The sequence below is a fragment of the Lepus europaeus genome, chromosome 14, assembly GCF_033115175.1.
Source record: "Lepus europaeus isolate LE1 chromosome 14, mLepTim1.pri, whole genome shotgun sequence".
NCBI classification, from domain to species: Eukaryota; Metazoa; Chordata; class Mammalia; order Lagomorpha; family Leporidae; genus Lepus; species Lepus europaeus.
In genome coordinates, this window is record NC_084840.1 from 73,625,733 (window position 1) to 73,858,749 (window position 233,017).

At 40.1% G+C, this 233,017-nt stretch overlaps 1 protein-coding gene, 1 long non-coding RNA gene and 1 other non-coding gene across 7 annotated transcripts; 2 read left to right on the forward strand and 1 right to left on the reverse strand.

Annotated features, from left to right (window-relative positions):
* Nucleotides 1-4,064: 4,064 nt before the first annotated feature.
* On the reverse strand, nucleotides 4,065-220,552 carry TAF3 (TATA-box binding protein associated factor 3). Of its 2 annotated transcripts, XM_062210939.1 has the most exons (8): nucleotides 220,197-220,266; nucleotides 216,828-216,883; nucleotides 213,981-214,223; nucleotides 59,559-61,387; nucleotides 47,408-47,490; nucleotides 10,187-10,436; nucleotides 6,874-6,980; nucleotides 4,065-6,104 (listed from the first exon to the last, which is right to left on the reverse strand). In XM_062210939.1, exons 3-8 carry the CDS (start codon nucleotides 214,171-214,173, stop codon nucleotides 5,990-5,992), a joined length of 2,577 nt encoding a protein of 858 aa, XP_062066923.1. In that variant the 5' UTR covers nucleotides 214,174-214,223; nucleotides 216,828-216,883; nucleotides 220,197-220,266; the 3' UTR covers nucleotides 4,065-5,989. The 2 variants fall into 2 exon arrangements, with proteins under 2 accessions (XP_062066923.1, XP_062066924.1); XM_062210940.1 differs by lacking the exon at nucleotides 216,828-216,883 and having other exon boundaries at nucleotides 220,197-220,552.
* On the forward strand, nucleotides 168,951-169,021 carry LOC133774042 (small nucleolar RNA SNORD49). Its single transcript, XR_009868020.1, has one exon. It is a non-coding gene; the product is annotated as a small nucleolar RNA SNORD49 (small nucleolar RNA).
* A 131-nt stretch (nucleotides 220,553-220,683) lies between the features above and the next one.
* On the forward strand, nucleotides 220,684-230,241 carry LOC133773563 (uncharacterized). Of its 4 annotated transcripts, XR_009867938.1 has the most exons (4): nucleotides 223,396-224,959; nucleotides 225,120-225,393; nucleotides 225,821-225,908; nucleotides 226,264-230,241. It is a non-coding gene; the product is annotated as an uncharacterized LOC133773563 (long non-coding RNA). The 4 variants fall into 4 exon arrangements; XR_009867939.1 differs by lacking the exons at nucleotides 223,396-224,959; nucleotides 225,120-225,393 and adding an exon at nucleotides 220,684-220,712 and having other exon boundaries at nucleotides 226,264-230,240; XR_009867937.1 differs by having other exon boundaries at nucleotides 225,120-225,908.
* Nucleotides 230,242-233,017: the final 2,776 nt, after the last annotated feature.

Genomic DNA, 233,017 nt, shown 5'->3' on the forward strand with positions numbered 1-233,017 from the left:
AACCCATAACGGACAGAGTACTTAGGTTCTGGTCCCAGCTCCATTTCTGATCCAGTTTCCTGCTAATGGGCAGAAACTCTGAGAGGCAGCAGGTAATGACACAAGTACTTGTGTCCTGTCAACAACATGGGAGAACAAATGGAGTTCCTGGCTCCTAGCTTCAGCCTGACCCAGCCTTGGCGGTTGTGGGCATTTGGGGAGCGAATGGATCAGCTGGATGGAAGATCGATGGGTCTGCCTCTCACTGCTGCTCTGCCTTTGAAATAAATAAAAATAAATAAAACCATTTTGCTTTAAAAAAAATACTCTCCTTTCAAAAAGCTAGCAAAAAATGACTAATCATTACCTTGTTTTAAAAAAAGCAAATTATAATCCGATAATATTTATTGAAATATTTATTTATGTATGTATTTGAAAGTCAGAGAGCAAGAGAGAGAGATCTTCCATCTGCTGGTTCACTCTCCAAATGGCCACAAGAGCCAGGGCTGGACCAGGCTGAAGCCAGGAGGCAGGAGCTTCTTCTGGGTCTCCCACATTGGTGCAGGGGCCCAAGCACTTGGATCACCTTTCACTGCCTTTCCCAGGAGCATTAGCAGGTCATTGGATTGAAAGTGGAGGAGCCAGGTCTATAAACAGCACTCCAACATGGGATGCCAGCGTTGCAAGTGGCGGCTTAACGCACTGCCCCACAACACTGTCCCCCTCCCCACAACCCATCCTGTGCATAGTATTTTTGGATGATTTGAACTTCCTCTGGTAAGTACTTCCTCTGATAAATTCTATATGAATTAACTAGAACTATCACAAACATTTTTTAAAAATGCTGTAACTTGGTAACTCATTAAGGAAAATAATAATGAAATTCTTTAGGTTTGTATTATTTTGGCTTAAGACAGCACCATTCTAAATGTTTCGTTAATCAAAAAACAAAGTCAGGGGCCAGTGCTGTGGTGTAGCAGGTGAAGAAGGTGCTGCCTGCAGTGCTGGCATCCCATATGGGTGCCGGTTCGAGTCCTGGATGCTGTACTTTTTTTTTTTTTTTAAAGATTTTTTTATTTTTTGAAAGTCAGTGTTACAGAGAGAGAGAGAGGAGAGAGAGAGAGAGAGAGAGAGAGAGAGAGAGGTCTTCCATCTGCTGGTTCACTCCCCAATTGGACGTAACAGCCAGAGCTGCGTCCATCTGAAGTCAGGAGCCAGGAGCTTCTGGGTCTCCCATGCGGGTGCAGGGGCCCAAGGACGTGGGCCATCTTCTACTGGTTTCCCAGGCCATAGCAGAGAGCTGGATCAGAAGTGGAGCAGCCAGGACTTGAGCTGGCACCCATATGGGATGCCGGCACTGCAGGCAGTGGCTTTACCTGCTACGCCAGCCCCTACTATACTTCTATCCATCTCTGCCTTTCTGTTAACTTTGCCTTTAAAATAAAGCAAAAAACCCCAAAACCAAAGCCAAACCAAAAATTTCCCATAAAACTTCCAAGTTCAAAACACTGAGCAAGGACTTAGTATGAAATTGTCAGATAGGGTTAAGTATCTAAAATATGCTTCAGTTCTGAAAACCCAACATGTTTAAACCTTGTGGAGTGTCTCTACACCTACTCTTCATTTCATATAATATCTCTACTCCGCTAATTTCTAGGGCAGTGGAGGCAAACATCTGTGAAACTTTTGTTGTTGTAAAAAAACCTTTTTTGGTGTAAATATAAATATGCCCAAATACACAACTCTAGTTACATTAAAAACCATTTGTAGTCTGAGGGGACAAGAGATTATGTATGGCAAAAATGGGGGAGGGGTGGTGGTGGGAGTTGTGGTGTACCAGGTAAAGAGGCAACCTGCAGTGCTGGCATCCCATATGGGTGCTGGTTTGAGTCCAGGCTGCTCTACTTGCAATCCAGCTCTCTGCTATGGCCTGGGAAAGCAGCAGAGAATCCAAGTGCCTGGGCCCCTGCACCCACATGGGTGACCTGGATGAAGATCCTGGCAGTAGTCATCTGGGGGCATGAACCAGCAGATGGAAGCTCTCTCCATCTTTTCCTGTAACTCTGCCTTTCAACATAAATCTTTTTAAAAAAAAAAAGAGGGAGAAGAACAATTTGCGTACATTTGATGCAATACATTTTGACACACAGCTCACTGCTGGGACAACTGCAAAACCACGGAGAGAAGGGACTAGCGTGTCTCAGCAACTACTGGAAATGAACTTGGTTCTGAAACCTTTGGCTCTTGCGTGAACTGTGCCCAGCGAATATGGAAGGAATGATTGACAATTAACACTATCCTTCTACAAGCTAAATGAAAAACTGAGTTGTTCGGGATTAAAATAAAAAGCAAATAGATACTAATTTTATAACTCCTATGGAGACTAAATATTACATTTAAATGAAGAATCAACTGTTGGGCCGTTCCTCAATATATCTAATTCCGAAAACCTCCTTTGGCCTGGATTAATAGTCACTTTATACTTTTTTAGGCTGCAACTAATGGAAGATTCTCTAAGAAATCGTTTCCTAGCAGAACGACTTGATACCATTGTGGAAACAGACGTTATTCAGGACATTATCTGTTTCATTCTTCAGTCAAGGTAACTCATCCACTTTTAGGCTGGGACTTCTAAAGCAAACTGCTATGATCTAAAGAGATTGGCCATAAAACTATTTGTATTGAAAACTTAGCCAGCATGCCTTTAGTGAGCTTCATTCATTAGCATTCTTCGAGGCAAGGTTTCCATATCTCCGTGTTCATTTTATACTTTAATTTGGTTAGTAGGTCTTTGTTTAATCATCCTATTGAAAGGCGAACAAAGGCGGTGTAGGTGATACAGTGGAGTCATGCACTATATTTTATCTCTGAAAAAAGCCCGACAAAGTCAGAAGGCTCCGATACCCTCTGATTTTCTTCAGGACATTTGGAACCCACAAATCACTCAGGGGATAAAGATCCGCACCGGACTCACCGGCAGACACCTCCACACGAGGAAACACCTTGTCAGCCACAGAAATTACGCTTTGCCAGCTTCACCTGGCTCTGCGGGCAGAGCAGCGCCCACGCAAGCTTCTCAGTTCCCTGCGAGGAGTGAGGGGTCTGTTTTGCAACGGCCCTCTCTTGGAATAAAATCACGAGCCAGAGCATGGCTCTCCCCTGAGTACTTGTCTTTATGAAGTGTTGATGCTATTCAAATGATAGTGCTCGGATGGATGAAAACAGGTCACCATGGATTTTACTCCCAAGTGGACAGCATCTAACCCCCCAAATACCTTTCACTTGATCTTAGCCAAAAGGACGAGAAGCGATTATATACCTTTCATTCTTTTGTATTTCCTCAGCTCCAGTAGTTCCTCCAATTCCTGCTGCTTCTGATATCCTTCGCCCTCCAAAGTCAAAGCCATTTTTTTCTTACTTTGGGGCCCTGAAGGTTTTCTACGGGATTGTATTGTCTCTCCCATTTCTCCTTCTTTCCCTCTCAACCCATATACACAGGCTTTGTCCTCTGTTGTTTCTCCTTGTAGTGTCAGTGGCATTTGTTGTTTTTTCCCCTCTCCCTATGGAGAATGACTGCGGCCCAACTTTCTAACTTTTCTTTGTAACACAGATGTTTTATGTTCTAATCCACATCCAGGAGAGACAGAGACCACCAGTTCATTTCACACAGGCCACCGAACAGTCCTAAGATGGTGACAACTTTTGGTCTGTGGTGACCTGGACTGGCTTCGACTCACTGACCTCAAGGTGAAAGGCTCTGTATTCCATTACTAATCCCTTGAGCTATCCAGCCCCCTGAAAATGATTCTTTGGTTTTATTATTGCAAAGACCATTTATAAAATCATGAACTGGATTTAGGAAAGCAACCATGAAATAGCAAGGGACAACAAACTGATTGAAATTCCTTAAATGTAGTGTGGGCTGAAGTCTCGGATACCGTAGGACTGGGGAGAAAGCGATACATAGGCACCTCCGTCCTTATTTCAACAGCATGACCTGCTGCTCACTTAAACGTGGCAACTCTAGATCCACTGACCATGCCTCAGGAAACTAAATCCTAAATAAAGAAAATGGAAAAGCAAACTATGAAACAGCCAATAATCTTTATTTTGTACTTCCCCCACCCCTCATCCCTCTCCAAAAAGCACTAATGGGTATATTTGTGCATGTGAAAATATTGTATAAAGTATTTAGAATGATCTCCAATTAATAAAACAAAAACATATATTTCAACACAGATGTTTTGTTGTTGTTGTTCTTGTTTTTTTTTTTTTCCTTGCAGGGATAGAAAAACTTTGGCCTGTAGAGTAAGGAGGGCAATGATATCCTGTACTCTTAAAAGAGATACTCCATTTCCACTGATTAGCAAATTTAACATTTCTGGCAGAAAGTTGCATTTCTCTAACCACATAATATGTTTTAAAATATGACTAATTCATACACTAGTATCAATTTGTTTGGCAATAAAAAAATCACATTTTCTAATGATATACCTGTATTAGGTTCAAAGCCCATATCCTAGCATTCAAGAAACCCATCACAAGGGCCCATGTTGGGGTTATTTCAAAATCAAGTAAAACTCTATATTTATTCCAAAGCTGCTAAAATAGGCTAATAAAGTTAAATTTGATGTTTTTACATTAAAAATAAAATATTTGGTTTACTTTTCAGACATCTATAACATATAATAAATAGTGGGCAGTATAGTAATATAATAAAGTTTTGTGATACCCTGAAATTTGATGTTTTCTTTAAAAAATTCATAATATACTTCATTTCAGCCGTAAAGCACAATATCAATGAACAGATTTGTAGAAATAAAACAATATAAACACAAAATGCTACAGTATATGTTTTGTCTTTTTTTTTTTTTAACTTTCATGGAACCTACATGTCCTTTTCATAAAAGTCAGTCAAAAAATTTTACAGAAACAAAGTAGATAACAAACAAAACAATTTCAAATCATAAACTACAGATTTAAATTGCCTTGTTTTCCTTCCAACTGCTCGGGTCCTTTTCCCCCCACCATGCTTTTGGGCACTGCACAGGCTCAGCTCAAGGTCAATGACTTTGAAGGAGGGCTCTTTCTCCCTACCTCCTTTGCTTGTGGACAGTAGTAATTACAGACATGGCCGAAATCACTGTGGATTTCAGAGAAAGCCAGAATTAAACACGATAAAAATTTTTAAAAATAACTACTTCATAAATATTTATTATTTACATTAGGGGGAAACCTTTTAGTATGAAGAGTTTTTATACAAGTTGATGAAATATACAAGCAGTGAGTGAGAAGAGACGCCAGCAGTTTAAAGAAGGGCAAAATTAGAATGCAACAAAGATATAAAATACGTTAGAGTAAACAAAAATAATTTGCACAAAAGCAAACAGGACATGATAGAAACCTTTTTCTTAAAAAATATAAGGTATTTCACAAAAGCCTGAACATTTTACATGTTAGTACTAAAAACGGGGGATTGGGGTGGGGGAAGCTTCATATATTCTCATCACAAAAATATTTACCAGCACTCCAATTGGAGTTTTCTTTTATGTTATTATGATTATCTTACTCTAGAGGGAAAGGAGTTGAAAACTGTATACAGACTAATGATATCATCCTTAAATTACAGTCAAGGCAGTTTGCACATATCTTCTCATCTAATACCTTAATGAAAAGGCCCTGGAGAGAATAAAGGAAATCAAAAGGGAAGATGTACGGTCTTTTTTTTATTAATAATACTTGTCACTGGTAATAGAAAAATGGAGGTGGGCAGCCCTTGGGCCACGCCTCGGAGTTTCTCTTCAATCACACCGTCGCGGAGCCACAGGCTAGTGTGTTTCAGAAGGGAAAAATCCAGAGGGGATGGTGTGTTCTTGTCCTCGGCCTTCCCAGGTTCATGGTCCACTGGAATTTGGGGGTGGATGTGATGGCACAGTTGCACCAGCTGCCCTCCGCAGGCGCTGGGGCGAAAGCCCGAGCTGACACTCTCAGTCCAGGCCACGTCGAGACGTCAGTGCGCACGGTGCTTCCTCTTCTTGTGCTTCTTATCTTTCTTCTTGTTGGCACATTTGGGACAAAACCACTGCATTTCCTCTGGCGGTGCAGCCATTACTCCAACACAGGGCCTACGTGTTCAAAATAAACTCAGATAAACATGTTTTAGACATACACGTATTCTTTTGCCCTCTGTTTTAAAAAAATTTTTAAAGTGTATGATATATTTATCAGAAATCAAATTCAAACAGGTCTAATTTATGTAGCACTACTGTGGGTCATTTGGATTATTATATTATATAGAATGCCTCTTATAGGCACTCCTGGAGAGATTAATTAGTTCATTCATCCTTGCAGCCAGGAGTTGAAAATTCTTCTGAGTAATGGTTTTGTTTTTAAGACACCATATATCATAACTGAACAGCATTCTATCTTTTTATATATGACATTTCAAAGATAAAACCAGATTATTTGCATACATTTTGATGGTGTGGCCTTTAGTTTTTGAGAACTGTTGAAGAAGTTTAAAAACCAGACCAGCTGTCTTTATTTCTGCAGTTTGTTTACAGCAAATGCTTAAAGGTCAAGTACTGCAATTTCTATAAAACATGGCTGGGAAGGCAGAAAAGGGGGGCTCCTGTACCTCCTCTTATTTACTCATCTTTATAAGAAGAATGACAAAAACTATGAGAAACATTTAGGATTTGGGCTGAAGATCAGTGCAAACACTCTTCGTTTTTGCAATTCATTACATTTTACAGGTCCGACATTTGACTCCCTAAACTGTTCTCAGGACAGTAGCACTCATCCTCTCTGCCAAACACCTCCTGTGAGGAGGATCTGAGCCGTCCTGATGGAGCAGCGGCCGCGTGGTGGTGCGGGGCGCTCTGGGGCACTCACCAGTGGTACCAGCCATCGCAGTCGTCACAGCCAATCATGGGGCTTCCGTCGTCAGGTTTGTTACACCCAGGACAGATCCAGATCTTATTGCCCCACTCGTCTCGGATCTGGTGTTTTTTTAAAGGAAGAGCAAAAGCAGAGATGGAATAGGAGAAAAGAACGAAAACCAGGCCAGATAAGAATCATTACTTTATACTGTAAACCTAATAAACAGGCAAATTAAACTTAAAAAACAAGCAAAAAAACCCCAGCAGATCAACACTTTGTTTAAGCCATCTTACTGTTCTAGAATGAGAAAAAGAAAATAGTACTAAGTGCTCAATTACAAGACATATGATCAATTACAATGAATATCTGAAACTTCCTTTTGTTAAGTCATAAAAAACAAGGCATTTAATAATCATCTTCGAGCACAGTATGACCTATAACCTGTTTTGTTTCATATACAAAAATCCTACAACCACAGATTCTTAAATTATTAGGGTCTTTATGGCAGTAACACTGATTTTTTTTTTGAAAGTTATAGAACTCAACTATATGTAGTTTCCTCAGTCACGTTCACAGGCATGGGATTAATATATACAGCCAAATGTGCACCCATCACCTTATTACTTATTAGCCAAGCCCTTCTCCTGAACTAGCTGATAAGATCAAGGATATAAAAGAGTTGTTACTAAGTAACTTTCCATTCCCTTTATGACATTTTTAGTAAAGTACAATCAACTAAAGCACAGATAAAATAAGAGACTCAGGAGACCAAGGAGCTCAACTTTTAAACATTATTTTGCTACAAATATTATATGCTCTGGAGTTTGTTTATTTAACTTAGCTGTTCTAAATAGGCAGGGCCCCCTAAACATACTAGTTCTCAAATTTCACATTAACAGAACCAATTTGAAAGAAATTCATTCTATGTTGAGCATTGGAAAAAAAAAACAATACATAAAAGCTAGTTTTCAAAAAAATATTTGCGATCAGACGGTGCATCATTTCAGTTTATTTTGCAAGGTGTAGGCTCTCCTTAGACTTTCAAATATAACGCTGAGAAGCTGTGTAAAAAGGAAATGGCTTTCTGCGTGTGTGAGGGGTATGCTGGAGGTGTACCTGTTTCATTCCATTGATGAGCTTACTGTAAAGCCTATCATTTCCGAAAAAAATATCTCTATGGGCACACTATGTTGATAGGAAAACTTTCCAGAGAAACACAGGGGGCAGCTACATCTCTGACTCTGCCTTCTCTAATTTCAGGAGAAAATGGAACAGGGGCAGGAAATCAACAGTCACCACAGACCAGCTGTCTTGTGGCCAAGACTGGTCCAGCATCCCTGCCCCGAAGCTACCACGCATGGCCAGTCCTGTTGCTGGTTGACCTTTCTCAAAATTAAAAGGCTATGACTCTGTGTGCTACGTAAGACATTTGCCATGGCATCCATAGGAATGCCTAATATTGTACAGTTTTACCAAGTTCTCTCAAGCATCCTACTTTATTTAATCATAGCAAAACAAATTTTGGACAACATAAGAATAGGGAAACTGGAACTAAAGAATTTAAATGACATTTCTACTATCGCACTATTAGGTATTGAGAACACCAGCTTTTTTTTTTTTTTTTCCCTTTCTCTATAGCTTGTACATTTTGTCTATTTCACATACTTTTTTTTTTTTCAGCAGTCAAAACAAAATCACTCTTTACAGAACTTATATCTACTAAGAAGACTACCTGAAATACATAGGAGGAACACTTTTAGAACAAACATCAAAATCCATCAAATTTTGAAAATTAATTTAGTAAAACACAAGTAAAACATAAGAAACTCCTACATAAACTAAATAATTTGAATTAATATCTGGAAAAAAATCAAAGCAAACAATGAACAAACAAGTACTGTAAGCAAACTTGCAGTTCCAGTCTTACAGAACCTTGCAAATTTTAAAAAAAGAAACTCTTCAATTTTCCAGATTCATCCAAAGTGGGGATGTGTTTAGATTTCTTTTCTGAATTCAGTATTACACTGGTGACATGGTCAGACTGGGATGTACCTCACACTTCAGGAGTTAGAAGGCTTTTCACCCACTCTGTCTTTTTCAATTGGACCCATCTCTAAGGGAGTTAGCTCAAAATTTCACTGGAGAACCAGAATTTTTAAAGCTATAACGTAACAGCAGAGACCACTGACAATGCCTAACATGGAATTCCTAATTCTGTATGAAGAAATGGAGGTTGAGGAGATTAAGTATAAAATCCTTTCTGATCAACCTGCCATGGGGTCAGGGTGCTTCAAGTACCTACAGCAACTGGTCCTTGAATGGACCAATTTAATGACCACAGTTTGTTATATAGCTTCTTCTACTTGTGTCTTATTGCCAACTGAGTATTTTTCTGTTATTTTTTATGTCTTTTTATACTCTATGAATACATTGAAAATTTTTTATACTTCTTTGTACCACGATAGTACCTTAAATTTTTAATGATCTGTTGAAATTGGTTTTCAAAATTCTTTTAGAGAAAGGCAATAACACTGTACAGTTCACACAACAAAGACTATGGGTCTTACGCTGCCAGTTCCCAGTTACTTATCTATTCACAAAGGTTGGTGCGGCTGTCTGACTAGCACGCCGCCATCTGACCAGTGCACCACCGTCTGGCAGTCAAGCTTCGACATGCCTGAATTAGCGTGTGTGTGTTATCCTACAGCGCCCTAAGAATATATCTACATAAATGCTTCATGACTCAATTGAATTCAGGGTCTGAGGAAGACCCAACACTATTAAGAATAGGGAAAGCGCCTAAGAGCAGTCCCAAGTCAACGTGGACTTACTCAACACGGTTGGGTTTCATGGATACTCAGAGGAAGCTCTGGTTCTAAAAGTTCATTTCCATGTAATATGCAAGCCCTGGTATATATTCTGGATCTTAGCCAACAAAACATTATAATTAGTGCTGTTACTCAGAATCACCAGCTGGCTCCTAAGATCTGCATACATTACATAAATCATACTCGTATGTCAATAATTTGATCAAGAAATTCACAGTGAAATTTAAAGATCACTATTCATTTTTAGACTTATACACTGAAATTGTTACATATAAATAACTCATATTACAAAACAAGAATGGATAAAGAAAAACAATGCTTTGTCATTTACAGAGACTGAACAAAATATTTTTCAGCCAACAGCTTGAAAATGCAATCATTTCAGAAGCATTGCTTTTGAAATTCAATAATGATACATATGACACTTCGTCTTTAAAACATTTTATGATAAAAATAAAAGTAGGCTCTCCTAAACTCTGAAAACAAAGCATACACACCACGTAAGTGCTGACCGTCTCTGTCACCACGCTGCGCACGGGAGCTTTGGAGCTTCCTGCTCCGGACATGGCGGGGGCTGGAGAAGGCATCAGAGCTGGGCATGCAGTGGCCTGGGTGAGGAGTGGTAATGGCACGGGGGTGGGGTTCACGTGCACAGGTACAGGGGCGGGGGCTGGTGGTGGGGTTTTAGGTCTGTTCAGAGAAGGGCTCGGCTTAGCCTCGGGGGTTGGAACAACTTTGCTGATGACACTGTTAACAAAACAGAGAAACAGAAAAGTCAAAATGGGGTAATCAGATCAAACCACAGACTTGAAGACAATCTCACCAAATAACTTTCTTCTAGTAGCAAAACACTTCTTTAGGAGCCCAGAGATAGCTAGCAAACTCACCAGTTGAAGGTTCTTTATCAACTAACTTCTCAATTTAGAGTTTTTAATTTTCCAAAATTGCCCCCAGTGTCTACATACTTAAGACTTTTTAGCAATGGGTACACCAGGCTTGTTCTTTGAAATGTAACTGTGTTTGCTGGCTGCTTCCTGCGCGGATAGCATGTGCTCTCTGCTGCCTTTCAGCTCCGGAATGCGGCTTCTGTGGCTGACGGAACGTGAACGACGTGTGCCACTTCTCAGAAGCAGCTTGGGGAAACATCCTGAAAGCAAGCTTTCCCCGCCCTCTGCTCCATGTCCTTTAATGACCCACATCGAAATGACTGCTCTTTCCACTCAAATTCCAGTTTGAAAAAGATGTGTGTGCGGGAGGGAGAAATAAACATTGGTTGTGGGAGGTGGCAAGCTTTCTGAGTTGTTCATTACCACAATGTAAGCCAGTCTACACTGCTGGACGCTGTGGCTGAAAACAGAGGTTAACAATTCTCTCTTAATACCAATGAATGAATACCCTCAATGTCATCGAAGACAAACGTGTAAAGCCTTTTTCAGTTCTGGGTTTGTCTGATGGCCGGTATTAAAGATGTTACGATCCTCAGAAGGGCTGCGGAGACTCGGTGAGTGGCAGGAGGGAGGGATGGTTTCCTCTGAGTACAACAGCCGCGGTAGCTCCTTTCCAGTCATGCTACCAACTAATAACTAGAGCTACATGATGGTGATCCTCTTCATTAACAATATCTTCTTCATGTAACTCCTATGAAGGGGAAGGAGTACTGGACTCAGACTTAGGCTACGTGAGTTGAATTCAAATCCTGCAACTGCCACAGATTTGCTCATTGTGACAGATTCTGCGTAAGTCATTAGAAAACTTACTACAGTCACGTGCTGTGACATTTCAACTGTCAACTGCATAGATGATGGTGGCCCCAGAGAATGCCACCTAGTGATGTTGTAGCTGCCTCAGTTGACAGCAAAACCACTCAACAGCATGTTTCCTTGAATGTATCCCCATGGTTAAGAGGTGAGACATTATACTCGGCACTTGACATGGATCATCTTATCCAGTCCTCTCAAGAACTTCAAAGATGTTATGATTACCTAATTTTATAGATGAGGAAACTGAAGATCAGAGAAATAGAGGAATTTGAGGAAATGGGTGACAGTTTTTGAACTAAGGTCTAATTCCAGTGTTCTTTCTTTAAAAAAAGCTTCCTTATTAAAAAACTAAGAATCACTGGGGCCGGTGCTATGGTGTAGCAGATTAAGCCTCTCTGCCTGTGGTGCCAGCAATCCCATATGGGCTGCTCTACTTCCGATCCAGCTTTCTGTTAATGGCCTGGGAAAGCAGTGAAGGATGGCCCACGCACTTGGGCCCCTGCACCCATGTGGGAGACCCAGAAGCTCCTGGCTCCTGGCTTTGGATAGGCCAGCTCCGGCTGTTGCAGCCATCTGGGGAGTGAACCAGGGGGTGAAGACCTCTCTGTAACTCTGCCTCTCAAATAATCTTAAAAAAACGATGTATCATTTCAAGCATAGAGAAAACAATATAACACACACTGAGGTATAGAGATAAACAATGATAGTCTTTTGTCATGCTGCTTAAGATGACTCTCTCTCTCACACCCCTGCTCCAGAAGCAACCACTGGCTTAAAATTAGCAGGTATGTCTTTGTAGTTTTGTTTTTTGCAGATGTCCATAAACATTAAATACTTTGTTATTATTTGATATGCTTTAGCTTCTATATAAATATCACACTTTTTTATTTATCCTTTGCAACTAGCTTTTCCCACTCAGTTTTATGTCTCGATTCACCCATGATGACACATACAGATCTATATTATTTATTTTAATTGCTATATAGTATTCCAGGGTAAGAGTAAGTATACCCTTTTTTGTCCACGCTACTGAAGGTAGGACACAATCACTTGTAAATGTTGCACATTAATATGTAAAACATATTCAAGAATTTCCCTAAGCTCCATTCCTAGAAATAAAGTTGCAGGGCCATAGAATATGACCATCCTCATCTTCACTAAATGACTGAAACAGCCTCTTGCTTTCTACTATTCCACATTTATCTTCCTCGGCCTTGTTCCCTGACCAGCAAGGTGGACACACACACAGCTGCCTCACGGGGTTCAGTGAGAACTTCCATATGGAGAACCACTTGAAACCATGAGCAGACATCAGGTGTTTGCTCTGGCATTGCGTCCATGCCTGTTGCCTGTTGCCCTGGCACCACTGCTGCCAGCCTGCATAGTTCCACAATCTCAAAATTCTAGTTTAGATATTCCACCTCACTAAAAATCATTGATTCTTGGCTATTCTGATCGGAATTTATAAAACATTTAATTATGTTCAAAAAGTTCATCATTTGTGAAAAATAACTACTGCTTCTCTCTGTTGCTTTCCTTCAAGTGAGATTAACTTCCTCACTTGAATGCAGCCAAAAACCAAAAGAACTTAACACCAGTGTGTCTGTGCCCGAGACAGTTGATGCATGCTCAACAGAATGAACAGTGAATATATGTTGAGCTGCTACTAGGTGCCTGGCTCTCCTGAGCACTTGGAAGCCTACTGGAGGTCACGCGCTATGATAAATGTTTACTTGCCCTATCTCATTTGATTCTCATAACAACCAAATAAGGCAAGCTGTTACTGTTCTCCTTTTGGAGATGAAGAAAAAGCAAGGCACAGAGATATTAAGTACCTTGTATAAATTCACGTGATGACTATGTGACAGAACCAGGATTTTACCCAGGCAGTCTGATGTTAGAGCCTTGATCTTAATAAAACTATACCACACTGTCTCTCAATGCTTACTAAATGAGGTTAGCTTTACCTATAAGGCATATAAGGTCAGAGTTCAACGTTATTACTATGGCATTTGTATCCAGAGTAAGCATTCTCTATTTTTATGGTTAGACTAGAATTTCAAAATGACTATTTTTGGAGGCAGTTTTCCATAATGGTTTAACACATGAGTGCTGACACCAAAACTAAAGGGAAAGCAGGAATTCAGAGAGCTAAATAGAACACAGATGTTTCTGCCCCGAGGAAATTTACACATTGGGCAAATGTGAACTTCGGTTTTGATGAAAAGGACAGATATCAATGCCTCGGACCTGTCCAAAGTGGAAAGTCTACCAGGACTCCCTCTCCACATTAAGGACTCCAAAAGAGCTACCGTGAAGAGCTGAGAGTGAAGCAGAATCTCAGGAATTTTCTGCTCTGGTGTCCTAGGATACTCTATTTATAAAGGAATCTAGACTTGCAATGCATCCAGACTCTCAAGCACAAACCATCTTGAGAGTAAGTAACTTAAAATCTAGGCTTTATGTTGTTAATATTGAGATTATTTAAGAAAACAAAGGTAATCCAACATATATTTATAAAGAGAAAGAGTGGCATCAAGGTGAACCAGAAAAAAAAAAAAATGACAGATACAGATAGTATAGAGAGACCAGAAAAGACATAGATACTAGAATTATAAACTATAAAACAACTCTTGAGTACCTTGTTTTTTAAAAAGGCAAAGCTTAAAAATATCTGTAGGTAATAGGAAGTTACAAAGAGTGACTTGGCAGATTTGAAAAGAACCCAATAGACCTGGAAATAAAAAGAAAAGTAGTAATGGATATAAAACAACAGATGGATTGAACAGCAGACTAGAAAGAACTGAAGGATGTGTGGCACAGCGGCTAAAGAAGTTGTTTGGGACACCTACATCCCATCAGAGTGCTTAGTACAAATCTTGGCTGCACTGCTTCTGATCTAACTTCCTGATAATGTTCCTAGGAGGCAGCAGGCGATGGCTCAAGTACTTGAGCCCCTGCCACTCACAGAGAATACTAGATAGAGTTCCTGGCTCTTGGTTTTGGCCTAGCCCAGACTCAGCTGTTGTGAATATTTGCAGAGTAAACCAGCAAATGGAAGATCTTTCTCTTTCTCTCTCTGGCTCTGCTTTCAAATAAGTCAATATATTTTTTTAAGAGAAACAAGTTAACATAGAAACTGAATAGTAGGATTTAAGATGTTTTGTAGGGTATAGTCTAGATAGGCAAAGAAAATACATTAAAGTGGTCTATTAGCACATTAAATCATAATCCTATAGAAAAAAGCAAAGCAGAAACAAATGTTAATACAGTTGACGAAAGATACCAATCCACAAACTTAAGCCCAACAAACCCAGGAAAGGTTAAAAAAAAAAAAAAAGAAACCTATATCCAGGCACATCACAGTGAAACTATAAAATATCAGATGTAGAGAAAAGTTTGAAAAGCAGCTGGAGGGAAAGAGGAACAACTACTGAAAGCAAAGAGATGACTGCTGACTTCTCAACCAGCAATGATGACATCTAGAAGAGAGTGGAATAATACCGTCAATGTACTATAAAGAAACATAAACTCTGTTTTTTGGAACATCTTTCAGGAATAAGGATGAAATGGGTATTTTTAGGCAAGCAAAAGCCAAGGGTATGCCACCAGCTGACCATTAATAAATGGAATTTTCTCTCTCTCTTTTATTTTTTAAAGATTACTTATTTGAAAGTCAGAGTTATAGAAAGAGAAAGGGAGAGAGGGAGGGAGGGGAGGAGGGAGGGAGGGGAGGAGGGAGGGAGGGAGGAGAGAGAGAGAGAGAGAGAGAGAGAGATATCTTCCATCTACTGGTTCACTCTCCAAATGGCTGCAACAGCCAGGGTTGGGTCAGGCCAAAGTCAGGAGCCAGGAACTCCACCTGGGTCTGCCGTGTCTGGCAAGGACTCAAGGACTTGAGCCATCACATGCTGCTTCCTAGGGGCATTAGCAGGGAGCTGGATCCGAAGCATAGCAGCCAGGACTTGAATTATCACTCCAATCTGGGAGTGCTGGTGTTGTGGCACAGCAGTTTTAGCCACTGCCTGCAATGCAGGCATCCTATATCAGAGTGATGGTTCGAGTCCCAGTTGTTCCTTCCAATCCACCTCGCTGCTTATGAGCCTGGGAAAGCAGCAGAAGATGGCCCAGGTGCCTGGGCCCCTGCCAGGATGTTCTAGGCTCCTGGCTTTGGCTTGGCTGAGCCCTGGCTGTTGCAGCCATCTGGGGAGTGAACCAGCAGAGGGAAAATCTCTCTCACTGTTTCTCCTCTCACTCTGTCACTCTGCCTTTCAAATAAGTAAATAAATCTTAAAAAAAAAAAAAAAAGGAAAACATTGATTTGACTTACAACAATTTATATGACATAAAATATCACAAAGCTAAAAGGGAAGACAAAGAAAATTATATGCAACATACATGGGAAAGGATTCAATATTTATTACATAAAGAATTCTTCCAAATAGAATAAAACACTTAATGACTTTATTCAAACATGAGCAAGGACACATGTAAGTAATACAGAATACAAAGAAAGAAAGAAAAAAACCAGCCAATAGATAGCAAAAACTGTTCTATCTTCATGGTAATCATAGTAATAAAAGATACGAACATGACATTAAAATGCCTTTTTTGGGGAAAGATTAAAAAGATTGACAACATCTTATGTTATCAACCTTAAAAATGTACAAGCTCTTTAATAGCAACTATGTTTCTAGAAATTTATCTTGAGGAAATAGAAAACTATGCAAAGATATAGGGTAAAGAGTATTATCTATAGCACTGTTTTTGATGGCAATTCAATAAAAAACAAGAATGACTTCAATTGAAAATACACCAAAGTAGGGAACTGATGAAATAAATGATGAACAAAATACAACATTCTTCAAAGTGGTGTTACACACACCATGTATACTTATATAAATGCCTCCCACACTGGTATGTTCATAAAAAAAAAGGTGCATATTGTATGTATAGTAAGACTCAATTTTTTAAAAATTAGTCTTTTTAAAAGATTTTATTATGTTTATTTGAAAGGCAGATTTACAGAGAGAGAGGGAGAGAGAGAGAGAGAGAGAGAGATCTTCCATCTGCTGGTTCACTCCCCAAATAGCTGAATTGGCCACTGCTGGGTTAGGCTGAAGCCAGAAGCTTGGAAGTCTGTTCTTTTTTTTTTTTTAATTAATTAATTTATTTTTTTGACAGGCAGAGTGGACAGTGAGAGAGAGAGACAGAGAGAAAGGTCTTCCTTTTTGCCGTTGGTTCACCCTCCAATGGCCGCCGCGGCCACACATCGCACTGATCCGAAGGCAGGAGCCAGGTGCTTCTCCTGATCTCCCATGGGGTGCAGGGCCCAAGCACTTGGGCCATCCTCCCCTGCACTCCCGGGCCATAGCAGAGAGCTGACCTGGAAGAGGGGCAACCGGGACAGAATCCAGTGCCCCGACTGGGACTAGAACCCGGTGTGCTGGCGCCGCAAGGCGGAGGATTAGCCTGTTGAGCCGCAGCGCCAGCTCGGAAGTCTGTTCTCGTCTCCCACATGGGTGGCAGGGGCTCAAGGACTTGGACCTTCTTCCACTGCTTTCCCAGGCACATTATCAGGGAGGTGGATTGGAAGTAGGGCAGACAGTACTTTAATCAGTACCTATAGGGGATGCTGGCACTGCAGGTGGCAGCTTAACCTGCTATACTAAGCACCAGCCCTAGACTCAATTTTTTTTTTTTTTCCAAAAGAAAAAGAAAAGCAAACAAGAATATGGGGTAGGCGTTATGGTTCAGTGGCTTAAGTTGCTTGGGATGCCTGCATCCCATATGGGAATGCTGGTTTGAGTTCCAGCTAATTCTTGCTTCTGATGTAGCTTCCTGATAGGACACCTGGAAGGCAGCAGATGATGGCCCAAGTTCTTGGGTTCCCACCACCCATGTGGGCGATCTGATTAAAGTTCCTGGCTCCTGGCTTCAGCCTGGCCTGATTTTGCCTGTTGTGAAATTTGGGGAGTGAATCAGTGAATCTGTCTCTTCTTCTCTCTAACTCTGCCTTTCAGATAAATCACCCCTCCCCCCCATTTCATTTATTTATTTATTTGAGAGGTAGAGCCACAGACAGAGAGAAGGAGAGACAAAGTTCCTCCACCCACTGGTTCACTCCTCAAATGGCTGCAACTGCTGGAGATAAACTGATCTGAAACCAGGAGTGAGGAGCTTCCTCCAGGCCCCCCCAATGCAGGTGCAGGGGCCCAAGCATTTAGGCCATCTTCCACTGCTTTCCCAGGCCCTAAGCAGAGAGCTGGATCAAAGGGGAGCAGCTGGGACACAAACTGGTGCCCATAGGCAATGCTGGCACTGAAGGTAGAGGCTCAGCCTAATTTACCACAGTGCCAACCCCAACTTTGTTTTTTAAAGATTTATTTGTTTATTTATTTGAAAGGCAGAGTTGCAGAGAGAGAGAGAGAGAGAGAGAGAGAGAGAGAGGGACAGAGATCTTCCATCCACTAGTTCACTAAAATGGCTGCAACAGCCGGAGCCCAAAACTTCTTCTGGGTCTCCCACCTGGGTTCAGGGGGCCAAGCACTCAAGCACTTGGGCCATCCTCCACTGCTTTCCCAGGCATATTAGCAGGGAGCTGTATCAGAAGCTGAGCAGCGTGGGGCTCAAACCAGTGCCCATATGGGATGTCTGTGCTAGTCATAGTGCTGGCCCCCACTTGTAACTTTTAAACAATGGTTTAATTGAGTTCTCTTAGAACTTGCTCACCTTTCTGTATGTATATCAACTTCAGCAATTATTGGGGAAAAATGATGACTTGGCTAAAATCTTTTTAAGAATATTTGTTTTTATCTACTTAAAAGGCAGAGAGACAGAGAGAGAGAAAGACAAAAATACAGAGAGATCGTCCATCTGTTGGTTCACACCCCAAATGCCTGCAACATGCAGGGCTGGACCAGGCTGAAGCCAGGAGGCAGGAACTCCACTGGGCTCTCTCATGTGGGTGGCAGGGGCCCAAGCATACGAGCCATCATCTGCTACCTCCTAGAATGCATTACTGACACTGTGATATGGGATGCTGGCATCCCAAGCAGTGCCTTAATTCACTGCACCACAACACCTGCTCCACTGGCTAAAGCTTTTAAGACAAGTGTTGACAATAAATTTGTGGAATAAAAGCCGTGAGCTGAATCAAACAGCTGCATTATTTAGAGTTTCTAAACTGAGTGTACCGTCATTAGCAGACATCACTAAGAAAAAGGCTGAGGGATGGAGAAGGGAAGACAGCTTCACACAATTATGCTATCACATAATTAAAATAATAAGTCTGAACTGTTAAGGTTGGTTCACAGTGTTGGATCTTTTCTTTTTTTAAATTTTAATTTATTTTCATTTCATTTGTAAGGTAGAGGGAAAGAAGGGTAGGTAGAGAGAGATCTTCCATTTATTGGTTGACTCCCCAAATGCCTGCAACAGCTGGCGCTGAACCAGACTGAATCTGGGAGCCTGGAGCTCCATGCAGGTCTCCCATGAGGGTATTAGGGACCTAGGTACTTGAGCATCATCTGCTGTATCCCAGGATGTGCGCCAGGAGGAAGCTGGATCGCGACTAGAGCTGGGACTTGAATCCAGGCACTCTGATATGAGTGTCCCAAGCAGAGTCTTGATTCATCTACCAAATATTTGCCCTGAGTCTTTTCTTTTTAAAGAAATACCATACCTATGACTGCTTTGTATCCCAATTATGTACATACCTGTCTTTGTATCCACAATAGGCACCAAATCTCTTAAAAGTAAGATTTGTACCTTAATCAACTTTGAATCATTTGCAGTATTAAAGTCATAATATTCATCAGCTTTAATAAGCATAATGCCTATTACAGAAAAAATTCTATGATCATTTTACTTTTAAAACACTTTAAAATAGGGGAAGGCATTGGTGCAGCAGTTAAGACGTTGCATGTGGTGCTCACATCCCCTTCTGGAGTGCCGGGGTTTGTCTTGGTTCTGCTTCCTATTCTAACTTCCTGCTAGTGCACACCCTGGGAGGCAGTAGGTGATGGCTCAAGTATTTACGTTGCTGCCACCCATGTGGAGATACACACTGAGTTCCAGGCTCCTGGCTTCAGCCTGCCCCAGCCTCAGCTGTTGAGGCTATTTCGGGAGTGAATAAGTGGATGGAAAATTTCTTTGTGTCTCTCTGCCTTTCACAGAAAATTAAAATAAAAAAAATTTTAAAAAATAAATATACTTAAAATGTAGGCCAATTTTCTGTGATATTCTGTATTTCCTTCTAGCCTACCTTCCTCTTCTACCATTTAATGATTCCCGAGACCCCTGAGATTTTTGTTTGCCAACCTGCACTCTAATTCTCCCTCTCCTACTTAATCGCCCTCAGACTAAGATGCATTTACTACACCCACACAAAGTACAGTTAGATCATGAAGGCTTCATCCTGCTTCCTGGAAGTGGCTTTGAGCTACACCACACACATAATGGATATTATCTGCCTTACCTGACTCTTTCCCAATCTCTTTTAATTTTTTTTCATTTTTCCTACATTTCTCCCTTACCATTTTAAGGCCTGATAACTATCTGTATGAAAACTGCTTAGAATACCAGTGTTGCCAATGGCTCTAAAAAAATTATTCAGCCATTTTATGAGTTAGTACCTGAAATCTCAGAAACTTCTGCCTGTATATATTTTCTTATTTTTTTTTTTTTTTGTTTAGAGAAGTGGCACTTTGATGGAAAAAACTTATCAAAAAAATTTCCAAAATGCCTGACACTTTCTTCCATTTAATTATCCCTTTTAATTTTTTTTTTTTTTTTTGACAGGCAGAGTGGACAGTGAGAGAGAGAGAGAGAGACAGGGAGAAAGGTCTTCTTTTACCGTTGGTTCACCCTCCAATGGCTGCTGCGGCCGGCGTGCTGCGGCCGGCGCACCACGCTGATCCGATGGCAGGAGCCAGGTGCTTCTCCTGGTCTCCCATGTGGGTTGCGGGCCCAAGCACTTGGGCCATCCTCCACTGCACTCCCTGGCCACAGCATAGAGCTGGACTGGAAGAGGGGCAAACGGGACAGAATCCAGCGCCCCGACGGGGACTAGAACCTGGTGTGCCGGTGCTGCAGGCGGAGGATTAGCCTAGTGAGCCGCGGCGCCGGCCACCCTTTTAAATTAAAAAATATATATCTTGGCCAGCGCTGCGGCTCACTAGGCTAATCCTCCGCCTTGCGGCGCCGGCACACCGGGTTCTAGTCCCGGTCAGGGCTCTGGTTCTGTCCTGGCTGCCCCTCTTCCAGACCAGCTCTCTGCTGTGGCCAGGGAGTGCAGTGGAGGATGGCCCAAGTGCTTGGGCCCTGCACCCCATGGGAGACCAGGAGAAGTACCTGGCTCCTGCCATCGGATCAGCGCGGTGCGCCGGCCGCAGCGTGCCAGCCGCGGCGGCCATTGGAGGGTGAACCAACGGCAAAAAGGAAGACCTTTCTCTCTGTCTCTCTCTCTCACTGTCCACTCTGCCTGTCAAAAAAAAAAATATATATATATATATATATCTTAACTTTATGTTTTCTAGGCAACAGATTGGTATTATACAGGCACTAAAGTAACCAGTTTTTCCTAATTCTTTTGAAGTTCAAGAGAAAATTTACTATTAGTTTGAAAGTTATTTTGATTTTAGCTTCTAAGTGACTTGTAACTGAACATATAGCTTAGCTTTAAAAGAAATCTTTAATCATTTCTTAAAATTCTCAACACTACAGGAAAATACTGAATAAGAGTATAACATATTATCATCACTTATGAGATAAATGATCACCAGTTAACCTAATTTGATATTTGTAAAAATAATTAAGGTTTCCATTGGCCTTCTTCATTGCCAGTCTGCATTGTTTCATACCTTTCGACAGTGTTTTGCTACTCTATGTTTTTCTGCCTGAAGTATCACTTTTTCCCTCCTATTTAATTGCATAGTAAGGGCTCCTCCACAGCTTTCTGTTGAATAAGCAGAGAAACCAACACCGCCCACAGCTGTGTCCCACAATGGCTCCATGCTGCTAACATTACATCTTTTGGAGGGTTTGATCACAGTGCACTAACTGCTATAAACACTGGTGTTATTCATAAAAACATGCAGAAAGAGGGATTTTCAGCAGGATTTCTTTACCTGTTTCCCCACCACAAAACAGTGAAACAAACAGAACAGGTCATGAGCTGCATGGCCTGTAATGCAAACTCACAGCTTGACAAGTCAATAAAGAGCCAGTCCTTACCTCCCAAGCCCCACAGAGCCTTCAAGGTTAGAGGCAAACACAATTTGGATATATCTGTACAGGGAGTTTAATGATCCTCATTATTCAGCTATTGTGTGCAAACACTATGAAACCAGTAATCTAAATGATCAAAGTCTGAATAACTGGCTACTAAACTTCGTGCGCAGTTCAAAAGTTCCCTCACAATGGCTTACTTATTTACCCCTAAAAGTGAACAGCCATTTTTAAATGGTAACAAAATGATGCCACAGGTAAAAACTACTGTAACTACTTCTAATAATTTTACATAAACTTCTGAAGAAGGAAGTTCTTCAATGAGAGAAAAGCCACTATGATGAAAAAGTATGTTCTATTCATTAAATTCATTTTTGTTCTTCAGAGTTAGAATTTTAGTAACTCCCAGAAATATCACTGACCTTTAAAAACAGATTCCTATGTTGTATTTAAACTAAATCTTCTTTAAAACAAATAAAAAAAATCAATGAGATTTCACACTATTACTATAAAACTCACACTTGGATCAATAGTATATACATATGTGTTTATGTGTCCTTCCTATTTTTGCTTTCTTATTTAAAGTCCCCAAAGTGCTAAGCCCAAGCGTGGCATTCACACACCCCCTTGCTGACTGAACAAGCTTACTTGGTGACTGACAGGTTGCTGTGAAATACTCCAAGCTTAGGTCCTAGAAGACAGTGTAGCTTCTACTACGCTCTCCTTGGGATCACTCATTCTGGAGGAAGCCAGCAGGAAGCTGTGCTATGTGTGTGAGCTTGAGGGGGATTCTCCAGCCTTGGTGAGGCCTTCAGATGACTGCAGACACAGCAGCATGGCATGGGACCTGAGCAAAAAGCTACCCAATCCCTAACCCAAAAGAAACTAGAAGTACCTGTTGCTTATTGTTTTAAATTGCTAAGTTTTTGGATTACTTGTTGGATGGAAAGATAAAACTAATGCACTAAGTATTCAATTTATCTAACTTAGTCATATAAATAAATATTCAGGATTTGGGAGAAATTATATTTTACAGTATCATTACTTAAGATGCTAAATTATAACATAGTCATTTTTACATTCTGTATTAGATCAAAAGGAACAAATACTCAAATAAAATATAAGAATCAGATTTATGTTGATTTTTTTTTTTTTTTTTTGACAGGCAGAGTTAGAGAGAGAGCCAGAGAGAAAGGTCTTCCTTTTCTGTTGGTTCACCCCCCAAATGGCTGCTGTGGCCGGCGCACTGTGCCGATCTGAAGCCAGAAGCTAGGTGCTTCCTCCTGGTCTTCCATGTGGGTGCAGGGCCCAAGCACTTGGGCCATCCTCCACTGCCTTCCTGGGTCACAGCAGAGAGCTGGACTGGAAGAGGAGCAACTGGGACAGAATCCGGCGCCCCAAATGGGACTAGAACCCGGGGTGCCGGCGCTGCAGGCAGAGGATTAGCCAAGTGAGTCGCGCTGCCGGCCAATGTTGATTGAATGTTAGCATTCATATAACACAAGTATACATGGATTTAATTCTTCAAGTTCATGGTTTTCCTCTGGAATATTCACATCATTTCATAAAATGTATATTTTATCTTGTCATAGCCCACATTAAAAATATTTTGTCTTTTTTTTTTTTTTTTTTTTTTAACAGGCAGAGTGGATAGTGAGAGAGAGAGACAGAGAGAAAGGTCTTCCTTTTTGCCGTTGGTTCACCCTCCAGTGGCTGCTGCGGCCGGCGCATCTTGCTGATCCGAAGCCAGGAGCCAGGTGCTTCTCCTGGTCTCCCATGCGGGTGCAGGGCCCAAGGACTTGGGCCATCCTCCACTGCCTTCCCGGGCCATAGCAGAGAGCTGGCCTGGAAGAGGGGCAACCGGGATAGAATCCAGTGCCCCGACCGGGACTAGAACCCGGTGTGCCGGCGCCGCAAGGCGGAGGATTAGCCTGTTAAGCCACGGCGCCGGCCTTTTTTTACTTTTTGACAGGCAGAGTGGACAGTGAGAGAGACAGAGAGAAAGGTCTTCCTTTTGCCGTTGGTTCACCCTCCAATGGCCGCTGTGGCTGGCGCGCTGCGGCCGGCGCACCGCGCTGTTCTGAAGGCAGGAGCCAGTTGCTTCTCCTGGTCTCCCATGGGGTGCAGGACCCAAGCACTTGGGCCATCCTCCACTGTACTCCCGGGCCACAGCAGAGAGCTGGCCTGGAAGAGGGGCAACCGGGACAGAATCCGGCGCCCCGATCGGGACTAGAACCCGGTGTGCTCGCGCCACTAGGCTGAGGATTAGCCTGTTGAGCCACGGCGCTGGCCAAAAATATTTTGTCTTTTAATAAAGGCTTGACCTATTTGAAAAATGAAACAAATTGCATGAAATAATTAGAGAAAAATATAGTCATTATAGAATCTTTATTACTAAGGGAGATGCCCAAATGATTACACAGGGTACTTTAAAAAGGTGGTGAAAAATGGAATTAAAAGATAAGTTTATTTTGGTGCACGAAAATTCTGAAATCCAAGCATAGTTGGTTAATACACATTTTCTATGAAATTTTTGAAGATCCCTCATATTTCTATTGTCAAAGTCCAAAATAGGTAAAATACACAAAAAGGGCATTAATACTCCTACAAATTACATTTTCTCAAATTTGCAGAGTTATATTAAGAGGATAATAATAAAAAATACCCACACTGGTAACCTAGAGGGTAAGGAATGAACAAGGTTACAAGAACAGGGATGACAGCAAGACTTCCGAATACAACTTGTCATGTAGTTTCAACTTCAGAGGTGGCGAAATGGCCTGCACATTTAGAAAATTCAACTTTTAAAAACTGTGTATGAAGTCCAAATGAGATGAAGTGGAATGAATGAACCTTAATGTATATGACTGGTGCCACAACTTTGCAGAAAAAATTATTTTAAGTGCCTTTAGGAGAAACAACACTTTGTTCATACATCTGTAGTGGGATTTATTTATTTACTCATTTATTTTCTTAAAGTTTATTTATTTATTAATATTTATTTAAAAGGCAGAGTGACAGAGGGAGAGAGGTCTGCCATGTACTGGTTCATTCCTCAAATATCTGCAACGGTCTGAGCTGGCCTTGGCAGACGCCAGGAGCTCTTTCTGGTTCTCTTATAGGTGGAGGGAACCTAAACACTTGAACCATCACCTGTTGACTCCCAGGGTGCACACTAGCAGAAAACTGGATTGGTAGTGGAGGTGGGATTTGATGCTAGGCAATCTGATATGAGATGCAGCAGTCTCAAAGTAGTGGCTTAATCTGCTACGTCCTAATAGTCTCCCCATAGTAAAATTTATTTTAAGAGCAAACATTGAAAAAAAATGTTTTATACAGTTCCTATAGAAAAAAGCAAGTAATTATGATAATGCTGTTAAGATTCAAGATTCTGATGTAAAAGAAAAGATGAAGAAACAAATTCAAAGAGGTAATAGTAATGTTAAATCTGTGTTGGAAATACCAGAATAAACTCATTGTACTTGGTCTCTTCTTTTCAAATATGTCAGCTGTCTAGTCTTGTATCATGTAAAGGCCTAGAAGCAATGATACTCGCATAGTAATAATGGACACCTCTAGTGCCAGATGGTGACTTTTAGAAACCATTCCCCACCAAAAGAAACCAATGTTCCTTACAGAAATGGCTATTTCCAGGTCTGTGGAAATATGCTACACGATGAATTTGGAACATGTTATACCAGAGAATAAGAAAACTATCTAACACACATGGGAGTGTGTTGATACGTAGTAGACAATATGAAGGAGTTCCCATTAGTCAGGATGGGACAATGTGAACAAGAAAAAGAACTTAGAAGAGAGTAGGAGCAGAGGGACAGGGGAGGAGGGGAAAAAAGAAGAGACACACTGGTTCAGAGAGGGGAGAGAGCCCTTTCCAAAACCCAATAATCACCTCTTATGGCAAAATGTTATTAATGTTGTCAGTTATTTGCTTGATACATCTTTGCTTTTATTTTTCTTCTTCATATTTCTCCATTTCCAAATGTTATTTACCTTTTAGTGTTCTATTCAAATTCTACTATCACCTCTATATCAACTCCATCAACTCCTTTCACTGAAAACTGGCAAGTAAAAAAAAAAAATAATAATTAAGCTTTTATCCTGCCGCTCCAGGTGAACTGTTTAGGGTAAGCAAGCACTGTGCTCTATCTGATGAAGAAAAGTGCACCTTCACTGAAGGATTTCAGCGGATACATGAGAAAGGAATGATTGAATAAAAAAACCCACTCCACCAATACACAAGGCATACTGAAGTGAATGATTCAGTATCCATGAGTATGATAACCACATATCATGTGCTTACTGATGTGACGTGACAGGAAGCACAGAGCTGAAAAGTAGCCTTGCACAAAAAAAGGGGTAGAGGCTGAACTGTACTCGAGTCTTCAGAGCCAAATGCCTGCTACAGGGATAGAACAATAAATGACACTACAAGGAAGCAAACACATGCAGAAAATGAGATATTCTCCTGGACAAATTATCTGGTTCCTCAAGAAGCCAACAGCATGGCCAAAAGGAGGGAGGTTGTAGTGCAGAGGAGAAATAACAGCTAGCTTCCATCGAAATAACAGCTGCCCACTGAAAGTGTAAAGTGTAAGTCTAGTTTGGATACTGATTCAAATAAACAACTGCTAAAAGATATTTCTGAGGCAAATAGAGAAATCTGAATACTGACTAGGTATTATACAGTAGCAAGGAAAATGTTCATATTTTTATACATGATAACAGTATTGTGATTATATTACCCTAGTTTTAGAGCTGCAAACTTAAGCAAAACAACAGTGGGATGATATTAAGCCTGGATTCACTTGGTCATGCTTTGGGGGAAAAAAAGAAAAAGAAACTGATCCAACAGGGGTAGGCAACTGGTGTGGTGGTTGGGAGGCCCGCATTCCATAGCGGGATGCCTGGGTTCAAGTCCTGAATCTACTTCCAATCCCAGCTTCCTGCTAACATGCACCTGAGGAGGCAGCACGTAGTAACTGTCCCTGCTACCTACATAGGAGATCTGACCTGAGGTCCAGACTCTTGGCTTTGGTCTGGCCAGCTCTAGCTGTTGTATGAATTTGGGGAGTGAACCAGTGACTAAAGATACCTCTCTCTGTATACCTTTCAAATAAAAATATAAATAAGTTAATAAAACCAATAACATATACTTTTTTTAAAAAAAAAGGAAAAGAAAAAATATCAAGCAAGTGTGGCAAAATTTTGGTATGTGTTAAATCTATCCAGGTGATGGGTACATGCAAGTATATAATTTTATTCTTTGTTTTATGTCTTAAAATGTTGATTCAAACATGTCAAAAAAAGTTTGTGATATATATTCAAATTAGAATGATTTAGGGCCATAAAACCTAACAAACCTAGGGTACATATGTACTGCTATGTAAATAGAACAAAATGGAAATTTCTTATGGCAAAATGTTATTAATGTTGTTAGTTATTTTCTTGATACATCTTTGTTTTTATTCTTCTTCATATTTCTCCATTTCCAAATGTTATTCACCTTTTAGTGTTCTATTCAAATTCTACTATCCCTAAGTTGTTTAACCTTTTCTAGCTGCAATGAGTAGCCTGAATTTCTAAATAATTTCAGATCTAGCTCTTCTAGCCTTTCTTTATACCTTCTGTTTGATATTTATGTTTCTGAGAACAGGTATCTGATTCAAATTTTCCACTTACCATTCTCTCTCCTTTAATACAGTTGTTTTATGTATATAATAAAAATTAGAGTTTCTTAAATGCAGATCAGCTTTTCAAAAGTATAAACTCTGGGGCTGGCACTGTGGCGTAGCAGGTAAAGCTGCTGCCTGCAGTGCCAGCATCCCATATGGTCACCAGTTCAAATCCTGGTTGCTCCACTTCCGATCCAGCAGCCTGGGATAGCAGCAGCAGATGGCCCAAGTCTTTGGGCCCTGCACCCACGTGGGAGACCAGGAAGAAGCTCCTGGCTCCTGGCTTTGGATCGGCGCAGCTCTGGCCGTTGCTGCCAACTGGGGAGTGAACCAGCAGATGGAAGACGACTCTCTCTCTCTCTCTCTCTGCCTCTCCTTCTCTCTCTGTGTAACTCTGACTCTGACTTTCAAATGAATAAATCTATAAAAAAACCCCAACTAACCAACAAAACAACAACATAAAATATAAATTCTGAGACTGCTACCTGGAGTAATTTGAGGGTTCTTTTCAAAGAGTCAGAACTTCTAAAAGAGGGGAGGGCATCTGGCCTTCTTTCAGAAGGTTAAGATGGCTAAGATGCTGCTTGGGACACCTGCATCCCATATTCGAGCACCTGGGTTTGAGCCCCGGCTCCATTCCTGATTCCAGCTTCCGGCTAACGAGGTCCTTGCCAGCCACATGGGAGATCAGGATTGAACTCCTGGCTCCTAGTTTCTGCCTGGCCCAGCCCCAGCTGTTGCAGGCATTTGGGGGGAGTGAACCAGTGAATGACAGCTCTCTGTCTGTATCTCTTTAAAATAATAACAAAAAAGAGCTTCCAGAATATTTTGTGATTTCAGAAAGACTTTTTTTTTTTTTTTTAAAGATTTTACTTATTTGTTTGAAAGGCAGAGTTCCAGAGAGGCAGAGACAGAGAGGCAGAGGCAGAGAGAGAGGTCTTTCATCCACTGGTTTATCCCCTAGATGGCTGCAACGGCTGGAGCTGCACCAATCTGAAGCCAGCAGCTTGGAGCTTTCTCCAAGTCTCCCATGCGGGTACAGGGGCCCAAGGACTTGGGCTGTCTTCTACTGCTTCCCCAGGCCATAGCAGGGAGCTGGATTGGAAGTGGAGCAGCTGGGACTCGATCCGGCACTCATGGGATGCTGGCACTGCAAATGGTGGCTTTTACCCGCTACACCACAGCACCGGCCCCAGAAAGACTGTTCTTTATTTAAAAAAAAATTTTTTTTTTAAAGATTTATTTATTTTACTTGAATGCCAGAATCACACAGAGAGAGAAGCAGCAGAGAGAGAGAGAGAGAGATTTTCCATCCGCTGGTTCACTCCCCAATTGACTGTAATGGCCGGAGCTGCGCTGATCTGAAGCCAGGAGTCAGGAGCTTCCTCAGGGTCTCCCATGCGGGTGCAGGGGCCCATGGGATTGGGCCAACTTCTACTGTTTTCCCAGGCCATATCAGAGAGCTGGACAGGAGGTAAAGCAGCTGGGACTCGAACTGGCGTCCATATGAGATGCCAGCACTGCAGGCAGCAGCTTTACCCGCTACACCACAGTGCCGGCTCCCTCAAAATTTTTCTTTTGCTTTTAGGCAGAGTTACAGACACACACACACACACACACATGTTTTCCATCTGCTGGTTTACTCACCAAATGGCTGCAATGGCCAGGGGCTGGGCCAGGAGGAAGCCAGGAGCTTCATTTGGCTCTCCCAGGAGGGTGGCGGGGGCCCAAATACACAGGCCATCTCTTGCTGCTTGTGCATGCACATTAGCAGGGAGCTGGATCGGAAGTGGAGCAGCCAGCATATGAACTGGCACCCGTGTGGGATGCACCGTTTCAAGTGGCGGCTTAACTACAATGCTGGTTCCCAGGCTATTCTTTCTTTATGGACAACAAGAGGGCGGTTTTATTAAGAAAAAGCTAAGCCAAATAAAAGCGAACATTCAATATGGATGAAACCTTACTTTCAACAATCCTAAGCCTAGACTCTAGAGGATGAACAATCACTAAGTAAAAGATGCTTTTAGGTGAAAATGTGTTCAAGATGCAAGTTAACATAAAAGATACACCTTTATTATTTTTCTTTTTTTAAAGATCAAATAACAGTACAAGTTATTTGAAAAGATTAAAAGCAATAAGATGATAGTCAGTGAACTTGAAAAATGAAAAAGATTATGATTGAGATTTGTATCTTACTAGAGTTTTATAAAATTCAGTTATTACTGAAGTCATGCTTGGAAAATCCAACATCACCACTTCAAAATATATTAAAATTTGAAAACAGCAGCTGGTTTTCATCAACAATCACCATGTTGTATATGAATTCTTATCTTCCTTTGTAAACAGCATGGAAAAATATGGTATCTACTTATTTAGAGCATGTGAGATACACATACACACACACATACACACATATATATTCACCTGTGAGCTGAAGTAGTAACTAGCTATACGTATGACGTTATTCTAAAAAGTTCATAGAAAAATGCAGTTAAAAGCTAAGTTTATTTTGGTGTAAGAATTTTTTGAAATTCATGTAGCTTATTTGTAATATGCATTTTCCATGAATTTTTCATTTAAAAAATTTCAAATTTATTTATTTTCATTTTATTTGAAAGAGAGAGACAGAGACAGGGAGCGAGAGATATACAACACAGGCAGAGAAAGATCTTCCATCTGCTGGTTCACTCCTCAAATGGCCACAAAGGCCAGGGCTGGGCCAGGACAATGACAGGTACTGGAACTCCATCAGTTGTTTTCCAAGCGAATGGCACTTGAGCTATTACTTGCTGCCTCCCAAGGCATGCAGGTATCTCAAGAGGAGACTTAACTCACTGTGCTACAACACTCATCCCTGGCTTGCCTATTTGTATGTGGTACCTATTTTCCTTTTCCTGGCTTCAGCACTCTCTCCATCATTTGAGTCTTGGGTAAGGTATGTCTTACTCCTAGTTCTAAGTAGCACATGTGAACCTGGCCAATGAGAGCATACTCCATGGCTACAGTGATTGCTCAAAGCTGGACACATGACCTCAGCTTGTTTGGACTTCTAGGTCTGTCTCTGAGTAGCAATACTAGTAGATTATGTGCTTCAGTTCACAGTTCTGCTACCACTTGGGGCAAAGCTAAGCTTGATATAACACATTCTAGCAAATTCTTGGAAAAACTATACAGTGACTAAACAATAGGAAACAAATAGAATACTGAAATTTTTCTTACAAAAATTGTACTGTGGTATTTACCAAAAATAAATCTTTAAAGCAATGTATTATTTTAGATATTCATAGGGAGTTATAATAGTTGTTTATTTAAAAGATATGTGGAAATGGTCAAAGGACCAAGGAAAAATGTTTCCTGACAACCTCGATATAACAGTAACATCATCATCAAATAGACAGGACTTAAAAACTTTTTTTTATAAACTGGATACTCACAAACATATGAATAAATGCATAATATTTACCAGTTCCTTTGCCCAGATTACTTTGACACATAAACTCCAAAGCACAAACATTCTCACAATTATTTGTAGTGTTATGCTTTATATAAATAATGCACTCAATGAAGAAAAATCTACCTGAGATGGTGACTGCCCTGAGGACTTCCATATTCAGAAGATATCTGGGAATAGCCTGAGTAAACATGTAAACAACTCCAAAGCTAAATGTTCCCCCCAAGGATGAAACGTTTCTATAAAGTAAGGGAGAAGAATGGAGCTAGTTTTTCACAGAAAACTATTAATTGTTGCCAAGAGTCTTCTGGAAATTCATAACAATTAGACTTAATTGAATCTTCTTATATTCATACATAATACATACACTTCATTTTCATTTAATGTGGTGGTGCATTAAAAAAAGGTTATTTTTTGAAAGGCAGACAGACAGAAATCTTTTTTTTTTTTTTTTTTTTGACAGGCAGAGTGGACAGTGAGAGAGAGAGACAGAGAGAAAGGTCTTCCTTTTGCCGTTGGTTCACCCTCCAATGGCCGCTGTGGCTGGCGCGCTGCGGCCGGCGCACCGTGCTGTTCCGATGGCAGGAGCCAGGTGCTTCTCCTGGTCTCCCATGGGGTGCAGGACCCAAGCACTTGGGCCATCCTCCACTGCACTCCCTGGCCACAGCAGAGAGCTGGCCTGGAAGAGGGGCAACCGGGACAGGATCGGTGCCCCGACCGGGACTAGAACCCGGTGTGCCGGCGCCTCAAGGCAGAGGATTAGCCTAGTGAGCCGCGGCGCCGGCCAGAAATCTTAACTTACCAAACAAAACTGCAACAGCTGGGGCTGGGCCAGGCAGGAACTAGGAGCCAGGAGTTCAATCCTGATCTCCCGTGTAGATGGTGGGGACCGAAGTACTTGAGTGATCACTCACTGCATTAGGATGTGCGTTAGCGGAAAGCTGCATTGGAAGTGGAGGAGCTGGGACTCAAATCAGGCACTCCGATATAGAAGGTGGGATCCCAAACAGTAACTTAACCACTAAACCACAATACCCAGCCCTGGTGGTGAGAATTTTAATTAATGTAGCCATTGGATGATAATTTGACAATAATCTCTTGAAAGAATTAAGTATTTAGGGCCGGCGCAGTGGCTTAACAGGCTAATCCTCCGCCTTGCGGCGCCAGCACACCGGGTTCTAGTCCCGTTGGGGCGCCGGATTCTATCCCGGTTGCCCCTCTTCCAGGCCAGCTCTCTGCTATGGCCCCGGAAGGCAGTGGAGGATGGCCCAAGTGCTTGGGCCCTGCACCCCATGGGAGACCAGGAGAAGCACCTGGCTCCTGGCTTCGGATCAGTGCGATGAGCCGGCCGCAGCGGCCATTGGAGGGTGAACCAACGGCAAAAAGGAAGACCTTTCTCTCTGTCTCTCTCTCTCTCACTATCCACTTTGCCTGTCAAAAAAATAAATAAATAAATAAATAAAAATAAAAGAATTAAATATTCAGGTATTCAGAGGTAACATCTTTGCCTGAGTGACAGCTGAATAAACAAAGATCTATATAGAAGGGTACTGTTTCTTTATAATAGCAAAAATGTGAAACTTAAATGTTCAAAAATTGTAAAGATAAAAAAATTATGATATGACAGTAAAATGAAATCTCATGTCATAAAGACATGGGAAATTGTCCACGATCTATTGTTAAGGGAGTAGGGAGGACAAGCTGTAGAATAGTGTATATAAGATAATCCTGATTAGGACTGGCCCTGTGGTGCAGTGGGTTAAAGCCATGGCCTGCAGCATGAGTATCCTATGTGGGTGCTGGTTTGAGTCCCAGTTGCTCCATTTCTGATCCTGTTCCCTGCTAATGTGCCTGGGAAAGCATCAGAGGATAGCCCAAGTTCTTGGGCCACTGCACCCAAGTGGGAGACCTGGAAGAAGCTCCTGGCTTCAGTCTGACACAGCCCTGGCTGTTGTGGCCATTTGGGGAGGAAACCAGTAGATGGAAGATCTCTGTCTGTCCTTCCTTCTCTCTCTAACTCTGCCTTTCAAAGAAATAAGTAAGTCTTTAAAAACAAACAAACCCTGATTATAATGTAACAAATATAAAAATATATTTTTTAAATTGCTGAAATATATACCAGTTAGCAGTGGTTATCTTTGGGAAAATGCAGGATGTGGGAAGAATTTTTGCTTTCTAAGTTAAACATTTCTAAACAGTTTACATAGAAAACACTGGCCCTTGGTATTATTTTATAATTAAAGAAACAAAGCCATATATATCTACATTTAGTAGCAGTTCCTTTATTTTTTATTTTTATTTTTTGACAGGCAGAGTGGATAGTGAGAGAGAGAAACAGAAAGAAAGGTCTTCCTTTTTGCCGTTGGTTCACCCTCCAATGGCCGCTGCGGCCGGCTCATCGCACTGATCCGAAGCCAGGAGCCAGGTGCTTCTCCTGGTCTCCCATGCGGATGCAGGGTCCAAGCACTTGGGCCATCCTCCACTGCCTTCCCGGGCCACAGCAGAGAGCTGGCCTGGAAGAGGGGCAACCGGGATAGAATCCGGCGCCCCAACGGGACTAGAACCCAGTGTGCCGGCGCCGCAAGGCGGAGGATTAGCCTGTTAAGCCACGGCGCCGGCCAGTAGCAGTTCCTTTAAAATGTCTTTTCTGCTTTTTATATCAATTTTATCTAAAGCATATATAAAATAAAGTAGTATCTTGATGTAAAATATTTACCTTTAAAAGTAAATGTTCACAGTCAACCCTAAAAGGAGGAAGATACACAGCTAACATTTACTGATGGCCTACTGGACCCTGGTCAGGGTTTTAAGTTTCCCAGATACTATTGTGCGATTCGCATTTATTAGAAATTCTAGCTATACATGACCTCCTCCAGCTAAAGGTACTTTTGGAGTGAGTTATATAACACTGTGACTGCTACTTTCCCTTTTCTGGTTCTACTGACCCCTAGGTCCACAAGGAGGAGAGATCCAGACTTTAAGGTACTGAGCAAGTTCTACGATGCTGAACGTTCAAGCAAAGAGTGCAAGAAATTTCCCTGGACAGGGCCCTTCTCTTTGCTTCTCTGTTCAGTTTCGGAAATATTTAGAGCTAAGAAGACATTCATATATTAATTTCCAGGATGTCTAGTCTGGTATTATGATATACATGAAAATCTCCTAATTCTATTAGTGTCTGCCTTCTTTGAAGCTACTCTAAAGCCTAAAATGGCTTGAAAATAGGTGCTTTGGTCTCATCATCAACATAAAAGAAACATAACAATATGAACAACCAGCATACAGTAAGTAATGATGTGGCCAATTTTAGAAATGCTATGTTTGAGGAGCTGCTGGTCCATCCAGGCAGAATTTTCTAGTAGCTAACCAGGTAGACAGTGGGGATCTTGGGGGAGAAATGTGAGCTGGAAATAAAGATTTGGGAATCAGATATTCTTGATAATGGAAACCTAAAGTGTCAATGAGAAAATTTAGAAGAACGGAGTGAGTCAAGGGCAAGTAAGGTCAAGACAAAGAAGCTCTTAAAAGAAAAACAAAAGGAATGGTAAGACAGAAAAGACTCAGGTGGGTATGGAACCAAGACTAACAAGACTAACACATTTCAAAAACAGCTCAAGCAAAACACACATCCACTACGACAGGAAGGATTAATACGGTAATGTCTGCAGCACGTTCTCTGGATTTGGGAATCAGCACACATGTAGTGTCCTAATGAGAAACCAGGAAAGTTTCCAGGGCACACATGACAATGCAGTGGGATTGGGAGGGAAAAACCAGAAGGAAATGCATCTGAAGGATGATTAAGTTCCGTGAAGCCAGAATGAAATGAGGAAGTGAGGTAGCCTTTTTCTCCTGCAGAGGATAGGTTTGGTAAAGGTGCGATTAGGAGAGGAGAATAAGGTTGAAGGAAAAATGTGAGAAAAAGGAAGAGGAAGATACAGAGGAGATAATCAAGGAAAGTTTCAGAGAGGGCCCAGAAAAACAGAAAAGAAAGAGGGCACAAGAGGAAGATTCTTTTCACAGCCAGGATGGACGGGCTAGACTCTTCTTGGAGCCCCATGGAGCAAATCCTAACAGCCAAGAAGTAATAGCTAGTCTGTTCCACATGCTGAGACTCTGGCCACCATGTTAAAAAAAAAAAAAAAAAGGTCCTGCAGTGACTAAAACACCCCTAATGTTAATTACACCATGCATCTGAAATCATTGTGTAGTATCTAAATAAACCACAGGGCATAAAACAGGAAATAATCAAATGTGAAGAATTTAAATATCCTGTGTTAGTGTTATATAATTATTAAGACCATCTAAGTGTTTTCAGCAGTAACTGCATATTTTTTTTTAATGCCAGAAGTGTGAGTAGTTTGATCTTTAGGGAAATTATAATCAGATAGTATCCAAAAGGTTACCATGATACAGCTAAATTATCTCCTGTCACAGGTTAAAGAACATTTAAATTCTCAAAGTTTACATCAGCCTTTTCTAGATAACAAATCTTAAGTACCTTCCTATATTCACTAAATTAGTGATCTTGGGCCTTGATAACACTGTAGAGAGAAACTTTCCAACCATCATTCAAATCATATCTAAAAAGGTGGTCATAAATATTTTAAAACCTAAGTGAACTAATAAGACCTAGACCCATTAAGGATAAGATCTTTTACAACAAATTAAATAAAACAATTTATTGAAGTCTGAACTCAAGATAAGCTAGATTTACTAGCTGACCTTTTATTCATTTAAACAACAAAATTAGCTCTAATTGCATTAGAATGGAATCCAGTAAATTTTCCCAAGTCTTCTAAAGTGGCATCCATGTAAGGACTGCTGTAATTGTTTACAAGTAAGATGGGAATGCTTTGATTATAATCTTTCCACTTATTTTACTGTGTAGTAAAAGCATTTACCAAAACTCTATGCCAGTTTTTCTGACAATATACTATTTTTTCTCTTAAACATACTGCATCTTTGGTGCTAATGAAAAACTATGATACATCAAGGGGAAAAATTAAATTTAGAGACTTCATGATTATAGATAACTAAAACTGAGAAAATAATATAAGGAGGTCAAGGTCTCTTTTCTGGAAAAATCAGAAATGGCCCAAAGACCTGGATAACACATTTTTAAATTACCTGCTTCCACTCAAAGGTGGTTCATAATCACAACTGAACCAACTGAATTGTTGCTTCAGTAACAAATTAACCAGGGCTGATCAAAACTATCTACGGTACAATCTTCTCAAAAATCCAAAGTAGACAGTTTTACTGTAAAGGAAGTGAATCGAAAATAGAAAATTAGGGGGCAGGCCCTTGGTAGAGTGATTAAGACACAGCTTAGGATGCCTGCATCTCCTACTGGAGTGCCTGGGGTCAAGTCCCAGGCTCGGCTTCCTGCTGATGATGGCTCAGGTACTTGAGTCGCTGCCATCCAAATGGGAGACCTGGACTGAGTTCTGGCCTTCATCTGGCCCAGGCCCAGCTGTTCCAGTCGCTGTTGTCATTTGGGGGAGTGAAGCAGTAGATGGAGGATCTCTGTCTCTATGCCTGCTTCTCAAAAAAGAAGAAAACAAAAGGCCTTCTAGGTCTGACAGAATGATTAAAAAAAAAAGAGAGAGGAGGGGGGAGATCTTCCATCTGTTGGTTCACTCTCCAAATGGCCACAATAGCCAGTGCTGGGCTGGACTGAAGCCAGGATCCAGGAACTCCATTCTGGTTTCCCATGTGGGTGGCAGGGGCCCAAGGACTTGGGCCATTTTCTGCTGCTTTCCCAGGGAGCTGGATAGGATGCAGAACAGCTGGGACTTGAACCAGTGCTCATATGGGATGCCTGAGATGCAGGCAGCAGCTTAATCTGCTGCTCCAAAACACCAGCCCCAGAATGATGTTCTTAAATGTTCGTAAGCCTCTGAAGTATCACTTTTTAAATCAACAAGCTTCTTTGCCCTGTCAGCTTGGTTTTATAAAGATATGAAATCCAACTTCCTTTCCCTAACTAAAACAAAACGTATATAAGAGATGGGAATTTGGCACAGCAGTTAAGATGCCTGCATTTGATTTCAGAGAGCTTGGACACATCCTGGACTGAGTCCTGGCCGTCTCCCTATTGTAGCTTCCTGCTAATGTGTATCCTGAGAGGCAGCCAGTGATGGCTCAGGTAGTGGGTCCTTGTGATTCATACAGGAGACCTAAATTGCTCTCTTGGCCTGGCTCAGTCCCAGTTGCTGCGTGCATTTGCGTAGTGAAACAGCAGATGGGAGAGTTCTGTTCACCTTTCTCTCTGCCTTTTAACTAAATAAGTACAAATTATTTAAAAATTAAATCATATCAGTTATTTTTGCCTGTCCTTCCCCTCTAATTCTGGAGAGAGAGCTCTCTTTTATTTCTGGAGCATACCATTTCCCCTTTTGACAGGGCTATGTGCCCTGGTGAACCCAAGTCCTTGCTGGAGATGGACAAGGACTGCTGTGGAAGAGGGGCTTCCCAGAGGCTCTGAGCATGGGAGAACCACACCAGCCTGCAGCGACTTGGCCCACTGTTGTCATCACTCGGAGGCAAGATGCAGAAAAGCAAAGTGGAACAAAATCCTAACAATGTTTTATGAGCCCTGCATTCTGCCTCATCTAAAGTCAAATACACAGAAGCCTCTCCTTATCCCTGGGAGATATGACCCAAGACCCTCAGTGGCTGCTTGGCAGCTTAGACAGCATTTTAACCTATATATACTAAATATACAAGTTAATGTTTTCTTCATCTTAATCAAGCACTTATCCTCTGGCCAGTGTGTGAGGTGTGAGAACCATTTAGCACAAATTTATTTTCTCTTCTTCAAAACTGCACGGACAGAAGATTCTTTCCTACTGAATCTTAGCAACCTCAGCAAAATAATTTTTCTTTTTCTTCAAAGATTTATTTACTTATTTGAAAGGCAGAGTTACAGAGGGGGAAAGAGTGTGAGCGTGAAAGAGAGAGAGAGAGCAAGAGATATCAATCTTCCATCTACTAGTTTAGTCCCCAAATGGCAGCAATGGCTGGGGCTGGGTCAGGCTGAAGCCGGGGGCCCTGGAACTCCATCAGAGTCTCCCATGTGAGTGGCGGGGACCCAAGCACATGGGCCATCCATTGCTTTCTGGAGTGCAATAGCAGGGAGCTGGATTAGAAGTAGAGCAGCAGGGACACAAACGAGCGCTCATATCGGGGGCCAGCACGGCAGCTGGCGTTTTAGCCCAGTGCGCCATAACAGTGACAAGCATCCCCCCCTTCTTTCGAAAAATTTATTTATTTATTGAAAGGCAGAGCTACAGAGAAAGAGAGAGAGAGAGATTTTTCTTACTAGATTGAGATCTTAAACCTTTTCCTTTAAAGAAAACAATATACACTGTTTCTTTGGAATATCCTAATTGTCAGCATCACTTCTCTAGTATTTTGGTGCCATTATTAAGTAAAAGAAGAGTCACTTGAACATGGGCATGGTGACACTGCAACAATTGATTTGATAATCAAGAGAGCTACTATGTGATGAATGAGCCAGGAGCATGTACAGTGTGGATATGCTGGTCAAGGGGATGACTTACCTCTTAGACACTGGAGTTGGGGGTATGAGATTTCATCACACTACTTGGAACAATATGCAAGTTAAAACTTCTGAACTGTTTATTCCTGGAATTTTTCACTTACTATTTACTGACTAAGGTGGATGGTGGGTGTATTCCTTGCCCTTAAAACTCAATTGGGGCCGGCGCCGTGGCTCAACAGGCTAATCCTCTGCCTGTGGCACCAGCACACCAGGTTCTAGTCCCGGTCGGGGCGCCGGATTCTGTCCCGGTTGCCCCTCTTCCAGGCCAGCTTTCTGCTATGGCCCGGGAGTGCAGTGGAGGATGGCCCAAGTGGTTGGGCCCTGCACCCCACGGGAGACCAGGATAAGCTGGCTCCTGGCTTCAGATCGGCAAGGTGCGCTGGCCGCAGCGTGCCGGCCGCGGCAGCCATTGGAGGGTGAACCAATGGTAAAGGAAGACCTTTCTCTCTGTCTCTCTCTCTCTCTCTCACTGTCCACTCTGCCTGTCAAAACAAAAACAAAAACAAAAACAAAAACAAAAAACTCAATTGGGTCTCACATTCTAATGCCTTCATACCCCATCCTGTATTATTTTCCAGGTTCCCAAGGCCCCCCCACCCAGTTCCTGGAATTCCCCCTCCCTGCTGCCCCCTACCCCCGCCCCCAGCCCAAGCCCTCCTTAAAAAGTCCGGGCCCCTGGGGGGTCAGGGCCTTCTGCCACATACTCCATCTTGTAAACGCAGGCAGTTGGTCACCCACCTCTGCGGATTTATTTTCTCTGAATAAGTTCAATCTGGCTGTAAATCCGTGCACTGCCTCTTCTCTAATCTGCGGCTCTCTTCCTAACATTTTGGTGCCCTGTGTGAGGAGGCACCAACCTGCAACTCTTTTACTAACAGTGGGTAACTGAGACAACAGAAAGCAAAAATTCCAGAAAGCAAAACTTTGGATAAAAGGTGCTATTTTTATTTATTGTTTCTCCTTTAGCATAGTTTGATTTAGGTTTTTGCTACTTGGAACAAAGACTCTTAACTAATACAACAACCAGAAGAAAGTAAGAGTATTATAGCTAGAGAAGACTAGGCTCCTTAGAAAGCTATTTTCATGAAATGTGCTTTTGTGCTTTCTCATAGATAAAGGGTTGATGTAGAAAGTAGCCAATAAAAAAGATCTTTGGATCATCTGTAAAATCTGCTATGGAGGGGCCAGCGCTGTGGCGTAGTGGGTAAAGCTGCCACTTGTAGTGTCGGCATCCCATATGGGTGCTGGTTCAAGTCCTGGCTGCTCCACTTCTGATCCACTCTCTGCTATGGCCTGGGAAAGCAGTGGAAAATGGTCCAAGTCCTTGGGCCCCATGTGGGAGTCCCAGAAGAAGCTCCTGGCCCCTGGCTTCAGATCAGTGCAGCCCTGGCTGTTGAGGTCAAATGGGGAGTAAACCAGCAGATTGAAGACGTCTCTCTTTCTCTCCTTCACTAACTCTTTCAAATAAATAAATAAATCTTTTTGAAAAAAGAATCTGCTATGGAGGACACTGTCCTTGTCATTTGGTTCCATATGGAAATCAATTTTTAAATTTTTGCCTAGAAAAACTTTGCCTCCCCTGAGAAATTGGAAGGCATCTTCGGTTCTAGAAATGTATTTCCTTTTTCACCTTTACTGTTAGGAAGCTGTGATCATATCTGTCAAGTAGGCATTTGATTCCTTTTCTCTCCTTGATCTTACTTTCTCATTTCTATTTCCTACCTTACTAAGTGTGCTTTCAGGTGTTTATTTATTCATTTTTATTTTACTTGGAAGGCAGAGAGAGGTAGAGAATGAGAGAGCAAGAGCACACATGTGAGAAAGAGTGCTGTTTCATCTACTGGTTCACTCCCCAGATGTCCACAACAGCAAGGGCCGGGCTAGGCCGAAGCCAGGAGCGGAGAACACCATCCCTAGACTCTCACGTAGATGGCAGGCCTCAGCAGTTGAGCCATCATCTGCTGCCTCCCAGGTGCTTTAGCAGAAGGTTGGATTGAGGGAAGATGCGAAAGTGCACTCAATCCTGGCTAAATATAAAATGCTTTCTTTTTCTTTAAATTAAATTTATTTACTTGAAGTCAGAGTTGGAGAGAGACAGAGAGAGAGAGAGAGAGAGAGAGAGAGAGAAAACCTTCCATCCACTGGTTCATTCCTCAAATGGTTGCAATGGCCAGGGCTGGGCCAGGCCAAAGCCAGGAGTTAGGAGCTTCTTCTAGATCTCCCACGTGGATGCAGGACCCCAAGGATTTGGGCCATTTTCCTCTGCTTTCCCAGGCACATTAGCAGGGAGCTGGATTGGAAGTGGAGCAGCTGGACTCAAACTGGTGCCCAATAGGATGCTGGCATTTCAGGCGGTGGCCTAACCACTATACCACAGCACCAGCCCCAAAATGCATATTATTGTTATGGGTTGGACTGGATTTGGGTCCTGTTTATCTCTGGTAGGAACTTTTGGTTACTACAAAATGCCTAAAATATTTTAAAAGTTTATTTTTATTGTTGCCTATGATTATAATGTATTTCTGTCAAAAAGATTTATTAGAAACATTTGGATCACACCAAAAACAACAAAGATCTACAAATATTTTATGTTTTTAAAGATCAAAACTTTGTGTTTTTTTTTTAAGATTTATTTTATTTATCTAAAAGAGCCACAGAGAGATGTAGAGACAAAGAGGTCTTCCATCCGCTGGTTCACTCCCCAATTGGCCGCAACAGCCGGAGCTGTGCCGATCTGAAGCCAGGAGCCAGGAGCTTCTTCTGGGTCTCTCACGTGGGCACAGTGGCCCAAGGACTTAGGCCATCTTCTACTGCTTTCCCAGGCCACAGCAGAGAGCTGGATCAAAAGAGGAGCAGCCGGGACTAGGACCAGTGCCCATATGGGATGCTGGCGCTTCAGGCCAGGGCTTTAACCTGCTGCGCCACAGCGCCAGCCCCAAAACTTTGTTTTTCAAGATTAACAAGCAAAGTAGCTCCCAATTTCATAATAGTACATAGAAATAATTCTGAAATTCAAGTGTAAAAAAAGCCCCCCACCAGACATAAGTTAAACTGTGAACCTCAACAAAAAACCGAATGACATGAAAAGGAGCATCAAATTTTCAGCACCTCTGCTATGAGAGGACTACTGAATGAAGAATTTCCTGAAGTGTAGGAAATCAGTCCAGCTATCACTGGAAATCAAAATGTTAGCAGACAGAAAAGTGTAATTGCCAGCAATAAAGTGCTCACTGAAAAATATCTCAACATGTAATTTGTGTATTTTGAAAACAGCATTAAGTCTGTCAAAGAGAATATTATTGTGAGCTCTCAGTCAAAAAGTTAGAATTACTGGGGCTGTACTGTGGTGCAGCAGGTTAAGCTATTGCCTGTGATGCTGGCACCCCATGTGGGAGCACTGATTCAAGTGGGTCCTGGCTGCTCTGCTTCCAATCCAGCTCCCTGCTAATGAGCCTGGGAAAGCAGCAGGAGAAGGTCCAACTGCCCACCCACATGGAAGACCCGGATGGAATTCTAGGCTCCTAGCTTCAACCTGGCTCAGTTGTGGCCATTGCCATCATCTGGGGGAGTGGACCAGAGGATGGAAGACCCCTCTCTCTTTCTAATAAATAAACAAATAAATAGACAGATACATTTTTTTTTCAAAGAGATTTATAGACATCATTGAGAACCATATTGTTGGCTGAAAAGCAGCATAAATTACTTCTGTATCATCTGATCAAGTATATTTTGAGATATTAATTAGAAACAATGACCAAGCCTTATGGGAGTCCTGCAGAGGCCCAATTCATCACCTCTCTCTCTCTCTCTCTCTTTTTTTTTTTTTTTTTGACAGGCAGAGTGGATAGTGAGAGAGAGAGAGAGAGAGAGAAAGGTCTTCCTTTGCCATTGGTTCACCCTCCAATGGCCACTGCGGCTGGCGTACCGCGCTGATCTGAAGCCAGGAGCCAGGTGCTTCTCCTGGTCTCCCATGGGGTGCAGGGCCCAAGCACTTGGGCCGTCCTCCACTGCCTTCCCGGGCCACAGCAGAGAGCTGGCCTGGAAGTGGGGCAACCGGGACAAAATCCAGCGCCCTGACCGGGACTAGAACCCAAGTGTGCCGGCGCCACAAAGCGGAGGATTAGCTTGTTGAGCCACGGCACCGGCCCCCAATTCATCACCTCTTATCTTGAGAGCTCACTGAGTAAGGGCAGGAATGTCCTGAGAGCAGAAAGAAGAGGGGGCAGTTACCAATTTTTCAGTTTAGTAGCCCCAGCTACCAGCACAAACAGCAGAGCTAAGCAAAAGAGCCCCTCCAGCCAAGCCGAAGAGTGCTGAAGTTAGAAGGACAAGGACAGAAGTTTCCTTTTCAGCACTTCTGAGAGGACAACATGGAAGAAAACATTTGAGAAACATGAGGGGAAGAATGCTTATTCCCCTACCTGGCTCCATTATTTATTCCATTGCCTTCATGAAAATTTACATTACTTTTTTTTTTTTTTTTGGTGTATTTATGTATTCATTCATTCATTCACCCATACATTCCTCATTTGGGTACAATGGCTGCCACTGGTCCAGGCTAAAGCGAGGGGTCCCAGAACACCATGTGGGTCTTCCATGTGGCAGAGGCCCAAAGACCTGGGCCATCTTCTGCTGCTTTCCCAGGAGCATTAGCAGGAGCTGGATCAGAAATGGAGCAGCTGGGACTCAAACTGATGTTTTGATATGGGATGCCAGCTTCTTAAAGAGGTGGCTTAAACTGCTATGACACAACGCTGGCCCTATGTTTTTCTTAATAATTTACCAACATTTAAAATCACCTTTTTTCATGAGGCTCCTTTTACACAACTTGGAGCCTTATAAATACAGTCACACGTTAAAACTTCACACACTCCATTAAATTAGTTTGTTGTGCTTTCTTCACAGAAATGAAAAAAAGAATGAATGCTTTAAGTTGGTCATCTTTGCCTATATATTCTCAATAGAATCAAACAACAAGATTGAGGTAACAAAACACATAGCAACTCTGCTGCCATTCACCCACCCACCACAGCAGATACGACTCACCCTCATTGGACTCTGCCACAGTGTCCAGATGGGACCTCAGAATCCTGAGCAACAGAGTTCTAAGCAGCTGCTCCTGGGCAAGCTGAAACCTACTTGCTATCTTGGCATCAAGGCAAGACTTGACTGTTAGGCCAGACTCAGATTATTTTAGCAATTAACTTGAATATGTTGTTTCTCCATTCGTACTTTATAGGAATTCAGATCATAATGTCAGGGTTAGGATTTTAAAATTATCTTTAGGGGCCGGCACTGTGGCGCAGCGGGTTAACACCCTGGCCCGAAGCGCCAGCATCCTATATGGGCACCGGTTCAAGACCCAGCTGCTCCTCTTCTGATCCAGCTCTCTGCTATGGCCTGGGAAAGCAGTGGAAGATGGTCCAAGCCTTTGGGCCCATGCACCCACATGGGAGACCCGGAAGAAGCTCCTGGCTTTGGATCGGTGCAGCTCCGACCATTGCGGCCACTTGGGGAGTGAACCATCAGATGGAAGACCTCTCTCTCTCTCTCTCTCTCTCTGTGCAACTCTTTCAAATATATAAATAAATCTTTAAAAAAATTATCTTTAATACAGAATACAGAGAATTCTGGATACCTATTGCTGGGGCAACACCTTAAATGATTTTTTAAAAACATTTATTATTTATTTGAAAGGCAGAGAGAGAGAGAAAAAGAGATCTTCCATCTGCTGATATACTCGTCAAACAGGCACAACAGGTCTGGGCCAGGCTGAAGCCAGCAGCCAGAAATTCCATTTTTTCCACCGCCTTCCCAGGTGCATTAACAGGGAGCTGGATGGGAAGTGGACCAGCTGGGACTCACATCAGCACTCTGACATGAGATGCTAGCAGTGCAAGTGGCATCTTAACCTGCTGCACCACAATGCCGACCTTATGTTAAAGGAATCTGAAGTCCTGGGAATGTTGTTTTAAATTTTAACTCTCAGGTCAAGGTATGGACTCACCATAGATCCCTTCAGAAGATAGTTTCCAAGGGTGTTAAGTTAAGGAAGAAACATGGGACAGGGTTTGGTACAGTGAGTTAAGCTGCTTCTAGGGACCCCTGCATCCCATATTGGAGTGCAAGTTAGAGTTCTGGCTGCTCTGCTTCTGATCCAGCTTCCAGTTAATGTATCTGGAGAGGCAGCAGATGATGGCTCAAGTGCTTGAGCCCCTGCCAGCCATGTGGGAGACTTGGATGAAGTTCCTGGCTCCTGGCTTTGGCCTGGCCCAGCCCTGGCTCTTGCAGGCATTTGGGGAGTGAGCCAGTGGATGGAAACATGCCTGCTCTCTCTCCTCTCTCTCCCTCTCCTTCCAAGTAGATGAAGAATAAATAAAAATCATAAAAAAAAAAATCTTTGTTTTTAAAAATGTTATCTGTCTGGCTTCATGGAAGAGTAGAGAACAGAGGAAACAATTAACCTCTCAAAGTACTTTTGTGGACCAAAGGGCAGAAGATATAGCTTCTTTAAGACTTAGAAACTAAATATTGTCTTGGAGATCTTCCAGCAAAAGGGTATAATTTGAACCCTGTAAAGCTTTTTCTTTTTCCCATAATTTCAAAAGATTCCATTCTCTGCCTGATCTTCAGCAATAAACACTCTCCCCAGCCCTGGACTATTCAAACTCTCCCTCTCTGAGTCCCATTCTGCTCATTATTTTCACTTCAAAAGAGTATCAGTTACCCAACGTGTGTACAAACTGAATAACTAAAGGAACATTATAGGAATCTCTTGGCTCTTTTCCATTATTCCTGACATGGAATAAGCCATGTATCCTTATGCTAACCAGAAAAGATACTGAAATCTGAATGCCATATAATTTTCACGTATCATATTTGTCTTTTAATTTTGTTCAATCCTTAAAACATATAAAAATTATTCTTAGCTTGTAGGCAATACAAAAGCAGGCGGTGGGCTGGATTTGGCTCATGGGCTGTTGTTTACTTATTTCCAGTTTAGACTCCCACTGTTAAAAAGGATGTTACTGACTAAATTCTATTTTACATAAAAATTCTGTAACTATGTGATTTCCTCTTTTCCTCCCTCTCTTATTTTAGCTTAAATATATATTTTACTTAATTTATCTCTTTGTGTGTTATAAGGGTTTTCTTGTATCTGCCCTGGGTCAAATGGTTAATCCTTCATATAACATGTAGGCTATTGCCTGCATACCTGGACACTTACATGTCTTATAGTAAGTATTATACTTTCAAGGGCAATTTGTCTAGAATGTCTGGTATTAAAATTTCCCTTAAAGTGGGCATTCTGTCCCAGAGTAATAGGATCTCTTTCTCATATTTTCAAATATGTTAAGTGTATGAGCGACTTGTTAAAAGAAGAAAATAGAACAAATAGCAGAATGACTGAAAGATGCTTAAGGGCAGATGAGATTTATGTAACAATCAATGTTCTTTTACAAATCTTACTTCTCTAAAGGTAATTAGAAAGCCTAACTTCTGTGTGGGAGTAAAGAGTAAGTAATGGTGAGCTACTGAGAAAACAGGAATAAATCTAAACTGGCGGGAGGGAGGAAAGTGTTAATGATGAATCTCTTCCCCTTAGAGAAAGGAATCCACATAAAAATTTCCAAGCAGACGGTTTGAAGAGCGACTTTAGGTCGTTTTCTGAGAGATGAGAATATTAGTCAAACTCTTGAAGGTAAGGTAGAGGGCATTAGGTATATCAGAGATACGGTTTGAAAAGAGATGAATCCATGGTATTTTTATTAGGTTTTTAAAGCTTGTCAGCAGGACAACCATTGTCTAGGTTTCTACTGGTATAACCAGGATTGTGAAAATTATCCATAGAATTTAGCTAAGAACAATCTGAGCCATCAGGACTTCTTTTTAGAGAATACACTCTCCTGGAAGACGGCCTCCCAACCATCTCTCATTATTAACACACATGTTGGATTTTCCTACTGTACCATATTTGGAGCAGATAGAATGACAGAGGCAGCAGCATAAAATACACACAGTCTTGAAGATGACAGAAGCCACTGAAAACATGGCAGAATTCCTGTTCTCTGTTCCACCCACTAAATAAATTAATGGGTCTTATTCTCACTTTTAAGGCTAAAAATTAAATAGCAACGGAATGTCTTATAAGCTTATTTTCCATATTTGATTGCCTTTAATGTAAACTACTTCATTTTTCAGGCTTATTTGGAAAAATAAGTTGTAAACTTTCACTTTTTAGCTTGTGAATTTAATTTAAATAACATAAAGCATGCTTTTAGAACAAGGAGAAGCATTTTCAACATAATTAAGAAAAAAAAATCAATGTTTCATTACATTACTAGCATCATTAAAGAGTACTGTGGGTTTTAATGCTTCCCCCCAAAACGGATAAAGGATAACTGTCCAACTAGCTGACTTTAAAGAAGGGTGGGAGTCTGTGAAAATGAGGACAAATAGCAGCAAACATCGGGTTTGCATTACTAGTTTCCTCTTCAAAAAAAAAAAAAAAAAAAAAAGCAAACAATGAAGACTTCAGTTGTTAACCATTAGATACTTTTACACCAAGCCTTTGGCAGTATCTTTGTTTTACAGGGACAGAAAAACAAAACAAACAAAAAAAAAAACACATGCCATCTGAGCAAGAAGAGGCTACTCATTTTCTGTTATGGCGGCAGAGAGGTGCCTGAGAAGGTATACCATTACAACTGCCCAATCCATTCAACACATAGTTTCTTATTTTTCAGATAACCAGGACCTTAAATATTATAAGAAACAATACTGTGGCGCTAGTCTTTTAAAAACAGAACAAGAACAAGAGAAAAGGGATCCTATGTGTTAAAGCAAAATACCTTGACTCAGAGGAAGAAATCAATAAAAACGTGAAGAGTTGTCAAAACAAAGCTTGACCCTATTTGTTCATACCTCAAAGGTTTTTCCAGTTCCAAATCCATTAGGAAAAGATAGAGAAGGTTAAATTGCATCTGTTTCAGTCTGATTCACAAATTTATACTTACATCTTGTCTTGGCCAGCACCAACTCGGAGAGTCAACCTGGGGATAACTGGACTTGGGGCTGGAACGACTGGTTCCACTTTTATCTGTGGAAGTTAGTACATTAGAGTTCAATAGGTTTTTTCAACAAAAGTACCTCCTACCTCTTTGACTGCCCCACCTCCAAAAACTTAACATACAAGACTAGGCCTCAAATATGGCTAAAATGCTAGATGTGAAGACAATCTGGGCTAGTCTAGGATTTTGTTTCTCAAAAACTAATGGCTACCTAGCATCATCAGAAATTTTATGAAATTTAATCATATATAGTTATTATTAGTTTGGGTTAGTCTCAGATTTTATCATATCAGAACTTTCAAACAAAAATTGTTATCTAAATCCTTTGGTGGAGCAGTTAAGTAACTGTCAGACTTAACATAAATAGACAAAGGCTGCAATGATTTTGTCCTTATATGATACAATCCATCTATTTATGGGCCTTGGCAAACATTAAACTCATCTTAAGTTTGCATTATCATATGAGAAAGCTGAAATATCGAGTCTACGTATAGCATTAAACTGTTCCATTTTTGAGTAGTAGTAAAAAGATCTAAAATGCTGTAAAAGAAAAAGATGCATATTCTTTTTAGGAAGGGTTTATGGCGAAGTCAATGACTGCTAAATAAGTTAAAAACCTCATAAATATTCGAGCTGTTAGTCAGAAAGGAAGCATACAATTTAAGTATAACATTAAAGAATCTCATCACAATTTTTTGGTTTGAAGATCTTTCAGCAACTATTCTGAATGAACAAATTAAATAAAAACATGGCAGTTCCAAATTATTATCTACATTAGAGTTTCTCATCTAGAGTTTGTTTTGGATTTTTGGTGGGAGAGTTCTTTGTTGTGCAGGACTCTTCCAAGCACTGCTAGTTGTGTCAGTATACTATATTCCAATAGTCAATTGCTTGTCACTGACAACTAGCGGCAAATCATTGATTTCTAGAACTCAAGCTCAAGAATTAAATCCTAGTGGAACAATGTGGTGGTTCTAAAAGGGAATGAATATATAATGCTCACTATATTATCCAGTTAACATGTTGCACATAAATTAAATCTACTATTTTCTTCTATGTATTTATCTCGAGTTCTTCTTCTTCTTTTTTTTTTTTTTAAATTCATCACCATACCGTTCTCTTCAACAGTGCTAGCACATAAGAGGTGTTCAATAAACATTTGTTCAATTAACACCTTATCTTGCAAGCACCCTCAACTCTCTTGCCTCTCAGTTATTCCACTATTTGTTCAGGACCAATCTAAAACTATCCTTCATAGCACTGGGTGACACCAAAGAAAAATTTCAAAACCCTTCAACTCCGTCTATGCCTTCATAAACTTTTTGTTTATTTGAATGACGCAGCTAACCCAGATAAGTAGAGAGATCATGTCTGTTTTGTTTATTGTATTTTTAGTGCTTATCATAAGGTCTAACAGGCAATAAGTGCTTCAGATCCATTTACATCCTGAATAGGAAGTACCGATTTCAAACCTTTAACTCTTTCAGGACCCTTCCCATTTTCCCCTTTCACTCATCAAACTCCACAAGAAAGGCTGTTGAGGCACTGGACGGGAGAACTCCTTCAATTCCCTACAAAATTCTCTGCATGCACCCCTCTATGAGATCTTCAACCTCTTTGTTCTGCTGATAATTTTTATTCACATTTTGTTCACATTTAAATGTGCTCAACTCTCTAAAAATTTATCTTTTCTTCAACCTCTAGCAACTTTTCTCACATTTTTCAATCGTGAATTTATTCTTTCTTTACTTCACTGTTTCTGTTTCTCCACCTCTTTACTCATCCCTTGACCGACTCCAATCTAATTTCTGCCCCACTCATGCCATTAAAACCATTCTTTGCAGACAGCATTCCCTAATGTCCAAGTGTGTTCTCTCCTTAGAAGGTCTTATCTACCCTCTCTTCACAAAGTTCTCTTATTTTTGCCTGATTCTACTTAGTCTTCTGCTCTTCTCACTCTACACCATCTGTAGAGATCTCATCCATGGCCATGGTTTCAGCTCTAAGTCGTAACTAAGCATGTTATATCTTCTACATTTCCCTTTCTAAACCAAAACTGACTGAAACTAAGATAAAAATGTAAGGTAGTTTACTGAACATTTTAAACTAAATGTTCTCTAAATATTTCATTTTACCACATATAACTCTTAATTTATTAATATCTCCTGCCAAATTCCCTCTTTAAAATAATCTCACTCACTCTTGCCTGACGTCTCCTTCATCGGTCAGTTGTTTATAGTACAGTACAGTGTTTATCCTCAAGAAGGCAAGGGTCTCAAGTGCAGGGATAGGGACAGGCATACATATAACTTTTAGCTAAGGTTTGTGCTTTCTCCAATTTTTTTTATTTTTGAACAAAACGTCCATACTGAAACAAATCTGAAAACCAATAGTCCAATCCAAATTTGGTGACATCGAAAGGCTTCCATACTTTATATGTTAGAAAGTAAATATAATTAAAATAAACAAATGTTTTTATATGCCACCTACAATTTGCCAATGTGCTTGGTTATTTTCTTGATGTTCTCATCTATACTTTTTTAACAAACATGTGGGACAGATATTACAGATTCTGTTTTACAGGTAAACAGAACATACTCACTTATGGAATAACCACTTTTCCTTTCTTCTTCATTCTCTTTTCCATTCCACTTCATATAAATAGCAAAAGTAGGATTAATGAAGTCTTTTTGATTTAGAGAATGAAAAATGACATACAGCTTCTATATTTCTTCAATTCTAAAACACGTTAGAGTCATATACCCATAAGTGATAAGGTATTAGGAGTTATACTTTTTATTTCTTCAACTCAAAACACTATTATTTAAGTATTTAAATACAACCTTTTCTTAAGCTTTATTTAAAAATAAAACTTTTGTCCTACCTTAAAAGAAATCTGCTTTACTAGTATTATGCTTTGCACTCTGTTTGGTCCATTTCTATTTGCCATACTGTACATACTACAACTTACAGTTGTATAATACTTCACAAAATGTGTCCCATATACTTTATTCAACTTGATAGTCACAACTCTGTATGGTGGGTGTGGAAGCATTATCACCCCTCAGAAAGGATAGTTTACATCAAGTGGCTTACCCAGAGTCACAAAGTCAGTAAAGGGCCTACATCCTGGTCTCCTGACACCAAATACAACTCCTGATCCACTTTACTGCTCCTTGACTCTCTGGGATACACTTTGAGCCCTTTTCTTAGTAAGGCTGATGTCCTAACTGAAGTTACTCATTTTCTTTGTCATTGTTTCTTTCTTTCTTTCTTTTTTTTTTTTGACAGGCACAGTGGACAGTGAGAGAGAGAGAGAGAGAGAGAGAGAGACAGAGAAAAAGGTCTTCCTTTGCCGTTGGTTTACCCTCCAATGCCGCTGTGACCGGCGCACCACGCTGATCTGAAGCCAGGAGCCAGGTGCTTCTCCTGGTCTCCCATGGGGTGCAGGGCCCAAGCACTTGGGCCATTCTCCACTGCACTCCCGGGCCACAGCCTCTGCCTGGCCTGGAAGATGGGCAACCGGTACAGAATCTGGCGCCCAGACCAGGATTAGCCTAGCCGCGGTGCCCAGCTATGTCATTGTTTCTTATGATGAATAACAAACACTTGTGAGATGACTAGGTTTAGTTGTAAAATTTTTTTCCCTTTATGTAAGGCTAACTAATTTACATGAAAATTTAGATTAACTTTGTTTTACCTCCATTTAACTAAACCAAACCAAATTTGGGTATTTAATGCTGTCTTAAATGTCTTGGCACAGGGCAAATGAACCAAGACAGGTCTATTTATGTTTTATTGAAAAAAAAAAAAAAGGTTAAATGATACAATATGTAAAAAACAAACAAAAATGGAGATAAATTTTATTAATTAGATTCAAAAGGTATGAATATGTCTGGAAGGCCAACAGGTATTCAGCCAACTGATTGAATTAATGATCCAGAACCTGCTACCTCAGCTCAAAGTATTATCTGTAATCAGGGTGACCATATCATCAAATTAAATATACCTTTTAGAGTGAAAGAGCTATTAATTATACCCCATAACAGGTATAAACCAGGACTGTCCCAGGAAACCACAGCACATGATAATCCTACCCAAAAATCACTTAAATACCTTAGTTTCATTCTTAAAGAAGTTAAATCAGATTCCAAATTGAAAAATTCAAGGAAGTATAGAAAGATTAATGACATTTAAAAAAAAAGACTCAGGACCGGTGGCGCTGTGGTGCAGCGGGTTAACGCCCTGGCCTGAAGCGCCAGAATCCCATATGGGCGCCGGTTCTAGTCCTGGCTGCTCCACTTCCGATCCAGCTCTCTGCTATGGCCCGGGAAAGCAGTAGAAGATGGCCCAAGTCCTTGGGCTCCTGCACTCGCTGTGGGAGACCCAGAAGAAGCTCCTGGCTCCTGATCAGTGTAGCTCTGAACACTGCAGCCAACTGGGGAGTGAACTATCAGATGGAACACCTCTTTGTCTCTCTCTCTCTCTCTCTCTCTGCCTCTCCTCTCTGGGCAACTCTTTCAAATCAAATAAAAAATAAATCTTAAAAAAAAAAAAAAAGACTTGAGAGGATTCTATTATAGAAAGTGATTTCTAAACAAAAATTTCTTTCTACATTTTTAATTTGACTTTATCTGAATGCTTACCAAAAATAAAAACAGAAAAGTAATTTCTGAAATTGTAAAATAATTTCTTATTTGTACTTCCCAGAAAATAACAAACTAAATGACAACAACCTGAATTACTTAAACAGTATGACTGATGCCATCATTTAATGGCAAGAAGCCAAAATGCAGGGACAGCATGAGCTGTTAAGGGTTAAAATAAAAGAAAAGCACTTTGGAGTAATGCTGCGAATTGGGGCGAGCAGAAGAGCATTTACAGTGGATTACTAAGCTTCCCAATTCACCAAAGAGGTAAAGTCCAGCAATATAAGACTCCTTTGTAGCTAACTAAAAATACATTGTCAGTGGATTTGTCCAGTTTTATGTATAAGCAATACTTCTTTCACCTGAACTAATACTAGTAGTCATATAAGCCCCTTATTGCCATGTGCTGCATTTTTTTTGCTAATCTTCAAGGATTTAGCTTCTTTGCCACATACCTCAGGGCACCAACTGATAAAGCTCTAACTCTCCATTTTTCCAGGACACCAGCAGTGCGGCCTTGCAAAAAATGAAAATCGCTCAAGAGATTTAAAGGGGAAATTTATTTTTAAAATCCTGACTTGAAGCAAAGAGGTGGATTTTTAAAAAGCTTATCTATAAAGAATCAGTTTAAATTTAAATTCTATCTTGGAACTCTTTCATGCATTCCAGCTTTAAAGTTTATCTTTTGACAGGGACTTTCTGCAAAGGTAATGGGCAGCTTTGTCAATATAATCTGTTCAGTCTTTTTTTTTTAATGTTAAACTCCTTTCATTAAAAAAAAAAACATATATTTTTACTAGCTAGGGTAGCAGCAAGTTCAGTAAGCACTGGTTCAGAGTCCCATCTATGCTGATATGTCAGAAAAAACTCCATAAACACTATCGACTTTGAAAAGCCAAATTTAATCACCCAGCATCTTGGGTGCTGAACTATGATTGGCAATCTTTTTGTTGTTTTAGCAATTAAGGTCTTTACATACATTATTTCCATATAGAAACACAGTCGAGTTACTTAAAATATTAAAAAGATAGTCAGAAGACGATGCATGGCTATGCTAAGTATAACAAATTGTATCCAGCATGGATGACAAATAGAATTCAGGCTTTTTGTAAATGCTCAGAGTTCATTTACATGAAGGGTTGGGAGGTGGCCTTTGGTAAACTTCTATAAATTCAAACATATTGATTTAAACATTAAGTTACAGGTTTTCTCTTGAACAATTATAACTAACAAGGGAATATTTCCCTGTCCTTTATTTATTGAAAATCCTGCATTTTGCTAGTTATGATCGGTGATGAGCACAGACTGGAAATGAGACTGTGCTCCTTTTTATAGAAGGGAAGACAGATGAGAACCTTCTGTTAAGGTACAAACCAAACAAGTAGGACAAACTACTCAAATTCAATAAAAGATTATTTGGGGGCCAATACTAAAAGATTGAGGGATAGAAGAAAGAAACACTAAAATTTTTAATTGTTTTGAATAACGAAGTCATTAAAGTTTGAGGACATTCCTGTTATTAAAACATGCAGCTACACAGGAGCTCTTTAAGGTCATTTCAAGCACTAAAATCTTATAGTCACGATGCCACCCTATTCTCAAGAATTAAGCCTTTTTTGCCCCTCTTGCTAGCATCCATCACTTGGATGCACCAAATCAGACAGAGGTAACTGGCCTGCGCAGACATTTTTTGGTGGTAAAGAACACAGGCTTTGGTCAGACAGAACCGATCAAGTCACAGTTCTCCCAACTTACTGCAGTAAGTCCCTCAATCTTTTTGTGCAGTTTTCTCAGTTGTAAAACAGGAACAACAATAACAAACCCTCAGGGCTGTTTGGAGGATTAAATAATGGAATTCTGGCCAGGTCTGCCACTCACACTTAACTCAGTAAGTGGTAGCTGTGAATGTCACTTACTATGCAGGTCAGTGGATTCAATAGCCAATGTTAGCTCAAGTAAAACAGTTCATCAATCAATAGACAATATTTTAGGGAATCCTCTATAGAATTTACAGTCTTTTTATTATAAGCAATTCTCAATTATCTACTGGTTGATTATCAACATTACTGGTTACCTAGAAGAAAACTCTAAACTGCCAGGCATACACTTAATTAATGACACAAACTCGTCTTCATTCAGTATTTCCTATGAGATAGCAGAAGAGAAGGGCTTTCATGTCAACATATTTTAAGGAAGTATGTTAACTATTGTTTTTAGGCACAGATAAGCTATCCTTTGTAATGATGCTGTATCTTCCTGGTACTGACTGGGAAGTAGAGATAAAGGTAAAGAAGCAGAGGGTTCCAGAAGTTAAGAGAAATTCATGGGTAACTAGGAAGTGGTAGAATTGGAATTTCCATTCAGGTCAGTTATACGGCCAAAGCCCATGTTCTCTGTGGGCCAGCACTGGGGCCCCTTTATCTGCATATAGTGATGTCATTTCCTGGATAAAACTCACTGCTTTTCCAGATCATATATTTGAAGAAGAGTAAAAAACATTTAAGTCTGATATATGGATTTTGGCTTACCTTCTTTTTAAGATTAAAAGTACAACTCTCCAATTCCTCTAACATAAATAACAAGATGTTTGCTTATTTTTTCACAAAGGTCCTTCCTCCAGAAAACACTTAAAATATCAAGAGTAAATTTTCATTGAAGTGATCCTGTACTTTATCTAACTCCCAAAGATCCATGTTTTGAAATAAATTAAGTCATGTAATACACAGATTGCCATGCCAAGAAAGAAAAATATCAAAATGCTCTGAAGTGTGCTATTAGGTTTATACTGCTAAAGGCTTGTGGCTATGTTTCTCACTTGTCAATAGTGTTGCTGAAACATGCTTTTCACAAAAAGTTTGGTTCTGTTTTAGTTATCATCAATTCAAACTAATTAGAGAGGCAGAGAGACAACAGAGTGAGCTCCCATCTGCTGGTTCACTCCTCAGGTGCCTGTCATAGCTGATCCCCTGGCTGGGCCTGTAGGGAACAAGGAATGCAATCCAGATCTCCCACATAGGTGGCAGGGACCTCACAACTGGAGTCATCATCACTACCTCCAAGGTCTGCTTTAGCAGGAAGCGGAAGTGAGAAACAGGAGCCAGGTATTAAACTCAGGTACTCTGATATAGGATGCAGGTATCTTAATTGGTGTCCTAATTACTAGGCTTACCATCTATCCCTGGTTATATTTTAAACAAGTGACAAATCAGACTCCTAACCTTGACTAATGCATACTACTGCCCACAAAGGGGACCTAAAAGCTTGCATACATAATTTCTCCGACCCTATTTTTAACTTAATGTAAGAAAGTATAGTGGTTAGAAACATAAATTATAGCATGTGAAATATTCACATGCTATAGGCTGAAATTCTGGCTTAGTAAGTGTGTGATCACTTACTAAGTGTGTGATTTAAGGTTTATTAATCTCTTTAAGCCTCAGTTTCTCATCTTAAAAGGATATTCATGGTCGTATCTACCTTAGAGGGTTATGGTAAGTACTTAAACTTACAAAAAGTGCATGGTGTCTAGCACATAATAATTATTCAGTGTTAACTATTACTATTTTGCTTGTTTCAGTGTTATAATTAACTCTAAAGATAAAATAGTTAAGAATCAGGTAAGTATGCTAACGTGCAAAAACTTATCCCAGATCTGACTCCAGGTCTGCTAGATTCCAAAACCCAAAGCTCCTTCTACAAACCAAGCAAATTCCCATTTAATTAACAGTATCTTTATTGGTACTTGGCATTGATAAATGTGGATAAGGCTGGTATAACCTTTATGAGGATAAATAAATATGGAGACAATTTTAAAAAATTAAAATAAATGCTCTTACTTTCTGATCTGAGTCAATGTTCTTAAGGGTAGCTGCGGGGGCTAGAGCCGTGGCACAAGAGGTTAATCCTCCGCCTGCAGTGCCAGCATCCCATATGGGCACTGGTTCTAGTCCCGGCTGCTCCTCTTCCAATCCAGCTCTCGGCTGTGGCCTGGGATAGCAGTAGAAGATGGCCCAAGTCCTTGGGCTCCTGCACCCACATGGGAGACCCAGAAGCACCTGGCTCCTGGCTTTGGCCATTTGGGGAGTGAACCAATGGAAGGAAGACCTTTCTCTCTGTCTCTCCCTGTCTGTAACTCTACCTCTCAAATAAATAAATAAAATCTTTAAAAAAAAAAAAAAAAAAAAAGAGTAGCTGCGGTGAGTTAGTTGGTCAGGACGACAAAAAAGGAGAAAGAGATTGTAACCTTCACTCTTTTGACCTGAAACATTTATTGGGATAATTTAGATGTGCCCCATTTTTAGCGACCCTGTTGCCTTACTTCTGTGGATATGTAAACAAATTTTTAGACCGTATGTAACATGATTCCAGGTATAGTTTCATTTGCTTATATGGCTTGATAACTGGGGGGATTAAGTGAGATAGAATAAAGAGAAGTCTTAATGCTTTCATTAATTTCCCATTTCTAGTTTTGTCAATGGCATTTCCATGGGTTGCACTACTTTTACCCTTTCCTATCTGTATAAAGGACTAAAATTTAAGAGAATGCCAAGGAGGTAGAAGTACATTTTTTTAAACTGTAAAAGTAGCCTACTCACTCATACTAATATAGGTTAGCCAGTATGATCCAAGGAAGTGGAAAACTCTAGGTTTCCACATTTTAAAGATTGATTCAAAATGCTAACACTCACCACCTTCATCTCCATTCACATGTGTAATCCTCAAGTAAGCAACTTGCTCAATTTCATGAAAGTCAGGATTTTAATTTAGGCCTAACTCTACAGACAACACCAACTATTATTTTTAAAGATCTTATAGTTGACTCTGATAAACTTTCACCTCTTGTCATTAATATGACCCATACCCCCTGAAAACTGATGTAAGGATTTTTATCCTTTCATAAGGTGAAATCTGTGGGTGAGTAACAGAGCCTTTGCTTCCTACCATGGTAGTCTGAGACTTGACTTTTCCAAATCAGGTAGGCAGGTAGCTGCTGAGAAAGGCCATGAACTGCTGGGCTCCACTTAAATCCATAATGGCTGTTGAAAGAACTCCATTGACTTTCCAAAGTTCAGGTGGTAATGAAAGCAAGAGTACCCGGTTTAATTTACTGAGTGCTTAGCTGCCAGGTTACTAGGTACCTGATGGGTAAATAACTAATTGCTATCAAGCAGTACCTCAAGCAATAGATACTTCAAAGTGTGAAGTATATTTGTAGTGCAAGTGATGTGGCTTTTGTTAGCTATGTGATCTTGATCTTGGACAAGTTACTCTCTCAGGCGGTTTCTCATCCATAAATGCTGATAATAATACCTGTTGGACACAGGTCACAGGTGTTTTAGGGTGAGAAAATAAAATGGGTGAAAGTGCTTTAAAGCCTGGTAAGTACTATATATATATAGCATCATCATCTAAGGAAAACATGTTGAACATGGAAATAAGAGTTGGATTTTTGTGTCTTGTTAACTTTCCAAGATTTAGTTACTGGCATCAGAATTTCCATTCACCTTCTTTAGATTTAGGGGACAAAGTAAGAATAGGCAGAAGAGTGCGAGTCACCATCGCTGCTAACAACTAAACTAATGTTCTAGGTAAGTTAAAAATGCCTGTTATTGATAATATTACATCTGCTGGAAGTGAAATCTATCATATTTTATTACATGCAAAAAAAAAAAAATCAATGGGTATTACCTGGTAGCCAAGCTCAAACAAAGCCAACAGCTTCTAGAGGGCAGGGAGAAGATCTCTGAGCATGGCAACAGGAATACTTACACACATTTTTGTGGGAAACTTTAGAAGAAATTTAACAGGTCAACCACTATAACCCCAATAGCTGTGGACAGAACAGCAAAGTCAAGAGAGCAAAGACAAAAGGACTGAGGTCCTGGGTCCTACAAAACAGCAGGATCTACATCAATTTCTCTAGCGGGTCTCTAGGAAAGTCTGATTTACTGACATGGCAATGTGGTAAAACATTTTTACCATGTAAAATTACTTTCTGCCTACCAGCTAAGCTGCTGTATCAGCCTCGCAGCGGGTGGAGAACGTATAAGGCCCGCATAATTATTTGGTCTAGCCCTTTCAAGAAAACCACAGGTGGGCTTTGAAATCCAAATCCAATCAATCCGGCCAGCTCCGCAGCTCAATAGGTTAATCCTACGCGCCTTGCGCTGCTGGCACACCGGGTTCTAGTCCCGGTCGGTCAGGGCACCGGATTCTGTCCCGGTTGCCCCTCTTCCAGGCCAGCTCTCTGCTATGGCCCGGGAGTGCAGTGGAGGATGGCCTAAGTGCTTGGGCCCTGCACCCGTATGGGAGACCAGGAGAAGCACCTGGCTCCTGGCTTCGGATCAGTGCAGTGCGCCGGCTGCAGCGCCCATTGGAGGGTGAACCAACGGTAAAGAAAGACCTTTCTGTCTCTCTCTCACTGTGTCCACTCTGCCTGCCCCCCCCCCCAAAAAAAAAAGAAAAGAAAGAAATTCAATCAATCTATAATTTTTAGGTTGATGATTTTGTATGGCCCGTGAATGTTATAAATGGCCCTTGGCAGAAAGAACTCCCCACCCCTGCTGGATACTCAGCCTTTGATACTCAGAAATCTGTCCTAATCTTAGAAAGCAGAAGGAACAAGAGATGCTATGGGAAGTGCTGCAGACAGCCACAACTCCACACGCATGCCAGAATGGCTCACCAAAAAGAAAATCCCATCAATGGGCCTTCCATGGGCCTTGTGATCATCCTCAAGTAGTGCCATGGTTTTGTACACCCTTAGAAAAATGGATGCTTTCTTATAAAATATGTTCACATATAACAATTAACAGAAATATTATTCAGTTAGGATTATAGATTTTCAAAAAATTACAGAGATTAGTATGGCTAACAGTTTACAGTCTGTGAATAGAGTCCTCTTAGGCTATGAATTTTTAACATCTTCTAGTGTATAGGGGGCTTGATTAGAAATTTATGGGGTTTATGGGGGCCAGTGCTGCGGCGTAGCAGGTGAAGCTGCCGCCTGCAGGGCCAGCATCCCATATGGGCGCCAGTTCGAGTCCCGGCTGCTTCACTTCTGATCCAGTTCTCTGCTATGGCCTGGGAAAGCAAGAGAGGACAGCCCAAGTTCTCGGGCCCCTGCAGCCATATAGGAGACCCAGAAGCTCTTGGCTCTTGGCTTCGGATTGGCCCAACTCTGGCTGTTGCAGCCATTTGGGGAGTGAACCAGAGGATGGAAGGCCTCTCTCTCTGTGCCTCTGCCTCTCTATAATTCGGCCTTTCAAATAAATAAATTAATTAAAAAAATAAATTTATGGGATTTAGAATTAAAATTTGTAACCTTATTACAAACACATTTCCAGTTAAGCTATGAGTAATTTACATGCAAAACACAGACATAGTTGCTGGCTCCTTTCACCTGTATTTCTCATTAGACCCAATACTGAAAACGATGGGCTGCTTACTTTTTCGTGTTTGTGTTTCTCCTTCTCTTTTTCTCTCTTCTCTCTCTCTTTTTTCTCTTTCTCTCTTTCCTTCTCTTTCTTCTCCTTTTCCTTCTCTTTCTCTCTCTTTTTCTTCTTCTCCTTTTTGTCTTTTTTCCTCTCTTTCTCCTTAGGTTTCTCTTTTTCCTCGAACAGTTTTTCTGGAAGCATTGGTGACAAAGAAGGTAGCATGGATGGGACCCTCACGGCTGCAGCAGGGCTGAATAAGGGCAAGGCCATTTCTTTGGGGGGCAACACCAGTGGGGTCGGTGGGGCTTTCATCTTATCGTCTCTGCCTTTATCTTTACCTTTTTCTTTTTCTCTCTTATCTTTATCTTTTTTGCCTTTTTCTCTGTCTTTCTTCTTATCTTTATGTTTCTCTTTCTCCTTCCTCACAATTCCATCTTTCAATCTCACTTTTGAATCAACTTCTTCAAATTCTTTTATTTTAAACTTATAGGGATCTGAGTCTTCATCTTTAAGAAATTCCTTCCACGGATACTTTGCTTCTTTGCTGGCTTCCTTTTCCTTCTCTTTCTCCTTCACTTTCTCCTTCTCTTTATTTTTTTCCTTGCTTTTGTCTTTCTCCCTCTCCTTATCTCTCTGCTTTTCTTTCTTTTTCATTTTAGTCTTTAGTTCCTTTTTCAACTTCTTCTTTACCTCCACTGAGGAAGGCAGTTTGGGTTTCTCCTCATATACCTTGTGGAGAGGTTCGGGAGTGGGAGGAGAAACTGAAGGGGAAGAGGTGTAAGTAAAGTTGGGAGGCATATTTGCCGGTGTTCCCATCTTTGCTTTACGCACAACCTCATCAATCGAGGCGTCCATTGTCCATGAGTTATCAGAACTTGAGGTTCCACCAGAAAGAGGCAGAGGAGTGGATCCTGACTTCGTGAAATTGTTTGAGGAAGTAGAAGCTTTTGGAGTGGCACACTCCGAACCTGAAATTCTCTTAGGGCTGGTAAAAATATCTCCTTCGGATTCTGATCCAGAAGAAAATTCAAAAGGATCTGGCTCTCGTTCAGCACAGGCTCGTGCAATCACAGCATCAATAGAGTCATCAATTGTTTTATCTGTGACAACAGCCTTTTTCGGCTGAATCTCACTGTTCAGTTTCCCAGCATCGGGGGGTGTTTGTGCTTGTTTCACCTGAATGGTCTCTTTATTGATTTTTTCACTTATTGTAGCTGAAGGAGTCCTATTTGGTGTTTCAGGTCTGACAGGTGGTTGGGGAATATGAGTCATAACCTTGGGGCTCTTGGGGCTCTTGGGGCTCTTAGAACGTCCAGGTGATTTCTTTTCTTTGGATATAGTTTTTGGTGACCGAATAGGACTTCCAACCATTGCTGGGGACTGGGTGGTTTTAGGTGACTTAGTCTTCTGCCCTGGAGAACTTGTTTTAGTCTTAGTTTTAGGAGTAAAAGACTTTGCTTCTAATGGTTTTGCAGTTGGCATTTGTGATTTTGCAACTGGAGCCAACATTGGTGGCTCTGGTGAAGGAGGTGCTAAGTCTGTATTGTCCTGTACATGAACTGGAGAAAGCATTGGTGGAATCTTTTGAGGATTTATTGAGCTGAGTGGTTCTCGAGCTTCCAATAATACTATATCTAAGTTGTCTCCTTTCGTGCTTAACAGTCGCGGTCGCTTCATGGCCGGCATTTCTTCAGCTTCAGGACTATCCAATGGTCTTTTACCCAAGAAATTCTCATCATTAATAATTTCCTCCTCCTCCAGTTCATCATCTTCTTCCAGGGGAACTTGCATGGCTTCTGCTGATGTGCCTCCATCAGTGGGTACCTGCTCTTCTTCTTCCTCTGGCAAAGGATGAAAAAAGAAGTGTTACTGCAATGAAATACAGTCTAACAAATAAAAACAATGTTTCAAACAGGCTTCCTTGGAAAGACAGAAACTTACTGACAGTATTCAAAGACTAAATCTTATTCAAAGACTAAGATTTCAAGGATTTTCCAAAGCTGTGTGTCATCATTCTTTTAAGAGTGCCATGTGACAGCAGATTATAAACTAGTTATTTCCCTTTTAAGTAGCGTGGCTCTAACTTCAGGACCTGGAGTTCACTAAGTACTTCCAGTTTGTCTTCCCTTGCTTCCTTAATTAATTCTTTTCCTAACTTGAGTGAATACTCTCCTTCTCTTTCCATCCCCCTTTCATGTGTAGACACATGTGTGCCCCTCTCTCAAAGTCAAATGACAGAAAGGCATACTTTTAAAGGGCTGCTATAACCAGTTTTGATTTTCTGGACACAGTTCACATGCCACCTTGTATCTTCTGTTTTATTTGCTTGGTATCAGACAACATGGTCTAATGGAACACATTTGGCTTGCCCAATGGTGTTTCAGATAGAGTGCTGGCACAACGGAGCAAAAGATATTAGGCACTCTCTTAACCTCTTTGAGCCTGTTTCTTGACCTTGCAAAAGGGGCTAATGTTACTTGCTTGCCGGCTTGACTGAGATGTTGTAAAATCAGATTATTTGTTATTATTAACAAAGCATATAATGCACAGTGTTAAGGGGTGAAAGAGCTAATGGAATAAATCAAAAATAAATCATGACCTAAAACAGCTCACAGATCAGCAGGGGAAATAATATATGTGTACAGCACATAGCAAGTGATTAGTGCCATAAATAAAGCACCACAGCAATTCAGAGGAGAGGCAGATTACTGCAATGCCACGCACGTGCTGAAGACTTTGGTAATTACGTAGAATCTAGGGTGTTATGGAGCATTTGGGGCTGTTGGAGGCTGGGAGTTGGAAATCCAAGATGAAGGGTCAGATGACAAAGAGAAGGAGGTGAAACACAGGAAGTATATAAGCACCAAGGATCATTTAATTTGTCTGGAAAGCAGCATATAAAATGGGTATGAAAAGGGGAGGAGTAAAACATTTAGTAACATTGGATTCAGACTCTAGAACTTTGGAATTCTGCAAGAATGAACAAAGATCTTTTTTCTACTGGTAGTTTGGACATAGTGACAGTTTTTACAAAACAGAGAAAAACATCAAGCATGTGTATTAGGAAAATTATACTGGCAGGAACACACAGGATGGCTAGGGATTCTAAGTGGGGGGAGTTAGGGGTTTTTGAAATGATGTAGGTAAGAGGCAATAAGGGTCAGGACTAGAATAATGCTAATAAATAGGAAGCAATGAAGGCCAATGATATAGTAAAGATAGAATAGAATATGATAAATGAACAGGTGTAAGAGTTGAGGAAGAGCTCAAACACAATTTCCAGGTGCTGAGCCCTGCTGAGTAATAAATGCAGTCAATAATAGAAATAGGAAATAGTGGAGTCAGAGCTGTGGCACAGCAGGTAATGTGGGCGCCTGTTTGAGCCTTGGCTGCTCCACTTCAGACCCAGCTCTTTGCTATGGCCTAGGAAAGCAGTGGAAGATGGTCCAGGTCCCTGGGTCCCTATACTCGAGTGGGAGACCCAGAAGAAGTGCCTGGCTCCTGATTGGCCCAGCTCCAGCTGTTGCAGCCATTTGAAGAATGAACCAGCAGATAGAAGGCCTCTCTCTCTCTCTCTCTCTCTCTGCTTCTGCCTCTTTGTAACTCTGCATTTCAAATAAATAAATAAATAACTCTTTTTTTTAACAAAAAAACAGGAAACAGAGAAGGATGATGATTACTAGCTTAATCTCTAGATACAGAGTTTGATGAATATTTTACTCAGTGATGTCCAGAGAGAGTGTGTGTGTGAGAGAGAGAGAGAGAGGGAGAGAGAAAGACCTTCCATCCACTGGTTCACTCCCCAAATGGCTGTAACGGCCAAGGCTGGGCCAGGCCAAAACCAGCAGCCAGGAACTTCTTCCAGGTCTTCCATGGGGGTGCAGGGGCCCAACACTTGGGTCATCTTCCACTGCCCTCCAAGGCACACCAGCAGGGAGCTGGATCAGAAGTAGAGCAGCCAGGACCTAAACCGGTGGCTGCCCACATGGGATGCTGGCGTGGCCGGAGGTGGCTCTACCTGCTACACCACAATACTGGTCCCCAGCCTTAAACTTTTAATAGGAACAGAAAAACATATAAAGATATTTAAAACAGATTTTTAAACTAGAAACTATCTGCCATCTACCAGGAGTAAAGGATATGTAAGATGTAAGACACAGTAGCATGAAAATCTATAACTATAACCTAACTTCAGAAACACAGCCTTGTCAATATCATCCAACTTCTGTGGCTCTTTTCCCAATTGCTTCCTTCCTTCTCCACTGCAGGTAAATACTATTAGAAAAAAAAAATCAACACTCTTAATCTACCATTCCCCTGTTTTCTTCACAGTTTTACCTTGCTTGTATGTAGTTTGTTTCTGGATATAAATGATATCACACTATAATGTTCTTTGGCATTTTTCACCTGATTATGTTTGAGAGATTTACCTCGGTGGATGCAAACAGCTATAGCTCATTCATTTTCACAGTTGTAGAACTGTCCCACACTTGTTAGGCTATTCCACTGGTATGGAAATTGTCCACTTGAGTGAGGATATTTTAAAAATGTAATAAACTTAAAACAAGTAAATACACTTGGTCTGTGTTATGCCTGCTCAAACACAAACTTGGTGGTTATACATAATGAGTTTCTGGCTTTTTATTACATAAATACTTTTCATTCTAAGAGTTTGCAATAGGATAAATACCAAATGGTTTACCATTTACCCCTGCAGAGGTGAATTTCAGTTTGATAACGGTTGAATAGCAGCAAAATATTCTTTGCATGCATGTATACACTGAGCACAATTTAGTAATGATCCATAAAATATCCTACAAGAGTTTTAACATTTTCCTACACTCACCTGTGAAAGAGCCTTACAATAAAACTGCATAATTTGATCAATGGGAATTTAACATTATAAGACATAATGGAATTATAAAAAGGCATGACAAATATAACAAAAGGTTTGAGTCACAAGTCCTTTTTACTTTAACACAAATAAAGACATAATAAAACTATGTTCCAAAGTTCAAAAGGTGATGTCAAGATATAAAAAAAGCTTTAAAGATTTTTTACTTCCAGAATACTAGGAATTCATTTTCTCCTGTTTTATCATTTTGAAATTGAAAGACTGTTTTGCACACATGTGAAAAACAAATATTGAAGAAAAACTTAGTTCAGGGAAAACAAATTGTTAGCTGTGAGATTTTAAGCAAGTTTGTCAACATTTTAGTGCTTTAGTTTTTGATGCAGAAGATCTGGACATCAGCACATCATTTACCTTGAAAGCACAGCAAAAATTAATCACTAATTGGAGATAGCTATCCAAACTTGTATATCAATCAATAATATCAGTCAATAATAGCTACACACACACAACACACTGTAAAGCCAACCTTACACTCCTTTCAGAGAAGATTGAAAAGCAAACAGAAAATCAACTTCTCTTTATAATCTCTGTAAAACCATATAATCAAAGCACAAGTCCAGAGTTAGCACCTACATGTTAAATGGATATCACCTCATATATCCACCCTAATAACCCTATCCTGCAATGAAAGCAGTGGAGAGCTGTTGCGGAAACTTTTTAAAGATAACAGATTTTTTTCGTGAAGAAAGCTAAGCCTGAATAAGTATTAATGCTAATGTTGCTATAGGTGGAGTAAGGAACTACAAACTGGTGTCTTCTGCTTGTCAATGGTTATAGGATTTCTGATTTTTTTCCTTTGTGTGAAAATGTATTCAAAACTACATTTGTTATGATTACTAGTACTATTATTCATCATAGAATAGCATACATTATAATGCCTATAATTCTAGTAGAAAAAAAAATGGCACCATGAACAACAAAGACAGAAAGAATCACTTTGACACCCGTGTGGGAATCCCAATTTTCAAAAATGTTAACTGACTGGAGAAGGTTCATGTCCACTATGAACAACCCTATTTTTCATGTTTACTTAGTAAATGTGAATGTTACAGTTCCATCACAAAAAAGATTGCTACAGTAAGGTGTAAATTTTCATTCTGTCAAATGTTTGTATGCATGGCATGCGTTTTCACCAGTCAAAAGTGAAACGATGTGAAATAGTATGAATGGTTCAGCATAAATTCATCACCACAGTTAGCAACACAATTTAAAACAGATGTTTAGTTAGTTTCAGGACATCTTATCATACAAAATAGAGAGATTGAGAGGCTTCCTAAGGTAACTTCTCATTTCATTTGATAGTAAAATTATTTAACTTTTTAATTGGAGACAATTTCAAACTTCTAGAAATGTTATAAAAATACAATGAACTCATAAGTATCCTTTGTCTAGGTTCAACAATTAGTAACACTTGCTTATATAAATTATTATATACAGTTATGGAATTATTTATAAATTTGGGGAACTATTTGAGGATAACTTGTAGATACCACACTCTAAACAGTGTGTGACTCTAAACAGTGTGTAGATACCACACTTTAAACAGTGTGCAGTGTGTGACTGCAGAACAATTGTCAAATTCTCTTTTAATCTCATAAGAGAAACAAATGTATCCATATTAATATCCAACATTTTAAAACTTCACAAACATTGATGGGGCAGGACACTACAAATTTCATTCCAAGTTTCCTTCATTAATGACACAAATAATCTGCACTGCCTATATTCCCTTAAAGAATAATGAGAAAAACATGCTTCTTTACTAAACTTCTCAAAACAAGAACCAAACTATGCAATAAGGTCTGAACATACCACAAGGACTTTAGGGAGGTTAATTCTAAGCTACTATAAATATTGACTTACAACAAAATATCTTTTTAACTAGAATAGCAATTGCCTTTAAAGAAACACTATAATCTAAAAGCTCATAGACATTAGGAAAAAAGGAAATTGTTTGCACATGGCATGAAAGCTTTTTATCTCATTAACTACACAGATGCATGAAACTAAACTTCAGTGGCATGTTCTCAAACTAAGCAGAAAATAGTTCCATTTTCAAACTTAATGAAAGTGCAATAAAATGCTATCTGCATATATTTTACCAAGACATAAATGTATTTAAATCTATATTTCTTTTTTTTAAAGATTTATTTATTTATTTGAAAGGCAGAGTTGGGGCGGGGGAGTACAGAAAGATCTTCCATCCATTAGTTCACTCACCAAATGGCCGCGACGGCCAGGGCTGGGCCAGACTGAAGCCAGGAGCCAAGAGCCAGGTGCTTCATTCATCTCTCCCACATGGGTGCAGGGTCCAAGCAATTGGGCCATCTTCTGCTGCTTTCTCAGGCACATTAGCAGGAAGCTGGATCACAGTGGATCAGCTGGGCTCAAGCCCGCTCCCATTTGGGACTGCCGGCATCCCAGGCAGCAGCTTACTTGCTATGCCACAGCACTGGCCCCAAAGCTATATTTCTTAAGAGTTTTTAAAAATATAGAAGCTTGGGTGGGTGTTGTGGCACAGTAAATTCATTGCTGCTTATGATGTCCGCATCACATATTGGAGTGCCTGGGATTGAGCCTGCTTCCGAGTTAGCTTCTTGCTAACGTGCCTGGGAGGCAGCAGATCATGTATGTTAAGTTCTTGCCACCCATGTAGGAGACCTAGATGGAGTTCCTGGCTTCTGGTTTTGGCTTGGCCTAGACTGGGCTATTGCATGCATTAGGGGAGTGGACCAGTAGATGGAAAATGTACCTCTCCTTCCCTCACTCTTTGTCACTCTGCTTCTCAAATAAGTAAGATAAGTAAATAAAGCATATATAAATGTGTGTATACACATATATATCTATTTACCCAAATTAATTTCTTTAATGATAACACAGACTTTACTATTTTTCTACTAACCTATGCATCTCATTGGGTAAATGTTCTAAGAACCTCCCACAATTGTTCTAATAATAGCTTCTCCTTGATTAACAAGTATGAAAGGGTTATTTCAAATGTGTCCCTCCCCTCGAAAAAGACCTTTCTATTTGTATGTATATTAGGGTTATGTATTTATTTTAACCAGTTGTTTAAAGTGACACCATGCTATTTATTATTGCATTCTATTCACCTACTGACTGCCACTCTGGAAAGCACTGTTAGATCCCAGGAATATAAAGTCAAGTAAGACATGGTTTCCTGTCCTCAACAATCAACCATATTTTGTGGCTGTCAACTCAATGGTAGGGCAGGGATCTGCAAAAGGTACATAAAAAGCTATGTCAGGGGATGTAAGGACAGAAGTGGAAATGTTTTCTAGAAAGACAGCTGGACTGAAATCTGTTCCCAGAGCCACAAGTCAACTTAGCATAGCTCATGTAAAGACCTAAGTTTTCTCATCTGTAAAATATCAATTATTAGCCTCTAATCTATTTTTTTTTTTTTTTTTGACAGGCAGAGTGGATAGTGAGAGAGAGAGAGACAGAGAGAAAGGTCTTCCTTTTTGGTTCACCCTCCAATGGCCGCTGCGGCCGGCGCATCGTGCTGATCCGAAGCCAGGAGCCAGGTGCTTCTCCTGGTCTCCCATGCGGTACAGGGCCCAAGGACTTTGGGCCATCCTCCACTGCCTTCCCGGGCCATAGCAGAGAGCTGGCCTTGAAGAGGGGCAACCTGTATAGAATCCGGCGCCCCAACCGGGACTAGAACCCAGTGTGCCGGCACTGCAAGGCGGAGGATTAGCCTGTTAAGCCACGGCGCCGGCTAGCCTCTAATGTATTTTAAGAGTTGAAGATCTTTGTTATTAGGGCCCTATTTACATGTTGTTGACCATGTATGTGGGATGATCTAAATGACACATACAGAGCTACTTTTGTCCCTAAATATCTCACAGACAAAGGTGCAACAGCATTTGAAATTCTAACCAGCTGACTTATGTCTACGGATAATGGCAGTGTCTTTAAAATGTCTCTGTCAAACTAACTTTAAGACAGTGAAATAAACAAATGAACAACTCTACCCTACTTTTTGAGGTGAGAAGACCAATAAAATGGAAGAGAAGGGGAATAATTTGATAGGGATACTGAGGATTAAATGGGTTTGGAACATAGAGCATTGCCAGAAGGTCAGGGTCAGGCCTACAGGTGAAGGGACCTGGGCCACTTGGGAAATAACAGGTGGACAGACACTACATTTTATCTTTTTGTTCTAAACGAGGCTTAAAAAAATGTAACTCTATTTGTACCTCCTCATAAAATATATTTTTTTAAATTGTCCTGTCTATGATGCAACAGAAATGAGACCCTTAAAACACAAATCAGCATGTATAAGTAGGTACATATTTTTAAATCAACCTATTTACTTAAAAAAATGAAATTACTAGCAAAGACAAGACAATTAGGTAATGACAATTCATGCAGTACAACCAATCAATAACACAATAAATTAACAGAGTGCAGGTGATATGTTATAAATACTTATATATACACTGACCTGTAAAAAGCGCTATTTCACTCACATTCTGCACAATAAAAAACTAAAATGCTATATAAGCAAGCCAACCTGAAATGACACCTAGTATTATAAATGGCCTAATCTATATGTTAATAGTGTTGTATCACATAACTGCAGTGAGACTAAGATAACAATATGACTTTGGGGTTTCTATGGCTACATCCTGAGCTAACGCGCCCGAAAGGGCTGGCTGCTGACACCACACAAGCACTCTGAGTGCTTCTTTTTGGTTATTTATGATATGATTGATGATAACGACAACATCTCCTATTTTCTCTCCTCCTCAGATACAATAAATTGCTATCGTTAATCACTCTTCCTGGTTCAACTATGATTACAATAGCATAATAGTGCCTAGCTATGGTAATATTGTGGATTTTTTTTAACAAGAAATAAATACAAGTAGATCTCTTCAGACAATGTCAATATCTCTAATATTTTAATCACCTTCCTGTAAGTCTTTCAGAATAAATTCTGTTACAACAAGGTTCCCATATCTACAAAATAAGCCTGTGGTACAAATCAAATTTATAATCACGCACCACACATTCGTAAGTCACTATATTATGATTTTCTTAAACTCACTACAAAAGTAAGGATATGCACAGGACATAATTTCTTTTCTAAGATGGACAATGGTAATTATTTCTTTTTTGTTATTGATAAAACTAACTTTATTATTCTTTTCCCCTCACCTCAAGAAAATTAGGTATTCATCTATCAGAAGGCAAAACAGTACAGGAAGAATAAAAACCTTGCAATCATATAGACATTTGTCATATACAGGACACGTCCATGCCAATTATTAGCTAAGAGGTTGGCCAATTTGAGTTAATGGAAAGTATTTCCTCCTCAGCTTTTGAGTAAAAGTCAGAGAACGTAAAGAATCAAGTGATGTGCTTAATATAGGAATTAAACTATCAAAAAGAACAGCAATTCTATCCTTTCTTTGTAGCTATGTTCTTTCAAGTGGGCTGGTATAGTTTTTCTTAGCAAGAGATGGAGTCTATTTGAATGAGTGGCCATGTGACTTGCTCTGGCCAGTGAGTCACAGTTGGCAAACGTGACATAACCAGAGGCTTGAAAAGTACTTGCATACTGCAGCTTGCTTTCTTGTAACCTGGGAGACTTGCAGCTACTGCCATGTGAATGAGTCCAGGGTAGCCTGTTGGCTGCTGAATGGTCCAGAATCCTGGCCAAAGCATCAGACATATGAGGGAGCCCAGCCATGTCCAAAACAAGTACTCCACAACTGAATCAACTCAAAACACCAATTCACAGAATTGTGAGATAACAAATAGCTACTATTATAGACCACTCCATTTTGGGGAGGTTTGCTACATAGCAACATTTTAACTATATATTCACATACACATATGTATGTATGGTTGGTGCTCTTTATTTGCACTAATTAAGTTCTATAGAGATGCCTTGAACACTGAGTTACAGCTCTAATTCTGAAGCATCATTCCCAGAAGAAATACAAGGTTAGGTTCCTGTGAGCTTTAGGATACAACACATTCATCTGCTTAATACATATCCTTATTTTACGTATGTTTCTGTTTAAAGGTACCTTATTTAATATATATTGTTGATTCATTAACCCTGAACTCCTAGCTAACAGCACTATAACTCATGCCTGAAGGAAATGTACATTAGACACGTATTTTTCTGTAACACACATCATAGTCTCCTGCACTTAAGAACACGAAACACTGTTAACACAATGCTTAGGGACAATTTGAAATATAATATCAAGATCAAAAAATTAAAAAAGGCTTATAATACAGTACTACACAGACCATAGAAACATTTGTTTACAGTAGGAGTTGAAACAAGAAGGCCGAGCATCATCCTGGCTAACCTCAGCTGGGAACATGAATGTTGGTTGACTCCATTTTTTGCCAATGTGTACACTTTGAGAGGTAGAGCTACAGACAGTAGGGACAGACAGAGGGACAGACAGAGAGAAAGATCTTCCTTCTGTTGGTTCACTCCCCAAATGGCTGCTATGGCTGGCGCTGCACCGATCCAAAGCCAGGAGCCTCTTCTGGGTCTCCCAGGTAGGTGCAGGGGCCCAAGTGCTTGGGCCATCTTCCACTGCTTTCCCAAGCCATAGCAGAGCTGGATTGGAAGAGGAGCAGTGAGGACTCAAAGAGGTACCCACGTGGGATGCTGGTGGTGCAGGCGGAGGAATAACCTACTGAGCCACAGCTCCAATCCCTATATTGTCTTTTCAAGGACATGTTCTCTGGCCATTCTATCTCACTCTCTTCCAAAAAAATATATTTATATATTCAGTAGAAACTACTTCAAATTCTGATCAGCTCTCAGTCACCACATGATCACTAGAATAAAGGACCAGCACTTTACAGTGAACTGTGTTCAGTAGGTAAGGTGTACTTAATGCATTTTTGATTCAAAATATTTTCAAATTATGATAAGTTTATTAGGACATAACCCCATCATAAGGTGGGGAGCATCTGTAATTTTGCAGCAGTATTCATCATTAGAAAAATAAGAAAAAACTATTTTACTATATTGGACTCCAAGTTGTGGAAAAATGTGCAAAATGCATATCTTTGAAATTAGCATATGTTCTGCAATCAATAGTATCTTCTTATCTCTATTAAGCAGGTGACAACACTACTGGTGTAGCAGTCACTGCCTGCCCTTGGGTGGCAGTTATTCTTGGTAGAACAACTGGACTCTGCAATGCTTTGATGTTGCAGTCAACAAACCATTTAAGAAATCTGAAGAATAATTTGTTCTTTGAAGTTAAGAAAAAACATTTCTGTCTAAGAAAGAATTGTTTCATAGTCTAATTGGCAGTGGTTTCTTTTTTCTTGATGGTACATAAAAGAACGGTAGTTGAAGATGTCTTCAGATCAATGAAATGTGATAGCTGCTCTAAGTTACTACTAAATTCTTATTGTCAATGTTCCTTCCATATAACATAGAGAATTTAGTTATTAAAGCAACATTAAAATGGACATGCTAGAATCCAAGGGTCAAAAAATGGTGGATTACAAACTAAGATTCTAAAAGAATGACTAGGGCAAATGGTGACTGATTGTTGCCCCACGTTCTTTATCCTCTTTCCTTTCTTGGGCCTATGTATCACATATAGCCCAAATATCGGTTAGTAGATCTTATATACAATTCTGTTGACTGGGCTGATTTGTCACATGACTTCTGGATCTAGGGAAGGTGTTAACAAGCACACTCTATTTCAGCTCTACTTTATTTATTAGGACAGCATGTCACTGTATTGGAAGCAGCAATGGACTAGAAGACTATGGTTTACAAAACCAGTCCTTTCCCCTTTCTCTGTGCTGGTATGCATGAGATTCTTTACCTGTACACACACATGCACACACACACATGCACGCACGCACGCATGCAGACAACATATACAATAAAAAAATGTGAAATCCCTCTGAAAACTGTTGGAATAAAAGGGATGTTAGGAGTGGCGGCAGCTCAGATCATCCATGGCTTTAATTTTTCTATCCATGCACCACCCTCTGTGAGTTCTGCTGTGGAAGTTCATATGTCCATTTCCTCTGCAACTATACATATATAATCTTGGCAATTTTAACAAAAACATTTAAAAAAGAAAGTTCAACATAATGATGCAAAGACTGTGAAGAAGCAGGATTAGAAAAAAAAATTTTAGATGACTCTAGTTTTAAATGGTAAGAGAAACATGAGGTCAGTACCAAATGTTAAATTTGATAGGGGGACAATCCGTATTTAAGTTTTTGATTTTTATGTATCCATCCTTGTCTCATCTCACCATCTCCAAAAATCTCCACGCTTATGAGACAGCCTGTAAAATCTGCTGCTAGTGTCTCAAAATTCAGTGACTCAAAACAAATAAAATAACTCCCTAAGAAACTATCTGTAGGAAAGTCACAAACAAGCAGTTTACATTGATATAAAACTTATTATATGGGGCTTGTGCCATGGTGCAGATTAATCCTCCGCCTGTGGTACCAGCAGCCCATACAGGCACTGGTTCTAGTCCTGGCTGCTCCTCTTCCAATCCAGCTCCCTGCTGTGGCCTGGGATAGCAGCAGAAGATGGCCCAAGTCCTTGGGCCCCTGCACCCACATGGGAGACTGGGAAGAAGCACCTGGCTCCTGGCTTTGGATCAGCGCAGCTCCAGCCATTGCGGCCATTTGGGGAGTGAACCAATGGACGGAAGCCCCTTCTCTCTGTTTCTCCTTCTCACTGTCTGTTACTCTACCTCTCAAATTAATAAATAAAAAATCTTAAAAAAAACTTATTAGAGAAATGGCATGAAATGACAATTAATTCTTTCCTGGGATGGATGAGGAGTGGCGGAGGGAAGCCCGCACAGTGAATCAATCTGTGAGGATCAGAAAGTTACCAGATCTAGCAAATACAGATGAAAAAATTCTTTAAATTATAATGAAAACATTGCATTTAAACACTAAGACTACCTTGATCTTAATTTTTCTTTGATAAAGGTATGTCATGCCATTAGTTTCTTTTTTAAAATAAACTTGTCTCTTTTTTTAAAAGATTTATTTATTTATTTGAAAGTCAGAAATAGAGAGAGAGGGAGAGATTTATATAGAGAGATAGATCTTCTATCACCTGGTTCACTCCCCAGATAGTTCTAAAAGCCAGGGCTGGGCCAGATGGAAGTCAGGAGCCAGGAGCTTCATCTGAGTCGCCCATGTGGGTGTGGGGGCCAAGGATGTGGGCAATCTTCCACTGCTTTCCCAGGCATATCAGCAGCGATGCTGGATCTGAAGTAGAGCAGCCAGGACTAGAACTGGCACCCAAACAGGAGGCTGACAATGCCTTAACCCGCTGTACCACAGTGCTGGCCTCAGGATGTTGCAATGAAGGCTAGAACTGTGAATGTGACTCATTGTACTGTACTTGTGTGACTTTGCTTGTAGTTCTGGCTAAGAAAACTCTAAATATGAGCATTGTCTACCATTGGCCATGTGACAGATGCAGAATTGACTTTCTCTAACCCCAAATCAAGATTAATTTTCTTACTCAAAAGCCTCCAATGGTTTCCCATCATATTTAGAAAAAAACACCACTCATTACAGCAGTCTATAACATCACTTCTGTTTTTGCCGGCCCTTCCTCACTCTCTTGTTCTCAAACCACACTCTGCCTCTTTGAGGTTACTGGCAACCCGAGAGCACAGCTTCAGTCCAGTAGTGGAGACCAGAGCAGGGGAGCAGTAAGGGTATGTACCACAAAGTGAGAGCAGTCTCATTCATTCACTCAACAACCATTTGTTAAGATCTTTGTGGTAGGTAATTCAGAGGTAAGTGAACAAAAGGTAAGGTTTCTTTTCTCATGGATTTGACCAATACAGCAGACAGACAAGTACACACCAAGGATAACATACAGTGATTAGCTGCTAGGAGGACCCTGTATGTGTGTGTATGTGTTTACGTGTGTGAAGGGAGGAAGGTCCACCTCAGAGCAGTCACAGAGCAGGTAACAACATTTCAGCTGAGAACAGACTCATGAGACGAAGCCATGTGAAGATGCTTTGAACAAACATTTCAGGGAGAAGAAAAGGCAAAGGCAAAGGCTGTGCTATGGGAAGAAACCTGTTGGGGGGTGAGCGGAGGAGAAGGTGGCACTGCTGGGTGGGATATGTGGCTGGGCAGAGGGAGCTGCAGGCGTGAGGGCAGCCCTGGTCTCAGAGGCATCCTGAGTATCTAAGGAAATAGAGAGCCACTGACTAGTGTCAGCAAGGAAGGTTTGGTGGGAGAAAGATCAAGGAAGGCAAGTAGAGAAAGCAGACGGAAGGTCTAGATAAGATAAACAAAATAACTGGAAAATAACAGTTGCTTATTCTACTAACGGAAAAAAAGGTGCAATAACATGAGGCTCAAGATGACTGGTCAGATTTAAACCCATGCTCAACAGGAAACCACTTATTAAATGAAATGACACACAGATAAAAACTCACTGAGTAAGCATGATCAACATTACCCTCCAACTTTTACAAGGTGAAGCAAACCGGCTTAACCATGTAAACTTAAGATGAGTATAGTTCTCCAATGCTATAGATGTCAGAGGCCGGTGCACGTATGAATGTGCATCAAGAAAGGTTATTTATCTTTAGGACAAAGTCTTATGCTATTTTGCACCTTAAAAATGAAAACAAAGTAAAAAATTACAGCTACATATATGTTGTTTGATGCTGCATTTTCATACAGCATATACTCTTAGGTATGCAGTAATACACACACACATATATCATACACACACTTTTAACCAAACCTTTATTGTAATGTAAGGCTGTTCCAGTGTACTAAATGACCTTGACAAAATTCTAGAATAAATATCTCAAGACCTGAGGCTCTAAAGCTATTTTAGAATTAACACTGAATAATTGTCCCACAATATGAGCTTCTCGATTAATTGCTTAAGATAAGGTCTCCTTTTCGCTGTGGCCTCCAGTGGCTCCCTCCAGTTCCCATAATCACTTTTGTCTCATTCTTCTAAACCCTGGAAGGCTAGGAGAAAAATCAGAGATACACCAATTCCATTACTTGAGGATTAGCTAAGAGATAACCCTTTGTATTCCATTACTGACCATTATTTGAGTAATTATTCAATAACTAGTATGGTTTGAAAGATGCACTAATTGTTTTCTGAGGCTTATGCCTGCTTTCTATCAGAAAAAGTTGTAAATGTTAGGTCTTTTAACACTGAAAAATCTACATTTAGGTTACATGAGAAAAATAAGTAGTAACTTTTACTACATTATGTTTTTCTGTTTCTAAATAAGTAAAAGCTAAAAAAGAGTAATTAGTTTGTTGAAGGACTTACTGACTAACTAGAAAATTGGGACTCCATTTTTGACCATTTATGTCTTACAAGAGTCAAATTCTGCATAATTTAGACAGAAAATTGGCAGGGGATAGCTGTTCATCTAATTTCAACAAAATTAGTATTCAGCCACCTGAATTTTTGGCAGTTTTCCAGTATGTTTATCCAAAGCAATAAGGAGACAGAAAATAAGAGAACTGACAATCATTTCTAAACAAGTTAGTTTCTCTTTCTACCTTTATCCTTCCAACCCCCCCCAACATACGTGTGCATACAGACATACATGTGAATGAACACTTTTAAGAAATGAGTGAATAATTTTTAAAAGTTCATTTCATGAAGGGATTCATGGTTTTGTATTCTTCCTCCTGAATATCAACTGTAGATAGAACAAGAAAACCACTCCTTTTCAAAGTACAAAGAATCTTCTTCCAATAAATTGACTAGTTTGACCAAAGGGTAATGATTATTTTTTTAAAAAAATCACTTATCTAGGTAAAGCAAATCAGTTACATTATTTTTAAAAAAAATGTTTACTTTTACTTATTTGAAATGTAGAGAGAGAGAGAGAGAGAGAGAGCGAGCGAGAGAGAGCACTTCCATCTACTGATCTACTCCCTTAATGCCCATAACAGCCAAGGCTGGCTAGGCAGAAGTCAGGAGCCAGGAATTCCATCTGAGTCTCCCACAGGGGTTGCAGGAACCCAAGTACTTTACCTACCATCTGCTGCCTCCCAGATGCCTTAGCAGGAAGCTGGATTGGAAGTGGAAGCAGGACTTGATCCCAGGCACCTCCTTACAGGATGCAGGTGTCCCAAGTGGCCGCTTAACCAGCTGCACTACAAAGCCCACCATCCCTGCTAATCAATTCTTGACTATGTGTGCCAACAGATGGAAATGATAGTGATGATAATTCCAAATTCATGAGTAACTGCTTTGGAATGTATCCTAATAAAAAATACAAAATCCACGTAACTAATTTATGTTTACTGTTAGCTCTTTCTAGAGCTCAGCTGGCACAGAAGTGAAAAGTCAAGAGACACACACAAATCATAAAGACCATCTGCATGCCTCAAACTCAGAGAAAATGGAAAAGCATTTATTCTTCAAGCCCATGTTAACTTTGTGTCTCACAGTGTGCAAGTTCAGTGGCTCTCAGACACCTCTGGCAGCTAGAATGAAACTGGGAGGACAATGGCATACAGTTTGAAAGCCGTGTGGAGAAGGCCAGAAAAAGAGAGGCTTCCATTCAATAGACTATGTTGTCCATCAACTATGTGCTGTGCACTGGATGCTAAGAATTCAACTACGAAAAAGGCCTTCAACGTGTTCATCCACAAGAAGCTTATATAACTGGAAAATAAACCTATCTAAAATACTGTAGTTTGCAATAATAAGAAGTAAGCGAAGTGCTAAGGCATTTAAAAAAACGTGTTTTAAGAGCAGCACAGTCCAAGAGAAAGATAATGAGAGCCACATAATGTAATTTTAGATTGTCCAGTAGCTTCATTAAAATATTAAGAAGAAACAGGTGAAACTAATTTATCATATTTTATTAACTAGATGTATCAATTATGCAACATGTAATTAATAGAAAATAATTACTAATGAGTACTTTCTTTTTATTCTATGCTCCTGAAATTTGGGGTGCATTTTATATTTAGTACATAGCAGATTCATATGGTAAACTTTCACTGGAGATACTTGATTTGTGTGTAGATTTCATAAACTTCACAGTTGAAAAACTAGATCCAAATACCCAAATGCTTAAAGTCTTCCAATAATAATAATAATCAGTTAAGTTTACACTTAAGTTAAATAAAATAAAAATTTCAGCTCCTCAGTTACACAAGCACATTTCAAATGCTCCATAGATACTTGTTGCTAGTGACAGCCATGGTGGACGCAGTGTGTAGAATTCTATCAGGACAACTTACAGTGGAGACGAGGAGAGGATTTTGAGAGGTAACTGAGAAGCAGGACTAAAAAATATAGAATATACTGTTGCCAAAATGCAATTAAGAGAAAACCAGGGCAGCAGCATCAGAAATAGTTAAAGTCCAGGTTTATAAAGGGGAAAAAAGACCAAGAATGAATCAGTGTTTACCAACTGCCTACAGTGTACTGAGCAGTAGCAATGGCATGCTGGAGACAGAGTGATACTTAAAATTTTAGAACCATAATCTGTTTTTCCTAAATAGTAGTGTATTAAGTTTCAAACAAGAATAGATTTTAAACCCTCTACTCTTATGCCCACTCTTCAAATTAGCTGACTTTAATAGATTCTTCTGCCTGTTTGCCAGAAAGCAGTGTAAAGTAGTGGTGAAGTCTGTAGGTTTGGGAGACAGATAGCTTGATTCAAATCATGACTTCCCTACTGGCTAGCTATGTGAACCTGGGGAGGTGTCTAAGCCTCACCTGTAAAACTGGATGTTAAGAATAATATCTACCTTATAAAATTTATTTGAGGATACAGTTTGTTAATGCCACCAAAGCACCTGGTATACCTATTACATGTGAAGTAGCCAATAAATGGTAGCTGTTATAATTAATGCTAAGAGTCCAGATCTTTTATGATCTCTGGTCTGGATTTTTAAAATGCATTACTAGCCAGTCTTCTGGTTTCCAATTTCTTGCTACATCCAATTCATCACTCACTCTGCAATCAGCCTTATCTTTTGAAATAACACACATTGATCACATCTACTCTTATGCTTAAAAATTATCAATGGCTTTCACAATTCTCTGTTTTTGACCATAAAACTCTTCATCTATTTTGGTGTAAAAGAAAATTTTCAGCATTAAATGCCTTCTTATTACTGAGGACTTTTTTAAAAGAAAAAATTTAGTTGGGGCCGATGCTGTAACATAGTAGGCTAAGCTTCCACCTGTGGTACTGGTGTCCCATATAGGAGACCCAGAAAAAGCTCCTGGCTCCTGATTGGCGCAGCTCTGTCGGTTGTGGCCATTTAGGGAGTGAACCAGTGGGTGGAAGACCTCTCTCTCTGCCTCTCCTTCTCTCTATTTCTCAAATAAATAAATAAAATCTTAAAAAAAAAAAAAAAAAAAAGGAAGGGGCAGGTGCTGTGGCACAGCAGGTAAAAGCCACTGCCTGTAGTGCTGGCATCCCATATGGCTGCTGGTTCGAGTCCCAGCTGCTCCACTTCCAATCAAGTCTCTGCTGTGGCCTGGGAAAGCAGTAGAAGATGGCCCAAGTCCTTGGGCCCCTGCACCCATGTGGGAGATCAGGAAGAAGCTCCTGGCTCCTGGCTTCAGATCGGCGCAGCTCTGGCCATTGTGGTCAAATAGGGAGTGAACCAGTGGATGGAAGACCCCTGTCTCTCTTTCTCTGCTTTTCTTTCTTTCTCTGTGTAACTCTGAAGTAAATAAATTTCTTTTTTTAGAGGAAAAATTTAGTACACAACTTACTAATTCAGGAAAACTCTCCTACAATTACCTCTTCAGAAAATGACCTTCTTCAGTTTTCTTCCATAAGGCAGAAACATGAATAAGAACCCTAGAATCACACTGACCTGGATTAGAATCCTGATTCTGAAATGTTAATTCCATTGCTTTAGGTAAAACAATTCACCTCTCCGAGTTTCTGTTTTCATCTCTAACACACACTTTTCCAATTGGAAGACCCTAACACATGGAAGGCACTCAATAACTGACTTCCTTCCTTTTCTTTTCTCATCTGTGAATAAGAGATACATGTTCGTCTCTTAAAGGCAGGTAATCTGAGTTGTTCCTTCTGAAGCCTAAAATATATTCCAGAGCCTAAGACTTGACATCATTAACTTTAAAAAGTCTCACATGAATTAAAATTAATCACATCTTCCAGGATTTATGACATTTAGTTATGTTATTCTACATTAATACAACATTAAATTGTATTTCTGAGGCTTCATCAGATGACAGATTGGGGGGTAGGGGTACACTGGTCAGAAATAGGCTCTGAGCCGGCGCCGTGGCTCACTAGGCTAATCCTCCGCCTTGCGGCGCCGGCACACCGAGTTCTAGTCCCGGTCGGGGCACCGGATTCTGTCCCGGTTGCCCCTCTTCCAGGCCAGCTCTCTGCTGTGGCCAGGGAGTGCAGTGGAGGATGGCCCAAGTGCTTGGGCCCTGCACCCCATGGGAGACCAGGAGAAGCACCTGGCTCCTGCCATCGGATCAGCGCGGTGCGCCGGCCGCAGCAGCCATTGGAGGGTGAACCAACGGCAAAAGGAAGACCTTTCTCTCTGTCTCTCTCTCACTGTCCACTCTGCCTGTCAAAAAAAAAAAAAAAAAAAAAAAAAAGAAATAGGCTCTGGAGATCAGGGCTAGCAACTTGGGACTATCACACTCACTATTAAAAAATCTTTCAGGGGCTGGCAGTGTGGCATAACATGTTAAGCTGCTGCCTGCGACTCCCGAATCCCATATGGGCATTGGTTCAAGCTCTGGTTGTTCCACTTCTGACCCAGCTCCCTGTTAATGCACCTGGGAAAGCAGTGGAAGATGGCCCAAGTCTCTGGGCTCCTGCACCTACATGGGAGATGTAGCTGAAATTCCTGTCCCCTGGTTTTGGTTTAGCACAGCTCTGGCCGTTGCAGCCACTTGGAGAGTGAGTCAGTGGATGGAAGATCGATTGATTTCTCTTTCTCTCTCTAACTTTGCCTTTCAAATAAACAAATGTGTAAAAAAAATCATTCACTCTTGGATAAATGAGATATTATTCAGTAATAAAAAGAAACAAAGTTCTGACAACATGGTTGACCTTGAAAATAATATACTAAGTGACAGAAGCCAGTCACAAAAACTACATATTGCATGATTCCATTTACATGGAATGTCCAGAATAGGCAAATATAGACAGAACAAGTACAGCAGCAGTTGCCTAGGGCTAGAAGGAGCTGGAGGGAAATGGGGCGTGAATGTTGGTGGATACCAGGTTTATTTTGGGGAAGATGAAAATGTTCTGAAATTGCTTGTGGTGATGGCTGTATAACACTGAGAATGTGCTGTAAACCACTGAATTGTGTATATTTAAATGGGTGAATTTATGCTAAGTAAATTATATTTCAGTAAAGCTATTACATTTCAAAAATCATTCATTCAATCACTTTGTGAACATCTATGATGGACCTGGCACTTTTCCAGGTACTGGGAATATACTAGTGAACGAAACAGAAAGAGTGTTTTGCCTTCATTGGGTAGGGAGCAAAAAACCCAAGGATCTGTCAAATGGGCTGTGAAAAAAAGCAGCAGAATGAAGGAAGGGAAAGAAAGTGATGGGGATGTGTTACCTTAAATGGGGAAGCTGTGATATGGATGTTTTTAACCCACGCCTGGCAACAACCACATTTACATGTTGTACAATGGATTTGTGTTGTGTTCTAATAATTAGACAGAAATGTAGAAACGGAATAGATTCGGTGCTAACCAAACACTCCCATCATGTATTTATTACAAAACCCAACACAGTGAGCAAGAGTTTTATTTTAAAATATCTTTCTCAGGGCTGGCGCTGTGGCGCAGTAGGTTAATCCTCTGCCTGTGGAACTGGCATCCCATATGGGCACTGGCTCTAGTCCCAGCGGCTCCCTGCTATGGCCTGGGAAAGCAGAAGAAGATGGCCCAAGTCCTTGAGCCCCTACACCTGCACAGGAGACCCAGAAGAAGCTCCTGGTTCCTGGCTTTAGATCAGCCCAGCTCTGGCTACTGCAGCCGCTTGGGGAGCCCTCTCACTGTCTGTAACTCTACCTCTCAAATAAATAAATAAAATCTTAAAAAAAAAAAAGAAAAAATCTTTCTCTTCCTGTCATTTTATCATTAAATAACTCTAATTATAAATATTTCAAAAATCATTACCACATGAACTTTATTTTCTAATCACTGGTTTCATTAAATAGTAGAGTAACAAAATGTCAAAAAAGAAAAAAGAGAAGAAAGATGAACACACAAGAAAGACTCCAGTTATCTATCAACTTTATTACCTTTTACTCTGAATTTGTGTTATTTACTACTTTTTAAAAAAGATTTATTTATTGACTTGAAAGGCAGAGTTACAGAGAGAAGAAGGGAAAGGGAAAAGGGCAGAGAAAGAGAGAGACAGAGAGAGAGACAGAGAGACAGAGAGATGGAGAGATATCTTTCATCTGCTGGTTCACTCCCCAAATGACCACAACAGCTAGGGCTGGGTTAGGCTACCACATGGCTACCACATGGGTAGCAGTGGCCCAAGCATTTGGGCCATCTTGTGCTGCTTTCCCGGGGCGTTAGAAGGGAGCTGGGTAAGTGGAACAGCCAGGACTTGAACTGGCACTCATAGGAGATGCAGGTATTGAAAGCAGCAGCTTAACCCGCTGTGCCGCAAATCTGGCCCCCGTTTTCTACTCTTTTAAATGGCAAAACCAAAAGGCAGAGCTATTGTCTGTAAAAATGCCTCATTTCTTGCCATTCAATAAATCGTAAGTAGTCCATGAGAGCTTATTTGTTAAGCGAAACTCTCAATATGGTTAACTTAGGTACTTTATATCTTTTGAATTTTTATTTCTATATTTTTATTTGAAAGGGAGAGAGAAAAATAGACATTCCATCTGCTGGTTAGAATATCCATAATATGTTGGCTGAGGCCAGGCCAAAGCCAGGAACTGGGCGGCAGGGACCCAAGTACTTGAGCCATCACCTGCTGCCTCCCAGGGTGCACTGGAAATTAGCAGGAAGACAGAAGTGGAAGCTGAGTCAGGAGCTGAACACAGCACTTTGATATGTGACATGGAGGTCCCAAGCAGCATCTTAATGGCTGAAACAAATGGCTGCCCTTAAGTGAAGCACCTTAGAAGGGACATTAATTGGAAGCCTCTGTGACAATGTAATTTTCATATTTAATACTTTTATTGCGGTTCTCTTTCCAATTCTCTTCCAAGATTTTTCTGTCCTCCTTTTTTTTTGAGAGACATTTCAATTTTCTTCTCCTCTCCTCTCTCTCCTCTCCCCACCCCTCCCCTCCCTTCTCTTCTCCTTTCTTCTCTTTTCCCCTCCCCTTCCCTTCCCTTTCTTTCCTCTCTCCCCTCTCATCTCTCTTTTCTTTTTTGCCTGTATAAAGCCACTGTGTTCCAGAAATGCAACCTCTATTTCCTGTGGTACAAAATGGATAATCAAGAGTTCTTTCTCAGGGCCTGCATTATGGTGTAGCAGGTTAAGCCATCATCTGTGATGCTGGCATCCCACATGTGCACTGGTTCAAGACCCAGCTGCTCCACTTCCAGTTCCCTCCTAATGTATTTGGGAAAGCAGTGGAAGATGGCCCAAGTGCTTGGGCCCCTGTACCCATGTGGGAGACAGGAAGAACCTCTGGGCTTCTGGCTTCAGCCTGGCCAAGCCATGGCTTTTGCAGACATTTGGGGAGTAAACCAGTAGACGGATCTCTCTCTGTCTCTCCTCCTCTATCTGTAACTCTGCCTTTCAAATAAGTAAAAAATAAATCTTAAAAATGTTTACCTTAATTATCTTTTTGAGATAAGTAATATTTATATGTTCACTTATATGGGAAGCCCTGTTGAAAACTACAAAAAGTTAATTTATATATTGTCATTGATGACTGTTAGATTGCTTTCCATTCTTCCCTCTCACAGAGATCTCTTCCAAATAAGAACTATGAGTTACAAGAACATAACTGATATAACATTAGAAACTTAATAAAAATGTCAATCTGAAACGTATCTGAAGTGGAACCACCCAATACAACCCCACTTGTGAAGCAAGAAAACAACCTCAGAACAAATATTCCTAAAAAAAAAAAAAAATTTCTTATTCCCTGAACCTGTATTAAATTTGACACTTCTGGGGGAAATGGCAAGAAGTAACTGAAATGGACCAATTAAAAACACAAAGTGTTCCACAGTAAAATTCTCCAATTTTTAGCAAGTAGGAACACAGTGCCAAGGGTATCTTTTTTTTTTCCATTGCTTGTACCAGTTCAACATTTCCCTATTACAAAACAGCCATTACTGTAAACACTCAGCTTTCCCTCAAATCAAGTGAATATTGTATTTGGTGACTTCTTAATGGGAATGTCAGTAAGGAAAGTACTTCACAGCCCTGTGAATATCAGCATGGGAGGAAGGATACACAGGACAATGAGAATCATACAGTGAGGCAATGGTGCTAGAGAGGAGGAAGCTTTATCCTTTGTCACGTTGCTCCAAAGACCACATTCATCTTAATTATTTCATTTGACCACACACTCATTCTTAAACTCTTCCCTATATTCTCTGTCCCAACCATTCATTTGAAATGTTTTCTCCACAGTCCCTTGTAATGTCCTCAGTTCTAATTATAATTAACCTGTATCTTGTTTGATATCCATCTAGAAACATCTGCTGATCATGCTTCCGCTTTCTTGACCTTCTCTTTTTATTATATTCCTTTAAGGTTTAATTCAACAAATGTTTGTTATATGTCCTTTCAGTGTCAAGCAGTAAGAGTACCAAACAGAGAAGAAAGACGTTTCATCTGTCAGTTAGTTCCACGTAGCAGGGAAAACATGGCCAATCTGCTGGACTGATCCTCCTAAAAAAGCTGTTTTGATGGAAATCTCCCGATGACTCTCATTCTGCCAATGAATTTCACCTACACCCTTATATTTGTGGCTCTCCATAATATAATTCTAATTTGTCTTTCATTCTTTTCTTTCTCAGCCTTCCTGCCTTCAAGCAGCACTGGACTACTTACCTCAACAAGTTGTAAGCTTTCTGTTTCTGTGATTCTCGTTATACAGTTTCTTTCCTGGAATGCTTTTCTCCCCATACCTGTCTATCCAAATCTAATCTATTTTATAAGAACTGTCTCAAATAGTACCTCCCTTCATGAAAATTTGCTCCCAATCTGTTTTGCGATCTCCATTTTACAAATCCCCATGGTAGTTTCTAACTTTGAGAGTATTTTTATTTACTATGTTATATATATATTTATCTGTGTTTTCCAGGATTAGCAAGACCATCAAAAGCATTGACTGTGTCTAAATTATCTTTATTTTCTGAACCTTTTAATATAACATCTATAAATATGCATGGAATCACACTAAAAAATATAATGGGTGCTCAAATATCTATTTGACTTACTTGAATTTAGATCAAATTATGTAGTAGTTTCCTGATAACAGATGCAAGGGAAATAAATGTTTTCAAACTATGTCTAAAATGTCTGTATTCTACCCTATGACCTCATGAGTTTGGCTGAATACAGAATTTAAGGTTGAAATTATTTAATCCAAAATTCTGATGGCATGTACCAGTGTCTTAATTTTCATTGTTGTTCATTCCAGCTCCACTTGGAATTGCAATCCTTTGTGGCCTTAAAGCATACATACTTTTCTCTTAATCTCTAATATTTTCTTATTTCCTAATAAGATGCCCTGATGTACATTTTTTATTCACTCACTGTTGTATTTTTTTTTAATTTTTAAAATACCATTTGGTTTTGATATTTTTTCTTGTATTATTTTTTGATAATTCCATTTCCTCTGGTTTCATTGCTTTCTCTTCCTGGACCTCCTCTGAGTTGGTATAGGACCTTGTGAAATAATTGTGTAGTTTTTTCACTTTTATCCTATTGTTCCTCTCTTTATTTAACTGTTCAAATTTACTTGATATAAAATCTTTCTACAGAACCTTTTCTTTTGATGCTTAAATTTTAAAATTTCTGACAATTTATTCTTGCTCTTTATTTTTCTTTGACATTTTCTGATCTTATCTCTTTGAAGATGTATCTATGAACATGTATAAGGTTTTCTTCCATTTACTGATTTTTTTATTTCTGAAATTTTTACTTCTACTATTTTTAGTGATTTATTAAAAGCAGATCTTTTATTTATTCTTAAAGATTTATTTATTTGAAAAGCAGAAAGAGAGAGAGAGAGACAGACAGACAGACTGACAGATCTTCCACCCACTGGCTCACTTCCCAAATGGTGAGGGCAGGGCCAGATGGAAGACAGGAGTGTGGAACTCCATCTGGATCTCCCATGTGGGTAGCAAGGGTCCAAGCACTTGGTCATCTGCTGCTGCTTTCCCAGTGCATTAGAAGGGAGCTGGATTGGAAGGGGAGCAGCAGGGACTTAAACCAGCGCTCTGATATGGGATGCTGGCATCAGAGATGATAGTTTAGCTCATTGCACCAGAAAGATAGCCCCGGCTTCTACTTTTTATGTGGGATACTTTTCATGCCTGGTAGTTACTGGATACTTAAGTCACCAGAAGTTATGTGTATGGGACAGTTGGGGTTTCTGTGACTGGTGGTCTTCACTGAAAAATAATCTAGCTCTACAGTGTTATCAGCAGTAGGAAGGTACTGTCCCTGTCTCCTTCAGAGAAGAATTCTCCAATTTCCCTCACAACAGTTTGATGAAGAAGGAGGTGGCCAAATTTTGCTTTCAGAGCACAGACTTTTATCTCAACTCCACTTTCAGTACTGATTATCTATGCTAGGCTTTGTTCTTATTCAATTTTGCTTATATGGGGCTGGCATTGTAGTGCAGTGGGTTAAGCTGTCACTTGGGATGCTGGCATCTCATATCAGAGAGTTGGCTCAAATTCTGGATGCTCAGCTTCAGATCCAGTCCCCTGCTAACGTGCCTGGGTGACTGCGACCACCCACATGGGTGCCCTGGATGGAGCTCCTGGTTCCTGGTTTTGGCCTGGTCCAGCCTTGGCTGGTTGTGGCCATTTGGGGAGTGAACCAGCAGAGGGAAGATCTCTCTCTCTCTTTCTGTCACTCTCCCTTTCAAACAAGTGAATAAATAAATCTTAAAAAGCTTTCTGCCTACAAACACAAACACACTTATCTTCTATGTTCCTGCCTTCCAAGATTTCTGATGCCCTCGATTTCTGGACATTTCTGAAGGTCAGTCAGCTTGTTTCTCATTAGTATCTTCTCTGCAGGCCAGTAGGTTTCAGCTTCCTCTATTCTGCTAAGTCAGTTTCTACTTTGCAACTTTTTTCTGTTCTCTTATCTTTAGTAATTTCCTGTTAATAGTAGTGGGGTTTATGAAGATGCACAAATGAACTTGTGGGGTCAATTCCCTGTTTAAAGAGAAATCCCGGACTCCTTCAGGACGTAATTCCACTATTCCTTAGCTTGAGGCACTCATCAACTGGTAGCTTCTTTCAACATTTAGCATTTGGCAGGTTCATTCCTTCTCATGAGTTTAGCTATTACTTTAATGATGCTGATTTCTAGATTCTTATCTTTACTACCCCCTCCCCTTTCTTTCATCTCAGCTTCATTTTCTTTGATTTCCTATTAGGCATCTTGACTTCAATATTTCAATATCATTTCAAATGCAAAGTCATAAATTGACATCATTATCTCTCCATCCCAGGAAGCTCATACTTTTTCTTTTTTTAAATCTGACTGGACCTCACATTTTCTGTGATCCCAAGACATAAGTTTTCATTCTTTCTCATTCACCATCCATATCTAGTCACCAAAGATATGTTGTTAATTTTACTCTTAAAAAATTCCCTACAATCATCATTTTCTCCATTATTCTTATTCTTACCTTAGGGCAGGCCCTCACAGCACATTATGTCTAGACTGTAATAGTAAAGATGCTATAAAAAGTCAGTTTCCACACTGTCCTCTGTGCAACAGATCTCATATCCTGCCAATGCCTCCCTGCATCACAACATGCCTTCCCCTCATTGCCAGTCATACAAAACTCCCCAGTGCTCCCCATGGCCTAAAGTTAATGGCTTTTAAACTCCATGAATCTACAGTTAAGAGTGCCATAATTTATTTAGCCTATCTAAGAAACTTGTTAATTATTTTAAATCATAGCACTATAAATCTTATTTTGTTTAGAAAATGTTTCACTACTAGAAAGATTTATATCTAAGTATCTTGTACTGGGATTTAAAGTATTAAACAAACTGACCATCACCTACTGCAGGATCTTCCTTAACTAGGTCTCTATATAAAACTTCCTTTCCCAGAAGGTTGTAACTCTGTGGTTATATGTGGGCTCTTTTCCTTCTAAGTTATGCAACCTTGAGCACGTTACCTAATCTTGCTGTACCTCAGTTGACACATTTATAAAACAAGATTTGAAAAAAAGCAGTACCCCTCTCCTAACCAAGAGTAAATGAGTGGCCGGCGCCGTGGCTCAACAGGCTAATCCTCCGCCTTGCGGCGCCGGTACATCGGGTTCTAGTCCCGGTCAGGGCGCCGGATTCTGTCCCGGTTGCCCCTCTTCCAGGCCAGCTCTCTGCTGTGACCCGGGAGTGCAGTGGAGGATGGCCCAAGTCCTTGGGCCCTGCACTCCATGGGAGACCAGGAGTAGCACCTGGCTCCTGCCTTCGGATCAGCAAGATGCGCCGGCCGCAGCGGCCATTGGAGGGTGAACCAACGGCAAAGGAAAACCTTTCTCTGTTTCTCTCTCTCACTATCCACTCTGCCTGTCAAAAAAAAAAAAAAGAAAGAGTAAATGAGTTCACGCATGTAAAACTGGTAAGCACAGGGCTTGATCAATAACAGTAAGTGATTTTTAATTTTAGTTACTCTTATATCACTATTCACTGCCATTTTGTGCTTGCTATTCAGTCTCGTCCATTTAATCATCCTTCAAGAAGAAGCTCAACCAAAAGAATCAGAAGAAAAGCCATAGACTAGGACAGAACTGTTATTCAAAATATATGAAAAACCCTTACAAACTAACAATAGAGTGAAAACCCACTTAAAAATGGGCAAAAAAACCTGAACAGACACCACACTAAAGAAGATATACAAATAAGCATATAAAAATATGAACTACATCATATGAAATTAGGGAAATGCAAATTAATACAAGGAGATACCACTACAGACCTATTAGATTAGCCAAAAATCTAGAACCATGACAACAGCAAATGCTTGCAAAGGTGCAGAGGAATAAACTCTCATTCATTGTTGGTAGGAATGCAAAATGGAACAGCCACTTTGGAAGACATTGTGGGAACTTCTTATAAAACTTAGCGTACTTTTACTATAGGATCTAGGAATCAGATTCCTTGTTATTTACCCAAATGAGAAGAAAACTAACATACACACAAAAATCTACAGGCTGAAGGCCAGCATTGTGGAGCAGGGGGTAAGGCCACCGCTTGTGATGCCGGCATCCCATGTGGACACCAGCTCTTGTCCTGGCTGTTCCACTTCTGATGCTAGTGGCCTGGGAAAAGCATCAGAGAATGGCCCAAGTATTTAGGACCCTGCCACCCATGTGGGAGACCCTGATGAAGCTCTTGGCTCCTGGCTTTGGCCTGGCTCAGCACTGGCTGTTGTGGCCACTTGGGGAGTGAGCCAGTGGATGGAAGAGTGCGCTCGCTCGCTCTCTGTGTAAACCTTTCAAATAAATAAATAAATCTTAAAAATAAAATCTACAGGCTGATGTTTACAGCAGCTTTATTTGTAACTTCCAGAACTTAGAAGCAAGTAATGTGTTCTTCAGTGTGAGTAGATAAATAAACTGTGTTATATACAGACAGTGGAATATTATTCAGCATTAAAAAGAAATCAGCTGTCACTCCATGAAAAGGTATGGTGGAACCTTATACACGTATTGCCAAGTGAAGGAAGCTCATCTGAAAAGGCTACATTTTGTATGATTCCAACCATGTAACATTGTGGAAAAGAGCACTACTCAGAAGACAGTAAAATCAATCAATCTGGTGGTTGAGAGGAGAAAAGGATGAAGTGGGAGAGCAAAGAGGATTTTGAGGGCAGAGAAATTATGTTGCTAAATTATGATACTAATGATGGTGGACACCCATCATTATACATTTGAACAAAATGCATAGCAAGTACAACACTGAGAGTGAACCCTAATGTAAACTATGGATTTGGGTGATTATGACGTCAATGGGAGCTCATCACTTGTAATAAATGGACCACTATGGTAGAGGATGTTGATGGTATGGGGTGGAGAGTGGACTGAGAGGGCCACTGATGAGTGGGAATTCTTGTACTTTCTGCTCAATTTTTCTGTGAACCTAAAAGTGTTCTAAAAAATCAAGTCCATTGAGGAAAAAAGATGCAACTCCAGTACTAGGTCTTCTGTGAAGACTTTCCTGATCTACTAAGCCACAGAAATCTTTACTTTTCCTCAACTTTAAAAGATTTACTGGGGTTGGCACTGTGGCACAGCAGGTTAAGCTGCCATCTACAGGGCCAGCATCCCATATGGGTGCGGATTCAAGTCCCGGCTGCTCCACTTTCAAGTCAGCTTCGTGCTAATGCACCTGGAAAAGCAGCAGAAGATGGCCCAAGTGCTTGGGCCCCTGCACCTACATGGGAGATCCCAGATGAAGTGCTGACTCCTGGCTTTAGCCACTGTGTCCATTTGGGCTGTCTCTCTCTCTCTGTCTCTGGGTCTCTCTCTTTCTATACTCTTTCAAGTAAATAAATCTTAAAAAAAAAAAAAAAGAAAAGAAAAGAAGAAATAGAACAACAGATTTACTGACATTTGTTCCTTACTTATATAATGCTGTAAACTGTTGCAGAAATTCTGTCTTATGGCCCCTAGTAGAAGCTCCCAGGGATGACATTTTTTTTTTTAAAGATTTTGACAGCCCCCACAATGTCTGCTAAATTACTTAACAAAAACGAAAAGGAATAAATAAAAAAATTCAATAAATTTTTGTTCTACTTCAGGAAAAAAGTGTTACTTGTAATGTTTCATTCCCAGAATCTTTGAAGAAATGAGCACATAACTAAAATTGCTTACAGAATCAACTTTACACTTATCTTTTCTTTGGATTTGTTTATTATTCAATATATTCATGATAATCATGTCATATATTTTATTAATATTTTAAAAATTATTTATTTATTTGAAAGGCAGAGTGACACAGAGAGAGGCACAAGGAGGGAGGAGGGGAAGAGAGGGAAGAGAGAAAGGGAGAGATCTTCTAACAGCTGGTTTATTCCCAAATGCTGGCAACAACTGGAGCTGGGCCAGGCCTAAACCAGGAGCTAAGAACTTCATCCAGGTCTCCCACATGGGCAGCAGGAACCCAAGAAATTGGGCCATCATCTGATGCCTCCCAGGCACATTAGCAGAAAGCTGGCTTGGAAGTAGAGGAGCTGGGAGTTGAACCAGCACTCCTATATGGAATGTGGGCATCCCAAGTGGCAGCTTAACTTGCTGCACCACAATGTCTGCCCCTCATCTCTTTATTTTAATATACAACCACCACACTGGTCTACAACATCTTCATCTCTCATGTGGATCATTCTTGTGGGCTCTCTTTAGGTCCTGTGGTTTCCCTCCTTACACCTCTCACAGCTGGCATTCAAGATGATTTTACTCTTCCAGGGCACAGCCTCCTGGGGCTTCCTATCTCCTAACACTCTCAAGTCCTTCTCATGGTTTATAAACACCCTCACTGCCAGACATTTTTTATCTTGCTCTCCCTCTCACTTATTCAATTCTAGTCACTCTTGTCTCTTCCTTGTTCCTTGAATCAATGAAACACATGCCAGCCCAAGGCCTTGGAATTTGCTTTCCTCTGCTTGGATGTCCTTCCCCTATGTCACTGCATGGCTTCTCCCTTATTTCCTTTAAGTATCTATTTAATTCTCCCTTATCAGAAAACTTTCCGCAAATAACCTATTTAAAATAGTAACTCCAATAGCTTTTGGGCCAATTTTAACTTGATCTTTCTTCTTTGCATTGTCACTTGACAGGTATTTATTTGCTTGGTATTTATTGTCTTATTTATGCTTTTATCCCTATAACATGCTTCATGACACTAGAGATTGATTTTGTTCACTGATGTATTTCCAGGTCCTAGCACAGTGCTTCAGTGAATATTTTTGAAATAAAAGAATGAACAAGTTAGTAAACTGCCAGCTAGCATTTATTATTAATGGCAATTACTTCTCAAAAAATATTATAGTGCTTTATAATATTAAAAGAACAGAAAGAGATTAAGATCTTTATGCAAGGAGAGAGTTACTACTGCAATATTATTATTCTTTGAATTTAAGATGCCATCAATTATAAGACACATTTTATGTATCATTACAGGAAAAAGTTCTGCCAATTAAACATGACGAGCCATTCTTATCACATAGAAATCTTAGTTTGGGGGCCTGTGCTGTGGTATAGTGGGTAAACCTGCTGCTTGCAGTGCCAACATCTCATATGGATGCCGGTTAGAGTCCTAACTGCTCCACTTCCGATCCAGCTCTCTGCTATGGCCTGGGAAAGCAGTGGAAGATGGCCCAAGTTCTTGGGCTCCTGCACCCAGGTAGGAGACCTGGAAGAAGCTCCAGATCCTGGTTTCAGACCAGCACAGCTCTAGTCATTGTGGCCATGTGGGAAGTGAACCAGCGGGTGGAAGACCTCTCTCTCTGCCTTTGCCTCTCTGTAACTCTGCCTTTCAAATGAATAAATAGGGGCCAGCGCCGTGGCTCACTTGGTGAATCCTCTGCCTGCGGCACTGGCATCCCATATGGGAGCAGGGTTCTAGTCCTGGTTGCTCCTCTTCCAGTCCAGCTCTCTGCTGTGGCCTGGGAAGACAGTGCAGGATGGCCCAAGTGCTTGGGCGCCTGCACCCGTGTCGGAGACCAGGAAGAAGCACCTGGCTCCTGGCTTCGGATAGGCGTAGCTCTGGTCGTGGCGGCCATTTGGGGGGTAAACCAACGGAAGGAAGACCTTTCTCTCTGTCTCTCTCACTGTCTCACTCTATCTGTCAAATAAATAATAAAAAAAAAAGAAAAAATCTTTAAAAAAATAACAAATTTTAGTTCAGTCAAGTTGTTTTAGACTTACTTAAATTTTCTGAATATTTCACTCACCAATGTACAGAATGACTTCAAAAAAGTTTGTGGAAAATGGGATGAAAAGTTAAATTCATTTTGGCTTGAAATTTTGAAATCCATCCATGTTTTTTTCATAATAAGGGTTTTCCATGAACTCTGAAACAAGCTGGTTATGGTAGTCCTAAAACTACTTTCATTGCCAATTCTTCTGAATTATTTCTCAACCCCGAGTTATGAAAATCCATGTTTTCCCACAGAGTGTTCATCTCTAGGCCATCAAGAGTGTTGGAAAGACAGGCTTCTGTGTTCAACGAGCATCCCTGAGATCTTCTTACAAGCCGCTGACACTCATTCTGCAAGTTTTGGTGCATGTGTGTAGGCAATGACAGCTATGTCACAACAGCTGCCAGGCACTGACTGTAAGATGCATCTGGATTTTAGAAATGTTAAAGCAGGAGAAATTGTGCACCTACGAATCCACAAAACAGGCCTTTTCCCCAAATCCATTTTGTGAAAATGAATAAGCTTAGACATTTTCTGTAATTTTGTAGTCTGTGGTATATATTCTTTTTATCTATGATTTTTTTTTCTTTGTTTTCCCCCAGTTGAGGATCATAACAGAAAAGTGCATGTCCAGGGGCCTATGTAAGACAGCATTGTAAGAGAGGAGAGAAGAGAGAGGGGAGAGGAGAGAGGGGAGGGGGAGAGGAGATGGGGGGGGGAGACAGAGAGAGAGAGTGAGAAAGAAAGAGGGAGTATATGTGTGTAAATTTTGAGGAAACTTTTACTATCACTGTAAATAGCATCCTACTTTTCTTTCTACTTGGATTTGGGGAGGAGAAAAGGATGGAAGAGGGCAGATGGAGAAGGCCAGAACTGGAGCCCAGTAAAGAGACTGCCTTGAAGATGCTATCACTACTGGAAAGGTCACTTTCAGTCACAGTCTGCTTTCTAATGGTCTGAGGGAAGTGTCATCAACAGCAGCACTGGAGCTTGCAGTGTAGCACTTGGCTCTCCACTGAGTATTTCCATTCCTTAGGTGGGATTGAGAAAACATGTAATGCGAGCAAGATGTGATAAACTCTTTCCATTCTGTGTCTCTGATCTGGAATTTATTTGATGTAACTACTTTTAAAAAGCAAAATGTCATAAGGCTTGTGTTCTTAAGAGTGAATTTCTATATTTTAAGTAACTGCTTCAGTGATATGAAATTTAAAATAGAAATGAAGGTTTTTTTTTTTTTTTAAAGATTTATTTATTTGAGAGGTAGAGCTACAAACAGAGGACGAGAAACAAAGAGAGATCTTCCATCTGCTTGCTCAACCCCCAAATGGCCACAATGACTGGAGCTGGGCTGATTAGAAGCCAGGAGCCAGGAGTTTTCTTCCCGGTCTCTCACGTGGGTGCAGGAGCTCAAGCACTTGGGCCATCTTCTGCTGCTTTCTGAGGCCATTAGCAGGGAGCTGGATCAGAAGTGGAACAGCTGGGACTTGAACCAGCACCCATATGGGATGCCAGTGCTGCAGGTGGAAGCTTAACCTACTATGCCACAGCACCAGCCCACAATGAAGGCAATCTTGGTGAGAATACCTATGAGGCCAGCACTGTGGCATAGCAGGTAAAGCTGCTGCCTACAGCATCAACATCCCATATGGGTGTCACTTAAAGTCCCAGTTGCTCCACTTCCAATCCACCTCCTTGCTGCTGTGCCCGAGAAAGCAGTGGAAGATAGCCCAAGTGCTTGGGCCCCTGGACCCATGTGGAGACCCAGAGGAAGATCCTGGCTCCTGTCCAGCTCTGGCTATTGTGGCCATTTAGGCCATTTGTGGCCATTCAATCCAGCGGATGGAAGATTTCTCTCTGTCTCTGTCTGTTTCTATCTTTCAAATAAATAAGTAAAACTTAAAAAAAAAAGTAATTTTGAGAAGCATAAAATAAAAAAAGAATATAATACCTATTCCACAGTACTGGGTGTTTTTTTGTTTTTGTTTCACTTTATATTGTCCCCCGCCCTGCATACACTTTTTGGGTAAGCACAGGCAGTCAAATTCAACCTATAAGAATTTAAGCAGAATTGGGTTTCATTCTAATCTTTCTAATTTAGTACTAAGTGGAATGTAACCATATCAGTTAAACATTTGTGTTGTGGGCTAAGGATGAGACTAACACAATTGCTCTTTACATCTGAGATTACTTTAAACTAGTAGAAATGGTGATTCTGGTTGCACATTTAAAACACATAATCCTAGTCCCATAATTTTTTTGTTTTCCCACCTATGCCCTCTTTCACTCTGTCTCTTAACTTTTGAGTATTTCCTGCAAAAAACCTTTAGTCAGTATTTCTAGGGTTTGTGCTATCTGACTGAACGCTGATGAGTGGAGATGCCAGTCTCTGGTGAACTGAACACAGCTTGGCGAGTGCACAATGAACTTTTTGTGTTTTCTAAGAAGGGGGGAAAGAGAATTATCAGCCGAGGTGAAAACTGACACCAGCCTTTAGTGCATAGATGTATTTCTTATACTTTTTCTAAATAGGATCAGTTGTCACACTGGCTGATACAGGTAATCTTTCCTTTCCAAGAATGCAAAGAGATGGTGGGAAGGGAGAGGTGTTATCAAGAAAAAATGATATCAATAAAAAAAAAAAAAACAAGTAAAGACTAGGGTAACATTGCAGTTAACTGCCTGTTCATATTGTTTTACTTAAAAAGTTGACTCTACTCCCAGTATATGTCCCTAGTTAAATTTCTAAGACTCATTTTTTCCAAAACACAACTAAAACATAAATCCAGAGGATATTTTCATTTTTGCATTTCCTCATAGGGGTAGTACAATATTTTTCTCGAGTAATGATAATTTATTTGAAAAGTATACTCTGGTGCTGTATCTGTAGCATATTGTATGTCTCAAAGATCCAGTGCATTTCTATTACATTATCTATCACACTATATCAAAAACAATCCAGCTATGATTCTACCTTCTCCAGGAGGCCAAAGATAATACAAGGTAGGAACCATCATAATCATTTCTGTATAACCAGGACCTGACATAAAGTAACTGCTCATAAATGTCTATAGAACAAATGAAATAAGCACTCAATACAAGTATCTGTTATCTGATTGCCTAGAACTAATTTGCACAAATTGCAGAACATACAGTAGTATCATGATCTAAGATTTAAAAAAATGGGCATTTTCTCTAAGAAGTCCATCTTGAGATTATCAGGATATAATTATTACCTTCTCAGTTTTCAGAAACTTCTTGAAAATCTGTGTTCTATTATGTATTTAATAAGTATTTATTACAATGCTAATTTATAATATCTTAGCGTGTTAGAAGTGCAGAATAACCAAGGGCCTGTATTTGTGGTCTATAAGATTTAAACAGTAGGCTTAAATTTCCTGGGACCCAAGCCCACAGTTCATCAAATATCAATGCAACACGTATTCCAGAATGAAAAGATTAACACAACTGTGTCTTAAATGAACTTGGTGGTTCTCAAGAACAGAGTTTCTTGGGATTCAAGGCCCATGTTTACCACTGATCAGCAGCAGTACATGGAGAAGTTACTTGACCTCTCTATGCCATCATTCATCAGGGAAATGAGGATTACGATGGAACCAAATCTGAGAAACGGTGAGAAGTCAATCGAATGAGACAACACATGCATGATATCTACTAAATAGTACATACAGTTTAATTATTATGCAGGTTATTAGGTGGATTAATCGAGCATAATATCTAAGTAAAACAAAGCCAAATACCAAAACAACCAGAAAACCTGAGCAATGCTGCTATTAATATTAGGTGCTCTTACTGACATCAGACAGCAAGGAACAGACTTAATTGGTAATGTAGGTTCCAGCTGATTTCCTCTTGTTAACTTACAGAGTGTACCGCAGATGTAGTAAACACAACTCTGGGGAGAAAACTGTGGGCATACAAAGACCCTTTCTTCCTGAAGAGATATTAATATCTGGGTACTGCAAATATATAAGCCCTTATTTTCTTATGCTAATTTTGAGGAAAAAATGGATATAAGCATCAAGAATGTCTTCACTGGTGACAAAAAATTAAATTATTCAAAATTACATTATCAGGTAGATTAGGTTTCTTATGGAATACATGACCTTTTTATTTTTTGGTCATGTGATACAATGACAGGACTCAGGCACTTTTCTCTTTTCCCTAAGTGTCTCAGCATAAAATAAATTTGCTGAATTGTGGTACAGGATTAAGACCCCATTAGCTAAACAACAAAAGGAAACTTGTACAGTAGGCTACCTGATACACCACTATGGCTTCAGAAATGCATTGAACATTCAGCTTTTGTTCCTGATGACTGTATTAGATGAGAAAACAAATAATTTGTGCTCTCTAATCTATGAATAGGGCTTGAAAATATGGTCTGGTATTTAGCATTATTTGTTAATTACCTATTCATGGATGATCAAGAATCAGTTATATGTAATTCAAGTAAGGAGAGTTGGTCCTCTGTACTCAGAGTTATGCATCATGGATGGAAAATATTTGAGAAAAGCATATCTGTGTTGAACATATATAGCTCTTTTCTTATCATTATGTCATAAACAATACAATAATTATTTTCCAAGCATTTACAATGTACTAGGTAGTATAAGTAATCCAAAGCTGATTCAAATACATGGGAAGAATGTGCTAGTTCTATGCAAATATATCATTTTATATAAGGGACTTGAACATTTGTGTATTTTGGCAATGGGGGGAATGGGACTGGGGATGGGTTGAAGAAGGAGGTTCCTGAACAAATCTCATTCAGGTGGATACCAAGACATGGCTGTAGACATCTGTCTGTCTTTTCCTCGTTTTATATACACAGACTCCCTACCTAAATAGATATATATATCTAGCCTATGTAACTGCTGTCCTTTTAGGATTTCTCTGAGGTTGTTTCTTTATGGTTATACAGACATGTAATTTATTACTTAGTTCACTCTTATTGTTCCCTTTCTTTTTACAAAAATTTTAAAAATTATCATGTTTGCTTTTTGTTGTTTGAAAGGTAGGAAGGAGGGAGAGGCACAGACAGCTTTTCCAAATGCTCACTCCCTAAATGCTCCCAAAAACCAGGGCTGGGCCAGGCTGAAGCCAGGAGTTTGGAACTCAATCCAGGTCTCCCACATGGGTGGCAGGGACTCAAGCACTTGAGCCATCTCCTACTTCCTCTTGGAGTACACATTAGCAGGAAGCTGGAACTGGGAGTAGAACTAGGACTCACACCCAATTTTTTGGTAGACAGTTATCATTTAGTAGCTCAAGTGGACTCAAAGCCAGTATAGGATGCAGGTGTCCAAGAAGCATCTTAACTAATGCACCAAATGCCTACCTGTTTCCTTTTCTGTCACATCTGGCCAACTATTTGGCATCTTACTATTTTAGAATTACTGTAAAATCAGAGTAAAGCTCAACTCTCAAGTGAATGAAACGCTGTTCAATACTCTTTAAATTGGCAATATACTGATTACATAATAAAGCCTTTTTTTTCAGAAGTAGAAAACAGGTAAGTAGTGTGAGCACTGGAAAAACACACATAGGCTGGCACCGCGGCTCAATAGGCTAATCCTCCACCTTGCAGCGCTGGCACACCGGGTTCTAGTCCCGGTTGGGGCACTGGATTCTGTCCCAGTTGCCCCTCTTCCAGGCCAGCTCTCTGCTGTGGCCCGGGAAGGCAGTGGAGGATGGCCCAAATCCTTGGGCCCTGCACCCCATGGGAGACCAGGATAAGCACCTGGCTCCTGTCTTCGGATCGGCGTGGTGCGTCGGCCGTGGCGGCCATTGGAGGGTGAACCAGCGGCAAAGGAAGACCTTTCTCTCTGTCTCTCTGTCTACTCTGCCTGTCAAAAAAAAAAAAAAAAAAAAAGAAAAACATACATAGTCCTAACCCAGAAGTACTACTTTGTTGTACTTATTTTAACTCCAACAATCATATCTTAACTCCAAAGGACTAAAGTGATAATAGTTAGACAAATTTTGGAAATCAAAAACAGAAAATTTTTTTATTACTCTCAAAATTAATTCAAATGAAGATATTCTTATAACCCTACTCATAGGTAACAGGTCTTGTCTGTACAAAACACATTCTACTGCTTAGAAATTATGGACTTCTAGAGTGGAATAAAAAGAGAAAGAACAATCTGGAAGGCAAACATCTCCCTTCAATATTAACTATGCACTTCAGAACAAATACAGCTACTGCATTAAATTCAAGTTTCTGAGGATTTTGCTTAATGACAAATAAAGAGTAAATGTTCCCTTCGAAATGCCATTTCTAACGGTATGGATAACTGCAAAACATCAAAAATAAAAGTTCTTTGAGGATGAAAATTTTGCCATAAGCACACGCCTTTCGTTATCAAATGTCGTCTATTTTACAACACACACACTTCTCCTGAGGTCAGGCACCAGCACTCCTTGATATTTTGGAACAAAGTTCCCTGAAACTAAAAACAAAAGCTACTAAGTGGTAACTATCTGTCCCAAAATCCATTTGTTACTTAGAGGAAGGGAGCTAGTCTTAAGCTTAGGTAATTGTGGGCAGAAGGACAGAAGATTTGAGACAGGAATATAAAAACCACTGCAACATTCTTCTTATCTGTTCTAACTCATGGTTAACATAAGGGCAGTTCTATAAGCTTCACTAGCCCACCCAGGAATTCTAGTAACTATTATTCATAATGACATCCTTGAGTCAGTGGGTAAAATTTATTCAGAATACTCTAGTTTTCTAATAAGAAATTAATAAACTTAAATCTCAATTTGAAAAGAAATTAATAAACTTGACTCAATTTGAAAAGATTCCCATAAATACATTAAAATGCCATTTTTGACACAAAAAGTAAAATTTAATGGAAAAACATTTTTACCCTTCCCCCAACCATGTTACCTAGAGATGCCAGATAAAGGCGATTTAGCTGTATTGCAACTATTTTCATTAGCTCACTCAAAAGATTCTTGAATATTTTCTATGTGCCACTAGGCACTAAATATGGGGGGTACAGCTGTGAATAAAACAGACAAAAATGCCTATCCACATGGAATTTGTATTCTAGCGGACAAAACAATAAGAGAAGTTTCTATTTCTGCGGTCCTTTTTATAGTGGACAGTGATTGGTCAGTTTCTCTTAAAATAAAACGCAAAGCCAGTAAAACAAGTAACTCTTCATCAAAGTTTCAGAACTACAAGTAAAAGGGAATGAATAAAAACATGAAGTTCAGACTTGGAGGAGAAATATCTTGCCTGTGAGTCCAGGCAGATTACACTTTAAACATACCCCATTATTTTTGCAACTTTCTTATTACCATGAATAAAGAAAAAGAATGCCTCTTTTTAAGCAAAACACTTATAACTGATTAGTATTTCATTATTATAATTTCTATAGTTTATTTTGTAAAGTTGATTAGGTGGTACCAATTACATTACCAACTATATATATATAAATATTTATTTTATATAACAATTTAAGCAAAAGAGGGAAAGGTTAAAAATGATTTTAATAAAGTGAGTCTAAAGAGATTCTGGACATTAACTGCTTTTAAAATACAAAAGTTGCTCTAAAAATTAGTTGTTGGCCAACTTATAAAAGATTTTGAATTCATGTTATCTAAAAATCATGTAATGAGAAAGGAGATATTGGTGAAGAGAAAAAGGGCGTTGTAGGACTCAATACAGAGGGGACACAGAGAGGCAGAGTTGAGAAATCTCTCATGTTTCCATGCACAGGTCTCCGAGCTAACAATTTTTAAAAATCTAAAAACAACTAGCAAGGACTACCTGACTGACTTCCAATCACTAACATGTTGGAAAAGTTCAGAAGAACATGTGGCAATGGAAAATACAAGTGGCAAATGGCAAGGAGAATGAAGATGACCAAACATGATCATAGAAAAATAGTTGGGGTTCCTTATTTTTCCCTTTGTACTCTTAACTATTCAAAGCCACTTTAACCTCATGGATTTGAGAGGTGAGTAAGTAACACTAACTGAGAAAACTCTGAACTTTCAGACAGAATGAGTGCCTTCCACAGAGTGCACTGCATCTGTTGTCAGTTGGTAAACTACATCCTCCATCCCATTATAATGAACTTATTATCCTTTTCTATCTTTCTCTCCATCCATAAAATATCCAATGGCAGCCTATCTCCATCTTCGAATCCTCAATGTGCAGAATATCACCATTGATAATACTTACACATTGAACCAAACACAGAAACATCCTGGTTTCCCGACAACGTTAATAGTAAAATGCAACCATAAATTGATCAAATAAAATCAATCTATCCATGATTTAAAAAGCAGCAAAGCTTAAAAACTGTTGCTTACTAATTTTAAATTTGATAGTGATTTGAAATATTTTAGAATAATTCAGATTCTAAAGCAGAAGGAAATAGAATCAGTAAAGTAACTATATTAGTGGATACATTTTAAACAGATTTTTGTTTTAATTTTTAACTAAACAGTTAAATACACAAATTTAAAAAGGCTTTAGGTATACATACTGGTGAACCTCTTAAAATAACTCAGTTGTAATACACAGCAGGGACTGCAACAAACCAAAACTAATATCAAAGGGCCAGCACTGTGGTGCAACAGGTCAAGTTCTAACTGTGACATTGGCATCCCATAGGGGCGGCTGGTTTCCAGCTGTTCTACTTCTGATCCAGCTACCCTCTAAGGGCCTGGAAAGCAGTGGAAGATGACCCAAGTGCTTGGGCTCCTGTCACCCATATGGGAGACATGGGTGAAGTTCTTGGCTCCTGACTTCGGTCTGGCCCAGCACTGGCCATTGCAATCATTTGAGAGTAAACTAGCAGATGGAAGACCTCTGGGTCTCTCCTTCTTTCTCTTCCACATAAATAAATAAATCAATCTTTAAAAAAAAAAAAAACCCTAATATCATAAAGTCTTTTAAAAATAGCTTTTTAAAAAAATTGGCAAGGGGCCAGTGCTGTGGTGCAGCGGGTTAAAGCCCTGGCCCAAAGCACCAGCATCCCGCACGGGCACTGGTTCTAATCCCGGCTGCTCCTCTTCCAATCCAGCTCTCTGCTATGGCCTGGGAAAGCAATAGAAGATGGCCCAAGTCCTTAGTCCATGACGGCCATTTGGGGGGGTGAACCAATGGAAGGAAGACCTCTCTTTCTGTCTCTACCTCTCTCTAACTCTGTCTTTCAAGTAAATAAAATATATATTTTTAAAAATTGGCAAAATACAAGTACTCTGCAATTCTGTTTATAATACAATGTGATGAGAAACAATTTTTCCTAATGAGAGTGGTGAAATAGAAATTTTCAGCTCAAATAAATCACCAAAGTTCTGAATCTAAAAATTTTAACTTTTACTTAATCAGGTATGGTAATAGTTATTGAACATACACAAAATGTAAAAACACTGTAGGAACCAAAAGCATCCACTTTCTCCTTGATTTAACAAAAAAAGTTTGCTGTATTAAGAGATGATGTAGGCCGGCGCCGTAGCTTAACAGGCTAATCCTCCGCCTTGCGGCGCCAGCACACCGGGTTCTAGTCCCGGTTGGGGTGCCGGATTCTATCCCGGTTGCCCCTCTTCCAGGCCAGCTCTCTGCTGTGGCCTGGGAAAGCAGTGGAGGATGGCCCAAGTGCTTGGGCCCTGCACCCGCATGGGAGACCAGGATAAGTAACTGGCTCCTGGCTTCGGATCAGCGAGATGCGCCGGCCGCAGCGGCCATTGGAGGGTGAACCAACAGCAAAAAGGAAGACCTTTCTCTCTGTCTCTCTCTCTCTCTCACTATCCACTCTGCCTGTCAAAAAAAAAAGAGATGATGTAATAACCCATTCAAGGCATTAAGTAAAGAAGGAAACATCGGGCTGGCGCTGTGGCATAGCAGGTTAAGCCACTGCCTGCAGTGCCAGCATCCCATATGGGCACTGGTTCAAGTCCCAGCTGCTCCACTTTCAATGCAGCTCTCTGCTATGGCCTAGGAAAGCAGCAGAAGATGACCCAAGTGCGTGCACCAACATGGGAGACCCAAAAGAAGCTCCCGGCTCCTGGCTTCAAATTGGATCAGCTCTGGCCATTTTGGCCATTTGGGGAGTGAACCAGTGGATGGCAGACCTCAGTCTCTCTCTCTCTGCCTCTGTCTCTCTGTAACTACCTTTCAAATAAGTAAATAGATCTTTAATATAAAAGAGGAAACATCACAAAATTACTTGGATTAAATAATACTTATAAATTAATCCATTCTTCTCAGTCAGATCTCTAACATGTTAATAATAGTTAACTTCACGGGTTTACCAAAGTCAGACAAGAGGTGCTCCATATTTATAAAAGAAGCCAGAATCTCTAATACTCGAATGACAAAACATGTTCGTTTGTGTTTACTTGCTATTTTACAACTAAGCCAAGGTGTGAGAGCAAAATCATAGCTAAGCTGACATGTTAGGAATTTGCCTGACCTGCCCAGTGAGGGTGCCACACGTATGTGCTGGAAACGTTCAATTTTATGAGTGCAAATACATAAGGAACACAATTTTTTAAAAGATAATAAGAAACTACATTTCTAGTTAATCACACATTTACAAAGTTTAAAAAAAAAGCCTGGGGCTGGTGTTGTTGCATAGCAGGTAAAGCCACTCCCTTCAATGGGGGCACCCCATTTGGGTGCCAGTTCAAGTTCTGTCTTCTCTACTTCTGATCCAGTTCCCTGCTAATGTACCTGGGACAGCAGCAGAAGATGGCCCATGTCCTTGGGATGCTGCACCCAGTTGGGACACCTGGAGGCTTCAGTCTGGCCCAGCCCTGGAGAGTGAACCAGAGGATGGAAGATCTCTCTTTCTCTTTCTCTGCTCCTCCCTCTCTCTCAATCTCTGAAACTTTGCCTTTCAAATATATTAAAAACAAAACAATAACAACAACAACAAAACCAGCCTTATCTCAAGGTTTGCAGGATACATGTTAGGTTGCAAATATCAGTTCAGAAGACTCAATTGACAAGATTAATTCAAAAGTAGAACTTTTAGCAATGTACAATTTCTGAATAACTTATCTTTTAAATGTGATATAAACATACTTGTTTGTTATGACAGAGAGGAACTAACATGACAACTAGTGAACGAGGGATTTTCTTGTAAGTTTTAAAATTGATCCCCCTGTCACCAAAAACCTAAGCATATTCTTATTTTGGGGTGGTGAGATTACAGATGTTTTTTCTTTTCAAACTTTTAATTTTTCTATAATGCTGTACATATTAAAAACCATTTTAACAGGCTGGCGCCGTGGCGCAATAGGCTAATCCTCTGCCTTGCGGTGCCGGCACACCGGGTTCTAGTCCCAGTCGGGGCACCGGATTCTGTCCCGGTTGCCCCTCTTCCAGGCCAGCTCTCTGCTGTGGCCCGGGAAGGCAGTGGAGAATGGCCCAAGTCCTGGGGCCCTGCACCCGCATGGGAGACCAGGATAAGTAACTGGCTCCTGCCTTCGGATCAGCGCGGTGCGCAGGCCGCAGCGCGCCGGCCGCGGCGGCCATTGGAGGGTGAACCAACAGCAAAGGAAGACCTTTCTGTCTGTCTCTCTCTCACTATCCACTCTGCCTGTCAAAAATTTAAAAAAAAAAAAAAAATTAACAGATTTTTTAAAGAATATGCATTCACTTATGGGGTTACTACCAAGATAGTGAAATTTTATCAAAAGAAAAGAGTTTAGTGATAAGAAAACTTAAAGAAAAAATGGTAGACATATTCACATAAAGATGTATAAATGACCTACACACTTGATTTCTATGCTTGTTATTGTTTGATAGGCAGATCACTGTACTTAACAGGCAAGCTCACAGGGAATTTTAAATTGGTAAAGAAAAAGGAAGCACAGATACTAAGTCAAGCCAGTTTACATTACAGAATACAAAATCCATACTACTTACACATTTTTCTAAAATCAAAACAAGGTAGCAGAGAACTTTTGTTTTCTTTGATGTTTTTATGACCATATTCTCCATTAAGTTAGCACACACACACACACAAAACTTGGGGTGTGCCACCAAAAAAGCAGCTCTGGCTTTCCATTTCTCCCTCACACTCTCCCAAAAACACTGTCACCAAATATAGAACAGTAAATAATAATACATACTGTCTGAGAAAGATAAATTCAAACTACATGGCCAGTGACGAAGTGGAGTGCTTTCTTTTGAATGGCATTAGGGTGCTCAAAAAGAATTTTCTTTTTATGAAATGATAGGCTAAATATTGTTAAGTGCACAGTTCAACTGCAGAAACTCTATCAAATCTCATAAAATTCAAGTATGGAATGCCCTTTATAACTTGGAATGCTCCTTTATTTTCAAAGTGAAAATAAACCATTTCATTATTACTTTATATCAAATGTTAGCTTTATACAAATTTCTTATTCAAGATATCTAGTCTTGGTTTTTGTATAAAAAGTCAATCATGTGTGTAAAAATTCAACTCTTTCCCCATTTATTCCAATACAACGGATGAACTATAGCAATATTTGCATAGTGAATACAAAAACTAGGGAAGGGAGCCCTTATTTTGTTTGTACTTAAAGCACAGGGGCACTCTTTTTTAAAACAAATTTTGTAATATGCATCAACTATTCTATTTAATTTAGGATAAACACCAAAGCAACTTGGAGAGAAAAATAAAAGCCTCCCCCACCCTGCTTTTTTTGCTACACTTCAAACATAGGAAATACTAACTTCAAAAATAAAATAAAACCACAAAAAATGATTAGGCTCATTTTGAGATTTTTAAACATAAAGATGTGGCAAATACTTGAAGAATAAAAATTAGCATTAGTTTTCATGTTAAGTAACATTACATTACTACATCCACCCTAAAGTATGTGAGTCTATTTTTATGATATATGCACAAAACCTATAGCAAAAAGGTTAATAAACAAATATGCAAAACATATTTACACTATTACTATTATTTAAGTTGTTCCACAAAACAATTTTAAATTACACTGGACAGCCTGTTCTTATCACAACTATTTTTGTTCACACACCATGAATCAAAGATACAGAGTATCAGTCTCAACTTGAATTGTTTCACTACTAGAGATTTCTATCATTATCCTAGTAGGATTTAAATATAATTTCTCATATTTTAACAATTTTTGTTTATTCCTGTAGAAAGAAAAAACTTTAATAAAGGTAGGAGAATGAGAAGATTGTTTGGTAGGCAGTCCACACATCTTATATAGGTGATTTATACACATTGAGAGAAACTAAAGTGATTAAATGGATCAAATGTGTAAGCTGGAGATACAAGTTTTCTAATAGGCTGTTATTTATGAAAGACCAAAACGCTGCTCCAATTACGCATTTTAACTGCTTTTGTTATCTCTAAAGTGGTATGGCTGAAATAAAATGCACTCCAAGTGATTTCTAAATGTTTGAAGGAGTAGCATTATTAGTCTGTAACACCACTTGAAAATAGGATAGCTTTCATATGTTCCAGCATGCAAGACAAAACTGGCATTTAACAGTCAAAACAATAATAACTAAATAATAAACTATGATCAAGGGATTACTAGCCATCTGCTTTTAAAACCTATTATTCTATGTTTTAGAGAAGAGAAAAAGGGTTGACAAATTAAAGTATGGGATTAAAACAGTACAAATTTCACAATGGAAAAAAAAATCCCACAAGTTTAAAACTCAAATTTGATCCTCCCCTGATTCTAGAGAAAGAGCAATAAAGATACCTACTATTGTAAGACTCAAATACCAGTCTAGTCCAAAACTTTTTAAAAATTAACAAATTGTTCAATGAGAATTTAACACGCAGAAAATTCAAGTAGGAAAAAATACTCAATTATATATAGGCTTGGAAAAAAAATCTGACAAGATTCAAGGGACAAAGAGTACACATTTCGTTTCTAAATTCCTTAAAGTTTGAATACTGAGATTTGAATTTGCTGAGTTGAACAGAACACCATTTTTCAATGAGATAAAATAAAACAAACATGAACATGATATATTCCAATACAGGCCTGACAAAAGCTTGAGTGTGATTTCTCAGAGATGGAAAGTTTTATCTTATATATTTCAAACATGATTTTTGCTTAGCTGTGACACACTGCAGCTTTTGATTATATGAATATGGCAATGTCAGAAAAATCACTTAAAAATATGTAGTTTCCTATAAAAACAAACTTCAGTCTTCTTAATTTTCTTCTAAAACATTCAACTAAGAATAGTATCAACCATACAACTGAATGCTCAAGATTTTAAAATGCAAATGCTTAACAAAAACAACTTCTGTTTACTCCTGTTGAATCTTCAAATATTCTCTGTAATATTCCAAATTTCAATGGTGATCCATAATAAAAAATTTTACATTTTCACACTTATAAACAGACTCTATCAAACAAATCTGTAAGAATACAACACACATATCATGAAACAATACCCACCCAGACTGTGAGCAATATATTTTATTTAGTTTTTAAAAAATGCTGATTTCAACCCACTTAACCAATTTAACAACCATTAATAGGGCATGACCTGAAGTTTGAAAAACAGTGCCCAGTACATCTTAGAAAGCTTAAAAGGGAGTGCAGGGTGTCAAAGGAGGGAGTAGATACAGTACTTAGTTTAGCTTGAACAAAAATATTTTGGGTAAGTAAGAGATGACTAAAAAGTAACAATTTTTAAAGCTAATATGGCAATAACTTCAACCTCAGTGGGTTGACTGCTACATCATATTTTTTTTTTATCATCTACAGTAGAAAGGATTAAAAAAAACCTCCAAATAAAACTACCCTTACTTTCTACTTCAAAGCAAATTATTAATATACTAACTAGGTTCCAAGAGGCATAACAGGTATTATTAACCAAACCAAGAAAGAATTAAGAAATATATATAAGGTCTAAGACAGCTTCTGGCCAAGGAAAGAGCTCCTAAGAATTATCTAGGAATTCCAACTTCCCTCAAACTCCGAACACCACTAATATCCTCCAGATTGGCTGGCCCAACCTCTAACCATCTCAAGAAAATGTTTACATTAAAACTGGGTTCAAATGGAAGGTCAGTTAGCTTTAAGATTTGGGAAACTAGCAACAGCTTTTTAGCTACAGTATAAATCACTTAAAAAATTATTAACTTTCCACTAAATTGACAAAAAAGTCTCACTCTATTTCAACACTACCAAATGTTCTTAAAGCATTTGGTACAAAGATAAATTTGACTTAAGACACGTTTTAACTGCAAATCAAAATGCTTTCCAGGTTTAGCCTTATTATTTTAGAGAACAACAAAAATTAACTGATTTTTATCTCCATTCTAACTTTAAAAATGCCAATTTATGTCAAGTAAACAAGGTAAAGCATTTATATTATACAAACTCAGACTTGTTTTTTAGAAATTGTTTCTGTGAATAATTTAGAATAGACATGAGGAGATTATGTTGTATTGCATTATATGCTACACAAAAATCAATGTGACTTTATTTGGGATAAGATGGCTGGAAATACATTTTATCATTTATATCGCAGAACAAAATGCACAGCATGAAAAACTCAACATTATAAACAAAAATCGGAATCACACAGTTCACCCAGAGCATTCATCTAGTGGGGAAGAAAACTTGACAAATGAACCAAGCATTTATATATAAATATTTTTAATTTAAAAATTTTTTGACATTAACATCAACAAATGAATAAAGCATGACAGAATATGGCAGGGTAATAGAAGTACATAAAGTATTTTTTCTATGTACATACAAAGAAAAAGTCATTTAGCATATATCATAATCTAGTCTCCACTGCAGTTTTGTGTGTATATATATTTTGAAATATTGAACAGCTGCAAGACTAGACTTGAGATTTTAATTTTACAGGTGGCAACACTAAAGCTGTCTTATACATATGTACAATTCATCTGAGCAACATAAGGAGAGCAAACTCTCCAAGATTTTAGCAAGAGAACTACTGCACTGTTGGTAAGACTACTACTCCGCTGGCCTCAATTCTGTCCACATCACTACCAACCATAAACTGCTTAAGAGTCCAAACCCCACAAGAGGCCAATATAAAACATTGTCACTTCCTCCTAACAGAAAATCAAGACTGATAGCATATTTTATAACACCCAGCCCAGAAGAAAAGCCTCCCACAATGTCCATTCATCATCACTTGGATTTTGATTCCTATATGGTTTTCCAGTCCCTAGTCTGATTCAATCGCTCATCTTGTCCCCTTTGAAACTCTCAATCTGTCATCAGCAAAACCTCCTGTAAGCCCAGATCTTCTCTATATGATGCCTGCACCTTCCTGTTAAACCTCTGAGAATACTACTTCCAATACACTTCAACGGTGGCAAGTTTTTCCTTGACAGACCACATACCAACTTGTCTGGAGGTGAAGTAAGCCCTTCTTGCTCCTCATTTAGCTTTCCCTCCTTTCTGCAATTCCTTCAAAGTATTTGCAACTAAGTAGTAACTCCTGCTACCCTTCCTTGTGGTAGTCATCTTTGGACCTAAGGGATTATTCCTCTTCATTTTGGGGAAGATTTTAAGTACCTAACCAGGTACTAAAAACAGTACTAACAGGTACTGTTCTCTCCACCTCTACTCAAGTGATCCCAGGTAACAGAGTGTACATAGGAGTCTACATACAAGTATAAATCTTATAACTCTTGCTTCAAAGACTGAGTGCCCAAAAGCCAAATTCCCGGTTAACCCCTTCCTGGCTGGCATGCTGCCCTGCTCTCCTGTGTTCCTTCTTTCTCATCCGTAACAGGATAATCACAGAATCTGACCCAACTACACGCTCAGTATCCAACATTCCCCTCAGGCTCAGAGTTCTCCCCAGCCTCTACTGCACAGATGAAACTTTAATCACTCCCTCACACAGGCTCTCAATTCCTTTGCTCCTCCTCTTTCCCATAATCACCCTCACCTGGCCAAATCCCAATCCTAGTTAAATCCAACTCTTCATGTACTCTATGCCTGCACCCAGCCAGCTAAATTTGGAGAAACACAATCATCTTGCTGGATCTTCTTTAAACACACAAGTGAGCACTGTCTGGCAATCCTATTTTTTTCTAGATAATTCTGTTACCTTTATGAAGACTATTTCACACCTTTTCCCCTCTTCAAATCTGTTCTCCTTTCCTCACTCTTTGTTCTTAAGTGTTTCTTATTCATTTTACCAGAAGAAACAAATAGAACAACTTCTTTTTCTCAAATTGGCCAGTTTACTCAAGGTGTTTGGTCTCCCATTTCCATTTATCCCTGTCTTGACCACCAATGGCCTCCTCTCAATCAGGTCTGTCCTATTAGCATAAAGCAGGCTGTAATCTCTCTAAAACCTAAAACCCAAACCAAACCAATCTAACAACAGCTCCACCTCTAACCCAACCATGTTCCCATGTGTCTACTCTTTCTTACGTCTAACCACTTTGAAACTGCCTGTATTTAATGTTTCTACTTCCTAACCTTCTATTTCTCTCTTCAATCTTCTCCAGTCATATTTTCACCCCAAACCTCTGAAATTGCTTTTGTCAAGGTTAAAAAAGGCCTCCATTGTGCCATATCCAATGGTCTATTTCCAGTCTCCATCTTACATAACTTCTCAAAAGTATTTCCTTCCTAATTCTCTTTTTCCTTCTTGGCTTTCACATATTTTCACAAAGCATATCTAATCCAACAGCAAGTACATTTGTTGGCCTCTGCACTGCCACCTCTCTAGGGCAAACAACTATGCCATCTGCCTGGTAACAGACTCCTAACCCAACCCTTCCTTACTACTCTTCACATAGCAGTCAGAGTGAGCTTCTTAAAAGATAAAATAGGTTATATCACTCCTTTGACCAAAATTTGTTTCACATTAGAAAGACATCTTAACTTGATTCTATACTATAGCTGACAAAGCCCTCTAACATTTGAACCCTGCCTTCCTCCCTCCCTCTCATTCTACCTCTACACATTCATCTACCACCAATCTCTCCAGACTCTGTTCTGCCAGAAGGACTACTTTGTTGTTCCTGGGAAATGCAAGGCTTGTTTCTGCTCGAGAGCATTTATACTTTCTGCAGCCTCTGCTCGAAACATTTCACATTAAGATATCCATGTGGATTTTTCACTTAGGTTTGCTCAAATGCCATCCTGATCACTCTCCCAAAAGTGGTTCCTCTCCTGAATGTCCATCCTCAGTCTTTTCCCTTCTCACCTTATTATTCTCACAGCACTTATTATTGTCTAATATTTTATCAGATGGTTACTTAGTTACTTTTATATTGTCTCTCCCTAACTAAAATGTAGACACTACTAAGGGAAAGAATTTTGTCTCACTCACTGAAATATCTGCCCTGTCAATAAACCTGCTTCTAAATGTATTTGTTGAGCACAGAGGAGGTATTCAACAAATATTTGTTGGATGGATGAACTAAGTTGGGGTGAGGCTTTGAACCCAGGTCCCTATGATTTCAAATTTGTGTTCTTTCCAGTGCACAACATTACTGTATATCTCAAAAAAATGAGGGAAATGAGTATAAACTCAATTAAGATTCTTTTTGTCAGTCCATTAACTTACTTCAATATTATTTATTATGTAATAAGTTAAAGGACTATGCCTCAAGTGGTAAACAAAATAGAAAATGACACTTTTGGGTTGGTATATGGCAATAAGATAAATGACAGTCTAAACAAAACATTTTTTTTTTTTTGACAGGCAGATTTAGACAGAGAGAGAGAGACAGATTGAAAGGTCTTCCTTCTGTTGGGTCACCCCCCAAATGACTGCCATGGCTGGAGCGCTGGCCGATCCGAAGCCAGGAGCCAGGTGCTTTTCCTGGTCTCCCATGCGGGTACAGGGCCCAAGCACTTGGGCCATCCTCCACTGCACTCCCGGGCCACAGCAGAGAGCTGGACTGGAAGAGGAGCAACCGGGACAGAATCCGGCGCCCCAACCGGGACTAGAACCCAGGGTGCCTTCGCCGCAGGCAAAGGATTAGCCAAGTGAGCCGTGGCGCCGGCCACAAAACTTGTTTTTATAAAGATTTCTTCAAATATGAAGTTGCACTGGGACAATTAAACTGAGATTTGATCTAGAAATTAAATATACACTTTTTAATTCAAAAAGCTCACTTAAGGGTGGACATTTAGCCTACTGGTTAAAATGCCCACATCTTACATCAGACTGCCTGAGTTCAATACCTACCTTTGGCTCCTGATCCCAGCTGCCTGTTAATACAGACCCTGGGAAGCATTAGTGATGGCCCAAGCAGTTGGGTTCTTGCCATCCTACTGAGAGACCTTGATAGTTTTACTGACCACCCTCACCCCGCCCAATTGTGGCTCTGGCCCTTGTCTAGCCAGAGTCATTAAAGGCAATAGCACTTGGGAGCCCTCTTCTCTCTCTCTCTCCCTATGTTTCTCTGCCTTTTGAATGAATACATAAAATACATGACTAACTGAAAAAAAAAAAAAACTCATCTACTGTAAGAAGCATGCCTTTTACAAATTTAGCTATATTGAAAGTTCCATTAAATAGAAAATTATGTTAGATGTATTAGTTATTACAAAGTATAGTACAGTTGGGACATATTCAGACATACTAACAGACATATTGACATGTTTTGAATTAATTCAGTTCTTCCTTTCCTAAAATTAACTCTATGTTTATCATGTTTCATAGCTACATATGAAGAAGACGAGGTAAAGCTTAGTGGCAGGCACACCATTATGCATTTGCAGAAGTTTATAATAGTTTTTACATGTCTGCAACCTAAACACATGGTCAAAAATAGGAATATATTCACTAATCACATGCAGAAGATGAAGACATAATGTAATCATCTATCAACAAAGAAAAGATGTCTAGCTGAGTGAAAACAATGTTTGCTATTGTAGATGGTACCCTAACAAGTAACTGGGTAGCATATAAACAAAGCACTTTGGGTCACTGAAACAATTTACATTTCACTCACTTATTTTAACTCAACAGATACAAAAGACTGTTTAGACTCTTAAAATTGGGGCTTTAAAAGCTATGTAGTATTAATAAACTTATGTTGACAGAACACTTTAATAGACTAACAAGTCCTCACCCTAAACTCTAACAAGAATTTACTCTCCTGTAGTAAAAGTGAGAGCAAAGGTAAGAGCAACAGCTTTTCCATAAAGGCAGTGGGAGAAGGGAAAGCTTGTGATAGCACAGAGGTCTGGGAGGTCCAGGTTGTAAGGATACATTTATTGTACATACAGGGAAGTCCAATGGGTTAGTGACTTAATGACAAAGTTTTCCTTCTACTTCAGTACTAACAAGTATCAACTATTAAAGAAACTACTATTTAAAATGTTTCACACTTAAGAAAGAAAGGGAGAGATGGGAAGGGAAGGGGCGGAGAGAGGAAGGAAATATCATTATATTTTTAGAATTGTATCTAAAAACCATATTGAACTTGTTAAGAAAAATCAAAAATTAAATACATTAAAAATAAAACTGAACTTATTTCTTTTCAAACTAAAAACTGGTTCATACTTGAATTCTTAAATACAAAAGTGTAGGCAGTACCTACTGCACTCCTAAAAAAACACAGGTAAGCAAAGAAAGAAGCTTTAGTCATCTACAAGGGATTTCAGTTAACAATTCATAGTGAAAGTCCAAATTTAGAAAGACTAAAGTACAAACTCTATATGAAACCGAATTTCCTCTCTCTCATTTTTTGATATATATTTACTGAAAGCCTGCCAAATGCCACACAGTGACAAAGTATAAAGTGGACAACCAGAGCCGATCCCTGTCCTCTTTGAGTTTACAGCCTACAGTAACAAACAATAAATAAATCAACGGAAAACATTTGCACAGCTTAAGATAAATGCTGTGACACAAACCAACAGGGTAAAATGATCCACATGAACAGGAATGCACTCACACCTGCTTCACTCAAGGAGTCCCTATGAGGAGGTAACATAAGCTGAGACCTGAGGGATAAAGAACATTTTTCTCTTCCTCCCTCGACTGGTTCTTAGTAATATTATTATTATTATTTGAGCAACTGATGGAGGGAGTGTTGGGGGAGAAGTGCACACTCTCCTCTGCTCATTCACTCTCCAAATACTTACAGTGTCCAGGACTGTGCTAGAGCTGAGGCCAGGAGTTGGGAAGTCAATCCAAGTTACACAACTGGGTGGCAGGGTTCCAGCTACTGGAGTTATCATCTGCTGCCTCCCAGGGTCTGCGACAGCCAGAAGCTGGAAGCAGGAGCTGGATGTGGGACTTGAACCCAGGTATTCTAATTAGGACACAAGCATCTTAACCTCTAGGTCAAAAGTCTGCCCTCCTCACAACCTGGGTGTATCTTTTTTTTTTTTTTTTTTAATTTTTTGACAGGCAGAGTGGACAGTGAGAGAGAGAGACAGAGAGAAAGGTCTTCCTTTCTGCCGTTGGTTCACCCTCCAACGGCCGCCGCGGCTGGCGCACTGCGGCCGGCTCACCGCGCTGATCCGATGGCAGGAGTCAGGTGCTTATCCTGGTCTCCCATGGGGTGCAGGACCCAAGCACTTGGGCCATCCTCCACTGCCTTCCCGGGCCACAGCAGAGAGCTGGCCTGGAAGAGGGGCAACCGGGACAGAATCCGGCACCCCGACCAGGACTAGAACCCGGTGTGCTGGCGCTGCCAGGCGGAGGATTAGCTTGTTAAGCCACGGCGCCGGCCAACCTGGGTGTATCTTAACACAAATCTCAGACATATTATTGTACTAGTAAATACTTCCATATGTATCTGTAATGGAAAAGACATTTTACGAATATACATATGGGGCTGGCACCAGCTGCAATGCTAGCTTCCCATATGGGCGTCAGTTCAAGTCCCCGCTGCTCCACTTTCAATCCAGCTCTCTGCTGTGGCCTGCGAAGGCAGTAGAAGATGGCCCAAGTGCTTGGGCCCCTGCACATACGTGGGAGACCTGGAAGAAGCTCTTGGCTTCTGGCTTCGGGTCAGCTCAGCTCTAGCCATTGCGGCCATCTGAGGAGTGAACCAGAAGATGGAAGACTTCTCTCTCTCTCTCTCTGCCTCTGCCTTTCAGTAGTTCTGCCTTTCAAATAATAAATAAATAATTTTTTTAAAAAAAAAGAATATATGTATGACAATGCTGTTATCTCTCCTAGAAAAATTACTGTTTATTTATTTTTTAATGATTTATTTTGGGGGCTCACATTGTGGGTTAACCAACAGTCTGCAATGCCAGCATTCCAAATGAGCCCTGGTTCAAGTCCCAGCTGCTCCACTTCTGATCCAGCTCCCTTTTAATGTATCTGGGAAAAGAGTGGACGATGGCCCATAGGAGACCTAGATGAAGTTCCAGGTTCCTGGCTTCAGCCTGGCTCAGCCCTGGCTGTTGCAGCTATTTGGGGAGTGAACCACTGGATGGAACAACTCTCTCTATCTCTCCTTCTCTCTGTGTTACTCTGCCTTTCAAATAAACAATTTTCAAATAAATATTTTTTTTTTATTTGAAAAGCAGACTGAGAGGGAGAGATGGAGGGAGAGATCTTACATCTGATGGTTTAATCCCCGAATGGCTCTAATAGCCAGGCTGTGCCAGCCTGAAGCCAGGAGCCAGGAATTTGATCTAGGTCTCCCATATAGGTGGCAGGGCACAAGCACTTGGACTATCTTCAGCTTCTTTCTCAGATGCATTAGCAGGGAGCCAAATCCAAAGTGCAGCAACTAGCACTTGAATTGCGATGCCAGTGGAAGCTTAACCAATTATGCCACAATGCTGACCCCAGGAACAATTTTAATATACATTCCATATATAAATTTCCCTGCAAACAGTGACATTTTTTAGTTGGTTTCTTTTATTAGTATCTAAGATAGTTGGCCAGCGCTGCGGCTCAATAGGCTAATCCTCTGCCTGCGGCGCCGGCACACCTGGTTCTAGTCCCGGTCAGGGCACCGGATTCTGTCCCGGTTGCCCCTCTTCCAGGCCAGCTCTCTGCTGTGGCCCGGGAAGGCAGTGGAGGATGGCCCAAGTGCTTGGGCCCTGCACCCCATGGGAGACCAGGAGAAGCACCTGGCTCCTGGCTTCGGATCAGTGCGGTGCGCCGGCTGCAGCGGCCATTGGAGGGTGAACCAACGGCAAAAAGAAGACCTTTCTCTCTCTCTCTCTCTCTCACTGTCCACTCTGCCTGTCCAAAAAAAAAAAAAAAAAGATAGGTCCATGTGTTGTAATGTCATTATGTCACACAAGTCTCTTTGGTGCAATCATAGTTTCTCCTCCTTTTTTTCCAGCTATTTATTTGCTGAAGAAACTAGGTCAGCCACTTGGCAGAGTATCATATTATGGATTTCAATGCTTTCCTGCTCATGGTATCCTTTAGCCTCTATTCCCTGTATATTCTTAAAAGCATGTAGCTGTATCTGAAGTCTTGATTACACACAGGTTCAATTTATTTGGCAAGAACATTTTATAGGTGATTCAGAGTTCTTACTGTGTCACACTGGAAGCACTAATGTTCCATTTCTAGTGAAGACTCATCACCATGTTGACTTGAAGGAAAGACAGAAGAACACTTCAGCACAGGGGGCAATAATATATGCCTTGAAACAAGGACTATTTAAGAGTTAAAGGATACCAGTGAAACTGGAGAACTTGTGTTTATACTGATAGGTTTGCTAACCGGTGGTGAGTTTCCCATCTAAAAAGATCTTAAAAATTAATCTTTAAGATAGTGAGGCATAATAACTGGGTTGGCAACCCTTTGAGAAGTGAGATTAAGCGTCCAATATCTGTGTTTTTACTATTTATGAGATGAAGGGGTAGAGAAATGATACAGAATATTGTCAGGAGAGAGCAGGCACAAACAAAAGTTTAAGTTGCAGTTGTGTAACATTGGGCTCCTTCTCATGTTTACCCTGGACTTCAAAGCAACCCATTATTTACTCTTACTTCATTTCTGTTATGGACTGAATTGTGTTACCGTGCTACCACCCCCACCCCAAGCCCTAGCCCTCAGTGTGACTGTATATAGAGATAGGCTGGGAGCTAAGTAAGGCTAATGAGATCATAATGATGTGACCCTGACCTCATAGAACTGGTGTCCACAAGAGAGGAGGAAGAGGCACCAGGGACGCATGGATACAAAAAATGCCACAAGCGAGAAGGTGGCCATCTGCAAGACAAGGAGGAAGGCCTCAGGAGAAACCCAATCTGCTGACATCTTGGATTTCCGGCTTCCAAAATTACAAGAAACACATTTCTGCTGTGTAAGCCACCCAGTCTGTGGCATTCTGTCACAGTAGCCCAAGTAGACTAATATACTATCTAAAAACTTCATAGGTGACTATAACTGGTAGAGAAGGTTCTGGGATCTAATTCAGAAAAGCACCATTGGTGCAGTGTGTTCCACTGATAGTACTCCATTGCCACAGATGACCTGGCCTGACAAATTTAGTCCCTGCATCTGGATTTAGGGGGAAAATATTAACTGATTTATTAATATTAATTCTACTGTCTGCTCAAGTTTCTGAATGGTATTCCTGAAAATTACCAAGGATTTCTAAAGTTTTCTATCTCCAGAATTACCATCTATTTCCAAAAATGTGGTCATTAGGTCTCACTTTCCAAGAAGAAATCAAGATCTTCTAAAGATACTGAAATTATAAAATTAGTTGCATAGCTGGTCCCAGAACAAAAGTTCTTGCCACTACATCATATTTTCTAAACATCAAAACTATTACTTAAATTTTTTTCTCCTAATTATATTTGCTTTACAGTAGCTTTAACTTAAATATTTTATGGCATCTACTATTTTTTCATTTCAATTCCTCAGATACATGTTTCCTGAATGATGGAATGAGTATGTCTTTCCTATTTAATATAATTTCTCCCAGACATAATAATACATCACAAGTAGTCATTATTTCAGAATTCTGAATAGTAAAGTTATTAAGGTGAGTATGGATTTGTGATAGTCTGTATTTTTTAAGGTAAGGATCCCAAACCCAAATGCCATTAAGGACAAGAAACCAGCAAAGTACAGTAAAATCAATGTTTAACTAGTAATTAAGACATTCACAACCCACAGCTCCTGGCTATGGCTCCCAACTCCAGCTTCCTGCCAATGCAAAACCTGGGAGGCAGCAGTCATGGGTCAACCAACTGGATTCCTGTCACCCAAATGGGAGACCTGGATTACGTCCCCAGCAGGACTTTGGCCCTATCTCAGCCTCAGCCAATGCAGGCATTTAGGGAGTAAACCAGAGAATGGGAGCTACCTTTCTCTTGTCTATTGTCTCTCAAGTAAATAAACTTATAATAAAATAACATATTAAAGCAGGCTGAGTATAATTCCGGAAGGAATTCTCAGCACAGCTGCCATCTGGAAAAAGCAAGTTGCAGCTCCAGATAATTATGGCTATTATAGCAATGGAAGCTCAAGATTTCCAAACCTCCAAACTTTAAAGAAAAATCCAAAACGGGTTATTTGGTGTGTAAAATTTCTCAAATTTTAAAATGTTGGGGCCGATGCTGTGGCATAACAGGTTAAGCCTCCACCTTAACCATAACAGGTTAAGTCAGCATCCCATATGGGTACTGGTTCAAGTTCTGGCTGCTCCACTTCTGATCAAGCTCCCTGCTAATGACTGGGAAAGCAGTAAAAGATCGTATAAGTGCTTGGGCCCCTGCACCCACCTGGGAGACCTGGAAGAAGCTCCTGGCTCTTGGCTTTGGATCAGCCCAGCTCCGGCCACTGCAACCATTTGGGGAGTGAACCAGTGGATGGAAGACCTTTCTGTCTCTGTCTCTCCCTCTCTCTGTAACTCTGCCTCTCAAATAAATCTTTTTAAAAAATGTTGGCAACAAAAGCAAAATTTTTAAATACAATATGTGAGACAAACTACACATACCTGCAGGATGAATGAAAATTGTGCCCCACATCCCAACCTCATTTGCAACCTCTGGTAAATGTCCTGTTGCTGCCAGCCACTGAAATCTACAAAACAAAGCTAAGTGATATTTCTAAGTATTTTTACAGAGTAACACTACACTAGTCTGTACTATCAGACTAAGTACAACAAAACTGATTTGTTAAAATTTATCATTTACTTAGTATATATTTTTCTGAAACCAGGCAGAATACTTACAATCTTTAACAAAATTCACGGGTAAATGTTCATTTGTGCATAGACATTTCAGTAACTTAAATAGTTTCCTCTAAATCTAAATATGTATATATATATATATTAAATATTTATTTATTTAAAAGAGTTACAGGGAGAGAGGAATATACACACACGCACATGCACATGTGTGCTCACACACACACACACATACATACATACATAAAGAGAGAGAGATAGAGAAATAGAACTCCTCCATCTGGTGGTTCACTACCCAGATGGTTGCAACAGCCAGGACAGGGCCAGGTTGAAGCCATGAGCCACGAGCTCCATCCAGGTCTCTCAGGTGGGTGGCAGGGGCCCAAGTACTTGGGTCATCTTTCCTGCTTTTCCCAGGCCATCAGTGGGGAGCTGGATTGGAAGTAGAGCTGGATTGAACTGGTGCCTATATGGGATGCTGGTGTTGCTGGCGTTGCAGGTGGTGGCTTTACCCACTATACCACAATGCCAGCCTCTAAATATATTTTCTTGTAACTACTGTCTAGATAAAGTTAAATTTCATTTAATCAAAATGCTTCATGAGATTGAATGTTAAAAGTTTTCTAAATATTTAACATTTTTATTTTCTAAAGAAATGTCTTTTGGTCATATCACAAATTAACATCCATTTTTGAACTTAAAGTATCTTTTAAAAAATGTTTCTACAATAAAACCAAACTTCCAGATTTGAGTATTTTCTCTCACATTCACAAAGTCAAAATACTATACAAACCACAAAACATATTCATATGTCTTTCATATATGTAAAAAAATTTAAAAATCAAAGCGATTTAGAAGCTAAAGGTAGGGGTCACATTGTGGCACAGTGAGTTAAGCTGCAGCTTAGGAAGACTGCATCCCATATCAGTTTGCCTGTTCGAGTCCAGGCTACTTTAGTTCTGATCCAATTTCCTGCTAATGCACCCTGGGATGGCAGCAGAAGATAGTTCAAGTGCCTGGGCCCTTCCCACCCATGTGGTAGACCTGGATGGAGTTCCAGGCTCCTGGCTTCTGACTGGCCTGGCTGTTGTGGCCACTTAGGGAGTGAACCAGTGGATGAAAGATACCTTTCTATCTCTCTTTCCCTCTATTCCTTTCTGTCTCTCTGTATGTCTTCCTCTCTCTCTGTCACACTGGCTTTCAAATAAATAAATACAACTTTAAAAAAGAGATATATTGTATAATATGGTTTGTTGTCTATAATATACAGATTTCTAAATATTAGGACTTTTGAAATTGATTCTATACTTTATACATTTTGTTTTATTTTCTTAAAGGTTTATAGATTTATTTGAAAGCCAGAGTGACAGAGAGAGGGAGAGCTGCCATCTGCTGATTTATTTCCCAAATGGCTGCAACAGCCAGGCTTGGTCTAGACCAAAGCCAGGAGACTGGAACTCTATCCGGATTTCCCACATGTGTGGCAGGAGCCCAAATACTCAGGCCATCATCTGCTGCTTTCCCAGACTCATTAGCAGGGAGCTGGATCCAGAATGGAGCATCCAAGACACAAAGTGGCACTCAGGGATGACAACATTGCAGGCAGCAGCTTAACCCACTGTGCCACAATGCCGGCCTCTATATTTTATAAATTTTAAACACGTGGGCCGGCGCCGTGGCTCAACAGGCTAATCCTCCACCTTGCGGCGCTGGCACACCTGGTTCTAGTCCCGGTCGGGGCACCAGATTCTGTCCCGGTTGCCGCTCTTCCAGGCCAGCTCTCTGCTGTGGCCTGGGAGTGCAGTGGAGCACGGCCCAAGTGCTTGGGTCCTGCACCCCATAGGAGACCAGGAGAAGCACCTGGCTCCTGCCTTCGGATCAGCGTTGTGCGCCGGCCGCAGCGGCCATTGGAGGGTGAACCAATGGCAAAGGAAGACCTTTCTCTCTCTCTCTCTCTCTCACTGTCCACTCTGCCTGTCAAAAAAAAAAATTTTTTTTTTAAACACGTTTAACTCTGGGTATTAAGCTAATATTATTGTTATAGATACATTAACCTAATTACTAAGCAAAAGCTAGGAATAATTTGGTGAGTTCCAAACTGAATTTATTTATATACTGAATCCTGAACCAGGCCAATGTTTTTTGGTTTTTTTGTTTTGTTTTGTTTTTTAAGATTGATTTATTTTATTTGAAAGTCAGAGTTACAGAGAGAGAGGGAGAGACAGAGGTATTTTCTATGTGCTGGTTCACTCCCCAGAAATGGCCGCAATGGCCAGGACTGGGCCAAGCGGAAGCCAGGAGCCAGAAGCTTCATCTGGGTTTTCCACATGAGTGTAGGGTCCCAAGCACTTCAGCCATCTTCTGCTGCTTTCCTGGGTACATTATAAGGGAGCTGGACTGGAAGTAGAGCAACCGGCACCCATATGGTATGCCTGTGCTGCAGGTAGTAGCTTAATCCACTGCACCACAGTGCTGGCCCCCAAAGTTTTTTTGTTTGGTTTGGTTTGGTTTAAGTACAAATATGTTAAAACCAGAAATAATGCATACTTTAAGTTGCTGGATAAGTATAGAACTAGAGCAAATAGTATTGGAACCAAGAATTGTATTTTATTTGAGTCCCTATTCTTAGTAAAACTGTTTAACTTAAGGATTTTTTAAAAATTATTTATTTTTATCTACTTGAAAGGCAGAGGGAGAGAGAGAGAAAGAGAGGTATCTTCCATCTGCTGGCTCACTCCCTGAATGCCAGCAACAAGAGGTGGGGCAGGCCAAAACCAAGAGCCCAGAGTTCCATGCATGACTTCTATGTGAGTGACAGGGCCCTAGCATTTGAGCCATTGTCTGCTGCCTCCAAAGCAAGTAGCCAGGACTTGAATCAGCACTCAGTATGCAATGCCAGTGTCATAAGCAGTGGCTTAACCTGCTGTGTCCCAACACTAGCCCCTATACACTGTCTTAATTAGACACTTCATTAACTAGATAAAAGCAGGACATTTTCAGTGTTTACAAATAGTAAGTGCTTAATATAAGGAGGGGACTAAAGGACTGTAAGAGTTCAAGAATTATATGAATAGGATATAGTTACAGAACTCTCACATGGTTAAGTCCTAAGGCACAGAGGGTTGGCCCAATTATAGTGTCTAGGCCATGGGCCTAGTAGGGAGTCCTTAATTTACTGTGGACATGCCCTTGGAAGGCTGCTCTCCTGAGAGGGCTGGTGATTAAAGCCTGAGTTGAGCCTAGCCACTCTCCTTCTCTCTCTGCTTCCTGCCTCACTGTGTGATTGTTCCTCTACCATGTCATACCATGCCATCTCCCAACATCACCAGACTGCCAGATCAATGGGTCCTGCCCAACTTGTATTGTGAACTTCCAAAACTGTGTGCCAAAATAAACCTCCTTCCTTCATAAGTAGCCTGTACCAAGTATTTAGTGATGAAAAATTGACTATTACAATGAAATGCCATTATCTGAGAGTAAAAGGAGAAGTCTTAGTGTTCCACAGACCTGGGTTCAAATCCTGGCCTTTCCAATCCCTAGCTGACTCCTACTCAGCAATGGAAGATATCATTCCCTTTGCAGTGGTTGTTATGAGAATTAAGTGGGTCTAGGAAAGTATCTGGCATATATTAGGCTATCAATCACTGAGGATTTTAAAAAATTTTTTAAAATGGTTTATTTATTTATTAGAAAGTCTGCAAAAGGAGAGAGAGAGAGAGAGCTTTCATCCATTGGTTCATCTACTGGTTCACTACCTAAATGGCCCCAACAGCCAGGGCTGAGCCAGGCTGAAGCCAATCTTCTTTAAAGATTTTTCTTTAAATATTTGATTTACTTATTTGAGAGGCAGAGTTACAGACAATGAGAGGGAGAGGGAGAGAAAGAAAGGTCTTTCTTCCGCTGGTTCACTCCCCAAATGGCCACAACAGCCAGAGCTGTGCCATTCCAAAGCCAGGAGCTGGAAGCTTCTTCCGGGTCTCCCACACAGGTACAGGGGCCCAAGCACTTGGGCCACCTTCTACTGCTTTCCCAGGCCATAGCAGAGAGCTGGACTGGAAGAGGAGCAGCGGGACTAGAAACGAGGAGCCATGAATTTAATCTGGGTCTTCCATGTGGGCTGCAGGGCTCAAGTACCTGAGTTATCATCCACTGCTTCCTAGGCACCCTAGTGGAGAGCTGGATTGGAATAGTAGCAGGGACTCAAACTGGCACTGCAAAATAGGATGCAGCATCCCAAGCAGCAGTTTAACCCTCTGTGCCACAATGCCAGCTCTGACAGATTCTTTTTGCCCTGGATTTACTGCTATCAAGCACAAATAATATTTCTAAAATTTAATTAATCATTCTTTCTACATAATTGGCTTAACCTCTCATTGCCCCATTTTCTTTTACCTTGAATCCTTTTTTCATTAAGTTTATCTAATTATACTGGTATAGTGAAGATAAGGGAAGTTTCTGGTGAAATTAAGGCCTTTTATTTGGCAGAAATGCTCTTCCAAGGGGTAGAGAACAGTGGAAGTCAATCCGTTAAAGTGGTAAACATATTTTTACCCACGAGCAATTTCTTTCTTTCTTTCTTTTTTTTTTTTTTAAAGATGCAGTTAGTTTATTTATTTAAAAGGCAGAGGAAGGGAGGGAGGGGGGAGAGAGAGAGAGAGACAGCGAGCTCTTCCATCTTCTGATTCACTCCCCAAATGGTCACACAGCCAGGGCTGGGCCAGGCCAAAGCCTGGAGCCTGGAACTCTATCCAGGTCTGTCACATGGGTGGTAGGTCTGAAGTCCTTGGGCCATCTTCTGCTGCTCCTTCCCAGGCATATTAGCAAGGAGCTAGATCAGAAGCAGAGCAGCCAGGACTTGAACCAGCACTCATATGGGATGCTGATGTTGCAAGCTGCAGCTTAACCCGGTTTGCCAGAACGCCAGCCCATCTTTGAGTGATTTCTTAAGTTATTACTGAAATTCTGACTAGGCTATGCATAGGCTAGCAGATCTCAAACTTCAGATATGCATGTAAGAATCAATTAGAGAATTCTTTTTTTTTTTTTTTTTTTTAAGATTTACTTTATTTGAGAGGCAGAGAGAGAGAGAGAGAGAGAGAGAGAATCTTCCATCCACTGGTTCATTCCCCAAATGGCTGCAACTGCCAGGCCTGGGCCAGGCTGAAACCAGAAGCCAAGAAGCCAGGAGCTTCCACGTGGGTGGCAGGGGCCCAAGGATTTGGGTCATCTTCTAATGCCTTTCCAGGCACATAAGCAGGGAGCTGAATTGGAAGCTCAGCACCTGGGACTCCCCTGTATGGGATGCCATTGCCAGTATGGGATGCGGGCACTGCACTGTAACTTCTAGCAGGTGGTTTTCAACTGTGGTTCTTCCCAGTTCTGTACGTCAATAAGCTCTTTAAATAATTGTAATGCAAGCTAAACTTTGAAAAGTAATGCTCTAGTTTTCAATGTCCCACAACCACTCCAAACAGAGCAAATCCAAGTTAAGCTTTCTTATGTATCAGTTTTCCATGTAAACATTAGTTGAAGAAACAGTTTTGTGGCTTGAGAAATGTTTGCTGTTAGTTTCTGTCTCATTATGTGCTTTGTGGTTCTGGGGCATGGAGTAATCTGGATGCTTTACACAGAAAAAGCTTGGCTTTATTTGTCTTCAGCAGCTCTTCTCCAGATTTAGAAAGTGAAGCGGACTGACACAAGGATGAGGAAGGAAACAATGATGACATTGGGTAATGACAGATGACATTAACAAGGTGTTAGGTACTAGTCTAAGAACTTTTCTTTTATTAACCCATTCAATCTTTGTAGCCACCCTATGAAAATAGCCTTTGTTAAAACGGAAAGCTTCCAGGGCCAGTGCTGTGGCATAGCAGGTAAAGCCGCCGCCTGCAATGGCATCCCATATGGGCACTGGTTCGAGTCCCAGCTGTTCAGCTGTTCTTGGGCCCCTGCACCCACATGTGAGACCTAGAAGAAGCTCCTGGCTACTGGCTTTGGATCAGCCCAGTTCTGGCCATGCGGTCACTTGGGGAGTGAAACAGCAAATAGAAGACCTCCCTCTCGCTCTCTCTCTCTCTCTCTCTCTCAGCCTCTGCCTCTCTGTAACTGTGATTTTCAAATAAATATATAAATCTTTAAAAAAATATTGAAAGCTTTCAACATTTAAGTATCATGAAATTTCAATTAATAATTTAAATTTCCAGTTTCTATTTTTAAAACTGAAAAGCCTAGCAATTTCGGGTTTCATTTTATGGGAACATTCAGCTGAGCTATACAGGAGCCATCCACTTCAGACAGAAAAGTCACTCTTCAGTTAAAATCCCCACCTCTAGGCCCCCTGCATCACTCTCATCAATCCTGGTTCTGGAAGGCATTTGAGTTTTTGGCCCCTGCTCTGAGAAGAAATCTATGTCTATGTCTATGCAAGAGAAAATGACAAAGGGGAAGGGAAGTAAAAGTGAAATTAAACCAGGATGGAAATGGAGAATAAAGTCTTTGATGGGAGATACCCAGAGCTGGAGGCATAGGGCAAATTCTAAAGGTTGCTCTGTAAATCAGTACTATCCTCTACATGTTGCCTGAACAGACCCTCTTCTTTCAGAATAGAAATGGCTTTAATTTAGGGCCTCATCAACTGTTGCTGATTATTATAGAACTCACTTTCCTAGTTTCTGTCCCGCAGTCTTCTTCAGTGTTAGTACAATCTCATACAGCTTCAATGGCAATCTTTTTAAAATACAAATCTAATAATCTTGCCCACTTACCAAAAACCATTCAGGGTCCCACATTATTATAATAGTAGCTTTCAAACTTTCAGACACAGAACCTAATCTTTAAAAAAATGCTTACCTTGGAGAGACATTTATTAAAATGACTGCTACAAATCATCTACCTAACTTTGGGGAAGCCATTCCTGCCTGTGACTTCATTAAAACAGTGTTTCCTAAACTGCTGGCATTTGTATAATCATAATTTTCTGCAGTATCAGCAAATCTTAATTATTTGTTATCTCTGTATTCCTCTCAAATTGACTTATTTTTAACTCATATACCCATGTTACTCTTTTTCTAAGCAATAGCACCAATGAAATCACAGGATCCTTGTGCTAACTACATTTTTACAATATACATTAAAATACAAAAAAAAATATAAACGCTCCTTTGTTTTTTACTTAAATGACATCACTTGTCAGCAAGGAAATACAGAATACATTTGGGAAATACAGGATTTCAATGACCTCAGGTAGCATTACAATTTACAACCTGACACTAGTATCAATGGCAACCTCCTCAAGGGTTGCTGATTCCATATGTGCTCTGAATAGACAACATACCAAATGGAGGTGTGAATATGCTGAAACTTTTAACTCTAGCATTCAGTGTGCACTGGGTTACTAACTAGTGGTAGATCTTGGTCTGCTTTTTACAAAAGTTGCTAAGTTATTCAAGCTATTTAAGCCCACAGGAAGCTAGGCCTGAGAAACACAGTCCACCCAATGACATTCACCTAAATGTCAGGCCAAAATGCACAGGACAAAGTGCAGTCATGCAAAATCTCAGAAAACATGCTATTGGGCTACGGTTGTTACAACACTCTAACAGACCAACAAAAGAATAAAGTTCCTTTGTCATAAAGCAAATTAATAGCTACTCATCAGAAATCCTTAAGATTTCATAAATCAGCCATATTTCTATATTTTCTCTGAAAGATAGTTTCAGAGTAATAATTTTAATCATCAAATTTTCCCCATCTCCCATTGCAGTTTTTCCTTTGAATAAGATTGTAGCTGTAGTTACAACCTGTTCTTGATAGCTCTGTCACTAAGCAGTGGATGTTGCATAATCCAATCCTGCTGTATTTAAATATGGGCACTACCAAATGTCTTGTTTGTTTTACCCCTTGTTTTGGAAGATGTACCGATATTGAAACCAAGAGAAGATACTAGGAAACTATAACTTCATTAGTAAGGATTAAAGGAAAGTGAGAGAGAAAGAAGAATCACATAGATAGAACACTGCAGGTATATTCTAAAGTACTCAAGCAAAAAAGGAAAATGTGCTCTGCAGGACAAACTCCTATCCCAGAGAACCTTAAATTACCCCTGACAAAGTTCATTACAGTACACGCGATTAAATTTCCTTCCACCTAATTAGCAGTTGTGAAGGCATTTTTAACTTTCTGCCTACAATTGGTTATATTAACATATATTTTTTAAAGTACAAACTATACAAAGCAGAATCTTAATTTAAAAATTTTAAAGAAGTATTACTCCTTGATTTGTAGATTTCATTAAAAGCACTCAAAACTAGACTTACCACAGCTATGTCTAGTTATTTAAACTCTTGTTAACCAAACACAAAAAGTGAATGAATATGGATATTTTCATTGGATTTGAAAATAAATAGATTCTAAGAGAAAATAATTACCTGAATTAAAATTAGGAAAAATTCAAATATCAGCATCACTGGCTTCTCCCCAGACTAGATGCTTTTCTTGACTTTCTTATTTGTACTAAACGCAGTGCTCACCACGTGTGCTTAATAACTTAAAGTCACTTCGGCTTCTTCTACTGTCTATTACTTCATATGCAGAGTTGTCAGTTGCTCTACAGATTATCCCAAGAGTCTCGAATTCTAATGCTTGTAGGGGAGGGGAGGTTTGTTTCATAAGTAGACCCTTGGGTTGTAATCTTTCAATACAGACACACTTTGCATCTTAAGGACTATGAAATTTCTTTACATTCACAAACAAATACACTGTCATCTTTCCTGGAATACATGGCTGTTTCGATCTACTTGGCTTTTCCACTTTTAAAAGAGAAGTATATAATATAACATATAACTCTACCAAAAGGAAAAGGAAATCAGAATAGCAAGGTCAGTGTGAGGAAAAGGGTAAGTGACAGTCTGTAGCTCACTGCAAGAGCACTAGAAAGTGGAGTTTATGTGTCCAATCCAAAGGGGATATAGCCAGGTTCTATTAGCGTCAGCCAATATTGCCAGTTTAGTTCTTCATGAGAACCTAGAACAAATCCCAAGTTTTAAATGCTGGCAACTATTTAAAAAATTTCCTTTAAATACTATGAATGCCAACACTGTAAATTATACAGATCCAGCCTACTACCTGTCAGTTGCCACCTCTGCTCTGCCCTGTTCTCCTTTTTATTCCACCTCTGTCACAACTATCAGCTACACATAAGTTCATCTCCCTTTTTATTTACCCCTTCCTTTGTTCTTATACTCACTTATTTATTCACTGATTTATTCATTTAATTATTCAACAAAGATGAGATAAATACTGTGTACCAAGCAATACTAGGAAATATAGAATATATAAGGTTACCTGAAAATGATTATGGAGAATGGAATTAAAAGATACGTTTATTTAGGTCTAAAAATTTTGAAATCCATACATACGAGACTCTTCAAAAAGTTCATGAAAATGTGAATTATGAAAACTATGCAGCCGGCGCCATGGCTCACCAGGCTAATCCTACACCTGCAGCGCCGGTACTCCGGGTTCTAGTTCCAGTTGGGGGACCGGTTCTGTCCCGGTTGCTCCTCTTCCAGTCCAGCTCTCTGCTGTGGCCCAGGGAAGGCAGTGGAGGTTGGCCCAAGTGCTTGGGCCCTGCACCTGCATGGGAGACCAGGAGGAAGTACCTGGCTCCTGGCTTCGGATTGGCGCAGCGCCCTGGCCGTAGCGGCCATTTCGGGGGTGAACCAATGGAAGGAAGACTTTTGTCTCTCTCTCTATCTAACTCTGTCCAAAAAAAAAAAAAAAAAAAAAAAAAAGCTATGCATAGATTTTAAAATTTGTTTGCACCCAACTAAATGTATCCTTTAGTTCCATTTTTCATGAAATTTGTGATGTACCCTTACATTATGAACAAGACAAACAAGGCCTTTTCTCATAGCATTTACAGTGTAATGAGAAAGACAGATCTTAAATTTAAAAATTTAATTTCAGTTGTATTAAGGTTATAAAGCAAAACAAAAACATAACCTAGTCTTCCCTGGTTAGAAAAGGCTCTTTAGAGAAGTGGCATTTTCAGGTGCTCTTTAACTCTACTGTGACAACCACTTTCACATTGCTCAAACTAGTCTCTCAGATCTATCTACTAGCTCTGAAGAACATTTCTGTGCAAACGTCACTGCTCCAAACTGAACAGGTGGAGAGGGTGTTTGATGCAGATGAGACACCTATGACAATGTGTGTAACCAACCCTATCATAGTGCCTGGGTTTGAGTCCCAGATCTGCTCTGGATTCCTGCTTCCTATTAATTGTACCCCCCGGACTGTAGTATGTCATGGCTCAAGTAGTTGGGTTCCTGCCATCCATGTGGGAAAACTGGATTGAGTTCCAGGATCCTGGCTATGCCCTGGCCCAGCCTTGGCTATTAAGAACATTTAGGGCAGTGAACCAGCAGATGGGAGATCTCTCTGTGGCTCTGTTTCTCTGATTTTCAAACAAATAAAAAATATTTAAGAAATTTTAAAAATGTACAGGATTTCATTACTTACGGAATTCAGATTAAAAACTTAGCATATAATTCAAGGCCTCCCCAAACTGGGGTCATCTACTCAGCTCCTGCTTTCTTATGTGCAGCACTTGTTTCCAGGTACGTTGGACTCTGTTCTAACTCAAGCACACCATGAAAGTTCTCTGATCTATTGACTCAGACTTGATCTCTGTTTTCTGAATATTTATAATACCTTTTCAAAAAGATTCAGTTACATATTTGAAAGGCAGAGTTACACAGAGAGAGAGCCATCTTTCACCTGCTGATTCACTCCCCAGATGGCTGCAACACCAGGGTCTGTGCCAGGCCGAAGCCAGGAGTCTGGAGCTTCTTCTGGGTCTCCTACGTGGGAGCAGGGACCCAAGTACTTGGGCCAGCCTCCACTAATTTCCCAGGTGCATTAGTAGGGAGCTGGATCAGAAGGGGAGAAGCCAGATCTGGAACCACTGCCATATGGGATGCTGGTGTTGCAGGCGGTGGCTTAACCAATTTTGACAGCCCTAACATTGATAATATCTTAACATACTATATAACACTTAATATAATTTATCTTACATTATAGATAGCTGAATGATTATCTTATATCCCCTAAGCTCCTGAAGGGTAAGATCTGTGTCCTGTTTTGCAACTAAGAGTTAGTTCCCAAAATAAAAACATATTAAATCACCTGTTTTAAATACAGTTAAATATCTTTGTCCTTACTAAAAATCATATATTTTACAAAATACTATTTCCCCGTTAGAGAGCAAGAGCTTCCTGTAGAAATGGCTGCTGACAAAGCTGAGACAAAGAAAGGAAGTATACAGTGAACCTGGTGCTTCTTGTGCCAGAAAAGAAAGAAAATGCTCAAAAACTGATAGGAGTATTTGTTAACCGACTCATGAATCAGTTTGAAAAGTCTCTTGTTTGTCAAGTTTGAGGTAATTTGAGTGAAAACAAATGTGATGCGATTATCAACTGTTAAAAATTGAATAATCTTGCTTCTAATCTAATAACTTAAAAAAGGTACAAAAGTGGGAGAGGGAAGATCTTTTTGTTGTTGCTACACAGCAGAATTCTAAAGAAATAAAAGCAACAGAAAAATCAATCTTTACAACATCATTATAATAAATGATTTAAGCAATAATCATCAATGAATGCTAAATGAATGTGCGGAACAGAATAGTTGCATAATTTCAAAGTGTCAGTCTCGCTATTAATCATTAATTATAAAATTAAGTCTCCTTTACAATGAAAATAATATGGAAGACATCACTTAAATAATCATCACCAAAGAAGCCAGATAAACTGGCATTATATGCTTCCTGATATAATGAGCTGATGAAACAGCATCACTCACAAGGTATTCCTCCCAAAGTTCTCCACCTCAGCTTAATCACCATGAAACAATCACATTCATATAATCATAGAGTCCTCAAAAATATCACTGTAATAAAATTGTATAAAAAGAAGCTGAGATTGATGGAGACTAAAGAAACTTGACAACCTAAATACAATGTATGATTGGTGACTAGATCCTGAATGCAGGGGTAAAAAGACAGTTACAAATAATATCATAGGGAAAACCAAATATTAGACTATAATATTGTATCAGTGTTAAATTTTCTAAGTATGTTACTTTGTGGCTATGTAGGATAAATAGCCTTGTTTTCTGGAAATACATGATGAAGTAAACAGAGATAAGTATCATAATGTCAGCCAAAACTCTCAACTGGTTCAGAAAATAAAGTTGGGGGAGTTATGTATATGGATTCATGTGTGTGCACGCATTCACCACACGTGTCTCTACAAAGGTAGAGAAAATCAAGTGGCAACAGATAACCATCAAATTCGGCAGATACCTTCCAAAAATAGGATGTATTTATCAGTCAAAAGTAACAGAAAGAAAAGCAAAATATAATTTTCTGAAAAAAATATTTCAATGTGACAGTCATGAGCCTTAGTCAATCAAGTGGTTTTTTTTTTCCTTTTTAATATTATATTTTTGAAACATTCTACTGACTTGAAAATTTTTCTGGTTACTCCCATTAGCTTTAAAAGTTAACACTGTAAAACAATTGTGTTCAATGCACATCTCACTGGAGTCTAAAATATAACAAATCACTGAATTCAAAGACCACGGGAAACGAGTTGATGACCAAATGGAACTGACCATCTAAACAACTACACGCAATATTGTTCTCTACTCAAGCTCAATTTCAAAGGAAAGTAGTTTTCAATGGTTGGTTGGTCAAAAACAACATTAAACAGCAAGCACTAAAAAGTTAATTGAATGTTTGCCAGAAAGAGTAGGACTCCTTTTCAAACTGGATAATTAATTTCTTTGTTTTTATAAGAATTTTAAAGAGTGACCAACATGTACCCTGTGGGTAATTAACTTCATTTAAGAAAGATTCCTTACTTTAGTGGTATGGACTATGCTAATATTTGGAAACATTCTGAAAACATGCATATTTAAATTTTTTATCCTTATAATAGGTCTTTTTTAATCTAAAGGATATTCATTACAGTGCTATCAAATTTAAATGTTAAGTACAGTTTTAATGATATAATTGACAGCATATTCCTAGATCAATCCCCATAACAAATTATAATATAACCTATTATAATTTATAATGATATAAGTTATAATCAAGGCAATGGAATTGAGTAACTTATAATGTGTAAACTAAAAATTAGCTTTTGGATTACTGGTCTAGGTTTTAAAAAAAATCTGAACATCAGCAAAGTTTTCATAAGCATGTGAAAGAAATGATGAATATATGTATGTCCTGCTACTTCTCAAAGCATTAGTTAAAAAATTAGTTAAGACCACAAGATAGCCAAACAGAGATGCCAAGTGTTCACCTCCTCCTCCACAGAGAGAAACAAAACAACAAATAGCTGCAGGTGAGAACTGGAGTAACAGCACTGGAACTCAGCAAGGGAGACGCAAGAACCCTGGAGGAGAACCCTGGAGGAAGGCATGGAGACCTGGGATGGCCAGCATAGAAGAATAAAGTGTATTGGCAAATGTGACCCTGCACCAGGGCTGAAGGGAATCCTACTGAAGAGGAAAAAGACACGGGAAGAGCCCCAGCAGACCTCATCTTCCTGCACAGCAGACCATGTGGCAATCCTAGCTACAGAAGGCACTCACAGCTGTCACAGGCTTGGAGTCCCGTAAGGACAGCTACCTGCACTACACAAGTAGCTTTGCTTCAGAGAAAAAAAGACTCATTATTTGTCTCCCTGGGCGCCTCGGAGCACAGGCTGCAGCAGTGTGAGTGACACCATCTTCAGAAAGGAGCTAGTGTCAGATGCATGCTGCCCTGAGGACAGAAGTCCTTGTATGTGTCCATAGCTGGGGCACCACAGATATTCCACCTAACTAGCAAAAAGACTGAAGCCTCATGAACTCAACTACACCAAGCAGTGCAACTGTGACCTCAGTACCCTAGCTCACATGGTGCACAGCACTACAGGGGACAGTTGGTTCAGCACAGCAAGGCAGTCCTGCTCATAGGACCCTAGAAACTGGGGCCTCTGCCCCATCAGACTTTAGGCCTATGCCCTACCTCATCCCCTCCTCCTGAACACTGCGGCAGTGTTAGCACTTGTTGGGACCCATGAGCACTCTCATGACTACATTGTTACCATGGATAGCTGTGGCAGGGGTCACACAAGCAATCCCACTAATACTGTGAACTGGCATTTCTGTAAAAAAAAAAAAAAAAAAAACAACAAAAAACCCTGGATTCAACTTGCTATTGCTGGGAACCACACAATCTTGTTCGAACTGAGAATATGCCTCATGTTCCCACTGCCCTGCCATTGATTACAACAGAATAATCTATAAGGAGACCACATTATTGCATCCAATTTGAAATAAAGCCCAAAGCCTACCAAACCTACATCTAAAGATACAATTTTAGCAAAAAGCTTTTTAGCACAAAAGCCACCCTTTAGAAGCAATGGAGGGGTGAATGCTTGGCATACCAGTTAAGATGTTACTTGGGATGCCTGCTTCCCATGTCAGAGTACCTAGGTTTGAGTCCTGGCTCTACTTTTTTTTTTTTTTTTTAAGATTTATTTATTTGAAAGGCAGAATTACAGAGAGGCAGAGGCAGGAGAGAGAGAGAGAGAGAGAGAGAGAGAGAGAGAGAGAGAGAGAGATCTTCCATCTGCTGGTTCACTCCTCAAATGGCTACAACCACCGGAGCTGTGCTAATCCGAAGTCAGGAAGAGGAGCTTCTTCCAGGTCTCCTGTGTGAGTGCAGGGGCCCAAGGACTTGGGCCATCTTTCGCTGCTTTCCCAGGCCACAGCAGAGAGCTGGATCAGAAGTGGAGCATCCGCGACTTAAATCAGTGCCCATATGGGATGCTGGCAATGCAGGCAACGGCTTTCTTTACCCGCTATGCCACAGCACCAGCCCCGTGGCTCTACTTCTGATTCTAGCTTTCTTCTAATGTGCACCCTAGGAGGCAGCAGATTCACTCAAGTAGTTGGGTCCCTGCCACCCACGTGGAGGACAAAGATTGAGTTCCAGGCTCCTAGTTTCCACGTGACACAGCCCTGCTTGTTGCAGGCATCCGAGGGAGTGAACCAAGAGATAGGAGATCTCATCTCTCTCTGCCTTTCATATAAATATATAAAAATTAAAAAAGAAATAAAATCAGTAGAGACTACTGATCCCCCAGATGCACAACTATCAACACAAGGACACAAGAAGTATGAAAAGGTAAGACAAAATGATGCCCCCAGAGCAACACAGTAACTCTGTCAACAGACTCCAAAGAAAAGTATACTCATGAAGCAACTGATAAAGAATTCAAAAGAATGAATACAAGGAAATTCAATGAGATACAAAATCAGGAAAACTATATATAATATGAATGAAAAAGTCAGTGAATAATTAGATCTTTTTAAAAAAGATTTATTTATTTGAAAGAGTTATAGCAACAGAGGAAGAGATACAGCGAGAGAAAGAGGGAAGGAGGGAAGGAGGGAAGGAGGGGGGGAGGGGGGAAGAGGAGAGAGGGGGAGAGAGGGAGGGAGAAGGGAGAGGAGGAGAGAGGGAGAGAGGGAGGGAGACAGACAGAGACAGAGACAGAGAGAGAGAGAGAGATATCTTCTATATGCTGGTTCACTCCCCAGATGGCTGTAATGGCCAGGGCTAAGCCAGCCATATGGGATGCCGGTGTCATAGGAAGTAGCTATACACGCTACGTCACAATGCCAGCCACAGACTTAGAGATCTTGAAAAACAATCAAACAAAAATGTTGGAAATGAAGAGCTCAATGAAAAAATAAAAACGCAATTAAAAAAGATAATTACAGGATGGGCACCATGACAGCAGGTTAAGCTACCACGTGGGATGCCCACATCCTGTATAGAATGCCTTGTAGGTAGTAGGTAATCGCTCAAGTTCTTGGATTTTGCCACCTCTGTGGGAGATCCAGATGGATTTCCTGGTTTGGGCATAACCCCACCCTGACTGTGGCAAATCTGGGAGTGAGCCAGCAGATGAAAGACGTAGCTTTCCCTATCATTCTGCCTTTCAAACAAACAATCTTTAAGAAATACAACAGAAAGCCTCAAGAACAGACTAAATGAAACAGAAGAAAGAATATCTGAATTCAAAGACAGGTTATAGGAAACATTCTAGATTTTAAAAAGAAAAGAAAGAAAGAAATGAAGACAGCTCTGAGAACTTTGGGACAATAATTGAACAGGTCTTGAATTCTGGAGTTTCCAAAATGGAAAGCAAAAGGAAAAGGCACAGAAAACCTATCCAAATGAAGTAAAAACTTCCCCAACTGTGGGACAGTTAGGACCTCCGGGTACAGGAGGCCCACAGGATCCCTAGACATGAGTAGAAAAGATCCTCATCACAACATATAGTCAAACTGTCAAAAGCATAATACAGAGAGAGAATTCTGAAAACAAAGATGAAAGTACCAAGTTACATTTAAAGGAATCTCCATTAGGTTAACAGAAGATTACCTAGCAGAAACCTTATAGGCCAGGAGGGGATGGAATAGCATATTCCAAGTCCTTAAAAAAAAATTCCTGCCAGCCAAGAATACTACACCTAGCTAACTTATACTTCTGAATTGGAAGAGAATTAAAGACTTTCAAGGCAAGCAAAAATAGGGAATTTATTACCATCAGACAGTCTTTCTTACAAAAAGATGCTTAAGGGGGGGTCCTATATCCAGAAACAAAAGAAAGGTAACTATAATTGAAAACAAATGAAAGTATAAAATCCACTAGAAGAGCAGATACACACAAGAGAAAAGAATCAAACCTTATCAATACAGTAAACCACCAAACCACAAAGATGAACAAGAGCGGAAGAACAAAGGATATCCTAAAGATAAAGGAGAAAAAAATAAAAATAAAACATAAAAACCTTGCACTGGCAAGAGGTTAAACTGCTGCCTGCAACAGCATCCCATATCAGAGAGTCAGTTCAAGTCCCAGCTGCTCCAGTTCCAGTCCAGCTCCCTGCTAATGTGTCTGGTAAAGCAGTGGAAGATTACCCAAGTAGTGGGTCCCTGCTACACTCATGGGAGACCTGGATCGAATTCTGGGCTGCTGGCTTCAGCCTGAACCAGCTCTGGCTGTTGCAGCCATTTGGTGAGTGAATAAGCAGATGGAAGATCTTTCTTACTGTCCCTCCCTCTCTCTATCACCCTGCCTTTCAAAATAAATAAGTAAATTTAAAAAAAAAATAAAAATAAAAACCTTTACTGTAAATAGATTTAATTCCTCACCTAAAAGATACAGATTAGCCAAATAGATTAAAAAAAACAAGACCCAATGATAGGTGCTGACTATAAGAATCTCACTTTACTAGTACAGACAAACAAATTGAAAAGGAAAAGGTAGAAAAAGAGATTCTATAAAGACTGAAACCAAGAGTCAGCAGGATAGCTATCCTAACATCAGACAAAATAGACTTTAAGAAAAAATAAAGACACAAAGAAAGTCCGTATATGATGATAAAAAGATCAATTCAACAAGAAGATAGAGTAATTATAAATTTTATAAATTTACTTGTGGACATACCTAATGCCAGAGTACCTAATTTTATAAAACAAACATTAAATGTAAAGGGATAGGTACATTCTAATACAGTAATAGCAGGGGACTTCAAAACCCCACATTCATCAATGGAGAGATTATCTAGACCAAAAAAAAAAAAAAAAATCAACCAAGACACATGAGTTAAACCAAACTGTAGACCACATAGAGTTAACATTTACAGAACATTCCATCCAACAGCTGCAGAATACACATTCTTTTCAACAGCACACAGAACATTGCTTAGGATAGGTCATATATTAGGGCACAAAAGAGGTCTCAACAAATACAAAAACTGAAATCATATATCTTTTTTGACCACAATGAAAAATGGGCAATCAACAAAAGAGACTTCAGGAATTATACAAATACATGCTGCTGAATGAACTATGGGTCACTGAAGAAATAAAAAAAAAAAAAAGTTGAAACAAATAAAAATGTAAATACAACGTACCAAAACTTATAGGTCATAGCTAAAGCAGTACTAAGAGAGAAACTTAGAGCAGTAAGCACCTACATTTAAAAAAAAAAAAAAAAAGCTTTCAAATAACCAACAATGCATCTCAAGGACCTAGAAAAAAAAAACAAAACTTAAATTAGAGGGAAGAAAGGAAATAACAAAGATCACAGCATTCATAAATGAAAAATTGAAACCAAAAACTAATTCAAAAGGCCAATGAGGAAGAATTGTGTTATCTTTCTAAAATTCTTATTTGTTTATTTATGTAGAGAGAGAATTCTCATCTGCTAGCTCATTTCCCAAATGCCTGCAACAGCTGAGAGTGGGCCAGGCCAAAGCTGGGAGCCAGGAACTCAAACCAGGTCTCCCACATGCTGGTAGGAATCCATTTACTTGAACCATCAACCTCATCTCTCAGGGTCTGTTGGAGCAGGAAGCTGGAGTCAAGAGCAGAGCCAGGTATGAAAGCAGGCACTTCAATATGGTATATGAGTTAAAAGCCTACTACAAAGAATTGGTTTTTTGAAAAGAAAAAACTGACATACACTCTGTTAATATAGCTAAGTATCTCTCCCTCTCCCTCTCTCTCACTCTCTGTCTCTCTCTCTCTCTCTCTCTCTCACACACACACACACACACACACACACGGCAGGGGGAACTCAAAAAATAGAAACAAAGATGAGAGATACAAAGGATCATTAGTGACTATTATGAACAACTATATGCCAATAACTTGGAAAACCAAGAAGGAATGATCAACTTCTGGACACATATAACCTCCTAAAATTGAACACTGAAGAGACGGAAAACCTGAATAGACCAACCATGAATAATAAGATTGAATCAGTGATCAAAATTGGGGCCAGTGCTATTGCATACTGGGTTAATAAGCTGCCACTTCTAGCGCCACATTGGAAACACGGGTTCAATCCTGGCTTCTCGGCTTCCAATACAGCTCTCAGCCAATATGCCTAGGAAAGCAGAGGAAGATGGCCCAACTCCTGGCACCCCTGCCCCCCTAGATGGAGTTCCAGGCTCCTGACTTTGGTCTGGCCCAGCCCCAACCATTGTGGCTGTTTGGAGGTGAGCCAGCAGATGAAAAATCTGTCTCTCCCTCTCAGTTATCCTACCTTTCAAATAAATAAATATTTTTTAAAAATGTCTCTCAAATAGGAAAAGCCAAAGCTGATGGCTTCAATGCTTAATTTTACCAAACCTTTAAAGGAGAGCTAACATCAATTATTCTAAAACTACCCTAAAAATTTCAGAGGAAACCTTTCCAAATGTATTCTACAAGGCCAGCATTACCCCAACACCAAAACCAGACAAGGATACAACAAAAAGAAAGCTACAGACCAAAATCCCTGACCAATGTAGATGTAAAAATTATCAATGAAACACCAGCAAGCACATTACAAAGATCATACTGAGCAAATGAAATTTATCCTAGGATGGTTCGACATACACAAATCAATAAATGTAACAGATCATCTTAGCAGAAATGAAGAACAAAAATTTGACCAATCATCTCAACACAAACAGAAAAAGCCATCTCTCTCTCTCTGCCTGTGTCTCTCTCTTTCAAATAAATCTTTAACAATAACAGCAAGAAAAGAAATTGAAGATACACACGCAAAAATGTAAAGGCCTCCCATGTTCATGTATTGTAAGAAATTGTTGGGGCAAGCACAGTGGCTTAGTGGGTAAAGCTGTGCCAGCATCCTGTATGGGCACCAGTTCATGCCCCGACTACTCCACTGATCCAGCTCCCTGCTAATATGCCTGGCTGAGAAAACAGTGGAAGATGGCCCAAATTCTTGAGACTCTGCACCCATGAAGGAAATCCTAAAGAAGCTCCTAGCTCCTGGCTTCGGACCGGCCCAGCTCCATTCACTACAGCCATTTGGGGAGTGAATCAGCGGATGGAACCTTTCTCTCTGTCTTTCCCTCAATCTCTAACTCTTTCAGATAAAATACTTAATTTTAAAAAAGAAATTGTTAAAACATCTATACTACCCCAAACAATCTACAGATTCAATGCAATGCTAATCAAAATACCAATTCGCAGAATTAGCAAAAAAGAATGTTAAAATTCACATGGAAGTACAAAAGATCCCAAATAGTCAAAGCAATATTGGAACAACCTGGAGGCATCACAATATCCGATTTCAAAACATACAACAGAACTATAGTAACCAAAATAGCACAGTACTGGCATAAAAAGACATATTCACCAATGGAACAAAACAGAGAGATCCTAAAAATAAACTGATGCATCTCAGTCAACTGATTTTTGACAAATATGACAAAAACATACATTAAAGAAAGTGCAGCCCTTTAAATAAATGGTGCTGAGAAATCAGATATCCATATTCAGAAGACTGAAGCTTGACAAGCCCTCTCCTCTTACCTCTCACACTATACAAAAATTAACTCAAAATGGATTTAAAACCTGGAATTATGAAACTACTGGAAGAAAACACAGGACAAACATTTGAAGACATCAACAGAGGCAATCATTTTGGGGATAAGATCCCACAAGCACAGGAAATAAAAAAATCTGCACCACAAAGAAAACTAAATCAAGGGTTAAGAGACAATCTATAGAATGGGGGGATATATATGAAAAACTAGGCATATAACAAAGAATGTCCAGAATATATATGGAATTCAAAAAACAACAACAAAAATATAGACAATCCAAAGTAAGAAATGAGCAAAAGCTCTGAATAGACATTTTTCAAAAGAAATGTAAAAATGTAAAAAATTGTTCAATATCACTAGCCTTCAGGGAAATGCAAATCAAAATCACCATGAAATACCATCTTACACAAGTTAGAGTGGTAATTATAAAAAAAAAAAACACAAAAATAAACGCTGTCAAGGATGTAGAGAAAAAGGAATCCTTATACACTGTTGGTGGGAAGGTAAGTTAGTGCAGCTACCATGGAGAACAGAAGGACTGTTCTTCGAAAAAAGAAAAAGATTCATTATATGATATAATTATCTATCCTAGTTCTGGGTATATAGTCAAAGGAAATGAAATCGGTGACATCAAGGAGATACCTGCATGCCTATGTTTATTGTTGCACTAGTCACAAAAGCCTAAATATGGCATCAACCAAGATGTAGCTCAATAGATGAAGGGATAAATAAAATGTGATATATATATATATAAACAATGGAATATTATTCAGCCATAAAAAGAATGCAATTATGTTATCTGCGGCAAAATGAATGGAATTGGAGGTCATCATATTAAGTGAAATAAACCAGACACAGAAACAGAAATGCGAAATGCTGTCTCTCACACTTGTTCAGTGGAAGTCAATAGTGGTCAATATGAACGTAGAATAGTGAATTACTAGAGACTGAGAACGGTGGAAGGGAGAGGGCACAGAGGGAGGTAGGATCATGGGTACCAAAATACAATTAGAAGGAATAAATTCCAGTGTGCAACAGCATACTGGGTTGACTAGAGTTCACAATAAGTTTTGTAAACAAAATAGCATATTTATGAAGAACTAAAAGAGAAGAGTTCATAGGCTCCAAACATAACAAAATGAACAGAAAATTAAAATGCTAGTTATCTGATTTGATGAGTTCACATTATAGGCATGTGCTGAAATATTACACTGCACCCCATAAAAATGTACAACCATTAAGTGTTTTTCTTTTTCCTTCCTTCCTTCCTTTTTTTTTTTTTTTTTTTTTTGACAGGCAGAGTTAGACAGAGAGAGAGAGACAGAGAGAAAGGTCTTCCTTTTTCCGTTGGTTCACCCCCCAAGTGGCCGCTACAGCCAGCGCGTTGCGCCGATCCGAAGCCAGGAGCCAGGTGCTTTTCCTGGTCTCCCATGCAGGTACAGGGCCCAAGCACTTGGGCCATCCTCCACTGCACTCCTGGGCCACAGCAGAGAGCTGGACTGGAAGAGGAGCAACCGGGACAGAATCCGGTGCCCCAACCGGGACTAGAACCCGGAGTGCCAGCTCTGCAGGTGGAGGATTAGCCTAGTGAGCCACGGCGCCGGCCACAACCATTAAGTGTTAAACAAAAGTTTAAAAAAAATAATTCTAGAGATTAATATGGCAACCTACATGTGAATTATTCTGTGACAAATCTGTTATGATTAAAGAAAAGTTTTATGATTTCCTGTTAAGTTTGATAAAATTTAAATGATTTTAATCAAAATTTTAATTCCTTAATATGAAACATAAAGAACAAAAACTTCTGTAAAGGATTAATTTAAAAACAAACATTATCCTATTTCTTTCTTATATAATTTCCCTGAAAACTGGGAAAAATGCTCTTTTAATATGTCTTATCAATGAAAACCTTTATACAAATAAAATATTTATGTAGTATTGAAAAGACAGAATCTTTCCATAACTTTCTATGTTCTTCTGCAACTGTATTTCATATGCCAAGTCACAGTGGCATAAAAATTTTCAAACATGCCAGCATTGCAATGTTTCTAGCTATCTTCTTAGTTCCTTTTGAAGTCATAAAATAGTACCTAGATGATCAGCTCTCTAGTTGGTATGGCAACTGAAGAAAATGAGGGGAAAAAAACCAATGCTAATTGCTGTCCAGAAGATACTTTTCTTTAAAAATCTCCAAATACAGTAATCTAGAAAAGAAAGCACTGTTAACATTGGGATTTATGGGGTTAGTGTTGTAGTGCAACAGGTTAAACTACCGCCTATGAAGCCAGGATCACATCTGGGCACTGATTCGAGTCCCGGCTGTTCCACTTCTGATCCAGCTCCCTGCTAAGGCACCTAGGAAAGCAGTGGAAAATGGCCCAAGTGCTTGGACCCCTGAAACCCACGTGGGAGCCATGGATGGAGTAGCAGGCTTCTGGCTTCGGCCTGGCCCAATCCCAGCCAGCTGGGGAGTGAGCCAGCAGATGGAAGATCTCTCTGTCTCTCTCTCTCTCTCTCTCTCTCTCTCTCTAATTCTAACTCTAACTCTAACTCTAACTCTGTGTTTCAAATAAATAAATCTTTTCTTTAAAAGACTGGAGTTTAAAGAAAGCACTATTAAAATGGGATTTACATTTTGTTTTAATATTTTCCATGCCCATTTATATTTTCCTATATAAACAGAATTATACTAAACAGCTTATATTCTATTTTAACATTTACACAAAGCATATCTCTAAGTAATTAATTTTCAAAAACACGGTTTATTTAATGAGCACTTAATAGTGTATCATATAAATAATTCACTTATATAGTAAGATTCTTTCTGTTTAACATTTAGGTTTTTCTATTTTTTTCCTCTTGTTATTATCAACAGACCTGGAAGCTTCCCAAGGACATAGATTTTCTTTGTTTTCCAGATTTTTGGAAATACAGGGGATGCAATGATGATTCAAGAGGTTGGACTCCTGTCACCCACATGGGAGACACAGATAGATTTCTAGAGCTGAGAAAATAAAATATAGGTGAGAAAATGAAATAAGAAAACTTCCAAACAGAAAGGCATGAATTACCAGATTGAAAGAGTCCACCAACTGTCCAGTAGTAAAACGAATGAAAAACATACTCAGATGAAGGAAAATCATGGTGAAATTTTAAAACATAATTATGAAGGGAAGAATCTAAATTTGCTAGAGAGAAAAAACTGTTAGCATACTGAGATTCAGAAAAGAAAAAGATTTTTCAAGTACAGGTGTTGGCATTTGGCACAGTGGTTAACCCACTGCTTGGGACATCCATATTACATAGAGAAATGCCTGGGTTCGAATCCTTGCTCTGCTCCTGATTCCAGCTTCCTGCTAATGTGCAACCTGGGAGGCAGTAATGACGGCTCAGTGGTTGGGCTCCTGTCACCCACATAGGAGACCCAGGTTGATCTGTAGCTTGCAGGCTTCATCTTGGCCCAGCCCTGGCCCCTGGCCCCTGTAATACATAAGGACCCATCAGCAGCCACACATGTACAAACTACCTTCAACTACAATCTCTCGTTTTTGCTTCTTCCCCTAATGTATTATTCTACTTCTTACTTCCTCTACTCATTTTCTTTTTTTAAGATTTATTTGAAAGACAGAGAAACAGAGACAGAGGGTGAGTGAGAAAGAGAGAGAGATAGCTTCCATCCGCTGGTTCACTTCCCAAATGGCTGCAATGGTCATTAACTGGGCAGATCTGAAGCCAGGAACCAGGAGTTCTTCCAGGTCTCCCGTATAAGTTCAGGGGGCCAGGCATTTGGGCCATCTTCTGCTACTGTTCCAGGAGCATTAACTGTTCCAGGAGCTGCTGCTGTTCCAGGAGCTGGGTAGGAAGTGGAGCAGCTGGGACTCAAAGTGGCATTCAGGACTCTAGCTATAGTATTTATTGAATATATTATTATTTCTTATTACATGTTAACTATGAGCAGGGATAAGGAACCAGGAACACTAACATCTGTGAATGCCTACTACATGCCAGAAGAATTATGCAAATTATCTCACTTTATCTTCACGTCAACACTATCTTACAGATGAAAAAGCATAGGTTCTATAACTTTGTAGGCCACACAAACAGTGGGAAAAAAGTACAAATGGAAAGCCTCACTCCAGGTGCTGGCACTGTGGTGTAGTGGGTTAAGCCACCACTGATAACACTGGTATTGCGTATAGGTGCCAGTTGGAGAACCTGGCTGCTCTACTTCTGATCCAGCTCACTGTCAATACATCTGGGAAAGCATCAGAAAATGACCCAAGTGCTTAGGCCCCTGCCACCCAAATGAGAGACCCGGATGGAGTTCCTGAGTCCTGGCTTTAGCCTGGTCCAGTCTTGGCTGTTGTGGCCATTTGGGGGGTGAACCAGTGAATGAAAGATCTCTCTCTCTGCCTTTTCCTCTAACTCTGCTGTTCATGTAAATAAGTAAATCTTACAAAGAAAAAAAAAAATTCCTCATTCCAAAATCCATGTAATTTTAAATTAGAATCATGATGTAATTTACAAAGATTCCATGTGGAACCCCCTGATTTTACCTCTTCTCCTTCTTATTTTAAATAAAACTCTTATAGTCATGATCAAAAGTCCTATCTATAACACCCTGTCAGTTTGGATGTGTCTGGACAAGTCGACTGGTGCCAGGAAAATGAAGTCAATAAGAAAACGGAATACACTGATTTCAAGGAAAGTATTGTCTCCCTTCAAAAACGCTTAACAGCTGTAGGATGTCTAAGAAAAAAGTAAGAACTGTCTGCTGGCTTATGGAGAAAAATGATTGTTACAAAGTCTAAATTTAGTAGGAAAGTGAAGCAATTACAGCTGCATTATGTAATTTTCCAAAAAGGTTGAATAACTGAGAAAAATAACTGCCTCATGTTCTGGGCAGACGTCTAAGTGGGAAATAAAACAAGGAGCACGGGGCTCACCATAAAGAAGTCATCAAAGAAACTGACCCTAGGGGCTGGCTTTGTGGTCTAACAGGTAAAGCCGCCACCTGCAGTGCCAGCATCCCATATGGGCGTTGGTTCTAGTCCTGGCTGCTCTACTTCCAATCCAGCTCTCTGCTGTGGCCTGGGAAAGCAGTACAAGATGGCCCTAATTAAGATTTAACCATTCAAAAAAAGGGCAGAGGCTTGAAAGAATATCAAATAAAAATGAAAATGTTTCAAGGGCAATAGATCCTAATTTGAATGTACTTTGAAGACAACTTGAGAAAAGAGGGTGTTAATATAGAGCAAAAGAAGAGGTATCTTCAGTCAAAACACCATTCATATCATATTTAAATAACATCTTAGCATAGATTCTAGCCTAGTAAAAAACATCTTCCAGGGGCCAATGCTGCGTTATAGTAGGCTAAGCTTCTGCATGTGGCACCAGCATCCTATATGAGTTTACATCCCAGTTGTTCCGCTTCTGACCCAGCTCTCTGAATATGGCCTGGGAAAGCAGTGGAAGATGGCCCAAGTGCTTGGGCTCCCGCACCTCCCTGCACCCACGTGGGAGACCCAGAGGAAGTTCCTGGCTCCTGGCTTTGGATCAGCTCTGGCCATTGTGGCCATTTGGGAAAGAGGATGGAAGATCTCTCTCTCTTTCTCTCTCTCTCTCTCCTTCTGTCTGTAACTCTGCCTCTCAAACAAATAAATAAAATCTTTAAAAAAAAAAAAAGGGAAAGAAAAAGCAACATCATCTAAGAAAAAACTAAACTGGGCTAGCACTGTGGCACAGCAGGTTAAGCAGTCACCAGCAACGCTAGCATCACATGAGTGTTGGCTGGAGTCCCAGCTGCTCCATTTCAGATCCAGCTCCCTGTGAATATGCCTGGGAAAGTAGAGGAAGATGATTCCAGTGCTTGGACCCCTGCCACACACGTGGGAGACCTGCATGGAATTCCAGGCTCCTGGCTTCTGCCCTGCACAGCCCCCGCCATTCCCATTGCAGCAACTTGGGGAGAGAACTAGTGGATTCAAGATCTCTCTCTCACTCTGCTTTTCAAATAAATAAAAACATATTTTTTTAAAAGAAAAGGAAAAAACAAACCCAAGTATTTTATTTTATAGTGTCAATAAATGTACATAAAATTTTCATAGGTGATTTTGGCATTTATATAGTTAAGTGTTCAATAAAAGTTAACTAAATAAATTAAGAAAAAACAGGTTTCTAGCAAAATGAACTCCAATTTAAAACACTGACCAATAGGAAAATCACTGTTCTACTTTCAACAGTTGTCTAGTCATCATCAAGAATCAACCACATCACTTATATACCACACTACACTTGCTATGCTGAGCAGATACCACCTTTCCACTTTAGAAACCTATTTGAAACCAAACAGCATTGAGACATATTGGCAATTTTCATTTGGTAGGCTTTGATTTTTATTTTCTTTATAATACTTTTCTACCTTATGTTTTTTATATTTTCATATTTCAAACATTTTCATATTTCTAACCAATGTTTCCCTTGAGGGCTGACTCACTGTGCTGATCTGTTAGGGAGAGGAAAAGTTTTTAAAATGTGCTGTACTCTAAAGTCAAATATAAAGAATAACTGCAGCACTGGACCACTGCTTCCATTAGAACTGCTAATTGTCAACTGACACTTTACTGTAAGACAACATAAAGACAGAAAAGAAAAAGGATAATTTTTGTAATAATAAAAAATGTGCAGTTCCTTTGATGATACAGGGAAGAGGATTACTGTGTCAGTAATTTGGATTTTGCACTCACTCTGCTGATAAAGACATTAAAGACTAGGAAGAGAGACATAGACTGACTCTTTTTTTTTTTTTTTAATAAAAGAGTTCTTTTGAGAAAGATGATTAAATATGTATAGGGTAAACAGAAATGCTAAAAGAGATGTTATTTTTAAGGATTATTTATTGGGACCGGCATTGTGGCATAATGGGTTAAGCCATCACCTGCAATGCCAGCATCCTTTATGGGCACAGGTTCAAGTCCCAGCTGCCCCACTTCCAATCCAGCTCCCTGCTAATGCATCCGGGAAAGCAGCAGAAGCTGGCTCAGGTCCTTGAGCTCCTGCACCCACATGGGAGACATGGATGAACTCCTGGTCGCTGGCTTTGGCCTAGCCTAATCCCAGCTGTTGCAGCCACTTGAGGAATGAACCAGTGGATGAAGATCTCAATCTCTATCTCCCCTCTCTATCTAACACTGCCTTTCCAATAAATCTTTAAAAAAAAAAAAAAAAACTGGTCCAGGATAGCTGAAATCAGGAGCTGGGCATTCCATCTAATTCTCCAACACTGGAGGCAGGATCTAGTTACTTGAGCTATCAACTGCTGCCTCGTAGGGTACACATAAGCAGCAAGCTGGAATTGGAACCACAGCAGGGACTTTAACCCAGGCACTTTGATGTGGGTTGACAGTGTCTTACCTGCTAGGCTAAATGTCCACCCCTAAAATAGGAGCTATTTTAATTACAATGATCAATTTACATAAAAAGGATTCCAATAAGCATTGAGAATATTTGATAAAATGTTGATATGAGCAAAACAGAGTTCAGAAGCAGAGCATGGAAGAGCAAAGAAAAGAGATAACTTTGATGAACACAAATCAGTTAGACTAGGACAATATAAAAGCCAAGGGATCTGGGCCGGTGCCATGGCTCAACAGGCTAATCCTCCGCCTAGCGGCGCCGGCACACCAGGTTCTAGTCCCAGTCGGGGCGCCGGATTCTGTCCCGGTTGCCCCTCTTCCAGGCCAGCTCTCTGCTGTGGCCCGGGAGTGCAGTGGAAGATGGCCCAAGTGCTTGGGCCCTACGCCCCATGGGAGACCAGGAGAAGCACCTGGCTCCTGCCTTCGAATCAGCGCGGTGCGCCAGCCACAGCGGCCATTGGAGGGTGAACCAACGGCAAAGGAAGACCTTTCTCTCTGTCTCTCTCTCTCACTGTCCACTCTGCCTGTCAAAAATAAAAAATAAAAAATAAAAAAAAAAGCCAAGGGATCAATGATCAGTCAGAGCAGATGACTACAACAGATCTTGCTACAGGAGTGAAAAAGAAAGGAAAACCATCAATGATATAAGCCAGAGACATAACATACAAAGCACAGAGAGGAAAATACTGGAAAGAACCTAGAAGGGTTCCTGACTGGTCACAACACAGGAATATCTGCAGGAATTTTCAAAAGATATGGCTCCTTCTCTTACCTGTTTATCTGATCTTAAAAGCAACATATCATTTAAGAGGTAAACTTAAGGGGCCAGCAAAGTAGGGTAAGCTGCTGAGTGCCCACCTCCCATGTGGGTGCCCGTTCAAGTCCTTCCTGGCTACTCCACTTCCAATCCAGCTCTCTGCTAATGCACCTGGGAAAACAGCAGAAGATGGTCTAAGTGCTTGGACCCCTGCACTCAACATGGGAGACCCAGAAGAAGCTCTGGCCTCCTGGTTTCAACCTAGGACAGGTTGAAACCTTGCCTTGCCTGTTGCAGCCAGCTGGGGAGTGAACCAGCAGATGGAAGATCTCTCCCACCACCTTTCTTCTCTCTGTAACCCTGCCTTTCAAATAAATAAAACTTTAAAAAAAAAAAAAAAGAGAGAGAGAAAGAGAGAGAGAGGTAACCTGAAGCAAATTCAAAGCCACAGATTAAAAAAAAAAATACTTAGGGCTGGTGCTGTGCCATAGTCGGTAAAGCTGCCGCCTACAGTGCTGCCATCCCATATGGACACAGGTTCAAATCCTCCTGGCTGCTCCACTTCCGGTCCAGCTCTCTGCTATGGCCTGGGAAAGCAGTAGAAGATGGCCCAAGTCCTTGGGCCCCTGCACCTGTGTGGGAGACCCAGAAGAAGCTCCTGGCTCCTGGCTTCAGATCAATCCAGCTCCACCACTGCGGCCATGTGGATAGTGAACCAGCAGATGAAAGATCTCTCTCTGCCTCTGCCTCTCTGTAACTCTGCTTTCAAAAGTAAGCTACAACGGCCGGAGCTGTGCTAATCTGAAGCCAGGAGCCAGGAGCCTCCTCCAGGTCTCCCATGCGGGTGCAGGAGCCCAAGGATTTGGCCCATCTTCTACTGCTTTCCCAGGCCATAGCAGAGAGCCGGACCGGAAGTGGAGCAGCCAGATCTCGAAGCAGCGCCCACATGGAAGGCCAGCACTGCAGGCGGCAGATTCACCCACTACGCCACAGCGCCAGTCCCAGCATATCATTTTTTTAAAAGATTTATTTTATTTATTTGAAAGGCAGGGTTACAGAGAGAGAGAGAGAGAGAGAGAGAGAGAGAGAGAGATGTTCCATCTACTGGTCCACTCCCCAAATGGCTGCAATGGCTTAGACTGGGACAGACTGAAGCCAGGAGACAAGAGCTTCTTCCAGGTCACCCAAGTGGGTGTAGGAGCCTAAGTATTTGGGCCATAGTCTGCTGCCTTCCCAGGTACATTAGCAGGGAGATGGATCAGAGGTAGAGCAGCTGGGACTTGAACTGGTGCCAACAGGGAGAGCTGGTGTCACAGACAGTGGCTTTACCCACTATGCCAAATGGCAGCCCCATTAAGTACTTTCTTACAGTATAACCCTATTCTAACTTGTCACTACAAATCAAAATACTCAGATTGTATTTTGAAACCCTTTATAAAATAAATTTTAATAAAATACACTGACACAATAAAGATTTATTTCTATTTCAGATTCTTTGAGAGGTGAACAAGTAAACTGAACCATCAACCCATAGCCATTCAAGAATACTTCAAGAAGGTTGTAGAAAAATAAAACTTAAACAAAGTGTGTTTTGATGCAAAAAAAAAAAAAAAAAAAAACACAAACGCCTGAAATCCATGCATGTAGGTTTTTCATAAAACACACTTTCCATGAACTTTTTGAAGCCCCTTCATATACTGCAGAGATTTTGTAAGAAATAATGTTTTAATAACCATCCTAAATTTACATACGTGATAATCAGAGATAGATATATTCATTTTAATAACCTGGCAATATATTCCATTCTACCAGGCTAAGATTTAATATTTTAATACATTAAAAAGTTACAAAATGCTATATGTGGCTTAGGAATTTATCATTTTGTTGTAACAGAAGAGAAATAAAAAATCAAAGCAACCAATCATGTTTCCTTCAGTTTTTCAGCTTTTTGATTATATTTTCAAAATTTATGTAACAAAGTAGAACAAAGAAAATTACATTTACAGTGCTTTCTTATTTGGAAAAATATATTTATATACATTACATTAAATTGAAAGGTCCTCAGGACATCACTCATGCTAAGTACGACGTACCATCTATAGTAAATTTGCTTACAGATATTTTAAGTTTGTTCAATAATTTATTTCTTATGGTGGGGCATCTGGTATACAAGCTAAAATGCTGCTTGGAACACCCAGATTTCATATTTGGGGTGCCCAGGTTGCTTGGAATTCCACTTCCTGCTGTGTACACCTAAGAGGCAGCAGGTAATGGCTCAAGAAGTTGAGATCAATTCCCAGCTCTTGGCTTTGATCTTGTTCAGCTCTGGCTGTTGCAGGCATTTGGAGAATAAAACAGCAAATGGGAGCACTGTCTCTGTATCTCTGACTCTGTCTCACTGCCTTTTCAATTAAAAAAAACAAATAAAAATTTAAAACACAGATAAAAGTACACAGGGGCAAGGTAAGTATTCACAATATGTATCTGCATTTCATAATATATATGGGTACCTACATAATAATTTCTCAATAAATGTTTAATTATAAGTGATTAAACATCTGAGTTTTGAAATTAAATTTTTAAGAGGAAAATATATTTAATATGAAAACTGATTATAAATTAACTATCAGCAGAAGTCACTCAGCTACAACTTAAACACATATTGTAATGCCATATAACACTATTGTACTTGAGTTAACAAGCAAAGTAGATACTCCATTTATATTGGCAATGTTCCACAAACAACAAAGCTAAGTCCAGTAGATACAACATTTTCAAAATGCATGTAAACTATTTAGATGAGTTCTTTCTGCTGACACTCCCAGGGGAAAGAAGAGAAAATGATGTGTTTTACCCTAAGAGCTCAAAGCTCTCTTGGGAGGTAATTCAATTGAAATTTTACATTCAGTCTAGCCAGGCATGATAAACAGATGCTTAAATCAGCCGCCTTACACCATAATCACATATCTTAAGGAGAAAAGTTTCTAACAAAAACACTGAGAAGAAGGTGAAGAGAGGAAAGAGGAGAAATAAAACATTTTAAAAAGCTAACTAATATTTTTAGAAAAAATGCTTTCATAACTTCTCTAAGTAGCATACCATAGGGATTGACTATGCCTTTCAATACTTTCAATACAGTAATTTACCGGTTAGTTTGTACCATCACGCATGTTAGCACATAATCATTTAAAAACAACTCACTTTTTATATGAATACCTTTTAAAATTGATATAATTGGAAAAGTCTGGAAAATGTTTGCATATACAAAACTTGTATTTGCCTTTTACTAAAAGCATCTTCAAGTCTTTTTAACTAGAGTACAAATTAAAAAAAAAAAAAATCAAAAATGAAAAGTTAACTGTGACTCCCAAAATTGCTCCCTCATATCAAAATGAGTAAAACTGTAAAATCAGTTACAAAAAAATTGCAACAGTGGGGATGGCACTGTGGCATATCAGGTATAGCTACCGCCTGCAATGCCAGCATCCCATATGGGCAGTTAAGAGACCTGGCTGCTCCACTTTCAATCCAGCTCTCTACTTATGGCTTGGGAGAGCAGTGGAAGGTGGCCCAAGTCCTTGGGACCCTACACCTGCATAAGAGACCCAGAAGAATTTCCTGGCTCCTGACTTCAGATCGGCCCAGCTCCGGCTGTTGCAGCCATTTGGGGAACGAACCAAGAGATGGAAGATTCTCTCCCTCCCTCCCTCGTTCCCTCCCTCTCTTTCTCCCTCTCTCTCTCCCTCCTTCCCTCTCTGTAACTCTGCTTTTCAAAGAAATAAATTAATTATTAAAAAAATTACAACAGCAACCAATTGCTTAATCTATATCAAAACCCTGAAACCTCAATTTAGCTAACTCATGGGATTAATTGACGTTCTCTTTTTTTCTCTAAAACCCATCTGTTGACACTCAGTTGACAAATGGTGGAGGTATACTTCAACAGGTTCATATACATCAGCAACCACTAGTTGAGTTATATGCTTACCAAAAATCATTTGTGCTAGGGTGGGTGTTTGGGCTGGCAGCTAAGACACAGGCTGTATGACATCTATATCCCATGTCAGAGTGCCAGGGTTAGATACCTAGCACAGGCTCCTGAATCCAGTTTCTTATTAATGCAGAAACTGGGAGGTAGCAGTGAGGGCCCAACTAGTTGGGTTCCTGCCATGTGGGAGAACTGGGTTGAGTTCTTCGCTCCTAGCCTGTCTCAGACAGGCCATCGTAGGCATTTGGGGAGTGAACCAGCAGATGGAAATTTCCTCCTTCTCTGCGTCTCTCAAATAAATAAATACACTTAAAAATCAGGGCCAGGGCTGTAGCACAGAGGGTTAAAGTCCCAGCTTGAGATGCTGGCATCACATAGGGGCACTGGTTTGAGTCCTGGCTGCTCCACTTCCAATCCAGCTCTCTGCTATGGCCTGAGAAAGCAGTGAAAGATGACTTGGGCCCCTGCACCCACATGGGAGACCCAGAAGAAGCTCCTGGCTCCTGGCTTCAGATTGGCTCAGCTAAAGCCGTTGTGGCCATTTGGGGAGTGAACCAGCAGATGGATGACCCCCCCCCCATGCCTCTCTGTAACTCTGGCTTTCAAATAAGTTAATAAACACATCCTTAAAAAAATCAGTTGTGCTGTTCTCAAAATAGTTTTTTACAGGGTTGCATGTTATATTTATGTTACTTAATTAAAAATGAATCAAAAAATACACATATCAAAAGACTAACTTTAACAAAAACTAAATTGAATGCTTCTGACTTTATATAGACTAATCACTGGAAAAACAATGCCTTTATGATGTTGATATATTTAAAAGATAAAGTAAAAAGACTAGAAGTTAAAATTTAGAAGGACCCTGCTCTGATTAATTCCTACTTTTTAAATTTCTAATTTAATGAAACAGAAACTGGAGATCATATGATATACTAGAGTATCTGTATGGAAGAAAAGTAACACATTCCAATAAAAAACATTTAAAGAAAAGATCCTTAATTTCAATTTAAAAATAGGTGAATATACATCTTTATGTCTTAGCTTGAAGTCCTCAAGGTTTTTCATATATGAATCTTTCTTCTTTTTAAACAATTCCCTGTGTAAACTTCTTTTCTGTGATTATGATAGCATAACCAGCTTCTACTCTACTATGTTGGAACTTGGAACACAAACACAGGTTGTTTACTAACCAGTGGGTGTGATAACTCAGTATGAAAAAGTGCAGAATACAGACAGGATACTAAGAACATCCAACTAGACTGGAGTAGCAGGGAGAAGCTGAGGAAAATTTGAAATAGAATAAAGCTTAATAGAGAGAAGTTTAGCAGGCAGATTAGAAGAGGAGATCCTTCAGGCACAGAAAACTAGAAGAAACAAATGGTTGACTGGTTTAGGTTCAGAAAGGTTTTGTGGGGCAGAAGATAGTTCGTGGAAGGTCTTATCTGCTATAGTCAAAAGTTTGATTTTTATCAGGAAGGCAAAATAATTTGAAGACTTTTAAAAACAGCAGTAACCAACCAGATTTCTCTTCCAGAAGTATTGCTCTGGCAACAATCTGGAAGATAGAACAGAGGAAGGAGGAAGACTAAACTGGAAGAGTAAGTAATTGTAAAATCAGAAATTCAAATTAGAATAGGGCTATCAAATTGGAAAAGAATATAAATGTAACATTTAGGACAGAATTACAGGAATTAGGAAGAGTTTCTGGGAAGAGGGTGAGATAATAGCATTTACAAGGACCCCCAGGCACTTGACAGGAGAAATAAGACACATCATGATGCTACTTAACGAAATCCAGATATAGGGGAGAACCAGGTCAATGGAAGAAATAAGTAACTGTCTTGGAAGTAATGACTGTGCAGCAAGCGACTGAGCACTCGAGTCTGGACCTCAAGAAAGAGGTCAAGGCTTGAGGAAAAGACAGGAGTAGTATACATCAGCCATGCCCAAGAATGGTTAAAGGCATGTTTCCTGGAGTCAAACTGGGTAAATATATACCTCAATTTTCCTATTAATGTATCTTCATTAATCCTACACCTTTACTGGGTTAATTTCTCAAGGTACAGAGAGTTTTTATATACCAACAATATAAAAAAGAATATTCTAATTCAGAGTTTTATTGAGAATTTCTAATTCTAGGGTCAATTCCTTGTTAGATCAGATTAGATAATCATTTTAAAAGCACAAATTGGTTAACCACAAACATGGACCAAGTAAGCTCTGCCATTTTCTTGTTCAACTGTGCTTACATTATAATCAGCACAGTATATCCAATCAAAGTCTTTTTGGATAGCATCTTTTAAAGACACTTTTCCATTTGATGAGGATATCTACACAACCTCTAAGTGCGCGTGACTATGCATGTATGAGCTGTTACTCATTGTTACAGACTGAAAGCAAACAAGTGAATGACTATAGTCAACTCCTTAATGCTACACACTTCCTTGTCTTCTTCAGCAGACATCATGTATGTTAGTGATCTGTGCCTGTTACTAATGAATAAGGAATATCAATATTTAAATACATTAAATGTAAATAAATGCATCAAATATGAATGAAGGCTTTAAAAAATAAATTTAGATAAAAATAAACAGAAGTTAAATATTTTCTACTGTGTGCCACATAATCATCTTACATGTTCTTCTTTGTAAACTACTGTTGAAAGGTTATGGGATGAGCATTTTGTGCAACAGTTAAGCAGGTGCTTGGGATGCCCACATCCCATATCTGAGTGCCTAGGTTACAGTCTCACCTTTGCTCTCTATTTCAGTTTCTGGCTAACGTGCACCCTGGGAAGCTGATGATAAGACAGCTCCAGTCATTGGGTCTCTGCCAACAACATGGGAGACCTGGATTGGATTTCTGGCTCCTGTCTTTGGCCTGGTCCAGCTATAGGTGTTGTGCACATTTGGGGAATGAACTAGTGGATGGGAGAGCTCTCTGCTTCTCTATCTCTTTGCCTTTGAAATAAATAAAAATTAAAAAAAAAAAAAAGGAGGGAGGGAGGGAGGGAGGGAGGGAGGGAGGGAGGAAGGAAGGAAGGAAGGAAGGAAGGAAGGAAGGAAGGAAGGAAGGAAGAGATTAAAGAGTAAGGAAGGTTAAAAAAATTAGAATAAAACTAAAGAAAAGAAAAAACAAAAGCAAGAGAATGGTATTTCAGAAAGCCTGTTAGTAAAACAAAGAAGGGGTACAGATCTTGGCCAAGAGAAGAATAGCTAAAGAAAGGCCCTAAACATTGTTCTCTGAATGCAACAGATCTAAGTGTGTTTGCAGGACACAGGAGAGAGCCAACAGAAAGAGTAGGGAGTAAGAGGTGAAAGGACTGAGAGCAAGCAACGCACCCAAACCACAGATGGGCCACTGTCACGATAGCAGAGGGGACATCGACACCAAGGATTCAAGGGTCTGGAAAGCCCCATTTTTCAAAAAATGCTTCTCAGGCTATTCTAGTCCATTCAGTAGAGCTAGAACCACTGGCCTACAGTGCAGATAAAAGCTTTTGAAACTACTACGTTTCCAATGTTTCACTTTTTCAACTCTATAAATTACTTTGATGTTCCTTTTTAAGTAGTCAATTAAAATTATAGAGAATTTTAATAACCTAAAAGGTACAGTCAGGTACCTTCCTCCCTAATCCTTAACTTTTCCTTTATCACCTCCAATTTTAGCTTGGATTGAAAAGCCTTTTCTTTAAGTTTGTTCTCAGACTTCAGATGATTCAGCATCAAAACACTCCTGGGGCTCTTATCTGTTTCAGTCCCAGGCAGCCAATTCATCTTGCCTAAACAGTTTGCAGTTATCACTAGGAAAGTCTTACATTGCATTTTCATCTACTCTGTTCTCTGATCTCCTGCTTCCTTTCCCTATAAGCAGCAGAAGTGGGTAAAGAAAATGAAGAGAAACAGAGAGAAAAAGAGAAGAGCTACACAGTCTCCTCACGGTGGGGATAAAGCCATTCTTGACTCGGTGATCACAAAAAGTTTGCTCCCACACTAGCAAAAATTTTGTAAATAAAACTTCACAGTGGCTTCCAGAGCAAACCAACTTACACAAAGTTGGAAGTCCCTTTGTCACTTATTTTTCCTTGGCAATCCCTTCAACAGTAGCCGTTAATAAACTGCTTTAGAATCAGTTTCATAATCATTTTCTTAACCAACTTATATCCCTTACATAAAAGAGAACATTTGAAGCAGAGGTTAAAAACACTCTTAAGAAGGTATTTAAAACAATTCCAATACAAAGTTAGTTTGTGCTGGTTTCAATTCATTTCATGAATGTATGCTCTGCTCATATTAGACTGACAAGTACTGGAACGTGGACATCATGTTCTAAGTGCTGAATTTCAAATGAATATTCATACTAAGAAGGAGACATGGGAAGGAAATTACCATTTATTGGCTATCTACTATGTGCTCTATTGTATATATATGTTATCACATTTAATTTTTCCAATTAAATTTTATTATTAATATTACCCTTGTTTTACTTATAAGGAAGTTCACAGAGAAAAAGAACATCATATAGCCTTGAAGTAGCAAAGCCACAATTTTTAAACCATGTCTATGAATGCAACGCCCACACTTTACTTTGATTATTATACATTGTGAGTAAAGAAATAGCTTTATGTTTAGAATTTTTAAAAAGTAAAGGGGAAAATGGAAGGATTGTAATAAAGTAAAGAAGTAGGAAGAAGAAAATAAAAAGCCACAGCAGAGGGACAGAGGGATTCAGGTTATGCCACTGCTTTAGAAGGGAAGGAAACACTTTGTACAAGATTAGGAAGAATGGGCTGCCGCCGTGGCTTAACAGGCTAATCCTCCGCCTTGCGGCGCCGGCACACTGGGTTCTAGTCCCAGTTGGGGCACCGGATTCTATCCCGGTTGCCCCTCTTCCAGGCCAGCTCTCTGCTGTGGCCCGGGAGTGCAGTGGAGGATGGCCCAAGTCCTTGGGCCCTGCACCCGCATGGGAGACCAGGAGAAGCACCTGGCTCCTGGCTTCGGATCAGCGAGATGCGCCAGCTGCGGCAGCCATTGGAGGGTGAACCAACGGCAAAAAGGAAGACCTTTCTTTCTGTTTCTCTCTCTCACTATCCACTCTGCCTGTCAAAAAACAAAACAAAAAACAAACAAACAAACAAAAAACACCACAAAAACCAGATTAGGAAGAATGGGCAGGTGTTTGCAATGGAGGTTAAGAATTCTGTCTGGGATGTCCCCATCCTATAACAGAGTGCCTGGGTTCAAGTCCTGTTTCTATTATCGATTCTAGCTTCCTGGTAATGCATACCTTGGCAGGTAGCAGGGGATGGCTCAAATAGTTGGGTCCCTGTCACACATATGTGAAACCTGGATTGAGTTCCCAGCTCTCAGATTAAGCCTGGTCCACCCCTGCTGTTGTGTGCATTTGGGGAAGTGAACCAACAGATGGGTGCTCTCAATCTGTCCCCCTCTCTCCCTCTCAAATAAATACACTGATGTTTTACAAAGATCAGCGAACAGCTGGTTATAGCTAATGTGGCCAACTAATTTAAATATATTGACACAGGGAAGACTTGACCTAAATGGGTTATTTCAAGCTTACAACTCTGACAATAAGTAATCAGAAATAACAATGTGAAGGTAAGTATCTAGGAAGAGTGTTCAGCTCTAGAGCCTCCATTTCGAGAAAAGGTGGGGGTGTAGGAAGGTATCTGCTATTAGGAGAGAATATGTGCATGTTTGTCCTTGCAAAGAGGGAAGACTATTTGGATGAGAGTGAAGACAGTGTGGGAAGGAATAAGGCACAAGAAGAACTACCTGTTTTAGAAACACAGTCAAATACAGAGTAAAGGGGAAAACAAATCTCAAAGAGATGAGAAGAATAAAGCAGAAAGCAATGAGATTGGTCGTCTACAGAAATAACCTGGGAGCAGCAGGAAAGGATGGGGGAGGGGCAACAAGGTAGGTAAAACGAGGACATGACAGATGCCTCTTCAGATACATCTTTTTCGTATATTTCTGATGTTTGAGAACTCAACCAGGGTAGGAAAAAATCCTAAAAGTTAATACAAATGGAAACAAATGGATTAACCATATTTCAAATGAATACCCTAACTATATTTGAAGTGAGAGGAAATAAAGTAAGCCAAGTAAATTTCACGTGTTATTGTAAAATCTATTAAACATAAAATGTGCTATTTATTTTTTAAAGATTTATTTATTTATTTGAAATGCAGAGTTACACAGAGAGAAAAACAGAGATCAATCTTCCATCTGCTGGTTCACTCCCCAGATGTCCACAAGGGCCAGGCCAAAGCCAGGAATCAGGAGATTCATCCGGGTCTCACGTGTGGGTGGCAGGGGCCCAAACACTTGGGTCATCTTTCACTGCCTTCCCAGGTGCACTAGCAGGGAGCAGGATTGGAAGCATAGCAGGTGGAACTTGAACTGCCACCCAGATGGGATGTAGGCATTGTAGGTGGTAACTTCACCTTCTGTATCACAACGCTGGCCACAAAATTTGCTATATAAATTTTTTACAGTATGCAATTCAGTGTCATTGATTGTATTCACAATGATATATAACCATTACCATTATCTATTTTCAAAATTTTTCATCAGTCTAAACAGAAATTCTATACTGATTAAACAGTAATTCCACCTTATTTCCTTCCTTCCCATCAGTCTCTCCAAGTAAATTTTAAATTTCAACTATATACTCACAAATGAAAGATTAAAAAAAAAATCTGTGGATCACAAAAACTGACCTCAGGACTGACATTGCCGTGTAGCAGGTTAAACTGCAGACTGCAGCACCAGCAACCCATTTGGTTGCAGGTTGCAGTCTTGGCTGCTCTACTTCCTATCCAGCTCCTGCTAGTGCACCTGGGAAAGCAGCAGAGGATGGCCCAAGTGCTTGGGCTCCTGTACCCATGTGGGAGGCCACAAGAAAGCTCCTGGCTCCTGGCTTTGGCCTAGTCCAGTCCTAGCTACTGCAACCATTTGGGGAGTGGGCCTCCAGATGGAAGACCCCTCTCTCCCTCTCTCCCCCTTCTCTCCCTCTCTCTTTTTTGCTCTCCCTGTAGTTCTACCTTTCAAATAAACAGATCTTAAAAAAAAAAAAAAAAAAAAAAAAAAACAGAAAAACAAACACAAAAACCCACTAAACTTGATGCATTGATCTGGGTTAGCAATCAGAACTGGAATTATCAGCACAAACTCATACTTTCAGGAGTGAGTGTTTAGCCTAGTAATTAAGACACCCATGTCCCACACCAGAGCACTTGGGATTCAGTCCCTGGCTCAGCCTCCTGATTCCAGTTCCCTTTTGATGCAGCTGCCTTAGTCCAGCCATTGCAAGCATTTGGGAAGTAAACCAGTTCGTGACGGCTTCCATCTGTCCTGTCTCTCAAATAAATAAAAATGTCTGATTCCAGGGCCACAGTTGGGAAGTACATGGGGGAGCCTGTATCATCATTTTGGGCTAGAATGTAAGGAAGAGCTCAAAGAACAATGACGGCATTCCCAAAGGACATAGGAGAGAGCCTGAGGGGCAACCTTGGGCCAAATAAAGGACAACTTAAGCCCCCACATAAATAACAGCAGCACCAGAGTATGCACATTGCTTAAAAAGCCAAGCCTGAGGTACAGCACTGAAGATGCCATTTATCACACCAGCACCCTATATCCCATCGCAGTAGTTCAAGTCTTCATCTACTTCTGGAGTGGCACTGTGGTGCAGCAGACTAAGCTGCTGCATGGAACACTGGCGTTCTGTTTGTCATCCAGCTTTCTATTGATGCATTCTGGAGGCAGCAGACAATAGCTCAAGTGCTTCAGGCCCCTGCCACCCATGTGGGAGACCTGGATGGCATTCTGGGCTCCTGGCTGTGGCCTGACCCAGCCCTGGCAATTGAAGGCAACTGGGGAATGAAACAACAACTGGAAGACCTCCCTTTCTGTCTCTTTTCTGCTGCTAAACTTTTCAAGTAGATGAGAGTAAACTTACCAAAAAAAAAAAAAAAAGGTGTACACTGATAGACTCAATATGTGATAAGTTAGTGGGAAAGAAGGGAAAAATCTTTAAAGTAGAATGCCAACTAATACATTCAGTAGGATGGAATTAAAATTTTACCATCCACTATTAGTAATAACTGACACAATTAAAAATCATCAATGGATGCTAAAGCTAGTAGGTAAAATGTGATGAGAAATAGAAAATTTACATAGTCTCAAAGTATTCCTCCCAAAATAGTTAACAGTATAAAGAAGAAAATAATAACTTGACAGTGGAGAAACCGGCAGACACTGTTTGAAGCAAGCTAAATTACCATCAAATTGGGGCCAGCGCTGTGGTGTAGCTGGCATCCCATATGGGTGCCAGTTCAAGTCCTGGCTGTTCCACTTCCAATCCAGCTCTCTGCTATGGCCTGGGAAAACAGTAGAAGATGGCCCAAATCCTTGGTCCCCTGTACCTGTGTGGGAGACCTGGAAGAAGCTCCAGGCTCCTGGCTTTGGATGAACTCAGCTCCAGCCGTTGCTTCCATTTGGGGAGTGAACCAGCAGGTGGAAGACCTCTCTCTCTCTCTGCCTCTGCCTCTGTAACTCTGCCTTTCAAATAAATTAATTAACTAAAAAATGAAAAAGAGTAGCCATGACCTCAACTTGGGTGGGTGGCCCAAGCAATGGATTAATCTGCTTTGCCACAACATCCATCCCCCTCCTTTAGGTTTAAGTAACCAACCTATTTTTTCAATAAGGTTCATTTATTTGAAAGGCAGAGTTAGAGGAATAAACAGAGAGCGAGAGATAATCTTTGATCTACTGGTTCACTCCCCAAATGGCCTCAACAGCTGGTACTGGGCCAGGCTGAAGCTGGGAGCCTAGAAATCCATCTGGGTATTCAAGGTGGGTGGCAGGAGCCCAAGCACTTGGGCCATCCTTTGCTGTTTTCCAAGGCATATTAATAGGGAACTAGATCAGAAGTGGAGCAGCTGGGACTCAAACTGGTGCTCATATGGGATGCTGGCTTCATAACCAGTGACTAACCCTCTGGATCACAATGCCAGTCCCTATTAACACATTCTTTTTAAGGACCAAATAGCTGTACTGACCAAAATCTGCAGGTAAGTCAAATGTGCTTGGCTTACAGCTGTAAACCTATACCACTTATACCCAATCAATAACTGTACATGAATCCACTACTTCCTTATTCATTCCAAAACACACTTGTAAACTTACAGAAATAGCAAGTATAGAAACCAATCAACTTATAAAACAAAGTTATTGGTGATTTTCCTGGCTGCAGAAGCACAAAATGCAGTTTCCTGTTTTTTCAGGCTGTGTGCAGTAGATTCTGGTCCAGTTCCTGCACTCATGTGGGAGATCCAGACTGGCTTTTGGGCTCCTTTTTTCGGCATGGCCCAGCCATGGCTGTTGTGGACATTTGAGCACTGAATCAGAAGATGAAGGATCTCTCTGTTTTTTCTGTTTCTGCCTTTCAAAAAAATTATTATTTACATTTATCCATTCTACTGCTGATAGGCCTTTACAGCTGCTTTTGTATTTGCTATCTTTTAAAAAAAAACTCACTGATTTGTTTATTTTCATTCTATTTGAAAGGCAGAGAAACAGAGACGCAGATCTTCCACCCACTGGTTCACTCACAAAATGTCTCCAACAGCTGGAGTTGGGCCAGGCTGAGCCAGGAGCCAGGATATCAGCCAGGGTCTCAGACATGCTGCCTCTCAGGGTGTGCATTCTTGGGAAGCTGATTGGGAAGCAGAGGAGCGTGAACCCAGGCACTCTAATATGGGACTCAGGTATCCAAAGTGGCACCTGCTGCACCAAGTGCCTACTCCTGTATTTGTCCTCATATTACTTTCTTTCAAAAAGGTTTCCAAAAATTGTACAAGCTTTAGGCCTCAGGATCTGTTTCTAGGTATATCGATATGAGTAAGCATCTTATATTCTTCCAAACATCACTTTCAGGATAATAGCATGGGAAGGCAAGATGCAAACTATCTGCGAGCTATCATTTTCTACCTGGTATGTCTTCATAAATGTTCACTGAATAAATGCCTACTGGGAAAGTACAATAAGGGTCTACTCAAAGGACACCATGTACAGTTACAGAAACATTAGCTCCAGTGTATCTTACATTTAAACTGCCATTACTGTATAGACACTACTTCTCTCACTAGTCTCTTCTCAAAATTACACACACGTAATTGATCATGTGATTAAAAAAAAAAAAAAACAAAGGTGTAAGAACCAAGGAACCTTATTCTGTTTATCTCTATGCCACCGACTAGCTTTCAAGACCTAAGTGAAGTCACTTCATTACTATGGGCCTCTGTGGCCCAATTTTTGAAGAGGACGGTCATAATTTCAGAAATAGTCACATCATTGGAATCCCTAAACTGGAAGAGAAGAATGATAAAGGGCAAGCGTTTATATTGTTTATTAAAGGAGTACTTGCATTCTGTCATATTTTCATTATATTCTCATTCACATTACAAATATCTACAGGTGTAATCAAACAACTACTTTTTACAGAAATTTTACTCTATGAGTCTTAGAGAACTGAGTAAGAAATTCCAACTTTCTTTTTTTAGTGTTCACCAACAACTCTAGGCTAAGAAATGTGCCTACTTATTTTACTCAAACCTTCTAAAATACGGAGAAATTAATTATATTAAATACATTCAAATATAAAAGAAAGCAGCAAAAAACTCCTGGGAAGCCACACCTTTACACCCATCAGTTCTATCCCTAATGCTGATTCCTAAAGTGACAAATTCAGGTATCTTTTTTAAAACTCAAAGAATCAATATTGATCACTCTTGGATTTATGAGATTTACAGAAATTGGCAATTTTCTCCCTTTTTAAGACACTCAACTAAATTTGTGGTTACAAAAAAGAGAATAAAAAGTAAAAGTATTTTAAAAACCCAAGAAAGGACCGTAATAATAAAACAAAAAGTCAGATGTAGAATCTCCATAAAAAAAGACAAAACAAAACACAGTGGGCAGACAGGAAAGTGGGCGATTTGGGAAAAAGAAGTTTAAGAGATTTGAAAATCAGGATGACAGTTTTATTTAGATTTGCTAAAGATAAAGGAAGCAAATCAAAGTAAAAGTGATAGGTTTAGCACTGTCCTACTTCTAGTAAGGAAAAAAAAAACTGAAGGAAAAATCATGCACTTTGCAAAGTTTAAATAATCTATTTGGGTAGGAGAAAAAAATACTTTAAACAGATGAAAGAAAACTTAAGACATAGAAGATTTCAGTAGGAATAATAATTCTGGGCTATGCTCCAAAGATGCAGATAATTAAATCAAGGAAGTCTTGCAACTTTTAGGGCAATATATCTGCATTTTCAAATAAGCTGATTAAACACACAAAATGTGATGACACAACAGCCATGATCCGTACACAGCGCTCACACACGTGAATACGTAAGACTGTCTTGTCCCTCCTCTCTCTCTGCTACTCAATCATCTCAGTGGTAGTGGCAGTATTGCAGTAGCCGCTAGGGCAGTAAGTTGTTCTTCACATTTAAATCTCATAAAAACCAATAGAGAAACTTAGAGAAAACCATCTGTACTTTAAAATACCTGCATGTGGCCCATTTCATTCAAAAAACGAACTCCTAATTAAATTCAGAGAAAACCAGGTCCACAGTCTGAAATATGGGGATGAATCTATTCATGAATCTATTGTTTTCAGAAATAACTCATCTTATTTAAAAAAAAAAAACACACACACTTTACATTATTTTAGGAAATCAACCCTAAATAATTGCGTCCCCTTTCTTTTCATTAGTGCTTGTTATGTTACGACTAATCAGGAACAAAGAAAAGGAAAGAGCACTGCATAAACTAATTTACTTACACATAAAATTCTTTCTTTTGGTCATTAAGTGTCTCTTTATTATACAGAAAAGAAAAATAAGTAGTAGAAAGGAAAACAAACTTTTTTGCAAATCCACTTGTAAAAGTTTAATAGTTAATATGAGATTACTATCACTTGCTTCAAGCTTGATTATTTTTTGTCAGTAAAATTAGTCCTATGAAGACAAAAAAAAGAAGCATTGTTTTTTAATTTGCTTCTTTTATTTATTGCCTTTCTGATTAAAGCAGAATTAAAATGTTCTCCATGAAAAGAAGTGAAAATTTGCCATTTTTGCAATGTACTTTTCATTGGGAGATAAAGATTTCTGCTTTTTCTTTTCTTTTTGGAGTAATTAGACACCAGGGACTTTGGGGGGTAAATTCACCAAACTAGATATGTTTTAAAAGGACCATTGTTCTATGTTTAAAGCTCTAATTTTCTTAATAATGCATTAGGCCGGCCACACAAAGATAACTTTTGAAAAGAGACAGTCAACTTCTCTTTCACGTCACTTTGCCACAGCGGGCCAGCCCCACTCTTCATGCCTGCTCGCTCTAGAAGAACAGCGGCTGTTTTCACCGGAGCTTTGCACACTTTCTCTCAGACCTTTTGGTTTTCTCTTTCTCATGGCCCAATCCATCTAATCCGGCAGTAAAATAAATCGAACTAATGTTGGAGAAAGATTGTCAGTCTTCAGCCAGAAAGAGAAATGGCTAAGTAGGGGGAAATGTAGACCCATATTATAAAGATTAATAAACACAAGGCTCAAAGATCATCATTTAGAGGAATTTTCAAAGAAAACGGTTACAATTTCCAGAAATAGTGCCAGATGTCTATATTACCTTCAATTTAAATGGTTAAGTAAATAAACAATCTATGAAGTGTGGATAAAGAGAGAAAGCAAATCACAAGGAGGACCAACTATGACAGCAACAGAGTACACTACTGACTGTCACAGCAATAACGTCTGACATCAGCACGGACGCTGCTTTCTCTCTGCACTCCGGATCGCAGCCAAGAGCAGAGAACTTCATTACAACAAGCAGAACCTGTACTGTTTGAATACCAAGGGAAAGAGCACATCTGAGCGAACTGAGAAGTTAAAAATGAAATAGACACAGCAAAAATCCAAGATATACAGTTATGGTGTCTAGAAAGGCTTTCTTTTTAATAGTCTTGACGAAGGAATACGACTTGAGTTCACTGCATAATTTCTTTAGTTTATGTGTTCTGAACAGTTACATGGCTTTTATAGTTAATTTGTTAGAGAACCCTTTCTCATGGAGTCTGCATCTAGAAAGAAAAAAGATTCAATCTCCATTTTTTCTCATGTTGTGGTCATATTCTCCACAAAAAATTAACCCAAAAACTAAGACAAAACATACACTTTCAGAGTCCATATTTTTATATATATTCATGAAATATAAGCCATAAAAATATTAATCTGAGTACAAAAGGGAAAAAACAAGAAAACATTTAAAATCTTTCTTGTCTTGAACCCTATAGAGCTTATTTACATATTTAGGTTAGAACAGAAATCTAAAGTCACGAAATACTCACCATCATCTCCTGTTAAAAATAAGAAGTCTTTTTTTCCACCAACATTCCCCAACTGAGGAAGCTGAAATCTGATTTCTACAGGAAAGCCCGTGGGTAAGAGACACACACACATGCTCATACACACACGCTCAAACTTCAACAAATAAGTATGTTAACAAGTAAACTCAGGTTACATTTTTAATATATAAATGTCTTCTAATGTTCACTTCATTTCTTTAAAAATAATTAGCGCCTACAACTTTGTTAGTATAGGTTTAAATATAGAACAATTAATGATTGCCAAAAATGTGACTTTAATCTGTTCCTAAATTTCTTCACTCTTAAAATGTCTATAAAATTAACTGCACTCTTAAGCTCCATTCAAAGAAATAAAAACAGTAAGATGTATACTTTACTTGACAAGCTCACAGCTTTAAAAATTCATTATGAGCTTGGCAATCATATTTTCAGCGCATTTTACTATTACCTATCGATCCTAGCCGCACTTGACTTATCTACAGAGATAAAACTTATCTCGACCTTGCTGAATACAAACAGCCTAGACTAAACCCTGTGATGGCCCCTGTGGGGGGAAACAGATAATCATGACCAAGATGATACAAGGGCTGTAAGTACTCAATACAAATGCTTCAATAAAATGAAAACTTGTTTTTCTTAAAGATGGAAAAATAACAGCTATGCAACTAGAGACAAATGGCATCAAGCTATTTTCTCTAATCCACCTAACATTTTTAATCAAGAAACTAGACAGCCTCCTAATATTCTTCTGTTTTTTGCCTGGCTCTTCAAAACACCTGGCCCCATCGGTCTTAAGATGCACCTTAAGGCACAAGGAGCATGGCACAAATACATACAAGGAAGAGGGAAAACATTAGAATGTCTTCCTTTGGGTGCCATCAAAGAAACTTAGGGGAAAAAATGACAGAAAGCTTTCCTAAGGTGCATTTATATTTTCAGTTCAGACCTTATTTCAAGTGACTAAAACAGCCTAAAAACTACACGTACAATGACTAATGCACAGAAGTTGTATCTAAATGTTTTTCTTAAACTTCTGTGATAGCTTCCCTCATCGATCTTAGTCATCTTTCAAATTTTACCCCTACATTTTTATTGTCAAAGTAAACAGCTAAGTAAATGTTAAGTTAAATTATCTATTGTGCTTTCCTAAGTCTGCCATATATAAAGTAAGCCAATGCCAGCCTTTTTCCACCTTTTAAAATAAAAGCCTGTTTTGAGAAAAAAAAAAAAAAAAATTGGTCAGTGGACATAGAGTATTTCATAAAATTAAAAAACAAACTTGAGGAAAATGCTAATTCTCTAATTTCACACGGCCACCTACTAAAAATTAAAACAAACTATTAAGATTCTTTATTCTCATACTTGCCTTTTACAAATATGAAAGCATGGAAATTAATTTCAAACACACTATTTTAAAATTTTAAATTCCAAAAAATTATAAAGCAAATAATTTATAATTTGGTTTTGAATAAGATTTCTGTTTGTATTTAAACTACTTATGGAGACTCTGGGATTTGTGGATAAATTAGAACTTCATAAATTACATACTGACAACTTAAAATCCAGGCTTGGATTCTCTCTAACCTCCCTGCCCCCAAACAATTGCCAAGGTAGCCAAATGCACACTGAATGTCATTTTACATACCGTTTATGTTCTTTTAAGAGAGAAAGAGAGGGATAACTTTAATTGTGCACTAATATTCATTGTCTTAGTAGTCTGATATCTGTATCAACACTGTTTGATTTTAAAGCCAGAAAAAAAGGATTATATAGGGAATTGCCTAAGTAGATCAGTGGTAAGCAGGACACTATGCAGATACATTTTAAAAAACCCTGCAAGAATGAGTTGTCCTCTATTATTATTCAGGGCACCTGAACACAAAATATTATTACTACAGCACATTAACTCCACTATTTTTCAAGATAGAACCAAGAATGTTAAACGGTCCCTATTGAATAATTTGCTCAGAGCACCTAAATGAAACATACTGTAATTTTATATGTTTTCATCTACAGTATTGCTTAGTACTGATAAACAGCAATACAACTTTCTATAGTTTAATAGATGACAGTTTTGGCACTGGCTATAGACAAGCATAGACTTAAAGAAAAAAAATAACACTATCCACAACTCTGCCACAAAGAATAAGGCTCGATTGCTAATTATACAGGGAACTGATTTTAATTACACAGAAAACATTGCTTTTAAAAACACTTTCCAAACTGCAAAGGCAGAGCGGGGGTAGTTAGCAAAGCAATCACACCTCTCTCGTGTGACAACAGTGCCCTCTACTGGCAAGTGTAGAACTTTGCAGGTTAAAAGATGACAATTTTTCTTAGAACAAACTTTAATTATGGAAATTTTGCTAATTTTCGTTAATATAAATAATGAATTTCAAGTTGTGTCACTTTAAACATAAATCAATATTTAATTTGACTTTTGAAAAGTTCCCCGATTAAATTTACAATTTTGAAATAACTGAATTCAAGAAATGTGGTTTCTAGCTACATACCATCTGGCTAAAAGACAAACCGTGTTTATTTTAAATGATGAACAAATATTAAAAATAGGTGGGAAATTAATATTTATTAATCTAAAGTTCACATACTTAGTAAGAGAAACTAAAAGCTTATTCATTAAATGTATGAATCTTTATTTCTCAGTCTCATACAATGTCATAATGTCAAAACAGCAATAAGTATTTGTAATCAACCTAGATTCAGAGAAAACTTACTTATTCACTTACTGCTTTTAACCAACAAGTACTTTACGCCAGCAAGTATTTCTGTAACAATATCCTTGGTTTCACCAACAAAACAATGTATGCCAAGCATACAGACTGCAATAAGTGAATAACATGATTAATTGTGATTAGTGATCATTACTAATACAAGTATAGTTCCTTTGCTTGAAGTAAAAATTCTACCACTTGATAAAGTCACAGGAAATTTATGAGAAATCATACATAAGACTTCAAGGTACTTTGACTTTAAAATCTTTAAGATAGGAAACTTTTAAAAGGTGCATAAAGCTTAAGAACAGCCTCACAAGCCACTGACCTCAATGCATTACTACTTTTCATCTCCAGCAAAAACAAACTATTCCATATGTCTATAATGCAGAGAATGTTCTTTTGTCTCTCCTTACGTATAAAACAAATGATTTAAATCAGTTACCTAAAATCTAATTCGCGGAAATTAAACCTTTAAAAGCAGTACAAAAACTTCACCAACTGTACAGGAAACCGATTTGTTTTACATAAAATGAAAGACTGCACTTCCAGAAAAGCAGTGTCCCGCATACACTCTTCCAGTATCTCAAATATGGAGGACTGGGGGGGGGGGGGGTGGGGAACCAGGGAAGAACCAAGAACAAAGCAGCCCCCGCAGGAAGTCGCCAGGCCGGAGTGTGAAGTCTTGAGGGATGGGGGTGGGGGTGCCAGCGCTGTGACATCCAAGAGGAGGACTCCAGAGAAAAAAAGGAGGAAGCAAAAATCAGAGAAGCCGGTAAGGTTCCTTTGCTGGGTTAGGGCCAAGGACTTTTGAAGTGAGAAGAGCTGGTTTTGGGGGTACCAAGTTAATCACGCTCTTCTTCTGTAAAAGACCCTCACGTCTCATCACTAGTTACAGTTCCAATTTTATAACAGAAATCAAAAGAAAAACCACATTTACATTAAAAATTAGTTTTACAATGAACCAACAGAAAAATGTCTTCTATTAGGAAGCAAATCTCATATACAGATGCAAAAAATAATTAGGCAAACAGCAGAGTTACCACCGGCAGTAAAAATGGAGAGTGCAGCTGAGGCTGGGGTTTCTTCTCAAAGGATACACCCAGACTCCCTGAAAAAAGCTAGAACTGGTTTCTGATATACAGTAGTTCCATTGTACAATTACTCTGAGAATTCAAGACTCAAAGAAGAAAGAGTGACGGGTTATGAAGGTGAGAGCATCGAACTGATCATGATGTCATGGGACCAGTTTTGCTGCTTCCTTTTCCTAAGGAGTGATGCCTCGACTAGACATGCAGGGGGAAAGCCAAGTCCTTAGAGCAGGCATTTGTGATGCTGAAACCTACATTACTGTTTGTATAGCGTTCTGGACCACCCTACACTTTTCCTAATTATCTAAATTTTTCAAAAGCAGGATCCTCACTTGAAATGCCTAAATTTAAGCTTGTAAAAAATGAGACCATGGTCTGATGACACCAGTAATGGGCTGTGCCCTCAGAAGCGGTAACTGACCATGTTCATGTGTGTGTGGGGGGTGTCACAATAGAGAACCAGGTAAATGCAATAGGACACATCTAGATAATGCAATACTTAGTGGGATAAGTTGACATGGAAAGACATTCATAATAATAATAATAATAAAAGATGAGGGGAAGGGTTCCAAATCAGAATAGAAGACAGGTATATGGTATGATCCAATTTTGAAAAAAAGAAACATCTTCAATATATAGTTCATATTATATGTATCTCATTTACATATATTATATAAATTGTATATAGACACACCCTGGGGGGGAATCAGGAAGGATACACCCCATTATGGGATTACAAGTGATGTTCTTTTATCTTATCTGCATTTTAAATTTTTTCTAAGATTAATATCTGTCATAAAGTTTGTATAAACTCAAATTGTGTACCTACAAAGCTTATGGTTTTAACCACAATGTTACACTGTTTCCACCCTATGATCACTACAATTGTACTACGGTGTTGATGTTATTACATAAATATCATTTGCTTATCTTCTGTTGAACAGTGGTTTTCTATTATTATTTAAGACAGAACATTTCACTCACTAAATATATTAAAATCTAAAGTTTTTATCAAGTAGGAGGACATGAGAATATAGCGTGAAATGAAATACGGAATTATTCTATGACGTGTGGGTTTTCACTGTAAATCTGCAGTTTAAATTTTACGTTTTTCTTCTGAAAAATATGGGTAGTAATACTTGCCTTCCAGTATTATGAATAAAAGATAATGATTATATTGTATTTATAGTAATTACTATAATAAATAAATCATTGGTGCTACTGTTTATTCAGTACCTTCTAGGTGATAAAAGACATAGCACTGAGAACTACATAGATTATCATTCCCTTTTCACTTGTTAAGTGGGTATTATTTACGATCTACATTATATAAGAGGTCTTTAAAAGTTCATGGAAAATAGGTTTTATGAGAAAACTATGCATGGACTTCCAATCTTTTTACACCAAAATAAACTTGTCTTTTAACTTCATTTTCCCATTAACTTTAGGAAGTTATCCCCATACAAAAGAGGAAATGATGCTTGGAATATTAAAGTCATTCACTCAAAAAAATATGGCTGGGATGGGTGTTGTGGCACAGCAGCTTAAGCTGCCACTTGGAACATCCATATCCCATATCTGAATGCTGGTTAGTTGCTCCACTTTCAGCCCAGTTCCTTGTTAATGTGCCAGAGAGGAGGTTAATGATGGCTCAAGTACTTAAGTTCTTGCCACCCACATGAGTGACCTGGATGGAGTTCCTGGTTTCTGGCTTCAGCCTGGCCCAATCCCCAAGCTGTTGCAGCCATTTGGGGAATAAACCTGCATATGGAAGTTCTCTCTCTCTCTGCCTTTCAAATAAATAATAACTAAATAAATAAATCTTTAAAAATAACCTTAAAAAACATGGGTTCTAGAAGGTTAGTCCAGGACTGTTTGCCCACAGAGCTCATGGTTTACATGGTCTCCTCTCCTAACTAGTCACTATAATTGTACTATTGTTGTTTATGATGTTGCTATTACGTAAATATAATTTGCTGATCTTCTGCTGGATGGTGGTTTTGAATTATTCTTATTTCATACAGAACTTTTCACTCATTAAACAATATACTAAAACTCTAACTTCACTTTGACTAACAAATACACCAACCTTACTTCCTATTTAAAAGCTGTGCAAGACTATACTCTTCACCCTTAAGCTTCTAGTAACCATCCTGTCTCTTCCATATTTAAATGCCACATGGAAAGAGTGTGAACCTTCTTCAAATTCCATATATATTCCCAGGTACTGTGGATATTATAATGGAAAAGCACAATTAGTTTAATTCAGAGCCAGAGGGTGATTTTTAAATTAGAAAGTTAGGAACTACTTGCCTTTGAGCTCCAGTTTAAAGAGTGGACGTCCTGAAGCCACACCATCAGCATTAGCATTATAATTCTAGAACAAATGAGTGGCTAAGTACTAATTCCTTCCTCTAAAATACAAAATAGCTTTTTAAATGCTCACCTGAAATCACATCTGTGAAAACTACTTTCCTTAGTTTGTAATTTAAATGGTATATTGATCTAAAATTTAATTTATCTTTTAAGTTTAGGTTTACATTTCAGGTAGATTATATTTTAAAGGATGCCGTAAAAACAAATTAATATTTTTTCGGTCTTCAGCCTGATGCATTTAACACTGCAGGGTTTTCTAAAAATTCACTTCTAACTGGGCTCTCTGGGTTCTCTTTCTACTGATTCGGCAACTCTAGCTTTTTCTATAGCTCTGCTTCCTTTCTCATAACTTAGAACTCTTCAATGGCTCCTCCCTGCACTTAAAATACAACCCCCATTCCTCTCCCTGATTAGCTGATAAGAACTGACCCCGGCTTCATCTTATAGCACTCTCTCTCGGTAGATTCTAGACACACTGGCCTTAGGGTTGTTTCTTGAAAGCATCAAGTTTAACCTTACTTCAGAGCTTGGCACTTTTGCGCTTTTGCGCGGCCCACTGTTCTGTGGATCCTTGACTTTGTGCTCTCCGAGAGGGCAGCTCAGGCTGGCCCTGAAGTTCCGCGCACAGGGCCCCTCCGGCCGTCCTCTGACCTAACACGTCATACTGTTTTCTGGGTTCTCATCTGGTGACCGTACAACAAAATGCCAGGAGAGCAGAACCTCACCCGCTTTCTTTACCGTGACATCTCCAGGGCTCAGAACAGAGACGACACAGAGGTTTACAGAACACAGCTCCACTTTTCAAGTTTCCCAATCACAGAAGTAACGTGCACGCTGAAGGAACTTACAAAGTACAGGAGCGTACTTTCAAAATTATTTTGAAGATCCAAACAAAACTTGTGAATATTTTCATATGTCCATCATCAAGATAACTCTTGGATGTTCTTAACTACTAACAGGGATAGATGGACAGGCTAAGCTATTATAAAATTCAGAAGTCGAGGGCAACATGCTGTACACGGTATGCTATAACTGGTGTAAAAAATGAGAGGGCGGGATACATGATAGCATCCGCAGGAATCCAGAGTGACAAGATGCGGAGAAACAGAAAAGACACTGCCCACACGGAGCAGAGGGAGTGGAGAAAGGGAGAGCGCTGCTCAGTGAACATCCTTTGCCACTGTTTTGATGTTCAAACTAAGGGAAAGTGTTGCCCATTCAAGACGAACACTTTTACCAACTCACCTTTCCATTTCCCTTTCAATCCTGCCTGTGCAAAGCTCTCTAAAAAAATGAAACTTTCCACATGGCCTGCATCCAAAGTGCAGACACTGCTGAACTGAAGTAACACACACGGGCTGGTTCCTATCACCGGCCTCAACCAAGGCAGCCACCCAGCCCAGCAAGCACACCGCCATTTCCAGCCTGCTGGCCGTCCTGTTTTCTAACTCAGTATTTCAGACCTTCAACTTCACCCAGGGCATCAATCAGAATCACACCGCAGTCAGCCATCTCCCACACATCACCAAATCAAGGGTTCCACCTGCCTTTCTACTGAAATGCTCCAACAACAGTGCAGAAATGTCTTATCAAAGAGGGTCTCTCCACATTTATATGGTCAGTTGACTGTCAACAAAGCAGCCAGGCGAATTCAATAAGGAGTGGATGGCTTTTCAACAAATAGTACAGGAATCACTTGATATCCATATGCAAAAAAAAAAAAAAAAAGTCTCAACTTTTTCTTCTACCACACACAAAAATTAACTCGAAATGGATCCACAGATCTAAATGCAAAAACCCAAATTATAAAACTTCTAGGAGAGAATATAGGAGAAAATCTTTGAAAAACCTGGATTAGGCAAAGATTTCTCAGAATACAAAAGTACAAATCATAAAGAAAAAAAAATGTTAAATTGGAAAAAATGTACGTTCCTTGAAAGACATCATCACTAAAATTAAAAAGACAAACCACAGGCTGATAGAAAATATTTGCAAACACATATATAATAAAAAACTAATGACTAGACCAACTCTCTGCTGTGGCCCGGGAGGGCAGTGGAGGATGGCCCAAGTGCTTGAGCCCTGCACCCGCATGGGAGACCAGGAGAAACACCTGGCTCCTGGCCTCGGATCGGCACAGTGTGCCGGCCATAGCAGTCATTTGGGGAGTGAATCAATGAAAGGAAGACCTTTTTCTCTGTCTCTCTCTCACTGTCTACAACTCAGTCAAATAAAAAACAAAAACAAACAAACAAAAAAAACTAATGACTAGAATATATAAAGAATTTCACAGCTCAGTAATAAAACAAGACACATGATCCCAATACTTTACTCATGGGCATTTATCCAAAACAAATGAAAGCACAAATCTGCATAAAAACTATACATGAATGTTCTTAACAGTGCTCCTAATTCTTAAAAAACTTAAATTGTGGTGTCTCTGAAATATGGAATACAACTCAGTAACAAAAATGACTAGTGATACATACACTATGCATCTGAAAAGCAGTGTACCAGGTGGAAGAAGTCAGACTTAAAGGTTAATTACTGAATTACTGCACTCACTTGACAGCACAGATTAGGGCTGCCTGGGGTGGGGGAGGGGAGACTGATTAGAAAGGGGCATGAGCACTTCCTGGGATGACCGGAATGCTCTGTATCCTGACTCTGGCGGCGGTTGCATAACTGTGCACACAACTCAGAACTGTACATCTACAGAGAGCAAACTGTGCTGTATATAAATTATGCTGCAATGAACTCAACTTAACATGCTGGCATGTATGTTCTATGTCCCATTACTGCAGACTCCCCACCCAGGTCCTTCCATGAGCATTGAAACAGGCTCCAACTCTCACTGCCCAGTTACTAACCAGTCTCACCATTCTCCCTCACAGCTGAGTTATAGAACAAATTGCTAGATGTATTATCTCTACCGTTTCACTTAACTCATTTTAAAAAACTTATTCTTGGAGATTCTGGGGAAATAACAGTAGTATAATTTTTGGGGTCTTCCTAAATCTCCACACAGAAACAGCAGAACAATGAGATAGCAAAAATTTAAAAAAAAAAAAATGTTGATAACAGTACAGCAAAACAAGTTATAAGGTATACCCACTTCATCCAAATATAAGCAGATGCAGACAAATGACCAAAGACACATGCCTCGTCTATTACCAGCATCTGTTCTGGAAACAGCAGGGGAGAGCCGCAGAGCACGTGACTGACCCTCAGGACAGAAGAGCCCCCATAATAAGGGGCAGACATGGACAGCCAACCTCGGGGGGCTACTCTGAGAACAGTGACAGAAGTGGGAGAGGTTCTGGCCATTCCAACACCAAATGAGTCCCAATTGCTGGGACAGATCTGAAGCAACCGGTAAAGCCCAGGCTCCGAACTCTCAAAGCTGAAGGCAAAAAGGAGAAAGTAGGGCAGGAATACACGGGTGGAAAACTGCAGACATTCAGCTGCCATACTTTGTTAACAATATATGAAAACACCAGAAGAGGGAGCTCTGGAAAGTTAGACTAGCCATCTGAACTGAGCTGCTTCTCAAAAAGTTTACAAAAACTACCCTCAACAAAAAGAAGTATCAGGAAAAAGTATCACAGGCAAGACCCGTGCACAGTTACAGGAAGAAGAAAGAGAAGCAGCAGATTAACATCCCACTGAAAACAAAAGCAAAACTGAAAGACACGTGACAATGCAGAAACACCTCAACAGGGAAATCAGAGCAAGCTAAGGAACATCAAAAAAATTACATAAGGTTTATGAAAAAATAACAAAGTAGAGTAACTCAGAAATGAGGTGACAGAAGTTAATGTTAGAAACAAAGACTAAAACTAGAACATAAGAGTGAATAAAAATAACGTGCCTGAAGAGAAAAAGAAAGTATGAGGAAGAAAATTTCTGAAAATCAAAAAGGAATTTGGAAACGGAGAACACTGATGAAAAGAAACCCCACCATATGTTAACAAGTCCTGAAAAAGATAATCAAAAGCAAGCGCACGGAATAGTATGGCCGTACTTGTGGGAAATTTTCCTGAAGATTTTAGTCTCTGGGGGTACCTCGCCACGTTCATGCAGAGGGGCAGTGTTCGGGGCAGTGGTTAAGATGTCACCTAGGAGAAGGCCTGCAGCCCAAATCAGTGCCTGGCTCTGCTTTGATTCCAGCTTCCGGACAACGCGCACCTCAGGAGGCAGCAGCAGTGCCTAGGTTCCTGCCACCCCTGGGGATGGGGGGGATGAGTTGGGGCGGAGGGGCTACAGATTGATTTCCAGGATCCTAGATCCAGCCTTGCTCAGGCCTGGTCATTGGGAACATGTGGAGAGTGAACCCGTGGGTGGAAGATGTCTGTCTCTCTGCCTTTCAAATAAATTTTTTTTGAAGTATTCTTTTAAATTCATAGAAAATGGAATTAAATGATAAGCTTGTTTTGTTGCAAAAAATTCTGAAATCCACACATGAGAGATCTTTTAAACTTTGTGGAAATTGCATATTATCAAAAGATTTTGGGGGCCGGCGCTGTGGTGCAGCAGGTTAAAGCTCTGGCCTGAAGTGCCAGCATCCCATATAGGCGCTGGTTCAAGTCCCGGCTGCTCCTCTTCCTATCCAGCTCTCTGCTATGGCCTGGGATAGCATTAGAAGATGGCCCAACACTTGGGCCCCTGCACCGACGTGGGAGACCCAGAAGAAGCTCCTGGCTTCAGATCAGCGCAGCTCCGGCCATTGCAGCCATCTGGGGAGTGAACCAACTGATGGAAGACCTCTCTCTCTGTCTCTACCTCTCTCTGTAACTCTGTCTTTAAAATAAAGAAAATCTGTAAACAAATATATTTTGAAAGCTTTTTGAACCAAAATAAAGTTGTGGGGTATTTCTGTTTGTTGTTTTTTTGTTTTGTTTTTCTGAGGGCAAGAAGGAGAAAGTTGCCATTCACTGCTTCATTCCCCAGATGCCTGCAACAGCTGGGAGGCCAAAGCCAAGAGCCAGAAGCTCAATGCAGGTCCCCCGTGTGGGTGGCAGGAACTCAACTAATTGAGCCATCGCAGCGAATCCCAAAGTCTGAATTGGAAGGAAACCGGAATCAGGAACCTGAGCTGGGAACCGAACCAAGGCACACTGATGTGGATGTCCCAAATGGCATCTTAATTGCTAGGCTAAATGACTGCCCCAGTATCTTTCCATCCCACTTACCACGTACTTTCCGAAGTATCAACCTATACATTGAAAGAGGACAAGATATATCTGAGAATACCAGTATAGAACCACTGACACCAAAATATTCTGATAAAATCAGATTTTTCAGAAAAATTCTTTAAACATCTAAAGAGGAAAAAGAACAAATGACTTACATGTAAGGAAAAGAAAAGATCTAGCCAACAGACCGAACCAATAGCACTGAGCTACTTAGGATGCTGACAATGACAGAAGAGGGGTGTGTGTGTGTGTCAGGGGTGGGGGGATAGCTAGCAAGGGGAAAAGGGGCCCAGAGAGTATAAGGGAAACCTCTGTATTTTCTACTCAACTTGGCTGTAAGCCTATAAGTACTCTAAAAAGCAAGGTCTATTATTAAAAAAAAAATTATGCAATGTAAAACAGCACCGAAATTACAAAATACTTATGAGGTAGGTGTTTTCATCTAGAAGTTAAGCTGCCAGTAACAATGCCTGTGTCCCACATCAGAAGGCCTCGGTTCAATACCTGGCTCCTTGTTCCAGCTTCCTACTCATGCGCACCCAGTGAGATGGTATTGATGGCTCAAGTAATTGCACTCCTGCCACCCATATGGGAGACCCAGATTGTGTTCCTGGATCCTGGTGCCCCTACTCCCCACCACTGTAGGCCTCTGACCCCCAGTCTGCCACAAACCTAACAAATTTTATACTTCAAACATAGAGCTACCTGTACTTCAATTATACCTCAATTATTATGAAAAAAAATAAAGACAATATCCTAGAAAACAACACACATGCACTGATAAACACATACTCCAAAATCTAAATCTAAGCATTTAAGCTGCTGCCTAACATGTTAATAAAACACAGTCTGGAGATTGCATTAAGTCAAATTAACTTCCTGTTGAAACAAAATAACAGAACTCATTGCCAAAATATAAAAGAATCCATAGTCTCTACAAATTCTTATTTACAATGTCGAAAATGTAACTCAATAAATCTGAAAAAATAGCAGAGGGACAGGTGTTGTGGCACAGCAGGTTAAACCAGCTTGGATGCCTGCAGTCCATCTAAGTGAGCCCCTTGGAGTCCCAGCTACTCCACTTCCAATCCAGTTTCTTGCTAGTGCATCTGGAAAGCAACAGCAGATGATGGCCCAAGTACTTAGGTTCCCTCATCCCCATGGGAGACCCAGATGCAGTTCCTGGCTCCTGGCTTCAGCCTGGCTCAGTTCCAGCTGCCAGTTACAATGCCGGTGTCCCATACCAGAAGGGCATTTGAGGAATGAACCAGTAGATGGAAGACATCTCTCTCTGTCACTCCTCTCTCTGTCACTCTGCCTTTCAAATAAATAAATATAGTTCTTAAAAGTCCAATACACCCTGAAGAGAAAAGATGACCAACTGAGACCAATACTAAGATGATCATAGGAAGCTATTATTACTATGTTCAAGAACATAAAGGAAAATAAGTTCATTTGCAAACTCAGAGAGAAATAGAACTACACCAATAAACCAGATAATTAGAACTGAAAAAGTGCTATATCTGAAGTTTAAAATGAATTGTACATGCAGCTGAATATTTACTAAATGTTAAGACAGATTAATATAAATGATAAATATGAAGAACAAAAAGAATGAAGACCTGAAAAAAAAAATAAGCAGAGCATCAGTGACCTATGTGGACCAATACCAAAAGTCTAATGTATATCTAGCTGGCATCTCAGAAGGAGATGACAGGAGGGGCAAGAAAAAATAGCTAAAGAAATAAATAACTGAAAAATTTCCAAGTTGGCAAAAACATAAATATACACATTAAAGAAACTCAGCAATCCCTAAGCATGATAAACAAACAAAAAATACGCAAATTGCTGAACATCGAATATAAACAAAATGTCTTGAAGGCATCCAGAGAAAGAAAATCAATACAGAATTTCATATCTGTTAAAAACAAACCAAAAAATCAGTGTTTCTTTGAGAAATGGCTGGTTCTAGATCTCAGCCAGAAAATAAATGAGTCTGTAACATCTTGACATACCAGACAGCAAGCAACCTATACAGGGGTACTTCAAAAAAGTTTATGGAAAAATACATATTATGAAAAATATCATTCATGTATTACAAACATTTTTTGTACTTAGTATTTCATTTTCCATAAACTTTTTAAAGCACCCTTGTCTCACCAATCATTAGGATTCAGTCAAAAGGAATAGGAATAAATATGAAAATGTTCTTATCAATTGAGAGAGGGCAATTGGGCTCTACTAAGAATAGAACTGCAATAGATTAAAACTTACGTATGTTTAAACCAGTGTTACTGGTAACTTTGTGGATGATAATGAATTATTCTGTTAACTTGAAAACTGAGTATATAAAAGAAATTGTGCATGTGTATAGTTTTCTATACCACCTGATAAAGAGTACATGAGGTGTAGTGTCTCAAAAAAGTACTTCCAATGTGTAAATCAAAAGTATATGGGTTACTTTGGAAAAAGGGAGATGCTGCGATTGGAACAGGGCAAATTAACCTAACAGGTAATTTCAATTTCTTAGTTCTGAAGCTCTAAGATGGTTTTCAAAATAGATAGGCAAAAGTTTTAAATTTAAACGTATCAGTATAGACTTATGTGGGATATGAAAATTTGAGTGCTCAAACAGAACAAAATTTTTCTAAAAGACAAAAATACAAATCTGGCTGAGTGTAACAGCAACCTAAAGATCTATATGACTTACATACATGTGCTAGCTATAAATGATTCTAAAACAGTTCTAAAGTAGAACCTTTTGAGAAAAGTTTATTAAATATTTTTACTGAACAATAAAATATTTACACTAAAAGTTAATAATTCACTTACATTTAATGTTCACAGAATTACAGAAGCTTAGAGTTGATAGGGACCTCAGCTTAAATCTAGACCATTATTTAAATCCCTTGAGTTTATCTAGTTTTCCCTCCTCAAAAATCATTTGCTCATGTTGATAGTGTCATTATTTCTTATCAGACTAGTCCACAGCCACTGAAACTTTCTCAGTTCACAGTACTATCAGTATCTCAGCAACTTTTTTATAGTTCATCAAAGTTGCGAGTAATATTTAACAGTTCTGCTGATTAAATAGTATCTGCAAAAATTTAGTATTTATATCTAAAACTTAGTTTTATGTCTCTAAAAACTTGGTAGTGATTTAAATAAAATAACATAAATATTTTAAGGAGTTTCTTTTCCGTTTTTTTTTTAATTTTTTTTATTTTTGACAGGCAGAGTGGACAGTAGAGGGAGACAGAGAGAAAGGTCTTCCTTTTGCCGTTGGTTCACCCTCCAATGGCCCCCGCGGTAGGTGCGCTGCGGCCGGCGCACCGCGCTGTTCCGATGGCAGGAGCCAGGTGCTTCTCCTGGTCTCCCATGGGGTGCAGGGCCCAAGCACTTGGGCCATCCTCCACTGCACTCCCTGGCCACAGCAGAGAGCTGGCCTGGAAGAGGGGCAACCGGGACAGAATCCGGCGCCCCGACCGGGACTAGAACCCGGTGTGCCGGCGCCACAAGGCGGAGGATTAGCCTGTTAAGCCACGGCGCCAGACTAAAATCTTTTCCGTTCTTGAATAACTCAATTACTTAGTAATTAGATTACATGTCTGTCATCAGAAAGCCACTTTGTCTAAACCTGGGGTAGCAGTTTTAGTATCGAACAGACATTAAATACCTGAGTTTTCTCTTGAAAATTTAAAATTTTGTGGCACTTCAGTGAATTCACTGTCATCCCAGGGATTCTCAGCATAGTCTGTGAGTGGCCCACTGTGTACCTGTTATCTATTAGTTATTACCTATTATCTATTCATTATATAAACTAATATATTTTAAAGGTAATTCATTTTTCAAAAAAAGCACTACTTCATCTTGTCATAGAACATACATACCTATTAGAAAAATCATTTTTAAAAACAAAATTTTCAAAAAATAAAACGTAAGACTTAAGAATCCACTTCTTGAAATAAAATTTCAAAGTATAAATTTCAATTTATATAACTGCTATCAGCAGCCATATTTAGCGTGAGATGGATTGGGAGACACATGCCAAAGTTAATTTTCCATGAACTTTTCAAAGCATACATAATAATCACCATAAACCAGCAAATCATTTCATAAAATAGTGATTTGTTCAATAAACATTTTATGAGTTCTACTAGGCACTGTGTACTACTGTAAGTACTAGGAATAAAAAAACACTGAATAAAAAACAAAAACATCTTCTCATGGATTACATTGTAATAGAGGAAGAACACAGACTAAATGAGTAAGACAGCGCAGTGCCTATGTTAAAAAATGGAATATAACATAATTGGCAAATTGTTGCCTTCTGGTTTCCTCGCCTCACTCTCAACTGGAAAACAGCTGAAAGATCATCTATCGGGGCCAAGATGTGGGAATAGGGGTGAAGCAAGTGAGACGTAGTCAGCAAACGGTGGGCAACCCTATCTCAGATGACTTCAGAAATCAAGAATATTGTTTTCCCTGTCCAATCTGGAATAGGATGAAGACTAAGTCCATGTCAGATGATTTCAAAACTCACTGTCATCTCCTGAAACCCAGAATTCTTTTTTTTTTTTTTTTTCATTTGACAGAGTTAGTGGGAGAGAAACAGAGAGAAAGGTCTTCCTTCCGTTGGTTCACCCCTCAAATGGCCGCTTCGGCCGGAACTATGCCGATCCGAAGCCAGGAGCCAGGTGCTTCCTCCTGGTCTCCCTTGCAGGTGCAGGGGCCCAAGCACTTGGGCCATCCTCCATTGCCTTCCCGGGACACAGCTGAGAGTTGGACTGGAAAAGGAGCAACTGGGACTAGAATCTGGTGCCCATATGGAATGCCGGTGCCACAAGCAGAGGATTAACCAAGTGAGCCAGGGCGCTGGCCCCACCCAGAATTCATAAAGCAAGATTTCAAGACAGGATGTGTTTGTAAAGATTTTCAATATGGCATTCCAGAAAGGTCTTGATTAGAAGATGACATATGAATAAAGACCTGAAGAAGGTAAATAAACAAGCAGTAAAATAGTATACACACATATACACACTTACAGACACAGACACCTGCCCCTGCAAACACACACACACACACACACACACAGAGCAAAGCAAAAGGCTCTACTGTTGTAAACATCAAGTCTCAGGTCATCTAACTTAAAAAAGAAAGAAAGAAAATAATTTTAGAATCCCTATGCATCTGCATTTGTCATGATGAGTGGAATAAGAAATCCTAGAGTCTTCCCAAATAATCAATAAGGACCAGAACTATGGAATATTAATTCGGTATACCCAAGAACAAACAAGTCCTTCCAATGTTAATTGTAGCCTAGCCATCATAAATGATTGTTATCTAGGAGATAAAGCATCAAATGCCACACAGAACCAGAATCTAAATCCAAACAATACAAAATTACTGGGAATCTCTTTGTAATGTCATTCATTTCTTTGATAATTTATAAACCAGTTGTTTTAAAATAAAGCTGAGGATCTTACTATTTTACTACCAAAATCCTTTGGGAAAAGCAAGACAGGAGATATGGTAATATGATTTTATGAGCTCTAAAGTTAATATGCTGCTGAAGCCATGCAAACTTATTTGTAGTCTGTCAACCCTGCAAATCTTTAAATTTCCTCTCTTTCTACTCCTACCTCCTCTAAATAATTCAATTGACAGATAAAGTTTCTGAGAAATTTCTAAGGTTGGCAGGAAAAAAAAATTAAGAAATGGAGAAAAGAACCCTGGGGGTGAAAATAGCAAAAAATTACTTTTCCCCTAATGTATTTAGAAAGTTAATAGTAGTTTCATAACTTCTCTAATTCTCTCCTACCTTTTTCTTTCTTAATCTTAACAAAAACATCGTTTAAGATACTGAGGTAAATAATCGCATAAAAAAAAAAAAAAAAGCCAAGAGAACGTTAAGAGCTTTTCTTAGATATTTATACCCGTGTGAAAGAGAAAAGTCATTATTTCCCTCAAATCAAAATACAATTACCCTTTCATGAAATAACTCACAAATAGGATGAAGAGTTTCAGCAACATAAAATCAAAATACGTTTAAAAACTTTAGAGCAAAGCTGGGTAGAGTCTTATGACACTCCACCAAATAATACACTATCCAGTGTCCACTTAAAAGTTGCAAAGACTTTGCGGCACCAACTCTTACTCTCTGGGAGTACCCATTGCTATTCTTTGGGCAGCCTGCCAGCTACTCCTCCTATCCCAGAGAACTTTCCCCTAGACATAGCATCTGGGGGGAGAAGGATGAAGAAACAGTTCTAACTTGCTCACAGGCTAAGCTTGTTCCTATGATAGGAAAGACAAAGGTTCTGAAAGAAGTATACCCAGCCTGCTGGAGACTCTGCATTTTATTTCAGTTCATCTTTACCTGCCTCGTCCTTCACAATCACTCATTTTAAGCACCAACATGATCACCCAAATTATATTACCTTAGAAAAAAACTCCCTCCTTGCACTACTGCTTTAAAAAAATGTGAATTTGATTCCATTAAACTTAAAAGAAATTTCATAACGTTAACTAAGGAATTTACAGTCTTCAAAGTACTCTTTTGGGATGGAACTATAATATTGTTATGAGTGAACTTCAAAAAACAGAAAAATGTACATTACAAAAAAAACTATGCATGGATTTCAAACTTCTTTTTTGCACCAAAATAAACTTACCTTTACCATTTCCCATGAACTTTTTGAAGAATTCTTGTATTCTAAATATGACATATACCTCTCTTCCCTCTAGTGATCTAAAAGTTCAAGATACTTTCTTGGTTTTACGGTCTTACTATTTATGAAAAGCTGTTCCTCAAAAAACTAAGCTGAAACTAAAAAAGAAATCATTATTGTTTTATAGAACTTGCCAGTTTTTAAACCCTCAGGGAAAGTTTCATTTTAGTAGAGAGTATTTTGACTTTGTTTAAAATCATATTCAAAAAATATCTGAGTATTAACAACTTTTGCAGAGTTGTGCCTACTGTGAAAAATGAGATCCAATGGAGTACTAGAATAGGTATGATTTCTCATCTAAGCTTACAATTCAGTTATATCAAAAACAAAGGTCATAAATACTTAAAATCATCCCTTCCTAATGACATTATTCTTATAGTTATTCACATCTATTGTAACTGTATGATGAAAACATAGTGTACAATGGCAATTCTCTTCCTTACCATTCATTAGCATCTGATCAAGAGCCTGAAATTGACAATTCTGGGAGTATTTGAAACGCAAATGTCAAAAAAAAGTGGCTATTTTGTTGATTATCTAAAGTTAAAAAAGTTATGCACAAAATGTTGAAAATGTAGATTAAATTTAAAAATTTAAAAGTGAGCTATGCTTGTTGCTATTCCACAGTACAAAAAACTGAGGAACTACTCTCCCAGTATTCAAAATCTAGCATTCAACTCAGAAAAAAAGTCCATTAATACTATTAACAAACAAGTGAAATTTTGACATACATATTTGTTGTTTTAATGAACAAATATGGGTGAACCAACAGCAAAAAGGAAGACCTTTCTCTCTCTCACTATCCACTCTGCCTGTCAAAAAAAAAAAATATTGTTTACCTTATTACTTGCACACTGTATATATACATTTTTCCACTAGTAGAATTGATAATATTTTTGTAACCTCATATCCATATATTCATGCATGTTTTTTCTTCACTTTCTTGCTCTCCCTCTCTTTTCATGAGAACCACCTGTTAAACATTTACCAGAACTCCAGCAATGGGAATTCTCTTTAAGTGGGCTTTTGAGTCCTTCTGATACAACCCAAGGGGTCTTCAGTAGCTTTCCTGCTATTCACTTTGTAGATCTCCTGCCCTAGACTTGAAAACAACCATTTTTTTGAGGAGCTTTTGCTCTCTTTTCCTATTGGGTTAGTCACTAACTCTAGGCCTCTTCTCTCAAGTTTTGTTATTCAGATTTGGACCTCCTAGACTAGTCTTTTAATTAAAAAAAAAAAAAAAAAACTTTATTATTTGCTTACTTTTTTTCTGCTTTCCACAATATTTCTTCACCTTATCTTCTAGTTCTCTATTGTGTGTGTATTTTACAATTTCTACTACCACGTTTAAAAAAAAATTTTTATTAGTTTTATTTGAAAGGCACAGAGACAGAGGCAGAGGGACAGAAGCAGAGTGAGATCTTGTATCCAATGATTAAATCTCCAAATGCCACCAACAGATAAGGCTCAGCCAGGCATAAGCCAGGAGCTGGAAATGCGAACCAGGTCTTCCAAGTTCTTGAACCATCATCACTTGCTGCCTCCCAGGGTGCCCATTAGCAGGAAGCTGGAAGTGAAGTCAGGACTGACATACAGGATGTAGGTGTTCTAATGGGTGTTTTAACCACTGCCTCAAATGCCCACCCCTGCAACCATTATTTTTAATTTCCAAGAGTTCTGATCTTGAAATGCTGTTTCTGCTGCTGCTACTTTTTTTCTCCTTCTCTTTCTTTCCTCTTTAAAAGAGTATCCTGGCCGGTGCCGCAGCTCACTAGGCTGATCCTCCACCTGTGGCGCCGGCACCCCGGGTTCTAGTCCCGGTTGGGGCGCCGGATTCTGTCCCGGTTGCTCCTCTTTTGGTCCAGCTCTCTGCTGTGGCCCGGGAAGGCAGTGGAGGATGGCCCAAGCGCTTGGGCCCTGCACCCACATGGGAGACCAGGAGGAGGCACCTGGCTCCTGGCTTCGGATCAGTGCAGCGTGCAGGCCATAGCGGCCATTTGGGGGGTGAACCAACAGAAGGAAGACCTTTCTCTCTGTCTCTCTCTCTCACTGTCTAACTCTGCCTGTCAAAAAAATAAATAAATAAAAATAAAACAGCATCCTACTTTTGCTTCAGGGCTACAATATTTTCTTTGTTTTCTCTTAGATCAGCAAAGAATTTTTTCAAATTTTTTCCCTTGCATAATTCTGTTTTATCTGGGTTATTTTATTTTATTTTATTTTATCTTTTACTATTTCTTTTTACAGCTTTCTTCTTCTGTCTGATAACCCTTGGTTATTTGTTCTTTTTTTTTCTTTTCTTTCTTTTTTTTTTTTTTTTTTGACAGGCAGAGTGGACAGTGAGAGAGAGAGAGACAGAAAGGTCTTCCTTTGCCATTGGTTCACCCTCCAACGGCCACCGCGGCCAGTGTGCTGCAACCGGCGCACCGCGCTGATCTGAAGGCAGGAGCCAGGTGTTTCTCCTGGTCTCCCATGGGGTGCAGGGCCCAAGCACCTGGGCCATCCTCCTCTGCACTCCCGGACCACAGCAGAGAGCTGGCCTGGAAGAGGGGCAACCGGGACAGAATCCAGCACCCGGACTGGCATTAGAACCCGGTGTACCGGTGCCGCTAGGCGGAGGATTAGCCTGTTGAGCCACGGCGCTGGCTCTTTTTTAAGAATGGAACTAAAAAACTGGGACCTCTCAGTATGTCAGTGAGGTTTAAGGTTTGAGAAGTGGGGATTTCACTTTAAAAGGATTTGATACAACCATTTAGTTGGGAAATAGCTACTGTCGATATCTTTAGGTATTTTGTCTTGGTCTGGTCAGATTTCCTGGAGAAATCTCTAACCTCTTATCTGGAGAAATGAGGGATTGGCTGTCAGGATTCTGGCTACCAGCATTCCAAAATGGTTAGAGAGGACTGGACCTCTCAGCATGCAGTATATGTATATATACACTCCATCAACTCTCTTAAGTTATTACCTGTTCCTAAAGCTGTGTTTGTGTGTCCCAACTCTCCATCACCCGCACTCCTTCTATTTTACCCACTGAAATATCCAGTCTCGCGTGAGGGAAGTCATGCAGCTGCACCAAACCAGGGTGAAGATACATGCATCTGCCTGCCTCACATAGCTTTTCGGCCAGTTCTGCCCCTTACTCCCAGAAATGCCTGCAGTCACAATTCCGGGCCCCTGGTTCAGTCTTAGGTCTCTTCATTGCTGATTTGAGATTCAGCTGTATTGTGTCTGCCAAATTCTTTATCAACTGACCCTTGACTTTTTAGTTTCACAAAATTTGCTACCCTTGAAGTCCAGTTCATTCTCTCCATCCTTTCTGGCTTAAGAATTTAACCACAACTAAAACCCTTTTATTGTTGTTTCTCAGTGGAGTGCCAGACAGAACAAAAATGAGCTACATACATTTATTTAATTCTCCATCCTTCACTGTATGTCAAAAGTATTTCAAAGGGACCAGTGTTGTGGCACAGCAGGTTAAGCTGTCATCTGCAACACTGACATCCTATATGTGTACCGGTTCAAGTCTCGGCTGCTCCACTTCAGATCCAGCTCCCCACTAATGTGCCTGGGAAAGTAGCAGAAGATGGCCCAATTCCCTGGACTCTTGCACCCATGTAGGAGACCCTGGTGGAGTTCCAGGCTCCTGACTTCAGCCTTGCCCAGCCCCAGCCATTGCAGCCATTTGGGGAGTGACTCAGCAAATGGAAGATCTTTCTCTCTCTCTTTCCCTCTCTCTCTCTCTCTCTCTCTCTGTAACTCTGCCTTTCAAATAGAAAAATTTATTTAAAAAAAAAACGTTTTATAAACCTCACTTACTGTGCATTTTCATGTTCAAAAAACTGCAATGTTTTACAGGTTCATAGTTCAAATTCTCCTAAATGGCTTTCACAATACTATAATATGCTACCAATTAAGTTACGGATTTTTATATTTATTTTTTACCATATTCCAGGAAGCCTACTGTAAAAACACATTTGCTTTTCTCCCTACTCTTATGATTTTCTAATGGAATTCTTTCACTTAAATTTAAATTCTTTAAGATTCAATTTCAGATCAAGAATATCTCTTCCAAAACTTCCTCAGAACTTTAACTTACATAAATCTCCCCCCATTCCAAATTCCCACCATTCATGCACTGACTGTAGTAATGGAAGTATTTCATATGTAACTTCTGTGTGCATTTCTTAAAGTCCCAAAATCATATACAGCTTAAATTTGGGTAGGTCATTATTTGTAGCATAACAGTGGGCAAACAGGAATTATTTGGAGGCAAGTTTCCTTCTATTTAGCTTTTGGAGGCAATTTAGGTTACTATTAGAAATCAAGAACAAACTTAAGATATAAAATCTATGTATATTTCCCAATACCCACTGGCTGACAAGAATTTTTATGTAGTACTACCTGGTAAACCTTGAATATATTATCCCCATGTATCTGATGTTTCTTGCTTCTTATTCAATTTCCAATTCCCTTATTCAAAGGGTTGAGTCATTTTAGTAATAGAATCAGTCCCTGGATCCATTTGCGAGATGACAGTTCAAGTGGAATGAGTGCTATGCTGATAAATGTTTAACAATTGGCTTTCCAGGGATGAATGTATATATGTGTATGTTTATTACATGCTTTATTGATAAAAAGGATGTGTCATACATAATTTATAAAAAGAAGTCTTTATTATAAATACAGCCACATGATTCACACAGAATGATTTTATTACTACTTGTCAAACTTATATAATAGCCAACCTAGCATTGCAACTAATAAATGAATGCAGTCTTGACATGAATGTTGGTTTAGACTAGAGAACAGCAAATTTTCACTTAAAAGTTCAGACAGTAATATTTTAGGCTTGTGGGATATACAGTCTCTGTCACATCTACTCATTTCCACCAATACAGTGCCAAAGCATCCATAGATGATATATAAACAAACAGGAATAGCTGTGTTGCAATAAAATTTTACTTACACAATCAGACTGCCAGCTGAGCACAGAATATATTTGTGTGTGTGTGTGTATGTGTACGTTTTTCTTAGACCAAGTGTGGATTTTGTTCTTTTTATACATATTTAATTCAGGTTTACATAGCATTTAACATATATTCAGTCAGAATTTAAATTAATGGAGAAAAAATATTGGAATTTTTTGGGTAAGCTTTAAAAATGAGCCCTAATAATTTTTTTACAGAATATATATTACAAGCTTGATATTTTTAAGTACTATTAGTTTGTAACTTTAAGTAGTATAGATTTTGCTTCTGCATATACCTTCCTCAAACTGACAATATAAATGTCCTATCAATCCCAGAAAAAATTAATGCAGCACATTGTCATTCATGAGAGCAAATCAATGAAAAGAGTAGTAACTGTAAAGTTTACTTCTTAATTAAAACATAATAAAGATCTAATCTACAAGTACAACACGAAACAGAAAATAACACTGAGTTTTGTTATTGTTGGCTAAGCAATTTACCCTGGCCTGGATAAAAAGGACTTACTGGTGGAAACCAAACCCTGTAATTGGCTACTTGATGAATCCCAACCATTTCTAATGCATAATATCCCTCCCTTGGTAACGTGAATGAGCCTCCAATTTATTGCTATACTTTCTGTATATGTTAATTGGAAAAATCATAATAATGAAAAGCTATGAACTAAGCAATACTAAATGAACTTGTATTCTATGAATTATAACTGCTACATTTAAAACACAATTGCATATATGATTTTGTTAAAGTGACCCAACATACAATGCTTATTCACATGCTATAACCCCAAGTTTCCCAGAAGCCAAAGATATACAGGATGAAGCCCCAAATCTCCCTTCTGGGTCTTGAACTTATGAATAATGCCTCATAAATGGAAATATCAAGTACAGTAATAGGATGTAAGCACAAAAATAGCTCAGTTAAAAAAAAGTCTTCAGAGTCAGACTGCCTAGATTCCAACCCTGGATCAACCAGTTTCTAGCATGTGACCTGTAACGTGGTCAGCCCTGGAGCGAGCGGAAGGCCTAGAAGTGAAGACACTGCTTGGGAAGCCAGCAGTCCTTATCTGAGTACCTAGGTTTGAGTCTTAGCTCCCCTCTCCATGCCAACTTCCAGCTAATGCATACCCTCGGGGGCAGCAGGTAATGGATCAAGTAGTAGGGTCCTGCCACCCAAGTTGGAGACCTGAACTGAGTTCCCAGCTCCCAGCTTTGGCCTGGCCCAGCCCTGGCCATCATGGACATTTGGGGAGCACACTAACAGATGGGGGCTCTGCTTGTCTGTGTATCTCTACAATAAAATTTTAAAAAATAATTTAAATAATGAGTTTAGTTTTAAAAAGTTAACATCCCTATACCTCATTTTGCTAATCTACAAAAGAAAGATAAGAACAGTTATTACTTCATAGGGATATGAGGATTGAGTTAATATGTACAACGCTTAAATCATGTGTGATGGGGGCCAGCGCTGTGGTGTATCAGGTTAAGCCAGAGCCTGAGATGCTAGCATCCGGTATGGGCACTGGTTCATGACCTGTCTGCTTCACTTCCTATCCAGATCCTTGCTAATGTGCCTAGGAAAACAGGAAAATGGCCCAAGTGCTTGGGCCCCTGTTCCAAGGTGGGGGACGTGTAAGAAGCTCTGGGCTCCTGGCTTTGGCCTGCCATAGGCTAGCCCATTTGAGGGGTGACCAGTAGAAGGAAGATTTCTCTCTCCCTCTCTCTAACGCTGACTTAAAAAGATAAATAAATAAATAAAGATCACTGTGTGGTACCTAATTAAAGGGTATATATACAAGTATTGTTGTGGTTGTTAAATTTCATCAAATTCAGAATTTAGCCTCTTGTCCTTCAAGCAATGATATAAAATCATCATCTTTTATTTCCTTTTGCTATTAAAATTTAGGAAGACAAAGTTGAAAAAGGAAAGTCTCAAAAAGAACCCTGAAACATTTGTAGAAACATTTAATATTTAAACTATAAACTTAGGTTTACTAATAAGCTATACTTTCACAGTAGGTTAAAAACAACGTTGACAATTGTGCAATATTTTTAAGAAGAGTTTACTATGTGTACCATACAGATTTGTGCATGTGCAGAAATTTATGCCATTCACTTAATTTTCCCAGGTATTTTTCTTAACACCATAGATGTAGAGCTCTCTTTATTCTTTCCTTCTCAATCAAGCCAGCCTTAATAAAAATAAATGCACTAACAAGTTCATTTGAAGTTGAACTTTAAGAAATTCTTTAAATGCAGAACTCAGTCCATCCCTGTTTCATATTTAATTTGCAACAGGATATCTAGCAGCTGTCAAGGGACCTGGAAAGGTTAGTTAGCTGATGACTGGTTGCCTGCTGAGATGGGCTCCACACATAGGTAACACTCAAGAGTAGACAAAAATCTTCCCACCTACATCTCACTCTCCTTTAAAGTTAATCTGAACACACTGTACATGAAAGGAAATGAAAAATGAGTTTTGCTCCTTTACCATGGCACTGGGACTTCCTGAGTTTTTCATTCCACTGCTGATTGGTCCAGAATTACTATTTCCTTCTAACTATTCCCAATTGTGTCTGTCAGACATAATTAGGGTTATGCACTAAAGGAAGTGTTAAAATGTAATAATGCCATTGAAACTGACAAATTTTTTTTTTTACTTTAACCCTCAGTGTATCAGGAAGAATAGCCATTACCATTTAACATATGGGTTCAATGGAACCTTTATATTATTTTAAGCCATTTTAGAAATAATTTACATTATTATATATAAAAGAATAGTGAAAATGATTTTATAAGATATTTTAAGAAGGTAAACCTTTCAAAACCCTTTTGTCATGTAAATATGGCACATAACAGTGTAAAATGTGAAAAACTACCATTATTTATCCTTTCAAAATAGGATGATTTAGGTTATCACAAAATTTATTATTGCATGATAAAGTTCTTGATGAATGACTAGACAAGAAACCACATTGTTTTTTTGGCCTAAAAAACACATCAATTCTGAGTTTAAGAAAATTCATCTAGGATGTTGTCATCTGAAGACCTATGCTTTGAAATTTCATATATTATGATCAATTACATCATCAGGAACATCAAAGATCAGAAATGCTATCTCTTTGCATTTACTTAGATTTTCCAATAATTATAAAACATCTATTTTCTTTTTTTTTCTTTTTTTTTTTGGACAGGCAGAGTGGACAGTGAAAGAGAGAGACAGAGAGAAAGGTCTTCCTTTACCGTTGGTTCACTCTCCAATGGCCACCGCGCTGCAGCTGGCGCATCGCGCTGATCCGAAGCCAGGAGCCAGGTGCTTCTCCTGGTCTCCCATGCGGGTGCAGGGCCCAAGGACCTGGGCCATCCTCCACTGCACTCCCTGGCCACAGCAGAGAGCTGGCCTGAAAGAGGGGCATCCGGGACAGAATCCGGCGCCCCGACCGGGACTAGAACCTGCTGTACCGGCGCCGCAGGCAGAGGATTAGCCTATTGAGCCACGGTGCTGGCCAAAACATCTATTTTCTCCTTTCCCTTTAAACAAGTGGAAAACAAAAGAATAAAATTTTCAACTGTATTCAAATGAAAGCTAAAAGTAGACTAAAAAATGGTATTTCCAGTCCTTTTAAATATATCCTTGAAATGTAATATTCTGAGTTCAACTGTAAGAAAAATGAAGGATGACAGGTTCATCCTTATACAAGCAATTTAATAATTTTCCATTTTCTTATTATTTTACTCTTTTTAAAGTATATTTGGGGATAACTGATGAATAATAAATTCCTATGATGACAAAGTGCTAAAATGCTTCAAGATGTGGGAAAATATGATTCCTAAAATCTCATGCCTTAGGCTTATGAAAGAATCCAATGGACATGTAAGAATGGCAAGTCAGAGTGAGCATTTTTCATTTTTCAGTTTTTTTAAAAGACAAATTTTCTCTTTGCTCTTTTGACAACCTCTAAGAAACAATAAAAATCACAAAAGGCCAATCCTTTCAAATAGTCAAAATTGTTAAAAAGACAAAACTCAAAAACAAAAATCGGGGCCAATAGACCTTAATGAGTACACCAAGAGTTAAAAACACATCTTCTTCAATTAAGTTAAATGTTAGTACCAATAAACTAAAAATAAAAAATGCAAATCAATGTCTTTTAAGTTAGAAGTATTATTTTAAATGAATACAATGCATATCCTATTATCAATGGTATAATAAATTAACAATACTTTTAAAAGGGATTTTACAAAAATTTGCATATCCTATATTACCAATGGTATAATAAATTAACAAAACTTTTAAAAGGGATTTTACAAAAATTATTCTTTAAACCCCATACTTTTTTTATTTTTATTTTTTATTTTTTGACAGGCAGAGTTAGACAGTCAGAGAGAGAGAGAGAGAGAAAGGTCTTCCTTCCATTGGTTCACCCCCTAAATGGCTGCTACAGCCGGCGCGCTGCACTGATTTGAAGCCAGGAGCCAGGTGCTTCCTCCTGGTCTCCCATGCATAAAGCCCATACTTTTTAATGTTAGTAATCAAACTTTTTCAACTCAATTGTAAGAAATATTCTAAAATACTGAGAAAGTTGTATGAATAAAAAGTTTTGCAATGGTATTCATATAAGTTAAAAATTAGAAGAGGCCTAAATATTCAACACTGGGGGAATGGCCTATCATACAGCTATTTGAAAAGATGGTCATAAAGGCTATAGAGCAACATGGGATAATGTTCACTTTTACTTCAGATGAGAGATGAGAACTCTCAACTTTCACTCTAAATCTGAACAGCTAACTGTTATAAACATATACCCTCAGATATTAACTAAGCATTTCAGAAAAACATATCTAACAAACTTGCACATCTCCATTTTAATCTCTATTCTAAATATATATAAGATATTTATAAATTTTATATGTATATTTAAGATATTCATTTGTTTGAAAGTCAGAGTTACAGAGAGAAGATCTTTCATCTGCTGTTTCACTCCTCAAATGGCCCCAATGGCCACAGCTGGGCCAGGACAGACCAAAGCCACAAACTTCATTTGGGTCTCCCATGTGGGTTGCAGGGGCCTACATACTTGAATCATCTTCCTTGCTTTTCCCAGGCCATTAGTAGGGAGCTGGATCAAAAGTGGGAACAGCCGGACTCAAATTGGTGCCCATATGGATGTTGCATCACAGGTGGCAGCTTAACCCACCAGGCCACAATGCCAGCCCCCCTAAATATATTCTTGTATCCACAACTCTATCATGACTTACAGAATCATCCAAGTCAAATCATTTCATTCCACCTTACACATTTCCTGTTCACCCCTACGTTTAGTACTGTTTACCAAATAGAAATGTCAATAGCTAGCATATGTCACATTAATTAAATGACAAATACAGTATATAAAATTATATACTATAATTAAGCTATGCTAAAATGGGAACTGTGTGCACACATACACATAAACAAAGATTTGGAGAATTAAATCAAGATAACAGGACCAGCATTGTGGATTAGCAGATAAAACCATGACCTACAATGCCAATATCCCACATGGGCACAGGTTTGTGTCCAGGATGTTCCACTTCCAATCCAGCTCCCTGCTAATGTGCCCAAGAAAGCAGCAGACGATGGCCCAAAGGCTTGGGCCCCTGTACCCACATGGGAGACTTGGATAAAGCTCCTGGCTTCTGGCTTTCGCCTGGCCCAATACCAACCACTGTGGCCATCTGGGGAATAAACCAGTGGATGGAAGATCTCTCTCTCTCTCTCTCTCTCTCTGTCTCTCCGCCCCTCCTTCTCTTTCTGTAACTCTGGCATTCAAATAAATAAATAAATAAGTCTTTTTAAAAAATTAAGATAACAGTGGTTATTATACTCCCATGGGAGTTTTTATGGTTCCCACATTTCAACTAAAATTTTAAAAATAAAATTACCACCATCCCCAAAGTATTTAATCTACACAAGTGAAAAAAAAATTATACTTTGAAATTCAATTCCAGTGAAGACTGCTAGGATCCTGGCATAATCATACATTCATTATGGCACTGTAAACTGATACAATTCTTTTGGAAAGCAATGTGTGTCAAAAACCATAAAATGTGTTTATAACTTTGATCTAAAAACTTCTACCCTGGGAATTTATCATAAGGAAATAATATGAAAGAAAATATGTACAAAGATGTCTAATGTAATACTGTAATTTCTAAAATATTAAAAATGCCCAATAATAAGAGAATGGCTAAGTAAATTATGGTACATTCTCTAAAAAATGGGAAATATAAAAAGGATGCAGGATCTTGGAAAATACATAGAGTACATTAGGATGTAAAAACAATATAAATAATGTTGAGTAAAAAGAGCAAATCTAAGTTGTATTAACTAGTTCAAATAGCCAAATACTCATTTCATTATAGAAAAAGAAATGAATGTAATAAAAATAGGAAAGCTGCTATTAGTTTGGGAGAAGTGTGTTAATTTTTAAAGTATCTTCTAATGCGTCTTCGATGACAATATTTAAAAATCAAAACATCATGAAAAAAAATCAAGGAAAAGTAGATAATAATGAATAAAAATTTCATTTTTGCCAAGAAAATCTAGAGTTTCAGGAAGTATAACATAAAGCCATCCTAAATGAAATTCTGTTCTCCATACACAAATTTCCTCAAAACAAATAATTATTGTGTTCATTCATATGGAACTGTTGTAACAAAGTTCCACAGAAGGTAAATTACTTAAGAAACTGTTATTATCCTTTCTAAAACAACACACAATAGTTTAAGTTATATGTGCCTTCTCAAGATTTTGAAAACATTTTTGCATTTTGCATTTTATTTGGATATTCATTAACACTAACAGAAAAGGAAAGAGTGCCACCTACTGAACTGTAATCCCTTCCATATTTAAAAACAGGAAATCAATTTTCTTATTTATACTAAAGAATTTTAAGTCAAGAGTAAAGTGGATAATTAATAAATAGTATAACAGCAGGGTATATCTAAATAACATTTTTACTACATAATATCTGATAAAAATTAATTATAAGCTAAACCCAAGTTTGACTATATGAGAGAAATTATCAATTAATATGCACAAATTGTACACAAGGCATAAATAATAAGCATAAAATACCAACAGTTAATCAACACTGCAACACAATTTATCACAGTGCTCATAGTGAGACAGAAAGATAGATATGGTATAGGTAGAGAGAGAAAAACATTACATTTTTCTTATAGTAAAATTATATACAAATAACTACATTTAAGTATTATTTAAAATAAAAAAGTCTAAGATTAAAAGTTAGAAAAAATAGATCAGTAAAACTAAAATACATAATCAAAAAGCAATGGAAGGGGCCGGAGCTATGGCAGAGTAAGTTAATCCTCTGTCACCAGTTCCTGTCCCAGCTGCTCCTCTTCCAATCCAGCTCTCTGCTATGGCCTGGGAAAGCAGTGAAAGATGGCCCAAGTGCTTGGGCCCCTATACCCATGTGGGAGAGCTGGAGGAAGCTCCTGGCCTCTGGCTTCAGATCAGCCCAGCTCCGGCTGTTGCATTTGGGGAGTGAATCAGTAGATGGAAGACCTCTCTGTCTCTCCCTTTCACTGTAACTCCACCTCTCAAATAAATAATAAATATATATATTTGACAGAATTAGACAGTAAGAGAGAGAGAGAGACAGAGAGAAAGGTCTTCCTTTACCGTTGGTTCACCCCCCAGGTGGCCACTATGGCCGGTGCGTTGTGGCCAGCACACTGTGCCAATCTGAAGCCAGGAGCCAGGTGCTTCCTCCTCGTCTCCTATGTGGGTGCAGGGCCCAAGGACCTGGGCCATTCTCCACTGCACTCCCGGGCCACAGCAGAGAGCTGGCCTGGAAGAGGAGCAACCAGGGACAGAATCTGGCCCTGCAACCAGGGAGGATTAGCCTAGTGAGCCGTGGTGCCGGCCTAAAGATCTCTTTTTATGTCTCTCTTTTTTCAAATAAATAAATCTTATAAAAAAGAGTTTGAAAAACTACTCTGAATTAGCTTTAAATGTTAAAAGTATACTCACATATATAATTTATAAAGAAAAATATTAAATACTAAATTAAAGTACAATGAAACACATTAAGAAAAAGATGAATACTGTAAAGTTTTATTTTAAAATGTTCTAAAAAACATGAAAGAACACAAATCAAAATTACAAAACTCAGAAATGATGAGACTGAATTAAAGAAAGTAGCCATGTGAACTGCATCATATATATGGTGCAATATTGAAAACTAGTAAAATTTAGTAAACTGGTATAGCCTAAGGACAAAATTTTTTTTACCTATTTCACTAATCATGAATGACAGTATTAGTATGGATTTTGCATGTATAATCTTGGATAAAGCAAATGAGTAATTATGAAATAGTTTTTATCTTCTTTATACCTGAGAACCATTATTCTTGGTATCAAAAAAATTTACTGATATATTATAAAAGGCAAAAATTCTGTAACACTGAGTTTGAGTCAGAAATATCTATATGAATCCATATGATACTCTACTTGTCTGTCTACACACCTATGTACATGTACATATATACAATAAATACTTATCATTGCCTAGAAACAATGACCAGCCAAGTTATAAGTATTCTTAGTGGACATATTATGGAAAAACTGGATATTCATATACATCCAGAAGTAAAAAACTGGGCCCTTATCTCACACCATATACAAAAATCAACTCAAATGGATTAAAGACTTACATATAAGATCTAAAACTGTAAAACGACCAAAAGAAAATGTGAAAAAACTACAAAAGCATAGGCAACAAATGTAAAAGTAGATAAATGGGATTACATCAAAATAAAAAGCTTCTGTATAACAAGGAAACAATTACTAGAGTGAATAAACTACCTACAGATTGGGAGAAAATATTTGGAAGTCACACCTCTGATAAGTGATTAATATCCAAAATACAAAAGGAACTCAACTCTTTAGATAGAAAACCAATAATCCAATTGAAAATGGATGGCCAGCGCCGTGGATTAACAGGCTAATCCTCCACCTTGCGGCGCCGGCACACCGGGTTCTAGTCCCGGTCGGGGCGCTGGATTCTATACCGGTTGCCCCTCTTCCAGGCCAGCTCTCTGCTATGGCCTGGGAAGGCAGTGGAGGATGGCCCAAGTGCTTGGGCCCTGCACCCGCATGGGAGACCAGGAGAAGCACCTGGCTCCTGGCTTCGGATCAGCGAGATGCGCTGGCCGCAGCGGCCATTGGAGGGTGAACCAATGGCAAAAAGGAAGACCTTTCTCTCTGTTTCTCTCTCTCTCTCACTATCCACTCTGCCTGTCCAAAAAAAAAAAAAAAAAAAAAAAAAAGAAAGAAAAAAAGAAAATGGATTAGCCACATCTCAAATGAAGACATACAAATGACCCACTGATCAAGGAGAAAATGCTCAATGTCAATAATTATTAGGAAAATGCAAACTGAAACCATAATGACATACCACCTCCCACGTGTAAGAAAAGTTATTATCAAACAGATGAAAGATGGTGAGGATGAGGGAGGATGTGCAAACCCTTGTATACTGTCAGTAACAATGTAAATTAGCATGGCCATCACGGAAAACAGTATAGAGGTTCCTCAGAAGATCTAAAAATAGAACAACCGTATGATTCAGCAATCCTACTTCAGGGTATTTATGTAAAGGATTTGAAATCACTATGTCAAACAGATATCTGCACTCCCATGTTAACTCACTGCAGTCCTATTCACAAAAGCCAAGATGTGGAATCAACCTAACTGTCCATCAGTGAATGCAAGGATAAAGAAGATGTGAACTAAATATAAACCGTGGAATATTATATAGCCTTTTAAAAGAAAGAAAGTTTGTCATTTTGACAACATAGATGGAACTGGAGAACATTATGCTAAGTGAAATAAGACAGGGAAAGACAAACACCACATGTTCTCACTTATATACAGAATCTAAAACAATCAAACTCAGAGAAGCAACTAGAATAGTGATGATCTGAGGCTGGGAGGTGAAGGAAACAGGGAGGTGATGATCAAAGGGTAAAAAGCTTCAGTCAGAAAAAGGCATAACTTTTTTTTCCTCTAAGATATATTGCACAGTATGGAAAATACAATAATAATGTATTGTACCTTTCAAAAATCTCTGAAATAAATTCTCATCTTAAAAAGACAAATTATAACATTACTTTTGTATCCCATAAATAGAGGCAACTATACTTTGTCAATTTAAAATTTTAAAAACAAATCCCTGTTGTTATTTATTTACTTATGTGAAAGAAAGAGAGAAAGAACACCCCTATCTGCTAGTTCACTGCCCAAATGCTTCCAACAGCTGGAGTTGGCCAGGGCAGAAGCCAGGAGTTGAAACCACAGTCCAGGTCCACCATATGGGTGGCAGGAACCTAATTACTTGAGACATCACCACTGCCTCCCAGGGAACTGGAGCCAGTAATTGAACAAGGTACTCTGATGGGGCATTTTTTTTTTAAAGATTTTATTTATTTATTTGAGAGGTAGAGTTACTGAGAGAGAGACAGAGAGAAAGGTCTTCCATTCACTGGCTCACTCCTCAAATGGCCACAATGGCTGGAGCTGGGCCTATCCAAAGCCAGGAGCCAGGAGTTTTTTCTGGGTCTCCCATGTGGGTGCAGGGGCCCAAGCACTTGGACCTCTTCTACTGCTTTCCCAGGTCATAGCAGAGAGCTGGATTGGAAGAACAGCAGCCAGGACTAGAACCGGCACCCATATAGGATGACGGCAACACAGGCAGAGGCTTAGCCTACTATGCCACAACACTGGCCCTTTATGGGGCATCTTAACCACCAAATTAAATGGCTGCTCCTCAACTTACAACTAAAAATAACTTTTTAAAAAAATTTGATAATGCTATTTCCCAAGAAGCTAGGGCTTTATGGAATTGATTCCAACATAGGACATAAATATACAAGATGAGTTTAAAACATTTTGATACCTTGGAGAGTAAAAATGTTATCAAAGAGTACCAGAGCCAGACTGAGGAAGCTGCCATTGGCCAAAAATGGGACAATCAGAGTTGCAATAAGAGTAAGCATTGTAATGAATGAAATCTAACAAATATGCTTAATTCCATGAGTTCAAAACAAAATTTTTTAAGACACTTCCTAAGGGTGGCAAGGAACAAATTTATTATCATATTCATATTCATTATCTTTAAAACCGACTACATAAAATGAAAACAAGACAAATACCTAATAACATATGCACCAATTCAAGAAACAAGAATAAGGAAGATAATATGATACCCTCAACACTACATTGTGAAGATGATGAGACTGAAGAAATGCCAGAAATAGAATTCAAACAATTGATCTTAGGATTACTTAGTAGTAATCAGAAGCAAATGCACGAACTAATGAAATCCATACATGACATGAAAGAAAATTTCTCCCATGAAACGGAGATCTTAGAAATCAAAATGAAATTTTGGAAATGAAGAATTCAATAGAACAAATAAAAACTGCAGTGGAAAGCCTTAGCAGAAGAAAGAATATTCGACTTAGAAGACAAAGCACAGGAAATTATATATAATTTGATATATAATATATATATAATCTGATATATAATCAGACCAAACACAAGAAAAAATCAGAAAACTAAAAAACACTGTTGGGAATCTACAGGAGACTATCAAACAACCCAACCTTGAGGTTCTAGGAGTTCTTGAAGGCGTGTAAAGAGAGAAAGGATTAGAATGCCCTTTTGGTGAAATAATAACAGAAAACTTTCCTAATTTGGATTAAGAAAGGAGCATTCAAATATAGGAAGCACAAAGAATTCATAATAGACATGACCAGAAAAGATCTTCACCACAACACATTGTAATCAAACTCTCCACAGTAAAAATAAAGAAAATAATCTAAAATGTGCACGAGAGAAATGCCAGATTACTTTCAGGGGATCTCCAAATAGACAGACTTCTCATCAGAAACCCTACAGGTTGGAATAGAATGGCGAGATATATTCCAAGTCTTTTTTTTTTGGACAGGCAGAGTGGATAGTGAGAGAGAGAGAGAGAAACAGAAAGGTCTTCCTTTTTGCTGTTGATTCACCCTCCAATGGCCGCTGCGGCCAGCGCATCGCGCTGATCCGAAGGCAGGAGCCAGGTGCTTCTCCTGGTCTCCCATGCGGGTGCAGGGCCCAAGCACTTGGGCCATCCTCCACTGCCTTCCCGGGCCATAGCAGAGAGCTGGCCTGGAAGAGGGGCAACCGGGATAGAATCCGGCGCCCCGACCGGGACTAGAACCCGGTGTGCCGGCGCCACAAGGCGGAGGATTAGCCTGTTGAGCCATGGCGCCGGCCTTTTCTTTTCTTTTCTTTTTTTTTTTTTTTTTGACAGGCAGAGTGGATAGTGAGAGAGAGAGACAGAGAGAAAGATCTTCCTTTTGCCATTGGTTCACCCTCCAATGGCCAGCGCACTGCGGCCAGCGCACCCGCTGATCCGAAGCCAGGAGCCAGGTGCTTCTCCTGGTCTCCCATGGGGTGCAGGGCCCAAGCACTTGGGCCATCCTCCACTGCACTCCTGGGCCACAGCAGAGAGCTGGCCTGGAAGAGGGGCAACTGGGACAGAATCCGGCGCCCAAACCGGGACTAGAACCTGGTGTGCCGGCGCCGCAGGCAGAGGATTAGCCTAGTGAGCCATGGCGCTGGCCCAAGTCTTAAGAGTAAAGAACTGTTGGGGCTGGTGCTATGGCACAGTAGGTTAATCCTCTGCCTTCAGCGCCGGCATCCCATGTGGGTGCCGGTTCTAGTCCTGGCTGCTCCTCTTCCAATTCAGCTCTCTGCTATGGCCTGGGAAAGCAATAGAAGATGGCCCAAGTGCTTGGGCCCCTGCACCCACGTGGGAGACTGGTAAGAAGCATCTGGCTCCTGGCTTCGGACTGGCGCAGCTCCGGCCGTTGTGGACATTTAGGGGGTGAACCAACAGAAGGAAGACCTTTCTCTCTTTCTCTCCCTCTCACTGTCTGTAACTCTACCTCTCAAATAAATAAATAAATAAATAAAATCTTTAAAAAAAAAAAAATAGAGTAAAAAGCTCTCAACCCAGAACACTATACCCTGAAAAGCTCTCATTTATGAACAAAGGTTGAAATAAAGCGCTTCCATGACAAACAAAATTGAAACAATTTGTCACCACCCATCCAGTCTTGCAGAAGATGCTTAAGGATGTGCTGCACACAGAAACACAGAAACATGGTCATCACTACGAAAGAAACTAAAGAAGAAAAATCTCCCAATAAAAGTACAAAGGAAATCCAAAGTAAAGTTCCTTGATAAAAAACGACTGAAGATTGTGTATAGCTTAAAAATAATAAAATAGGGTAACTTAAAAAAAGAAAACAAGCATTCATCCTGCTTTCACTACAAGAACTATACCACTAAGTTACTTATATAGTAAATGAGAAAACTTCTTATGAAATTATTCCAACAAAGAAATGAAATAAAAACAAAGAGACAGAACATTATTACTTGGCAATATCTGAAGAATTAATGGACCTAGGCATTCACCATCAATACCAAGAAAAAAAAATTTTTTTAAGTGAAAATCAGACACTTTTAGCCTCCTGATGAAGAAACACAATATTACTTACATTTTACCAAAAGTACCAAAGCATCATATCTGAGTGGTCAAGTCTCAGATTCTCACTGCCAATTTAGAAAAAACATATTGAACTGCCCTATGAGTGCACAGCAACAAAATTCAACCGTGGAGAAACTCCCTGGAAATAAAATGATCCATATTCTTTAACAAACTAATTCTAAGACAACACAAGGAATGGGAGTTTAGGGACTGCAAATTAAAATACCAGGTGTGTGTGTGAGGAATATTCAGTTAATGTGTCTAGGGATATACATTTGGCTGACAGTAGAGAAGCAAAAGAAAGCAAAGAAAGAAATTCCCATGAAGTCAGGATAGTGGTTATTTTTGGAGGGAGGAAGATAGGGCTGTGTTTGGAGTTGAGTATGGAGAAGACTTTTGAGAAAGCTGGTAAAGTTCTGTTTGTTACACTGGGAAATGACTAAAAAGATTAAATGTCCTTTAGGTCAGCCACTTAGGTAGTAATTGGTGATTTTAAGGGGAGCTGGTGTAAGAAAAGAATGGGAGTAAAAGTTGTGATTGCCACAGATTGAGAAAGAAATAGTAGGTATTAAAGTGCATGAAGTTTCTTGTGTCTGGAGTCTAAAAGTTGCACATGGATAGATCTAGGATTCACACCTGTTTAAGTTCTTTCTGGAAAATGGGACTAGGAGAAAAGTGAGAACCTTTTACTTCAAACCTAATACCAGGGGTCTTCAATCAGTTCATTGGATGAGGGAGCACAGCAGGTTAAACCACTGTCTGTGATGTCAGCATCCTGTATCAGAGCACCTGTTTGACTCCCAGCTCTGCTTGCAATCCAGCTCCCTGCTAATTCGCCTGGAAAAGCAGCAGAATATAGCCCAAGTACTTGGGCCCCTGTCATCCACACGGGTGATGGAATTCCTGGCTCCTGGCTTTGACTTGGCCCACTCCTGACCAATGTGGTCATTTGAGGAGTGAACCAGAAGATGGAAGATTTCTCTCTCTCTCTCCCTCTCTCTCTGCGTGTGTGTGTGATTCTTTGTTTCACATGAATAAAATAAAATAAATCTCCAAAAAAAGTTTATGGGGGGTAGAAAACAGATGTTTTCACCTGGCTAGCAGATAAGTTACCAGCTGAGATGCCTGCATCTCATACACCCACCTCCAGATTCCTGCAAACCCTGGCAGAGAGCAATGATGGCTCAAGGCACTGGATTCCTGCCACCCATGTGGAAGACGTGGATTGATTTTCAAGCTCCCAGCTTCAGTCCTGGCCCAACCCCAGCAATTACGGGTATTTGGGGGAATAAATCAGCAGATGGGATCTGTCTGTCTGTGTCTCCCAAATAAATAGACAAATCTGTGTAAAGAGAATTGGTTTGGCGGCCTAAGTTTGATTCCAGCTCTGCTCCCGATTCCAATTCCTGCTAATGGAGACTCTGGGAAGAAGTAAGTGATGGCTCAAGTGCTTGAGTCTGTACATAAGTGTGGGAGATTTTGAGTTCCTAGCTCCTGACTCCAGTCCCAGCCCCAACGTGGCTGTTGCAGGCATGTGAAGAGTAAACCAGTGAATAGGAGCTCTGTCTGTGCCTTCTCAAATTATTAAAAAAAAAAAATCATGAAAAATGTGTATATGAAAAATTTTCGTGTCAAAATAATCTTTTTTTTTTTTTTTTAACTTGAAAAGCAGAAAGACACAGAGGCAGGTAGACACAACTCCCATCACTGGTTCACTCCCTAAATGTCCACAATGGCCAATAACTGAGCTGGGCTGAAACTAGTATCTGAGAACTCAAACCAGCTCTCCCATGTAGGTGGCAGGGACCCAAATACTTGAGTGCTCAAGTAACTGCTGCCTCCCAGGGTCCACATGGGCAGGAGGTTGGTCTTAGAAACCAAAGGCAGGAATCAAATGTAGGCACTCTGATATTGGACACAGGCATCTTCCCTGGTGTCTTAACTACTAGGTCAAATGCTAGCTTCTACACTTATCTTTTAATTGCATTCTTCCTTGAAGCTTTTGAAATATCCTCAAATACTTGGGCAATACATTTTGCTCAACAAGCTTAGATTACACTTTGTTAATTTGTTTCAAACCTGTAAATGGTTAAAGGGCTTCACAATAAAAATAGAAATCTCGGGGTGGGAAGGGGGGAGAAAAATCTTCATGTGGAGTTTCAAATAATTTACACAGATATTCCACCACCAAAGGCAGAGAGCTTAACTCCCCATTCCTTAAACTTGGGCTGTACATAGTGACTTTTCTTCCAAAGAGTATATTATGGGAAGAGGAGGAAAAGTAATTTTACAGTAGAGAAACCTAACAAACCTCTCGCTCGGTAACTCTACCTTTCAAATAAATCTTTATATCCATCTTTTCCCCAAAATATTTATTTATTTATGTGAAAGGCAGAGTTAAAGAGAGAGAGATCGATCTTCCATCTGCTAGTTCCCTACTCAAATGGCCACAAAGGCCAGAAGCCAGCCAGGAGCTTCTTCCAGGTCTCCCACATGGGTGACAGGGGCCCAGACATTTGGGCCATCTGCTGCTGCTTTTCCCAGGCCATTAGCAGGGAGCTGGATCCAAAATGCAGTAGCCAGGACTCAAACTGGAGCCCATATGGGATCCTGGCATCACAGGCAGTGGGTGATTTTACCCACCATCCTACAACACTAGTCCCATAGGGTTATATCCTTAATACACTATTTTACTTTTCTACCTCAAAACTCATATTCTCCAGTTTAATTACAAGAGAAACAGAAAAATTCCAATAAAGAGGCACTTTCTGATACAGCTGAACAAATTCTCAAAATTGTCCAAGTCATCAAAACCCAAAACAGCCTGAAAAACTCTCAGTCAAGAGAAGTCTAAAGAGACACAAAACCAAATGTATGAGTATCCTGGGTGGGTTCCTGTGACAGAGAAGAGACATCAAGTGGAAACCAAGGATATCTGAATAAAATACAAACATTAGTTAATAATAACATACCAATTTTGGTTAATTAATTATACCAAGTACATTATACTTGGGTAACATAATAATAAGGGAACTGGGTATAGAATGTAAAAGAACGCTTGTACCATCAGCTTTTTTTTTCTATAAATCTACAACTATTCCTTTAAAAATTCTGTGTAAAATTATTAAAATCTAAATCCTGAAAGAAGCAATATCATGGTATCTTTATCAAGTATAGGTTGAGGGTGGCAAGTTTCCTACAATAAATAAAACACAGTGATTGTTTGTATTTCTCTTTTCTTTCTCATGTGAACATTTTGAAGCAGTCAACACACCACCAGGGGACCCTCACTGACCAGTGATCTAGTGATTGCACTCTGCGAACCAAAGACTTTGGCACAGAACATTGTTTTCAGACACTGCTTAGCACAATAAAAGAAGCAGGAAAAAAAGAAAAGATATTAGTGTGACTCTGAAAATAAGTATGGCAAACTAGGAAGAGAATTTTCTTGGATAAAATACACTGGGTGCCAACCATCAAAACTGTAACAGTCTAAGCAAAAAAGGGCATGTATAAAATATTTTCAGAGTGGTCTCATTTCTAAACAGATATAATCAGATACAGTGGGCAAGAATTTTCTTGTATCATCTCATCCTCCTCTCTCATCTTTACATTGCTGATAATCAAACAGCTCTTCAGTCAAGCTGCAACCCCAGCCCAGCTGTCAGGTATAGGTTCCCTGAGAGTCTAAGCACCTGATGTTTTACTGTTTTACCTTTGTTCTTATTGTAAAGACATTTCAGAAATGTACACTACATCTGAATTCAAAAGTAACTTCTTAAAAGTGAGGAAGGACAGGGCCGGCACTGTGAGGTACTGGGTTAAGCATCCATCTGCGGCATCGGCATCCCATACAGGCACTGGTTCAAATCCCAGCTGTTCCACTTCCAATCCAGCTCCCTGCTAATAATCTTGGAAAGCAGTGGAAGATGGCCCAGGCTCCTGAACCTGTGTAGGAGACCCAAGGGAAGCTCCTGAGCCCTGGCTTCAGACTGGCCCAGTTCCAGCCATTGCGGGCATTTGGGGAGTGAACCAGTGGATGGAAGACCTCTCTTTCTGTCTGTAACTCTGCCTCTTAAGTAAATAAATAAAATCTTTAAAAAAAAAAAAAAAAAAGAAAGAAGAAATGAGGAAGGAGGGGCTGGCATTGTGGCACAGTGGATTAAGCCACTGCCTGTGACATTAGCATCCCATATGAGTGCCAGTTCAAGTCCTGGCAGCTCCATTTACAATCTAGTTCTCTGTTAATGCGCCTGGGAAAGCAGCATAAGATGGCCCATATGCTTGGGTCCCTGCAACCCACATGAGAGAACTGCATGGAGTTCTTGGCTCCTGGCTTCAGCCTGACCCAGCCCTAGCTATTGTGGCCATTAGAAAGTGAATGAACAGATGGAAGATCTCTGAGTAACTCTGCCTTCCAAATAAATAAATAAAATTTGTTTAAAAAGTAAGGAAGGAGAAATTGAAAGAGAATTAATATTCGGGGCCAGCGCTGTGGTGCAGCGGGTTAATGCCCTGGCCTGAAGCGCCAGCATCCCACATGGGCGCTGGTTCGAGACCCAGCTGCTCCACTTCCAATCCAGCTCTCTGCTATGGCCTGGGAAAACAGTAGAAGATGGCCCAAGTCCTTGGGCCCCTGCATCCACATGGGAAACCCGGAAGAAGCTCCTGGGTTCCTGGCTTCAGATCAGCACAGCTCCAGCAGTTGCGGCCAACTGGGGAGTAAACCATTGGATGGAAGACCTATCTCTCTCATTCTCTCTCTCTCTCTCCTCTCTCTGTGTAACTCTGACTTTCAAATAAAAAAACTAAATCTAAAAAAAAAAAAGAATTAATATTCATTATTAAGTGGCTACAAGTTAAGCATTTTTCTATTTCATATAACTGTCCTATAAAATCTCACTTAATCCTCCCTGCCACTGATATGGTAGGTATTATTACACCTATTTTATGGATGACAAATATGAAGTTCAGAAAGGTAAAGCTACTCGGAAAGACTACATACTCATTAATTACTTAAGTCTTATCTGAATGACTCTGAAGTCCACGTTTTCTACTGTAACCACTCCTGGCCACTCTTCTTGCATATTCTCCAAAGCATTCAAGAGTTATAAGCAGGGGCTGGTGCTGTGCTGCAGCAGGTTAAAGCCCCAGCCAGCAGCGCCAGCATCCCATATGGACGCCAGTTCAAGTCTTGGCTGCGCCACTTCTGATCCAGCTCCCTGATAATGTGCCTGGAAAAACAGAAGAGGATGGCCCAAGTCCTTGGGCCCCTGCACACACATGGAAGAAGCTACAGGCTCCTTTCTTCGGATCTGCTCCCAACCGTTGCAGCCATCTGGGGAATGAACCAGCAGATGGAAGATCTCTCTCTCTCTCTGTCTCTATCTCTCTAACTCTTTCAAATAAATAAAATCAATCTTTAAATTAAAAAAAAAGATTCTAAGTAACAAGACACATCAATGCTTTAATATAAACCAAATTGAATGATTAATAAGAACATAGTCATGTGACAATACATTGCTTAATATATTTTATGACCAATATCTGGCTCTATGGCTCTTAAAGATGTAAAAGGAAAATAAAGAAATGGTAGGCAGTCTCATTACCAAAGTTCCTCATCTCAGTTCTTACTACACTGTGTACCACTAGTCAGAATTTTAACAGCTTTCTAAAATACTGTACCTATGAAAACATATTTCAGATTAGAGTAAGTTGACTTGTGTGACTATATTAAAAAATGGAAAGCAGAGTTGAGTGCTGTGGTACAGCAAGTTAAGCTGCTACCTGCAGTGGCAGCATCCCATATGGGCAATGGTTCCAGTCCCAGATGCTCCAATTCCAATCCAGCTCCCTGATAATGTGTCAGGGAAAGCAACAAAAGATGGCCCAAGTGCCTGGGCCCCTGCCCTCACATGGGAGGCCCAGATGAAGCTCCTGACTCCTAGTTTTGGCCTGGCTCAGCTCTGGCTGTTACTGCCATTGGGGAGTAAATGAGTGGATGGATGGAAGGTCTCTCTTTCTCTCTCTCTCTATCCCTCTGCCTCTTCTTCTCTGTAACTCTACCTTTCATATAAATAAATAAATCTTTTTTTAAAAAGTGGAAAACATGTGATTGCATTTTATATTTTTTTCCCAAGAATAAAGGGAAAGGTCTTGATAAGCATCTGCTTGTACTGCCTGGCACTTAATGCATCCTTATGAGCAATATTTCTGCCCTTAGATAATACGTAAGAGTTAGCTGAAAAAGAGAAGCAGCATTCTCAAGGCTTATGTTATTTTCCTTTTAAAATGTTTACAATTTTTATTTATTTATTTATTTGAAAGACAGACTTACAGAGAGAGGTAAAACCAGAGAGAAAGGTCTTTAATCTGCTGGTTCACTCCCCAAATGACCGAAATGGCCAGAGCTGGGCCAATCTGAAGTCAGGAGCCAGGAGCTTCTTTTGGGTCTCCCACACAGGTGCAGTGGCCCAAAGACTTGGGCCATCTTTCATTGCTTTTCCAGGCCATAGCAGAGAGTTGGATGGAAGTGGAGCAGCCAGGACTCGAATCGGCATCCATATGGGATGCTGGCACCGCAGGCTGGGGCTTTACCCACTTTACCACAGGGTGGGACCCAAAAATGTTTACAATTTATATCATATAAAAGTTTAAATACAGTTTCTCTTTTTGCTTCAAATAATCGAGAAAAAGAAACCAAACATTTATTACAGCATAGTACTTTCAACCAGAATCCAGTAGCTAAGATCGCATATTAACTCCTTCACTGCCAGTCTGATATAGCAGTAGTATTTAAACATGGTAACCATAATACTTTAAGAGAATTTTACTATGTATTATTGCATGCTATAAAAATAAAACATGAGGGGCAGGCGATGTGGTATAGTGGGTTAAGCTGCAGTTTGCAATGCCAGCATCCTATATGGATATCGGTTAGAGTCCTGGTTGTCCCACTTCTGATTCAGCTCCCTGCAAGCACGCTTAGGAAAGAAGAAGATGATCCAAGACTTGGGACCCTGCACCCATGTGGGAGACCCAGAAGAAGCTCCTGGTTCCTGGCTTCAGTCAGGCCCAGTCCTGGGCATTGTAGTTCATTTGGGGATGGAAGATTTTTCTCTCTCTGTCTCTCCGTAACTCTGCCTTTCAAATAAATAAATCTTTAAAAAGATAATAATAAAACAAGAGGAATCAAAGAGTTAAGTATGGGTCTATTATCAAAGTCCAGCTTTAGTTTTGGGTAGTCAGGTTGTCACAACTTATTATATCATTTTAAAAGATTAAATATATAAATGAAAGTTATGCATAGACCAATGATGAATGTGTACATCAACCAAGGATTAAGATTAACCCAAAGTTTTCAATCTGATCCCAAAGTTTTTAAAAAGACAGAAAAAAACCCCAAGAATTATTAAACAATTTAACTATTAATCAGAAGATGTGATGAGCAAATCGCATAACAAATTTAGAGCGCTCTCTCGCATGCACTGTTTCTCTGCCCTTCCGATAAAGAAAAAAAAAAAATAAACAAAATTTAAAACAAAATAAAATTACTTTCACACTATGTGTAATTGGCACATAAAAACTTAAGTGGATTTTTGGCTGGCGCCATGGCTTAACAGGCTAATCCTCCGCCTTGCGGCACTGGCACACCAGGTTCTAGTCCCAGTTGGGGCGCCAGATTTTATCCCGGTTGCCCCTCTTCCAGGCTAGCTCTCTGCTATGGCCCGGGAAGGCAGTGGAGGATGGCCCAAGTGCTTGGGCCCTGCACCTGCATGGGAGACCAGGAGAAGCACCTGGCACCTGGCTCCTGGCTTCGGATCAGCGTGATGCGCCAGCCACAGCGGCCATTGGAGGGTGAACCAACGGCAAAGGAAGACCTCTCTCTCTGTCTCTCTCTCTCACTATCCACTCTGCCTGTCAAAACAAAAACAAAAACAACTTAAGTGGATTTTTGTTTGGATTGGGGTCCAATGCCCAAGAAACCTCATTATATATGCAAATGTTCCAATTTATGGAAAAAAAAAAAATCCTATGCACTTCTGGTCCCAAGCATTTCAGATAAAGAATGCTCAATCTGTATTAGCGTTTTTTCTTTAGTTTCTTCCCCTTTAATGCCTTAGCTTTTCACCTAGTATGTGATCATCATTCATGTTTGTCTTAGTACAATTATAAATTTTGTGTACTTATAAACAGTCCTTAAGCTAAAAATTTCAGAACTATACAAAAATAATACAAAAATTAATTCTGAAAGGATAAGACATATCATGGATGAATCAATTAGCACTACTTTCATCATTTAGGATGGTTGCCACTGTTGCGGTGCAGTGGGCTAAGCCACTACCTATGATTCTGGCATCCCATATGTGTACTGGTTCAAGTACAAGCTGCTCCATGATAAGGTGCCCTGGAAGGCAGCAGATGGCCCATGTACTTGGACCCCTGCCACACACATGAGAGACAGGGATAGAATTCTAGGATCTCTCTCTGACTCTCCCTCTTTCTGTAACTCTGTCTTTTAAATATTAAATAATAATAATAATAAAATATTTAAGATGATTAATAAACTATATTCAATGATAACATCAAAGAAGGAAATTCCAGGATCACTGACATTCATGGCCTATGTAAGAGAAAACAGAGTTCCTTTCAACCAGGTTTACTAGGCCTCTGCCAAGAAAGCCTACTTTAATGATGTCGGTATCTATAATGTATTTATTTTCTTTTTATGTGAAAGAGAGAGAGAGGGAAAGACATCTTGCATCTGCTGGTTCATTCCCAAATGCTCACAGCAACTAGAAATAGCCAGGCTGAAGCCATGGTCTCTCTCTCTTTTAAATAATTTTTTTTTTAATTTATTTATTGAGGCCAGTAGTGTGGCACAGCAGATCAAGCCGCCACCTGTGACACCAGCTTCGCATGTGGGTGGTGGTTTGAGACCCAGTTGCTTCACTTCTGATCCAGCTCCTTGCTAATTGCCTGGGAAAGCAATGGAAGATGACTGCTTTCCTAGGCAAATTAGCAGAAAGCTGGATTGGAAATGGAGCATTTGGCACTCAAACCACTGCCCACATGGGATGCAGGTGCTTCAGGTTGTGGCTTTATCCAGATGTGCCATATGAGCCATCATCCACTTCCTGCCCAGAGTGGGCATCCCAAGCAGGGTCTTTATCACTGCACCAAATACCCTGAATACCCTAGAGCACCACCCCCTGAAAATGTCAGTACTTAAATGCATCTGTTGTATTTTTAAAGTAAATAAATTTCTGCCTAGAGAAGGAGTAACCAATCTGGGTTTCTAAGATTAAAAATATTGACATTAGACAACATGAAGTTTAAAGAGAATTTGAGAATAGTAAAAGTTTCTTAAAGGCAATATAGGCTGCAAATACAAACAAATCCAGGGAGGCTGGTGAGGGGCAGAATTTCAAGCAATTGCTAAGGGAAGTTGAGGACAACCAAGGTGCATCTATAGATTTTCACGTCCCGCTGTTAATGATATAAACAGGCCTGGGAAGGAGGAAAAGCAAGGAACTGTACTCAAGGGATGACAAGTAGTGATTAATACAATTAAAGAACACTTCCTGAAGCCATGCTTTGTTTGAAGCACTGCTCTAGGTCCTGGTGATACTGACTCCTGGCTTCAACCATTATTAATCTCTAAAGACTTGGATCAGAGAAGAATCAAACTATTGAGCAGTCTATTTCCAAGGGGCTCAAACCAATAAACGATAACTTTCTAAAAGCCTATACAGCAAGTTCTTTCCATACGTATCACAGCTATTAACCAGCACGAATATAATGCTTCATTTTCAGCAAACTGAACTACAGCATTGTGCTCTATTCGGTAGAGTCCACTGTGCCTAAAACCCAGAGTGTCTGATGACGATTCACCAGTTCAAAACAAAGCTCTTCAACTGAGATCTAATATTTGCCTAGCTTTTCAGATGAGGCAACGCAAATACACAGACTGCAAAACAACTTACACCAAGTTCAAACCTAGTCCATGAAACAAATAAGCAACACTTCAAAATGCTTTTTAAAGTGAACAGGACCAGGGCCAGCACTGTGGAACAGCGGGTTAATGCCCTGGCCTGAAGCACCAGCATTCCATACGGGCACCGGTTCTAGTCCCGGCTGCTCCACTTCTGATCTGGCTCTCTGCTATGGCCTGGGAAAGAAGTGGAAGATGGCCCAAGTCCTTGGGCCCCTGCACCCGTGTGGGAGACCCAGAAGAAGCTCCTGGCTTCAGCCTGACACAGTCCTGGCCACTGCAGGGCCATTTAGGGAGTGAACCAGTGCATGAAAGACCTCTCTCTCTCAAACTCTGCCTCTCAAATAAATAAATAAATAAAATCTTTAAAAAAAAAAAAAAAAAGTGGGCCAGCGCCATGGCTCAACAGGCTAATCCTCTGCCTTGCGGCGCCGGCACACCGGGTTCTAGTCCCAGTTGGGGAGCCGGATTCTATCCTGGTTGCCCCTCTTTCAGGCCAGCTCTCTGCTATGGCCTGGGAAGGCAGTGGAGGATGGCCCAAGTGCTTGGGCCCTGCACCCGCATGGGAGACCAGGAGAAGCACCTGGCTCCTGCCTCAGATCAGCGAGATGCGCCGGCCACGGCGGCCATTGGAGGGTGAACCAACGGCAAAAAGGAAGACCTTTCTCTCTGTCTCTCTCTCTCACTATCCACTCTGCCTGTCAAAAAAAAAAAAAAAGTGAACAAGACCTTTTAAGAAATAAATTGCAAGAAATCCTTATTGCAACACTGATGGGACAGTATATTCACAAGAGCCAAAAGGAAGAAACAATCCAAATGCCCAGGGACAAATGAAGGAACAAAAAGGTAGAAAACACATATAATGTAACAGTCTGCCTGTATCAGAAACTTCTGATACATGCTACAAGATGGAAGAACCTTAATGCTAAGTGAGACAGGCCAATTACAAAAAGACAAAGACTATATGATTCTAAATTTATTAGCGATATCTAGAGTGGATCAATTCATAGACAGAAAATGAATGATCCAGAACAGGCAGAGGGAAGAGGAGAATGGGGAGCTAATTTTAATGGGGCAGAGTTTCAACACAGGAAGATGAAAAGTTCTGCAGATAGGTGGTGGTGACAGTGTCACAATGTGAGTCTACTTAATGTTATAGAACTGTACATCACAAAAATGGGTATGTCAGCTTTACGTATATATTATCAGAATTTTAAAAGTCATAAATAAAAGTTATTTCTGGCATCATCTGCATTGTGCTGAAGTATACCTATGATTTTAGAATCCTGAAAAGAACAGAAATTGCAACTTTTCCATTTGTTACAATGAAAAATATTCTGTACTTACAGACCACAAATTACTTAAGTTCATCTCTTTAGAATCTTAGTGAACTTAATGATCAACAAATAAAATCACACAGGAAGAAAAACTCCCCAATAGGATACACCGCTGTACCGAATTATTACTTTATAATCACAAGTTCTATATGACTAAACAAACATTTCTACTCATCATAAAACCAGAGATGCATCTGCATAACATCAGTGAATATCCACAGCAACTCACTCCCCAACCCCAGTAAAAATCAATGGTATTCAATTCATATTAATAATAAATAGGGAAGAAAAGAGCTACCCAATTTTTCTTTTCAAAGGTTTTTCTAGATTACTTGATATCCTATTCTTATATAATACAAGGGTACTTTAAAAAGTTCATGGAAGATGGAATTGAAAGATAAGTTTATTTTTGTACAAAAACAGTTTGAAATTCATGCATATGAAAGGTCTTCAAAAAGTTCATGAAAAATAAGTATTATTCTCTGTGTAAGGATTTCAAAGCTTTTTTGCATCAAAATAAACTTTGTCTTTTTTAAAGATTTATTTACTTATTTATTTGAAAGGCACAATGACAGACAGAGATCTTTCATCTGCTGGTTCACTCTCCAAATGCCATCAACAGCTAGGGGTGAGCCAGGCACCTGGAACTCCATCCAGGTCTCCCATGTGGGTGGTTAAGGACCAAAGCACCAGGGCCATCATCTGTTGCCTTCCAAGGTGCATCAGCAGGAAGCTGTATCAAGAATCGCAAGAGGGGTGACTTGAACTGACATTCCAAAATGGGATGCAGGCATCCCAAGTGGCAGCTTAACTTGCTGTGCCACAATGTCTGCCCAAAATTTATCTTTTAATTTCACTTTTCCATGAACTTTTTGAAGTACCCTCAAATGTCTACTGAAAAGTTTCTCTCTGTGGCCATAATCTGTTCTTCCCTACTCAAAACCTACAAGGGAGATAAATGACTCTTCAGACATAACCTTGATCACACAATAGTTCTGCCTAGTAATCCCAGGTGCAAGTCTGCTGATCTAAGGGTTAGAATAATTTCTACACAACACTCAAATATTTTTATTGCACTTTTATAACTTACACATTGGCATAGCCTGAAAAACTAAGATCAAAAATTCATTAATTGTTAGTATGGGAGGAAGAAACAAACAAAATGACAAACCTTCTTGAGAAGACACAATGGGTGGCATGTAATCAGGAATGTATTCTTTTCTTTCCTCGGCATCTTTACTTCCAGGTTGAGGAAACTGCAGTACATTGTTCTTGCTAACAGGAAATGAGGGGATTTGATGTGGGAAAGTGACAGGTTCAATGTTGTGAATATAGTCTTCTAGTTCATGTAGACTAACCCCCATAAGTTGGAAAGCTTCACCAACATCGTCCAAAATTGGGTCTGTTCGGCCATCTGAAACAAAGTCAAAAGCAAATGAAATTATTTTAAGAAAACCCCATTGAGTATTTTTTAAAATATTTAAAAAGTATTAAGTAATTAAGTAAAAAGTGTTAAGCTCAGAATCAAATATGCTGTATATTTAAGACCTAGTTACTAGAAAGAACTTATTCAATTTTAAACATCACGTTACTTAAGTATCGGAAAGCTGATTCTTGGGCCAGCGCCACGGCTCAATAGGCTAATCTTTCACCTGCGGCACCAGCACACGGGGTTCTAGTCCCGGTCGGGGTGCCAGATTCTCTCTCGGTTGCTCCTCTTCCAGTCCAGCTCGCTGCTGTGGCCCGGGAAGGCAATGGAGGATGGCCCAAGTCCTTGGGCCCTGCACTCGCATGGGAGACCAGGAGAAGCACCTGGCTCCTGGCTTCGGATCAGCGCAATGCGCCCACCCCAGCGCACAGGCCGCAGTGGCCATTGGGGGGTGAACCAATGGAAAAAGGAAGACCTTTCTCTCTGTCTCTCTCTCTCTCTCACTGTCCACTCTGCCTGTCCAAAAAAAGAAAGCTGATTCTTAAAGTCACGTTAAAATATGACTGGACAACTACCCAAAACACCACAATCACTTTAATGATCAGCTAGGATAGAACAAATACTAAAAACAGTTTACAGGGCAGGTGTTTGACATGGTGGTTATATTGCTACTTGGGACACTACGCACCCCACCTTGGAGGGCCTAATCCAAGTCCTAGATACTCAGCTTCTGATCCAGCTTCCTGCTAATGCAAACTCTGGGAAGCAGCAAATGATAGTCCAAGTACTTGTGTCCCTGTCACCCATGTGGGAGGCTGGGACTGAATTCAGTGCTCACTGCTTTTGCTTAGCTCAACTCTGGTTGTTATGGGCTTTGGGGAAGTGAACCAGTGAATGGAAGATTTCTCTCGGTCCCTCTATTTCCATTTCTGACTCTCTGTCTTTCAAACAACTTAAGTAATTTTTTTTTTTTTTTGACAGGCAAAGTGGTCAGTGAGAGAGAGAGAGACAGAGAGAAAGGTCTTCCTTTTGCTGTTGGTTCACCCTCCAATGGCCACTGCGGCCGGCGCACCACGCTGATCCCAAGGCAGGAGCCAGGTGCTTCTCCTGGTCTCCCATGGGGTGCAGAGCCCACGCACTTGGGCCATCCTCCACTGCACTCCTCGGCCATAGCAGAGAGCTTGCTTGGAAGAGGAGCAACCAGGACAGAATCCGGTGCCCCAACTGGGTCTAGAACCCGATGTGCTGGTGCCGCAAGGCGGAGGATTAGCCTATTGAGCCATGGCACTGGCCTAAAATTTTTTTTAAAAAGTAGTTTAGGAGCCAGTGCTGTGGCACGGTGGGGGTGAGCGTCTGCCTGTAGCACTGGTATCCCACATGGGCGCAGGTTCGTGTCCTGGCTGCTTCTCTTCCAATCCATCTCTCTGCTTGGGCCTGTAACACTGCCTTTCAAATAAATAAACAAATCTTAAAAAAAAAAAAAGAAAAGAAAAGAAGCAGAGGCAGAGAGAGACAGAGAGAGAGAGGTCTTCACTGCTGGTTCACTCCCCAAATGGCTTCAACAGCTGGAGATGGGCTGATCCGAAGCCAGGAGCCAGGAGCTTCTTCCAGGTCTCCCAAGCAGGTACAGGGGCCCAAGCACTTGGGCCATCTTCTACTGCTTTCCCAGGCCATGGCAGGGAGCTGGATCAGAAGTGGAACAGCCAGGACTAGAACTGACACTTTTGGGGATGCTGGTGCTGCAGGCACAGGATTATCCCACTACACCACAGCCCTGGCTCCTACATACAAATTTTCAAATGTAATTGAAAAAGACATCACATAAAATGGAAAGTGATAAAAAGATAAAATATTAGACACAGGGGCAGGTATTGTGACACAACAGGTTAAACAGCTGCTTGGGATCCCTGCATCTCATATTAGGATGCTGGTTTCGGTCCCAGTGGCTTCAATTCTTATCCAGTTTCTTGCTAATGCATCCTGGGAGGCAAGAGTTGATGGCTCAAGTGCTAGGGCCCTTGCCATCCTTGTGGAAGACTCAGAGTTTCATGTTCCTGGCTTGGGCCTGGAACAGGCCTGGCTTTTAGGGGCATTTAGGAATTTAGGAAGTGAACCAGCAGATAAAAGATTCTCTCTCTTTCTCTCTCTCCCTTTCTGTCCTTCTCCCTCTCCCTCTCCCTCTCGCTCTCTCTTTCTCAATATTACTCAGCCTTCAAGTAGATGAAATTAATTAGCAAACATTTAAAAATGTTACAAGTAATGAGATTTTCATTACAAAAAGCAAGTTTTTTCCCATGTCCCTTAACAAAACTTAACCTCTACATATTTTTAAATGTCTATGAAAATTCTGGATCCTGATTTGCAATAGCCTAAAGAATTTTTTTAACTGAACTCTTCTAGGATCACGTCAAAATTATAAAATTAAATTCTACTGTAAAATTAAAAAGAATCTAAATTCTGTAAGGACTGGATATGCATGTGCTCACATGCCCACAGAAGAGGCTGGAAGGACACACAATCAACAGTTAACAGTTCAAGAGCTTAGAAGCTGCAATACAGCTAGTAGTATGGTTGAAGCAGGAGACTTACTTCTAACTTCAAACACTTCTGCAGTCTTTGAATTTTCCTATAAGCATGGGTTACTTCTGTGATGTATGAAAAAGAAAAAAGTAAATAAAGTAATACTCATTCTTCCTCTTACTGAACAGAGATATACATTTCAACTCTTCTATTCCTCTTAACGTTATCACCCTCTCAGTCTAAAAACACTGATCATCTTGAATTCGTACACAGGCTTTGCAATCTCAACCCAAGGCCTTCTGGTACCCCCTTCCCTCTTTTCACTATGGCTTCAGGTATATTTTTCTCTCTTTATTCCTACTACCACTCACTATTCAATACAGTGTCAAGTTCTGCCCTCTTGAATCTCTCTTGAACCCCACTGCCAGCAATATTTTCTTGAAATACCACTGTCATCACACTATTTATTTTTCTACTTAGGAACATACACTGTTTCCTACCACATGTTTCCATTCTCCATCTGTTTTTTAAATCCCTCCAGAACCTGATTTCACTCTGCTGAACACCTTTCAAATAAACTAGCTACATGTGTCAAGCTGGTCGCCTTATTGGCACTTTCTTCATCCTTAATCTTATTTGGTCACCATAATTTATGCTTCCTTGAACCCAGAATATTCTCTACCTTCATACAACCACACTTTGTAGCTTAACTCAAGCATCATCTTTGCTGTAAAGCAATCTACCATGGAATCCACAGCTCATAACCATCTCTCCTTTATCTTATCCCTTCTGCATTTACTCCCTATACCATGCAATAATTATGTTACAGCACTAGTCTTAAAGAATCGTTCTGAGAGATTCAGCACTTGCTTTCAGCAATGCACACATATTTTGTACATAATACAACTCATACAGAAACATCTGCCCCTAAATGCTTAGAGGATTTTCATCTAAGGGAAATTTTAAAATTCCTTATTTGTTGAATTAATAGTAACTTCCAATTCATGCTTTATCTTGAGAAAAAAATAATTTTTAAGGAATAAAAGCCATTGGTTGTTTTTTGCTGATATTTTCATACTCTTAATTTTGTTCAGTAATTCTAAATCTGTTACACCTAGTACAGGTCTGAGTACATAAGTGGTGCTCAAAAGACAAAAATAATTTAAAGGAGCAGAATTCAAGATAGCATACTGGTAACATGAGGTTACAGAATCTGATTTTAAAGTCAGAATGGTATAGGGAAAAAAAAATCTAGAGATGTCTAATAAGTATACCAAAATTAGCTTGGGAGATCAGGAGGAGGTACCCGGCTCCTGGCTTCGGACCAGCACAGCGCCAGCCATGGCAGCCATTGGGGGAGTGAACCAACGGAAAGAAGACCTTTCTCTCTGTCTCTCTCTCACTGTCTATAACTCTCTCTCTGTCTCTCTCTCTCACTGTCTAACTCTGTCTGAAGAAAAAAAAAAAAAAAAGCAAACCACAACGGGAATAATGGCCCTGAAAACTGCATTCTCACTGAAACCAAGAAAATTAACTATAGAAATCAGGTAATTAGAAGCATGGTTCACATTAAAGCATTACAATTATCCCTTAATGACTTTGGAATACCCAGTACCATGGAATGCCAGCATATATTCTGGTTCAGTGTATAAGGCTGAAAAGGTAACTATGTATCCAAGTGCTATTTTAAGTACCTAGCCATATTCTTAGGGAACTAGTAGCAAAAACATAATCTGGACTGGGCATAAAAGTAACAGTATATGCAGGGATGATGTCTGGGGGCCAGGGATAAGAAGCAAAAGCCAGGAGTATTCTGTGGGTGGTACACTTTCAAGATCATAACAAATGCCGTTACTTTGCAGTTCCAAATTTAGAAGTATTAGTGAAATCAGGCATTCAAAAAAATACACATTTTGGGGACTCAAAAAGTGAAGACAATAAAGAGCTATTATGGTAGCAGATTATCAGCTCATTTATTGAACAACTATTTCCCGGGTGCCTATTATATTGTGGCCCCAGACAAGTTTACAGAATACAAATATAATCCATTTGTGTCCAGGAGAGGCTGAAGAGACAAAAATAGTTTACAAAACAAGGTGATAAACAGCATAACAGAAATATGCACAGAATTATGAGAGCAGATAACCTGAGTTCCCTAGAGCAATGGTAAGTGAATCTCAGGATGTAAGTAGAACTACTGGTAGAGCAGGGGCCCAAGGACACTCCAGGAAGCAGCATGTATACAGGAAAGGATGGCTTAAAATGTTCTGGAAAAGGCAGGTAGCTCAGCATGGTAGCAGATTAGTAAGGCAGGGTGGCAGCAGATAAGAAAGATGGTAGCTCTAAGAGGCAACTGTGTGCTGTTAATAGGTGTTTTTTGTTTTGTTTTGTTTTGTTTTTTGCCTGTAAACAATGAATACAACTGAAATATTTTTAAGAATGACAGGAGAACTGCATTATGGACAGATTATTTTGGCAGCACGACAGAGCTGGGAATAGAATTTGGGTCCTAGGAAGTCTAGTGTATGTGTGGGTCTGTGTTTCAGTCTATGAACCTCTTTGCAAAACTGAATATCCTACGAAATACTTCATCCAGTTCTCCAGTCTGAAAAATCAACCTGAAATCTAAATGAGTGGTAGCCCCCCCTCCCTGACACACTCACAAGATGATGCGTGCCTTCTATTTAAACATTCCAAATTATTAAACAGCACCAGCAATAGATACAACCAGACCCTCACTTAGAAATCAAAACCTCAGACCACCTGCAAGAATCTTGTCAACTGCCTCTGATCCCTCCACCACACTTGAGAAAACTACGCAAGAGGAAGTCAATGCTTAAGTGAGATGTAAGCGAAAGTTAATCGAAATTGACAGTCGGCCTCGGGGAAAATCTAAGTGGAGATGCTGTCTGTGAAACGACGATACGGGAAAAAAGAGGCAATGTCCCTAACGGAGCAGAGCTGTCAACGAGTCTGTAGTTAGGAGCTCGAGAATGGCCAGTCTTGTAAGAAACGGCCGGTAGACGGAGCGCCTGTGACAACTAGTTGTAGTAGTTTGCGGCAAGGGAGAAAAAGGACCTGGGCAGAAGAGGGTGTAGGGCATTCTGGGGATGGGTGTACCCGCAGCAAACCCGAGACAATGAGAAATGCCGAGGCACCTTTCAGAGAGGGGAGAGGTAAGAGGGTGCGGGAGCTGGGAGCGGAGACTGGGCTCCGGGCTGGTGGCGGGAAGTTAGCGGATGGGAAAGAGGCACCCAAGGGATGACTGGAGTTTCCAGCGGCAGTGGAACCCCAGGGCTGTTGGAAGCCTAGACGATAGCCGATCTCGGGGCGGGGTGCAGAACGCAAAGCCCGGGGATGCGGAGAGAGGAACGGGGAGACTGAGGTGTCACTCGTGACTTACCGGGGCAGCCCTCCCGCACCCAGCCCGGTACTCACAGAGCTCAGAGTACCGATGGCAGCCCCGGCCCAGCTGCTGCAGATAGCGCTGCAGCACGTCCGTGAGGAGGTGGCAGGCGCTGAGCTGCACCGAGTCCCAGCCCAGCGCCTGGCAGATCTGCGCCACCGAGACCCTCAACAACGACCTGGAGTAACTCTCGCACATCCCGGTGTGTGGACGCCACCGCAGCCCTTGCTGCCACTTCTCTCCAGCCCCGCCGCCTGACCTTAGCAGAGTTCTCGATTCATCCTTTAGGGCCCCCGCGGCGGGGAAAGCGTCCCCCAGACCCCGGGCAACCACCTCAAAACCCCAGCAGCAAGGAGCGCGCCAGCCTGAGAGCCGCCATTTTGGACTCGCTCCGCCTCCCGCTGGACGGCCGCCGGGGAGAGGCAGCATGAGTCAAATACCGATCGCGCCGATGAGAAAGCTCCGCCCTGTAGGGGGAGCGAAGCGAGGGTCTCGATATCGATTCTCGGGTCTGAATGTCGACCGGAAGCTGGCGATGCGAGGCGCAGGTGGGAGATGTCCTCTGGGGCGGCAGGTGGCAGGGTTCCTGGGTTGGGGGCTTTCACCTGGGGGAGAAGGAAGAGGAAGTCGTTAGCGTTTTAGGGGCAAAGGGTTAACATTAGTACAGAGAGGTATAAGTTTGGGGAAGAGGAACTTGCTGCTCAAAACGCGGATCTGATCCTGTCTTGCCTGTGCTTATTGGCATGCTAGCTGCCGTCTACGTTAAATGAAGTCCAAGCTGTTCTGCATGTCATTCAAAGCCCCTGATACTAGGGCCGCCAAATTACTGGGGGCTCCAAAGAACTCACTAGCCGGGATCAATTAATATTGTCATACAGTTTTTTCAAAAAGAGAAATCCACTCCCACAGTTCTCATTTCATACTAACTCCAGCCCTGCTTCCAATCATGCTTAAAAAAAAAAAAAAAAAAAGCCAGGTGGGCTGTTCATGGTGGGGGTGGGGAGCGGTGGGGTGGACATTGCCAGCTACGGTGACCTGTCCAGGGAATGGGATATTCAGTTGCCTAACAGAGGCCTTAAGTAAGCGACACGAGTGGAGTACCCTGAGAACCGTTGCCTGCTCCAAAGCCTTCTGCCACTTTCAGGCAAACATTGTTGAAAAACATTGTTGAATGCTTTCAAGATGCCAGAGATTAGGATGTTCTGATATATATCTTGATTTTTAAATGTTGGAAACACAATTTAAAAGTACTTGTTTGGAAGCAAAACTCATCCCGCTGTTAAGCTGCGCACAGCACATGGGTAGCCAGGTTGGAATGGCTGACCTACTCAGTTTGTTAGGCATGCACTGTGTGTTTACCACATCAGTTTATGAGGCAAGCACAATAAACTGAATTTCTGAGTAGCTCTGTAGTCCTTCTATAGGGACTATTCCAGAACCTTGAACATAGTGCTCAGTTTTTTTAAAAAAAATTTGAAAACCCAATTGATGTGAAAATATGGTGCATCAGCAAAATGAGAGTCCGCAGACAAGGAGCAAGACGCTAGGCGGAAGATGTCTGTGGTGTTTACTGACGCTTTTGTCTCCAAGACTATCAGGAACCTTGCTGATACTTAAATCAATGGGAACTTGTCAGTTTTAGCCTACCTGACCGTTTTGCTGCGCGTTCATAATATTCAGCAGTTCCTTAATTTATGAACTCTGGAACCTTGGATTTCACAAATAGTTTCCACACCCATTCTGGGTGTTCCTTTTCTAAATTCACCTGTGTATGGGGATGTGGGGATTGGGTGGGGTTGGAGGGCAGTTAACCCATTAAACTTTTATTTTGGAACATTTCAAATCTACAAAAAAGTTGAAACAGAAAAGTTTAAATACAGGTATACACTTTCATCTTCATTGACCCATTGTTAACTTTTTGCCATATTTATTATGTTTTTGACTGTATGGATACACACATACACACTTTTTTTTTTCTCAGAAGTTTGAAACTAAGTTGCAAACTTCATGACACTTAACCTGCAGTACTTGTGTGTGTGTGTGTGTGTGTTCCCATTAGGAGAACATTCCTCATAACCATATGTATGACTGTATGTTGCAGGTTTGGTAACCAGGGAAGCCAACTGTAAGATGGAGATGAGTTTGCAGAAGTTTTATCTAGAAGTTCTTCTGAGATACCTTCTGTAGAAGGGAAGGTACAGAGGCAGGACTGCAAGGTGCTGTCAGGGTAAACTTCAGCCAATCCCACAGAGAGTGCGAGGTGGGGATACCCTTCAGAGTTACCTTAACTTGGGGCTGGGAGGCTGGTCCTTTGTATTCCTCAGGTCACTGAGGCATGACGTCAGTCCTGGGGGAGGGGGCTCTGAGCAGTGCATTACAACACCCCTGCGCTCCACCCATTGTTCCCTCAGATCCATTTCTTGGTGTCAGTTCAGGAAGTAGCTCCTCCATGGTTCAGGAGGGGCCTCTTCTGTGTCGAAAGAGGAAGGTCAGGAGACTAACTACAACCCCTACTTCTGCAGCCCGGCCTCAGTTGGTACTCCTCCTCTTCCTCCTTGACTGCCCATTGGATGTTTCTCTCAACCCTCTTCTGGTCGAGTGACCTAGACCCTCCTACGCAGTGGTTCTGAGCCCCCAGTTTCCATGTCCTTTTCAGACTTTGGCCGCTGAACTAGCCTATGGACCATCAAAATCGGGCACGAGGGTACCAGGACAGAGCGCCTAGGTGCTGCACAGTCCTTGATCCCTCACTGTAATGGTAGCCTGACATTCTCCTATTAATCAGGGTTCATTGCTCCTGCCTGTGAGGGAACTCCTCACTTTGCTGCTGTCTCCTGGCCAAAATGTCCAAGGATGGCTGATATTTTAGCAGGACCCCAAGAAGTGTTCCTGATGAAAGAAGTCCCCCCTGGCCGGCACCGCGGCTCACTAGGCTAATCCTCTGCCTTGCGGCGCCGGCACACCGGGTTCTAGTCCCGGTCGGGGCACCGATCCTGTCCCGGTTGCCCCTCTTCCAGGCCAGCTCTCTGCTGTGGCCAGGGAGTGCAGTGGAGGATGGCCCAAGTCCTTGGGCCCTGCACCCCATGGGAGACCAGGAGAAGCCCCTGGCTCCTGCCATCGGATCAGCGCGGTGCGCCGGCCGCAGCGCCCCAACCACGGCGGCCATTGGAGGGTGAACCAACGGCAAAAGGAAGACCTTTCTCTCTGTCTCTCTCTCTCTCTCGCTGTCCACTCTGCCTGTCAAAAATAAAAAATAAAAAAAAAAAAGAAGTCCCCCCTTTTAGAAATTGGACCTACATCTGGAGAACCCAGTTTTAGGTACAGAAAGCAATTCCACCCCCCCCCCGGGGGGGGGTCACTGGAAGTAATAGTAAATGGAGAAACTGGTCTCTACCCCACATCATCTACCTGTTGGGAACCCAGCCTCATGGAAAGGTCGTTGACTTAAAGGGCGCACAGCACTGTGGGGGATTGCAGCCCTGGATACCATGCACCAGCGCTTCACATGCTATTCATTGCCTGCGAGCTGGTGCTTTAGCTGTGCCCACAATAAGGCCTTTCTGTTGCTCTGCCAGGCTGACAGCTTCTGCGTGGTATGGCATGTTTTAGGACCAGTGGATTTCATGGCATTGTGCCTGCTTCCCCACCCGCTCTGTAGTAAAATAGGTTCCTTGTACTGATGCAGTATGATATGGGACATCAGTGGATCCAATATCATAAACAGGAAAGACAAATCCATACCTAGAATATGTGTCCATTTCTTATCAATACAAATAGCTTTCTAGGATCAATTGCAAGCAGCCTGTTCTTGGAGAGTCCTACAGAGTTTGCCTAGGATACCATGACAAAATACTTAGCCAGAATTTATTTTCTTGCCATTGTAGAAGACGTCCAAGATCAAGGTGCTAAGTTTGGTTTCTCCAAAGGCCTCTCTTTCATTTGCATCTGACTACCTTCTTCATGTGTGTGCATAACCCCTGGTATCTCTCTCTCTTTTAAGATTATTTATTTGAAAGGCAAAGTTACAGAGAGGCAGAGAGAGAGAGATCTTCCATCTGCTGGCTCACTCTCCAAATGGCCGCAGTAGTGGAGCTGGGCCAATTCAGAGCCAGTAGCTTCTGGATCTCCCACCTGGGTGCAGGGGCCCAAGCACTTGGGCCATCTTCTGTGGCTTTCCCAGGCCATGGCAGAGAGCTGGATCAGATGTGGAGGAGCCAGGTCTTGAACCGGCATCCATATGGGATACTGGCACTGCAGGTGGCGGCTTTAACCACTAGGCCACAGCACCGGCCCCAATGTGCTGTCTCTTTTTATGTGGACACCAGTGGGATTAGGTCATTCACTCACCCTATGACTTCATTTCCCCTTATTGACTAATTTAAAGGCCCTATCTCCACAGCCAGTCATGTTATGAGGTAGACCTGGGGTTACAGCTTCAACATAGGCATTTTGGAGGGGAATAATTCAGTCCATCACAGAGAGTCAGTGCTGGTTGGCAAGCTGGCTAAGCTCTGACCATGGAGAACTGGTCCCCTCACTGCTCTCTTTCAGGGTCACACAGAGTGAGGCTACTTCTTGGTCCTAGTCCCTTTCTGACTTGCATGCTGAACCAGCACATCTGTGAATAAACTTGGCTTCTGTCTTTCCTGATCCTCTGACCGTAAGGAACTTCCATGCAGCTGCTGGCCCGATATGAAGCACAGGAGCTGGTGCCACATGAATGAAGGCACTGGGGTCCGACCTGCCTTCTCCTGTGGTTTGCGTCCTGTGGCCCCGTTCCTGATACGTCCTGGAGGTACCTTTTGTTTCACGGTAGACTGCTGCTGCTAGGCTCAACATTGTCACTTGGTGGGTCCACCAGAACCCAGCACATGATGGGCAGTTCTGGTTTCATGACTACTTGTGGCATAGCAGCATGTAAGGACATATTTTCCTTTTTTTTTTTTTTTTGACAGGCAGAGTGGACATAGAGAAAGGTCTTCCTTTTCCGTTGGTTCACCCCACAATGGCCACTGCAGCCGGCGCGCCGTGCTGATCCAAAGCCAGGAGCCAGGTGCTTCTCCTGGTCTCCCATGCGGGTGCAGGGCCCAAGGACCTGGGCCATCCTCCACTGCTCTCCCAGGCCACAGCAGAGAGCTGGACTGGAAAAGGAGCAACTGGGACAGAATCTGGCGCCCCGACTGGGACTAGAACCCAGTGTGCCGGCGCCGCAGATGGAGGATTAGCCAAGTGAGCCACAGTGCCGGCCAGGACATAGTTTCCTAAAAGCATATCACCCTCCACTGCATGTGCTATGACCTTTACTCCACACCCCTGGTGAGAAACACATTATGACCACCTTTTAGGGCTTGCTATAAACTCCCATGTGGAGTATTTCCCACTATGGATGCCTACCAGGTTACCTGGCCCAGGTAGGAGGGATTCTACCACTGCCTGAGCCTGCGGCAGAAACCTTCCCTGCTCTGGGCCCCAAGTCAGAATTGACTTTTTAGGTCATCACTATGGCAGACAGCAGAATTCCCAGGTGTGGAATATTCTGCTTCCAGAATCAAAGAAGCCTAAAAAGCCTGGTGAAAAGCCTACGGAAGCCTGGTGTTTCCTTCTTCCTGGTGGAAATTGCAAGGGACAATCATGTACTTTCCTATTGTTTTTGCAGAAATTGCCAGCATGTCCCAGACCCTAAACGTCTACACAAATGATGGACCTCTGGAGCACCTGTATCTTACCATCACCCTTAAGCTAAGGTATTAACCACTTCTTACTTTTCCATTATGATTAGCATGATAATGTCAGCACATAGCCCTGTGTGATGTTTTGTGAGTCACTCAGCCAGTCCAAATCTCATGAGACTGTATGTGACAAAGGGTGGGAGAATTAACATAGCTCAAAATGTATACTTTTAACTGTCCCAAGTGACTTTAAATTAATTCTGCTCCTTTCTATTTGGGGTGGAAAAGCTCACTTTCACCAAGCAATGGACACATTGCAAGTGCCTGAGACAGGGCTTGTCTGTCTTGGTAAAGATGCCACATCTGGCATAGCAGCTGCACCCAGACTACCCCTTGGCTGAGTTTACAGTAGTTCGCTCTTGTCCCTCAGGACGCATCTGATACTTGCAGGAGCCAGATGTCAAATGAAGTGGAGAAATAACGGGACCACTGCCCCAGCATACTTTTGGTCTTGAAGCATGCCAGTGATTTCTGCCCCTGCTCCCAGCTGCAGGGACACTTTCAAAGGTGTGTGCTCTGCTTTCCCACTCCCGCAGGCCAAGGAACCAACATAGGGGTTGTGCCAACATCCCAGTATGTCGATTCCAGTGAAACATTCAGGAATCATGGAATTGATCACTCAGTGGATCCATAAACCCAGAGACCCAGTGTGCACTGGGCCAAGGCCAAGACCCCAAGTAGCAGTTGGCCTCATATGTCCTCCCTCTAATAGGTGGCCCTGGTTTCATTTTCAACTTAGGCCCCGTTGCGTTCAGTAGTTTCCAAACTGTGAGTATTGCCTTTTGCTAATGGATGGTTACCTGAATTAATGGCTGTGGATTCCTTGGTGGAAGGGTGGGGTCATCATCCATTGATGTTACAACATTCTTCCTCCTCTTAGCCTCTCCTTCAGTCAAGAGTTTCAGGGCTCATGACTGGTTATTGAGCTGTTACCCGAATTATTTTGATTGTACAGATTGAACAGCTCACATGGTCACTGCTCATCTATTTCACCCAGGAGGTCTTTGCTCTATGAACCATCTTCATAATTGGACAAGCAAGCCCACCTCTCTGATTTCCCACCCCCCACTTGTGGTAATTGCATTCACCTGGCTTCTGACTCCTAAGCACTGCCACCTGGCCTCTGTTGTTTGCCAGCCCTGGAATATCCTACACACTGATACATCCTGCCAGCTTGTTTCCACTGTTAGAACGCCCCAGTTCACCAACTGGGGAAAGTTTCACAACTTGCACATTTAGGAACTGCTACCTCGTGCCAAGCACCACCTATGTGATCCATCTGCTACCAGCACACCAGGAGGGAGATCCGGCTCCAGAATCCCATCTTGGTCTTTGCTCTCCCAGGCCCCTCTATACCGAACTGACCCACGCTAGACTCCCGCAGAAGGCAATCTCTGAGGTGGAGATCAGCGTGCAGAGGTATGCCCTTGGGATTACCACCCGGGGCCAAGGAGCGGAAGGGCAGGGCAGGAAGCAGGCCTGGGGGAGGAAAATGTTAGAGGAGGAGAGGGAAGGGGAAGGTAGGAAGGGGAGAGGAGAGAAATGGGGAATGAAGGGAAAGGAACAGCTGGGGTAAGCTGACAACGGGTTACATATCATATTCAAGAAAGGCCTCAGCCAACCCCCGGAGAGCTGTAACTCGGGATGGCCCTTGCCACTTGTCTTGCGTCAGGCAGGCGGACTTGGCCTTTATGGTCTCATTGATCAGGTATTTGATGTCTGCTGCCACAGGAGATGGCCACAACTTTGGGCAAGATGATTTCTAGTAGAGTTAATTCCAAAGAAGGTTGACAACTAAGGGCTGTGTGCTGACAGGATTCCCAATAGCCAGCGGAACAAGTCCTTCAGTCCTGAAGGAGGATCCAATGAAACATCACAACTTCCACTACGGCGTAATTCCACGATCACATTCAAATTTAAGATCAATATAGTAATATCCAGGACGAAGCACACTTGCAGGTTTTGCCCTTGTGCCCAAATGCATGTTATACCTTTTTTAAAATTTTTTTATTTAGTAAATATAAATTTCCAAATTGGAAATTTATACCATTATTTTTAAAGATTTATTTATTTGAGAGGCAAAGTTACAGACAGAGGGAGAAACAGAGAGAAGGCTTTCATCTGCTGGTTCACTCCCCAGAAGGCTGCAACGGCCGGTGCTGGGCTACTCCAAAGCCGGGAGCCAGGAGCCTCCTCCAGGCCTCCGATGGCGGTACAGAGGCCCAAGCACTTGGGCCATCTTGCACTGCTTTCCCAGGATAATTAGGGAGCTGGATCGGGAGTAGAGCAGCCAGTACTGGAACCGGCGGCCATATGGGATGCCACTGCCACAGGCAGAGGCTTAATCTAGTATGTCACAGCGCTAGCCCCATTTTATAGCTATTTTTATTTTTAAATTCAGCACCAAATCAAGAATCACTCATTGCACTTAGTTGCCATGTCTTTCTCTTCAGCCTTTTTGAATTAGATCAGCCCTCTGGTTGTATTTTTGTTTATGACTATTGTTGTTTGGTATTCATGACACATTTTGCAAAGGCCAGGAGAAATGTCTCACAGTCTTTGTCTAATTGTTTTCTCACTTGATTAGGTTTGGCGAGAATATGAGTACTCCCACACAGGTCAATTGTACCTGCTGCTGTCACACATCAGAAAGTCAGGTTGTCCCTTATTGGTGACACCGTTTGATCTGGTAGCTGCCAGAGCTCTCCACTGTAAAGTCGCCCTTTCTTATTTTGAATTAACGAAGTAATCTGTAAAGTGGTATTCTGAGATGATTTGAAAAACCTGCTTCTCCCCACCTTCCACCCCAGTGGTTTTATTGGCATCCGTTTCTGATCTGTTGCTACATGAACGCCTGCACTGGTGATTACAAAGTGATTTGTCCAGTTCTGTCATTTCCCTTGCATGCATGAGCAGGCATTCTTCTGTAAAGAAGGTGTCCTCCTCCTTTTCTGGTATCATTACGTGGTCAGAGTCTCTTTTTTGGTAGGGGGGAGGTGTTGAAGTGTTACAGTTTATAACCATCTCATGATTCTCTCCATCCTTAAATTCTCTTGGATTTGCCCAGGAGAAGCCCTTTCAAGCAGCTGTGCTATTCTTGTACTGTGACACTGTCAGTCATTGACCTCTTCCTTACTTGTGTTCCAAGATTTTCTAGGCTCACCTTGTGCTGTTTTCCCTGCCCTAGATTTGGGCAAGTTGACCTTCATTACTGCAGGGGTATCATTGCATTAGGGGCCTTGGAGTGGACAAACCCAGCAAATACATGTATTTTAAAGTCAGACTTTAAAATAAATAAATCTTTTCTAAAAAAGTCATAAAGTGTATTTTAAGTACACACTGATGCCTTTGTTGCAAATGTAAAACTATGTATTCCTTTCCTACTCTCATTATTTTTGTCTCCATTTGCTTTTCCCTCAAAGTGAGAACTGTGGCTTCAGTAATATCACAAATTTGTTTTGCCCTGCAATACCTCTGCCTGTTTGTTCTCTGTTCATGATTCATCCCAGTGGTTGTAATCGTTAGTTATCTGCAGATGACTGCTTGCTGCAACACTCTGGCATTTTCCCTGAGCGTCATGCTAGCGTAACTACACCTAATGATTAATGTCTGGCTGGATGTCCCATATAAAACTCTAGTTGAATATGTTTGATGTGAGTATCCAAAACTACACTCATCATTCGCTCTCTATTTTTTGATGTCTACTTCAGGGAAGGAGGAACTGTGTTCCTCTGTCACTGATAAATGCCCAGTTTATAGGTTCAGTACCTAGCAGGTAGTCAGGACTCAGTGAATAAATGCCTTTTAGAACAATTCACCTTGCCATAGTGCATATAACAGATTACTTTGTGAATACACAAAAACACCCACCACACTGAATCATACGCTTTAAAAGTGTAAATCTTATGGCATGTGCATTATACCTCATCATGCTGCTATTTTTAAAAAGAGGACTGACTGGATGTGAGAATGTGGAGGCAAGGGAGAAAGAACTTTTTGCAAGGACTGCAGCAATAGAAATGGAATAGCTGCTTTCCATAAGAGCACTGAGTAGAACTATCTGTAGCAACTTAGTAGGACATAGATCTGAGACTGAAATTTCTTCTTGAGAGCAGAGCACAAATCCTTATGATACTCAGTCAAGGATGAAAAGAACCAGAGTAATGTGGCAAAGCTGAGCACTAGTTTAGAGATCAGAGTTAGCACAAGAGTTACAGCTGGGGATGAGTGGATGCAGTGCCAACAAGGATGCCACTTTTTATTGTGTGAGCTCCACGATTGCATGATTTTTAATCTTAAAGAGCTTTCTTTTTTTTTCTTTTTGATTTTTATTTAATGAATACAAATTTCATATGTACAGCTTTTAGGGATATAGTGTTTCTTCCTTCCCCCATTCCTTCTCTCCCACCCCCACTCCCATCCCACCTCCTACTCCCTCTCCCATTCCATTTTCCATTAAGATTTGTTTTTAATTGACTATATACAGAAGACCAACTCTATACTAAGTAGATTTCAACTGTTTGCACCCACACAGACACACAAAGTATAAAGTACAGTTTGAAGACAAGATTTACCATTTAATTCTCATAGTACACCTCATTAAGGACAGAGGTCCAACATGGGGAGCAAGTGAACAGTGACTCCCGTGGTTAACAACTGACACTCTTACTCATGACGTCAGCGATCACCTGAGGCTCCTGACATGAGCCACCAAGGCTGTAGAAGCCTTTTGAGTCCACAATCTCCATCGGTTTTTAAGACAGGGTCATATGCAAAGTGGAAGTTCTCTCCTCCTTTCAGAGAAAAGCACATTGTTCTTTGATGGCCCCTTCTTTCCACTGGGGTCTCACTCATAGAGATCCTTCATTCAGAACCATTTTTTACACTATGTCTTGGCCTTGAATGCCTGAAATGCTCTCATGGTATTTTCAGTCAGATTCAAATGCCTTAGGGGCTGATTCTGAGGTCAGAGTGCTGTTTAGGGCATTTGTCATTCTATGAGTCTGCTGTGTGGACTGCTTCCCATGTTGGAACTTTCTTAGAGAGCTTTCAAAAGAATGTTTCTGAAAGCTGCATTTTGTGGTAAAGCAGAAACAAATGTTCATAAAGGGTAAATTTCAGAAAATGGGATTTGTAATCATGGAAACTCACTCCAGGAATATTAAAATGAACAGATCCAGCACTGTAGGTACTGTCTAGGTGCTTTCAGGAAAATAGGATGGCTTTTTACATTATGTAATGAAGCTTACTAATAGAAAACACTCATTGTAATTGCATGTTATGACCCTTAGCAAAACTAGAGGCTGCAACTCAGGGAGGAAAAAAAACCTCATGCTTATTCAAGACTCCTTTCTACATATCCATACCACATGGCACAGTGCAAAATCTTTCCCAGCTAATCTTCCAGATTTTTGTTGTCTTTCTCCTTCTATTAACAGTTCTCAGAATCTCCATTCGAACACCAGCTTTGGATTTTGCTTACTCTACTCTGTGACCTGAAATGCCTTCCCACCACTTTGCTCTAGTAACGTATTCTCTACTGTTCACACATTGATCCTTGAGGTCTCAGTTTACTTATCACTTCCTCCAGGCTTGACTGCCTCTTCAGTCCCCCTGAGTCAAGCTGGGTATCCTTCCTATGTGCTCACCAACTCTAACATACTACATTTTGTCATCATCTGCTTATCTTTTCTCCAGACTGTGAGCTCCTTCAGGGAAGTGTTTTATCTTTAGAGCGTAGAATGGCAATACATACAAGAGTACTAATAAATGCCATATTGAACTGATGATCACTTTACCTAGATCAGAAATTTAACAACATACACAGCACACACCAGGTGTCAAATTCCAAGCACTTTATAAATATTAACTCATTTCATCCTCCTAACAACCCCGTGAAGTACTATTTTTAGTCTCCATTTTACAGATTGCACAACTGAAAGTAACACACTCAAGGTTTCAGTAAGGACTGAGCTAGCATTCCAACCAAGTTTGCTTCAAAGCCTACACTCCCAACCACTGTGCTACACATCGAACACTTATCTTCACTTATGTGTAATTGGTAATGCAAATAAGTCCTTATTCAGTCTTATTTCTCAAGACCCTAGGCATGAAGGAAGTATGGAAGAGAAATGCAAATTTGCTAACAAAAATTACATTTCCCACCATTGGCTATTACTTTCCTTTATACAGAGAAGATCAGATGGTATTTAAAAGTGGAGTACAAAAAATTGATAGGACAGTGTTAGCCAAGATCAATTACACCAACTTCTCAAATTTTAAATAGCAACACAAATAAGTTGATGCCTCTGCTAGACAACAAACTCCTGTTTCAGTGAGAAAAATATAAAAACTCAGTTTAAAAAATACAGGCAATTTTGTCTTTTTGCCCATCAGATTATTGAGGCTTCAGTTTTAAGAGTAGGAAGACATCTGACTACCTTACACACTGTTGATGCAAGCCTAGTCTTTTTGAGTGTACTTTGGCAGTGTCTATTTTAAAATGTAGTTGAGTCATTGATTTCACTTCTAATGGTCTGCAGAAATACAATTGTACTCTTTGTGTATGTCATTGTGCCTTTCAAATACATAAATCTTAAAAAAAAAAACTCACACAAATGCAAAAAGACTTGCTCTAGGATGTTCATTCTACACTCTTAGTGGAAAATTGCAACTTTCTTCTATTAAGTTAGGTAGCTCTTTACCAACACAGAATGTCCAAGTTTAAAGCTATATGCATACGATCTTTTTCTTGCAAAATCTTTCTGGATATTCACTTACGGGTCATAAATAAAACGGATGTCCTGATTTCATCCACCCCACGTTGTACTAAAACTTTAGCAGTGGGTTTTTCCCCCCCACCAAAAGACAAATTCATAAGGGTCAAGAGCTAAAGAGGAGACAACAGGGAAAAGTCAATGTAATTTTGGAGGCTGATCTTCTCCCCACGTGGCAGCTTTGGGCGACAGCTCCTCCCCAGTCCTGGCAGAAGCCTGGAGATTTGCTCCTAAGAAGAAAAGAGGGTTTCTGGACTGAGGGCCACTAGGCCCTATAAGTGTTGATGGTGCTTGTGCAGGCCAAAGAGGCAGGCCTAAGGTACTGCATGTTGAGATTCTTAGCTGATA

Bases quoted from the DNA above. Each gene is read 5' to 3' on its own strand.
- TAF3 (XM_062210940.1), bottom strand. From the start codon at position 220,362: ATGTGCGAGAGTTACTCCAGGTCGTTGTTGAGGGTCTCGGTGGCGCAG. The intron at 214,224-220,196 runs GTGAGTACCGGG...ACTTTGTTTCAG, and splicing joins CCATCGGTACTCTGAGCTCT to ATGGCCGAACAGACCCAATT. The intron at 6,981-10,186 runs GTGTGTATGCTT...AAAAAACACCAG, and splicing joins AGACGGTCAGCACTTACGTG to ATCCGAGACGAGTGGGGCAA.